This window comes from Macaca nemestrina, chromosome 14 (assembly GCF_043159975.1).
Source record: "Macaca nemestrina isolate mMacNem1 chromosome 14, mMacNem.hap1, whole genome shotgun sequence".
Lineage (NCBI taxonomy): Eukaryota > Metazoa > Chordata > Mammalia > Primates > Cercopithecidae > Macaca > Macaca nemestrina.
In genome coordinates, this window is record NC_092138.1 from 30,355,396 (window position 1) to 30,643,753 (window position 288,358).

At 43.5% G+C, this 288,358-nt stretch overlaps 3 protein-coding genes and 1 long non-coding RNA gene across 11 annotated transcripts; 3 read left to right on the forward strand and 1 right to left on the reverse strand.

Annotated features, from left to right (window-relative positions):
• The first annotated feature begins 29,646 nt into the window (after positions 1-29,646).
• On the forward strand, positions 29,647-158,945 carry LOC105491798 (doublesex and mab-3 related transcription factor 1). Of its 2 annotated transcripts, none has more exons than XM_011758458.2 (5): positions 29,647-30,172; positions 35,042-35,225; positions 80,422-80,705; positions 104,362-104,509; positions 157,843-158,945. In XM_011758458.2, the coding sequence occupies exons 1-5, from the start codon at positions 29,819-29,821 to the stop codon at positions 157,995-157,997; spliced, it is 1,125 nt and encodes a 374-aa protein (XP_011756760.1). In that variant the 5' UTR covers positions 29,647-29,818; the 3' UTR covers positions 157,998-158,945. The 2 variants fall into 2 exon arrangements, with proteins under 2 accessions (XP_011756760.1, XP_011756762.1); XM_011758460.3 differs by having other exon boundaries at positions 29,649-30,172; positions 104,365-104,509.
• Positions 158,946-160,327: 1,382 nt separating this feature from the next.
• On the reverse strand, positions 160,328-161,942 carry LOC139358124 (uncharacterized). 2 transcript variants are annotated; one of them, XR_011612500.1, is made up of 3 exons: positions 161,870-161,942; positions 160,741-161,155; positions 160,328-160,622 (listed from the first exon to the last, which is right to left on the reverse strand). It is a non-coding gene; the product is annotated as an uncharacterized lncRNA (long non-coding RNA). The 2 variants fall into 2 exon arrangements; XR_011612499.1 differs by lacking the exon at positions 161,870-161,942 and having other exon boundaries at positions 160,741-161,725.
• Positions 161,943-166,531: 4,589 nt separating this feature from the next.
• LOC105491801 (doublesex and mab-3 related transcription factor 3) lies at positions 166,532-182,429 on the forward strand. The gene is made up of 2 exons (XM_011758478.2): positions 166,532-167,332; positions 180,635-182,429. Exons 1-2 carry the CDS (start codon positions 166,879-166,881, stop codon positions 181,597-181,599), a joined length of 1,419 nt encoding a protein of 472 aa, XP_011756780.2. The 5' UTR covers positions 166,532-166,878; the 3' UTR covers positions 181,600-182,429.
• A 16,092-nt stretch (positions 182,430-198,521) lies between these two features.
• On the forward strand, positions 198,522-251,500 carry LOC105491802 (doublesex and mab-3 related transcription factor 2). 6 transcript variants are annotated; one of them, XM_071077726.1, is made up of 6 exons: positions 198,522-198,579; positions 242,189-242,849; positions 243,646-244,214; positions 245,786-245,888; positions 247,698-247,778; positions 248,177-251,500. In XM_071077726.1, exons 3-5 carry the CDS (start codon positions 243,690-243,692, stop codon positions 247,751-247,753), a joined length of 684 nt encoding a protein of 227 aa, XP_070933827.1. In that variant the 5' UTR covers positions 198,522-198,579; positions 242,189-242,849; positions 243,646-243,689; the 3' UTR covers positions 247,754-247,778; positions 248,177-251,500. The 6 variants fall into 6 exon arrangements, with proteins under 6 accessions (XP_070933827.1, XP_070933829.1, XP_070933825.1 ...); XM_071077728.1 differs by having other exon boundaries at positions 242,189-242,561; XM_071077724.1 differs by lacking the exons at positions 198,522-198,579; positions 247,698-247,778 and having other exon boundaries at positions 242,422-242,561.
• Positions 251,501-288,358: the final 36,858 nt, after the last annotated feature.

A 288,358-nucleotide genomic window follows, 5' to 3' on the forward strand; every position in this document is an offset into this window, starting at 1 on the left:
GGAAGGCAAGGAAGGCAAGGAAGGCAAGGAAGGCAAGGAAGGCAAGGAAGGCAGGAAGGGAGGAAGGGAGGAAGGAAGGAAGGAAGGAAGGAAGGAAGGAAGGAAGGAAGGAAGGAAGGAAGGAAGGAAGGAAGGAAGGAAGGAAGGAAGGAAGGAAAAGAAAAAACTTTTATACAAGCAAGACCTAAAAATCACTTAAGACTTGTTGATCCCACAGCTAGCTCCCAGTGAGTAGCTGAGAATCAGGAGGCTTGTACTTGTGCATTCAGATGAGGCTCACAGAATTCTGGAGCCAGAAGTTGAAGTATTACCTACCATGGAGTGAATATATCATCATGATTGAGCATACTTGAACTCTCGTTTATGACTGCCTGGGTTACAACCCTTACTTTATCCCTTTACTTATCCTCTCAGTGCCTCAGTTCCCCCATCTTTAACACAATGAGAATAACAGTGGTTACTCCAGAGGTTGGGTATCATGATTAAGTGAGATTTGTTCATTTAAAGAGTTCAGCCAAGTGCCAGTTTAATAAATATTAGCCATTCTTATTCTGATTATAAACTGATTACCAGATTTAAATTATTTTTCATGAGATATGCATTCAAATATTACCTCAAAAAGCATTCAGAAAGTTCTAAACCAACAACAAATAGAAATGTCACCTCCTAGGGCCATGCTAGGCATGGTGGCTCATGTCAATAATCCCAGCGCTCTGGGAGGCCAAGGAGGGAGGATCACTTGAGGCCAGAGTTTAAGACCAAACCGGGCAGCATAGTGAGATTCTAAGAAAAATAAAAATAAAAATAATTAACTGGGCATGGTGCTGTGCACCTATAGTCCTGAGTAGCACCTATAGCTACTCAAGAGGCTAAGACAGGAGGATTCCTTGAGCCGAGGAGTTTGAGGCTGCAGTGAGCTGTAATCACAGCACTGCACTCCAGCCGGGGTGACAAAGCATGACCCTGTCTCAAAAAAAAAAAAAACTACTAAAGCAATCAACTTATCCTTTCCTCTCCAACTGTATATTCAGCAAAACCCGGTCTTCTTTGCGTTAGGCAGAGTTCTTAGCTAGAACATTCAAAAACACAAGACATAATAGAAAATAATGGATAAATTAGACTTGATCAAAATTCAAAACTTTTATACTTCCAAAGACACCATTAAGAAAATAAAAAGAGGCCAAGGGGCCCAGCACAGTGGCTCATGCCTATAATCTCAGCACTTTGGAAGGCCAAGACAGGAGGATTGCCTGAGCCCAGGAGTTCAAGATCAGCCTGCACAACAGAGCAAGATCTTATCTCTACAAAAATGTTATAAAAAATTAGCCAGGCATGTTGGCATGCACCTGTAGTCCCAGCTACTCAGGAGGCTGAGGCAGGAGGATCGCTTGAACCCAGGATGTCAAAGCAGCAGTGAGCCATGATCATGCCACTACACTCTAGCCTAGGTCATAGAGTGAGACACTCTCTCAAAAAAAAAAAAGAGAGAGAGTTATGGACATAAGACCTTTATCAGATACATGACTTGTGAATATTTTCTCCCTGTCTGTGGCTTGTCTTTTCATTTTCTATTCTTTTTTTTTTTTGACATAGAGTCTTACTCTGTTGCCCAGGCTAGAGTATGGTGGCACAATCTCAGCTGACTGCAACCTCCGCCTCCCAGGTTCAAGCAATTCTCCTGCCTTAGCCTCCCTAGTAGCTGAGATTACAGGCACATACCACCATGCCCAGCTAATTTTTTGTATTTTTAGTAGAGATGGGGTTTCACCATGTTGGCAGGCTGGTCTCGAACTCCTGACCTCAAGTGATCCACCTGCCTCCCAAAAGGCTGGGATTACAGGTGTGAGCCACTGTGCCTGGCTCATTTCTTTTTCTTTTTTTTTTTCTTTTGAGAGAGGGTCTTGCTTTGTTGCCTAGGCTGGAGGGCAGTGGTGTGATCATGACTGACTGCAGCTTTGACCTCCTGGGCTCAAGCAATCCTCCTGCCTCAGCTTCCTGCGTAGCTGGGACCACAACTGTGTTCCACCACGCCTAGCTAATTTTTTATTTTCAGTAGAGATGGGATCTCACTATGTTGCCCAGGCTGGTCTTGAAATTCCTGGGCTCAGGCAATCCTCTTGCCTCAGCCTCCCAAGGTGCTGGGATCACAGGCATGAGCCACCATGCCTGGCCTAGAATAAGAACTCTTAAAACTTGGTAAGAAGAAGACAATCTCATATTAAGATAGCAAATAATTTGAATAGATTATTAAACAAGGTATAGGAATAATTAATAGGCACATAAAAGATGTTTAGCATCATTAGCCTTAGGGAAACGCAAATTAAAACCACAGTGAGATATATTTTACACCCACTAGGATCACTATAATAAAAAATACAGATAATAATAATTGTTGTGGAGGATGCAGAAAAACTAGACCCCTCATACATTGCTGGTGGGAATGTAAAATGGTGTAGCCACTTTGCTTTTTTTTTTTTTTTAAGATGGAATTTTGCTCTTGTCACCCAGGCTGGAGTGCAATGGCGGGATCTCAGCTCACTGCAACCTCTACCTCCCAGGTTCAAGTGATTTTCCTGCCTCAGCCTCCCAAGTAGCTGAGATTACAGGCGCCCGCCACCACGCGCAGGTAATTTTTGTATTTTTAGTAGAGACAGGGTTTCACCGTGTTAGCCGGGCTGGTCTCAAACTCCTGACCTCAGGTGATCCGCCTGCCTCAGCCTCCCAAAGTGCTAGGATTACTGGCGTGAGCCAACATGCCCAGCCAGTGTAGCCATTTTGGAAAAGAATTTAGCAGTTTCTTAAAACATTAAATATAAAATTACCCTATAACCTAGCAATTCCACTCCTAGGTATCTATCCAAGAGAAATGAAAACATATGCCTTTACAAAGACATACAGCAGCTTCATTCATCACACTAAAAATGTGGAAACAATGCAAATGTCCATCAAATGGTTAATAAATACACAAAATGTGGTATTCCACATCAGTATGGATGAACCACAAAACCATTATATTAGGTAACAGAAGGCGGGTTCCAAAGTCTCTATATTGTATCATTTCATTTTCATGAAACGTCCAAGAAAGACAAATCTTAGAGAGAGAAAGTGATTAGTAGCTACCTTGGGCTGGTAGGAAGGATAGCCAATGACTGTAAATGGGTAAGAGGAATCTCACTGGAGTGATGAAATATTCTAAGACTGTGACTACAGTGATGTTTGCACAACTTGTACATTTACTGACAATCATCCAATTCTATACTTGAATCAGGTGAATTTTATGATTTCTTTTTTTTTTTTTTTTTTTTTTTTTGAGACGGAGTCTTGCTCTGTCGCCCAGGCTGGAGTGCAGTGGCCTGATCTCAGCTCACTGCAAGCTCCGCCTCCCGGGTTCACGCCATTCTCCTGCCTCAGCCTCCCGAGTAGCTGGGACTACAGGCGCCCGCCACCTCGCCCGGCTAGTTTTTTGTAGTTTTAGTAGAGACGGGGTTTCACTGTGTTCACCAGGATGGTCTCGATCTCCTGACCTCGTGATCCACCCGTCTCGGCCTCCCAAAGTGCTGGGATTACAGGCTTGAATGATTTCTAAATTATACTTTACAAAAGTTATTTTTAGGCTGGGTATGGTGGCTCATACCTATAATCTCAGCACTACAGAGTCCTGAGGTAGGCGGACAGCTTGAGGCCAGGAGTTTGAGACTAGCCTGGGCAACATAGTGAGACCCTATCTCTATAAAAAAATTTAAAAATTAGCTAGGTGTGGTGGTGTGCAGATGTAGTCCCAGTTACTCAGGAGACTGAGGTGGGAGGATCCCTGAACCCTTGGGCGTCGAGGTTACAGTGAGTCACGATTGTGCCACTACACTCCAGCTTGCAACACAGCGAGACTCTGTCTCTTCAAAAAGAAAAAAGGCTGGGTGCGGTGGCTCACGCCTGTAATCCCAGCACTTTGGGAGGCTGAGGCAGGTGGATCACGAGGCCAGGAGTTTGAGACCAGCCTGGCCAATATAATGAAACCCCGTCTCTACTAAAAATACAAAAATTAATTGGGTGTGTTGGCACACGCCTGTAGTCCCAGATGCTCAGGAGGCTGAAGCAGGAGAATCGCTTGAACCTGGGAGGCGGAGGCTGCAGTGAGCCAAGATTATGCCATTGCACTCCAACCTGGGCGACAGAGTGAGACTCCATCTCTAAAAAAAAAAAAAAGTCGGCTGGGCGCGGTGGCTCAAGCCTGTAATCCCAGCACTTTGGGAGGCTGAGGCGGGCGGATCACGAGGTCAGGAGATCGAGACCATCCTGGCTAACACGGTGAAACCCCGTCTCTACTAAAAATACAAAAAAAAAAACTAGCCGGGCGCGGTGGCGGGCGCCTGTAGTCCCAGCTACTCGGGAGGCTGAGGCAGGAGAATGGCATAAACCCGGGAGGCGGAGCTTGCAGTGAGCTGAGATCCGGCCACTGCACTCCAGCCTGGGTGACAGAGCAAGACTCCGTCTCAAAAAAAAAAAAAAAAAAAAAAAAAAAAAAGTCTGTTCTGTTAGCCTAATGAATTTTTGTCTAGGTTTTTAAGAATTAATGCAAAATTAAAAGTTTTGCATGTTTTCTTATGTTGATTCAGTCTGCACGGTAAAGTACAAATGAAAAAACTACATGCAGAAGATGAGAAAAAGAAAACCAAGTGTAAAAACTACTGATCCAGACAAAATGAAATTCAAGAAAAAAAATCATTAAAAGTGACAAGACATTTCATCCTCCATAACAAGTATAATCTACTGAGAAAATGTAATAATCATGAGTCTTTATGCCCCAACAACAGAGCTTCAAACTATACAGGGAAAACCCAAATTAATTCAAGAGAGGAAATGAACAGCTCTGTGTTCACACTTTCCTCAGAAATCAACAAATCCAGTGGGCATCAAGTAAGAATGTGCAGCATTTGAAAACAAAATGAGCCTGACTGCATGTATCTGTGTATAAATAAGATTTTGAACCAGAGAGAATACAGTCTTTTAAAATAGCCATAGACCACACTCCCAAATTATCATTAAGGATTAAGTCACACAGGAAAGCTCAATAAATTCTAAATATAAGAATTTATTTTTAAGAAAAGAGCATTACATGAATTTTGTTGTTGCCAGAAAGTCCACAAAATTCATTTTGAAAAATCATCTGCCCAGGCCGGGCGCAGTGGCTCAAGCCTGTAATCCCAGCACTTTGGGAGGCCGAGACGGGCGGATCACGAAGTCAGGAGATCGAGATCATCCTGGCTAACACAGTGAAACCCCGCTGTACTAAAAAATACAAAAAAATAGCCGGGCGAGGTGGCGGGCGCCTGTAGTCCCAGCTACTCGGGAGGCTGAGGCAGGAGAATGGCGCAAACCCGGGAGGCGGAGCTTGCAGTGAGCCGAGATCAGGCCACTGCACTCCAGCCTGGGCGACAGCACGAGACTCCCTCTCAAAAAAAAAAAAAAAAAAGAAAATCATCTGCCTGGCCAGGTGCGGTCGCTCATGCCTGTAATCCCAGCACTTCAGGAGGCTGAGGCGGGTGGATCACTTGAGGTCAGAAGTTTGAGACCAGCCTGGCCAACATGGTGACACCCTGTCTCTACTGAAAATACAAAAAAATTAGCTGGGTATTGCAGCTCCTGCCTGTAGTCCCAGCTACTTGAGAGGCTGAGGCAACTCGCTTGAACCCGGGAGGTGGAAGTTGCAGTGAGCTGAGATTGCGCCACTGCACTCCAGCCTGGGCAACAGAGAAAACAAAAAAGAAAAAGGCACCTTCCTAGGCCGGGGGCGGTGGTTCAGCACTTTGGGGAGGCCAAGATAGGCGGATCACTTGAGATCAGGAGTTTGAGACCAGCCTAGCCTGGCCAACATGGTGAAACCTCATCTCTGCTAAAAAATTCAAAAATTGGCCAGGCGCCGTGGTTCACGCCTGCAATCCCAGCACTTTGGGAGGCTGAGGCAGGCAGATCATAAGGTCAGGAGATGGAGACTATCCTGGCTAATACAGTAAAACCCTGTCTCTACTAAAAATACAAAAAATTAGCTGGGCCTGGTGGCGGGCGCCTGCAGTCCCAGCTACTCAGGAGGCTGAGGCAGGAGAATGGCGTGAACCCGGGAGGCGGAGCTTGCAGTGAGCCGAGATCGCGCAACTGCACTCCAGCCTGGACGACAGAGCTAGACTTCGTCTCAATACATACATACATACATACATACATACATACATACATACATACATACATATAAATTAGCCAGGCGTGGTGCCTGTCACCTGTAATCCCAGCTGTTTAGCAGGCTGAGCCAGGAGAATTACTTGAACCTGGGAGGCGGAAGTTGCAGTGAGTGGAGATGCGCCACTGCACTCTAGCCTGGGTGACAGAGCGAGACTCCATCTCAAAAAATATATATATAAATAGGCCAAGCACGGTGGCTCATGCCTGTAATCCCAGCACTTTGGGAGGCTGAGGCGGGTGGATCATGGGGTCAGGAGTTCAAGACCACCCTGGCCAAGATGGTGAAACCCTGTCTCTCCAAAAAATTAGCCAGGCATGGTGGCAGGTGCCTGTAATCCCAGCTACTCAGGAGACTGAGGCAGATAATTGCTTGATCCTGGGAGGCGGGGGTTGCAGTGAGTGAGATGACGCCACTGCACTCCAGCCTGAGCAACACAGCGAGACTCCATCTCAAAATATATATATATATTTATATATAAATATATTTATAAATATATAAATATTTATAATATATCTATATTTAGATATATATTTATGTTATCTATTTTGCTTGAACAAGGCAAAATAGATAATATAAATATTTATAAATATATTTATAAATAAATGTAATTACTGAAAAGAAAAATCACAGGCTAATGCTAACCTTCTATAGCTTTCAGTTTCTGCTACAGAATGATAAAGTGGGCTAAAATGTCATTTCTAATCCAGCTACAGAATCAGCAAATATTTTGAAGTCACTGGTGGGGCATAAGTGTAGATGCCTTACCCAGTAAATTACCTGGCAGCCAGTAGAATGTATCTTCTGCATTTTGTTTAGCAAAAGGATTGTTACCATTGTCCCATCTGCAGTGAGAATTTAGAGCACATTCAGAATTCTTTAATCTGGAAACTGGCCCTGGGATGTGCAACAGGGGGATTCCATCCGACTGGAGGAGAGCAGATTCTCTGCAGAGCAATGTGTTCGCTGTGCTAGCACAGTGCCTTCCTGCCAGAGTACACTGGGACTTGAACCTTTAGGAATGAAACATTGAAATACTAACTATGCAATTTGCAAAACCACTTAAGTTGCTTGCAAAAGAACCACGTTTTGTTTTTTGTTTTTACTTCAAGCAAAGACTTAAATTTAGCAAAGACAAAAAACATAATTGATGAGAAGGAGCAAGAGGAAGATTTCCGGTGTGCTGTAAATAGTCTGTATCATAATCTGAGTGTTAGTTATGTGGATACATACAAATTTAAAAACTGACTGGTGAACACTTAAGATTCTTGTACTTTATGTGTATTATACTTCCTTTTTTTTTCTTTTTCTTTTTTTTTTTTTGAGATGGAGTCTCGTTTTGTCGCCCAGGCTGGAGTACAGTGGTACAATCTCGGTTTACTGCAGTCTCTACCTCCTGGGTTCAAGTGATTCTCGTGCCTCAGCCTCCTGAGTAGCTGGGATTACAGGCATTTGCCACCTCACCCAGCTAATTTTGTATTTTTAGTAGAGATAGGGATTCACCATGTTGGCTAGGCTGGTCTCAAACTCCTGACCTCAGGTGATCTGCCCGCCTCGGCCTCCCAAAGTGCTGGGATTACAGGTGTGAGCCACTGCTCCTGGCCTTATACTTCATTATAAAAATTTAAAAACAGATGGATGGTGGTGGTGGTTGCACAACCAAGTGAATGTATTTAATGCCATTGAACTGTACATTTTATAAAAGGTTAAAATGGAACATTTTATGTATATTTTACCACAATAAAAAATTGAAACGCACATACTTAATTGAGTACAGCTCACTACCATATATTAAAGGATGCTACTGGTTGGGTACAGTGCTTTACGCCTGTAATCCCAACGCTCTGGGAGGCTGAGGCAGGTAGGCTGCTTGGGCTGAGGGGTTTGAGACCAGCCTAGGCAACATGGCGAAACCCTATCTACTAAAAATACAAAAACTAGCTGGGTGTGGTGGAGCACACCTGTCTCAAAATTTTTTTTAAAAAGTAAATAAATAAATAAAGGATGCTACTTGACCCTAATGATGGAAAAGTTAACATTATAAGTAGATGGACAAACCACCTCTCTGCCTGGAACATTTGCCTTCGTTCTTCACTCATTTTCCCAAGTTGCTTTCTTCCCAAGGTCTATAATCTCTACTAGAAAATGGAATAGTATTGGACAGTGTGGCCCCTGTCCCAGCCTCCTCATGACCTGCACCCGACCCAACCCTCATACTCTCCCCTGCATGCATGACTTCCAGGGCTGGGGGAAGCTGAACAAAGGCTTAGGGTTCAAGGGGAGGGCAGGGTGCAGGCAGGGCAGAAAGGAGGGAAAGGCCCTGCAAGGATCTCTGCTCTTCTCCTATCTCTGGCTTCCCCTCACCTCTCCTCCCCCAGCCTGAGGCAGGGGGCAAATTGTAGACTTTTAGTCAGGAAAGAGACCCTAGGTCATCGTTTCACTTCATTTTTAAATGAGGCGAACAAAGTACAGCGAGGTGAAAGAGCTTTTCCAAGGTCACACAGTCAGCAAGAGGCAGAGCCAGGACTAAAGTTTAGGCCCTCTGATGCCCAGTGCTATCTGAGGTCTGTACCTTGTGTGCAGTCTTATCTCTCTGCTGCTCCAGAATCCTCTCCTTTCTTTCTCTTCTACCTTCCTGCTGGAGCTTTTTTTTTTTTCCTTTTTTTTAGACAGGATCTTGCTATGTTGCCCAGGCTGGAGTGCAGTGGCATGATCACAACTCACTGCAGCCTCAACCTCCAGGGCTCAAGCAATCCTCCCACCTCAGCCCCCAAGTACCTGGGACTACAGGCATGTGCCACCATGCCAGCTAATTTTTAAGCTTTTTGTAGAGATGGGGTCTTCCTATGTTGCATAGATTGGTCTTAAACTCCTGGGTTCAAGAGATCCTCCTGTCTCGGCCTCCCAAAATGCTGGGATTATAAGCATGAACCACTGTACCTGGCCTGGAGCACTTTTTATAAGCACTTTACTGAGTTTTGTTTTTCTTTTTTTTTTTTTGAGACGGAGTCCTGCTCTGTCGCCCAGGCTGGAGTGCAGTGGCACGACCTTGGCTCACTGCAAGCTCCGCCTCCTGGGTTCACACCATTCTCCCACCTCAGCCTCCCAAGTAGCTGGCACTACAGACGCCCACCACCACGCCCGGCTAATTTTTTGTATTTTTAGTAGAGACGGGGTTTCACTGTGTTAGCCAGGATCGTCTCAATCTCCTGACCTTGTGATCCGCCTGCCTTGGCCTCCCAAAGTGCTGGGATTACAGGCTTGAGCCACCGTACCCATTCAAAATGTACAATTCAATGAGTTTTAGTATACTGAGTGTTATGCAACCATGTCAATTTTCTTTCTTTTTTTTTTTTTTTTGAGACAGTCTTGCTCTGCCTCCCAGGCTGGAGTGCAGTGGCCGGATCTCGGCTCACTGCAAGCTCCGCCTCCTGGGTTCACACCATTCTCCCACCTCAGCCTCCCAAGTAGCTGGCACTACAGACGCCCACCACCACGCCCAGCTAATTTTTTGTATTTTTTTTAGTAGAGACGGGGTTTCACCGTGTTAGCCAGGATGGTCTCGATCTCCTGACCTCGTGATCTGCCGCCTCGGCCTCCCAAAGTGCTGGGATTACAGGCTTGAGCCACCACGCCTGGCTAATGTTAATTTTCAAACACTCTCATCACCTCAAAAAGAAACCCTGTACTCTTTAGTGGTCACTCCCCATTTTCCCTCAACCCCTAAACCCAGGAAACCATCAATCTATAGATTTGCCTTTTCTGCACATTTCGTATTAGTGGATTCATATAATACGTGGGTCTTTGTGACTGGCTTTTTCCACTTAGCGTAATGTCTTCAAGTTTTATCCAGGCCATAGCCCTCCAGATTATTCAATTGCTCTTGTCAAGATAAGTGGAATAAAGGGGCAAAGAGAATAATAAGAAAGAGAAGAATGAGAAACAGAATTCTCAGGGCTACGACACAACAGCACAATGAGATGATGGCAGAAATAAATTCCCTTCTATGTACCATGTACCTAAGCAATCTATTAATATTCATTGTCTTATTTAATTTAATCTTCATAGTCTAGGAGCACTACCATCCCCTATTTAGATGTGAAAAACTGAAAAGGAATTTGATAGGTTTTCCAAGGGAATCAAAGTCATAAGGAGTAGAGCAAGGATAGGAATTCAAGTTTGTCTGGCCCCAACTGTCTTTCTTTCATTAGACTGGGCCACTTTTTGGGCTCTCAGATTCTGACAGGGGGTGGTTTCACACTCATGAGTGGTGGGGACTCCTGGTTAGTCAAAAAGAGTGATGATTTTAAATCATTTTACTTCCCTAGCCCAGAACCTCCTCATTCATCATCCTTACATTCCTCATAGCAGTACTGTTTCCAAGAGCCAAGGAAGAACAAGACCTATATGACTAATGTAAAGGACTTGATAAAGTGTGGCACATCCATGGAGTGGATTCAGTGGTCAAATAGGTTAAAAAAGATCCTTCTGGACTGATAGGGAATAATCTTGATATACACAGTGAACAAATAGGGAATAATCTTGACATACACAGTGAACAAAAGCCACATATAGAACACTATGTATACTATGCCACCATTTGTATAAAAAATGTGGAGGGGAAGTGGAAAGTAACATACATACGCACGTTTTTACTTGTGTTTGCACACAATAACTCTGCAAGAAATCTCAGAAAATGTAAAACTGGCCAGGTACAGTGGGTCACACCTGTAATCCCAACATTTTTGGAGGCCGAGGCAGGCAGATCACCTGAGGTCAGGAGTTCAAGACCGGCCTGGCCAACATAGTGAAAACCCATCTCTACTAAAAATACAAAAATTAGCTGCGCATGGTGGTGCGTGCCTGTAGTCCCAGCTACTCAGGAGGCTGAGGCAGGAGAATCGCTTGAACCAGGAGGCAGAGGTTGCAGTGAGCCGAGATCGTGCCACTGAGCTCTAGCCTGGGTAACAGAGCAAGACTCTGTCTAGAAAAAAAAAAATAAAAATTAATGAGCCCCTTGGGGATAATAGGTTTCGGTCTAGGTGCTGGGGTTACAGATAGGAACAAAGCCAAATAGAAAAGATGGGAAAGACTTTTGTAGACGTCACACCTCTTGTTGTTTTGTTTTGTTTTGCAAGAGGGGCTCACTCTGTCACCCAGGCTGGAGTGCAGTGGCACAATCGTAGTTCACTATAACCTCAAACTCCTGGGCTCAAGTGATCTTCCTCCTTCAGCCTCCCTGTAGCTGGGACTACAGGTGTGCACCACCACACCCAGCTAATTACACCCCCTTGTTTTCTGTATCCAAAAGACAGCTCCTTTGACACCAGTCATAACTCCTGTGAACAGAAATCTTCCACTTCTCTCCTGATTTTTCCATAGCATTTAGAACTAGTCTGCAGCACACTTAACCATTACTTATCTGCCCCTTTGTTTTGTTTGCTGTGGCTTCAAGAGTGCTCAGTGTAGAACACCCACACTCAATTGTTGTCACTGTTCACACAATTGTCCAAGATCATCCCAGGACCTAAGAAATATCCCACTTCTCCCTTCCCACTACCCACTTGTTCCCACTGCCACTATCTGAGGAACAAGAGAGCGCAATGGGACCTTCCTAGGATGTGGTTAAAAATGTGAACCTAGGTTCACATTTGGGAGGCCAGAGGTGGGAGGATTGCTTGAGGCCAGGAGCTCTAGACCAGCCTGGGCAACCTAGCAAAACCCTCTCTCTACAAAAAAATAGAAAATTTTAAAAAAATTAGCCATGCGTGGCGGCACATGCACACCACTGCACTCAAGCTTGGGCAATAGAACAAGATACCGTTTCTTTAAAAAACAACAAAAAAAAGTGAAACCAGGGTTTCTTTTTGAGGTGATGAGAGTGTTTGGACTTCCCCTTTTTTTAGATTGGGCAAATCAGTCAACCTCTGTACACCTCAGATTCCACAAGTCTAAAGTGGGGATAATGACATGACTTCTGTTGATGGTTGTTGTGACAACTAAATACATATACAGGCCACATAACTAAATAAATTAATATGGCCTGCTACAGTGGTTCATGCCCCTAATCCCAGCACTTCGGAGGCCAGGGCAGGAGGATCAGTTGAATCAGAGTTCAAGATCAGACTGGGCAACATACGGAGACCCCATCTCTACAAAAAAAAAAAAAAAATTAGACAGCCATGGTGGCACCTACCTACAGCCCCAGCTACTCAGGAGGCTGAGGTGGGAGGATCACTTGAGCCTGGGAGGTTGAGGCTGCAGCGAGTTGTGATGGCACCATTGTATTCCTGCCTGAGCAACACAGCAAGACTCTGTCTCAAAAAAATAAAAATAAAAAGAATACACAAAGCACTCATAACAGTGTTAGGCATGTAGAAAGCAGTATGTGGATTTTGTTAATTATTGCTATTATCTTTAGTCATTCCTTCCTTGCCTACCACCCCTCTCCCTCAAGTTCAGCCAAACATAACATGTCTCCACTTCTGGAATATATCATGCACCTGCCTGCTTGGCTGACTAGGTTTCTTGTCTTCCCTGTCTGCCTGGTAAGGCTGGACTCTCAGAATAACTCTCCCCATTTTCCCAGCTGAAATTAGCTGCTCCCTCCTTAAAGTGCCATTGTCCTACTTGACTTACATAGCCACCTTTCCTGGTAATGATGAGATCTGCAATGGCAGGGTCTATGTCCTGTTCATCTGTTAAGCTAGCAGGGGCCTGGGAGAGGGGACTGTCTGAGGGGCAAGGACAGGATGACCACTTTAGACCATACCTGCCATTTATAAGACTTTGGACATACCTCCAAATGTTAGACCCTTTTGACTTATCTTCATTTAAAAAATCATACTGGGAGTCTCAAAAAAAAGGAAAAGGAAAGTTTATAGCAGGAGTCATGCACTGTTTTGTAAAGGACCTTGATAATATTTTAGGATTTGTGGGTCATCTGGTCCCTGTTGCAACTATTGAACACTGACTGCCCTTCTATCTTCAAAGCAGCTCAACAGTACAAGAATGGGGTGAGTGTGGCTGCGTTCCAATAACATTTTATAAATGGACCCTGAAATTTGAATTTCATACCATTTTCATGTGTCATAAAATAGTTTACTTTTGACTTTCATTCACCCATTAAAAATGTAAAACTTGAGGCCAGCCTGGCCAACATGGTGAAGCCCCTTCTCTACCAAAAAACACAAAATTTAGCAGGGTGTGGTGGCGCGAGCCTGTAGTTCCAGCCACTGAGGAGGCTGAGGTGGGAGAATCGCTTGAACCCAGGAGCAGGGGCTGCAGTGAGCCGTGATTGTGCCACTGCACTCCAACCTGGGCGACAGAGTGAGACCCTGTCTCAAAAAAAAAAAAAAAAAAAAACCAAAAAAAAAAAAACAGTAAAACTTGGCAGGAGACAATAGATCACACCTGTGATCCCAGCACTGGGAGGCCAATGCAGGAGGATTGTTTGAGCCCAGGAGTTCTAAACCAGCCTGGGCAACATAGCTAGACACTGTCTCTACAAAAAAAAAAAAAATTAGCGGAGTGTGGTGGGATGCTCCTCCAGTACCAGCTACTTGGGAGGTTGAGGTGGGAGGATTGTTTGAGTCTGGGAGGCTGAGGCTGCTGTGAGCCATGATCACACCACTGCATCCCAGCCTGGGCAATAAGCAAGACCGACCGCGCCTCAAAAAGAAAAGTAAAACTCATTTTTTTGCAGGAGCCCATACAAACACAGAAGATATGTGGATTTGGCGGAAGTGCCTGTGGCTTGTAGACTACTGGTATAAAGGATCTTTTTTTCTACTGCTTTTAAATTGTTGTTTCTTTGTTTTAGAGACAGGGTCTCGCTCTGTCGCCCATGCTGGAGCGCAATAGCTCAATCATAGCTCACTGCGGCCTGGACCTCCAGGGCTCAAGTGATCCTCCCATCTGTAGACTATAGTCATGTACCACCATGCCCATGCCCAGCACTTTTTTTTTTGGGGTAGAGAACAGGTCTTGCATGCTAAGTTGCCCAGACTTTTTTTTTTTTTAGGTGGAGTCTCGCTCTGTGGCCCAGAGCTGGAGTGCCCTGATGTGATCTCGGCTCCCTGCAGCTTCTGCCTCCCAGTTAAAGCGATTCTCCTGGCTCAGCCTCCCGAGTAGCTGGGGCTACAGGCGGGCGCCACCACGCCTGTATAATTTTTGTATGTTTAGTAGAGATGGGGTTTCACCATGTTGGCCAGGCTGGTATCAAACTCCTGACCTCAAGTGATCCGCCTGCCTTAGCCTCCCAAAGTGCTGCGATTAAATGCGTGAGCCACCGCGTCGGTCCTTTTTTCTATTTCTATGAATCCTTGGGGGAAATAGTGTATCCAAGGACCCTTAAAAGTAAGATTGCCAGATTTAGCAATAAAAATACAGAACACCCAGCTAAATTTGAATTTTAGGTAAACAAGGGATACTTTTTAAAAGTATATGTCCCATGCAATATTTACGTATTTTCTCTGACACGCCTAATTCAAATATTATAGTACTCTCCAGGTGCAAACATATTCTCATCCTCCACCCCCATCCCCCACACTACTGGCCCATGGCCCACCCCTCACCAGGCTCCCTGTCTTTTTCCTTCCTGTCTTCCCTACTTTTCCCTTCCCCCACACCCCCAGCTCCATTTCCCCACCTCCACCCCCTCCCCCAGTGAGAGTTACCGGTTACCGCTGTATATTCCCACGTGGAGAGCCCTTTGACCTCACCGTGTGGGCGGGAAAACAAAGACATTCCCTGTCAATCAGTGGGGAGCGGGCCTGAGGACCGCCTCTCCCCAGCACGTGACCTGCAGGAAGATGGCGCCAGTCACGTGGGGCGAGTCTATGGGGCAGGGGCAGCCTGGCTGCTAGCTGGTAAAGCCCCAGTCAAGAACGATTCTTTTTAGTGTTCTCAGGAAGAAGAACGGGAGGTTACACTTTGCAGGCCCCAGTGTGTCAATTCATGGCACTATGATTATCTCTTCTGTGACTGTTTGCAGCTTTTATTAGTATTTGTAAATCTTAATAAATAAAAATACCCCAGTCTTGTCTCCGAAACGAATCTGTAAACAAAGGAAAGGCTTTGTATTCCTCCTGAGCCTATGAGAGTAGGACGGTGTAAGTCTGCAAGGAATGCTGGGGGACAGGGAACTGTGCCAGGGATGGAATGTCGAGGGCAGAGTCGGGACTGCGTGAATGTCCCCACCATGAGACCCAGCCCTTTCTTAGAAGATCGAATTCTAGTTTGTATGTTTACCACTCCTTGATATGCTTCATAAATCCAAAAACTGCTCTCCTGGAAGCCTGCTTCTTCCAGGAAGCCTCCCGTCCCGCTCGAATCCTACGTGTTTTTCTCTTCTAAACTCCTTAACTTCCTTAACGTAACCTTTAGCAATGAATCTTGCACTAATGGTTCAGCAATAAGTCGCAACACCTCTTGAACTGTTGCTAATTTTTTTCTATGGTGAAATATTTCACTCATTTTCCCTATTTTCCAAGGGCCAGTAACGTGCTTTTTATCAGTGGACCTGATGGCATGGTTGGCTAAAGGTAGTTTTGACCCTTCAAGTCGCAGCAGACGGCTGTGGCAATAATCATATAATCAACTCTGGCATATAGAAATATATAAGCACCACTTTGGGAGGCCGAGGCAGGTGGATCACTTGAGGTCAGGTGTTCAAGAGCAGCCTGGGCAACATGGCAAAACCCCGTCTCTACCCAAAATACAAAAATTAGCTGGGTGTGGTGATGCGCCTGTAGTTCCAGCTACTTGGGAGGCTGAGGCAGGAGAATCACTTGAACCCTGGAGTTGGAGGTTGCAGTGAGCCAAGATCATGCCACTGCACTCCAGCCTGGTTGACAGAGCCAGACTGTGTGTGTTGGCTCATCTCTCTTCTGTAATTAGGTGAGTTTTTGTTTCTATAATGTATCTCTAAAATGGTGTAGTTTTCTCCAATAGTTGGTAAAGCGGAAACCTAACAAGGCCTTCTTTGAAAAAAAAAAGATTGATAAAATACATAATAGCCTACATATATGTGTCTACTTAGGGTTTCAATTGTTAAACTTTGAATCAGTCACAAAATATTCATTTTACTATTCCCAACTCTCTACCCGATGTAAGTGATCTATGATAAAAATACAGGTACACTTACATTGTTATTTATCCTAGCAGTATCCATATGCTAATCTGTTTGACTTGTTTTTATTTTGTTGACAAGCTGAAAAATCAGAAAGATAGTGGCTATTGAACCCAATAGGGGATGTATCTGACCACTTTTGGTGATATACATTTTAACTTCCAATTCATCTTGAAACTCTTAAATGAAATTTTATTTCAGTATTTGTTTTCACTGTTTCCTCTATTCTTTTAGGTCTCTTATAGCAGAAGGCACAGGAAAGCTTGAGATAGTCTTGGTTTATCAGATCATTAATTGTACAAGAAAGTATTTAAATAGACAATAATTTTGGATGGATTATTAAATTCAGAAAGCAATCATCTCCTTTTTAAAAAATAGTTGAGCTGGGCATGGTGGCTCATGCCTGTAATCCCAGCGTTTTGGGAGGCCAAGGAGGGTGGATCACGAGGTCAAGAGACTGAGATCATCCTGGCCAACATGGCGAAACCCCGTCTCTACTGAAAATACAAAAATTAGCTAGGCGTGGTGGGTGCCTCTAATCCCAGCTACTCGGAAGGCTGAGGCAGGAGAATTGCTTGAACCGGGGAGACAGAGGTTGCAGTGAGCCAAGATCGCGGCACTGGACTCCAGTCTGGGTGAGAGTGAGACTCCATGTCAAAAAAAAAAAAAAAAAAAAAAAAAGTTGTTTAAAATAAGTTAAAATCTAATAAAGCAGGCCAGGCGTGGTGGCTCACACCTGTAATCCCAGCACTTTGGAAGGCCGAGATTGGCAGATCACCTGAGGTCAGGAGTTCGAGACCAGCCTGACCAACATGGTAAAAACCCCGTCTCTAATAAAAATAGAAAAATTAGCCAAGTGTGGTGGTGCATGCCTGTAATCCCAGCTACTCGGAGGCTGGGGCGCGAGAATTGCTTGTACCCAGGAGGTGTAGGTTTTAGTGAGCCAAGATCACACCACTGCACTCCAGCCTGGGCGACATAGGGAGACTCGGTCTCGACAACAACAAAAAATCTAATATAGCAATTTGACATTTGTTTGTTCTTCACAAATTTCAAGCAGTACATGTATATTGTTAGTTTATCCCCCATCAAATTCAATTTTGCAAAATAGATTTTTTTTATTTATTTTTTTGAGATAGGGTCTCATTCTGCTGCCCAGACAGATTGTGCAGTGGCATAATCTCAGCTCCCTGGCTCCTCAACCTCCCCAGGCTCAGGTGATCCTCCCACCTCAGCCTCCTGAGTAGCTGGAATACCAGGGTGCACCACCATGCTTGGCTAATTTTTCTATTTTTCCTATTTTTTGTAGAGACAGGGTTTCTCCATGTTACCTAGGCTGGTCTCAAACTCCGGGGCTCAAGCAATCCGCCTGCCCCAGCCTCTCACAGTGTTGGAATTACAGGCTTGAGCCACATGGCCCAGCTGCAAAACAGATGTTTTTTTGTTTGTTTTTTCGTTTGTTTTGAGACGGGGTCTCGCTCTTGTCGCCCAGGCTGGAGTGCAGTGGCGCGATCTCAGCTCACTGCAAGCTCCGCCTCCCGAGTTCACGCCATTCTCCTGCCTCAGCCTCCCCAGCAGCTGGGACTACAGGTGCCTGCCACCAAGCCCGGCTATTTTTTCTTTGTATTTTTAGTAGAGACAGGGTTTCACCATGTTAGCCAGGATGGTCTCAATCTCCTGACCTCGTGATCCACCCTCCTCGGCCTCCCAAAGTGCTGGGATTACAGGCGTGAGCCGCCGCACCCGGCCCAAAATAGATATTTTTAAAAGCAGATTTCTTCTTGAAGTTTTATTTATTTTTTTTTTTTGAGACGGAGTCTCGCTCTGTCGCCCACGCTGGAGTGCAGTGGCCGGATCTCAGCCCACTGCAAACTTCGCCTCCCGGGTTTACGCCATTCTCCTGCCTCAGCCTCCCGAGTAGCTGGGACTACAGGCGCCCGCCACCTCTCCCGGCTAGTTTTTTGGTATTTTTTAGTAGAGACGGGGTTTCACCGTGTTAGCCAGGATGGTCTCAATCTCCTGACCTCGTGATCTGCCCGTCTCAGCCTCCCAAAGTGCTGGGATTACAGACTTGAGCCACCGCGCCCGGCCTTTTTTTTTTTTTTTTTTTTGCCATGAAGTCTTGCTCTGTCGCCCAGGCATAATCTCGGCTCACTACAACCTCTGCCTCCCGGGTTCAAGTGATTCTCCTGTCTCAGCTTCCCAAGTAGCTGGAATTACAGGTGTATGCCACCACGCCCAGCTAATTTTTTGGGTTGTTTGTTTGTTTGTTTTTGAGACAGAGTCTCACATTGTCACGCAGGCTGGAGTGCAGTGGTGCATCTCAGTGCAACCTCCACTTCCCTGGTTCAAGTGATTCTCCTGTCTCAGCCTCCCGAGTAGCTGGGATTACAAGTGCATGCCACCACACCCGGCTAATTTTTTTGTATTTTTAGTACAGACGAGGTTTCACCATGTTGGCCAGACTGGTCTCAAACTCCTGACCTCAGGCAATCCACCTACCTTGGCCTCCCAAAGTGCTGGAATTACAGGCGTGAGCCACTGAGCCCAGCAATTTTTTGTATTTTTAGTAGAGACAGGGTTTCACAATGTTGGCCAGGCTGGTTTTGAACTGCTGACTGCAAGTGATCCACCCCCCCTCAGCCTCCCAAAGTGCTGGGATTACAGGCGTGAGCCACTGCGCTGGCCCTCTTCTTGGAGTTGTAAGCAATTGATTCTACAAGAAAAACGTATGATGGTAAACCGTTTTTTTTTCTTTAGATTAATGTGAGTCAGTCTCCTGATTGTTTCAAAATAGCAGTTAATACTGAAAAGTCATCTACAATTATCTTAAAAATTAATATCCTGGGGCCAGTGCAGTGGCTCATGCCTGTAATCCCAGCACTTTGGGAGGCTGAGGTGGGTGGATCACAAGGTCAGGAGTTTGAGACCAGCCTGGCCAAGATGGTGAAACCCTGTCTCTAACTAAAAACACAAAAATTTGCCAGGCCCGTGGCAGGTGCCTGTAATCCCAGCTATTCAGGAAGCTGAGGCAGGAGAATCGTTTAAACCCGGGAGGCAGAGGTTGCAGTGAGCTGAGATCACGCCACTGCACTCCAGCATGGCCGACAGAGTGAGACTCTGTCTCAAAAAAATATAAATAAATAAATATCTTGGCCAGGCGAGGTGGCTCACGCCTGTAATCCCAGCACTTTGGGAGGCTGAGGCGGGCAGATCACAAGGTCAAGAGATTGAGACCATCCTGGCCAAAGTAGTGAAACCCCATCTCATCAGCCTTCCATTTTGCTAGCCTGCCAGTGTGCTGCTTATGATGTGCCACCTTAGGGTACCCCTCATCTTCCTAAGAGCCTGAGATAGGCTCTGGATGCTCAGATAACATCAGGATGCCGTGCTGGTGACAAATGTTGACACCCTAGAGGCTTTGTCATTTACTTCCGGTTTCCAAGCTGGGATTCTAATTACTTACATTGTTGAGAACACGTTATTTGGGAAGAACTAGCAAACTGCTCAGATCCTAAAACCTGCCTCCTAGCTCCCTTCATCTTCAATTTGTGCTTCAAAATTTCTCTTACAAGAGCCGGATGCGGTGGCTCACGCCTGTAATCCCAGCACTTTGGGAGGCCAGGGCAGGCGGATCACCTGAGGTCAGGAGTTCAAGACTAGCCTGATCAACATGGAGAAACTCCGTCTCTACTAAAAATATAAAATTAGCTGGGCGTGGTGGCACATGCCTGTAATCCCGGCTACTCGGGAGGCTGAGGCAGGAGAATCGCTTGAACCCGGGAGGCGGAGATTGCAGTGAGACGAGATCGAACCATTGCACTTCAGCCTGGGCAACAAGAGTGAAACTCCATCTAAAAAAAAAAAAAAATTCCTCTGACAGAATTAGAAAACAGTAATAGCTCACACTCGGGCAGTCTTTATTCTCTCGTAGGCACTGTTTTAAGCCCTTTACATCCATCAATTATGGCATCTTCACAACAGTTGTCAGGTTATTTCCAATTTTCAGATGGGGAAAGGGTGGCACAAAGAGGGTAAGTGACTAGCCCACAGGCATATGGCTGGTAAATAGCAAAACTGGGACTCCAACACAGGGAGTCTAATTGCAAGGCCTGTGTTCTTACCTAAGATACACATGATCCTGACTGCCTTTGTTTGTCTGCATGGATGTTGGTGGGAACTCAAATGTGTAGAGGTAACTGGTTGGTAATTAGATTTCACTGCTGCAACCTCAAACATAGCCATCTTTCTGAACAACTAGGTCCATGCCAGCACTATCTGCTTTCAGGTTCCTCCTGTTCCTCCAATCCAAACTACAGTCAGCATCAGCTACCAACAATGATCAAGCAGTTTCTATGTGGCAGGCATAGAACAAACATTTGGGCGTTTCACAAACATCCCGAATACCTAATATTGTCCCTGTGTAAGGACAGAAAACTCAAAGATGCTGCTAACTGGTTTGTTCCGATCAGGCAGTGATTGGCAGAACCCACACTTACACTTTCATTCCTCAAACACCTCAAGGACGAAAGCCTCCATCACTCTCAATTTGCCTAAAGGATAGAAGCCAAATTCCTCACTGGCAGGCAAGGTGCCATGCTATCTTTCCAACCTTATCTCCTGCTGGGCTCCAGCTTGACTCCTCTGTTCCAGACTGGCATGTCTGTGCCCTCTCCCCCAACCTACAGGCACACTCCCAATGCCCAGCCTTCCATCCGTTGTTCCCATGACCTAGAATGTCTTGTTTTCTCCTTTCAGCCTCCTCAAATCCTGTGTGACTACAGTTCAATCTTCCATTCATACAAGGTCCTCCTCCACTAAATGCTTCAGGTCCTAGCAGTCCCACTTGTCCCTTCTCCCTGCTGGTAGGAGTAGTAGCATTTAGTGGAGGAGGACTTGCATGAGATGGAATCAACAGGGACATTGATCACACACAGCTGTGCACCTTATTGTCCGTTCAGGCCAGCTGAGTCACAGCAGCACGTTTGACACAGGGAGCTGAATATTTTGATCATATAGTATCTCACTTCATATATATGGTCAGAGGCAACACAGAGAAGTTTCCCTTGACCTGTTGTACCAAGGGACAAAAACAGCTTTTTGTGGACGAAATGCAAAGTAGATGGAATTGCTCATCAGTGCCTTCTGTAGCTTCCCCTCCCCACAGGTTCTTCCAATATGTGGGAGGTGTATATGTGTATATATCTGCTTTCTACGTACTCTTTCTTTCTTTCCAATCCGGAAAACAGCTTTCTGTGGATGAAATGCAAAGTAGATGGAATTGATCATCAGTGCCTTCTGTAGCTTCCCCTCCCCACAGGTTCTTCCAATATGTGGGAGGTGTATATGTGTATATATCTGCTTTCTACGTACTCTTTCTTTCTTTCCAATCCGGAAAACAGCTTTCTGTGGACGAAATGCAAAGTAGATGGAATTGATCATCAGTGCCTTCTGTAGCTTCCCCTCCCCACAGGTTCTTCCAATATGTGGAAGGTGTATATGTGTATATATTTACTTTCTCTGTACTCTTTTTTTTTCTTTCCAATTGGGAAATAACAACCACAATAAAAGATATGTTACTGTGTACCACTTACTTTTCTCAGCACTCCACAAGTATTAACTAATTTAGTCTTCCCCCTAACCCTTTGAAGTAGGCATTAGTATTAACCCCTTTTTATAGGTGAGGAGACTGAGTCATAGAGCGGTTAAGGAGCCTAAGGTCACAGAGCTTGGATTCAAAACTATGCATTTAATCAATATGCTATATTGCCTCACCAATAAAACAATGTATTGTTTTATTCTAATAGTAAAAGTAATGCCTGCTAAGTGTTAAAAAAAATCAGATAGGGCGGGCGTGGTGGCTCACGCCTGTAATCCCCGCACTTTGGGAGGCTAAGGCGGGCAGATCACTTGAGACCAGGAGTTCCAGACCAGCCTGGTCAACATGGTGAAATCCTGTCTCTACTAAAAATAAAAATAAAAATAAAAATTAGCTGGGTGTGGTGGCGGGTGCCTGTAATCCCAGCTACTAGGGAGGCTGAGACATGAGAATTGCTTGGACCCCAGAAGCAGAGGTTGCAGTGAGCTGAGATCCCAGCTACTAGGGAGGCTGAGACATGAGAATCGCTTGAACCCCAGAAGGGGAGGTTGCAGTGAGCTGAGATCGCACCACTGGACTCCAGCCTGGGCAGCAGAGCAAGACTCTGTCTTGGGAGAAAAAAAAAAAAAAAAGATTGTAAAGTAGAAAACCATCCATAATCCTATCACACAGGGAAAATTATATAACCTGCTCAAGCAGATAGAAACATGCATTAGTTTGTATTTCAACAATGGAAAAAAAAAGCACAGTGGAGCCACGCTGTACATTATAGCTAGTTTTCTTTGTGTTTTTTAATTTAAAAATTTGAATAGCTTCCTTGAGGTATAATTTATATACCATAAAATTTGTTTTAATCATACAAATAATTTTAGTAAATTTACAGTTTTGCAACCATTACTACAATCCAATTTTAGATCATTTCGTTACCCCTAAAATATATTTATTTATTTATTAGTTTTTAAAAATGTTTATTATTTTGAGAGAGTCTCGCTCTGTCACCAGCCTGGAGTGCAACAGTGAGATCTTGGCTCACTGCAACCTCTGCCTCCTGGGTTCAAGTGATTCTCTTGCCTCAGCCTCTCCAGTAGCTGGGACTACAGGCGCATGCCACCATGCCCAGCTAACTTTTTGTATTTTTAGTAGAGACGGGGTTTCACTATGTTGGCCAGGATGGTCTCGACCCCTTGACTTCATGATCCGTCTGCCTCTGCCTCCCAAAGTGTTGAGATTATGGGTGTGAGCCACCACACCCAGCCTTATTTATTTATTTATTTATTTATTTATTTATTTATTTTTGGAGATGGAGTGTCACTCTGTTGCCCAGGCTGGAGTGCAATGATATGATCATAGCTTACGGCAGCCTCAAACTCCTGGGCTCAAGCCATCCTCCCACCACAGCCTCCCAAGTAGCTGGGATTACAGGCAAAAGGCACAAGCCACCATGCCTGGCTTCCCAAATAATATTTTATATGCATTTGCACTTACTCCCAGTATCTACCTCCGGTTCCTGGCAACTGCTAATCTAATTTCTGTCTCTATTGATTTTGCCTTTTGTGAACATTTCATATAAATGTGGTTTTACCATAGGTAGTCTTTTGAATCTGGTTTCTTCTACATAGCGTAATGTTTTCAAGGTTCATCCATGGTGTAGTATGTATCATTACTTCATTCCCTTTGACAGCTCAATAATATTCCATTGTATGGCTATATCACAGTTTGTTCTTTCATTCACCTGTTGATGGACAATTGAATTGTTTCAAATAAATAATGCTGGGCTGGGCGTGGTGGCTCACACGTGTAATCCCAGCACTTTGGGAGGCCAAGGCGGGCAGATCACCTAAGATCAGGCATTCAAGACCAGCCTGGCCAACATGGTAAAACCCCACATCTACTAAAAAATACAAAAATTAGGCTGGGTGTGGTGGCTCACGCCTGTAATCCAAGGACTTTGGGAGGCTGAGGTGGGCAGATCACCTGAGGTCAGGAGTTTGAGGCCACCCTGACCAACATGGAGAAACCCTGACTCTACTAAAAATACAAAAATTAGCCAGGCATGGTGGCACATGCCTGTAATCCCACTTACTTGGGAGGCTGAGGCAGGAGACTCGCTTGAACCCAGGAGGTGGAGATTGCGGTGAACCGAGATCTCGCCATTGCACTCCAGCCTGAGCAACAAGTGTGAAACTCTGTCTCCAAAAAAAAAAATTAGCTGGGTGTGGTGGCAGGGGCCTGTAATCCCAGCTACTCAGGAGGCTGAGGCAGGGCTTACTGCTTGAGCCCAAGAGGCAGAGGTTACAGTGAGCCGAGATCATGCCATTGCACTCCAGCCTGGGCAACAGTGAGACTCTGCTTAAAAAAAAAAATGTTGCCATACATTTTAATGTACGAGTCTTTGCATGGACGTATGTTTTCACTTCTCTGAGGAAGAGACCTAGTATTGAAATTATTGGGTCATATGTTAAGTTTTCCACAATTTTACATACCCATCAGCAGTATATGAGAGTCTGGTTTCTTCACATCCTAGTCAATACTTGCTATGGTCTATCTTTTTTATTATAGGTATCCTAGCGAGTGTGAAGCAATAGCTTATCATGTTTTTGATCTGTATTTCTCTAATGAGTAAATATACTGAACATCTTTTGGCAATTTGAATATTTTCTTTGGTAAAATGTCTAATCAAATCTTTTTTTTTTTTTTTTTTTTTGACAGGGTTTCGCTCTATCTCCCAGGCTGGAGTGCAGTGGCACCATCTCAGCTCACTGCAGCCTCCCAGGCTCAAGTGATCCTTCCACCTCAGCCTCCTGAGTAGCTGGGACTACAGGTGCACACTATTACACTTGGCTAATTTTCAAATTATTTACAGAGATGGGGTCTCCCTATATTACCCAGGCTGGTCGTGAACTCGTGGGTTCAAGAGATCCTCCTGCCTCAGCCTCTCAAAGTGCTGGGATTGCAGGTGTAAGCCACCATGCCCGGCCATATTAAACGCATTTTTTCAATTGGGGTGTCTTTTCATTATTAAATTGTAAGAGTTGTTTATGTATTCTGGATACAAATCAGATATCTGATGATCAGATATGTGATTTTCAAATATTTTCTCACAAAATGTTTTGGCTTGTATTTTCATTTAATTTTCTTTTTTCTTCTCTTTTTTTTTTTTTTTTTCTTTTCTTTGAGATGGAGTCTCCCCTTGTTGCCCAGGCTACAGTGTGGTGGCGCTATCTTGGCTCACTGCAACCTCCACCTCCAGGGTTCAAGTGATTCTCCTGCCTCAGCCTCCTGATTAGCTGAGATTACAGGCACCTGCCACCACGCCTGGCTGATTGTTGTATTTTTAGTAAAGATGGAGTTTCACTAAGTTGGCCAGGCTGGTCTCGAACTCCTGACATCAAGTGATCTGCCTGCCTTGGCCTCCCAGAGTGCTGGGATTACGGGCATGAGCCACCGCATCAGGCCGTATTTTCATTTTCTTAATGGTGTCTTTTGAAGACACAAAAGTTTTGAATTTTGGTGAAGTCCAGTTTGTCAGTTTTGTTCCTTTTATCACTTCTGCTTTTGTTTGTTTGTTTGTTTTTGGAGATGGAGTCTTGTTCTGCGGCCCAGACTAGAGTGCAGTGTTGTGATCTTGCCTCACTGCAACCTCTGCCTCCCCAGTTCAAGCAATTCTCCTGCCTCAGCCTCCTCAGTAGCTGAGATTACAGGAGCAGGCTGCCACGCCTGGCTAATTTTTTGTATTTTAGTAGAGATGGCGTTTCACTGTGTTGCCCAGGCTGGTCTCGAACTCCTGAGCTCAGGTGATCTACCTGCCTCGGCCTCCCAAAGTGCTAGGATTACAGGCATGAGCCACTGCACCCAGCCCACTTTTGCTTCTGGTGTTATGCCTGAGAAGTCTTTGCCTAACCCTGACATGTTTTAGAACTGCCTTCCCCCCTTACCAATATGTCTTGGACATATTTCTATTTCAGTAAATACAGATCCGTATCATCTTTATGGCTTCCATGTCTGGAAAAAGGAGAGGAGAGAAAGGAGACAACAAAGCCAGGCTACTTGAAATATCCAGTACAAATTTGTTCATTCTTGGGGACTTCCTGTCTCTCTCTTTTTTTTTTCTTGAGGCAGAGTCTCACTCTGTCACCCAGGCTAGAGTGCAGTGGCACTATCTCAGATCACTGCAACCTCTGCCTCCAGGATTCAAGCGATTCTCTAGCCTCAGCCTCCCAAGTAGCTGGAATTACAGGTGCCCACCACCCTGCCCAGCTAATTTTTGTATTTTAGTAGAGATGAGGTTTCACCATGTTGGCCAGGCTGGTCTCGAACTCCTGGCCTCAAGTGATCTGCCTGCCTTGGCCTCCCAGAGTGCTGGGATTACAGGCATGAGCCACTGCGCCCAGACATTTTTTTTTTTTTCTTGAAACAGAGTCTCCCTGTGTCGCCCAGGCTAGAGTGCAATGGAGCGATCTCGGCTCACTGCAAGCTCTGCCTCCCGGGTTTTAAGAGATTCTCCTGCCTCAGCTCCTAAGTAGCTGAGATTACAGGCACTCCCTACCACGCCTGGCTAAGTTTTGTATTTTTAGTGGAGACGGGGTTTCACCATGTTGGTCAGGCTGGTCTCGAAATCCTGACCTCATGATGCACCCGCCTCTGCCTCCCAAAGTGCTTGGATCACAGGTGTGAGCCACCGCGCCCGGCCACTTTTTTTTTTTTTTTTTTGAGACGGAGTTTTGCCCTTTTTGCCCAGGCTGGAGTGCAAAGGCATGATCTTGGCTCACTGCAACCTCCGCCTCCTGGATTCAAGTGATTATCCTGCCTCAGCCTCCAGAGTAGCTGGGATTACAGGCATGCATCACCACACCTGGCTAATTTTGCATTTTTAGTAGAGAAGGAGTTTCACCATGTTGACCAGGTTGGTTTCGAACTCCTGACCTCAGGTGATCCGCCCCCCTCAGCCTCCCAAAATGCTGAGATTATAGGCGTGAGCCACTGTGCAGGGCCTGTCTCTATTTTTGGTGGTCTCCTGTCTGGTACCTCTTCTGTGTTTTGTGAATAAAAACTTTACTAGGCCATTAACTTCATCACAACATTTTATGTTTTTATGCCTTGGTCACACAGATTCTTAGCCTTGAATTTTCTGTGGGCTTAAATTCCTCCTTCACAGATTCCAGTGATAGGATGCTTGTAAAGAACACATATTCCCTTGTAATTTGGGATTTGACAGCTGCTTCTTCCTGCATCTACTTCAGTGTCTAAAACTGGACAGGACCTTGGGAATGACTCAGCTCCAGTTTAGTATTAAAATATAAATATGGCTCAGGCACGGAGGCTCACACCTATAAATCTCAGTGCTTTGGGAGGTGGAGGGAGGAGAATTACTTGAGGCCAGGAGTTTGAGACCAGCCTGAGCAACATAGTGAGCCCCCGTCTCCACAAAAAATTAAAAATTGGGGCCAGGCTCGGTGGCTCATGCCTGTAATCCCAGCACTTTGGGAGGCTGAGGCGGGCGGATCACGAGGTCAAGAGATCAAGACCATCCTGGCTAACATGGTGAAACCCCGTCTCTACTAAAAATACAAAAAATTAGCTGGGCATGGTGGCAGGCACCTGTAGTCCCAGCTACTTGGGAGGCTGAGGCAGGAGAATGGTGTGAACCCAGTAGGCGGAGCTTGCAGTGAGCCGAGATCACGCCACTGCACTCCAGGCTGGGTGAGAGAGCGAGACTCTGTCTCAAAAAAAAGGAAGAAGAAAAAGAAAAATTAGGCGTGGTAGCACATGCCTCTAGTCCCAGCTACTTGGAAGGCTGAGGCAGGAGGATCCCTTTAGCCCAGAAGCTGGAGGCTACAGTGAGCTATGACTGTGCCACTGCACTTTAGCCCGGGCAACAGAGCAAGACTCTATCTCTAAAAAATAAATAAATAAATAAAATATAAATCTGGAAAAATAAATCTGGAAAAAGAACATAAATATTGGATAATAGCAATTGACATGCGTGTTTTAATGGAAGATTTAAGAGGCATGAGATATTCTGAACAAAGTAGTGGTTATCATTTATAAGGTTCCAGAATGGGATAGATGGTTGCATCCTAGCTCCTGTCAGGAGTAGAGTTTCACTGGTTTCACAGGTAGAGGTGCTGTGTAAAGCTAGATGCTTCTTTTGGAAGTAACTTTCAGACAGAGAATACTAATGGAGAAATTTCAGACTGAGGGAAAGGGCCCGTGAGAGAGGCCTCAGAATTAGAGCTCCAAAGGCTGATTCGAGGATTTCAGAACTCAGTACTGAAAACACCAAACTGCTGAAAGAGGTGGCCACAGTACAACCATTTTGATGAGAAGCTGAACAGGGTGACCATGCCTCTTTGGAGAAATAATCCCCTAGGTCTGGAGGCGGCCCAGGATCCTGAAGGTTAATACCAGTTCTGGTGGGAAAGAAGGAGCATTCAAAGTGCATTAAGACCCACTCCCGGGTCTTTAACTCGTTAACATGGAAAACAATAGCAAAGCACTGCTGGGGCCCCCTGCTGTGTGTATAGAATATACCGGAAGACTAAGACATGGAGATACCAGCTGGGAGCAACTGCAGAGATTCAGACTTGAGGTGAAGGACTGGTCTTAGGGAGCACGTGGGTGAGTAGGAAGAACTGCTCAGCAGGCCTTAGCTGCTGAGCATTTGTTGTGCAGGTGCAGAGAGGACACAGGCATGTCTGGGGCGGAAGTTCAGGATGAGAACCCTGGGACAGGCTGTAAGATGATCGAACCAGGTTTGTTTGTTTGTTTCTTTTTTTTTTTTTAAGATGTATAATGACATACAGTAAAATGCACAGATATGAAGTGTAGAATGAGTTTTGATAAATGTCTACATATGTGTAACCACCCCCCACCTCAGTTTTTTAACATATATGTTTCTTTTTAAGTTTGAGTTTCCCGTGCCTGCAGAGTGTAAGTTCAAGCGGCCTCACAGGCAAGAAGCTATATGCACCTGAAGTGAACGGGAACACGGGCTGGAATAGTAGATCGTAGATCGTAAAGTTATCTGGAGCGAAGGAGGTAGAAGTCTTGTGAGCAAATGAACACTGGTGCAGGAAGGGATAAACGGAGAACAGAAAGTTCCAACCTTTGAAATTTTTGAAGTGCTTGTGCCCTGCACACTGAGGATCTTATTTGCCGTACAAATAGGGCAAATCTTATTTACCCTATACATTTCTGAGGCCTTCCACCTCATAGCTCTTAAGAGAGAAAAAAAATTTTTTTTTCTGACTTGGCTGTTGCCAAAGTCGGCTCTATCAAATCTGGTGCGCCCCTCTGGGGGAAAGGGAGCTAGAAGACTCCGTAGGGTGGTTTGCACCTCCTCCAAGCATGCAAGCATGGCTCTGCTCTTGACCTGGGCAGTCCAGCTTCCTCGGTGCAACGTGCTTTGGCAACCGGGTCTTGGCGCCTCCGAGAGCGGGGGGAGGGGTGCCCACGATTCCCAGGCCGCTCTGTACCTCTCGGTGGGCTTGCAGGGACCCTGTAGCAAAGCCCTGGATGCTTGCAGCCAGTGCAAGTTTGCAAGCAGCTGGAGAGCGGTGGCTGGAGTCGGGGGGCGGTGGGCGTGGCCACGCTCCCTCCCAGGCAGTCCCGGGAATGTTCTGAAAAGTATCCAAAAGTTCTGAGTCGCGCGCGCGCGCGCCAAAAGAAAAGGCACAACCCCCCACCACTCCGGGCGTGGCGTGTCCAGACCTCGCCACTCCAGCTGCACCTCCGGCTGCAGCGAACACGTCTCCTGCGCCTCCTCCTCCCGAGCCTCGCTGTCCGTCGGGTTCATACCTGGCAGCAATCACCAGGCGAGAGAGGCGGCCAGAGTGCTCGCACTTCTCCTAGGGGCACCATGCCCAACGACGAGGCATTCAGCAAGCCCTCTACACCGTCGGAAGCCCCTCACGCCCCCGGGGCACCGCCGCAGGGCAAAGCTGGGGGGTTTGGCAAAGCGTCTGGGGCGCTAGTGGGGGCGGCCGGCGGTTCGAGCGCCGGGGGCAGCAGCGGCGGAGGCGGCTCCAGCTCCGGGGCGTCGGGCCTGGGTGCCGGGAGCAAGAAGTCCCCACGGCTGCCCAAGTGCGCACGCTGCAGGAACCACGGCTACGCGTCGCCGCTCAAGGGCCACAAGCGCTTCTGCATGTGGCGGGACTGCCAGTGCAAAAAGTGCAACCTGATCGCCGAGAGGCAGCGCGTGATGGCCGCGCAGGTGGGTGCGGGCGTCCGGGAGCAGGGGTTCAGCCCTAGTTTTTTTTTTTTTTTTTTTCTAGATGGAGTCTCGCTCTGTTGCCCCAGGCTGGACTGTAGTGGCGCGATCTCGGCGCACTGCAACCTCAGCCTCCCGGGTTCAAGCAACTGTCCTGCCTCAGCCTCCCAAGTAGCTGGGACTACAGGCGCACGCCACCATGCCCGGCTAATTTTTGTGTTTTTAGTAGAGATGGAGGTTTCACCATATTGGTCAGACTGGTCTCGAACTCCTGACCTCAGGTGATCCACCCGCCTCGGCCTCCCAAAGTGCTGGGATTTCAGGCGTGGGCCACCGCTCCCGGCGGGGCCCGAGTTTTTTAATGAAGTCCCCCCAGCATGGCCGTCGCCATGTGGGTCCTGGGTTGTGGAAAGACGCCGCGGTACTTGCCGACGGCCGCTGCGCTTGGGGTCCTGGGCTCCCGGCCACGCTACAACGCCAGTCTGAGAGGGCCGGAGACGTGTCTCTGATCCCGCCCACCGGGCAGAGTTGCGGGCTTCGCTCGGCTCGGGGTTCCCCACGATCTCTGACCCTGCCTTTCAGCGGAGTTGCGGGGTTAGCCTGTACGGGAGTCCATGGGATCTCTAACTCGCGCCGCTGAAGAGAGTCGCGGGGGTTCCCTGTGCTCCCGGGTCCCTGAGATCCCTGATCCCGCTCTCAGGGCAGGGAATTTCGGGGTTCGCCCCTCTGCGCTTCCCCGCGATCCCAGAGCCCGCGCTCCAAGAGTTGGCAGGGTTGGTTGGTCTAGAGGAGTCTTCAGGATCTTCGCTCCGGCCCTCCGAGGTGAGGGTAGTGGGGAGGGTTCGATTCCAAGGGAATCCCTGGGATCTCTAACCCCGCTCTCCCAGCAGAGTATTGCGGAATTCTCTCCGCTTCAGGGTCCCAAGATCTCCAACCGTGCCTTGGGAGCTGAGGGTTTCGGGGTTCGATTTCATCGAGCGCCCCCAGAATCCCCGACTCTGCCTCTTTGCTGAGTTGCACTTAAATAAGAAAGGATCTTGGAGGGCGCCAGTGCTGGCCGTTCCGTTAAGGGGAAAGGGAGACTCGGCCGGGCTGCCGCTTACCAGGGTAACCTGTCGGAAAGCCTTATTTGTCTTTCTGGAAAAGTCTCTGCAGTGGACGCGCGTTGCGTGGTCTTTCCTGAGCGCCTAGCGCACTTTTTATCTTTGTCCCGCGTGGATGGAGGCTGAGCGCCTCAGCCATTTTGAGAACTCTGGAAATTTTATTAGGGTTTTAAAATTTGCATTCTCGACCGAAGATTAAAGTGCAAATTCTTTCAATATGTTTTAAAGCACGCTTACGAATTTAAAAAAATATGCGCAGGTGGAAAAAAGCGCGCTAGGTAGGGTTTGAGATTTTTGTCCGTCTGTGGTTTTGTTTTTTTAAAGGTTCGTAAGTCGGCTAGTAATTTAACATTTTAACGGAAAGTTAATGTCGTTAGTATTCTAAAAGGATTTTTAGAAGGCAGTAATCTACGTTATTTCCAGTTAAAAGTTGTTTCATCTTTTTAAGACAGGTTATTCAAAATGAAAAGATAACAAATGTTTGCTAACGATGTGCTACTTTTGATTAGGAACATGTAAATATCCTCCACTGAAAACAAATGCCCTAAGGTTATATGCTTTTATGTAATACTTTAGATTTTTACAAATGTGTTTTATACTAAACGTGTTTTGACTTCACAGATGGCGAGTGCAATCATGAAAATATATATTGTTTTGCCTAATTTCTTAATAGATATTTTAAGCTTAATCTATAGTGGATGAAAAGAATACACTGGGTGTGGCAATAAAATGCGTCACAATGAGTTTACTGAAAAAATTAATGGACTTTTAAATTACACTGGGTAGAAAAATACTCTAAACATTTAGTCTTTGGCTTAAATGTTTCGTGTGGAGAACATGCTTGGGGGATTTCTCAAAATGTAGTAAAAATATTCTAGTAGAGAAATTAATTTTGAATAACCTTTATTAGTTGAGGAGGCTGCTTACACCGTTAAAAACAAAAGCAACTCAAGGTCACTTAGAATGGGAAACTTCAGTATTTTTTTCTACACCAGAATGTGTGTACTGTGCCAGATGAATCCTTAAAAATCCGTAAAACAACTACTTTTTAGTCATTTTTAAATAGTTTGAAATTGATCTTATATATGATTCTAAAATAATCGTATAGTTGCATTTTTAATCAATTGTTATCCCCTTTCCTTTTTATATATTTCCTAAGAAACATTGAGAGAAGGTCCTTAGCGAGATACCTGAGCATTTTGGATATGCATTGGGTTTGTGTAAGGAAGGATGTGAGTATGCACTGACATACTTCAGAGGTTTGCAGGGTTTAAAACTTCTTTCTGGTCAGATTCATTGATGTTCCCTTTCTAAGCCTCTTGGTTAATAATAGGAAATTCAAGCTTAATTATTTAATCTTAAGTCATTAATTATTTAAGGTCAATTTTTCTAAGTCGAAGACTATTTTTGGCCATGAGGAAAAATTACTTCCCAATTAATCAGCTTTCTATGTTTGGACTGTAGTTTTCCTAAAGCAACATATAAATTGTAGTTGTTTTTTCTTTCTTTCTTTTTTTTTTTTAGACGGGAGTCTCGCTCTGTTCCCCAGGCTGGAGTGCAGTAACATGATCTTGGCTCACTGCAACCTCCGCCTCCCAGGTTCAAGTGATTCTTCTGCCTCAACCTCCTGAGTAGCTGGGACTACAGGCGCACGCCACCACACCCGGCTAATTTTTGTATTTTTAGTGGAGATGGGATTTCACCATATTGGTCAGGCTGGTCTCAAACTCCTGACCTCAGGTGATCCACCCGCCTCGGCCTCCCACAGTGCTGGCATTACAGGTGTGAGCCACTGCGCCCGCCCCGCCCCTAGTTGAGTTTTGTAATCTAACGTTTTGATTTTACCTTTGGCTTATATTTGGGCAGCTCTGCGGTAGGAGTGCTTCACTGTCATTTCATGAGCACCATACCTTAGTCAGTTTCAACAGAAAGTCTTTGTTATGTGCAGTAAGCAAAAATACAGTTAATTTTCTTTAAACCTGTTTTTTTAATCTTGTTTTTTTAATCTTATTTATTTATTTATTTATTTTGAGGAGTCTTGCTCCATCGCCCAGGCTGGAGTGCAGTGGCTTGATTTCGGCTCACTGCAACCTCCGCCTCCTGGATTCAAGTAATTCTCCTTTACACCTCCTGAGTAGCTGGGATTACTGGTGCATGCTACCTCGCCTGGCTAATTTTTGTATTTTTAGTATACGGGGTTTCACCATATTGGTCAGGCTGGTCTCAAGCTGCTGACCTCAGGTGTTACCCCTGCCTTGGCCTCCCGAAGTGATGGGACTACAGGTGTGAGCCACCCCACCTGGCCTTTTTTCAATCTTTAACAATGTTATTTAAAAGAAGATAAATTGAAGAGGGACCATGAAGAGTATGTCAGGTCATTTCCAGTCTCCAGTTCTGACTCTCTCCTTTCGTCTGTCTGGAATATCACACACCTGTCTTCACCCTTCCTCCCTGCCTTCTGCCTCTTCTGCCTTCAGGGACTTCAACGCCAGATTCCAGTCCCTTTCTCCACTGCTTCTCCCACATGCTCCCTCCACCCCAGGAAACGGGGCTCTCCAGGCTTTCCTAAGCAGCCCCTGCCTTTCCTGTCCACCCTGTTCCATATTCTTCCAGTATGTTCTGCCCCTTCATCCTTGCCTGTCCAAGTCCTCCTCATCCTATTCTTCAATGCTCTGTCCAAATACTACTGCTGGCTGATTTTAACATGTTAAAGACATTTCTCTCTTTCTTCTGTAGGAGTGAAAGGTACTTTCTTCTGTGTACCACTCTTGTGGTGGTTGTCACAGTTTGCCTTGTGTTGTAGTGGCATGTTTGCTTGCCTCCTGTTTCACCTTTTTAAAAATTTTTTTTTGGAGACGTTGTATTGCTTTGTTGCCTAGGCTGGAGTGCAGTGTTGTGATCTTGGCTCACTGCAACCTCTGCCTTCTGGGTTTAAGCGATTCTTCTGCCTCAGCCTCCTGAGTAGCTGGGACTACAGGTGGGCCAACATGCCCGGCTAATTTTTGTATTTTTTTTAGTGAGGATGGGGTTTCACCATCGTTGGCCAGGCCAATCTCGAACTCCTGACCTCCGGTGATTGGCCCACCTCTGCCTCCAAAAGTGCTGGGATTACAGATGTTAACCACCATTCTTGGCCCTGTTTCATTTGTTAAACTGTAGGTAATGTAGGATCCAATCTACTCTTACTGGTCCCTGTTTTTAGTACAGTGGCCTTTTGCAAGTTTGTGGAATGAAGGAGTGAGTGATCCCATTTTCCTTCCTAATCTGTCACTGCTTCTGACCTCCTCTGCTCTTTAGATTGTACTCCTTCACTTGGCTGACTACAGCTTTTTCCTGATCCTCCCTAACCAACCATATTCTACACAATGATTTGTTTAACAAGCTTTTCTGTTTGTTTGTTAAGAGACGGGGTCTTACTCTGTCTCCTAGGCTGGAGTGCAGTGGCGCGATCATAGCCCACGGCAGCCTCAAACTCCTGGGCTTAAGTGATTCTCCTGCCTCAGGCTCCTGAGTAGCTGGGATTCCAGGCATGTGCCACCATGTCTGGCAACAAGCATTTTTTGAGCACCTACTGTCTGGCTCAAAACTGTTTCTAAGCTTTGCACATCATAGTTGCCTGGGTGGGTTTGAGAAGAAATGGGAAATTTTCAGACCTCACCTCCAGAGCTAGTGAATCGTGGTGTCTGGGATGGATGGGGCTTCTGTGCTTTGGCATAGCTGATTCTGGAGTGCTGGAGGATGACTCGTTGTCGTTGTCGTGTGCTTCCAGGTGGCCCTGAGAAGGCAGCAGGCCCAGGAGGAGGAATTGGGTATCAGCCACCCCATCCCACTGCCCAGTGCAGCCGAGCTCCTTGTCAAAAGAGAGAACAATGGCAGCAACCCGTGCCTCATGACTGAGAGCAGTGGCCCCTCTCAGCCACCACCAGCCAGTGTCCCCACCACTGCAGCTTCAGGTAATCTGGGGGCGCTGGGGTTCACATGGAGACTGGGCATGAGGGAGGAAGAAGGGCTGCAGCCACAGAAACAGGACTCCCCTGACCTACATACAGTGTTTAGAGCTTAGAGGATTTTGTAAAGGATTCTCCCTCTGAAGGTCTGTTTTTGTCTGCATCACAAAGGCAGGGGCCATGAATTCTAGAAATGCAGGTTCAACTCTTTCCTGTTCATTATTAGTCAAGACTGAATCTGGACAGGGAATGATGTCAGAGAGAGGTGAGTTTGTTCAGATTTCATCTCCGTCCACCCCTTCATTTTCCAGACATCCTTGTGGGAACTAAATGTCCTTGTTTCCTAGAACTAGAAGTCCACTTCTCCACTGCATCCATTTGGGGAAAGTGTCTAGAAAGGCCCAATCCTAGTGTCAGATTTGAATGAGCACTGGGAAGTAACACAGGAAGGCAGGCCACATTGGCTTGAACTCTCTCCCCTGGGTGCTAAGGAGGACTGTGTTCTTTTTTACACATGTGAAACCTGAGACATAGGCAGTTACGGGATTGGCCAAGTTTACTGAATTAGAAAGTATCTGAAAGAGTTTATCTGTCTCCAAAGCTCAATACTCAATGTGCTTACTGCACTAGGTCTCTAAATTACAGGGGTCTGGAGTAAAGTACAGGGGTCTGTTCCAGTATGGAAGCCCCCAGCCACATGTGGCTATTTAAATTTAAATTCATTACAATGAAATAAATGAAAACATTCAGTTTCTTCATTACACCAGCCACATTTTGTGTGCTCAATAGCCACATACAACTCAGGGCTACCATATTGGATAATGCATTTCTGTCTCTTAGAAAGTCTAATTTGATGGCACTGGTCTAGAATGTGGGAGCTATAAGACATCCACCAAATAAAGACCTGTGGAATCTTATTGTTCCTGGCAATTAAATACACATACTATAATTCACAGAATATCTTTAAATGTCTTTAAAGTGTTCTAAGCTCCATGAAATACAGCCTAGAAGTGTGATAATCACCCTGACTAAGCTTTCATGAATTACTCAGTTTGCTGGGCTTAACCACTGTGTACTAAAGTCACACAACCGTATATCATTAACTAGCTGTGCAACTTTGGAGAAGTTACTTAAGCTCTCTGGGCCATTTTTTTCCTCTTGTCAAAAATGAGGGAAAGGGTTCCTGAGGGTCTTAAAGATCTTATGAATCTTGGCCATTATTAAAAAGGAAGTTAAGCAGAAAAGAAGTTAAAAAAGAAGTTAAGCACCAAAGAAAGCAGGAGGTGTGTCTGTGTCTGTCTCTGTGTATTTTACTGAAGTTATTGACTATGTAATTAACAGAGGTCAAGATACTCTTTTTTCTTTGCTTGGATTGGCTACTCAATAGTATGTCCTTATAATAGTTTTCTTTTCTTTTTTCTTTTTGAGATGGAGTCTCGCTCTGTTGCCAGGCTGGAGTGCAGTGGTGTGATCTTGGCTCACTGCAACCTCCACCTCCTCGGTTCAAATGATTCTCCTGTCTCAGCCTCCTGAGTAGTTAGGACTACAGGCGCCTGCCACCACTTACCCGACTAATTTTTGTATTTTTTAGTAGAAATGGAGTTTTACCATGTTGGCCAGGCTGGCCTTGAACTCCTGACCTCAAGTGATCCACCCACCTCAGCCTACCAAAGTGCTGGGATTACAGGCGTGAGCTGCCGTGCCCAGCCAAAACTTTGCTTTTCATAGAAAGGAAGGAGTATATCAGAAATATGATCTTTACGCTTTAAGATGTGTCCAAGGTTTAGTGACTAAATGATACAGGGTCACGGCTAATCTGGTGGATTTAGTTGTGGGGCTGAGATGAGAAATGGGATGTGTCACATGAGTAAAGACGGCAAATCCCAGTGCCGGGTTTTCCGTAGGGGAGTAACTCATTTGATTTTCACAAATGTCTCAGGAGGTAGGAATTATCCTCATTTACAGATAGGAAAACCAAGGCTTAGTAAATGGTAACGTAAGGAGGCTGCCACAGAATGGAGCTGGCTGAGCTAGGATTTATTCCAGCCCTGTCTGGTTCCAAAACCCATGGATTTCCCATTCCACTTGACTGGGACCAGTTGTCATGTTTCCTTGAAAAATGGACACTTATGATTGTTTAGAGGCTGTGGTCTAATCCTCAGAGCAATTTAGGGCTGGTGGACAGTTAGCAACAATGTTAGGGGAAAAAGTCCCTGCCATTCTATGTTGGCACAGAAGACAGCAGCCATGGGTCTTCACAGGAAGAAATACAGGGAAAAGCCAGTGATGGATCAGTGTCAGTGCTGGATGTGGCATGACATCACGGTTTGATTATAAACCCTAAGATACTAGAGCTTTAGAGAAGGACTTCAGGCTGTGCAGAGTTCAGAACGACTCTCACAAGGGTGTTTCAGAGTGGTGATAGGGAAAGTTACAAAAGGAAGCAGCAGTGGGGCAAGATAGAGGGTTCAGGGTCAAGGAGGATTTTACCAGAGTCCCTTCCTCACCTGTGGAGTTGACAGACCTTGGAGTCATTCTACAGCCTTGAACTAGCACTCATAGGGAAGGGGAATGTGGAAGCCTACAGTGTGCTATGCTCATTTGCTCAGGCACAGGTGGGCAAGTATGCCTCCGGGGGAGCCTTTACCTTCTGAGGACGATGGGGCTCACTCTCTCTCTTTTTTTTTTTTGAGACAGAGTTTTGCTCCTGTTGCCCAGGCTAGAGGGCAATGGCGCAATTTTGGCTCACCGCAACCTCCGCCTCCCAGGTTCAAGCGATTCTCCTGCCTCAGCCTTTCAAGTAGCTGGGATTACAGGCATGCGCCACCTGGCTAATTTTGTAGTTTTAGTAGAGACGGGGTTTCCTCCATGGTGGTCAGGCTGGTCTCGAACTCCTGACCTCAGGTGATCCGCCCGCCTCAGCCTCCCAAAGTTCTGGGGTTACAGGCGTGAGCCACTGTGCCCAGCGGACAATAGGTTCTCTGCTAACCAGCTCATGTCTGTGGGGCAGGAGCCACAGGTTGCTGTCATTCATGGGATTTGCTACCAGACCTCCCGAGTGGGGACTGATAACTTCTGGACTGGGTTAGGATGTGAGCAAGAGGGAAAATGAAATACCAGCAGAATTAAACTACATAAATATAGAGACAGAAAGATGGAGTATGGGAGTGTAGGGGAGAGAGAAAAAGACAGACTGACTGTGGAGAGTCCTGAAGCTTGTATGCAGCAAAGGGTGCCTAACTTCTTCGATAGCTTCCTACTAACAAATATATAGCTTATATTCATTTTTCAGAGGTTGGCTTTACTTAAAATAATTTCATGCAGGTAAATGGTAAACATGTATAGTGGAGTACAAAAATATATTCCATAAAAGATCATTGTTCTTCTAACCCCAACCTGCAGCTCTCTGTCATTCCAGGATGACTTACTACATGTACAGATGTATGTGTCTGTTTATCCTTTTCATATGTACGTGTAAAATATTCACATAAATAATATAGTGGAAGTGTATTGTTTATACTTCTGTCTAATTAGCTTTTTTCATTTACTACAGCTGAGAATTTTTAGTAACCTAGAATTCCACTGTATAGATGTGGAAGGCCGGCCAGGCACAGTGGCTCATGCCTGTAATCCCAGCACTTTGGGAGGCCGAGGCGGGCAGATCACCTGAGGTCAGGAGTTCTAGACCAGCCCGGTCAACGTGGGGAAACCCTGTCTCTACTGAAAATATAAAAATTAGCCGGGCATGGTGGCACACGCCTGTAGTCCCAGTTACTTGGGAGGCTGAGGCAGGAGAATCTCTTGAACCTGGGAGGTGGAGGTTGCAGTGAGTCGAGATTGTGTCATTGCACTCCAGCCTGGGCGACAGAGTGAGACTCTGTCTCAAAAGCAAAAAAAAAAAAAGAAAGAAAGAAAAATAGATGTGGAAGGCTACGATTTGAAGTTATGCAGTGAGAGGTGAAAGTTGTAGGAGTTGTCATGGAGTGGTAAAACCTAGCAACCCGGCACACCTTGGGGCAAGTTGCTGACTTTCTACTTTCTGATACCTGATGTCTAGTGTTTACTAGGTCAGTAGCTTAGTGAAATGTAGTCGACTTTTATTTATTTATTTATTTTTTGATACAGAGTCTCAACTCTATCGCCCAGACTCAAGTGCAGTGGCACAATCTTGACTCACTGCAACCTCCACTTTCTGGGCTCAGATGCATTCTCTCACCTCAGCCTCTTGAGTAGCTGAGATTACAGGTGTGCACGGCAATGCCCTGCTAATTTTTGTACTTTTAGTAGAGACAGGGTTTCACCATGTTGGTCAGGCTGGTCTCAAACGACTGACCTCAAGTGATCTGCCCGCCTCAGCCTCCCAAAGTGCTGAGATTACAGGCGTGAGCCACTGCATCCGGCCTTAGTAGACTTTAAAGTCCTTGAAGTTTCTTAGTTATCTCCTTTTGGCTCCCAAAAGGGCCAAAAGTGAAGAAGAGAAGTGCTTAAGAATTATTGCCAAGATTATTGGCCAAATTCTGAGGACACTTAGAAGGAAATTAAGTATTGTTTCATTTATTGGAGAAACTGGCCTCTCTGAGGAGGATAACATATATTGGAAGAAAACCTCTAAAATCTTTAGCCAAAGATTGGCTAAGACTGACCAGATTAACTGGATAGTCTTTGAATAACGAGTATAAAATATTTTTGTTGTTATTTTCTTATATGACTGTGGGTATTACTGTGGAAAGAAATAGCCTTTTGAAGAAATTCTGTTTATTGCTGTTGCTGTTGCTTGTGCTATCAGGATCAGTTGTTAGCCGTACACTTTTTTTTTTGAGGCAGTCTCGCTCTGTTGCTCAGGCTGGAGTGCTGTGGCGCGATCCCAGCTCACTGCAGGCTCCGCCTCCCGGGTTCAAGAGATTCTGGTGCCTAAGCCTCTTGAGTAACTGGGATTACAGGTGCTTGCCATTACCCATTTTTTGTATTTTAGTAGAGAAGGGGTTTCACCATGTTGGCCAGGCTGGTCTTGAACTCTTGACCTCAAGTTATCCTCCTGCCTCGGCCTCCCAAAGTGCTGAGATTATAGGTGTGAGCTACCATGCCCGGCCACAGATACGCTATTGATAAGCAAATAGTTTATTCCCAGCCATTTTTGGAGTATTCAGAAAAAAAAAAAAGATAAACGTTTTTGGCAATGAATGACAAAGAATTAATGGCAAATTTACATTTTTTTCCTGTGGTTTCATTTTTTGAACTTTGGCATAAAATGTACTTTTTTTTTTTTTTCAAAAGTTATTGGCTGACTTAAATCTCAGGTCTTCTTCCTCTTTGTAAATTTAGGCTCCTCTTTGTTTTATTTAATATTCTACTTTTTCTGTAATCTGTCATGTTCCTATAGAATGCTGTTTGACACAGTGCTTATGCTAGGGTCTGCATAGTTCTCTGCCTCTTCTTTTCTGTGCAGAAACTGTCAGATGAAGGGTTGCATTGTAGATAATTCACTTCTGCATGTGTGCCCTTTGTAAGGACCTGAATGTTATCTCTCTTGGGGCCCTCCCTTTTGGAGCACCGGGGACTTCCATCCACACTCACATTCACCCTCCCCCAGATCAAACCACCTTGGGCCCCCCTGGGCAGCTCCAGCCTCTTCTGTGGCTCGTGGCCCAGTTTCAATCACCTTTCCCCTGTTAGGAGGGTCAGTCAGGTCTGTGTCTCATATCGAAGGGGCCTTTCCTTCACTTTTCTTCGGCAGTTACTCCACTTGGAGAGCATACAGCGATAGAGCACATGCCAGTTGGGAAACACATTGTGTTGTATGTTTAAGTGCTTGAAAGTTCATAAAACATGAAATGTGTTCGTTTGAAAATGGAATAGTGTCCCATGCAGTTTTTACAAGTAAGATATACGGCTGGTGAATTCACAGTGGAAGCTACTGAGTTGTTTAAATTAAAAACACTTTTTTAGAGCAGTTTTAGGTTCACAGCAAAATTGAGAGGAAGGTACGGAGATTTTTTTATATACTCCTTGCCCCCACACATGCAGAGCCTCTCCCATATTACCAGCATCCCCCATCAGAGTGGTGTATTGGCTAGCATCGATGAACTTACATTGATGCATCATTGTCATCCAGAATCCATAGTTTGCGTAGGGGTTTGCTCTTGTTGATGTACTTTTTTGGGTTTGGACAAATGTATAATAGCATGTGTCCACCATTATAGTATTCAGAGCATTGCCACTGTCCTAAAAATTCTTTGTGAGGTTATTTAAATTTAAGATAGCATTTTAAACATTTTAGAGTTTTTGCAAATTTTTATTTTACATTTTTATTTAATTAATTAATTTTTTTTTTTTTTTTTTTTTTTTTTTTTTTGAGACGAAGTCTTGCTCTTGTTGCCCATGCTGGGTTGCAGTGGTGCGATCTTGGCTCACTGCAACCTCCGCCTCCCAGGTTTAAGGGATTTTCCTGTCTCAGCCTGCTGAGTAGCTGGGATTACAGGCGTTCGCCACCACACCTGGCTAATTTTTGTATTTTAAATTAGCCACTCCCACTAATTTTTATATTTTTGGTAGAGGCAGGGTTTCACCATGTTGGCCAGGTTGGTCTTGAGCTCCTGACCTCAGGTGCTCCGCCCACCTCGGCCTCCCAAAATGCTGGGATTACAGGCATGAGCCACCAGGACTGACCATTATTATTTATTTAGAGACAGGGTCTCATTCTGTCTCCCATGCTGGAGTGTAGTGGCTCCATCATGGCTCACTGCATCCTCCAACTCCTAGGCTCAAGCAATTTTCCTTCCTCAGCCTCCTGAGCAGTTAGGACTACAGGTGCGCCCTATCATGCCTGGCTAATTTAAACATTTTTTCGTTTTGTGGAGACAGGGTCTTGCTTTGTTGCCCAGGCTGGCCTTGAACTCCTGCTTCAGCTCCCAAAGTGCTGGGATTACAGGTGTGAGCCTACACACTAAGGCCATTTTTTTTTTTTTAATTTTTCAAGACACAGAGGTTCGTTCTGTTGCCCAGGCTGGAATGCAGTGGCACAATCATAGCTCACTGTAGCCTCAAACTCCTGGACTCAAGTAATCCTCCTGCCTCAGCCTCCCAATTAGCTGGGACTACAGGCGTGCTACATGTTCAGCTAATTTTTTTTTTTTTTGGAAACAGAGTCTCAATCTTGCCCAGGTTGGAGTGCAGTGGCGTGATCTTGGCTCACTGCACCCTCCACCTCCCAGGTCAAGTGATTCTCATGCCTCAGCCTCCTGAGTAGCTGGGACTACAGGCGCATGCGACCATGCCTGGCTAATTTTTGTATTTTTTGTAGAGACAGGGTTTTGCCTCGTTGGCCAGGCTGGTCTTATCTTTGGAGTTTTCTAATGTTGTAAAGGAGGAAATACTTTATTCAAATAAGCAATAAAAGCGTTTTATACAAATTGGATTGGGAGTTTATTTTTGAAAGATTTTGGCCACTTAAGTGAAATGAGATCCATTTGATTTTAGACAGCTTTCAATTACAGCTAGAATAGGAAATACTAGATTAAGAAAAAGGTTTTCAGATAAAAACATTCCCAAATTTTACTTTCAAATAAAACAAATTTTCAGAGTTTCTAGCAAAACAAAACTCCTTAAACTGAAGCAGTAGAGGCAGAAATGAAAGAAAACACTTAAGATTAATGGGACTGGTGGGTTTTTTTTGGTTCGTTTGTTTTTGTATTTATTTATTTATTTTATTTATTTATTGAGACAGAGTCTCGCTCTGTCACCCAGGCTGGAGTGCAGTGGCGCAATCTCAGCTCACTTCAAGCTCTGCCTCCTGGGTTCACGCCATTCTCCTGCCTCAGCCTCCCGAGTAGCTGGGACTACAGGCGCCCGCCACCACGCCCAGATAATTTTTTTTTTTGTTTGTTTGTTTTTGTTTTTTTTTGTTTTTTTTTTTTTTGAGACGGAGTCTCGCTCTGTCGCCCAGGCTGGAGTGCAGTGGCCGGATCTCAGCTCACTGCAAGCTCCGCCTCCCGGGTTCACGCCATTCTCCGGCCTCAGCCTCCCGAGTAGCTGGGACTACAGGCGCCCGCCACCTCGCCCGGCTAGTTTTTTGTATTTCTTAATAGAGACGGGGTTTCACTGTGTTAGCCAGGATGGTTTCGATCTCCTGACCTCGTGATCCGCCCGTCTCGGCCTCCCAAAGTGCTGGGATTACAGGCTTGAGCCACCGCGCCCGGCCTTTTTTTTTTGTATTTTTAGTAGAAACGGAGTTTCACTGTGTTAGCCAGGATGCTCGATCTCCTGACCTCCTGATCTGCCTGCCTCGGCCTCCCAAAGTGCTGGGATTACAGGGGTGAGCCACCGTGCCCGGCCAGGGACTGATGGTTTTGATAGCCCATTTTAGATAGCGTCTCAATTTTGTTTATCTCAGGGATAGTCTTTGCTTATATGTCAAGTATCGCAGTTTAATTGGTCAGATAGAAACTTTTTGTGGAAAGTATTTTAATAAAGCAATTATAAAAACAAAGTACACAGGAAGTAACCTACTGGTCTACCTTTGACTAGAAAGGAAATTTAGAAAACATCTAGAGCCAGGAAACACTTAAATACAGGAGTTAAATTTACAAATAAATTTTATAACAGCCTACCACAGTCACAAGATTCTGGTTTTAGAACGTTTTAGTCACTCCCCATGTACTCTTCCCTCCAGCCCTAGACAGACACTAGTATATTTTCTGTCTCTACAGAGGTGTCTATTCTGGAAATTTTATATAACTGGAATGATAAGATGTGTAACCTTTTGTGTCTTACTTCTCTTACTTAGCCTGATGTTTGTAAGTTTATCCACGTCGTAGCATGTGGATATTTTAAATTATTATTGTTCCTTTTTATTACTGAGTAATATTTCATTATATGGATATATGCCACATTATGTTTCTGTTTTTCAGCTGATGAACGTCTGGGTTGCTTATGGTTTTCGGCTATTATGAGTAATGTTGCTGTGAACTTGTGTGCACAAGGTTTTGAATGAATGTGTGTTTCATTCTCTTGGGTATGTACCAAGGAGTGGTGTTACTGAGTTTTCTGGTAACTGTCCTTCACATTTTGAGGAACTGCCACCCTTTTCCAGAGAGGCTGCACTGTTTTACATTCCTACCAACAGTCTATGAGGGTCCCAGAAGATCCAAACTAAGTTTTTTTTAAGTTACAAGGGAAGATGCCTTGTGGCATTATCTGTGGCCAGCAAGCCACAGATAATTAAAACCCCGTGAGAGTCTCTCATGGCGAGTTTAGATTATGAAGGATTCTATAGGTTTGCGTTTTATTATCAATAGATACATGTTAATAGTCAGGCTGGGTGCGGTGGCTCACACCTGTAATGCCAGTACTTTGGGAGGCCAAGGTGGGTGGATCACCTGAGGTCAGGAGTTCAAAACCTGCCATGGTGACATCCCGTCTCTACCAAAAATACAAAAATTAGCCAGGCGTGGTGGCACATGCCTGTAATCCCAGCTACTCAGGAGGCTGAGGTGGGAGAATTGTCTGAGCCCAGGAGGTGGAGGTTGCAGGGAGCTGAGATTGCCCCACTGCATTCTAGCCTAGGCGACAGAGCAAGACTCTGTCTCAAAAAAAAAAAAATTTTATATATATATATAAATTTAATATATATATATTTTAAAATTTTATTTATTTAAATATATTTATTTAAAAATTTTAAACATATGTATATATTTCTCAGTCTTTGAAAAATGTTCCTATTTTCATTGTCACATAGAGTTTATATTGAAAGGAACAGTGTTTGTGGAAGTAAAGCAATTCGTAAAGGGACCTGGGAGAGGCTTTCTTTGCTGTAGCTGTATTATTGGTTGGTAGAAATATTGGTATCTATAGGAAGGGCTAAAGTAACATTTTGGACTTTGGGTGACATGTGTTTCCTGAAAACGAGGGAGCAAGAATTCTGTTGCCCTAAAACTTGGCAAGAATAATTTTAATTTGTGAGTTTCTAAAATTGGAGAACCACTGTCACTCTTCTGGGGAGTGAAAGAGAAAACCTGAGAGTTGGTGAAAATGGACAGCTGTCCTTCATGTGGCCAGTGGGAAGAGGGCAGTTCACAGACTTGCAGACCCGGTTTTAGCATTGGGGAACTTTTATAGGTGGTGATACTAGGTATTGTCCTTGTATGGTGCTGCCTTGCACTTGCTGCCATAGGGAACTTTTGGAAGGTCACAAAGGTCATCTGTGTCATCAGTGTCACTTGCCTACTCATCAGCGTCCCCCTGGAGTTCTTTGACTCACGTATTCCTAGTTACCTAGTGGTTTGAGGATCCTGTCCTGTTGATCAGCCCTCAGGTACCTACTTACTTTTGGAGTCTTGTGAATGTCTTCTTTCCCTCTTTTTATATTAATTAATTAATTTTTAAAATCTTTCATTGTGGTAAAATATGCACAACTTAAAATTTATCATTTTAGGCTGGGCGCGGTGGCTCACGCCTGTAATCCCAACACTTTGGGAGGCCGAGGTGGGTGGATCACCTGAGGTCAGGAGTTCGAGACTAGCCTGACCAACATGGCAAATCCCTGTCTCTACTAAAAATACAAAAATTAGTTAGACGTGGTGATGGGTGCCTGTAATCCCAACTACTTGGGAGGTTAAGGCAGAAGAATCGCTTGAACCTGGGTGGCGGAGGTTGCAGTGAGCTGAGATTGCACCATTGCATTCCAGTCTGTCTCAAAAAAAAAAAAAAAAAATATATATATATATATATATATATATATTTATCATTGTAACCATTTTTAAGCATAGAGTTCAGTGGTATTAGGTACATTCACCATAATGTGCAGCCGTCACCACCATCCATCTCCAGAACTTCCCAGACGGAAACTCTGTACCCATTAAACGGTTATTTCCCATTTACCTCTCTCATAAACTAACTTATGACTGAGGCCAGTCTCTTCTGCAAGCCTAGCTTTCTTCAAAGCTTCCTGGCTTCTGAAATCACCTGTAGACTCACATGAGTTAAGATGATTCCTTTGATCTTTGCCAGCATCCTTTCTTGCTCTCTTCTCTTAACTCCCAAATGTTTCCTGTATTGCTGACTTCTTTCTTTGTTTTATGTGCTGCTCTAACCTATGCCTCTTGGGTAATGGTGGGCTCCAAAGTCTATCAAATAACTGAGGTTTATAGGGAAGGGATGCAGGGGACTGTATACTAACACCTTATGTAGTACATTGTAAATTCTGTCTGATGATCTGGACTCTGAGCCTAGGAGTGCCCTTAGTTGTACCGTGAAGCAAAGGAAGTGGAGTGGGGGTGCCTGTGGGTCCCGTGGGGCTCTAAATGCTCTCTCACTGAGTGTTGACTTGTCAAGGTCCCTTTTGCAGTTGTTAGAAGCAGCTATGCAAATGTATATGTGCATTTCTGTTTCAGCCTGAAGGTGTCTTCACTTTCCAAATGATAAAAAAACCAATGTTTTTGACTCTCCTATGAAAATTCACATAAATATTGATTACTGTTGTTGAACCAAATTACACTTCAAACCAAGTTTATGCTAGTCTCTTAACGTCTGCAGGCAGACTTCATAGTTGCTAATCTGGTCTTATTGTACAATACCACTGAACATGCTTTCCAGAAAAAAATGTATAAGAAACTCTTAAAGTAGACTATAAATACTGGGTAGTTGTCAAAAGAAAATAATCAATTCAGTGTAATAGTAATAGCAGATTTTCTGATTTTTATTGGCATTGAGGGTTCTTAGATACTGCTTCAGCCGTCCATTGCCATTCAACGTATACTAACAGATGCCTTTCAATGTTGATTTCAGCACTTATAAAAATTGCCCTTAACTACCCGTTAACTCTAGTCCTGAGGTTTTAGGGTTTATCTCAAATATATAGTGGGTCACGGTGGCTCACGCCTGTAATCCCAGCACTTTGGGAGGCCAAGGCAGGTGGATCAGTTGAGGTCAGGAGTTCAAGACCAGCCTGGCCAACATGATGAAACCCCTGTCTCCACTAAAAATACAAAAATTAGCCGGGCGTGGTGACGTATGCCTATAGTCCTAGCTACTTGGGAGACTGGGGCAGGAGAATTGCTTGAACCCAGGAGGCGGAGGTTGCAGTGAGCCGAGATCGTGCCATTGTACTCCAGCCTGGATGACAGAGCAAGACTCCATCGCAAAAAAAAAAAAAAAAATTAAATACATAAAAAGTAAAATAAAATATATAAAATACAAATTAGTTCAGTGAAGCAGATTGAATTTATCAAAGAACAATAAATGTTTGCTGAATTGAATTGAATTCATCTCTGCTGGAGAGTTTGCTGTCTGAGCAAGATTTCCTCCCTCGCTCCTCTTACTCTGTTTTTCCAATTTACTTCTTTATTCATTCAACAAATGTTCATTCTATGGCTGCATTGAGCCAGATCCTATTGTAGGTGCAGGATATATAGCAGTGCATATATCTCTCTCATGGATCTTATATCTCTGGGGGGTTGCCGGGGAAGACAGTTGATAAACAAGTACATCAATAAATAAGATATTTGCTGTAAGTGGTAAGTGCTGTAAAGAAAAACAAAGTGATATGATGGATGTGACCAAGGGGACAGTCGCTGTTTTAAATAGGGTGGTCAAAGAAGGAAGGTCTGTCTAAGGAAGTTAAATCGGAGCTAGTCCCAAATGACAGTGAGCTGTTTTCATCAAGATCTGGGGAAAGAGCATTTGAGGAGAAAGGAGCAGCGAGATGAGATTGTGCTGAGGCAGGCAGCTGTGAGCCCGAGTGCTGTGCACACAGGGTAATGACACCAGTGGGGTTGTGTCATGGGCTTATAGCAGTAGGGCTGCACAGGTAGGCCACGGAAAGGGTTGGGAGTTTAGCATGAATGCAGTGGAAAGCCATTAACTACTAAAGCAATGAATGGTGTGATCTCATTTACTTTCTTTTTTTTTTTTTTTTTTTTTTTTTTTTTTTGAGACGGAGTCTCGCTCTGCCGCCCAGGCTGGAGTGCAGTGGCCGGATCTCAGCTCACTGCAAGCTCCGCCTCCCGGGTTCACGACATTCTCCTGCCTCAGCCTCCGGAATAGCTGGGACTACAGGCGCCCGCCACCGCGCCCGGCTAGTTTTTTGTATTTTTTAGTAGAGACGGGGTTTCACCGTGTTAGCCAGGATGGTCTCGATCTCCTGACCTCGTGATCCGCCCATCTCGGCCTCCCAAAGTGCTGGGATTACAGGCTTGAGCCACCGCGCCCGGCCTCATTTACTTTCTTAAAATATCTCTCTGCTGTTGTGTGGTGTTGTTTGAAGGGACCTAGGTGAGAGATTGATGGGAAGGTTGTGCTGTTGTCCAGGTGAAGGGGAGAGCTGCTTAGACTGGGGTGGTGGCAGTAGAGGTGGAAAGAAAGGCTGGGACGGGAAGTCTATATTGGGGGTACATTTATGTGTAATTTTGGTAGGTGTTGTCAATGGTATTCCCTTATAAGAGTGACTGCTACAGCGTTGCCAGTACTAGGTTGTTGGGGTTTTCCTAGTTAGGTGAGGTTATGTACATCAGTGTGGTCAGGTGAATAATGGCCTCCCAAAAGATGCCTATGCCCTAATCCCTGGAACCTGTGAAGATGGTACCTTACATGGCAGAAGGGACTTTGCAAATGTGATTGAGTCAAGAGTCTTGAGATGAGCGAGATGATCCTGGATTTTCTGGATGGGCACAATTTAATGGCATGAATCCTTAAAACTGGAGCGCTCCCTGGGTGTGGTAGCTCATGCCTGTCATCCCAGCACTCTGGGAGGCTGACACTGAAGGATTGCTTAAGCTCAGGAGTTTGGGACCAGCCTGGGCAACAGCGAGATCAGGACTCTACAAAAAAAAAAAAAAAAAAAAAAAAATTAGCCAGGTGTGGTGGTGAGTGCTTTTAGTCCCAGCTGCTTGGGAGACTGAAGTGGGAGGATTGCCTGATCCCAGGAGTTCGAGGCTGCAGTGAACAGTGATCATGCCATTGCATTTCAGCCTGGGTGACAGAGTGAGGCCATGTCTCTGAAAAAAAATACAGGGCAGGGGAAGGGTGGACAGAATCTTTCCTGGCTGCTCCCAGAGATGCCATGACAAAAGACACGGGAAAGTTTCCAAGCTTGAGGGAGACTTGACCTGCTGTTGCTGGCTTTGAAGGTGGAGGAGGGGAACCCTCAGCCAAAGAATATGGGAGGCCTCCACAGGCTAGCAACAGCCCCCAGCTGACAGCCAGCAAGGAATGGGACCTCAGTCCTACTAACACGCAGGGAGCTGAATTCTGCCAGCTAACTGATTGAGCAAAGAAACAGTCTCTGCTAAAGGTTCCAGAAAGAAATGCAGTTCCACAGACACCTTGACAGAGACTGGCGTCAGACTTTGGACCCACAGAACTCTAAGATAATCCATTTGTGTCATTTGCGCCACTAAATTTCTGGTGATTTGTTAACAGTGAAAGATGACTAATGCAACTGGTATAGTTTATAATCTAGATTTCCCTTGTTAGTGGGGTTGAACATCGTTCCGTATATTTAAAGGTCTTATATTTTTTTCTCTGAACTGTCTATGTCCTTTGCCTATTTCTCTATTGATCCCGGCCAACATCAAGAAATTCCTTATTTATTGTGGAGATGGGCCCTTTTTGATATGAGCTGCAAGTTCCCCCCCCACTATTTGGTGTTTTAAACCAGGAAACTATATGAGACTGGCAGGAGACAGACTGCAGGGGTGAGAAGAACCCCAGGACTGAGTCCTTGTCACTGCACTCTTTGGAGGACGAGCAGAGGAGCCTGTAACTTTTCCAGTTCCTGTTGATAGGCCATTCTTCAGTCCAAATGAAAATGGCCATAGAATGGCTAAACCAATGTGTTCGTATTCTTTCTTCTCCTTCTCCTTCTTCTGCCGCCGCCGCCACCGCCGCCGCCGCCGCTGCTGCTTCTTCTTCTTTTTCTTTTTCTTTCTTCTTCCTCTTCCTCATCTTCTTCTTCTCCTCTTTCTCCTTCTCCTTCTTCTTCCTCTTCTTTTTTCTTTCTTTTTTTTTTTTTTTTTTTGAGACGGAGTCTTGCTCTGTCGCCAGGCTGGAGTGCAGTGGCGCCATCTTGGCTCAATGCAAGCTCCGCCTCCTGGGTTCACGCTATTCTTGTACCTCAGCCTCCTGAGCAGCTGGGACTACAGGCGCCCACCACCACGCCCGGTTAATTTTTTGTACTTTTAGTAGAGACGGGGTTTCACCGTGTTAGCCAGGATGGTCTTGATCTCCTGACCTCGTGATCCGGCTGCCTCGGCCTCCCAAAGTGCTGGGATTACAGGCATGAGCCACTGCGCCTGCCTGCCAGTATTCTTTTAACTTGTATTCCTCAGTTCAGTTTTAGCCATGAGTAGGTCTCAAGTTTTACACCAAAAGCTTCAATGACTAAACCATTTCACAGTCACGGCTTGGAAGTTTCACAGTTCCATTCATTATATAATAAACTGTGGTTTGGCCATGATGCAGGAATGGGGAGATATACTCTCCAGTCACATATTCTGGTTACTAGAGGCTAATCTTATTCTTACCAGTATGGTCAGTGTGCATGGAATTAGAATGCATGTTACCTTCAGCTATCTCAGAGTCATTTTACTGTTTGCGTTGATGTGGAATGAGCGTTGTCATTATTCCTGCATGACATTTCCAGGTTTTCCCTGAGAGAATGGTATATGGTAGTGGAAGCTCGATCAAAGGTCTTGAATACTGAAGACACCTGGGAAAAGAGATTTGTTGTTATCTTGATAACTTTATACCTGGAAAGGACTCTCAGTGAAAGAACCTAAGATCTGGAGTCAAGACCTGGCTCAGTGTCTTACCACCTCTCTGATTTTCAGCAGTTCATTTAACTTTGTCTATTTGTTGATTTGTGAAATGAATAAAATAATATCTATCTAGTATATCTCATAGAATTGTTAGAGTGCTCATTTTTTTCTTAAAATATGTGTGGTACTTAATTTTTTCATAAATCTTATATATGATGTATATGAAATATAAGATATTTATGAAAAAATATCTTTGTACACTGTGATGAAGTAAATGAACATGTCATAGAGCTCACATTTCAGATATTAATAGGAGGAGCAGATTAATGGGGATATGATTTATCCCCATACAGGATATGATTTATCCTGTAGCCATAGACTAGTTTTTGCAAAATGAAGCTACATGAACAGATACAACAAGAATTACATCTTTGGGTGAGGATTATGTAACCCATCACATTTCCCTACACCCCCAGTTGCCAGGAATCTCTGCTCAAACTTGGTAAATGTATTAAACCGTCCCATTAGAATATAAGTATTCCCCCTTCTTTTCATGACCTTGCTTTTCTTTTTCTGTTTTGTTGACTTCACTGATAGATGCCTTCAGTATTGGCCATCTGTCATCCTTTCTAAAGAGAGAGAGGGCAGGGCATGGCACGGTGGCTCACGCCTGTAATCCCAGCACTTTGGGAGGCCAAGGCTGGCGGATCACCTAAGGTCAAGAGTTCGAGACCAGCCTGGCCAACATGGTGAAACCCCATCTCTACTAAAAATACAAAAATTGGCTGGATGTGGTCGTGGGCACCTATAATCCCAGCTGCTTAGGAGGCTGAGGCAGGAGAAACGCTTGAACCCAGGAGGCAGCAGCTGCAGTGAGCCAAGATCTCATCACTGCATTACAGCCTAGGTGACAGAGTGAGAGTCTATCTCCCCAAAAAAAAAAAAAAGAGAGAGAGACACTGGGGGTTGTTTTATAACCACACAAATACTCAAGACTCTTGAGTTTGGGACGTTACCTTCAGCAGAACAGGTAAAGCACCATCAATGCACATTTAGAAATCATCAGGACATGCATGTCGGATTAAGAAGCAGGAGGCATCAGCACTGACCTGCAGGTGGGACAAGGGAATGTCATCACCACCTTTAAGAAGAAATGTGGGAAAGCTGAACTAAGTGTGTCACACTGTGATCCATTGCAAAAGGGACTCACTTACCCCATGGTGGGGATAGTATTTTTAATTGTTTAGTTTCAGAAGTTTTCCTTCTTGAAAACACTCTCAAAACTTGTGTTTACTTGAAAATAAACAGTGTCAGATTTTTCATTAGGGGCAAAACAGCAATGAGGGAGTCTCAAGGACACTATTGGGCTGATACACTGATACCAAATGCAGTGGATGGGCAAGAAAGTAACAAGCGGAAGCAATGTATGTATGTGGTGCATAATTCCTCATTAGCGAGTCTGAGATGTGTGTGAGACTGTCCCATGGCTTCCCACCCCAGGAGCTGCTACCTTGTAGAGTGCAGTCATTCACTTGATGAAGGTGGTGTTCATTTTCCTTATCACCCTCTCCCTCAATTTTTATCTGAGAGATGGAATTATGAGTTACGGGAGAAAGGAGTAAGAGGCACATCAAAGCCTTTTTGTGTGGCTTTGAATAAGGGGCCTTATTGGTTTGGGGTGGTTAGCTTTGGGTGTGCTATTTTCATCATGAAGCACCTGGGGTTTGTTTTTTTCTAAAAGATGTAGATAAACTAGAGAGAATCCAAGGGAAGGGCAACAAAAATGATGTATGACTTGGAGAGAAGGAGAATAACAGTCTATAAATATTTGAAAGGTAATATAAAAGAGGGAGCGAGATTATTTACAGCAGTGGAGAGGAGTTTGACAGGGAACAAAAGCATGCATCTAGGAGCCGGGGGAAATTGGGTAGGACTGAAAAAAACAAAGCATAATAAGGGTGATTAAGCAAAGAAATGTAATTCTCGCATTAGTTTGTGTTTCCAGGATGCAGTATGGTAGGAGGAAGAAGTGACGTTTGTCAAACTGAAGATCCACACACGACTGAATCACGTTTTCCTAATTCCTCTCTGTGAAGCCAGGAGAGCGGGCAGTGCTTTATTCTGTGCCTCCTGAGCATGTAGTCGGTTTAATTCTCAACTCTTTGGCATTACATTTTCATAGGTGATAGTAATAATTATAATCCGAGTAGCTCTCATTTACCGAGTGTCTGCCTTGTGGCAGGTATTGTCTTATTTATATTCTCATTTAATCTTTACTGCAACTCTGTAAATAGGAAGTATGTTTTTTCAATTATAGGGAAATTGAGGTTCAGTAACTTCCACAAGATGGCACATGTATTAAGTGGTGGAGTTGGAACTCAAACCCAGGTCTGTGACCCACAGCACATGCTCATGCCCTACATTGGGCTCCGTTACTCTGTCATTGTGGTCATGAGAGTAGTAATTGGGACCCAGTAGGTGGCCAGGTGGTTTGTATTCTGGTACAGGGGTAAGTAAAATAGTTACGTCCAAGGCTCCCTTTGCTTTCCTTTTCTCTTATTTTCCTTTCTTGAGATATACTTTCTCTGTATCAGTAAGTGCAGTGTTATTAACATACTACCTTTTATCATTCTGTAAATTAAGTTATACTATAGGCTTTTAGTCATCCTTGTGATTATATAGTGATATGTACAATCTCACTTAGGAAATAAGCGATTGTTGTTTTTTTATTTTTTGAGACAGGGTCTCTGTCGCCCAGGTTGGAGTGCAGTCATGCGATCACAGCTCACTACAGCCTTGACTTCCTGGGCTCAAGCAGTCCTCCCACCTCAGCCTCCCGATTAGCTGGGACTACAGGAGCAAGCCACCATGCCCGGCTAATTTTTGTATCTTTCTGTAGAGGTGGAGTTTTACCACGTTGCCCAGGGTGGTCTCAAACTCCTAAGCTCAAGCGATCTGCCCGTTTCTGCCTCCCAGAGTGCTGGGATTACAGGCGTGACCACTGCACCTGGCCTGAAAGAAAATATTTTACAAGGCAAGCATTATCCTGGATCTTACGGGGGATCTCTTAGCTGTATTATATATTTTCTTTAGCTTTCTGTCTCTGATATTTGATAATATCCGGTGTATTGATGATGATAGCTTTAAAAAAACAAAATTCACAGAATTATTCACTACTTAGAATAAAAGTGAAGAGCTGTGTGTCTGGGTTTTTCGTGTTATTACAAGAAGTTACTGAACCTGGAATCAAAAGGCCTGGGTTTCAGTCGCAGTTCCAGCTATGTTTCTTTGTGTGCTGGGCACCTTTCTAAGCATAGCTAGCTCCTCTGTCTCAGGCCGTTGTACTTCCTGGTCTCTCAACCTTACAAGGTTATCGTAGGTAGCGTTTGAATGAATATACGTAAAATGTTGTTTATGAATTGCAGAGTATACTTAAATGAAAAATTAAGTTTAAAAGTTAGCATTGACTGGGCGCGTTGTCTCATGCCTATAATCCCAGCACTTTGGGAGGCCAAGGCAGGTAGATGGCTTGAGCCCAGGAATTTGAGACCAGCCTGGGCAACATGGTGAAACCCCGTTTCTACAAAAAACAAAAAAATTTACCGGGTATGATGGCACACACCTGTGGTCCCAGCTACTCAGGAGGCGGAGTTGGGAGGATAACCTGAGCCTGGGGAGGTTGAGGCTGGATTGAGCCGTGATCGTGCCACCTCACTCCAGCCTGGGTGACAGAGTGAGACACTATCTGAAAAAAATAATAATAAAAGTAAAAGTTAGCATCCTTTATAGTAGCAGCTCTTTTCTTAGTGCAGCTCCTCTTGGTAAAAATCTGATATAGTTAGGGATGGTTGAGGCTTCTGAGGAAGTTGACATCCAAAGGACCTTGTTAGATTTTTATCAGGAGCAGAACAGAAAGTACCCAGTGAATTTCAAGGATATTCTACTAAGGCCACAACTTTTGCCTCTTCTTCCCCTTTCACTATGGTGACATGCAATGGAGACCATGCCACATCTTAAAGGTGGATGGCGTAGAAATAAAAATGTGGCTCAAGGCACTGGCATATTCATCTACTTTTGCATTGTGAATACAAAGGTGTATTCATCTGTACCTTTCCATTTGCCAATCCTCCTAGCTGTCCTCCATAGGAATTACCTTCCCTTTGGAATTGTGTACCTTTTAAAATTAAGAGCTTTTTGAATTTCCGTCTCCAGGTCGTTGCTCCTAGTTGTCGTCTCTAGTGAATTCTTCTACAAAGTCATCCCTAGATTACTTTTACTGTAAACTGTAATGATTTGACTCTGGCCATATTTCTCCCAAGGTCTCCTATCTCGGTTACTTGTAAGGCTACTCCTCCCCTCTCTTGTTCTCTTTGATCTTTTATAATTGGCTTAAAGCTCTCTATATTTAATCTGCAGTGACTTTGTTTCTCCTCCCTATTTTGGCTTTTTCAGTCCCCGATAATTTAATAATCTGTTCCTCATTATTTTCTATTTTTTCTTAAGGTGTCACATTCTGTGTCGCACAGTTAATGGTCTTTTCTCCTCTTCTCCCCATTTGGTTTATATTAGCTATTAATGCAAGTCTCTGCATTGTGTCTGTATTTTGGCTTGTAATAAAGTCCTGTGTATTCTGTGTAGTTGGTGGGCTTCCTAGTTACAGACTTGGCTGAATCTGAAGACCGCTGCACGTGTATATGGTAATGTTGTAAAAATACGGCCCTGGAGATAAACAGTTGAGCACCCAGTTTGTGTTGAATGAATAAATTTCTTAAGTTTTTGAGAGCTTTCTCTCAGAAGTTGACCTTTTTGGGGCAAATTACTGTGACTGCTCCACTCGTAAGAAAGAACAGCTTGCCGGGCACGGTGGCTCACGCCTGTAATCCCAGTACTTTGGGAGGCTGAAGCAGGTGGATCACCTGAGGTCAGGAGTTTGAGGCCATCCTGGCTAACATGGTGAAACCCCGTTTCTACTAAAAATACAAAAAAATTAGCCGGGCGTGGTGACATGCGCATGTAATCCTAGCTACTCGGGAGGCTGAGGCAGGAGAATCGCTTGAACCTGGGAGGTGGAGGTTGCCATGAGCCGAGTTCACGCCATTGCACTCCAGCTAGGGCAACAAGAATGAGACTCTGTCTCAAAAATACAAGAACAAAAAAAACCACAGCTCTGGTAGCTATCCTGTGGTTGACTTTTTGGTGAATCCTTCCTGTGACAGCGTCCATGATAATTTTTTCACTAAGGTTAGCTCTTCAGCTCTGAAAACCTTTTAGCCACAGCATTGTAGTCTCTTCTCAGAAGGTTAAGCTTTCTGATATTTTTCTTTTCTTTTTTTTTTTTTTTTTTTTTGAGACGGAGTCTCGCTCTGTCGCCCAGGCTGGAGTGCAGTGGTGCGATCTCGGCTCACTGCAAGCTCCGCCTCCCGGGTTCACACCATTCTCCTGCCTTAGCCTCCCGACTAGCTGGGACTATAGGCGCCTGCCGCCATGCCCGGCTAATTTTTTGTATTTTTAGTAGAGACGGGGTTTCACCGAGTTAGCCAGGATGGTCTCGATCTCCTGTCCTTGTGATCCACCCGCATAGGCCTCCAAAGTGCTGGGATTACAGGCGTGAGTCACTGCGCCCGGCCAGCTTTCTGATACTTTTCTAGTCTGTCACTTTTCTGGTCTCTGTTGTGTCCAAGAAAGAACCCCTGCTGAGTCTAAAGGCTTTGCTCTCATCTTTAAGCTTAGGATCTCATATTTCTCATTTTCTTGACTTTTTTTTTTTTTTTTTTCCTGGGACAGGGTCTTACTCCATTGCCCAAGCTGGAGTGCAGTGGCGTGATCATGGCTCACTGCAGCCTCTAGTCCTGGGGCTCAGGTGATTCTCCCACCTCAGCCTCCCAAGTAGCTGGAACCACAGGTGTGCACCGCCACGCGTGGCTAATTTTTTTTTTTTTTTTTTTTTGGTAGAAACAGGGTTTCCCCATGTTGCCCAGGCTAGTTTTGAACTCCTGGGCTCAGCTGATCCTCCTGACACCCAAAGTGCTGGGATTACAGTTGTGAGCCATTGTGCCCGTACATTCAAGCCTTTTAAAACTGTATTCTTGGGTTTCAGGGGGTCTTTGAACTCAAGGTCTGGCTCTGTTGCCCAGGCTGGAGTGCAGTGGGGCAATCATAGGCTCATTGCAACCTTTGCCTTCTGGGCTCAAGCCTTCATCCTACCTCAGCCTCCTGAGTAGCTGGGACTACAGGCGTGTGCAGCACCATGCCCAGCTAATTTTTTGTAGAGATCGGATTTTGCCATGTTGCCCAGGCTAGTCTTGAATTATTGAGCTTGAGCAATACTCCACCTTGGCCTCCCAAAGTGCTGGGATTACAAGCATGAACCACTGTGTCCGACTGGTCTTTAAATTGTTTTTCTTTTTTTTTTTTTTTTGAGACGGAGTCTCGCTCTGTTGCCCAGGCTGGAGTGCAGTGGCGTGATCTCAGCCCACTGCAAGCTCTGCCTCCCCAGTTCATGCCATTCTCCTGCCTCAGCCTCCCGAGTAGCTGGGATAACAGGCACCCGCCACCATGCCTGGCTAATTTTTTGTATTTTTAGTAAAGACGGAATTTCACCATGTTGGCCAGGCTGGTCTGAAACTCCTGACCTCGTGATCCACCTGCCTCGGCCTCCGAAAGTGCTGGGATTACAGGCGTGAGCCACCATGCCCGGCCAAAACTCACTATCTTAAAGTGGTGTTTAATATATTGACAGAGTTGGGTAAATATCACCACTATCAAATTCTAAAACATTCTCATACCCTCTCCAAAAAACTCATAGCCCTTACTGGTTACTCGGGTTTCTTCCTTCCCCCATTCTCTGGTAACCACTAACCTACTTTCTATCTTAATAGGCTTGCCTATTCCCGACATTGCATGTAAATGGAATCATACACTGTGGGATTGTTTGTGTCTGACTTCTTTCACTTAGCATGTTTTTGAGGTTCATGCGTGTTGTAGCATATTTCAGGACATCAGGACTTCTTTTTAGTACTTATTAGTATTTTATTGTATGAATACACAACATTTTGTTTACTCATCAGTTAATGGAGAACATTTTATGTTCAAATTTTTGTGTAAATGTGTGTATTCTCCTGGGTATATACTTCAAAGCGGACTTGGTGGTTCATGTGGTGGGTGTGTGTTTAACATTTTGAGGGACTGTTAGGTTTTTCAAAAGTGGGTGCACTGTTTTACATTTCCAGCAGTGTAACATACATTTACACAAAACCTTGTTCCGTCTGAGCCAGCTGGCCCCCCCACATGAAAGGCAGATCTTCTCTACTCTGTTCATGGATTCACATGCCAGTGTCTTTCGGAAATACTCAGAGATGCACCCCAGAAATAATCCTTTAGCAGTTCGCTAGGTAACCCTTAACCCAGTCAAGGTGACATCTAAAATTAACCATCACACCATCCTAGTGAGCCCGAAGTGGTATCATTTGTGGTTCTGATTTGCAGTTTGCTGATGGCTAATGATGTTGTGCATCTTCTCAGCAGTTATGCGCCATTTTTGTCTATCTGCTTTAGAGAAAATGGCTATTCAAGTCCTTTGCCCATTTGTAAGTTTTTTTGTTTGTTTTTTTAAGTTTGAATTTTAAAACACATTTCTATAAACTTTTTTTTTTTTTTTGAGATGGAATTTTGCTCTTGTTGCCCAGACTGGAGGGCAGTGGCATGATCTCGGCTCACTGCAACCTCTGCCTCCCAGGTTCAAGCGATTCTCCACTTCAGCCTGCCGAATAGCTGGGGTTACAGGCGCCGGCCACCACGCCCAGCTAATTTTTTGTATTTTTTGTTTGTTTGTTTGTTTGTTTGTTTTTTTAGTACAGGTGGGGTTTCATCATGTTGGCCAGGCTGGTCTTGAACTCCCGACCTCAGGTGATCCACCCGCCTCAGCCTCCCAAAGTGTTGGGATTATAGGCGTGAGCCACCATGCCTGGCCTCTATAAACATTTAATGTTCTTAGGTTATCCTAGGTCTTGTGAATGAGTGAAATAAAGGAAGGGAAACCCATTAGCTTGGCAGTGGCAAAGGTGAGGTGAAAGGCAGTGGAAAGGTGTTTTAGTAACTGGGGGAATAGCCTTCTAATGCCTTTTAAGTATTGTCCTTTTGGAGAGACTAAGGATAAAGATGACCTGCAGGGAGAGAATAGACAATGCACAGATTTGGAAGTGAGAAAAAGAAAAGAAGAGAAAAAGTTCACCTTCTAGTACTCCCCCAGAAATTCAATTATTAGGGGAAAAGAAATACAGGAAGTGGGTATATTTAACTTGGAAATGGAAAGTACCTAAAAGCTTTCAAGGAAATAAATTATTCTTACAGAGTATGGTGACCATGTATTTTGTATTTCTCTAAGATTAAATGAGGAAGCAAATTTAAAATGTAGTCCTTTTGGTAAGTGAGATTTTAGCATTGGCATGGTGCTCTCTCAGCTTTGAATAGGGGATAGAATCCCATTTCTCCTTGAGTGTGTGATTCTCTTTGAAGGTAATGAATGAGTCAACAATACCTCTTGAAGTTTTTTCCCAGTCTTGAGATTCTATTACATTGTTTTGTTTTGGTTTTTTTTTTTTTTTTTTGAGACGGAGTCTCGCTATGTCGCCCAGGGTGGAGTGCAGTGGCCGGATCTCAGCTCACTGCAAGCTCCGCCTCCCGGGTTTTTACGCCATTCTCCTGCCTCAGCCTCCCGAGTAGCCGGGACTACAGGCGCCCACCACCTCGCCCGGCTAGTTTTTTGTATTTTTTAGTAGAGACGGGGTTTCACCGTGTTAGCCAGGATGGTCTCGAACTCCTGACCTCGTGATCCGCCCGTCTCGGCCTCCCAAAGTGCTGGGATTACAGGCTTGAGCCACCGCTCCCGGCCATGTTTTGTTTTTTGAGATTGTGTAAATTTTGATTCATGGATCAGAACATCAGAATCATAGCACCTGCATCTAATATTTATACAGTTGAGATATAGTTGGATTTATCTAGATCTAGTTCTTTGACCTTCATTGTCATTTTCAGCCCTTTATTTGTTTCTGAACTTGTATATAAGTTTATTATACACAATCTTAGTATATACAGCAAATGTGTATGAGACACACACAAGCCTTAAATACATGTCTGTGCATACTAAGTTAGATATTCTTGTTAAAGATGGCAACTGCCATAAACTTCCCGCTCCTAGTTAGAAAAAGGGCCATGATGCCTGAAAGGAATTTGGAACAAAGCAGCACCCCTTTCTTCAAATCTTGATGGGTTAATTTCTTGAGTAAAATTTAGGTATGCATCCTCTCTGTGAACACAAAAGGAACTTCCTTCTTGGCTGTTTCAGCCTTCCTTCCTCTCTTCTTGGGACTTGTCATAAGCTTCTATTAAAAACAATAACAATGGCCGGGCACGGTGGCTCAAGCCTGTAATCCCAGCACTTTGGGAGGCCGAGACGGGCGGATCACGAGGTCAGGAGATCGAGACCATCCTGTCTAACACGGTGAAACCCCGTCTCTACTAAAAAAAAATACAAAAAACGAGCCGGGCGAGGTGGCGGGCGCCTGTAGTCCCAGCTACTCGGGAGGCTGAGGCAGGAGAATGGCGTGAACCTGAGAGGCGGAGCTTGCAGTGAGCTGAGATCCGGCCACTGCACTCCAGCCTGGGTGACAAAGCAAGACTCTGTCTCAAAAAAAAAAAAAAAAACAATAACAACAATTTAATCTTTTTTTTTTTTTTTTTGAGATGGAGTCTCACTCTGTTGCCCCTGCTGGAGGGCAGTGGTGTGATTTTGCCTCACTGCACGCTCTGCCTCCCGCGTTCACACCATTCTCCTGCCTCAGCCTCCCGAGTAGCTGGGACTACAGGTGCCCGCCACCACGCCCGGCCAATTTTTTGTATTTTTTTAGTAGAGACGGAGTTTCACTGTGTTAGCCAGGATGGTCTCGATCTCCTGACCTCGTGATCCACCCGCCTCAGCCTCCCAAAGTGCTGGGATTACAGGCCTGAGCCACTGCGCCCAGCCAACAACTTAATCTTAAAACCTGTATGTTTGTAGGAGTATGTGCTTGTCGTTCTGATAATGACCCTTGCCTCATTGTACATTTTAAAAAAACATATCTTTATTCTTTTACTCTTAAAACCAGTATTGTTTCCGTGGTGGAATAAACCTTGAGAATTGCGGGTGAGGCTAGTGGTTGACGCAGTTCAGATGATACTAGGTACTGCCCACAGACTTTCAAACTCACTTTCCACAGATAGGGCTCCCAGACCTGGGCTCGAGGGCTTTCGAGTCTTTGTACTTCTCTGACACAGGCTGGACCCTCCCCACAGAGATTTTCCTAGGTTCTGCATCTATTTTGAGTACTGTCACATAGTTCTTGATACTTGAGAGGTATCGAGACCTTGTGAGGAAAAATTTCAGAAAGTATGTTAGGTTTCTGGTGATTCAGATGTACGAATTCTGTACAATGAAGATCACCAAATGAGGAAAATAAAAATACATGGATGATGGTGTGACTATAGTTGTGGGTCAGTTAGATAGCTTCTGCCATGCTGTTTATTTCTTGGTTGCCATAGAGACATTTTAGCTAAGAAGCCCAGAATGGCTCTTGGTAGTCATTTCTTTCAGTTCAGATTTGATTTTCTTTTCAGGTAAGATTTTGAGACATTTGTATGTGTATGCATGGATGTGTGTGTACGTATGTGTGTGTGCATGTGTGTATGTACATACACATAGATATATGCACTCATATCCCAAGTTACCAGAGCCTTCAGGGCTTTTGAACTGCTGGAAAACAGCTGCCTCTAGTGTTTAAAAGCCTGAAGCCTCTGTCTCTGGCCAAAAAGAGATAACCACATGTGATTGTCAGAGCTGTGTCACATGCCTGGCTGGGAACTTGAGTTCCCGTCCCTACACTGAGGCTGCTGGAATTGACACAGTATGGCATGTTTTGCTGCACCCTTTTATCCCTGTGGTTCGTGGTAGATTTGGTGGAGCAGTTAGCCCTAGGGACACAATTGAGAGCTGGGTGGCAGATCTTCTTACGTGGTTCAGAGTAGCTTGTGTACATCCTTTGAGAACAGCACAACACAGTTAGGTTAGCAGCAGCTGACAGTGAGGCTGCAGTTTCCAAGTACAGAGCTAAACAAGAAGCCAGAATTTAGAGGGAGCTGCTTCCAGGATAAGGTAGAAGAGCCACAAGTCAGGGGCTTTGGGCCAGTGGGAAGTGACCTGGGGCCAAATCATGACTCTCAGCCGCTGCCTTACCTGACATTCCCTGCTGAAAAGGAGAGAAGGCTCTGACCATCACGGTCTGTCTTTGGAGCTTAAGAACTTGACCTCTGTGCTTGACACACTCTCATGTGAGTGCTTAAAGTTAGTAGTCATTTATATTCTCTTCCAGGAAACTGCTAGGTTGACTCCTTGTCCATAGGCTTTTTTTTTTTTTTTTTTCTTTTTCAATCTATGGAGACAGAGTCTTGCCCTATCATCCAGTCTGGAGTGCAGTGGTGAAATCATGGCTGACTGTAACCCCCACCTCCTGGGCTCAAGTGATCCTCCCCACTCAGCCTCCTGAGTAGCTGAGCCTGTAGGCTCATGCCACTATGCCCTGCTATTTTAAAATGTTTTGTAGAGATGGGGTCTCGCCATGTTGCTCAGGTTGGTCTGGAACTTTCTACCTCAAGCAGTCCTCCTGCCTTGGCCTCTCAAAGTGCTGAGATTACGGGCATGACCACTGTGCCCAGGTAACAGGTGTCTGAGAATGTGTATCAGCCAGTCTCCACGACTCCCTCTTCCCCTTCTGACACGGCATGGTAGACAACTGTGAGGTCTCAGATGAGGCTGCCTCAGCCATGGTCCCACTTCTAGTTACATGTGTGTCCTCAGACTTGCCACTTGAACTTCTCTGGGTGTAGAAATGGGATAAAATTACCTCCGAGGACTTCTCTGTGGTCACATTCTGTGAAAGGCTATTGGATTTAATTTTCTGTAGTTCACCTTCCCTGACTTTGGTAAAAATGATGGTTGAAAGAATGGATGAGTTTTTATTTGTAGAATCACCTTCTTTTAACGTCAAAGAAGCTTTATTCCAAAGGAGGGGAAGACAGAAGGAAAGTAAAGACATTAGTGGGGGCCACAGAAAAATTGAGTGGTCTCGTTCCCAGGATATACGTACACTCTGCTGAACAGTTTTTGAACCATGTGATACCTTAGAGGTATGTCTCACCCACCTGCAGTAAGATTTCTGAAGGAGGCGATGGTGGAGGAGACAAAGAAATGCCAGCAAGCGGCTAAGCGTTTGGTGGGCACATGTATGGCCAGCAACCCTGTTTGCCCCTTTTCTTTCCCTGCTACTGTTGAAAAGCAAGCTAAATGTAAAGCTACACTTTCAAATGTAGCACTAGATGTCAGTTCCAGCATTAATATTTTAAATCCACAGGGAATCTGCACATCTCATTTCAGTCACTGATTTGAACATAATTCCTCCTCCCATTCCAAAAAAAGAAGCTAAATATGGGATTGTATTGAATTTAAGATGTAAAGTTTCCCTGTGTCTGTTAACTTTCCCAGTAGCAATCTTTAAAAAGCATGATACAGGCCGGGTGCGGTGGCTCAAGCCTGTAATCCCAGCACTTTGGGAGGCTGAGACGGGCGGATCACGAGGTCAGGAGATCGAGACCATCCTGGCTAACACAGTGAAACCCCGTCTCAACTAAAAAATACAAAAAACTAGCCGGGCAAGGTGGCGGGCGCCTGTAGTCCCAGCTACTCGGGAGGCTGAGGCAGGGGAATGGCATAAACCTGGGAGGCGAAGCTTACACTGAGCTGAGATTCGGCCACTGCACCTCAGCCTGGGCGACAGAGCGAGACTCCGTCTCAAAAAAAAAAAAAAAAAAAAAAGCACGGTACAATTAAACAGCAGAATCAAAGCAAAGGGAGTATAAAGGGCTCCAGATAATTCCCAGTTTGGGTTATCAGCTCCCACACAGTGGAGAGTTGATTATTTTTCCTTTATTTTAGGGGAGGTATGGAGGTGAGAAAAGTACACCTGGAAGAGATCTGAAATATTCCTGATTCTGGATAAGTGTGCCTGTACAATGACCCAAGGTTGGCTTCGGAATATACCATTGAAGTACTGGAGGTCAGAAAAGCTTCCTTCACAAATTTGGTTAGGTGGAGCAGGTTGCTAAAACAACCAGCAACCCTGGAGGTCATAGACCATGCTAGGAGAAATAATTATGCATGGTAATGGGCAATTACAGATAATGGCCTTCCGGGGGTGGCAGAAAATACACAGCCCCACAGCCTTGCCTGGAACGAACATTGAATAGCACATTAACTTTATAGCAAGCTAAAAGTTCAGCCCTGGAACTGCAGCTGCTGCCCCGCCCTCCTCCCAATAAAAGTGTCTGTCTGTCTTAAGGGAATCACAGGAGTGGCTGCACTTCTCAAAAGCAGAATCGAATAAAGGAGGAGATGGGGCTGGGGGAGACAGATTTTGCAAAAGGGAAGGCATGGTGCACTCTACTCCACTGGGTTGCATTTGCCTCACTAAGTAGAGGTGGTGGCTTGCAGGAGGTGCACAGTAAGCGGTTGTTGCTCTCCTGGCGCCAGGTTTGTGTTTGACGTTTAAAATAGCCCTGTCATGATTGCCTTGTGGGAGAAACACATTGTTCCCGCATTTCCTGATTATGACTTTAGGGAGTAATATCACACCAAATGCACTCAAGGCTACTGTCTGACCTCAGAGAAGGCCAGGAGTGGAAGATTCCAAGTTCAGCTAAGTTTGGGAAGCCTGGCCAGGTGCAGCCCAGCCCTCCTGCAGTACCCTAATGATGAGGATTTGGAGCAAGGATAACTGTTTGTGCGGAGTTATTTGGTGGCTTTCTTGCTTGATGGCAGAAAATGTTATCACTGTGTTGTGATTGTGATAATAATAATAGCTAACATTTATTGAGCACTCAACACGAGGCAGAACCTTTCTAAGTACATGTATTCTCTCATATAATTCTCAAGTAGTAGTATTTCTGTGCTACATGCAAAGGCTGGGACATGCAAAACGTATGTAACTTGCCCCATGATTGCATGGCAGTAGATTTCAGATCCGATCAGTTAGTTTTGCTTGGGAGCCAGTGCTCTCAACCTGAAGTTGCGCTGCCTGGCCATATTGTGTCATTCTTAATGCCTGTTTCATGGAAAGAAATATTTCAGACATAAGGATAAAGCCAGAGCTGCCTGGTTGGGACTTTATTGCTGTCTACTAATAACACAACCCTGAGAGCCAGCTCAGAATGAGATGCCAGGCTCTAATTCTCTCAAATCAGTCCCCCTAAAAAGACAGGAGCCTGTAAGATGGAAGTTCTCAAACTTTTTATTTGCAGAATCTCTCTACAACCTCAAAAAGTATTGAGGACCTCAAGAGCTTTTATTTATGTGGGTTATATCTATCAATACCATACTAGAAACTAAAATTGAGAAATGAAAAATAATTATCCTTTTAAAATAATAAACTCATTACCTCTTAGCGTACATAACATATTTCAATAAAAATTACTACATTTTTCAAAATTAAAAAAAACAAATGAAAACAGTGGAATTTTTTTACATTTTTGCAAATCTCTTTTATGTTTGGCTTAATAGGATGTAGGTGGGTTTGCATAGCTGCTGCTTCAGGCAGGCTGTTGTTTTAATGGAAATACAGGAAGAAAATTCAGCTTCCCGTAGATAGAAGAGGGATAGAAGTATTTTAATAGCCTTTTACGTCATCATCACTATTCTTTGATACTAGACCCAAAACTTGACAAGTGGTAATTGCTTAAAGATTAGTTGTGGTGTGGAAACTAAAACCATGCTAATGAACATTTTGTACTCTGTTTCATTAAAATCTATTGATCTGTCTCAGACTTGGCTTTGAAGATCAGACTAGATCTGCCAGTGCATTCAAGGTGGTATGGCCGTAGACGCTCTTGTACTTTGGATGGCTCTTTCATCCGTGTGTGACTTTATAACATTATGCATTGGTCATTTGGGAAATATTAGTTCACTGTTATGTACAACTTCCAAATGTTGACACACTTTATTACAAAATACCAGAAAATCATATTCATTAATACTACTACTGATCTTGTTAGAATAATCTTCAAGTTTGGAAGCTGTCAGTGACATAGTGGGGGGCCATACATTTTCTAAAATTATAATTTTTACTTGAAAACTCAAATTTCGGCAATACTGTCAGTTGTTTCCCTTGAAGTGACAGGCTCACTTAGTTCATTTTCAAGAGAATGCCGCCAGATATCCGAGTTTCAGCAAGTGTAGTTTGTCATCAGTCATTCTTCCAAGGATGTGGTGTTCCTTTAAGAAAAAGCAGTGAGTGTAGCTCTTCAACAGTTGTACAAATGCCCTTTTTCCTTTGGCGTGCAGAAAGGTTGTATGGGTCCTTCCCATTGAGTCACACAGTTTTTAAAAAGACGTGTACTCTGAGGTACAGATTTGATCAAGTTACTGTTTCTGCTTCATCAAGGGCATCTTTAGCAAAATTGACGTAACATTTTTAAAAAGTTTTAATGTTTTCCTTCATAGCAATGAGGAGTAAGCAAGCTCCTTGGGTAGCTTGGTCCAGGTGCGGTGGCTCATGCCTGTAAATCCCAGCACTCTGGGATGCCGAGGTGGGCGGATCACCTGAGGTCAGGAGTTCGAGACCAGCCTGGCCAACATAGTGAATCACTGTCTCTACTAAAATTACAAAATTACCCGGGCATGGTGGCGCATGCCTGTAATCCCAGCTATTCAGGAGGCTGAGGCAGGAGAATTGCTTGAACCCGGGAGGCGGAGGTTGCGCTGAGCCGAGATTGCGTCATTGCACTCCAATCTGGGCAATAAAAACTCCATCTCAAAAAAGAAAGGAAAAGAAAAGAAGGCCGGGCGCGGTGGCTCACGCTTGTAATCCCAGCGCTTTGGGAGGCCGAGGCGGGCGGATCACAAGGTCAGGAGATCGAGACCACGGTGAAACCCCGTCTCTACTAAAAATACAAAATATTAGCCGGGCGCGGTTGTGGGCGCCTGTAGTCCCAGCTACTCGGGAGGCTGAGGCAGGAGAATGGCGTGAACCCGGGAGGCGGAGCTTGCAGTGAGCCGAGATCGCGCCACTGCACTCCAGCCTGGGCGACAGAGCGAGACTCCGCCTCAAAAAAAAAAAAAAAAAAAAAAAAGAAAAGAAAAGAAAAAAAAAGTATACTTTGGGTAGCTTGCTGCGTGCTAAGGACCAGCGGTCTTCCCCACCCTTGCCCCTGCATCATCAGTGCACGTCACCACAGCGAAAAAGGCAGATTACATCCTTACGTTATTGCAAAAATACTTTTGACCTCTTGGGCCCTCAGAAGGAAGTTGTAGGCCAGGACCTCCAACCGCATTTTGACAGCTGCTGCGATAAGATATAAGGGTGTGATTTCTTGACTTCAAAGCACCAAGCTTGAATGGGTTGAAAGCAGTTCTCAACTTGCTCTATGTGTGTGTGTGTGTAAGGGGGTCACTCTGGGAGTGCTGCACAATTTTGGGGCCTGGGTCCCGTTGCGGGAGGCTGTCATGCAAAGTGGTCTGGGGTGTGGCCTGATCACGGGGAATTCTATAGACGCCCCCCCTCCGACCTCCTCCTCCTCCTGTGCAGCCAAGTTGGAAAACTTCTGATTTAGAGGCAGGTTCTGAAACATTCTTGGTAGGGAGGGGGCTCTGCAGTCCTGTAAAACTGGGTAAGTTACTGTTCATGACAGTGGAAAAATTTACAAGACAAATGCCTGATTGAAAATTGGCGATAATAAATTGAACTAGGTATAATCTTGAGTTGAACGGAAGCTATGTGAAACAATATGGTGAGGTATAATTCGGTTTCTTAACTGTTTACATTTATGTAAAGGTTCACTCACTCCTTCACATCACTTTCTTGGACCTGCAGGGACAAAGATAAAACATCTATGTTCTTACTAGTAAAAGTTATCAAAGCAGGATCTGAATCCTAAATCTACATGGAGCTGACCATGAGCAAACTTAAACATGTATCTTTACTACCTTTCTGTCCAGCTCCCTTCATGCTCTAGAGAGAAAGACCCTGATAAATTAAGCTTCTCCGTTTTAAGTTGTTTGATTACAGTTCAGAGCAGATCTTTTCTGTGGAGATCTAAATACATGTACACAGCCAAACAAGTTCCTAATTGAAACATCCTCAGTGTATGAAATATTTAAAAAGGTTCGATTAGGGATGCTCCGTAAGACCTCTTTTAGAATGTAGTCCTTGATGGAGAGGAACTGTGTTGGGAATCATGTTTCTTCTCCTCCACCCCCAAACTCAAGCTTTCCCATTGGCCTGTTTGTGGCACAACCTGCTCCTCCAATCTGCTGGGAGGTGTTGATAGAGTCCCAAACTGTCTCTGGTATCTTGCCAATGGTAGGACATTCTGAATTGGCCTAAAGAGAGAAATCTGTCTTGGCCGTGAGAAAAGCTTTCATGGCCATGAGCCATTGCCTTGGAGGGTCAGAGAAATGGCATTTCCTCCAAATCTGACTCTCACTGTAGGATTAACAGTTTTCCTCAGTGACTTGGGGGAATTCTGAGGCACAGGCAGAGGTGTGGAAGAAGGAGGAAGCTGCAGAGAGCAGGAATCAGGGCAGGGAGAGGCAGAAACCCGTGCAGGTGGAAGTGGGATGCCACGAACGTTGGCATGCCGCTGTGCCTTACATGTCAGCCTTTTCAGGCCCAATTAAGTTTCTCTGGGGGTGTGAAGGGGGATCCAAAATTCCATACCACTGTGCCAGGAGCACCCCCATTCTCCTCCTGCTCTACCTGCTCTGCTCTACCCTGTGCTCTACCTGCTCTGCAGGCTCTTCTCTTAACCTTACTTGTGCCTCGAAGCTCTTGTTGTGTGTCTCCTCTCTTTCCTTGACTGGGAATTCCTTTCTTACCCTTTTTACATCCAGAACCTTCTCTTGCTTAAAGGTGTCTTCTGGGAAACCTTTTTGGATCCTTTACATTCTCCTTTGCACTGTTAATCACCTGAGCTCCTCCAGGCCAGGGATTTGCATTCTTCTGGGCCAGCACTTTGGGAGTTGCTGCACACAATGGATGGACTTTGACTCCCTGGGCTTTTCAGTAGCCCCAGGGCAGCCTGTTTCAAATCAAGACCTGCTCACCTTCAAGGCCTGTGTTTGCTCAGCCTTATGTTTGTATTTTCCTGTCTTCTCCCTGCTTGATTTCTTTGATCTGGTTGTGCTCAATGATGTCCCCCTCCCCCCTGCATCTTTTTTTTTTTTTTTTTTTTTTTTTTTCTGAGACAGTCTCACTTACTCTGTTCCCCAGGCTGGAGTACAGTGGAGTGATCTCGGCTCACTGCAACCTCTGCCTCTCAGGTTCAACTGATTCTCCTGCCTCAGTCTCCCGAGTAGCTGGGATTACAGGTGCCTGCCACCACGCCCAGCTAGTTTTTGTATTTTTAGTAGAGACGGGGTTTCGCCATGTTGGCCACGCTGGTTTTGAACTTTTGGCCTCCAGTGATCCTCCTGCCTCAGCCTCTCGAAGTGCTGGGATTACAGGAATGAGCCACCAAGCCTGCCTATCCCGCCCTTTTCATTCTCTCACTCTTTCCAGATTCCGTGCACATAGCCTGCCATCCCTCCCACATTGATGCTCCACTCCCCTTTGAACGAAGCCTGCTCCTATCTTTAAAAGCCAACTTTAGGTTCAGTTTGCTATGGAAAGAGTTCACACCAAGAAAAAAAAAAAAAAGGAGCTGACATTCCTTCAGAACCAAATTACATTAAAAAGACAAGACAAAAATCTCTTCCTGGGAGAAAGGAGAAATAGGCTCTACCACATTCCGTGTCTTGTGCTACAAGAGAAACACCACTGAGCCAACATCAGCGGAACCTGTACTTTGAAGGTTGGGATGAATCCTTCTCTCCCCTCAGTGAGGAGCATCCCAGTGCCATCCTCCAGATTCCATGAAATCAGTCATCATCGAATGATACAGTCTTTTAAAAAAATACATTAACCGCCCCCTACCCCCAGAAGGAGAGCCCGGGTACAGCGGCTCACACTTGTAATCCCAGCACTTTGGGAGACTGAGGTGGGAGGATCACTTGAGGCCAGAATTTGAGACCAGCCTGGGCAATGTAGCATGACCCTGTCTCTACAAAAAAAAAAAAAAGTAGCCAGGGTATGATGGCGTGCACCTTTAGTCCCAGCTACTCGAGAGGCAGAGGCAGGAGGATCACTTGAGCCTGGCAGTTGGAGGCTGCCGTGAGCCATGATCACACCACTGCACTTCAGCCTAGGTGGAGAAAGACCTATTTCTTAAAAAAAAAAAAAAAAAAAAAAATGGGGAAAACAACTTATGCTTTTGCTATACCCTCCTAGCGCTCAACACAACATTTTAGTTGGTGATGGATAGTTTTCAGACTTACTGGTGAATAATTTTGCCTTACTGGTATGTAACTTAAAACTCAGAAGCTAAGTAGCACAAGCACCCTGCAAGGTATGGGGTTACAAAGAGAAAATCTGGAGTATATAAATTAATCATTTACATGAGCTTATGTGAGTCACAAGTAGTCTTACTGTTTGTCAATGGTAAATTTGATTTTATTTGGTACCTTTTTTTACTTCATGCTGAAAACTGTGACGTTTGGTTTTTTCATGGACGTGGATCCAGATTTGAACACAAAGGACTCAAAGTGCAACAACTTTGGGAATCATGACACCAGCAAAGAGGGCGGCAAGCCTTCACCCACCTTAAAATGAATTACTGGTTAACTACTATTAATATGCCATGGGCCCAGAGACCAGCATATAACACTCCAGGATCGATAAGGGTATTTATCATGTGCAGGTATTGATCCCTCATGAAGGAGTGAATCATATTTCACACTGCATATGTTAGTGCAAAAAAAAAAAAAAAAGTAGCAGAGGGATTGTGAAGCCCTATCAAAGAACTGGATGTGCAGAAGGTAAACGGGTGGAGCCATGAGCATGACTATTAGAATAAGAAGTGATTGAGTTCATAAGCAACATCTCTGCAGATGCATCTGAGAGGAGACAGTGAGCTCTGTTATGGTCTGGGGGACAAATGCTTTTGGTAATATTTCCAGATATATATTTATTGAGTTCCTGCTGCCTTTCCGAGTAGTTGGATCCAGTCCTTCTGATCTTTTGTTCTTATTCCACAAATTAGGAGTATATACCAATAGTAGCACTTAAAACATCTGGCCAGGTGAAGGGCTCACGCCTGTAATCCCAGCATTTTGGGAGGCTGAGGTGGGCAGATCATTTGAGGTCAGGAGTTCGAGACCAGCCTGGCCAACATGGTGAAACCCTGTCTCTACTAAAAAATTAGCCGGGCATGGTGGTTTGCACCTGTAATCCCAGCTACTCGGAAGGCTGAGGCAGGAGAATCACTTGAACCCAGAAAGTGGAGGTTGCAGTGAGCCAAGATCACACCACCACACTCCAGCCTGGGCAACAGAGTGAGACTTGGTCTCAAACAAAAACAAAAACATCGAACTTCATATTTCCATTTGCGTCGTAACAGCAGATCTGCAATGGGAAAGGTTCCCTTGTCCCCTTGTAGAGCGTGTGAAGGGGGCATGGCTCGTTTCTTCAGTGCCCGACTGCTCAAGCCTCTAGGGGAGCATACGGATGGGCAGGCTGTGGGGCTCTGACCCCATGGCAGTGTCTAGGGGTGAGTGTTTACAGCTGAAGCCCCAATGGGTGTGTGTTATAGGGTGCCTTTTAGTTTAGCTGTCCATAGGTGGCTTGCATTAGTCAGCTCAGTTAGATCCTCTGCCTTACTGCAAGGATCGAGGGCTTTCCGTATCCCCTGGCTCTTGCCTTGGTGTACCAGAAGAATCAGATCACACATGGGCTTGGAGAATGAGTGTAAGGTTTTACTGAATGGAAGTAGCTCTCAGCAGATGGGGAGCCAGAAAGGAGATGATTTTCCCCTGGAATCAGGCTGTCGAGCGGCCCGACTCTTCTCCTACTTCCCCAGCCAAACTCAGCGTTGTTCTGCTGGTCAATGGCCTAGGCCCGTCAATGACCTGCCAGTGCCTGTCATTCTGCTCTCGACGTTGAGCTGCTTGCCCTCTTCCACCAATCTAGTCCTCTCAATGCCCAGCCACTTGTGTGTCTGCCCGTTAGGGTTTCGGGGGTTTTTATAGGCACGGATGGAGGCGTGGCAGTCCAGGTGGTCTTGGGAAATGCAGCATTTAGGTGTGAAGGCAGAAGTGCCTGTCTTCACCTGGTCAATGGGCACAGGCCCCGGCAGTGGAGCCTTCGCCAGGGACCACGCTCTCCTCTACCCAGCACTTCCCTGCCCACTTCTGTATCAGATCTACAGGTTGATAATTCTGTAAGGGACTACTGGTTAAGAAAGTCAACACATTCTCTTGGAAACAGTGCTGCTAGCTTTCTGTTATTATTCATTATAATAATAAAGCACATTCCCTTGAAAACAGGGCTGCTAGCTCTCTGTTATTATTCATTGAGCAATTTTGGCCAGTTACCATTCTAGAAAAATAAGAGAGTGAGATCTAGCTTAAGAATTTTCAGCAGACTCATTAAAATGTTTCCCTTCAATATACTTCTGTGGTTGCTGTACTTAGTTGTATTGGCCATGCAGTTTTAAAAGTCCCTGTTACAGTGCACATGAGCCATGGAGACTGGCAGGAGTAATTCACAGTCAGAGCTTGATAAACATTGGTGCATTCAGCTCAGGTTCATGGAGCCAACCGTGTTTTTTTTGTTTGTTTTTTATTTTTGAGCGGAGTCTCGCTCTGTCACTAAGGCTGGAGTGCAATGGCACGATCTCGGCTCACTGCAACCTCCGCCTCCTGGGTTCAAGCGATTCTTCTGCCTCAGCCTTCCGAGTAGCTGGCACTACAGGCACGGGCCAACATGCCTGGCTAATTTTTGTATTTTTAGTGGAGACGGGGTTTCGCCATGTTGGCCAGGCTGGTCGCGAACTCCTGACCTCAAGCCTCCCAAAGTGCTGGGATTACAGGCGTGAACCACCACGCGCGGCCAAACTGTCACTTCTTACTGTGACTTTTTTTTTTTTTTTTTCCCTGTGGCTCAGGGTGGGAATGGATATGGTTGGAGGATTAATTGTATGTGGAAAACCACTTTTTTTTATTAATTGTATGTGGGAAACCACTTTTTTAAATTAATTGTATGTGGAAAACCACTTTTTGAAAATTTTATGTATACATAAATATATGTATATATTTTAAATTTTGTATGATAAATTTGTATATTTTGTGGCATATCAGTTGGAAATATAACTTTTAAGTTTATCGTCAATTAATAGGGACACTTAGGCTGGCCTGCCATCTTTGCTGATACCCCAGTGTTGAAGCAAATGTTGCTGGCTTCTCTCTGGGGAGTTTGCTGTAGAACGGGCTGGACAGATGGTAGGTATACTCTGCTCGTATGCTTATCCTCTGTCATTCTGGGCAAGGAGTCAGATGTTCCTTCTGAAGCTAGAGTATCCTGTGATCACTCAGCAGTTGAACAAGCATCAAAAGGGAACCCGGATGGCTTTCCTGGTCCGTGGATGATAGATATTAACGATGTAACTTACTAGCTGGGTGAGGTGGCGGGCGCCTGTAATCCCAGCTACTCCGGAGGCTGAGGCAGGAGAATCACTTGAACCTGGGAGGCGGAGGTTGCAGTGAGCCAAGATCACGCTACTGCACCCCAGCCAGGGCAACAGTGCGAGACTCCCTCTCGAGCAAGCAAACAAACAAACAAAACAATGTAACTTAGTTGTTTGGAGGGAATTCATAGAATATGAGACCTGCCAGTGATTTTCATGAAGTTCCTGTATTACAGCCTCCTTGTGCAAGCTGGTAGTGACTTCTTGCCTGGAGTATTTAAAGCGCCTAGTCTATTCCCCCACCTCCTTATGCTCTTAGGTCTGTCTTTTGTCATTTGATCAGATTCCTAAATACTTTTCTGCTACTCCCTTGCTCTGAAAACCTTCATTGATTCCCTAGAGGAGAACTTGTTGGCCTGGCATTCACATTCAAGGTCTTCAGCAGTTAACTCCAGCATAACCTTCCATTCTCATTTGCAGTTGTCTCTTGCGAACCCTGCACTCCAGCCAGGCTCATCTGGTCACTGTGACTGGAATACGTCTTGTCCTTTCTCTCCTTTGGGACTCTGTTGACCTCCCTCATGACGCTGTTGGTATTATTCTCCTTTTTTGAGTGTTTACCCACTGTCTCTAAATCACCTTCATTCTGGCTCATCACTCACCGTGGCCTTTTCTGACATCTCTCTATATAGAACCATTTGGTGACATTATCTGTACTGTCACTGTGGCACTTGGATTATTGCTTTGTAGATTTCCCAGTTTGCACCTAATTTCCCCAAATAGATGGCAAATTCTTAAGAAGAAATGAAATGTTTAAAATGTTTTTTGTGCCTTGGACAACATTTAAAAAAAGCTTTGAACATAGTTGTTATACGATAACTAATGAATGAATCAAATCTAAATATAAAAATACAACTTCAGGTCAAGAATAAATGATTTTTGTAACACCTGCTCCTCTGGATTACCCAGAAGTCTTCTGAAGAATATTAAATTTTGACTCTGCAATGTTTTGTACCTAACCAAACGCCTGACAGATTGTAGGTGCTTAATAAATATTTGTCAACTGGAGTAAGCACTTGACTAGATGAATTAAGTTATTGTGATTAGAATAAATGAAGGAAGTCTGGATGTAAGCCATGAAAGTCACAACCATTTGGCAGCGATACACACACAGCACATACAGCTTGGGATCCGAGCTCTGAGTGATTTAGGTAGAAGCCCACCTTTTCAGTACAATGGAATTCTTTTTTTTTTTTTTATTTCCTTTTGAGACAGAGTCTTGCCCCATTGCCCAGGCTGGAGTGCAGTGATGCAATCTCGGCTCACTGCACCCTCTGCCTCCTAGGCTGAAGTGATTCTCCTTCTTCAGCCTCCCTTAGTAGCTGGGATTACAGGCATGCACCACCATGCCCAGCTAGTTTTTAGTTTTGTAGAGGGGTTTTGTTTGCCCAGGCTGGTCTCGAACTCCTGGGCTCAAGTGAACCTCACGTCTTGGCCTCCCAGAGTACTGGGATTATAGCCATGAGCCACTGTGCCTGACCTCATTTGTTGTATACTTTTATTTAACTGTCAGGACTGTCACAATGATGCAGTCAGCGGCATGAAGGTATCTCATATGTTTAGGAATAGCGTATGGAGCAGTTGCTTTGAATTTCGAGAGTAGACCAGTGTGTCTCAACAATTTTAGCACATCAGAATTTCCTGGGCTGGGCGCAGTGGCTCACACCTGTAATCCCAGCACTCTGGGAGGCTGAGACAGGAGGATATCTTGAGCCCAGGAGTTTGAGACCAGCCTGGGCAACAAGGTGAGACCTCATCTGTATAAAAAAAATTTTAAAAAAACAAAAAGAATCCCTGGAGAGCTTAGTAAAATTCAGATTGCTGGGTGCCATTCTCAGGGTGTGTGATTTTGTCAGTCTATGGTGGCACCCGAGAATTTGCATTTCTTTACGTTCCCAGGTAATGCTGACGCTACTGATTGAGGGACCACATGGTGCAAACCATTGGATTAGAGACATGTAGCTCGACAGATACTAATTTCAACCTTTCTGTGTACTAGTAGCGTTCATATAAATGCCAGGAGTTATAAAGCTGTTTTTAACACTGACTGAGAATTTTAATTTGGAATTTTAACAAATAGAGTTTGGTGGTTTATAAACGTGGTACTTTGTCAAATCTAACTTTTTAAAAGTGGTTAAACATTTTAACAGTGTAAAGGTAGACATCTACTCTTTCAAAGTTCAAATGGTTTTATTATTTAAATACTGGTATGGAACAACTTTTCCAATACATATCTCATATTTATTCTTAAAGCCTGGTATAACTTGAAAGAGTAAATAAAATATGGGTAAGGGGAAAAGTGATGGTGTTGTTAACTAATTACAGTCAGCTGTAACAAAACAAATTATTGCTTTGACCTGACATAACATTTTATTTGAGGTTTACTGTGCAGTTTATTGAAGCCATTCTCTTGTTACCTTCAGAGTTATTACTGCCATTATTTTGTTGCTTGATAAACTGAGGCCTGATGAAAGGTGCAGATTAAGGTTATGCTGCAGAAATTCAAGAACTTGTGCTGTGCCGTGATTCTAGAATACTGGAATCCTTGGGTTTTTATTTAATTATTCGTCTGCTACTGTATTTTATTTTCTTTTTTAAGAAGCTTGCTTTTGAAAGACAGGCCCTAAGTGGGAGGTATTCAGTGTTTTTTACTGCAGGGACAGGCCTAAGTGTCTAAAATGCCTTCCTAAACGTCTATGAGATTGTATAGGAATGAACCATTAATGCTTATGACTGCGTGGTAAGATAGGTCATTTATTCTTTTTCTGACTTAGATGCTCGTATAATTTATTAAATTTGGGAAGCTCATACTGCTTTTGTAATCAGATAAACAATAGAGATATGACCTTGAAAACAAAAGAATGATATAGAAAACCACCACTTATGCCACCAAACTGGTGTTTATTTGTTTGTTTGTTTTTGAGATGGAGTCTTGGTCTGTCACCCAGGCTGGAGTGCAGTGGCATGATCTCGGCTCAGGCCAAGATCTCAGGCTGCCCACCTCAGCCTCCCAAAGTGCTGGGATTACAGGCGTGAGCCACCGCATCTGGCCCAAACTGGTGTTTAAAATAAGAGAAAGGCCCAATGGGGAAGTTGAGGAGGAGCAAATGGATATGTGCCCTCTCCAGACTTGGGGGTGTGGAATAATGATATTGGAATGTCTCATCTCATTAGCTGGGAAGAGGAGAGAAGAAAGGAAAGGAATAGAATAAAATAGTGGTTTGGGAGTGCATTTTCAGGAGCCTAGGATAGGTGGATTTGGTCTCCTTTCAGAGAAAAGAGACACCAGTGCTGACTTTAAAATGAGGCTTCAAAAATAATTTTGTTGTAGATCTCAGCCAAACCTTCCAGAGCTTGCACTTTAGTTATGCCCTCCCCCTCCCTTGCATGTTTTCGTTTTCCCACACACTCAGCCAGTGGATGGTTTCTGAGCACCTTCTTTGCACCATGTTTTGTGCTGGAAATTTCTCTCATGAGCCACTTCTCCCTGCTTAAGGATGCCTAAACCTCTTTATTTATATTATTTATTTATTTTAATTTTTTTATTTGAGACAGAGTCTCATTCTGTCACCCGGGCTGGAGTGCAGTGGTGCGATCTCTGCTCACTGCAACCTCCGCCTCCCAGGTTCAAGTGATTCTCCTGCCTCAACCTCCAGAGTGGCTGGGTCTATAGGCACGTGCCACCACACTGATGCCTGGCTAAGTTTTTTTATTGTATTTTTTTTTTAGTAGAGACAAGGTTTCACCATGTTGGTCAGGCTGGTCTCAAATTCCTGACCTCAAATGATCAGGTCTGCCTCAGCCTCCCAAAGTACTGGGATTACAGGCATGAGCCACCGCGCCCTGCCTTAAACCTTTTTAAAAAGTGAAACAAGGCCAGGTGCAGTGGCTCATGCCTGTAATCCTAGCACTTTGGGAGGACAAGGTGGGTCAATCGCTGGAGCTCAGGAGTTTGAGACCAGCCTGGGCAACATAGTGAGACCCTATTAAAAAAAAAAAAAAGAATCTCCTAAGAGCTTATTAAAATTCAGATTGCTTGGGCTCGGGAGTTCGAGATCGGCCTGGACAACATGGTGAAATCCCGTCTCTACTAAAAAAAGATACAAAAATCAGCCAGGCATGGTGTCTTGCGCCTGTATTCCCAACTACTTCGGCGGCTGAGGCGGGAGGATTGCTTGAACCCAGGAGGAGGAAGTTGCAGTGAGCTGAGATCGCGCCACTGCACTCCAGCCTGGGCCACAGAGTGAGACCTTGTCTCATATAAATAAACAAAATAAAAGTGAAACGACAAGATCTTATGACTCCCTGGAGCTTTTACTTTTTTTTTTTTTTTTTTGAGACGGAGTCTTGCTCTGTTGCCCAGGCTGGAGCGCAGTGGCCTGATACCGGCTCACTGCAGCCTCTGCGTCCCGGGTTCAAGAGATTCTCCTGCCTCAGCCTCCTGAGTAGCTGGGAGTACAGGCATGTGCCACCACACCTGGCTAATTTTTTTTTTCTTTTTTCATATTTTTAGTATACACAGGGTTTCACCATGTTAGCCAGGATAGTCTTGATTTCCTGACCTCATGATCCACCTGGCTCGGCCTCCCAAAGTGCTGGGATTATAGGCATGGGCCATCGCGCCTAGCTGGAGCTTTTACTTTTAACTCACATCATTTTTGATGCCAAGCTACTTGAAAAATGATTATTCCTCAGTCCCGTCAGCAAAGATTGACCCACTGTGTCTGGCAGTGTGCTAAGCATGGAGGACACAGTGGCGTGCCCAGAGGCTGGGTGCCTGCTTGCTAAGCATGGAGGACACAGTGGCGTGCCCAGAGGCTGGGTGCTTGCTTGCGTCCTGGTAGTCCTGGTAGGAGAGAGGCCATTCACTGGAGTCATCTCTTTGGATTTCTTGTTGCTTGTTGCTCCTTGCTGTCCGGCAGACCTGCGTCCGCTCCTTTCATCATGGTTAAAACCGCAAGGCACTGAAGACCTAGTTGTGTGTTGGTCTTTTCCAGAACTGTTTGCTTGATGTCCTAGCAGCAGTTGACACCACAGCCTGCTCCCTCCGTGATTCATGTCAGCTTTAACCTCCCTGACATTGTATTCTCTGTTTTTCACACTCCTGGCGTTGGCTCTCCTTTATTCCATAACAGCTCCTCCCTTCCTTGGCCAGATGGAGCTAGCACCTCCAGTGGTGGCTCTTGGATCTGGCTTCCAGTCTCAGTCTCTCCCAAAAGCACGAGTTTCATGTTCCTCACCCTCACCCAGCCCTCCACCTGCGCGCCTGCCCGCCCTCTGCTCTACACACCCAGGCTCCTGCTCTCTGCCTTTCCTGCATCTTAATTCCTGGTAACCCCTCAACCCTCCAGTTCTGTTGCTTTTCATCCCCCACATGTCCCTGGAACAGGCTCTTCTCTTATATTTGCAGGCCTTAGAGATCTGTCCCTGAACTACTTTGGTGGTTCCCTAGCAGGTCTTTCTGCCTCTGATCTCTCTCTCCGTCGCTTGCCCTAAGCAATTACCCTTAGATAAATCTCCTCCAAGCACAGCTCTGATGGTGTAACCTCCTTGCTCAGAACTCAGTGGTTCCCATTACATCCCAGAGTCAGGAGAGCCAGACTGAGGCCCGCCTCACCTTGCCCTAGCCCATCTTTCATACTAGATGTCTCCTTCCCTTTTCTCATCCAGTTCCTCAGCCTGACTGCCCTGCCCATCATTCCAAACTCTATCCCCACTTTCCTGCTTCCACTCCTTTGTCCTTGCTGGCCCTTTCTCCTTCCTCTCCTTTTCTCACTTTTCACCTGTGTCCTTCTTTTTTTAAGTGCAACTCAGGTGTAGTTTTGTCCATGAATTCCTAACTAGGCTACACGCCGTCTCTCTTTCCTGTGACTTCCCATGAAAGTTTATGGGTCTTCCTGTATGATGGTAGGTGGTGGTATTTGTAATCCCTTCTTATCCTCTATCCTCGACTGTAGACTCCCTGTGGGCAAGACAGCCTGGCAGACGTTTCAGGCACCCGGACTGGCTCTTAGAACATTGTTTAATAAATGTCCATTGGATGGGTAACTTAGGAATTCATTTATTGGAATTGACAATAAACTGTTTAATGTCTATGCCAGAGCTTGGCAAACTAGTCTTTGGGTCAGATCAGCCCACTGCCTGTTTTTATAAATAAAGTTTTATTGCAGCACAAGCATGCTGCAGCAGTGACTGAATAGTTGAGAAAGCCTGAAATAGTTACTGACCTCTTACACTAGAAGTTTGCCCATGGTCCATACCTTTGGCCAGATTTCTGAAGATACATGATCAGCTGTGGAAGGAAGTTAAGGAAACAGTGTTCACCTAAATTCACTTAAACTCTTGGCCACTTGCTTTGACCTTCTGGCATATCTATGTGGCTACAATTAATTTTGTTTTAAGAATGCACAATCAGGTCAACTAGATTTGATCTTCAGTATCTTGACATTAGGATAGGAATTTCTGGATAGAAGTTGTGGTGTCGGGCTTTATGTAATTCAAATCACCTCTAAATCACCTCTAAAATGGTTTTGGTACTGTCAGTAAAAACAATCAGCTGAGTCTTTCGGTTGTGCCACCAGAGTGCAACGAACCTTAGAAACCCTCCCTTATTTTGGCTCTAGGAGAAGCAACAGACGGTTTTGTCCTCTGCGTATTCAGGTGCCTTCCTCCGCAGGTCTTGAGTAGGAAGGTATAGAGGTAAAGTTTCGTGGACTCACATTAATACCATGTTGTCTTTCTTTTTTCTTCCAATTTAGAGGGACGTATGGTCATCCAGGATATTCCTGCTGTCACCAGCAGAGGGCATGTGGAGAACACACCTGACCTGGTTTCAGACTCCACCTACTACAGCAGCTTCTACCAGCCGTCTCTGTTTCCTTACTACAACAATCTATACAACTACCCGCAGTACTCCATGGCCTTGGCTGCTGATTCGGCTTCTGGGGAGGTGGGAAATCCCCTCGGGGGATCCCCTGTGAAGAACAGCCTTCGGGGCCTCCCGGGACCTTACGTGCCTGGTCAGACGGGAAACCAGTGGCAGGTATGACATTAATTACCCAGAGAGTGAACTGGATGTGTGAAAGCCACATGCATGTGCACACACATGCACATACACACAGAGGCACACATGCACGTACACACAGAGGCACACACAGGTGACACACACACGAGTACACACATAACACGTATGTGTGTGCCATTTTGCACACATGTAGGCACAATATGCAAAACGTGTAAGGATGTTTTTACTCTGTCAATAATGCCCTTTAGCCCCAAAGGTTGGCTGCAAGGAATTGGAAAGAAATAATGTACAAACTTGTTTTCTTTTTCAAATTTTTTCTCATTTTTTGAATGTTGCATAAATAACCAGTTGGCCAGAGGCAGATTCACCAGTGCTGAATGAGGTACCACCTCCTCCAGCTTTGTCCACCACTTTCCTTGGGCACCTTAGAAAATGCTTGGTAAAGCCTTCTGGGTGGCAGTACTCTGCATGATGAATTGGCACCTTGGGAAGGAAACAGGTCATAATCTGCATGGAAGAAAGATAAGAAAAGGAATTAGGTCACTGTTGAGCTGGACCCAACCTGGGTGCATTTTTTGCTAGGAATAGAGGTCAGTCTTTCGTTCTCCAAGTATGTTTGTTTTTTTGTTTGTTTTGTTTTTGTTTTTGAGACAGAGTCTCGCTCCGTTGCCCTGGCTGGAGTGCAGTGGTGGGATCTCGGCTCACTGCAACTTCTGCTTTCTGGGTTCAAATGATTCTTTTCACCTCAGCCTGCCAAGTAGCTGGGATTACAGTCGCCCACCACCCCACCCGGCTAATTTTTGTATTTTTTGTAGAGATGGGGTTTCACCATGTTGGCCAGGCTGGTCTTGAACTCCTGACCTCAGGTGATCCGCCCGCCTCAGCCTCCCAAAGTGCTGGGATATAACAGACATGAGCCACCGTGTCCGGCCCCAAGTATGTGTTTTTAAAATAGCATGCAATCAAGAGCATTTGATATTTGGAGTAAAACAAAACATTTTACTTTATCAGAGAAGGGAGCGTTTATCCAGGGCTATTCTGCTTCCTCAGTTGCAACCATTTTCATCATGCCTGTTTGTTAGCAGCAGATTCAAGGCATCAAAAGCATTCGGAGGCTAGATTACCATGTACAGAGGTATGTTGTGGGAATATGTAGGTGAAAGGTTAGACTCAACACCTCCAAGCCCCCTTCCAAGTGAAAAACATTAGGATTCTGCAAGAACTGTTCTCATTCTGGATGCATTTGCTATGCTCAGGCTTTCTCAGTAGGGATTTGATTCAACGCAATGCCACGTATATATTTGGGGGTTCAGTGTAAGTGTTTGACCCTCTTTTTCGTTTTCCCAGCTTTATTGAGTTATCATGGGTAAGTAAAAGTTGTATATATTTAAAGTGTACAATGTGATGATATATGTATATCTTGCACAGTGATTGCCACAATTAAGCTAATTAGCAAACACATTAATCACCTCATATAGTTACCATTTTTATGTGTGTGGTGATAACATTTAAGACCTACTCTCTTAGCATTTTACAGGTATACAATATATTACTAACTACAGTCACCATGCTGTACATTAGATTCCCAGAACTTACTCATCCTGTAACTGAAACTTTTTTTTTTTTTTTTTGAGAGGGAGTCTCGCTCTGTCGCCCAGGCTGGAGTGCAGTGGTGCAATCTCGGCTCACTGCAACTTCTGCCTCCTGGGTTGAAGTGTTTCTCCTGCCTCAGCCTCCCGAGTAGCTGGGACTACAGGTGCCCGCCACCACGCCCAGATAATTTTTGTGTTTTTAGTAGAGGCAGGGTTTCACCAGGATGGCCTCTTATCTCTTGACCTTGTGATCGGTCCACCTTAGCCTCCCAAAGTGCTGGGCATGAGCCACCACTTCCAGCCATAACTGAAACTTTTTACCCTTTGCCCATCATCTTTTTTTTCCCCCCAGCTCAATGAATTTTATTTCCCTTGTTGTTTATAAATGCTTTGATTTGACCAGTAGATATTTGTCAACCATTAGTATCTTGGTTCTGTTGAAGGAGTAAGAACATTTTAAGCTGAGATTTTTTTTCTAGTCTTTTTTTTTTTTTTTTTCCTGAGACAGAGTCTCCCTCTGTCACCCAGGCTGATGCGATCTTGGCTCACTGCAACCTCCACCTCCTGGGTTCAAGTGATTCTCCTGCCTCAGCCTTCTGAGTAGCTGGGATTATAGGCATGAGCCACCACTCCCAGCTAATGCAACATCTCTTTATTTCCTCCACCTCGAGCTTTTGGCAACCTCTGTTCTCTGATTCTGTGAGTTTGACTTTTTAAGGATTATTTGGGCCGGGCACGGTGGCTCACGCCTGTAATCCTAGCACTTTGGGAGGCCGAGTGGGCAGATCACTTGAGGCCAGGAGTTCAAGACCTGCCTGGCCATCATGGTGAAACCCCGTCTCTACTAAAAATATAAAAGTTAGCCGGGCGTGGTGGCACACGCCTGTAGTTCCAGCTACTCAGAAGGCTGAGGCAGGAGAATCGCTTGAACCTGGGAGGTGGCGGTTGCAGTGAGTGGAGATCACGCCATTGTACTCCAGCCTGGGCAACAGAGTGAGACTCTGTCTTAAAAGAAAAAAAGAATTATTTGACCTTCCTAAGCCCACTTCAAGAAAATGTGAGTTGAAATTTTCCTCTGAGCCATTCTGTTCCATTTCGCCTCTGCCTTTTTTAGGTATTAAAATGCTGTTAAAATTGAAGTCATTCGGTTGATAAAATTGAAGTCAATCCACTTTTTGGTTCTCTTGCTACCCTCAGGGATCTGACTTCTTGGGCATATTAAAATGTCAATTTTAATCCCCTGAGCTACAAATTTTCTTAAGTTTTCCATATGTTTTATTTTTGGAATTATTATTATTATTATTATTATTATTGAGACAGAGTTTCACTCTGTCACCCAGGCTAGAGTGCAGTGGCGCGATCCCGGCTCACTGCAACCTCTGCCTCCCAGGTTCAAGCGATTCTTCTGCCTCAGCCTCCTGAGTAGCTGGGACTACAGGCACGTGCCATTATGCGTGGCTATTTTTTTTCTGTATTTTTAGTAGAGACAGGGTTTCACCATGTTAGCCAGGATGGTCTCCATCTCCTGACCTCGTGATCCATCAGCCTCGGACTCCCAAAGTGCTGGGATTACAGGCATGAGGGAATCATACTATTTTTGAAGGGAGCTTAAAGCACATTGATATTGGAATTGAGAAGTAATATGCATATAAAGGAAATGCAATGATTTATGGAACTGAGACTAAGATGAGAGCCTGGGAACTGGAGGCTGCAGTGAACTATGATTGCCCTACTGGACTCCAGCCTGGGTAACAGAGCAAGATGCTGTCTCCCAAAAAAAAAAAAAAAAAAAAAAAAAGATTAAGTAGACTTTGCATCCTCCTATCTTCTCCCTATTATGTTGTTGTTGGTTTTTTTCTAAGAATGTTTTAAAATCGTATTTGTTCATTATAACTGTGAGAGGCACCGCGCCAGCCTAAAAAATCTATTGAATTCTTCACTGTTTGTTCATATGTATTTTTGTTAGCTACCTCAAATCCCCTTTGTAGCAAGATAGGGTATAAAAATACATATGTTAATTATTATTAAAAGACTGACATGTGAATATGGACCAAGTATGAATGTGTATGGATTGATTTCTGTATCGTCAGAGAAGAATTTGATCCCCTTAGGAAATAGAAAACATAAAGCATACGTAAAAATTATAATGGTGCAAAATGGGTTAAGACATAGATGTTGTAAAGTATTAAAATTGAATAGTAAAAACCTACAAATAATACCTTTAGCTAACATTGAAGGGAGGGAAACCAGATGGTCCACTTTTTAACCATAGTCGTTTTACTTTTTTCTTTTTTTTTTCTTTTTCTTTTTTTTTTTGAAACAGTGCCTCACTCTGTCTTTCAGGCTGGAGTGCAGTGGCGTGATCTTGGCTCACTGCATCCTCCACTTCCCAGGTTCAAGTGATTCCTGTGCCTCAGCCTCCCAAGTGGCTGGGATTACAGGCATGTGCCACCACGCCTGGCTAATTTTTGTATTTTTAGTAGACACTAGGTTTCACCATGTTGTCCAGTCTGGTCTCGAACTCCTGGCCTCAAGTGATCCGCCCACTCGGCCTCCCAAAGTGCTGGGATTACAGGCATGAGTCACCGTGGCCGGCCCAGAGAGGTAGCAGAAGTGTCAGGAACAGAGATCCGTTTGGCAGTGTTTTCCTCACTTCGCTTTTTCTGCTATTCCTGGAAGGCTCTCTCACTCTGCTCTTTGGACAATGCCTTGCCCCTCCTGGTGGCAGCTTCCTAGGAGAGGGCAGAGTCGGGGGCTCTTCTTTCATTGCTGCCCTGCTTTTCTCTCTTCTCTGTAGAAGATGCTCCACAGCTGCACTTGGAGAGCTCCTGTGCTGTTCTCTCCTGACTGATTTACTTGGTGTGAAAATGGCTCAACCTTGAGGGCCAGAATCTGAGGTTGGGTCTTCAACTACTTTCTTGACTGTGTTGCTAAGGCCGGACTCTCCTCCTAACTTCACCAGATGGAGTCATCTTTTTATTAGCTATCCTGCCTAACAGGATACAAAATCTCTTTTTCTTTTAGATTCTGATACAAAGTTGGGTAGTGTGGACATTTTAGCCATATTAGTTCTTACAGTCCATGAATATGGAATTATCTTTATCTGTCTTCGCTTTCTCTCATCAGTGTTTTATAGTTTTCAATATAGAAATCTTTCACCTCTTTGATTACATGTATTTTTTAAACCATTGTAAATGGGATTGTTTTCTTGATTTCTTTTTCAGATGGTTCACTAGTCATATATAGAAATGCTAACTAATTTTTGTATGTGGATTTTTGTATCCTGTAGGATAACTCCTTTCTGATTTATATCAGGATCAAGAAAGATTCAAATATTTCTTCAAAAAAAATCAACATTTTAAAAAAGAAACAAGAAAACAATTTGTATTAAAACCAGTAACTCCTTTTTGATTCCTAGAAAAAAAAAAAAAAACTGACTCTAGTGGAGATCATCATAACTTTTTAAAGCCAGAACAAATTCTTAGAGATGAGTAGAAAGGATTTAAACTTTTTATTGTACAGTTGAGACTTCCTGCAAGCCTCCCTATAAAACAAGTAAGCCACAAATAATTACTGAGCACCTACTAAGTGCCAAACCTACTTAAAAAATAGAGCAGTCTCCTAGCTCGGCATTCCAGAATCTTAAGGCTCTTTTGTGTAAATGCCCTGCCTGCTGAGAGCTGCTTTTAATTGCTTCTGGTCTGCCTCAGCCAGTGGAGGAGATTTGTGGCCCAATCATAGATTCCTGTCCTGTTGTGAAACAGGAATAACATTTGTGACACTGGAACAAACTCACGATGAATGGCTGGTTCCGCTGACCAGCAGCTCAATTTCACTTCTGCATTTAATTGCCTGCAAAAGCTGTTTATTGCCTTGTGCACTCCTCCACGGCAACATTATCTCTTAAATAAACATGTTGTACCAGGTTGACAAGGGAGAGGTGCATATCAAGTGAGCAGAAATAAATATGGGAGGACTCTGAGCTATGCCTCGGATCTCCTTTCAGACCCTATGTCAGGCGCCCTCTTGACTGCTTTTCCAAAGCTTGTGCCACCAGATGTGTAGACTTGCATTCCAGCCACCTTTAGGGTGTGGTCAGATGGCAGCACTGGCAGTGATTTCATTCTTTCTGGTGGTTATGTGGTTTCCTCTGAAGTATTTTATGGTTATCCGTTGATGATAAGGCACCTCGCAGGAATACATTCATATCTTAACATGCTTTGAGAGCCTACTATGTGCTAGGGATCTACCAATGAACAAAACACAAAAATTGACAAATGTGGGTCTTGGGAGAAGGCTGTTTTTTCTTGATCCCTGTAGTTGGGGAGCACCTAAACCGCTCCATATTTGAAACTGAGATACAGGTAGGAAGGAAACTGACTTCTGGCATCTGGGACTTGAAGCACAGAAAGAAGTGCCCCTTTGTGAGTGTTCCTGGGCTGGTGCTCCAGGAGGGTGGGAGGGTTGGGCAGGGCAGTCAGAAAAGTCAGTACCTTTCCACTGCGTGTCCGCCATAAGGAGCAACCAGACAGGCTCTTGTTGTCGCACTGCCCCCACTGCCCCCACCCCCGCTTTTTTTTTTTTTTTAAAGTGTGGCTCAGCATCAGGACAACCTGTTTGTTAGCTTAAAAGAATGGTCAAAACAAGTCACTTTCCAAAGCATCTGCTGTGCGGGGGCGGCCAGAGCGCTCTGCAGCTGTGCCACATTTGTGCTGTAGGAGGGAGCAGTGAGGGTGGGGCCATGGGAAGACAAGGCGGAAGCCGGCTCTCAGCAGACAGTTATAATGAACAAATAGGATTTTAAAATATTCTTCAACTGAAAAAAAAAACACACATAATAGGGAGAAGACAGCAGAATGCAAAATCGACTTAATTTTTTTTTTTTTGAGACAGTGTTGTGCTCTGTTACCCAGGCTGGAGTGCAGTAGTGCAGTCATAGCTCACCGCAGCCTCCAACTCCTGGGCTCGAGTGATCTTCCCATCTCAGTCTCATGAGTAGCTGGGAACTACGGGTGTGTGCCACCATGCCACACCTGGCTAATTAAAACACTTTTTTTGTAGAGATGGGGGTCTCACTATGGTGCCGAGGCTGGTCTTAAACTTCTGGCTCAAGTGATCCTCATGCCTCAGCCTCTAGAAGCGCTGGGATTATAGGATCTCGCTCTCTCACCCAGGCCAGAGTGCAGTAGCATAATCTCAATTCACTGTAGCCTCCACCTCCTGGGCTTAAGCGATCCTCCTACCTCAGCCCCCTGAGTAGCTGAGACTACAGGCATGTACCACCACACCTGGCTAATTTTTATGCTTTTTGTAGAGATGGGGTTTCACCATGTTGCCTGGGCTGGTCTTGAACTCCTGGGCTCTCAAGTGATCTGCCTACCCTGGCCTCCCACAGTGCTAGGATTGCAGGCATGAGTCACCAATGCCTGACCAATTTTTTTTTTTTTTGGTGAGACAGAGTCTCACTTTGTTGCCCAGGCTGGAGTGCAGTGGTGTGATCTCTGCTCACTACAACCTTCACCTCCTGGGTTCAAACAATTCTCCTGCCACAGCCTCCCAAGTAGCTGGGATTACAGGCACCCGCCCCCATGCCTGGCTAATTTTTGTAGTTTTAGTAGAGATGGGGTTTCACCATGTTGGCCAGGCTGGTCTTGAACTCCTGACCTCAGGTGATCTGCCTGCCTCAGCCTCCTAAAGTGCTGGCATTATAGGTGGGAGCCACCAAGCCCGGCCGCCTGACCAATTTTTAAGACATAGTAGGAGACTTCACATGAGTTTTTTTTTTTTTTTTGCCACTGAGCTCCACGGTCAGGTTTCCCAGGATGATGTGCATCTATCTGGTCACTGGAAACTCCTGGGAAGCTCTGGATGGAGAAAGTGGGAGTGCCTTGCCTTAGGAACCTGCCCAGGGCCCTCTCACCCTTGGCCAGGAGCCCTTCACAGTCTTGTGATCCACAAGATCACACCCTGTCACCAAGGCTGCCCTCTCACCCCCATGGCCCACACCATCAGCAGGTGAAACTAGCCCTGGTGCCTTTTTTTTTTTTTTGAGACAAGTCTCTCGCTCTGTCGCCCAGGCTAGAGTGCAGTGGCGCGATCTCAGCTCACTGCAACCTCCTCCCTAGTTCAAGTGGTTCCCCTGCCTCAGCTTCCTGAGCAGCTGGGATTATAGGTACGCACCACCAGGCCCAGCTAATTTTTGTATTTTTAGTAGAGACGGGGTTTCACCTTGTTGGTCAGGCTGGTCTCCAACTCGTGACCTCGTGATCCACCCACCTCAGCCTCCCAAAGTGCTGGGATTACAGGCATGAGCTACCGCGCCCGGCTCTAGTGTCCCTTTTTACAGCCAGCTGGTTATTGGCCACTCTCTACTGGTAGGCCCACATTGGCTGGCTTTTTCCTCTGGAAAGAAAAATTGACAAAAGTTTGCAAGCAGGCATAAAAGGAATTCATAAAGACATATTCAGTTGGAAGCATTTAAAGTAATTTTTTTCCTCAGGAAAGGAGATTGAAAACAGATATTTGCTGTGGGCTCTTAGGCTAACAACCATAATTTGTTTTTTCAAGGGGATTATAAAGACATAAATTCTTGTTGATGACTGAAAATATTTTTTACACATGTTCGGTTGCTATGATGTGGTATTTATTTTGTATTTGGCCACCTTTATGAACTCTGTAATTCTAATAATTTTATAGTTGCTTATTTTGGAGTTTCTAGGTAGGCATTTGTTCCATGGAAACGTTGCTCCTGACATTTTGACTTCTCTCTAAATTCCTCCGGTTCTAATTCACGTTCTTAGTGCGTTGTTCAGTTTAGACAGTGATGATAGGCACAGGTGTCATTGTCTTGTTCCTTGTTTTACTGGGAATGTTTCTAGTGGTTCACTATTGTATATGCAGGACGTTACCAGTGCCGGTTTACAGAGAAATGAGGAAAATAAGGACAAGTGAGTTTTTTTTAAGGCCAAATTATTCAGTTCAAGGAATTGTTTTTATTGAGGCAGTAGCCTTTCAACTTTTTTTTTTTTGAGACAGAGTCTCACTGTCACCAAGGCTGGAGTGCAGAGGTGTGACCTCGGCTCACTGCAACCTCTGCCTCCTGGGTTCAAGCAATTCTCCTGCCTCAGCCTCTCGAGTAGGTGGGATTACAGGCATGCACCACCATGCCTGGTTGATTTTTGTATTTTTAGTAGAAATGGGGTTTTGCCATGTTGACCAGGCTGGTCTCAAACTCCTGACCTCAGGTGATCCACCTCCCTCAGCCTCCCAAAGTGCTGGGATTATAGGCGTGAGCCACCCCGCCGGCCACTTTTCAACTTTTTAAAACGTAAAGTGATGATTCTATTAGATGGCGGGATTTTTTTTTTTTGTTAATGCTCTTATTCAGCAATATAAAAAGTTGATACCCATTGTCTCTTGCCTTCTTCCTGCACCCCCTCCTCCCCCATCTTTTTTGTTGTTGTTGTTGTTTTTTGTTTTTACATTTTACTGGTCTGTGAAATCCAGAAAGACCACTGCAGTACTCAGTGTGTCCTTGTGACAACAGTGAAGTTCTTTAGAGGCTTCAGTGTGCTCCTTTATGTGGACTTACATTTGTGCTTACCTTTTGACCTGTGGGGTGCTTCCCCTCCCCCACCACTTTTTTTTTTTTTTTTCCTGAGACGGAGTCTTGCTCTCTTGCCCAGGCTGGAGTGCACTGATGCAGTCTCGGCTCACTGCAGCCTCTGCCTCCCAGGTTCAAGTGATTCTCTGCCTCAGCCTCCTGAGTAGCTGGGACTACAGGCGCACGCCACCATGCCCAGCTAATTTTTATATTTTTAGTAGAGACGGGGTTTCGCCATGTTGGCCAGGCTGGTCTTGAACTCCTCATCTCAAGTGATCCTCCCACCTCAGCCTCCCGAAGTGCTGGGATTACAGGTGTGGGTCACCGCGCCCGGCTTTCCCCTCCTTTTTACGACAGCTATGGGAACACCCTCGTGCTAGTCTAGCATTTTGAGGAATTCATTCACAGGAACCCCAAGTAGGTTCTGCCATCAGGTACACGGTGAGGATGTAATGATTGGGCCTACTAGGTCAGTAGGCAAGTTTTGGAGACTCTTCTGTTTAAGGAAATGCAACTCCAAAGTCATGATAGACCCTAGAAAATTTAAAGCCGGTGGAATTAAAGATGTCAGGCTCCCTGAGTTTAGGGGTCACATTGCCATTACTATAAACTTTGCCTTAAATGGCTTGTCAAGTCTTAGCCATGCCTATGACGTTTTCTTCTGAAACATAATTGCTCATTAGGTTCCTCTCTTTTAAGGAGAAATAGTGGACCCAGTTCTCTTGGGTCTTTACAACATAGTCTTACTCCTGCAGGGAGCAAAGCTTGCTTTCTCCAGCTGGCCCTGTAAGGAGCAGTGAGAAGTCTCTGCCCCTCCCGTCTCCCCCCATTACTCCTCTGAAGCATTAAGCCTGGGTGAACGCAGTCCTGAGTGATCACCTCACCTGCCTGCACTTTCACCAAGGAGTTTCTATTTTGTCTCATTTTAACTGATGACAAGTGATGATCGTGACAGTCATCATCTGGTTTTTATTACACCTTTCCTTGAAGGAATTGCTGTTTTGTTTCACAGATGATGAAAGCTTAATGACTTGCACGCTTTTGATCCTACAGCAAGGGTAGTTGTTTGTAAGAATTGGTGCCTGCGACGACAATTTTCCCAGTGGCTCTTTGTCTGGAGCCAAAGCTCAGGGAGGGTGGTGGTGGGCAGTTTAGACGCTAAGCCCAGACAGATGGTGAGAGGTTGGGTTTAGGAATATCCCTTAGCTACAGTGTAGTGCGTTTTGGTTAAAAATATGTAGATTCTAGAAGAAACTAGAACTGGCCTCTAGATACCTGGGACCCTGGAGAACAGGCAGCTCTGACTCTGAGAATATCTGGAAGGAGTGCGGACCTAGGCATCCTAAGGGATTGTTTTCTCAGTCTGGTTGAAGTGGTCCGGTAGCATCCCAGGAAAGCCAGAGAGAGTGTAACCTTAGGTTTTTCAGGAACCTTCGGAAGACTTGTGAAAGTCCTGGGCTGTCCTAGAGATTCATTTCCATTGTTAGATGACTTCAGTTTGATCTGGGCTGAGTAAGAAATCCCCTGTAAAGTGCTGATGTACTCCAGGGACTACTTCACAATTGAATCGGAGGCAGAAGTATATTATTAGTCTTGTGAGGCTGTTGCATTACCTATTATCTGACACAATAGCATTAGGTTAGTAAATAATATAGTCATTTGGGGATTCTGTAATTGGCTTGAAATTTAGATAATTAGATCACAGTTTTTGAAAGCTTTCAGATTTGATTTGGTTGGGCTGGTGGCCAAAATCTTACTCATTTATGTTTGCCCTTTTAGCTTACCTTTTTTCCTGTTAAGTAGACATGAATATGACATAAAATTAGTTGCTTTTTTAGAATGTTTAAGTACATGTATAAGTGATTCTCAGATTTCTTAGGAGTCTGTACTTCTGTGGTCTCTCAAGTGTTCCTCATCATTTGAATAAAGATGAAAATCAAAGGAATGCATAACAGACAGGTTTGCCCTGTTTTTTAAAAAAAACCATAATAGGAATAGGATAGAAAAAAAAGACTAGAATTGCCAAAAAATGTCCACTGTATTACAGAGTATGTATAAGAGGCTCCTTTATGCATTTGTTGATTGTTTTTAGCGAGTGGCTGCTCCGTGCATGGCACTGTGCTAGAGACTGTCAAGTACTGGCTCACGGTAGAATGGATGAGAAAGAAAACTCAAAAGACACATGTGGCCGGGCGCAGTGGCTCATGCCTGTAATCCCAGCACTTCGAGAGGCCGAGGCGGGTGCATCGCCTGAGGTCAGGAGTTTGAGACCCGTCCGACCAACATGGAGAAACCCTGTCTCTACTGAAGATACAAAATCAGCTGGGCGTGGTGGCGCCTGCCTGTAATCCCAGCTACTTGAGAGGCTGAGGCAGGAGAATCGCCTGGACCGGGGAGGCGTAGGTTGCGGTGAGCAGAGATCATGCCACTGCGCTCCAGCCTGGGCAACAAGAGCAAAACTCCGTCTCAAAAAAAAAAAGGACACATGTAATTCTCTTATTCCTGTTTCGATCAGAGCCTGGGAGAGCTGTGATCCCTTGTGGAAAGATGAGCCCTTGCTGTGGCATTCCAAGAGGCAGGGTGGGGACGAGTGTTTGATCACAACTATTGTTTAGAATTTCCAGTGTGTGGTGATAGATTGACTTTAGTGGGTTTAATTTTTAAAAAATTATCCCACAGTGAGTACACCCCTTTACTGTCTCCACCCAGGATGGGTTGCCCTCAGCACCCCCTCCTTGGTATAGCATTGGCCCTGCGGGCATCACCATTGAGATGCACAACCTCCTGGAAGCGGTGTTCATAGGAACACCCCTACAGTTTGGTGGTGGGTGTGAAACTGCCCACCACCACCCTCCCTGAGCTTTGGCTCCAGACAAAGAGCCACTGGGAAAATTGTCATCACAGGCACCAATTCTTACAACTACCCTTGCTGTAGGATCAACACTGAGGAACGGGGAAAAAGGTACTATCTCCACATTTTATATATCACATTCCTTCTCACAACATTCTGGCAAGTCCCAGTTCTAGGAGAAGGAAGGCAGACATAATTCTATGTCTGGAGTATTTGTATAAAACCAAAAAATGGGAAGGCCTGGAAATTTTGCTGTCTTCTCACTCCCTTGCCTCTGTGTGTGTGTGTGTGTGTGTGTGTGTGTGTGTGTGTTTGTGGCACTGCAGGATATGTCAAACTAAAGTTTATGTACTTAAAATAATCTTTAAAGTGTGTAATGGAAAGGTTTTTTGTTTGAGTCATTTGTTTGCAAACCCTGAAGAGGAGTCTTTCATTGCGGTCGCCCATTCTCCTGTCGATAGAAACAGGTGGACCTGTGAGGGGAAGAGGAGGGTGTGAGCATCATGGACCAGCATCATGCTACTGGGCACTTCCTGTCTCCTATTGCATTTCATCCATAAACACAACCTTTCAGGGCTGTGAGCCTCCTTTTGTGACTGAGGAAACTGGGGCTCAGGGAGATAAAGTAGCTAGCTAGTACTGCACAGCTGGCAGCGGGGAAGCTGGAGTTTGAACTGGAGTTTGCCTGACTGCAGAGGGCACCTTTGTTCCCATAGTGTCTCTGCCTTCCTTGCAGGGCAGTGCACATTTCTTGGTTTTCCTTGTAAAACCCCGAAATTCTGGAAAATCACTAGGCATGCTGTCTCTTAAGCATGCTTCTGTGTTACACACACACACACACACTCTCTCTCTCTCTCTCTCTCTCTCTCTCTTCCAAATCAAAGTACTTTAGGGAACAGTGGTAACGTGATGCTTTTGGTCATTCTTGTGTCATTTCAATTAGTTGGAGGTGGACTCTCTTCATGGTCTTAGAATGGGCAGGGCTTTTTCATGCCACCCACAAGTTGAGAGTGTCCATCAGAGGTCACCAGCCTGCATTCAGATCGTGAATACCAGTTTGGTAAAGGATGTGAGTGTGCGCGTGTGCTTAGTTAGAATGTGGCCCTAGACAGCCTCACCTTGCCCTCCCGGCAGGCTCTCATGTTCTGTACTCATAAGATACCCTTCACACTGCTGATTTATGCTAAAAGTATCCTAATGTTTCTGACAGCTCATGTGTGACATGAATATAATCCATATTTCTTAGAGCAGCTAATTCAAGTGGCTTATTTCCCTATACTGCTGATAGGGCTATATCTCTTGATGTCGCAGCCCTGGAGATTGTGATGGTAACATATTGTTTCTGGGTCACTAGTTTTGTCTAAAACAGTAGGTTGGAACAGAGTAGCAAAGGTTAATTAAGTTTGTCCGTCAAGGTGGGAACAGATATGGATACCTCTGATGTTTCTGGTTCTGAAATCAAAGTTCCTGAATGTGCGGTTGTGGGCATCTTTTCTTCTCATTTTCAGACAATCAAAAAATAAAGTTCATTTGCTCCAGAAGTAGAGAAAATGTGAAGAGTTGTTAAAAGCTAAAGGCAGCAAAGTAGGTCTTTATACTAAGCAGATATCTTCACTTAAAATTAGAAAGTTTCCTCGGTTGACTAGAGAGAAATATCAGAAGCATCTGAGGGTGATTTACTTTGAATCTTGCCATCTCTACTTAATCCCTTGCGACCAGAACCAAGTTATTTGATCTCTCTGAGCAGTTTCTTCCTATATCAATGATTATTAAATTATGAAGACTTGTGAGATAATGAGACAAGTCTCTATATTATTTCTCAATAGATGCTCATTTTCTTCCTCTGAAATTTGGTTAATCTTATTGTCAGTAACCAGTATTTTCTCAGGAAAATTAACATTAAGAATATCACCAGTACAACCCCCATCCATACAAACACACACCGCAGTCTTCAGAAGTGTTGTAGAATGCCTTCAGAGACTGGACATGTGAGACAGTGGAGTGTGCTGATCATTATTAACCAAATTTTAAAAATGCAACCTTTTAAATGTCCTTTCTCTCCAGCCATTTTACTGAAACTCTGTTTCTTAGTGGCTTTTATGTCAATGGTTCCTGCATTTATGCCTGGCATATGTGGGTTCAGTTGTGGGAAGTCAGGGTCTGTATTTTAGATTTGTGAACTAGACAAATGTAGGTTTCTAACCCAGGAACTGGAAAATCTTTCATGGATTTCTTAAGATAAAGAAGGTGCTGAGCTAGTCCCAGCCAGACACTGGTCCTAACTGACCACTCTTTTGTGAACCCCCTGAAATGCACCAAGACCCTTTGAGGTTTTAGGAAAAGGAAACTTTTTTTTAAAATTTGGTCTTTTCTTACTATTTTACGTCCTTTTAGAGGTACTTGCGTCCCTTTACCTGATTTATACATCGGTGTCTTTCAAACATTTTAGACTGAGAACCCATAGTAAGAAACTGTATTCCAGTATATATTTACACAGATGTACACAAAATGACGTTTTGTAGAACAGCTCTTACCCCTTACCCAAATTGTATATGCAATGAATTCTTATATACTGTTCTCTTTTTATTCAGTTCTATTCTTCTGCATTCTGTTCAATTCCATACAGTTCTCTAAATATATATATCTATGTATCACACACACACATATATATATGTAGACACACTGCAAACTGAATTATTTGAGGGCCCTATAAAAGGTAGCACTTCCCGCCTTTTGGAAAATACGGTCTCAAAAAGTACACTGTTGTTCTGTCAGTACCACTGATGGCAGATGGTGAAAACAGTTGAGCAACACAAGTTAAAAAAATAATTTGGCCTTTGTAAAATGTCACAATACTCACATCTGAATTGCTTCTTGGCTAAAGATGAGCAAAATGGACCACTAATAAATACAAGTGTAATTCTGATATCCTGTGGGGTTTCTGTCCTTAATGGGTATTCACGATTGTTGTGGGCTGGGCATGGTGGCTCATGCCTGTAATCGCAGCTCTTTGGGGGGCCCAAGGTGAGAGGATCACTTGAGGCCAGGAATTCAAGACCAGCCTGGGCAACATAGTGGGACCCTGTTTCTACAAAAACTATTAAAAAATTTAGCTGGGCTTGGTGGTGTGCACCTGTAGTTCTAGCTATTCAGGAGCCTGAGGTGGGAAGATCGCTTGAGCCCATGATACCAGAGGCTGCAGTGAGCTGGGATCGCACCACTGTACTCCAGCCTGGGTGACAGAGAGAGACCCTGTCTCTGAATTTTTTTTTTTTAAAAAGACTGATGGGCCGGGCGCGGTGGCTCAAGCCTGTAATCCCAGCACTTTGGGAGGCCGAGACGGGCGGATCACGAGGTCAGGAGATCGAGACCATCCTGGCTAACACAGTGAAACCCCGTCTCTACCAAAAAAAATACAGAAAACTAGCCGGGCGAGGTGGCGGGCGCCTGTAGTCCCAGCTACTCGGGAGGCTGAGGCAGGAGAATGGTGTGAACCCGGGAGGCGGAGCTTGCAGTGAGCTGAGATCCGGCCACTGCACTCCAGCCTGGGCGACCGAGCGAGACTCCGTCTCAAAAAAAAAAAAAAAAAAAAAGACTGATGTGAATTCCCTTCCATGCCCTCTCCACAATTTCTGGAAACTGGGGGAGGGCTTGCTTTATATCCTCATGGTCAATTTTGGTTCTTTATTTCCATATGACTTGTTTATTTTTTTATTGTTCATCTTAGGGCTGTTTTTTATTTTTATTTTTAGAGCTACTGTGATACAAACTTTCCTTGGGTTCTGTTTTTTGAAAAACCCACCCACACTTTTTCTTTTGTTTTTGCATGTGTAGTGGAAGATTTGGAATTTACAACTTAAAACATCATAAATGTATCAGTTCTTAAATGATTGGTTCTCTCTGCCCTGTTGTGTGAGCACCCTCGTCTCCACGCCTCCCCCATTTTCCCCTCCCACCTCTCCTGGGAGCATTTGGAGGAGCTTTCGTTTGGAAAAAGGACTGTTGGGTTCCTCAGCATCTGAATGGCCAGTCCCAGCCCCAGCCCCACGCGTAGCACAGCACCTTCACCCCTGTCCACCCCTCACCCCCACACACATTGAAGGATCCTCTTGGCCTTTGTGGGAATCTCTGACAAAGGCTGAGTCCTCACAAAGGCCTGTCTGTCTGCCTCCTCTCCTTTCCTCCCTCTAGGAGGGGAGTGGAGGGCATTCCATAGCAGGACCACCTAAGAGAAAGCAAGGTGAGCGCAGGGGAGGAAGGGAGCAAAGGACTCATCTTCAGAGCACTGGACACAAAAGGAAAGGAAGTCGGGAGGGCGGGTTTTCGCTATGGGAATCTGCTTGGGTCACACACCTCAGCATTTGGCCTGGTGCTTCGGTAATCTCTGAAATGTGTGCATAATAGCAATCATTTTTAGCTTATATATTACAATTTTTTCTCAGCATGAAATGTGGAATGCTGAAAAATGAATGAGGTATGTATTTCGGAAGGTGAACAGGGCTGTTTGGGTGAAGCCCTTTGCACAGGTGGAGTCTGTAGGCTGAGACAGTTCACAGTGTGTGCTTAGGTGAGCTTGGGAACAGGCATCCCATTTAGATGGTTTGAAAAGAAGTGTCTGTTAAAACTAAAGCCATCATTTAATGAGGGTAAAAGTCCACCCCAGCCTTCACACTCAGCACCACCAGAAGACCCAGAATTCCACAGCCTGTGAAGAGTCCTACCTGTATAAAAAGGTTTCTGTTCAGAAAACCAAATATTTACCCCAAATATGGCTTTTGCCATTTAAAAGACTGTAAGCCACATATCAATACCAAGGGAGTTTTTTTTTGTTTCTGTTTTTTTGAAACAGGGTCTTACCCTGTCACCCAGGTTGGAGCCAGCAGGGCAAACACAGCTCACTGCAGCCTCAACCTCCTGGGCTTAAGTGATCCTCCCACCCCAGCCTCCTGAGTAGCTGGGACCACAGGTGTGCGCCACCATGCCGGCCTAATTTTGTAAATTTTTAGTAGAGATGGAGTCTCACCATGTTGCCCAGACTGGTCTCCAACTCCTGGGCTCAAGTAATCCTTCCTCCTCAGCCTCCCACGTGCTGAGATTTACAGATATGAGCCATTGTGCCTGACTGAGTCGTTACACTATTTGTTTAAATACCAGTTTGCAGTTAGGAATGTTATCCTATAGAAAAACTCTTCTCATTAAGACTGTTATGCAGCTGAGCCATGTTTAGTAAACAACTAGATGGCAATTTGGTCTTCACAAATCCCTTTTAGTTATTCACCTGGATAGACTGTTCACTTTGATGCAAGACCAGACACTCACCTTATCTAAATTGTTACTAGATAACCAATGACTGGTATTTGGGATTTTTGTTTTAAAAAAAGAAGTGAACTCAAACATTTTTATGCTTTTTTTTCAGATATTATTGTTACTGTAAAATAGGGTGATTAACATGTATAAAAGGAAATGATGGCTCAGATTTACTGTGATGCATATTCTTAACAATTTAATAAAACAGAACTCCAAGGTCTTGGGTTTCCTGCAAGGTTAATACTAACACCATGAGCATCCTCTGCCAGCCAGCTCTTATCCATGGGTCGTACTCTGGTTCAGAGACTTTGGATGGGTAATAACATATAAAACATGCCTCTTGCTTGCCAGTGACCACTGCTAATAATAATGGTAGTCATCATTCACTGGAATCCTGGGTTTTTAGGGTTTACTTGGTTTATTTATTTGCTTAGCTTAAAGGAATAAAAAAAAACCCTTGAGAGGAGACAAGGAGGCATTATACAAAGGAGAAAAATATATATCCCTTCAGGAAAACTGTGGCTCCTCTAATCTCTTTGCCACTCTTGTCCCTCAGCAGCACTTAGCTGTTTTTTCCTAGCTGGAGGTGAGGGACTGAGCACAGGGGTGGTGCTAGGTTAGTTTAAAGTGAGCTTCTCACCTTGGTGCCGTTCAGGCCTTGGGTTGGGTAAATCTGTGTCCTGTGGGAACTGTAGGACACTACGCTGTAGTAACAGTCAGCAGCATCCCTGACCTCGACCACTAGATGCCAGCATCAACTCCCTGCCCCCTTGTCACAATCAAAAGCGTCTCCAGATGTTGCCAGATGCCCCGTGGAGGACCATACTGCCCCTCGTTGAGAACTACTGGTTTAAAGTAAAGTGAGTTTCAAAGGCTTCGTCATTTTCCCATTTTGTTTAAGCCAAAAGTAGCAGGGTTGTGATTTTCTTTTTAAAGTTAGAAGAGAGCAGGAAGTGATTTAGTTTGAAATTGCATTCTGCCATGCCCTTTTCTGGGCTAATTGCAGTTTTTGTTTTTGGTTTTAGACGGTGTCCCACTCTGTCGTCCAGGCTGGAGTGCAGTAGTGCAATCTCAGCTCACTGCAACCTCTGCCTCCTGGGTTCAAGCAATTCTCCTGCCTCAGTCCCCCCAAGTAGCTGGGATTACAGGCACCTGCCACCACACCCAGCTAATTTTTTTTGTATTTAGTAGGGATGGGGTTTCACCATGTTGGTGAGGCTGGTCTTGAACTCCTGACCTCAGGTGATCCACCCGTCTCAGCCTCCCAAAGTGTTGGGATTACAGGCGTGAGCCACCACGCCCATCCATGAATTGCAGTTTTAACGTCATGTTTGCATGGCTACACATGCACTTAGAAACACATAGAACTGTCCTCTTATGAGCAAGTTGTCACGTGGATGGGTTGTCCTGGATTATTCTTTGAGGTGGATGTAGCTGAAGTGACTGATGACCTCAGTAAGTTCATGTATTAGTCTGGTCTCACACTGCTATAAAGATACTACCCGAGACTGGGTAATTTGTAAACAAAAAAGAGGTCTAAGTAACTCACAGTTCAGCATGGCTGGGGAGACCTCAGGAAACTTGTAGCATGGCAGAAAGCGAAGGGGAAGTAGGCACCTTCTCTTCTTCACAGGAGAGAGGAGAAAGAGAACAGGGGAAACTGCCAAACACTTTTAAAGCATCCGATCTCAATAGAACTTCCTCCATATCATCAGAACAGATCGAGGGAACCGCCCGCATGATCCAATCACCGCCTTCCAGGTCTCTTCTTCGACACGTGGGGATTACGGTGTGAGATGAGATTTGGGTGAGGACGCAGAGCCAAACCATATCAGTTCACATTCTAGTAACCTCAAATGGAGTCTAACCCTTCGTATCTTTTTCTTCTTTTACTGGAAGTCTTTTATAGCTCAGTGATCTTGGGGATTCATTAAGGATAATGAATGTTTGAGTATAAATAACTAAATTCCTATTTCCTAATAATTCTTTTTATTTCATGCTTTCTGAAAACATGGAAAAGGAATTAAGGGAATAAATAAGCATACGCATGGATTTGAAATTGTGTTTATTTTCCAGTAAGCATTAGTTTAAAAAAAAGGAATTTTACTGTTCGTCTTCGTCTTTTTGTCAAATAATGTATACATTGTGATTGGCAGCAGTTAGCCAGTCTATTTGTCAGGTTTAGCCTTTCACATGTTTTAGTTAATATAGGGGATTGTTGGGATCTCGTACTTCCAAGGTATGTGGACGATATGTTGGTAATTGTAGAGCACTGGTTCTCAATCTTGGTGTCATATTAGAATTACCTGGGATCTTTGAAAATACCCAGGGCCCAGGCCACATCCCAGAGCAGTTAAACCAGATTTTCTTGAGTGGAGTCCAGGTATCAGTACTGGGTTCCCTTCTCACCTTACTCCAGCGAGAGTGAAGTTTGAGAAGAAATCAGTACCACTGTTTACAAATAAAGTTTTATTGGAACACAGCCATGTCCATTCATTTTACAAATTGCTAGAGACTGTATGGCTTGCCTAAAATATACTTACTGTTTGACCATTTACAATAAAAAGTTTGCTGACCCCTGCTATAGACTCACGGGTAACATTTTGCAAACAATTTTGAAAGGAAGGTTTGTGTAAACTTTCATAGTATTAAAAAAAAAAAAAATCCAGCATTTTGCAGAGCATTTAGGCTCAAATCCTATCACTTTTCTTGTACCCTGGGAAAATTGAAAAGCATTTGCCTTGAAGGACTGGCTTGCAGATATTGTCAAACCTGAAGTAGATGTGACAAACTCAGCACCCAGAGCAGAGAGGCTCCATTATTTCTATTACGGCTTACGTCGGCACCTTGCTTCTAATTCAGTGTTCATTACTCAGACTGTGTAATTGACTTAAGGAAGTCTGTGGAGACAGAAATGGCTTTTCAATTCAAAGTGTGTTTGAGTTTGTTTTTACTACTGCAGCAGTTGTAGATGGCGGCAGACCCCTGAAAAAAAACTTTTAGTTCTAGGGAATTTTCTGTATAAAAATAAAAAAGAATGAAAATTAAAAATTGCTATTTACATATTTTCCCTCTTTCAGTTCAGCTGGAACCTGGATGGTTGTAAACAGCTGGTAAAAAATGTTTTAAGCCGGGGCAGTGGCTCACGCTTGTAATCTCAGCACTTTGGGTTGCCGAGGCGGGCGGATCACTTGAGGCCAGGAATTTGAGACCAGCCAGGGCAACATGGCGAAACACCGTTTCTACTAAAAATACAAAAATTAGCTGGGAGTGGTGGTGCAGGTCTGTAGAGTAGGCGTCTGTAGTCTAGCTACTCAGGAGGCTGAGGCAGGAGAATCGCTTGAACCCAGGAAGCAGAGGTTGCAGTGAGCCGAAATTGTGCCATTGCACTCTAGTCTGTGCAACAGAATGAGACTCTGTCTCAAAAAAAAATTTTTTTTAGAAGGTTTTCCTTTGGTCGTGGGCTGTGAGAGGTTACTAAGTATGAGAGGAAGGATCACTTATTCTAGTCCCTGGGCACCAGCAGTATCAGCATCTCCAGTCCAGTCTTTTTTTTATGAGACAGAGTCTCGCTGTGTTGCCCAGGCTGGAGTGCAGTAGCGCAATCTCAGCTCACTGCAAGCTCTACCCCCTGGTTCACACCATTCTCCTGCCTCAGCCTCCGGAGTAGCTGGGACTACAGGCACCTGCCACCGTGCCCGGCTAATTTTTTGTATTTTTTTAAGTAGAGATGGGGTTTCACCGTGTTAGCCAGGATGGTCTCGATCTCCTGACCTGGTGATCCGTCTGCCTCAGCCTCCCAAAGTGCTGGGATTACAGGCGTGAGTAACTGCGCCTGGCCTCCACCCCAGTCTTAACTATACATCAGGACCTGCATTTTAACAGGACCCCCTGGCCATTCGTATGCACATTGAGAGATGCTGGGGATCATTGAAAGATGCTGTACTGTTCTAATTGATAACTGGGTATGTGTAGTAAATAGGTACCACGATTGTCCCTTTTCTTTTGAATGGTTTAATGGCTTCTTAATGGACTCTCCTGCCGTGTGGTCTTACTCATTAGGGGTGGCCAGTTTTTCCTTTTTTGCTATTTTCCAAGCATAGCTTCTTTAACCGTTTATTTAGTAAAAATTTAATGTAATGGTAGAAAGTGAAAACGGAGTGATTGGCCTAGAAGAGACACCATTTAATATACTTTAGAAAAACAAACCAGAAAGGACAAAGGGGACTTGCCCAGGTAAACTTCACTTAAGAGGAAATAATCACCTGTAATGGTGTCTTCTTTGCTTCTCCAGAAGAAGTAATCCACTCATGAGAACATAGATTTGAGCTTGGGAGCAGTAGAGATCAAAACTAAATTCCCCGAGCTGCTCAAAGCATCAGGCAGAAATCAGGGACTTAGCTCTTTCTACCAAACAGCACCATAATACCCAAAGTACACTTAGACCAGCGTTAGTTGGTGAATTGTCCACAATCTAGATGTTCATAGAAAATGAGGAAGCCCAGTACCTAGTTTTACACTACCAGGCTCTGTCAAGTTAGTCCTATTTTCTTTTTCAAGTAGCACTTAAAATATTTGATTGAAAAACATGATTTTGAATTATTCTAGATTATTTTGAAATTATTCATATTTCTGAACAGAACTGGTTTATCTTGAACATTAGATTGGATTTTAAAATCCTTAGATTGGATTTTAAAAGTGAGTACCATCTAAATTTAATTTTTAAAAAACTGTATAAATAACTGGAGTCCAGCTCTGTTGTTGCCATAAAGGTAAGATCATGAGTTGGATGCTCAGTGTCTGTACCAGGATCTAGATGTGCATGGAAGGGGGTCTTACACTATCAGAGTCATCCACCTGGCCAGGAAAGTGGAAATGGGGGGGCGCTTTCTAAGTCATCAGGTCATATCTTCTTAGCTTTGAATAAGAGTCAGGAAGCCACAGGGAATGAACTGCTTCTTACATAAAGCTATCTCATGGTCCTAAAGGCAGGATCTGGTTGCCAGAAAAAAGTGAATGACTGCTGAGCTCACGTGCAGCTGCCACTGCTGCTGGAGGGGCGCTTGTGCCTCCTTACTGCCTTCCCAGTTTCGCTCTGCTTCATGTGTCCAGTTAGCAGAATCCAAATCGCCTCCAGAATTCAGATCTCAGACTCCTGTTCCTTGCTGCAGGGAACAGCACAGAAGGAGCTGGGAATAGACAGTGAGTAACAGGATCCAGCATGGCATCGTGCTGATGTCCACAGCTTCCCATTACACATGGTTTGCGTGTTGTTTTACAATCTTTTTTTTTTTGGAGACAGAGTCTTGCTCTGTCCCCCAGGCTGGAGTGCAGTGGCGCTATCTTGGCTCACTACAAGCTCCGCCTCCCGGGTTTACACCATTCTCCTGCCTCAGCCTCCCCAGTAGCTGAGACCACAGCCACCCGCCACCACACCCTGGCTAACACCACACCGTGTTAGCCAGGATGGTCTCGATCTCCTGACCTCGTGATCCACCCATCTCAGCCTCCCAAAGTGCTGGGATTACAGGTGTCAGCCACTGCACCCAGCCTACAGTCTTTTTAAATACTCTCCTCATATGAACTCTGTAAGGTAACCAAGATGAAATGCCAGTTTTACACATGAAGAAACATGGGAAGAGGTCTGATAACTTGCTCCCGTTCAAACAAATGTGTTAGTGTTACAGCAGATTGTGTTGTCTCCTAAGCAGCACTGTCCCCTCTCCACCACCCTGTTCTCTTTTATACTGGTTAATCGAGCACCAAATGACCAGAAGGAATTTCAGGGGTGCTTTAGAGGGGACCTTAAGATATAAAGGGCACCATCATAGTTCTAGGCCCAGTACATTGGAGGAGCATGTTCATGGCTGAGGCCACTTCCAACTTAAATAGGCCATTCCCTTAATTTGCTTTTTTTTTTTTCTTTTTTTTTTTTCTTTTTTTTTTTTTGAGACAGGATCTTGCTCTGTTGCCCAGGCTGGGGTGCAGTAGTGCAAGCAATCATGGCTCACTGCAGCCTCAAACTCCTGGGTTCAAGTGATCTTCCCACCTCAGCCTCCTGAGCTGAGATCTCACTTGTGCACTATCACACCCAGCCAATTTTTTGATTTTTATGTAGAAAAGAGGTTTCACTGTGTTGCCTTGGCTGGTCTTGAGCTCCTGGGCTCAAGTGATCCTCCCACCCTGGCCTCCCAAGGTGTTGGGAGTATAGGCATGAGCCACTGTGCCCAGCCTGTTACCTTATTTTAAAGAATTAGGTAATTATTGTACTAGTTGTGACATACAATGTTGGTCTCAATATATTTCTTCTTTTTTTTTAAGCAGATGAAGAACATGGAGAACCGCCATGCAATGAGCTCCCAGTACAGGATGCATTCTTACTACCCGCCTCCCTCTTACCTGGGCCAGAGCGTGCCCCAGTTCTTCACTTTCGAGGATGCGCCCTCTTACCCGGAAGCCAGGGCGAGCGGTAGGTATCTGGTCATACAGACTGGATTTGGGGTTGAGAGAGGATGGCTATCCAGTACTGGGTCATTAGCTGTCTCTAATGGCTTAGCTGTTAGTAATTGTTGGAAAGTTTATTGCTGTGTGAAGCCTGGATAAGTATCCTTTAAAGAATTTAGTTATAAAATGACTTTGCTTTGCTTGATTCTTAATACCATGTTTTTTTTTCCTTTCTGGATTCTTAGAGTGACAGGAGTAAGATGAGAGACTCCCCTTTGGAAGCTAAAAATGTATTTTATAGAGATCAATATGAAATACAGGGGCACTTTAAATGTGGTTCAAGACCTGGTATTTTTTGTAAAGTGAGTTTCTGTATATTGAAAACTCATTTCCCAAAGACTTTCATTTTAAAATTGAAGGCATATTCATCTTTTGGGGGAAAATAACATAATAAAACATTTTTGAATACAATAGATCTCAGAGTTTATGCAGTAGCAATGCAAAAAACTCTGATATAATGGCTTTGAAATAAAAAATGACTGTTAAATGAATCAAAACACTTTGAAATACATGGTTCCTCAACTTTAATTTTAACATCCCCCAGCATTTTCACTGTGGTGAGAGGCAGGTCTTTACAGCTGCTGCGTTTGCAGATCCCTTGTTTAAGTTCTTTATAGTTAAGTATCCTCTTTTGATGTAGGAAAGTGAGAAACATACACAATAGGCAGTAAGTGGATATCAGGGCAGTAGTGAGTGTCTTGGAAGAGAAATCAATCTAGGAGAACTTACTCTGTACTAAGTAAATGGATATGTTCATTTTCTAAATAACTTGACTCTCTAGAGAACTTAGAGAATGAGAATCAGAACCATGCTTTGATTTCCAAATTCAGGGCCATAAAGTCTAAAATAGCTTGGCAAGGTATGCTTTATTTACGATATTAACATAAAATAAAGGACTTCTATTAATATGAAATACATAGGTCACGGGAGCCTATATAGTTTGAGCTGCAGAGAGGTGGAAGCACACATTGTTGATTGAAGTTTCACTTTTATTAAGAATTACTTTCTATTGGGAGTGGACAAGCAGAACTCTGTTTTTTAAGTATTCATACTATATAATATGTGCCCATAGGTCCTTCTTTCATACTGCTTTTGAGTCTATGTATTTGTTTATAAGCCCCCTAAGGACAAACAACACATTTTCTATACCTTCTTACCTGCTATAATGCCTTTTATTTGTTATTTATTGGTTGAGTGAATGAATGAATCTGGTATTATTATTATTATTATTTTCTTTTTTTTTTTTTTTTGAGACGGAGTCTCACTCTGTCGCCCGGGCTGGAGTGCAGTGGCCGGATCTCGGCTCACTGCAAGCTCCGCCTCCCGGGTTCACGCCATTCTCCTGCCTCAGCCTTCCGAGTAGCTGGGACTACAGGAGCCTGCCACCTCGCCCGGCTAGTTTTTTTTTTTTTTTTTTTTTTTTTTGTATTTTTTTCAGTAGAGACGGGGTTTCACCGTGTTAGCCAGGATGGTCTCGATCTCCTGACCTCATAATCCGCCCATCTCGGCCTCCCAGAGGAATCTGGTATTATTTTTAACCCAGCTTGCCCTGTAAGGGAGTGCAAGCATGAAAGGTCAGAATCCTAACTGGCTTGTCTGATGGAGCCTCTGCGCAATTTGGGGATGAAGCAGTTAAAGGAACATTTGTTTATACAAAGAAGAATGAAACCCACTTTCAGGAAGAAATTGCCTGTGTTTCTTACTCCAGGAATAATGGAATATTTTTAGAAGCGTTGGCATTCTTGAGACAAAGGTGTAAATTCAGAGCAAGGCAGTAAGACAAAAATATAAGAGGCAATTTATTAGAGCAGAGAGGAGTGAATTTGGAGAGGAGCAGTAGGCATTTGAATTTATGGCAGAAAAGGAAGCGACTCAGAAGGAAAGAGGTTACAGTCCAGGAAAGAAAAAGACCAGCCGTACCAGCGCGCATAGGGGAAGAAGAATAGGTGAACACCACCTACAATTTCTTACAACTTTTCTGGCCATGTGTTTATTTGAAAGAGTAGTGTGTCAGGAGACCCCAGGCTTAAATTCCTGGTACCCTGCTAACCCACCAACAGTTAAGTAGAAGGCTCAAGCTTCAGAAACGAGAGCCGGGAAGAACTACAGTAAAATCTCAGCACTATCTACTTTGGAATTATCTTCGAGAAGGAGTGTACAAATATGTAGAAAATCAAAATCCCAGCTAAGTTTTAAAAGAAGTGTGGCTTAATGTCTTCCAAATGTGAGCTGTTTTGGGTTTTTAAATATTGCATGAATTTTTACAAAGCAAGTGGGAAGGTAAAGGAAGTATTGTGTTTGGAGGTCAGTAAGGACACCTCAAAGATCATCTCATGGGACACTGGATCCTCAGTTTTATCAGCATTGACACAGTGGGGAGTTCTTTGAGAGCATGTTAGCCCTTCTGGGAGGCAGGGCTGAGGCTAGAGAGAGGAAATGATGGGTGGGGATGCGGACATCAGTATATTCATTTGTGAGATATTGGCAAAGGCTGGCTCATAACCAGTTACATTTTAGCAGATCCATCAAGTTTAAGTTCTTTTGGTTGATTGTGTTAATACATAAGTTATTATTTATTCTAAATAGGGATTTCTAAATAACTTGAAAGAGTGTTTTCAGTAGGTTTAATGTCTTTAAAGTCTTATTCAGGTATAAATTTGCCCATCAAATCCATGTTTCTTCAGTTTCTTTAAAAATAAATTTAAGCTTAGCTTCTCTATCATCTAAAAAAATGAGTCCAAGTGCAATGTCTTCCTCTGGATTTGCTAAAGCTGGCAACATGAAAAAAATTGAATGTTGGGCAGGGGGTTGGGGGGAATTTTACAGGGAACGTTTTCTTTTTGTCATGTTACTGCTTTTTAATGCTTTTTTTGTAAAAGGATAGGAGCCATTCCTTCTTTCCTTATCCTGAAAAATGTTAAGTGGGTAGGTCAGAGAGATGGTGGAGTCAGATCGTGCCGGTGTTTGTAAGCTATTGCAACAATTAGACTTTTATTTCAAGTGAGATGGGGAGCCATAGGAGGGTTCAAGCACAGGGTGATTTGTCTGTCTTGTGCTTTTAAATGATCACCCTAATGACTGTTTTCTTATAGACTATAGGGATGCAAGAGTGGAAGCTGAGAGGCCAATTAGCAGGTGATGGCAGTAATTCTGGCAAAAGAAGATGGTGGCTGAGTGAGGGTGGGAGCGTGGTGGTGATAATGGGTGGTTGAATTCTGGATATATTTTGAAGACAGCACCAACAAGATTTGCTGTTGGGCTTTGGATTGGACAGGAAGAGAGGAGCAAAGGATGACTCCTTAATTTTTGACCTGACCAAATGGAAGATTGGAGTTTCCAATTTATCGAGGTAAAGAAGACTATAGGAGAAACAAGTTTGTGTGCATTACGAGTTTAACTTTGCATGTGTTAAGTTTGAGATGTCCATGAACCACCCAAGTGGATTGTTGATTAGGAGTTGGATGTGTGGAGTCTGTGGTGGAGGGGAAATATCTCTGCTGGAGATGAAGATTTGGGGGTTCAGTGCATAGGTGTTATTTGAAGTCAATGTGATGAGATCATTTGGAGAGATGAATGTAGGTGTAGAATAAAGGACCAAGGACTGAGCCCTGCATGTCTCCAATGTTTATGGCCCTGTAGATGAGGAGGACTAGCAAAGAAAAGAGGGAAGAGGAGCAGCTTGTGAGACAGGAGGGAAACTGTGGGTGAGTGGTGCCTTAGAAACTGTGGGTGAGTGGTGCCTTAGAAGCCAAATTAAAGGATTTTAATGAGAGCCAAAGAGTGCTGATAGGTCAAATGAGATGAGGACTGGAATCGACCATCGGCTGTTGCAAGTTGGAAGTGATCAATGAACTTCTTAGTGGCCACTTTGGTGGGAGGTGAGAACCAAAGCCTGCCTGCGTATTCAGGAGTGCATGGGAGAGAAGAACTGGGGCAGTGAGTATAGGCAGCTCTTCAGGAGTTTTGCTGTAAGAGGAATAGTGGGATGGGGCATCAACCCGTGGGGAAGTGAGTTCAAGGAAGGGCCTTGGCTCTTTCTTTAAAGAAGAGAGATTTTATAATAGGCTTGTATGCTGGTGAGGTGATCCCAATAGAGGAAGAATTTGTGGATACACAGAGTGCGTGGGGTCACAATTGCTGTAGGGGTGACCCTGAGCAAGCCAGGTGGGGTGGGATCCAAGGGTCTGCAGAGTGGGGACCATGGTCTGATGTGGGTCTGGGGGTGCTTTGTTAATTGTCTAAGAGGGGCGATGAGAAATAGAGAGGAAACAAACTTTACAGCAATTTGATAGAGCAGTTTTATCTGTTGAGTCTAATAAAATATTGGGGCTTATATTTTTTGTCTTTCATTTTTCTAGTAGTCTATTTTTAATTGAGGTGAAATCCACCTAACATGATTAACCATAATTAAAGTGTCCAATTCAGTGGCATTTGGTACATTCACAGAGTTGGGCAACCGTTACCTCTATCTGGTTCCAAGGCACTTTCATCACCCCAAAAGGAAACCCCCCATCTTCCCTCCCCCAGCCCCCTGGTAATCACTAATCTGCTTTCTGTCTCTACGGATTTGCCTGTTCTGGAATGGAATCTCATAATATGTAGCCTTTTGTGTCTTGCTTCGCTTAACTTAAATGTTTTCGTGATTCAGCTACACTGTCATAGAGATGAGTATTTCATTCCTGTTTGTGGCTCAGTATCATTCCATGGTATGGATGGAGAGATCACATTTTGTTCAGCCATTCATCGGATATTGGGTTGTTTCCGCCTTTTGGCTAATGTGAATAGTGCTGCTTTGAACGTTTGTGTACCAGTCTTTGTTTGAATGTCTGATTTCACTTCTTCTGGGTATATGCCTAGAAGTGGAATTGCTGGGTCCTATGGTAAGTCTGTATTTAATTTTTGAGGAACACGTTACTCTTTTTCACAGCAGCTGCATCGTTTTACATTCTTACCATAATATATGAGGGTTCCAATTTCGCCACATCCTTGCCAACACTTGTTTTCTATTTAAAAAAAATAGTTTCCAGCCTGAGCAACATAGTGAGACCCCATCTCTAAAAAAAAAAATTAAAAAAAAAAATTAGCTGGGTTTGGTGGCACGCGCCTCTAGTTCTGAGTACTTGACTACTTGGGAGGGTGAGGCAGGAAGATCGCTGGAGCCCAGGGGTTTTCAGGCTGCAGTGAGCTATAATCACACCGTTGCACTCCAGCCTGGGTGACAGAGCGGGACCCTGAGACCCACACTGCATCCAGCACTGCATCACGACACAGCCCTCCAGCTTTGTAGCACAGGCAAGCGTGCAGGGGTGCAGTCATAGCTCACTATAGCCTCAACCTCCCAGGCTCAAGTGATCCTCCCACCTCAGCCTCCTGGGTAGCTAGGACTACAGGTGAGCACCACAATGCCCAGCTAATTTCTTTCTTTCTTTTTTTTTTTTTTTTTTTTTTTTGGTAGAGACAGAGTTTTGCCATATTACCCAGGCTGGTCTTGAACTTCTGGGCTCATGCGATCCTCCCACCTCAGCCTCCTAAAATGCTGGGATTATAGGTGTAAGCCACCGTACCTGGTCAAGAAAAAAGTTTGGGGGGGCTCTAGTCATTCATTTTTATTGTATTTTGCCAAAGTACCAGACCACAGTGCGTTGGAAACTGAAAGAAAAAAAAAAAAAAAAATTAAAGCAGGCTCCTCCCCCTCCATAGACTGTTTGAAGATCACTTGTCTAGTGCTCACATGGAGGGTTGGCTTATCTGAGTGTGGCCGCTTCATAGTAACAGATGCAAGCTGTTCGGGAAGTGACAGTGGGAACGGCTTTGAAATGATGCTTCCCCAACTGGGGATGAAGAGACATCTCCACAGCAAGCCCCTCTGTTTTAACAGATGCACCTCTGTCTAGAGGTGGGTGGCACTGCACATCTGAGAACAGACATCGTTCTCTGCATGTTGAATTCTTGAGTATAAGTTGCTGGAGTACATGGTTGGCCAACATCTGCAAAAAGGTTTAGGTTTCAGATGGTGAAGGTAATCCACTTAGATATGTTTGTCTATTTATTTTGTGATCTCAGTTTAAAAGTTAGAAATGGTGCCTTATTTCCAGGAGAATGGCTTGAACCTGGGAGGCGGAGCTTGCAGTGAGCTGAGATCGCGCCACTGCACTCCAGCGTGAGAGACAGAGCAAGACTTCGTCTCAAAAAAAAAAAAAAAAAAAGAAATGGTGCCTTATTTCTTTTGGTTCCGACTCAGAGTGGCAGCCTCCCGTGCAACCTCAGCCTTCCTTCATATCCAAGCTGCACTCTTTTCAGGAGAAAGAAACATTTGAGGTGCTTCTTACAGATCATGGAGTGTTCATGTATTACTCATGTAACACACAGAGGCTCTCAGCAGCTCCGTGAAGCGAGTGCAGAGCATCTACATTTTACCCAAAGGTCAGATGGCCACCGGCAGTGACGGGCTCCATGCAGGTAAAGGCTTCATGCTCCTCTGTGATGTGTGAGCAGCTTGCAGAAGCCTCTCTGCTCCCAAATACGACTCTTCGAATCCATTTGGCATTAACAATGCCGTGGACTGGGGAGTCTAGCAGTGCCTGATTTCACTGATAACCATAGGCCTGTCCTTGATGATGACCAGGACTGCAGGCAAAATGGGTAGCTTGCACCTCAGGGAGTGGACCTGCTTAATGCTGCACGTCAGAGTTGGACTTTTAGGGAAGGTCATCTGGCTGCACCTCCCCAGTTTGTGGGTGAGAACACTGAGGTTCTTCCCTCTGTTGGGAGCACCCTCAGATCTACTTGCTCTTGATCCAGAATGCCAAAGGTGCCCTTTATGTGAGGTGAGGCGACATTCTGCGACAAGTGGCCATGTGGGGTGGTAGAGAATTCTGTATGTGGAATCTAAATGGGACCCCTGACTTAGCAGGTTATGTGGCAGTACCAGATGCTTCCCTGAGAGCCTCGGTTTCCCTACCTGCTGAGAGAGGGTGAGGACGTTGGCTCTGTGGAGGCCACGCCAGTATTGTGAGGATGAAATGGTGTCTGATGTGCAAACAAGCTCAATAATCACAAAATGCAGGTAAAAGATGGCAGGTGTTATCATGACTTTCCCCAGTTTTTCCTGCGAGGGCTGTGTGGGCATTTCACATAGCTCTTCTTGTAAGGGAAAATGATGCTTTCGACATGTTGTAGAGTTTGGCTCTGGCACGAAGGACAGTGGGGCAAGGACTCGGAGGGCTGTGTTTGTTGTTGTGCATCCTGCCCTGAGCTGTATTTCTCAGCCAGTAGGAGGGAAAAACATCAACCCGTGTCTTTCTCTGCTTTAAGGAAAGCTGAATGTGTTTTATGCAACATTTAGAAAATGTTGAGTTTAATTTAAACTTGACACTTTAGAAATGACTTATTATTTGCTAAATTTCAAAGAAAAGAGCACTTTGTAGGTAAATCTATTTTCCTTACGTGACCATTTTGTTCTCAGCATTAACTTGGAACAGAGAAGTAAGTGGAGCTTTCAGTGGCAACAAGGCCAGTGAATGGAAGGGCGTTGGAGCTATCCCACGAGACGAGGTCTTGCTCAGGTCCCCAGCTCTGGAGCCAGTAATAAGATGATCAATCTCTCTCTCTTTTTTTTTTTTTTTTTTTTTAACATGGAGTCTCACTCTATCTCCCAGGCTGGAGTGCAATGGCATGATCTCGGCTCACTGCAACCTCTGCTTCCCAGGTTCAAGCAATTCTCCTACCTCAACCTCCTGAGTAGCTGGGATTACAGGTGTGCACCACCACACTCAGCTGACTTTTGGATTTTTAGTAGAGATGGGGTTTCTCCATGTCGGCCAGGCTAGTCTCGAACTCCTGACCTCAAGTGATCTGCCCACCTCAACCTCCCACAGTGCTGGGATTACAGACGTGAGCCTCTGCGCCTGGCCTGATCAGTCCCTTAGAGCTTCAGTTACATCTGAAAAGTGGAAAACAATAATAACAGATGTATCTCTTTTTATATATATGGATCACATAAGGAATTATGTAAAAGTATGGCAGAATCTGTCAACTCTCATATTCTTGTATGTAGACCTTTTACCATGGCTTATGTATCTTGCTATTTCAGCAGGTGCCTGGCAGGGGGCTGTACAGATGAAAATGATTACTATCATTAAGGAGGGCTAAGCGTATGTGTATCATGATTCTTGAAATTAGCTAGACATCATGGTCTGCAGAGTGAGGAAGATGGAGCATACTAATTTTAAGCAGATAATAAACATTTGGAAATGGCAGCTTTAAAGATGTATTTTTAATATATTACACTTATGATATGTTTGCTGAGTAAAACACACCGGTGCTTTACAGGGAATGTGAAGAACACCAGCAGGTCCCTTTATGCCTAAAGGATAGTACAGAAGCAAGCTGACATGCTGTTGGATGAGGACAAGCAGATTTCTGTCTTTCCTTCAAATCTTTCTCTTTCTCCATATAAAGAGCACCCCACAAGGCAAACTGTGGGCAAGATTGAGAGCCGTGGGGCTCCTAATGTGTCCTCTCTTTGACAAGACCTCCTCCAGGCTGTAGTCTGGAAATAGCAGGCACTGCCCAGGGGCCTACCTCAGGGAGGTCAGACTCACTCATGTAAGGATAAGGTTCATTCAGTGCAGCACGTTAGCAAGAATTATCAGGGTGTGTGCCCACACGGAGGGTCAGCTTTGTACTCCTCCAGGTGCCTGCCATTGTGCAGTGTTCTCAGATGACCGCCGGGATGGTTTGTCGTTTCTTAAATGAGTAAGAAACCAACTGTGGAATCTTTTCTGTTCATTCCTCATCTACCTGGAGTTGGGTATTCCAGTGAGGCATTCGGTGAAATAAATCAGACACCAACAAACATGGGGTACTGTCCCCAGGCCACAGACATCTTGGATATATGCCGTGTAGAATCTTCCCTTTGGAAAACTTGAATTTTAGGGACTTAGTTCTTTATATGCGACTGGTATTTTGATTAAGAATGCAGCCCCGCCGGAGGGTCAGAGGTGCTTATTCCGTATTCACACTTAGCAGAGGGTGGGTGTGCAGGCAGAGTGCCGTGACTTCCTCTAAGCCTTGTTGCTAGTGTTTAAGAGGAGGAGCCAGCCTACGAACTCAGATCCTGAATCATTTTCCTGGGCGCTCTTTTGTCTAGTATATCCTGTGTTTTTCTGTTCATTTCCTTCCTTTTCTTTTTCTTCTCTTACAAACACATGTCCAGCTCCTCCAGTGTCTGTAAGACAATGTCTGACCACTCTGTGTGTAACTCATTTAATTCTCTGAATAATGCTATTATCCCCATTTTACAGATGAGGATATTGAAGCAGAGAGACAATGCCTGTTAGGTGGGGGAAAGGAGGGGTCCTGTTCCCGTGTGGCACATGGGGGAACTGAAACTCAGTGATGATGCCGTTTATCTAAGGCCTCACTGGGCTACAGTCAAGCACCCTCCTGTCTTAAGTATTTTTAAGGAAATGGGCTGTGATTGGGGTTGAGAATGCACTTGGGAATATTCTGTTTGCAGGGACTAAAGGCATGGATGCAATTTCTTTAGCTGTAATGATGAGATTCCAAAACCTGCTCTGTTAGCACATGCCTTAGGCAGAAATGCCCCCATCTGGGGGTGTCTTTCTGTAGCACATTTGTGTCATAGTTAAAAACTCAAAAGCAAACTGAAACCCTTCGGCATATCAGGTGTGGTATTTCTCTTTACATGGCTATTCCCAAAGCTCAGTATAAACTTTAAGATACTTTTATGAGCACAGTAAAGTCACTTTTAATTTTGTGGTTATATTTGAATTTTCCTTTTATTTAATAAGAGAGAGTCAAGTGGAAGGGTTAATATTTGATAAGGGCAGAAATCACAAAATTAAATGACTAGTGATTAGCTTTGAAATCATAAGTGCAAATAGAAACACAATGAACTACTTTCAAAAATATTTATTCTCTTTTTTCCCTGTGGGCATCAGCTGTTAAGTGATTACATATTCTACTTGTTATTTTATTGTTAAATTACTGTGACTAACAGGCCTGGCAGTTTTCCTCAGATAATTTTTGAGGAAGATGTTATTTAATCTTCATCTAGTCTGTCAGTAGCTTATCATGAGATTGCTTTTACATCTTTAATTTATTCTTTAAAAGCTATAGATTCAGTTCATTGTGGCTAAAAATTGCAGCCTAGAGAAGATACAGAGAGAGAGAGAGAGAGAGAGAGAGAGAGAGAGAGAGAGAGAAGCTCTGGAAACTACATTTTAGAAATTCCTAAATGCTCTGACATAGCCAGGTTGAACACAATTACTAGAAAACATTGTTTGTCAGTGTTTTCAATGCTGATGTTATCTTCATGGGATTCAGGTGTGACAGTGAGTTCCCTACCTGCCTGCTCAGTAGAGGGACCCAATTCTCTTGTGGGCACATCACAAATCAAGTTGGCCAGTTTCTGTTACTCATTTAGAGACCATTTGTATTTAAACATCCTGGAGAACTGGTGTGTGTCTGTTGGGCCCTCCTTGGATGTGACGGTAGCCAGTTGGGTTAGAGCTTCCAGCATCATCACTCATAAGATTTCCTCATTTGAATCTGACCTGAATCCACAGGGCCCTAGCGATTTTTTTCAGGGATGGTGTGGAGTACTTCTGGAGTTTATTTTCCCTGCTTGCCTCTTCAGAGGCACGGCCCAGGCCAAGTACAACTTGAATAACCTTCAGGAAAGCTGTGCTGTCCTTCTGTCGGCCGCTGTCTTTGAAAATTGCCTCCAGAGTTAGTGAGCAGGAACAGTTAAGATTTACAAACAATGATGAAGCTTGTCATGCATCTTTCACCATTCATCATCCAGGTGCCGTGCCTGGGCGGTGAAGTGTTCTTCATAAAAACCAGCTCAGTGTGAAATACACCTCGCTGCAATGTTTACTGCTTTGAAGCTCGTCAGCGGCCCTTTATAGTAAATCCAGATTGCGATGTGACATTACAGTATATCATTGCCCGGCGCGGTGGGGTTTACACTAGGAATGAGTGCAGTGCACACCAGATGAGGTGTCCAAATTGAGTTATGTCAGAATTTGGCTGTTATATGGGGATAGCTTTTGTTTTCTGAACACTGAAAGTTAGCTTTATATGTATTTATATTTATATATAGGCATATACTTCCCATCTTGCCCATATACACAGGGTATACAATAGATGCTGAGGTCAGGTTCCAAATGTGCTTCCTGGTGTAAAGAATGGTGAGCAGATTTTATGTACCTTCCAAACTGTTGTCCATTGAAATTGGCATAAATGGAATCTTCAGGGGGAACTAGAGTAGATGGTTATTTCAGTTTAGAAGCAGCTTTGATTTTGCTGTGTGTGAAGCGATCATATTTGCCATCCTTTCTTATGAAAACTTGGAACACTTTTTCCTGAGAGTATTGTGGTACATTGGAATGCCCCTTTGATAGGAGGGCAAAGAGGAGAAACCCATACAACTGTTGCCACTCATTGTGGAGCATCTTGCCTGTCCTGTTGAGCACATCTGCTTGGGGAGGTCTGTGAAGTCAGTGGTTTCTTTATTAATTTTTTTAGTGGGTATCAAAATCCTAGTGCTGCCTAGTGTTATACTGAAAGATGCTGCTTCCAAGAGATTGATGGTGTTTTAGCTTAAATCTGCAAAATAAAAGAGCACACTGAATTTATTGCATGATCAGGTTTATTTACATTCACGCTAAAAATGCCAATATTAAAAATGAGCTCCATAAAAAAATAATATTCAGAGACAACAGCCGGCTCTGCAGTCTCATGATCATCTGCTTAACACACATATTTTAAAATTCTCTGTTAAGTGTAGCAGGATTGTTAGAGAATCATTTTGTGGTCTTTAAACACCTGGCTCTACATTGAATCCAGTATCTCTCCCCCTTGTATACTTGCATAAAATCTGGGTTAGGGATTTCCTCACTTGAAATGCAGAGGTTAACATATCCTTCCCAGCCATACCCTCTGCCTCTTAGTTGCAGTGTCTTCTTACTAGAGATGATTAACCTCAGCCCGGTCTGAGCTTCCTAAGGCAGCAAAGGAAACAATCACAGGTGTATGGCACTTGACCTCTAGGGGCAGTAGAGGAGCCAGAAGCTTTCCATTGGCTTTGACTCCTGGAGAAGGAGAGATTATCCCCAAATCAGCCCAGTAGTTTGTTTTTGCCAGGGTGGTCGGCCCAACACGTGCAATCACTTTATTAAGATTTCGCGATAAAATATAGGACACTCTGTTAAATTTAAGTTTAAGATGTACAACAACAAATGTTTAGTATAAGCATGTTATATGAATATTTTATTCTACTAATAATTGTTTCTGAAATTTAAATTTTATTTATTTATTTTTATTTATTTATTTATTTTTGGAGACAGTCTCTGTTGCCCTGGCTGGAGTGCAGTGGTGTGATCTTGGCTCACTGCAACCTCCACCTCCCAGGTTCAAGAGATTCTTGTGCCTCACCCTCCTGAGTAGCTGGGACTACAGGTGCACGCTACCAAGCCTGGCTAATTTTTTGTATTTTTAGTACAGATGGGGTTTCGCTATGTTGGCCAGGCTGGTCTCAAACTCCTGATCTCAAGTGATCTACCTGCCTCACCCTCCTAAAGTGTTAGGATTATAGGCATGAGTCACTATCCCCGGCCTAAATTTAATTCAGCATCCTGTATTTTTATTTGCTAAATCTGACAACCTTGTACTTCATCTGTGTCTTCTCTGAAACACCCTGGGATAGAAGGCAAAAATGGAAAGTCCACAGAGGAGCACAGTACCTTCTCTAAGCATGTTCAGCAATTCTAAGGGTGGTTTCAGCTTTTTTCTTTTTTTGAGATGAGGATCTCACTATGTTGCCCAGGCTGGACTCCAGCTCCTAGGCTCAAGTGATCCTCCTGCCTTAGCCTCCAGAGTATCATTTTTATTTCTACAAAAATAGTACAAGAGGGCAATGCTGATCATGCTTGGAAAGGTCTTATTTCGGTTGATGTTGTTTAGTAATTTTTGGTGAAAAGTTTCTGGATTGTAGTTTATCCTTGAACATGTTAACATATTATTTCTTCTGTTTGGGTGATACATAGGTCCAGAAAGGTCAAAAGAATTTTCTTTCTTTCTTTTCTTTTCTTTTTTTTTTTTTTTGATGGAGTCTCGCTCTGTCACCCTGCTGGGAGTGCAGTGGCATGATCTCAGCTCATTGCAAGCTCCGCCTCCTGGGCTCATGCCATTCTCCTGCCTCAGCCTCCCGAGTAGTTGGGACTACGGGTGCCTGCCACCACGCCCGGCTAATTTTTTTTTTTTTTTTTTGTATTTTTAGTAGAGATGGGGTTTCACTGTATTAGCCAGGATGATCTCGATCTCCTGACCTCTCGGCCTCCCAAAGCGCTGGGATTACAGGCATGAGCCACCGCGCCCGGCCTATTATTTCTTTCTTTCTATTTTATAGGCTAGACACATTGGTATATGGTAAATGAAAGTTAATCCACTGCTGTTCAGAATGAAAATGGAAATTTATACTTTTCATGCATTTTGTTCCATTGTCCCCTTGGTTGTGCCAGGCCAAACGGTGACTCTTAAAGCTCTTCTGCAGGGCCAGTTCCTCAGTGTCTCTTTCCTTAAATCCCCCCGGGATGTAAACTCATGGCTCCGTCAGTAAACAAGTGAGAAATTCATTGAGTGACAGTTAGTGTCTGGGCCTCGCATAATGCTCTGGGAGCTGAACCATGAGAGAAGGTGTGGCTGCAGTGATAGCGGAAAGTCAGCAGTCTTAGGGACACCTCCCTTCCCTTCCTGTCTGCAGAACAGCCTTGCTCCTGTGCCTCTGTAGGGTGTGGGATGGAGTAGCTGTGTGCTCAGCCGTCTTGACCTTATTCAAGACCTGGTTGAAGTCTTCCTCGTAAACCGAAGAGGGCGTTTTCTTCTCAAGTTAGAGAAACCAGGATTACAGTCAGATTCTCGATAAATGCTCCAGATATGGAGCCTTTTCCAGGCATGCTTCACCTTTGTTATCACATAGCTGTAGAGGTAGGATGGAGGTTGATTGTTTTATTTGTTTTTTAGAGACAGGGTCTCTGTCTGTTACCCAGGCCAGAGTGCAGTGGCGTGATAATAGCTCACTGTAGCCTTGAACTCTTTGGCTCAAGTGATGCTCCTGCCTCAGCCTCTCAACTAGATAGGACTGCAGGTGCGCACCACCACACCTGGCTCTTTTTTTATTTTTAAAAATTTTTTTAGAGACAGGTTCTTGCTATGTTGCCTAGGCTGGTCTTAAACTCTGGGCCTCAAGTGGCCCTCCTGTTTTCAGCCTCGCAAAGCACTGGGATTACAGGCATAAGCCATTGTGCCCAGCCCTGTTTATTTGTTTGTTTGTTTGTCTTTATAATGGCTTTATTAAAATATAATTCACATATCATAAAATTAATCGTTTTAAAATGTATAATTCAGTGGATTTTAGTATACTAACAAAGCTATGGAACCATCACGGCTATCTAATTCCAGAACATTTCCATCATCCCCAAAACAATCCCCGTATCACTCCCATTTCTACCTCCCTCCCAGCCCCTGCCAAAATACTAGTTTACTTTCTGTCTCTATGAATTTGCCTATTCTGGACTTTTTGTATAAATGGGATCATAGACTATGTGGTCTTTTGCGTCTGACTTCTTTCATTTAGCATATCTGGGTTTGTCCATGTTGTAGCCTGTATCAGAGCTTCACTTCTTTTTGTAGTCAAGTAACATTCCATTATATGGAGGGACTTGGTTTATTTTTAGTTCAGAAACTATTACAGGACCAAGAAAGACTATTAAACCACAAGATTATCAAAGCGAAATATCTGTTCTGTCTCATTTCATTAAGTCTCCAGTTCTTTGAATTCAGCATACGAATGTAATGAGTAGAACCTCCTCTATGCAGTGAGAGGAATGTGTTGCATATGGACGTTGAGCAGTCCAGGCCATGTTATTTTCCCATTTTATGCTAATACTATTTCAATTAGTCTGGTCAGGCTGCTGTAACAAAAAGGCAGAGACTAGGTGGCCCCAACAACAGAAATTTATTTTCTCACAGTCTGGAGGCTGGAATTCTAAGATCAAGGTGCAGTCAAGAGTTGCTTTCCGGTAAGGCTTCTAGAACTCCTGGGTTGTAGACTGCTGTCTTATGTCCTCACATGGCTTTTCCTGTGTGTGTGTGTTTGGAGACAGACACACACAGAGAGAGAATGGAATGTGAGCTCTGGTCTCTCTTCTTCTTATAAGGACAGTAGTCTTAGAGAGTATGACCTCATTTAACCCCAGTTATCTCCGTAAAGGCCCTGTCTCCAAATACAGTCACACTGGGAGCTAGGCTTCAGTAGTTTTGGCAGAGAGACTACGTTCGGTCACTAACACTGTTGAAGGGTTTTATGTCTCTAAATGTCTCTTCTTGATGAGATTTGGTGGGTCAGTGTGTATAAAATGAATGGAGTATGTTGTATGTTTTCAGGTCTTACTGCCTCAATTCTGGTCTTTGCTGATCACTTACCTTCCTAACTGTCCAGCACAGAGACCCCAGCCCACGTCAGGTCCTCATCTGCAGATTGCATCCCTAGAGCCAGCGGTGGCTCTCAGAGATGGAGGATGGGAGAACGCAGTGGTTACTCACACTCCACTCACAGAAACACTTTTCCAGTTGTTGCTCTTCTTTTCCTCATTTAACTCCCTAGAATATCATTTCATTTCATTTCATTTCATTTCTACCTCTGAATTTCAGAAAATTTCTAACTCATGCCATCTTTGCCTTTTAAGAAGCGCTCTGCATAACCTTAAACAATTTAACTCTGATGTACTGCTAAAGTGAGAGACTTTGCCAGTTTTTCTGGCAGATCCGGCAGAATTTGGGCCTCCACACGCAGGGACGTGAATGAGAGAGCAGTGCGTCATTTCTTGATGTTATAATGAGCCAATGCAATGGTAACTTCAGAGTAAACTGATCATGGCTAACATTCATGAACTAATGTCTATAGACCATCCAAATATGAAAAATAATCTTTTACTCTTGGAAGCACTTTGACATAGATCATTTTGTTCAGTCCTAACAACAATCTTATTAGGTAATGAGAGGTGTTTTTCCTTTTGACACAAACTGGGTGTCCTACAATTCAATTCAATTCTGACACTAACTTTCTGAAGTTGGCCCAGATGTCACAGGTTAAGGGCTCAGTCCCACAAAACTGCCCCCATTTTAGGCTCCAGCTGAAAAATGGGGTGCCCAGGGTATCCACATTTTTACCCAGCTGACTACAAATTAGGGGTTCCTACAGTCCCCTTTTAGTCCAATAATTCTTTGTATGACTCACAGAACTCAGAAAGTGCTTTACTTATTCTTAGCAGTTTTTTAAATAAAGGATACAACTCAGGAGCAGCCAAATGGAAGACGTGCGTAGGGCAGGGTATCTCCTTGCCCTTTGAGTGTTCCAAGCTTTTATTATTTTTTTATTTTTTAAATTTTTTTTGAGATGGATTTTGCTCTTGTTACCCAGGCTTGAGTGCAATGGTGTGATCTCGGCCCACTGCAACCTCTGTCTCCCAGGTTCAAGGGATTCTCCTGCCTCAGCCTCCCGAGTGGCTAGGATTACAGGTGCACACCACCATGCCCAGCGAATTTTTGTATTTTTAGTAGAGATGGAGTTTCACCATGTTGGCCAGGCTGGTCTCGAAGTCCTGACCTCAGGTGGTCAATCCACCCTCCTCGGCCTCCCAAAGTGCTGGGATTACAAGTGTGAGCCACCGTGACCGGGCGAGAGCTCCAAGCTTTTAATCAAGGCTTAGGGTCTTTCAGGTGACCAGCCCCCATCCTGAAGTTATCTAGCTGCCTGCCGCCAAGTCACCTTATTAGAACAAAAGAGGCTTCTGACATCCTTATCACTCAGGAAATTCTAAGGGTTTTAGGAACTCTGTGCCAGGAACCAAGGACAAAGACCAAATATGTTTCTCTGATACCACAGGTAGGTAGAGCAAAAATCACTGAGCCTATTTTATCCGTAAGCCGATTGCTGAGTGGAGAGAATGGGTAACACAGCTAGGAGTGGAGCAGGGTGACCTTATCTCTCCTGACCGGGTTTTTTCCTGGGATGCTTTTCACCCTCAAGCTGTCAAACCAGCGTTGAAACCCTTGTCTTCAGCCTGATATCGTAGACCTGCACCATGCAGTACAGCAGCTCCCAGCACATAGGGTTATTTCAGTTTTAATTACAATGGAAAATGCAATTCCTCTGTCACACCAGGCCCATTTCAGGTGCTCTGTGGCTACAAGAGGCTAGTTCAGTCGTATTGGATAGTGCAGAAACAAAATACTTACATCATCATAGGCAGTCCTATTTGGCAACTTTTCGGGTCTTTTACAGTGACAGGAAAGGACAATGCAGGGTTTAAACCAGAGAAAACAAGTCCCATATGGTCACAAACATCATTTAAAGGTCTTGACTTTTGTGGGAACATCAGCCCTTATTCTAATATCCTGTAGGGTTGAGGAGCTGTTACTGACAGACTTGTTGAGTGACTGCTGACAGAATTAGTTGATCCTTGGACCTAACCTGTGATGCACACTTAAAAAAAAAAAAAGATGATGTAAGTGAGTAACTCAGCTAGAACTTGGTTGATCTCAGTCCAAGAATAGTACTTGCCCAGAGTGGAAAACTTGTCTTACGGCCTTGGAGCAGTATGTGAGCCTTGGAGACTTGGCAAGGATGCTTTCATTAAAAGCAAAAGTGGGGATGTAGCATTCATCCCTTATCAGATAGAAGATGTGTACATATTTTCTCTCATTTTGTGAGTTGCCTCTTCACTCTGTTGATAGTGACCTTTGATGCATACGTATTTTTAATTTTTGATGAAGTCCAGTTTGTCTTGTTTCTTCATCTGTTGCCTGTGCTTTTGGTGTCATATTTAAGAAATCGGAGCTGGGTGTGGTGGCATGCACCTGTAGTCCTAGGTATTCAGGAGGCTGAGGCAGGAGGATCACTTGAGCCCCAGGAGTTTGAGGCTGCAGTGAGCTGTAATCACACCAACGCTCTCCAGCTTGGGCAAAAGATTGAGACCTTGTCTCAAAAATTTAAAAATTTAAAAATTTTCAAAAGAGAAATTATTGCCAAATCCAGCGTCACATTGTCTTCTAAGCATTTTATAGTTTTAGCTGTTAGGTTTAATCCAGGTCTTTGATCCATTTTGAGTTAATTTTTGTATGCGGTGTAAGGGAAGAGTCCAGCTTCATTCTTTGGCACACGAATATCCAGTTTTTCCCAGCGCTATTTGTTAAACACTCTCCTTTCCCCCATTAAATGGTCTTGGTGCCAAGAGGACAAAGTGGCAAAAGAGGAAAGTTTTGACACTTTGAAGTGACTGTGGCCCTTTTCTGTGGGAGAACACCAGACATTGAATGTTGAGTCCTAAGCTCAAGCCTATAAAATTGGCAGTTGTTGACACACCAGACATTGAATGTTGACTCTGGTGAATATTTTCTTTTTTTTTTTTTTTTTTTTTTTTGAGACGGAGTCTCGCTCTGTTGCCCAGGCTGGAGTGCAGTGGCCAGATCTCAGCTCACTGCAAGCTCCGCCTCCCGGGTTCCCGCCATTCTCCTGCCTCAGCCTCCCGAGTAGCTGGGACCACAGGCGCCGCCACCTCGCCCGGCTAATTTTTTGTGTTTTTAGTAGAGACGGGGTTTCGCTGTGTTAGCCAGGATGGTCTCGATCTCCTGACCTTGTGATCCGCCCGTCTTGGCCTCCCAAAGTGCTGGGATTACAGGCTTGAGCCACCGCGCCCGGCCCTGGTGAATATTTTCTAGGTTATCTTACTTTGGTTTGTCTCTCCCAGCTGTCTCAACTATGTCTTTCCTACAGTTCTGAAATAAAGGCGTATAGGTTAACCAGGGAAGGGAATCCTCCAAAATAAGGACTTATAATAGAAGCAGTGAAAACAGTAGTGCATTTAAAGACTGTGGGAGATTTTCAATTTTTCTAGTTCTAAGTGACTAGCGTTTTTCTAATTGAAAGTGACTAATGGTAATTTTTTAAATACCCAGTTTTTTTAAAATTATACTTTAAGTTATAGGGTACATGTGCACAACGTGCAGGTTTGTTACATATGTATACATGTGCCATGTTGGTGGGCTGCACCCATTAACTCGTCATTTACATTAGGTATATCTCCTAATGCTATCCCTCCCCCAGGCCCCCACCCCCGAACAGGCCCCGGTGTGTGATGTTCCCCTTCCTGTGTCCAAGTGTTCTCATTGTTCAATTCCCACCTGTGAGTGAGAACATGCAGTGTTTGGTTTTCTGCCCTTGCGAGAGTTTGCTGAGAATTATGGTTTCCAGCTTCATCCATGTCCCTAGAAAGGACATGAACTCACCTTTTTTTTTTGAGGCGGAGTCTTCACTCTGTCGCCCAGGCTGGAGTGCAGTGGCACCATCTCGGCTCACTGCAAGCTCCGCCTCCCGGGTTCGCGCCATTCTCCTGCCTCAGCCTCCGGAGTAGCTGGGACTATAGGCGCCCGCCACCGCGCCCGGCTAATTTTTTGTATTTTAGTAGAGACGGGGTTTCACCGTGTTAGCCAGGATGGTCTCGATCTCCTGACCTCGTGATCCGCCCACCTCGGCCTCCCAAAGTGCAGGGATTACAGGCGTGAGCCACCGCGCCCGGCCAAACTCACCTTTTTTTATGGCTGCATAGTATTCCATGGTGTATATGTGCCACATTTTCTTATTCCAGTCTATCATTGATGAACATTTGGGTTGGTTCCAAGTCTTTGCTATTGTGAATAGTGCCACAGTAAACATACGTGTGCATGTGTCTTTATAGCAGCATGATTTATAATCCTTTGGGTGAAATACCCAGTTTTTAAGGGTCATCTGTAGCTGCTTATATGTAAGAGATAGTAAGCTCCAGTGGAAAAGCCCCTATATCCTCTGGTGTCCTATAGGAATATTCCTAAAGAAACAAGACTATCAGAGCTAAGAGCAGATAGGCAAAGGAGGGGCAGATGGATAATGCCTGGCTGGTTGCAGCCTGAAATTGTCAATCACCTCTTAATGTTTACAGAAGTGAAAAGTCAATGTGTAGTTGTTTTAATTTGACACACTCTTGGGTTGAGAGAGTGTAATTGCTGGAGGGGACAGTTAAGTGGCTCTGCTCCTTGTCAGCCTGTCTGGGTCTGACTCCAGTGCTAAACACTTTTCTGATGAGCGATAGATTGGGTTAAGTACTGGCGTAATTGCTTGCTTCCGCATACCAGTCTCGCAATGCCTTGTACTACATTTCTATCAGCACTTGCCTGAGGCTGTGAGGGTTTATGCTGCAAAGAGAGTCCGTATGTTCATTTTCATGAATCAATGTCGGGTTTTGAAAAGCAGTTGTTACAGCGCTAAGTGGACTGTAATAAATTACACCCCCTCCAGACCCGTTGGAGTAAATCAGAACTGTTTATATCCATCCAAGTGGTCTTTTGAGTATAAATGACTTTTTTGTTTACTTATCAAACCAAATGTTTGTCTCCAGGAAGTGGAGGCAGATGATTTGTTCATTTTTTAATCCTGTGAATAGCACTTCACTGCTGTGAAACCAGGGAAGAAATTCTGTGTATTGTTAGGTAGAAAAGTGCCACCTATCCCCACCCTCCCATGAGTGAAATATCCCAAAGTCGTTTTCAAGGCTGGAGACACTTTATTGTAATTCTACAACTCTGGGTAGCAGCCTGTCTCTAACCACTACTTCAAATGTGGCAATGATGCACAGAACTCGGAAAAGCATGGTTTCTTGTCCCAGTCATTTCTATGAGAAGAAAGTGAATTTTGGAAAATATATTTCTCTCTCTTTGGATTGCTTGTCTCCACTTCTTTATGAAGGATGTGTGTTGCTTGATATTTATTTACTTGGGAGTCAAGAGAGAACTGTTGAAATGTATGCGTTTCTTTTGCAAATTAGACTTATCAGAAGTCTGCCCCTTCTTGGTAGGACAGAGATGCTGCAGTTTGATTGTAGTAGCTCTATGGTTATGAAATACCTGTTTCATATTTAATACCAGATGAAAGAACTATCTCCTGGCTTTCTTCTTCGCTTTTTTGATGGGCCATCGTCTTCTTCCACTTAACATTTCCTGTGAGGTTATTAAGCTATATTAATAATACCTTCTTCAGGCCAGGTGTGGTGGCTCATGCCTATAATCCTAGCACTTTGGGAGGCTGAGGCAGGTGGATCACCTGAGGTCAGGAGCTCGAGACCAGCCTGACCAACATGGCAAAACCCCGTTTCTACTAAAAATACAAAAAAAATTAGCCGGGTTTGGTGGCAGGCGCCTGCAATCCCAGCTACTTGGGAGGCTGAGTCAGGAGAATCGCTTGAACCCGGGAGGCGGAGGTTGCAGTGAGCCGAGATCGCACCATTGCACTCCAGCCTGGGCCACAGAGCAAAACTTCATCTCAAAAAAAAAAAAAAGTCTTCTTCAAGGAAGCCCTGATAGTCCTTTCTTATTACATTTTTTCGTACTGTGTTAAATATATATATATATATAAAACATAAAATGTCAAAATTTCACATTTTAACATTTTTAAGCATACAATTTAGTAGCATTAAATGCATTCACAATCTTGTATAACCATCACCACTATTTGCAGAACTTTTTTTTTTATCATTCCAAACAGAAACTCTTTACCTCTTGAGCAATAACTTCCCATTTTCCATTTCCTCCTGCCCCTGGTAATCTCTATTCTACTTTCCATCTTTACGAATTCACCTATTTCATATACCTCATGTAAATGGAATGATACCATATTTGTCCTTTTGCATCTGGCTGATTTCACTAAGCACAGTGTTTTCAAGGTTCATCCATGTTGTAGCATGTGGTTGTCAGAACTTCATTCCTTTTTATGGCTGAATAATATTGCATTGTATGTGTATGCCTTTTGTTTATCTGTTCGTCTGTTGATGGGCACTTGGGTTTCCACCCTTTGGCTATTGTGAAATAATGCTGCTGTGAAGTTTGTTGTACAAGTATCTGTGTACGTACCTGCTTTCAGTCCTTCTGGATATATATCTAGGAGTAGAATTGCTACGTTAAATGGTAATCTTATGGTTACGTTTTTGCAGAACTGCCAAACTGGTTTCCACAGTGTCAACATGATTTTACATTCCAGTCAGCAGTGCATGATGGTTCAACGTTTTCCACATCCTTCCCAACCCTTGTTACAATTTTCCGTTTTTTTGATAATAGCCTTTCTAATGGGTGTAAAGTGGAATCTGATTGTGGGTTTGATTTGCATTTCACTGATGACTAATGGTGTTGAGCATTTTTTTCATGTGCTTCTTGTCCATTTTTATATTGTCTTTGGAGAAATGCCTGTTCAAGTAATTTGCCCATTTTTAAATTGGGCTGTTTGGTTTTTTGTTTTTGTTGTTGTAGGAGTTCTTTATTATGTTCTGTATACAAATCCTTTATAAGCTATGATTTCCAAGTATTATTTTTCCCATTCTGTGGGTTGTCTTTTTACTCTCTTTTTAGTGTCTTTTGCACAAAAGTTTTTTTTATTTGATAAAGTCCAAGTTACCTATTTTTTCTTTTGTTGCCTGTGCTTTTTAGTGTCATATTGAAGAAACGATTGTCAAATCCAAGGTTATAAAGATTTACTTCTGTTTTTTTTTTAAAGAGTTTTATAGTCACAGTTTTAGCTCTTAAGATCTTTGATTAATTTTAAGTTGATTTTTGTATATAATGTAAGGTAAGGATCTAACTCTATTCTTTGGTATGTGGATATCCCATTTTCCCAACATTATTTATTGAAAAGACTCCTTTTCCCAGTGAGTGGTCTTAGCACATGTGTCAAAAATCAGTTGACTGTATATTTGAGGGTTTATATTGCAGCTTTTGTAGTGAGTTTTGAAATCATGAAATGTGATCCCTCCAATTTTGTTCTTTCTTTTCAAGTTGTTTTGGCTATTTGATGTGCCTTGGAATTCCATATGAATTTTACAATGGGGTTTTCTATTTCTGCAAAAAAACAGATTTTGAGATTTTGATAGAAATCGAATTGAATCTGGAGATTGTTTTGGGTACTATTGTCATCTTAACAATATCAAGTCTTCCAGTCCATGAAATGGGATGATGTCTTTCTGTTTATTTAGGTATTTAATACTTTCTTTAGGCATTTTTTAATAGTTTTATCTGTGCCTGTCACCTCCCTGGTTAAATTTATTTCTGAGTATTATTTTTGATGGTATTGTAAATAGAATTTCTTAATATTTTGTTACTAGGGCATAGAAATATAACTGATTTTTGTGTGTTGATTTTATATCCTCCAACTTTGCTGAATTTATTAGCTCTATCAGTTTTTTTGTGAATTCTCTAGTATTTTCAACAATAAGTTTACGTCCTCTGTGAACAAAGATAATTGTACTTCCTTCTTTCCAATTTGGATGCTTTTTTATTTCTAGCCTATTTGCTCTGACTAGAGTTTATAGTGTTGTATTGAACAGAGGTGGCACAAGTGGGCATCCTTCTTTGGTTTCTGATTTTGGAGGAAAGCATTATTATTTCACCATTGAATGTGATGTTTAGCTGTGGGTTTTTCATGTACGACCTTGATCATGTTGAACATTAATAGCCTGATTTGCTTGTTTTCTGGACTCTTTAATCTAAGGTAATCATTAATCTATGAAGAAGAGGGTGGTGGAGTTGTCAGCTACTGGGTGATCTTGTAACCCACCCCTGCCTTCACTGGTTAGGTTGGGTTGCCCCACTCCATAGCCTTCTAGGCCTACCTCAAAGGTACCAGTGACATCGCATTTATGCCATATGCATCCTTTTCCCCTAAGAATCCTCTTTGTTTACATGATTTAGTGGATCCTGGTCTAGCCCTGCTCATCTTCTGTCTGTCCTAGATAGTTCAGCTTCTTCCTTTCAAGATGCTTCCATCACAGTGCTTACCCTCTGCTCTAGAGACCACTTACCAGGCCACTAAGGACCTCCTTTTAACTGTCTGCTCATTCCTGTTGCACTTAACTCTCAAATTGCACCATATGCTGGGAACAATCTTAACTCCCTACCCAGTCCTCCTAACTTCCCTCATTTACCAAGTCCTCTTCTTTAATTAGCCGTCTCTAAAACTCCTATGTCAGGATATTTTCCAAAATGAATGACAAAAACAGTTAATTTACCGTGGCCAGTCTTGTTTTGAAATATGAAACTTCCTCACACATGTTGAAAATATTTTGTCATGTTCTCTGTTGTATATTCTTTCTCTCGTTTGTTCTCTGGACTGTATTATTTCTTTATTGGCATTTAATGCACACCTCAGCTACAAAGACAGCTTTGTATTATTCTCTGCTTAACTCCTATTTTAGTGCTTCATACAAGGTGATTTTTTTCATTTTTACCAAAAGTAATACAAGCTCACTGGGGAGAAAAGTCAAATAATGTAGGAATGTACAAAATAAAACCAGAAATTTTGTAGTGAAGTTTTATGATTTCTTTCATATAGATACTGCGTATTTTTCCTCTCCCTTCTCTGTATATTGTAGAAATAGTCATTAGTAGCTCTAGGGTGGACATTATACTGGCAGAAAGATAGACATAGAGACCAATAGACTAGAATAGAGAGCCCAGAAATAACTCCCACATGTATGGTCAAATGATTTTTGACGAGAGTGCTAAGAACAATAGAGAACATTCTCCTCAACAAATGAGCTAGGAAAACTGGCTATCCACATAGAAAAAATGAAGCTGGACCCTTACCTTATACCATATACAAAAATTAACTCAAAATGGATCAAAGACCTAAATGAAGGACCTAAAATTATGAAAGGCTTAGAAGAAAACAGAGGAAAAGCTTCATGACATTGGATTTGGCAATGACTTCTTGTATATAACATTAAAGGCTCAGGTAACAAGGAAAAAAAATTGAACTTGAAAAATTTTAAAATCTGTACATCAAAAGACACTATTCAACAGAGTTAAGAGGTACAACCTTCAGAATGGGAGAAAATATTTGCAAATCATATGTCTGATAAGGAATTAATATCCAAAATACACAGAGATCTGCTAAAATTCATCAACAGCAAAACAACCCATTTCAAAAATGGCCAAAGGACTTGAATAGACATTTCTGTAAACAAGATATACTAATGGCTAATATACATATGAAAGGATGCTCAATATCTAATCATTAGGGAAGGCAAATAAGAACAACAATGAGATACTGCCTCACACTCATTAGGATGGCTACTATAAAAAAAATAACAGATGTTGACAAGGATGTGGAATAATTGGAACCCTTGGGCACTGTTGGTGGGAATGTAAAGTGGTTTAGCCATTATGCACACAGTATGGTGGGTCCTCAAAATATGAACCCGAATTACCATATGATCCAGCAATTACACTTCTTGATATATACCCCAAAGAAGTGAAAGCAGGGTCCAAAGAGACATTTGTACACTCATGTTCACAGCAGCATAAATGGGAGTCAATCTAAGTGTCCATCAACAGAGGGTGGAGAAAGAAAATATGGTGCATGTGTGAGCGCACACATACACATACACACACTCAATGGAATATTAAAGGAAGGAAGATCTGACACTTATTATAACATGGATGAACCTTGAGGACATTATGCCAAGTTACATATGTCATTTACAAGAAGACAAATACTGTATGATTCCATGCATTTAAGGTACTTAGAGTAGTCAAAACATAGAGGAAAGAAGTGGAGTAGTGGTTGCTGGGTGTTGAGGGGAGGAGAGAATGGAGAATTATTGTTTTATGGGTACAGAGTTACAGTTTGAGAACATAAAAAGTTCTGGAGATGGAGGGTAGAGATGGTTAGTTACACAACAGCCTGAGTGAACTTAATTGCTATTGACCTGTACACTTAAAAAATGGTTAGGATGGTAAATTTTATGTTTACATGTATTTCACCACCAAAAAGGAAGAAAAGAAATAAGTATGGACATTATATCAAGTATCTTTTTTGCATGTATCAAAATGATCACGTTATTTTCTCCTTATTGATGTAGTAAGTGACATTAATGAATGTCCTAATGTGGAATGATTCTTATATTCCTGGAATAAATCTTACCTGGTTATGAGGGGTTATCCTTTTAGTACATTGCTGGGTTCATGTTGCTTTTATTTATTTAGGACTTCTGCACTGACATCCAGAAGTGAGCTTGGCTTTCTATCTTAGTTTGTGGTATCCTTGTAATGTTGTTATATCATGATTATAATGAATGTATAGCATGAAACAGAAGCCGTTCATCTTCCTTTATTCTCTGAGACATTTTAAGTGACATAGGTGTGACCACATCTTGGTATCTGAATAAAATTGCCCAAGACCATCTAGGCCTTGGTCTTTTTGGAGATGGGGAGTAAATCTTTTGAGTAACTTTTCTGTTTCTTTTATGGTAGTCTTTTAAAAACGAGCTTTCTTCCTCAGTTTCAGCAATTTGTCTTTCTTTAAAGAGAAATAACAATTTTCTTTTTCCTTTTTATTTGAGACAGGGCCTCAGTGTGTCACCTAGGCTGGAGTGAAGTGGTATGATCATGGCTCACTGCAACCCCAACCTCCCAGGTTTAGTTTATCCTCCTGCCTCAGCCTCCTGAGTAGCTGAGACTACAGGCGCGTGCCACCACACCCAGCTAATTTTTGTATTTTTTGTAGCGATGGGGTTTTGCCATGTTGCCCAAGCAAGTCTCGAACTCCTGAGCTCAAGTGATCTGCTTGCCTTGGCCTCCCAAAGTGTTGGGATTACAGGTGTGAGCCACTGTGCGTGGCCTATTTTTCATGTTAAACTTGATATAAAATTGTAATGGTGATCTCTTAAATTTTTAAAAACGCTATACCTGTGGTTCTGGAGGTACATCTCAAGTTTCTTGCCTTTCTTTTGTTTATTTTCTTGTGTTCATAGATTTTCCAGAGGTTCGTTGGTTTTATTGGTCATTTCATAGCAACATCATGAGTTTATTTGTGCATGTGTAAATTTTGGTTAATATAACTTACAGTTGTTTCTAAAGAGACTTTTGAAATTCTTTATTTCTATTTTTTTTTCAATCATCACAAAAAACATTGGGGTGTTATTTAAGCCACCTGCCTCAAAGAATTACTCCCTTAAGGAATGTGGCAAATAAATAGCAGAGCAGGAATTCAAACCCAGATCTGACTTTAAACCTCTGCTCACCCCAGCCGCCCCCAACCCTACATGATGCTGCTTGGTGAAGTATACAGGATATCTGTGTCTTAGTTTGGGTTTCACATAAAAGCAGAACCAAAGACAATAAGGATTTGCATTTTGATAGCATATCAGGTTGTTATTCCAAAGAGTAAGAGTGAAAGATCAGGGCGAGGAAGAAAACCCAACATAAAATTGTGAAGGCAACAAGTGTTAGATTCAGGACTTTCTGCAGAGCTCCTATTGAGTTTCCCAGAGTCATTCATCTGTGGATAAAATAGAGTATTTACCTTCCCATCGGCCCTTATCTCTCAATGAGGTGTTGAACCCCCTCAGGTCTGAGTTGCACCTGTGTACTTGAAAGATGATAACAGGACAGGAAGTGACTGATAGTCTCTTCTCCATGCAGGTTGCTGTCACAGGGAGGTGAGGTGATGCTTTCACAGAGGTGTTGGCTGGAGAATGAGAGCTGGCACCAGGGGCTACTAGGGCACTCTCTCAACAGGCATGTCCCTGGAACTCACACATGACAGTACATTTACCCAAATATTTTCTGTGAAAGTAATACACAGTTGTCTAACACTTACGTCCTGGATTTGGGGTGCTGATAATTATTTTTATTTCCTTTAAGTCTGAAGGTCACGGGGATGGTGGGGATATGTATGTGGTCCATAGTGAAATGGACTTCGTCTCCCGCTAGGAGCAAGAGGTCAGGGAGGATTGTTGGAAATAACGTGTTAAAGATCTGCCAGCAGATGACAATTTACTGAAGTACCCCATTCTCAAGATGATTTATTTTTTGTAAGAAAAGCTGAAAAAGCACGATGGGAAAGAAGTTATTTTTATCTTTCTTAACCGAAATACATTGATTTAAAGAAAAGATGAGTTTAAAGGTATCCTTCAGAGTATGTGGTTGGCTTTTGGGCTTAAGCACTCATTTGTGGCCAGATTCTTTTCCCTTGTATTTGTTAGAGTGGGGCAGCATTGCATAATGGTTGAGAGTACTGCGTTTTGGGGTCTCTCAGACCTAGGTCATCAGTTAGTAACCATATAACCTTGGGCACCATGTGACTTGGGCAAATTTCTTCCCCTCTCTAAACCTTAGTTTTCCTGACTGTAAGTTGGAGGTGAAAGGATGCATTTCATTTAGTTTTTGTGTGGAGTAAGTGAAATGGTGTTTGTAAAGGGATTAACGCTGCACCTGGCACATGAGTAGTGTTCACTAATTTGTAGTTACCTGTATTGGTTGTCCAGGAGTTCCATGATCTCATTAATTATTGTGTATTTCTGATTTTGAACCTGCCATAGTTTTTTGAAAGATTTCAGTGGAAAGATTACAGTCAAGAGTAATTCCAGGAAACAGTATGCTTAGTAGGATTAGATTGTTGTAATTTCCCCTCCAGCATCCTCACACAATAAGCACATGAACGCGCATACAATTTTCAGCAACTCACTCCCCTCTTACCCCTCCCTCCTTTGAGAGAAAACCATTTGATAAATAACATGGTAAAATAAAATTGATTTTGCGTCTTGGTCCTCCTGATTATTTGCATTTTAAAAGGAGATCGGTATTTATTCTGAAGAAATGGATCTTTAATGGTGGAATTTCAGATATTTTGGTCCTTGGGTGGCAGGCACATTTTAAGAACAGAAATCTGTTGCCTTCATTTATAAGTAACAACCTCTTTTGGGTAAATGGTACCAAGCCCTGATTCTTGCTTTTTGAAGTGCTTTAAATTGTGTTTTATTCCAAATACTATATTTGTGCACCCATTATGATATCAAATGCTTATAATAAAAGGTTATGTTGTCATAAAATATTACTATTCTATGGTGTTTCAAACGTAGGCACTATAGTATATTTTAGTTCTGTTAGTCAATTACTTGCTTTGGAAAGCACGTGACCACTTACAAAGTTAACAAGATAATTTAGTAAATCTAGTTGCCTAAAATTCATGTCCCCTAAACAACTGACTTAATCTAGGGAATTGTCCAGACCTGTGTCAGATAAAGGAGCTGTATAAAAACACATTGACAATAATAATGAAATCTACTGCACGTTTTATCAACAAATTAGATCTTTTGCAAAATAGCATTTTCAAAAAATGAAAATGAAGTGCTTCCTCTTAACAGTGTAGCTAGCTAGACTCTAATGTTTTTGTCTTTCTTTCTTTCTTTTTTTTTTTTTTCTGACATGGAGTCTTGCCCTGTTGCCCAGGCTGAAGGGCAATGGCTCGATCTCAGCTCACTGCAACCTCCGCCTCCCAGGTTCAAGCGATTCTCTTGCTTCAGCCTTTTGAGTAGCTGGGATTACAGGTGCCTGCCACCACACCAGGCTAATTTTTTTGTATTTTTAGTAGAGACAGGGTTTCACCATCTTGGCCAGACTGATGTTGAACTCATGACCTCAGGTGATCCACCAGCCTCAGCCTCCCAAAGTGCTGAGATTACAGGCGTGAGCCACCGCGCCTGGCCTGTTTTTGTCTTTTAAAATAATTTCCAGTCAGCCATTTCATACTTTCATCAAGATGAAACTTGCTACACTGCTGTGTTTTGTACTTTTATTCATCTAAAAAATACCTTTAAAAGCAGAGATTTAAAAGAGAGCAGTCAGAAATAACTGGAAAACTGGTTTTTCAGAACATGTTTCTCAATGTATAGTTAAGACACCTTTATTTTTTTTCTTAAATGAACAGAACACTGCTGTTTTTATTCTCTGTAGTTCCGATGAGTTGCTTTAAAAAAAAAAACAAAAAAAACACACACTTTTATTTTGCCAGTTGTAATCTTGGCGTAATACTGTGTTATAGCCTACTTTTCCTTCATTTTATTTAACAGTTGCCTCAAGAGCTAAACTCTTGGTGTGTGTCGTTCCAGACCTTTTGCTATGAAATTACATGCAGATATGTGTTTCTGTAGAAATGCGGTTTGCTTGGCTTTTTAACGTAAGGGGTATTGTAGTCAATGTATTGTTCCTCAGTGCTTTCCTTTTTTCACTCAATGCTTGGTCTTAGAGATCTTAATGTGTTTGGTACATGCCGGTCTACTTTATTATTCTTAACTGGCATGACTATTCCACAGTTTGGATGGAGCATGGTTTATTAGTTAATTTCCTTATTTATTGGCAGTCATGTTATTTTTCTTTTTTTTTGATTTGACAAATAAATGCTGCCCTCTCCTTGCGCAATTGTGCTGGTGTTTTTCTGGGGAGATGAAAGCCTGCAAGTAAGGTTGTATTGAATACTGCCAAATTAACCCCAAGACTGGCTGCACCCATATACAATCCTAGCAGCAATGTATTCCTAGCAATTCGGTATTATCCAACATGTACATTTTTGTCTATTGGATGGATGGGAAATGGAGTCTAGCGGTGGTTTTTATTTCCATTTCCATCAGAGCCAGCGTGGTAAGGGAACGTGCAGTGCCTGAAGTGCCAGGTAACTGGACCATTTCATCTACCATGGCTGTCTCCTCCCTCTGCAAGAAAAGTACAAGAGTGGGTCACAGGTCATAAGACAAGCCCCGGCATAGTCCATCTCTGCCTAACAGCCACCTTACACTGAATCCCAATCAATCTCCACATAAAAACGCTGGCTTTTGTATAAACAGAGGTTCTGGTAAAGAGCCTTGCGACTTTCCTTCCTTGTAGCTACTTTCTCATTACTAGGCGATCTCCCCAAAATAAAACCAGAAAGCAGAAGGCGATTCCACCCTGCTCTCTTGTTGACATGGTGTGGGGACAACTGTGTTTCCATTTGGGCTAAAAAATGTGCTGTGTCCTTGGTAGGAAAGGTTGGGGAGTATGTCCTTTCTGTGCTAATGGGTGTGTACGTCCAGGTCTGCAAGGTTACACTGTCAGTAATTGAGATTCACACAAAAGAGCAGTGTCTGACAATGCAGGGACTGGATTCATAGACTGTGCCCATCAAGATACCAAAGAGCCAATAATGTGAGGAAATTCATCATACAGATTTAACTAATGATTTGATTTTGAGCAGTTACATGATTGGCAGTTTATTATGAGGCAGAGGCTGTCATGTCATTTGAAGCAACTCGTCTACAGCAGCCGAAGGATAGAGGAATTGAACCCTACCCCATTTAGTGGCTGAATTCCAGTAAATGGGAAGAGCCTAATCCAAGCTTGTCCAACCCACGGGACGACAGCCACATGCAGCCCAGAACGGCTTTGAATGTGGCCCAACACAAATTTGTAAACTTTCTTAAAACATCATGAGATTGTTTTACGATTTTTTTTTAAAGCTCTCTAGTTGTTGTTAGTGCATTTTACGTCTGGCCCAAGACAATTATTATTCTTCCAATGTGGCCCAGGGAAGCCAAAAGGTTGAACACCCCCGGCCTAGTCCATTATTGACAGAAAATGTTAATGTGTCTATTAAGGAAGGAAAGCTCGTAATTTCTTGCTTCAGAAGTAATCACTAAATGCTAAATTATCCACTCTTGTTTTGTACTCCATTTATTCTGACTTTGAGCAGGCACCAAACCTTTAGAGCTTAAAAGAAATGGAGATTGGAGAAATCATAACAAAATGATAGAATTTAAATTCTGAAAGAGAAGTTAGAGGTCACTGAGCTCAACCCCTTCACTTTATTTCTATTTTATTTTTTTGAGACAGAGTCTGACTGTGTTGCCCGGGCCGGAACGCAGTGGCGTGATCTCGGCTCACTGCAACCTCCGCCTCCCTACCAACCCCTTCACTTTAGATGTGGAAACCGAGGCCCCAGAGATGACTTGCCCAAGGGGACGGTATAGCCCTTCAAGACAAATACTGTCTGAAGTCAAGTTTTATTATTGTACTACTAACCATTTCCTGTCGCTGGAGTCAGAGATCTGAGCTGGAGCTGGACTGTGTGTTAGCTTCTTTGATGAATGGATTTCTCCCAGCAGTGGGCCTGGGGTCAGCCATGCGATGTTTCTGTTAGATGTTCCAGGAGCCCTTGCTGCTGCTGACTGGGAGGCGCTGGAGCTCACTGGGGTGAATCAGTTCATTTTTCATTTTCTCCACCCTCACTTCACGGAAGGTCACATGAGGTGGAATTGGGTAATTACTTATCTACTCTGAAAACACACCTGTATGGATTTGCAGGGAATGTGGGCCTCCTGTGCTGCTGCTTTGTGCTTCAGGAACACAGTGGGGAGCTTGAGGCCTTTGGGTGGAGCCTGCCTTGCTTGCAACCCACCCCCTGCTTGCTCAGGCCCGCCCTTCCTCCCCTCTGTTGAAAGTGTGCTTTAATGAACAGTTTTTCTCATCATTATCTTAAATCGGATGAAGGGAAAAGCAAAGCTTTTATATTAGGAAGATTATTTGGCCCGTTTTTTCTCCTCTCCTCTCCTCTCCACAGGGACATGAAACTACTGGGAAAAACAAGACTTCTTGAAAACTCTTTGATATCTGGGTGTCTGGTAGCTCTCAAATTCCCAGACCCTACGGTTCCATTTCAGACTCTACCATTAGATGCCCTAGAGTCTGTGGAAGTCAGCATCCTCTCCACGGCCTGTTGGAAGCCACTCTGCTGGCCTGGGACAGACCATCCTTCCTCTGTGCTCTGCTGTGTTGGGGCGCAGAAGGCTGTGCAACAAGTAGTTGATTTAAAAGAAAACCTGGAATTTTACCAAGCAGCTTACACTGTGTTTACTGAAACACTCACAATTTGCCAGGCAGCAAACAGATGAGTGGCCACCCAACAATTTACTCCACCGAATCACACAATGAGTCCTTAAAGTCTCTCCCTTTAAAAACAAAACAGGCCGGTGCGGTGGCTTATGCCTGTAATCCTAGCACTTTGGGAGGCCAAAGTGGATGGATCACTTGAGGTCAGGAGTTTGAAACCAGCCTGGCCAACCTGTTGAAACTCTGTCTCTACTAAAAATGCACACACACAAAAAAGTAGCCGGGCGTGGTGGTGGGTGCCTGTACTTCCAGCTACTTGGGAGGCTGAGGCAGGAGAATCGCTTGAATCTGGGAGGCAGAGGTTACGGTGAGCCGAGATCATGCCACTGTACTCCAGCCTGAGCAACACAGCAAGACTCCATCTCAAAAAACAAACACACACTTGCCAGGGGCAGTGACTCATACCTGTAATCCCTTGAGGCCAGGCGTTTAAGACCAGGCTGGGCAACAAAGCGGTTCTCTACAAAAAAGAAAACAATTAACCGGCATGGTGACGTATACCTGTAGGTAGTCCTAGCTACTTGGGACTCTGAGGCAGGAGGATCTCGCTTGAGCCCAGGAGTTCGAGACTGCAAGCGAACTATGATGATAGCCCCATTGCACTGAAACCTGGGACAGCAAGACTCTCTCTTGGGGGGAAATAAAAAAAAAACAAAACACAAAAAAAACTTTTCTGAAGTATGATCGACAATACCAAAAGCTGTTCTTACTGAGTGTATACAACTCGGTGAGTTTGCAGGTAAGCATACACCCGCGAAACCATCACCACAGTCTGTGCCATGAACCTAACCATCACCTGCCAAAGTTTCTTACTGTCTGCTTTATTATTTTGTTTATTCATGATAAGAACACTTGACATAAGACCTACCCTCTTAGCAAGTTTTTAAGCATAAAATACAATATTGTCAACTGTAGGCACCAAGCTGTAGAAATTTCTAGGACTTATCTTGTGTAACTGAAACTTTGTACCTTTTAAGCACCTCCCTGTTTTCCCTTTCTCTCAGCCCCTGTAGCCACCATTCTACTCTGCTTCTGTGAGTCTGGCTATTTTAGATTTCTCATGTAAGTGGAAATCATGGAGTACTTGTCCTTCAGTGTCTGGCTTATTTCACTTAGCACAGTGTCCTCCAGGTTCATTCAGTTGCAAATAGTAAGATTTCCTTCTTTTTAAGGCTGAATAATATTCCATTGTATGCATATAGCACGTTGTCCTTATTCATCTGTCTGTCAGTGGACATGTAGGTTGCTTCCATGCATTCCTTGGGTACTGAGACTAGTGCTTCAGTAAGTACGGGTGTGCAGATACCTTTTCAAGATCCCGGTTTCAGTTCTTTGAATATACACTCAGAAGAAGCATTCTTGGATCATATAGTAGTTTTATTGCTGAAGTCTCTTCTGCTTGGAAAGTGGATTGAAAGATGTGGGAATTGGGGTCTCTTGGATATCTCCTTGCTCAGCTCATTTTTAGAAGGCAAACCTGCAACTCAGTTGATGCCTTAGACTTGAGAGCTGTCTTTTTTTTTTTTTTTTTTTGAGACGGAGTCTCGCTCTGTCGCCCAGACTGGAGTGCAGTGGCCGGATCTCAGCTCACTGCAAGCTCCGCCTCCCGGGTTTATGCTATTCTCCTGCCTCAGCCTCCCGAGTAGCTGGGACTACAGGTGCCAGCCACCTCGCCCGGCTAGTTTTTTGTATTTTTTAGTAGAGACGGGGTTTCACCGTGTTAGCCAGGATGGTCTCGATCTCCTGACCTCGTGATCCGCCCGTCTCGGCCTCCCAAAGTGCTGGGATTACAGGCTTGAGCCACCGCGCCCAGCCTGAGAGCTGTCTTTTTCCAACAAAATCATGACTATACTAGAGAGGTACTTGGGCAACAGATTTGTGGATGTGAAGGAGGAAAGCTTACTGCAGAGGGCTCTCTGGGTCAGCAGGAGGCAGCGTGAGGAATACAACCAGCAAGCTTGTTGTGATGCACGGTGGTCTCTTGTGGGCAGTCCCAGATTCAGGTCCTGAGTACAAATTCTGGCTCTGAGACCCAGCAGTTGTGTGAGCTTGGGCATGTTAATCTGAGTCTGCTTTTGAAATCTGTCAAGTAAGGATGTTAATATCCACCTCCCCAAAGGGTTTTTGTGAAGATGGTAAAATACAATGCCTGGAACATGATAGGGGCTCAATGAATGACAGTAATTATTATTAATAATTATGCTAATAAGTAATGTGGGCTGAACTTCATTTCACAAGCCTGCTTCCCCAAGTCAGCATTTACCAGCTCCTGCCTTAGGCTGGTAGATGAGACTTCCTAAGAATTCCTGTTTTATTTCCCCAGCATCTCCGAGCCCCGACTCGTTAAAGAACGCATCGCACTCCTACAGTTCAAGTGAAAAACAGTGTTTCCAGAAATGACTGTTTTCTTGGATTTCCTTTTATCCTTGCTTTCTTTTTCTGTCACTTTTTGTTACTACTAAAATGTTTCATCCTTTATTATTTCATAGTTGTTTTCATATAGAAAGTTGTAAGTGCTTTTTAAATAAATGGATGACCTTGGTTTAGGATTATAAAAAGTATATCCCCCTTACTACCAGGCATATTAGTTAGCTAATGCTAATATTTGTGTCTTTTGCCTTTTCTCTCAATTTTATCTGATTCAGTATTACAACTAGTAATATTTGCTAATGGAAATAATTAAAAGTTGATTTTATTAAAATTTCTGACAAATAATTAAATTCTAGAGCCTCACTGAAGCACTAGACAACATGAGAGTTAACTACTAGCAGAAAAATAAATGTATTTTAATATGTATTTTTGTTTAAATACCAGTCATTTCTGTTTGGCTGTAAGGACTCCATTCCAGTTAAGCTCCTGGAAGGCAGAGTTAAAGAGAAACTGATGATGATTTTGAGATTAGTTCACTGGTAAATCACTTTGAAAGGCTGAGCCTCTGGTAAGCTGGAAACACAGACCAGACATAGACAGTAACCTTGATCAGCAAGAATGCGTCTTTTCTGTAAATTATGAAAATTTGATGTAGTAAAAATAAAACTTGATTTATCCACTTACCTAGCAGTGTATTCTGTATACTGAATGGTATAGATGACACTTTAGCAATTTGCCCTGCCCCCAAAGATGACATCTCTGCAATGTCTAGAAGCTTCCTCTTTAAAATGAAAATATCAACAAGAGGGTTGGCAGCATGGAGCTTGCATGTACCTCTTGAGTGAATTAGTTTAATTGAATGCTTTTCTTTGAGGAGCTCCAAGCAATATACTCAAAGAATAGAACTGTTCTGGAGCAGATTGAGGGAGGATATAAGTTGTAATTTGACAGAAACAAGATCCTGGGAGTGGACCAAGGGGCACAGGGTACCTAAGAACAGAAAAGAAGCACAGATGTGAGGAAGATGCAGAGGACCAGGCAAACACATAATAGAAAAAAAAATAGTACCTTCTTCTGATTCTGTTTCAGGTAGTCCCTGGTGCCAGTTTGAAGCACTTGCTGATTACCTGCTCTCTTATTACGGGAAGGGAGGGGGCCAGTGTCCATTCAATGCCTGTTTTGAGCTAAGGAGCTTGCTATGCTATATATATTTTTAAAAATCACCACAGCCTTTAACATTGTTGTTTTCCTTTAATAGATGAGGAATTGAGGCTCAGAGCTGTTAAATGATTGCCCAGGGTCTCATAACTAGTAAGTGACCCAGCCAGAATGTAATCCCAGGTGTGTCTGATTACAGGTGTTTTTCTTCTGAGAACAGAGCCTTGTTTTATTCACAGCCATATCCCCTGTATCTAGAACAGTGCTGGGCACAGAACAGATGCTCAGTAAATATTCTGTGAATTAAGTAACCAAATTAGCACTACACTGCCTTCTTTTATGCTTGAGTTTTAGCTAGTTGTGGAGGTAGATTAAGAAAGGGACTAACAGTAGTTGTTTTCCTTGGAGTACTCGGCTCCCAAAGAGGCCTCTTCCAACATCTTGGACATGAAACAAAACATGTTCTAAAATTTATACTTTTTAAATTATGGTGTAATCAAAAGGCCAGGCAGCCCATAAACCTGAGAGTTTGTGCAATTGAAGTAACATTTCTGATTCCCAGGAAGCTTGCGCCTAACAGCGGAAAGCATTTTTACGTGTAAATTGGTCACTTTTGAGATGAGCTGGTAATTTCTGAAATTAGCAGATTACTTATGCTTGAAAGACCTGAGGTCGCCATTTGTTATTTGACTGCTCTCTGCCCTGAGCTTCGAAGCCAGCCAATAATGCAGTGAGTGCTGGACTTTCACTCTTTTTTTCAAATTAAAGATTTAATTACAGTCTTCACTGAAGATGAACCAAGTGTGAAAATACCTGATCTACTCGGAATGTGGGATGAGGGAGGAGTGTGTGGGTTGGAGTCAGTGCCTGGGCATTTAAATACTTTCAACAGTAACATTAAGGGTGAAATTAATTATATTGTGACCAAATGTTGGCGTGTTGGTTAGCCAGAGTCAGTGAAATTTATATTCTTTTTTTTTGTTGATCATTTTTTAAAGCTGAAAGGGTTTTTTTCCTTAGGAAATATTGTCATAGCCTATAGACTTAAATCTCTAAGACTTCAAAGGGTTTGAAAGATACACATCTTTGAAATTTGTAGAGACTTTCTTTGTGGACTGGTACATGGTTATTTTGCATAAATGCTTTGTGTGTGCCTGTGAAGAATGCGGATTTGTTCATTATTGGATGAAGAATTTTATATATGTGGAGTCAAGCTGTCTTATCATATTTACATTTTTGGTCAATTAATAATGAAAATGATCCATCTAAAATGTATCTGATGGCCACCCCTTATCTATTTCTTTAAGATAGTAGCTTTAATAAGCCTCCTTTATTATGGAGAAAAAAAAAGTCTATCTTTTTGGTCTTCTAGCTTTAGTCATTTTGATATTTCTGTTAGTGTCTGGAGTTTAGTTATACCCATCCAAGGACTGAGTTTAAGGGTAGATTTGGGATGCCTCATTAACTCGCCATCATTGAGAAATGATCTGTTTCACATACACGAATTTTCTAAATGATGAAAATCTTTTCTTGAAGTTGTCAGAGGCCCCTGACCCCCAACCTTTCTTGACAGGAAGGTTTATCAAGTGGATTCTTCTCTCTCCTGCAGGAAGCTGACCCATTCTTGAGGTTTTGGGTTTGTTGCCGCTTCTGTTGTTGTACTCCCTCTCCACTGCTGTCGCAGCTGCTGCTTAGTTTTCCTCGTCCCTTCCTTGATGTGGGGCCAGCAATCATCTCTTCTCTCTTGCCAGAGCTGCCTCTCCACCATTCTTTCCGTGCATACTTACCTAGTGTGCTGGTCACGATTGGTCTAGGAAACAGATTGGCTGGCCTTGTCTCGGGAGAGCGATCTTTCATTTATTCATCAACTACTATGTGTTGAGTGCTGGCCACATGTAAATCTTTTTGCTAGTGGCCACCAAAGGGCTTTAAAGATAGAACCATAACATGGTCCTTCCTCTGGTCTGTAGGGGAGTCATTAGTTGCATAATGAGAGTGAAAGTGATAGTGGCACAAGAAAGGTACAGCACCGTGGGCATTAGAGAAGTGGGGGTTGTTTCTGTTTAGAGGGATTAGAGGAGGTTGGCATTTGAGTTGAGTGTTAAGCTGTGGAGATTGGGGAGAGTCTGGGACTGGCATGAACTCAGTGTCAAAGGCAGGGGACCTTAGAGGTCTGCGCAGGCATCTGGAGCAGGGGAGAGGCTAGGATGTGGCTTAAGCACAAGGGAGAAGTGGAGAATCAGGTTGCTCTTCAAATGCCAGGCCAGGGAGCTTGGACCTTTGCAGAAACCACCAAAGGTGTTTATTTAGGAAAGATGTCAGAGACATACTTTTGGAAGCATAATGGCCACCAGGGTAAAGTGAAGCAGAGAGAGAAGGGACTGGATAGGGCACTAGATGCTAGCAGAGAAGGTGCAAGGGGATGAGGGCCAGAATTCAGATGAGGGTGTGGTGGGATAGGGTCATTGGAAAGGAGGGATATGGCAAGTTCAAGAGAGCAGGATGTAGCAGCTGCTTAGATGCGGGAAGCAGGTGGGGTAGTCTAAGCTTCGAGTCTGAGCTGGCTAGAGAAGAGGGTGAGCTCAAGACCCAAGAGATGAGGGAGGATCAGGTTTGTTGTTGGAGGAGGAGAAGTTGGTAGGTTCAGGTTTTTTTTGTTTCGTTTTTTTGTTGTTGTTTGGGCTTTTTTTTTTTTTTGAGTCTCACTCTGTCGCCAGACTGGAATGCAATAGTAGTACAATCTCGGCTCACTGTGACCTCTGCCTCCCAGTTTCAAGCGATTCTCCTGCCTCAGCCTCCTGAGTAGCTGGGATTACAGGCACGCGCCACCATGCCCAGATAATTTTTATATTTTTAGTAGAGACAGGGTTTCACCATGTTGGCCAGGCTGGTCTCGAACTCCTGACCTCATGATCTGGCTGCCTCGGCCTCCCAAAGTGCTGGGATTACAGGCACGAGCCACTGCGCCCGACCGTTCGTTAGCTATTTCAAATACAGACATAGTGCTCAGTGAGAAGTCAGGGAAAGAGGTATACATTGTGAAGTCATTTGCAAGGACGTGATATTTAAAGCCCTCCGTGACAAGAGAACCCAGTTCAGCAGTTGGAGAATGTCAGTGCTCAGGGTTGGATTAGAGAAGAGGTGGTCAGTGGAGTGGGGAGGGCCTGGAGAAAGGAGAGTAGTGTGGCCTGAGGACTGGGGAGGAGGGAGAGGGTAGGGCATGGGCACCTGTCCAGTGCTCCTGAGAGAGGGCAGGAAAGAGCAGGGCAGACCACTGGCATTGGTGACCAGCAGGTTACACGTGAGCATGGGGAAAGTTTTCTGGGAGTTTGACCGTAGCCAGTTTGCCAGCATTACTGTGTAATAAAATAGAGACAGGACAGTAGGTCATGGCTAAGGGAGAGCAGGAAGAAGGAAAGGAAGGAAAAGATTATTATGAAAGAGGCAAAAAACTTGGCTGGTATGGTGGCTCACGCCTGTAATCCCAGCACTTTGGGAGGCCGAGGCAGGTGGGTGACTTGAGTTCAAGACCAGCCTGGGCAACATGGCAAAACCACCCTGCCTCTACTAAAACTGCAAAAACTTAGCTAGGCATGATAGTGCATGCCTGTATTCTCAGCTACTGGGGAGGCTGAGGTGGGAGGATCACCTGAGCCTGTGAAGTTGAGGCTGCAGTGAGCCGTGATAGTGCCACTGCACTCCAGCTGGGCTACGGGTATGAAACCCTGTTTCAAAAAAAACAGAGCAGCAAAAAACTAAATCCTGCATTTCACACCCGTTATGATGGCTGTCATTAAAAAAAAAAAAATCAGTGAACAGAAAATAAGTGTTGCTGAGATGTGGGGAAGTTGGAACCCTTGTGCATTACCAGTGAGGATGTGAAATAATACAGCTGTTGTGGAGACCCACATGGCAGTTCTCAAAAAATTAAACATGGAATTACTATATGGTCCAGCAGTTCTGATCTGGGTAAATAACCCAAAGAATTGAAAGCAGGGTCTCAAAGAGATATTTATACACCCATGTTCATATCAACATTATTCAAAGGTGGATGCAACCTAAATGACCATTAGTACATGCATGGATAAACAAAATGGTGTATACTCATACAATGGAATGTTATTTAGTCTTTAAAAGGAAGGAAATTCTGATGTATTCTACAACATGGATGAAACTTGAGAAGGTTATGCTAAGTAAAATAAGCCAGACACAAAAGGACAAATACTGTATGAGTCCATTTATATGAGGTACCTACAGTAGTCAAAATCATGGAGCCAGAAAGTAGAATGGTGGTTTCCAGGAGTTGAGGGGAGAAGAGGATGGACAGTTACTGTTTAATGGGTACAGAATTTCAGTTTGAGAAGATGAAGAAGTTCTGGAGATGGATGATGGCAATGGTTGTGAATGTACTTCAAATGCATATACTTCACTGAACACTACACTTAAAAATGGTTAAGGGCCAGTTGTGGTGGCTCATGCCAGTAATCCCAGCACTTTGGGGAGCTGAGGCAGGAGGATCACTTGAGCCCAGAAGTTTGAGGCTGCAGTGAGTTATGACTGAGCCATTGCACTCCAGCCTGGGAGACAGAGCAAGACCCTGTCTCAAGAAAACAAAACAAAACAAAAAAAAAAACCACCACCACAACAAAAAACACCCAAAATTTAAAAGGCCATACAATTTTTAAATGGTGAAATGATGAATTTTGTGCTATGTGTATTTTATTACAACAAAAAATTTAAAAGTTAAAAAACCCAGACGCAGGAAGAAACCAATTCATTGACCAGGGGAAGAAAGAATTAAATAAAAATTTGTCTCATGCTTTGGTAAATAACTGCCAGCCTTTCTTAAGTTCAGAGACTTGCTCTGTTGACCCAGTACCAATAGACCCTTTCTGGGATCATCTACCCAGAGACCATAGGTGGTGGTTCTGAGAAGCCCCTTAAGAAAGGCTGCAATTAAGTTTGGCTTCAGGTGGGCTGCAACTAGGGAGAAAAAGGAAAACCTATTTTGTTTTCCCTTTAATTTTTATTTTAGATTCAGGGGGTTCATGTGCAGGTTGTTACCTCAGCATATTGCATGAAGCTGAGGCTTGGGGTATGAGTGATCCTGTCACCTAGGTACTGAGCATAGCACCCAACAGTTAATTTTTCAACCCTTGCCTCCCGCCAGTAGTCCCCAGTGTTGATCGTTGCCATCTTTATGTCCATATCCAATGGAACATCTTTTCTTGAAGGCAGACTAAAATATCTGTGGAAACATGAACATGAGCTCACCTGTCCTGAGACAATTAAAAATATCATAAACACCTGGAGAGAAGGCGGCACAGTAACAGTAACACTTCCTGAATGCCTCATGTTGCCTAGAGACTAAACCTCTTTAGGGTTAAAGTCCTTTCTTGGGGCTAATTGGACAGAAGGTATTTAAACCACAAAAATGTTTTAAGAAATACATATATTAAAGAATTTTAGCAATTGGAGTCTTATGCAGTGTATAGAAATATTCTTTCAGAAAAGCATACACAGTCTGTGCTGTTACTTTCTTATTTCTCTTCACCCTTAATGTGAACCATTCCTAAACAGTGTGCACTTGCTTCTGTAATCTGAACTTACCTTATCATCCATGATGGCCGTGTTGTATTTAGGCGGTAAAATAACATGTGCAACTTTGAGTAGGCATGTATTCTTCTGTCTGGAAATGCCTAAAATGTTCAACCTTGATTGTTTTTCAATTGACATATGTTCTATTTAGATGTGTCCTGGTATTTGCTTCCTTCTTCTATTATATAAGAAAATATTGGGCTGGGGGCAGTGGCTCATGCCTGTAATCCCGCCATTTTGGGAGGCCGAAGCTGGTGGATCACCTGAGGTCAGGAGTTCGAGACCAGCCTGACCAACATGACGAAACCCTGGCTCTAGTAAAAACACAAAAATTAGCCAGACGTGGTGGCGGGCGCCTGTAATCCTAGCTACTTGGGAGGCTGAGGCATGAGAATCGCTTGAACCTGGCAGGCGGAGGTTGCAGTGATCAGAAATCATGCCACTGCATTCCAGTTTGGGGGACAGAGCAAGACTCTGTCTTTAAAAAAAGAAAAAAAAAAAGACGAAAATATTAATAATATACTAATCTTAAATTTTCATTAGTGCTGGTTGTAGTTAGAAAGAAACAGAAGGAAATAGTTGGCATAGTGTGATAAACCAACTTTGAAGTTTTGTGTCTTACATGTAACATTCACCATAAATAGTATTAATATTTGCTTTTTGAAGAATATGAGTCTCCTAGTAGTAAAGAGAAAATAATTTGCTGTATGCAATCCTCTATCTACCGTGCTACTAGCATATCATTTGGGCCACAATATTTATTTTCAAATTATAAGCTACAAAGTCTATACAAATTCTACTTGAGAAATGGCTTTAGGAACTTTCATATCCACTTAATTGCAAAGTGTCAGAATATTTTTATTTTTATTTTTGGAGATGGAGTCTTGCTCTGTTGCCCAGGCTGGAGTGCAGTGGCATGATCTCAGCTCACTGCAGCCTCCACCTCCCGGGTTCAAGTGATTCTCCTGCCTCAGCCTCCCAAGTAGCTGGGATTACAGGCACACACCACCACACCCAGCTGATTGTTGTGTTTTTAGAAGAGATGGGGTTTCACCATGTTGGCCAGGCTGGTCTCAAACTCCTGACCTCAGGTGATCCACCCGCCTGGACCTCCTAAAGTGCTGAGATTACAGGCGTGAGCCACCACGCCTGGCCCAGAATATTTTTAAATGAAAGACTTTCTAAACACCATATAGCTAAAGATGCACATCCTAAGTATAAATATTTTGTTAAACATTGTGTTTTATCAGAGATTATATAAATCTAAAATGAAAGGCTAACTGCAGTTTATGGATTAGATAGGAAATAAGCTCATTGGAGTGCTAGATGAGAAGGCAGTGTTGACATTTGTGACCAGCTCCCCTGGCAGTGGTGTTGACTCCAAAACTGTAATCCTTTTTCTTAGCTTTGACGAGATGCCCATCAAGGTTGGGATTTCCATCACATCTTACCGTTTCAGGCTGGAGCATCTGTGATTCTTCTGCAAGGCTGCTTTAAAAATTTCTCACACTGCGCCGGGCACGGTGGCTCACATCTGTAATCCCAGCACTTTGGGAGGCCGAGGCAGGCGGATCACCTGAGGTCAGGAGTTTGATACCAGCCCGACCAACATGGAGAAACCCCGTCTCTACTAAAAATACAAAAAAATTAGCCGGGCATGGAAGTGCATGCCTGTAATATCAGCTACTCGGGAGGCTGAGGCAGAAGAATCGCCTGAACCCAGGAGGCGGAGGTTGCGGTGAGCCAAGATTGCGCCATTGCCCTCCAGCCTGGGCAACAAGAGCCAAACTCAGTCTCAAAAAAAAAAAAAAAATGCTCATACTGCAAAATATCTGGACAGCCAACCTAGTCTGTAGAGTGGCAAATGTCACAGCCCACTGTATGGGTTTGGTTCCTTTTGTATCTGAGAAAACAGCTTTCCCAGAATCAAATGCCAAGTCTATTTCAGAGTCGACTCATAGAGCATTTTCTTTGCCTAGGCTGCCTTCATTACTGAGATGATCACGTATATATTTAACTCTGCTTTCAAATGCAGTCGTGATGTGTGTGGCCAGCCCAGTCATGGCACCTATATGTGGATCTGAGCACTCATTTGCATTGCACAGAGTCCCTGAGGAGCACACTAAAAGCGGGGGTCTTTGGCCTTTGGCTTGGGCTGACAGGGTCCTGGTGCCACCACTTGTCAGAGGGTGTGTTTGCTGCTGCTTTTCCCTTTGCCTCTGTGTCCAGGCTTTGCATAGAGTCACTATGTAGTAACTACAGGCAGAATTGAGTCAAACACTTGTACTTTAAACTCTTTAAACTGGTTTTATTGTTGTTGTAGTTTTGTTTTTTGAGATGGAGTCTTGCTCTGCTGCCCAGGCTGGAGTGCAGTGACATGATCTTGGCTCACGGGTTCAAGCGATTGTTCTGCCTCAGCTTCCCGAATAGCTGGGATTACATGCATGTGCTACCATGCCTGGTTTTTTTTTTTTTGAGACAGTCTGGCTCTGTCTCCCAGGCTGGAGTGCAGTGGTGTGATCTTGGCTCACTGCAAGCTCCGCCTCCCAGGTTCATGCCATTCTCCTGCCTCAGCCTCCTGAGTAGCTGGGACTACAGGCGCCTGCCACCATGCCGGGCTAATTTTTTTTTGTATTTTTAGTAGAGATGGGGTTTCACCGTGTTAGTCAGGATGGTCTCCATCTCCTGACCTCGTGATCTGCCTGCCTTGGCCTCCCAAAGTGCTGGGATTACAGATGTGAGCCACCGCGCCTGGCCAGCCTGGCTAATTTTTGTATTTCTAGTAGAGATGGGATCTTGCCATGTTGGCCAGGCTGGTCTTGAACTCCTGACTTCGGGTGATCCGCCTGCCTTGGCCTCCCAAAGTGCTACGATTACAGGTGTGACCTACCACACCCGGCCACCTTAAACTGGTTTTAGATTTGAGACTGTCTTTGCCAGTGCGTGCATGGGTTAGTCCTGTTTCGTGGTTTAGTGTGTCTTGTGAAGGCTAAATTCCATTGTTTTTCTCACTCGTGTATCCATTATTAAACACCCACTATGTGCTCTGCACTGTGCTGGACAATAGATGGTAGACAATCTCAGCTCACTTTCCATTTTCCCAAGGTTTGTCTTTTACCTTGTGGACTTTGTGTCTCTGCCTCCAGGTGGTTCTCCTGGCTCTCTGCCCTAGCCGGATTCAGTGGAGTCGGCTTGCCTGTTGGCCCAGCCTCAGGAATGGTTAAGTGTCACTAAAGGCCTATACGTGATGCCATGAAAAGCACAAACAATAGGCTCAGGTTTTAGTTTGGAATTCATCTTAACTTTCAGTCTTTTGGTGTGTAAAGAGGGATGAAGAAAGCAATCATTGACTCTCCCTCATGTCAGAATTGAAACTTGTCCAAGAACATTCAGAGGTGTTTGGGTGTGTTGTCACTTTTTTTCCTTTCTCAACCAATGTTTAATAAAAATCCTGTTAATTTACAATGGAGTACAGACACTCACAGTTCTTTCCTAGAGAAGAGTAAAGGCTTCTGCCAGAGGAGAGGGGACAGAGAAAATGAGTAACAAGTTTTAGACCCTTAGGGTTTACCAACTGTTTTGTCTCCCTGATCCTCAAAGCCACTTTGTGAGATATTTATTACCTTCTTTTACAGTTGAGGAAACTGAGGCACAGGGTGTTTATTGAGGTGCCAGTGTCGATGGCAGAGCTCCTGGTCTTTCTGGACAGTTCTCAGACAGTGGCTGCTCCTGGCTTCGCCCAGCCTGACAGGTCCTCCTAAGTGAGAGGAGCCAGCCAGACGCAGGCCTCCCTCAGCCCTGCTGCCGAGAGTGCAGAGTGTGGTGGGAAAACGGTCTCCCAGAAGGGAGCCTGCATTTCTGACTGCTGCCTCTTCAAGCTCAAGAAAGATGAAGTAGGGTGGGGTGAGGCAGGTGTAGACAAGGGAGGCGGATTGGGGGAGCAGTGCTGAGAAGCGACGCTAGGTACAGGGCTCAGGTTCAGACAGCATCAGGTGCTGAGATGTGGTTGTCACCGCGCCACACGTGTGGGTGACCACAGGAGGGAACGTAGTACTTAATAGGGCCCCACGCCTTGTGCAGAACCCTCCTAAGTGCTCTACTCTATCCCCATGTTACACATGAGGAAGCAGAGACATGGAGACGTCAAGGGACCTGTCCAGGGTTTTCAGGTAGTAAGACAGCCTGCCTCCGGAGCCCACACACCTGACCCCTCTGCTCTGTTGCATTCTGACCTAGGGACAGTTTCTGGGATGCCCCGTTTCAATTCCCTTTAGTAACAACATCCTGCAGTAAACCCACACACCGGGTAACTCTTTGCTCTCCTCGCCTCAGAACGCAAGCCTCGTTCTGACAGGGCTCCAGGAACCCAGTAATTGTAGATTAGGAACAGATGAGACCTGTACTTCTTTGGAAACATTGACACTTGGGCCTTGTACTTCCCAGAGTTCCCAACTTTTATGACAAACTTAGGCTCAAAAACCACAGATTCGGCCGGGCGCGGTGGCTCAAGCCTGTAATCCCAGCACTTTGGGAGGCCGAGACGGGCGGATCACGAGGTCAGGAGATCGAGACCATCCTGGCGAACACGGTGAAACCCCGTCTCTACTAAAAAAATACAAAAAAACTAGCCGGGCGAGGCGGCGGGCGCCTGTAGTCCCAGCTACTCGGGAGGCTGAGGCAGGAGAATGGCGTAAACCCGGGAGGCGGAGCTTGCTGTGAGCTGAGATCCGGCCACTGCACTCCAGCCCGGGCGACAGAGCCAGACTCCGTCTCAAAAAAAAACAAAAACAAAAACAAACCACAGATTCTTCCTTCCTCCAAATGCTAGTCTGAAGGGATGGTTTGCTTGATCATGGGATAATAACGCTATTTTCTGTTTGGTTTATAAAGCATGTTCACAGACACTCTGGTGTTTGATTTGATGCCAGCCATCTTCTCACCTCCCTCCTCAAAAAGATTGAAAAAGGCAGAGCTGATGTTAACGAAGGACCGGTTCAAGTGAGGAATAGGTTGTTTTGCCTCTTGGAATGTGATGCTCCGGCTGTTACATAGTAAACATGTATTCCTGGTTCTCTCAAAAAGGCAACATGTATGTGTGACCTGGAGTAAACAGACCTTGCGCTAAAGCCTGATAGGATTCTGGTGCATCCAAAAGCAAGAATCTTCTCACATTAAGACATGGAGATTTAGATAGCTGACAGAGGAATTAAGGAAACTAATATTTATTGAGTAAACATTACTCCAGTAATCTTCACAACTATCTGTTACTACCCCGTTTTCACAGATGGGGAAACTAGGGCACAGGATGCTTAAACAATTTCGCGGGTACAAGAGGAGTTTTCTTAAAAGTCTAGGTCGTGTTCATTTTACTGGAGAAGAGAGGAGAGCGAAGAGTCCGACAGTCTGTGGGTTTACTGCAGGATCTTGTTACTAAAGGGAATTAAAAGCCACCCAATGATTAGGTGTTAAGACTTAATATATTTTGGTTAAAATATGGTTTTAGAGTGACTGGCTGTTTAGATTGCGTATATCAGCAAATGTGGCACCCCTGGATGGGAGTAGGCAACCGAGTCAGTAAAAGTGAGTCAGCCCCTCTTGTGCACGTTTGCTCACCTCTGAGGGGGTTTAGGAAGAGATGTCAGTGGAAGGAAAGTTGCCACAACTGACTGAGTTTGGGGGCAAGGGAGCAGTCTGGAGCATCACCATTGCTGACACGCAAGAAGAGTTTTTTGGAAGGCGAGGAGTGAGGGGAGAGGAGGTACTTCAAAGGGTGCTGGGCCCCTATCAGGGTAGGGCTGCTGCCATGGACATGTTGATTATTCATGGCTTTGAGACGCGAGTTGCTTGTGGTGACCTCTATGAAACAAGCAGGGGATGTGGGGACCCATCTATCAGCTGCCATGCTGTGGTCCAGGGGTGGGCTGGGGTGGGGTGGAGGTGGCACTGGGGACCCACCGGCTGCCATGCTCTGGTCCAGGAGGGCCTAGGTGGGGTGGAGGTGGCATTGGAGAAGGAACGCCTGGCCCTGAGCTGATTTTGCTTGAGTCCCTGGTGGGGTATAAGGCTGAATGCGCCCCTTCTTTCTCTTCTCTTTTTGTATACCATGTTAATATAAACAAAAAAGGCTTCTTCCCTTTGCTTATCAGTTGAACTCTGTAAGTGGGGAAGGGAGTAAGTTTGATGGGTGCATTATCACTTAGTTTCACAAGCAGCAGGGAAACTAATCTGCAGCTACAGTAGGACCAGACTGTGAGCCCAGGTTCTCAGACTCCCAGGCCAGTGCTCCCCCAACCTCTGACGTGCTGCAGAAGGATGCTTGCTTGGCTTCTGTTCCTTTTGAGAGTTAAAAAATTGTTCTATTATTATTTTGTGAATTGTGTGTACCTTATGTTTTACATGAAATTTAGAGGGAAAGAGGTAATGTTGCATAAATATGTACTTTCTATTAAGTTCACCTAGTTTTTAAAGTATGCTATTTCCCAGTGCTTGCAAAGGTTGTGATAGTTGTATCAAAGAGGAAGCACTGATAATTTACCTGATTCCATCTATAGGATCTTTCATTCACAGTGATTGGCCAGTTCTCTCTACAGTATGCAAAGTGCAGAGCTAGCCCCCTTCAAAACCGATATTCGATTTTAAAGCTGATAACTAAGATATGGTGTTACGGAAAACACAATCCTATACTCCACTCTCTCATCACTACTCTTTAATTGCACTTGGGGGAAAAACACATTTGTTTCAAAGATCATTACTTTTTTTAAGTAAATTTATGGTAAATGGAGGAGATTACCAAAGGGCTATTTTTTTCTCAGCTTGTGGTTTCTAATTACATCAGTTACAGCTCAGCCTTCTTCTTAACTAGAGTGCAGGCATGAACTGGAAAAGAATGAGCTAATCCATGATAGATCAGGTGGAATAAAGATCTCCATTCATATCTTTACCTTTTATCCCTTGTTCTGAGTGCCAAGAATTAATGCTATTTGAAAGTACAAACTGAACCTGCCAAGCTTCGGACAGCTAAGATAATCCTAATTATTTTAAATGTTAGTGAGAAGGGCAGCAGTTCCACTCTGGAAAAGAGTTCTATTGTGAAACATTAAATATATGCAAAGTGGTATTGATTGCACATGATTTTATTTCCAAACACTATGATTGTCATGAAGTGGAAGAATTTGTTGTTTAAGAAATTTTCATCAGCTTTTCATCAGATTCTTTCTTATGCCTACAAACTCTAGGAAACTGAAGAGGCCAGCAATTTTGTCTGCCTTGGCAGTCAGCATCTAGATGAAGAGTTGCTAACAACTGAAAAATGCCACTTGTATTTTATTTTAAAATGGTTTCTTAGGAGTTTAATAGTATTTAACATATAGAGGAAGGAAAAATGTTTTTAAAGCATGAATATCCTGTTTTCTCACATCACTGGAAGAGAATTACTCGTTCCAGTCCATTGACTTCCAACAGATCATTCAAGTTAAAAGTCAGGGGTCTTTGCAATGTCAAAAGATTTAGCGCTCAGTGTTGTTTTTTTTTTTTTTTTTTTTAAAGAAGGTTTTCTTTTTTGACAGTATAAATATTTTTCAAAGAGAATACTCATGGTTAGATGGCATCAAAATCATCTTGAAGTGTTTTTTCCCCTCATTGGTAAGAATGATCCTGTGTAAGGTTTTCTGTTTATTTTTAAATCATAATAAAAGAACATCCCAGTAGCTTCTGTAGACAAATAGGCTTCTTGAGAGAAAACAGATACTAGATTTGCTGGTTCAGACAAGGGTCAGCCTTGGAGGTTTACCCACCTTTCATTACACGACAAAATATCAGATTGGCAAGTTTTCCTTTTTTTCTTTTCCTTCCTTTTCAGTCTCTGCTGTGGTGTGCAGAAGTAATTTCTTCCATTTCTGTAAATGCTGGGAGGCTATCAATGATTATAGGGTAGTATAATCCTTAATTGTTTATTGCCTGTGAATGCTTCCTGCCCCCAACCCCAGTGCAGCTGGCCCCACCTCCCTTCCCCAAGCACAAGAGCTTTGCTAGTCACTAACATCTTCACTGATGGTGTGTTGAGCATCTCAGGGTCAATTATTCTTTCTTTCTTTGGGGTTATTCCCCAGAGTGGAATTACCAGGTCAGAGGGGCTGAACAGCTTTATGGTTCTTATTACATGTCACTAGATTGCTGTCCAGAAAGATTGAACCAATTTCTAGTGCTAGCAATACTATCTGTTCCCCCACAGTGCCACTGTGACGCTAGGAGTTAGCATTTTTACAAAATGACCTAAGACAAGACTTTTGAGTTGAAATTAGCCTTGTGTAGGGCTCCTTAGAATCAAAGAGCGAAAAGCATCATTTTGATTTTTGAATTTTTAATTGGTATAAAATAATTTACAATAGTCAACTATTATCCTTCTCCTTCCAAAGGTTTAAGGAAACTGCATTAAAATGGAGAAGGTACCTTTGAGGGACGATCTTTAAGGATGGTAGTAAAAGTGATTTTGGACATTAGTCACTAAGGAAAAACACACTAAATCTTTTCGTATACTTAGAACTCTATGAGGTGCTCTACAAAAATGAGGTAAACAGATACTGTCTCTAACTTCAACAGCCTATTTTTTCAAAACAATGCTAAGCCTTGAACAAACATAAAAATAACATGGGTTTAAATTTTGAGTGGAGAAACACTGTAAAAATACAGCTGTTTTTCAAAACAGGGTGAGTTTTACATGTTCTCTAGAGTGCAGTCATGCTTTAAAAGTATGCTTAGAGCCCCCCTAGTCCATGCAGGGAACATTCTGCATGCTTTGTGGCCCCACTCGCAAGAATATTTTCTAAGAAAATATTCATAAGGTAGGTTAGAGCAAAAGGGGGATATTGTGAAATTCCTTTCTTTTGCAAAATTTTCACTCCTCCCCTTTTTAGTCCCAAGTTGGCTAAATGAGGAGAGAGCATCTCCCAGTCAGCTGCTAACTGGAAACAGGCCCAGGGCTCTGAACATGTTGGGAGAACACATACCTATTCCTTTACAGCCTGTGCATCAGCTTGGCAAAGGTCCGTTGCTTTGCCTCCTTAAACTCACACAGGGATTGGGAAGGTTCAGCGGCCAGTTCCGAAATGTGTGCCCAGGAGAAGGTTGGTGCAGGGGCCAGAGCATGCCAGAGTCAGACTAACCAGTACAGCGCTGCCCTTGACAGCTTGCACAGGATCCCTATGTTAAACAGAGTAATTCTCTCAGTGAATGGTTTGAGGGTGAAATACCTCACTGAAGTATGTGTGTGGCATACAGGTAGTAGTCAGCAATGTTTACTGTTATTCCCCATAGCTTCTATACAGAGAAACTTCTGTCACTGGTTGGGGGTGGGGATGGGGACATGGACTCTCCAGGAAGCTCTTAGTCGGCTCTCCAGATCTGTATAGTAACAAGATCTCAAAGCAGTCTACTGCCTTTGGAAAACATTTCTCTGTATATATATGTATGACAGCCAGGTGCATGTATACAATTAATAAATCACCTTGGATTTGCAGGGAATTTAAATGCATATAACAATACAAATTTAGTAAGATACTTTTATGAACTTTAATAAGATGAAGGCTTCAGATTTCCTAGGTTCCTAGTTTTGCTTGCTATATTTATATATGCATATGCATGCTTTTTGGTTCTAAAATACTACTTAATGACTCCCTTTAAATTAAAAAAAAATTATTTTCCTATCTTTTAAAGCTTAGAAACTCACCCTTTGCTTTTTATTTAAATTATTAAAGACTAAACAAATCTATCAATATAAAAAGTAACTGCTTGTCAGGAAAATTGCCTAAATTGTTTTTCAAATTTATTCACTTACTGAATTTTCAGATCATCTCTTTCCTTATTGGATATTGAGGTACAAAACTATCCATTTGTCTGTCTACCCATATGTCACACTGGAAGAAGGAGGCTTTCTGAAATAATTTGGTCCAGTGGAGTGGTTAAGGGTCTGCTTCTTAAATCCCAGCTCTGTTCTTTTATTTCTGTGTGGTTCCACTAGCTGCAGCAAACCTTTTCCAAACCCATAACAAGCGTAAATAGTGTTCAGTTGTAAAAAGGTCTCTTTTCAGCATGATAATATACCTTATTAAATTCCAAACATAATAAGTATTGATGGCAAACACATCAGGACCCAGTACAGCTTCTACTATGATTTAGTTCTCTACAAATGACTTCAGCACTCAGCTCCCAATGCATTTTGCTAATTACATCATAGATTTCCCTATTGATGAACACAAGCTGAATTAACACAGGAGCACTAATGTACCCTTTCACCATTATTGTTGTACAAGAAGCCGTGGCAGATGCTGGCAGTTAGTTACACAAACATTAGTATTAACGATTGGCCATTTGGAATTGGTGACAAACTACTGCCCGGCAGAATCCTGAGGCTGAAACCAATCAGGAAGTTAATGAGGAGAGAAATTACCACTGCAGCTTCCCCTTAATTACATTCACACTAGGCAGGAAGGGAGTTCTGGGGGTGGATCTAAACTCAGCTAAGGTTAAGAAGGTCAGAGACCCGTTTGCTTAAGTTTTTTATCTACTGTGGCTGCTAAGGTTGCAAAAGTTGCTTAACACATTATTACTTTTGCATCCTTCATATTTAATGTGGGTTTTCCAGTAGAGTTTTATGTTCAGAGATTTGCTTTCACAATTTGTATCTGACTTCTATTTTAGTGTGATGTAATTTATTTACTTTTTTGTGTTTCTAAAAATTTTCTCTCCCATTTACTGCCTTTTACTTTTTAAAAGTTACGTATGCTGACATTCCCTTCCCCCCGTCTTTGTCCTGTTATGCCATGAGAAATAATAGGAAAGTTAATAGCCTATCAACTTTACCTGCTGTATCTTGGAAAAGTAGGGTGGGTTACCTGTTGTGGTGGAAATGCATGGGTGGAGTCTTGCTTGGGGTAATTTGTCAGATGGATCACTTGACAAGTTTCAGTAGCATCCTTTGCATAAAGGGGAGGAGTCCGGTGAAAGGTGGAAATAGTTTCCCAAAGAGGATGCAGCTGGCTTGTTTTGTTTTGTTTTTTAATGAACGTTAAACTGGAACTCTGCTATCTAGCTTACTCCTTTCGTTAATAGGTATACCGTGTAGAATACTATTTTTTTATTCTAAAGAAATGCTAGGGGTTTTAATGAGTGTCTATAAAAACACTTTCAACTCAGAATAGAAATGGAGAGCGCCACTTTCTTTATTGTAACCTAATTGAATACTGAATGTATAAAGACCAGCCACTTTTAACGTACTCTTCTCCCTTTCTCTCTCCCCTCACTTCCCAGTATTCTCGCCGCCCAGCAGTCAAGATTCTGGCTTGGTTTCCCTCTCGAGCAGCTCTCCTATTAGTAACGAGAGCACAAAGGCAGTGCTCGAATGTGAGCCTGCGTCGGAGCCCAGCAGCTTCACAGTCACTCCCGTCATCGAGGAGGACGAGTGAGCAGTGCCTGCTGCCGATGGCGGTTCACTTGGAGTAACAGGCTTATTCCACTTTCCATGGGGTTTGTTAATATTTTGCATTGACTCATACTATCTTAACTGTTGAGAACGTGTTTGGTTTATATTCCTTAGAGTTTAGTCCAGAGGCTGTAACACATTTGTAATACTTTAGGGTCTGTGACTACCATCTGCACGATTTCAGTGTTTTGCTCACGGAGTTTAAATAATAGTGTTCATTTTTTAAATGACACTGGTTTCATGTAGTTTTCAAGAAATAAGATAATTCATTCAAGTGAAGCCATTTGTGTGCCTCTAAATGAGTCATAATTAGATGTTACTTTTGGTTTTAAAATGAAATCTTAGGTGCCTTAGGGGTTTTTTTTAAGTATTTTTTAAAAACTTGCCAAGATATAAATTTAGCCAAGTTACCTGATGGGTGAGAAAAAAAGAGCAGGCAAATTAGTGATTTTTTAGAAGTCTGCTAAATGGATATATTGTGTGTGTTGCTGTTGGAAATAGCCCCACCCCATCCTCCCAATCCAAAACCTAACTGAAATATAATCAGAAACATTAAAGCCTGTAAAAAAAAAAAAAAATTGCTGCGTTTTTGGTAAAGGGTGTAATTTGAAAACAGTGCAATTTAAAGTGACCTTAGTGATGCAGAATTCCTGAGTGGTGGTGTAGAATTAGTTCATCATACATTCTTTCCACTACTGGAAAAAAAATGGATGCAATTTAGACTGTTGTAACCTTAGGTTGTAATCTGATTTGGAAATAAGTACATCTTTAAAAGTTACTACAGATTTGAGTTCATTATTTTGTTAAAAATTGCTATGCAGTACTTTGTTATGTAACAGAAGCCATCCTGAAATGAAAGTAGTCTAAAAAAAATTCATTGTTCTGCTTAGTTGCAGCTGTACCTGAAATAAAAATGTTATTGATGACTGAATTTTCTTGTGTGTATATTTGGTGAGCGATATTAAACAGGAAAAAAGAAATTACTTGTATTTTCTTCGCTCTGTGCTTTGAAAACATCTATTTGATTTCACCCCCATCTGTTGTAATCAATAACCTGACCATCTTGTTTTTTATTAAATGCACTTACTCTTAATTTCATCCACCAGTGGTTTTAGAGAGAATAATGTGGAGTTACCTATATAGGTTTGACATTATAAATCACTTCTTGGGGCTGAATCGTATAGCGGTATCGATTGATCCTGATATATCACAGAAATTTACTGTCACTTCTGTTTTCAATTAAAGATACAATCAGTCAGATAATGACTTAATTGGATTTTACAGAAGATTGAGTTTTATTGCCCAGTGCTTTACGAGTTTAGTTAAGGAAGATCATTTTATCACACTTGTCAGGCTGCTGCTACTGCAGCCGTGTGCCCTTCGGCGGGCGGCTGTAGCTGTAGCTATTGTGACGGCTACGGCGGAGGCTGCGGGCGGGCGGGGAAAGGAACCGGGCCGCGGAGTCGTCACCTCCAAGGTGTTTTTAGTGGCCTCCTGGCAGATGAGGATCCCGCGCTCAGCTCGCCCGAGTCTTCGGGGGCCCGTGCCCACTGCTCCCCTGCCCACTGCCCCCTCTATTTCTTTAGGTCTGGCTTTTGAGGATCCCCGGAGTCTTGCAGCTCCCGCCATTCCGCAGATAACCCAACACACTAATCGTGACCCGCGGGGTGGTTGGAGAAGCTCCGCCCGCCGCCTCAGTGGGAAAGTGCCCCTCTCAGCACTGCCCCCTTCAGTGCCCCTGCATTTCTGGAAAGTTAGGCAAGGCCCAGGTAGGCTGCCAGCGCGCGCTCAGCCTTGACTGAGCACCTTTTGGGCCTCTGGTGAGCCCCGAGAGCCAGGTTTGGCTCGGCGGAGCTGGCGTGGGCTGCGCAGGCAATGCGCATCCTGGCCGCCTGCACCCTGGGAACTAGGCCTGTCCAATGGGCAGCCATCCCCCTTTTTGAAAAGCCCCTTCTAAGCCCACCTGCCTCACCTAACGCCGAGTTTGGTACTGCATCCGAGCGGCCTCACGGGGTCGCCTGGAAGGGCCACTCCCAGCGGGAGGGGTGGGCCCTGGACCTCCGCTGGCCACGCAGGGTCTCAAGCTGACCAGAAGACCCGGCTTCTGGCCTCTCTCTCCAATAGCCCCAGAAAAGCGGGGTCTGGAGCCTTCCTCCCACGCGTAGTGGGTTGGAGGGACGTTCAGGTTTCCTCGGGTGGTTAGTCTTGACCCAGGAGAGTGCAAGACAGGCCCAAGGTCTGGCCTAGGGGGACTGCGTTATGCATGTCCAATTCTAAACACAAGGTAGAGCACAGACAGTGCATCTTGACGGCTGGATTTTAACTGTATTTTAATAAACACATTCGAGGGGGTGTCAATTTCCAAAGCTCTGACCCCTTCCGCGGGCGGCATCCATGGTGTGTGCAGTGTTAAGAGTGCACAGAACGCGCGTGTACAAGTGTGGGCGTGGCAAGCGTCGTGTGCTCGTCCGGCGCACTGTGCGGATTGCCCAGACAGCCTTGACAAGTTTTGCAGATGTTTGGCTGCTACGGTGTGGGTAAACCGAGGCAGGAGCGCCAGGCCTAATTCTCCTGAACTCTTGGTGAGCGGCCGCTACTCCACGAGGGGCTAGAAGCAAAGGGAGCGCGCGCTTTCCCTCAGGCCGCTTCCAACTGCTGCAATGGCTGAGGGCGCCGGTGACCCCTCCCCGCTTCCAGCGGACTTGACCCTCGGACTGACAACCCACCTTAACAAGCAGGCCTGCCGGGTTCGCGCCGCCGCCCCGGGGCCCTTGGTTCATAGTCCACCTCGTGTCTTGCAGACCCTGCGCCACTGAGTTGGGGCCCAGGACGCCCTAGGTGACACTCATCTTCTTGCTGCCACAACCACCGTCATACCCACAGCTGGGGCTCCCTCCGTTAACCACGCTCTGAGACCGCAATCGGGGACAGGGGTGGGAGTCAGACCCACCTGGCCTGCACTGCGGTTTCCCTCGATTCTCGCGAAAACAAGACTCCTGCCCACACATAAAAATGCAGCCCCCAGCCGGTCGCCAGTGGCTCATGCCTGTAATCCCAACACCTTGGGAGGCTGAGGGCGGCGGATCACTTTGAAGTCAGGAGTTCGAGACCAGCCTGGTCAAAATGGTGAAACCGCGCCTACTAAAAATACAAAAATTAGCCAGGCGTAGTGGTGCACGCCTGTAATCCCAGCTACTCGGGAGGCTGAGGCACAAGAATCATCTGAACCCGGGAGGCGGAGGTTGCAGTGAGTCGACATCGTGCCACTGCACTCAAGCCTGGGCGACAAAGCGAGACTCCGTCTCAAAAAATAAAAATTTAAAAATGCAGCCTCCTCCGCTCCACTTGAACTTTAATGCTGAACCGGTTTCCCACGTATACGTGTATCGCACCGCATTTTGACGCTTTGCACCGAGTCGCATTAATGGCGCTTTTGAGAACGCTTTGTCGCGCTTTACAGAGAAACTGTAAGGGCAGCCTGTGGAGGAGTAGAGGATATTCCTTGGCTTCCCCCGCTAGGCCCTGTCCGCCGGGCGGGTTAGGGTCGTGGCTGCCTGCCCGCGCGCCGCTGCCCCTCTGGGAATTTTGTCCGGGAAACTGGCATGGGGCCCTGGCTCTCCCTTCGCCCTCCGCGCACACGCGGACGAGGCCTTAAATCCGCAGCCTTAGAGGCCCTGCGACTCTGAAGCCGGGCACCGCCAACAGCTTGCGATTCTCACCTTTAAAAGTCGCCCCCTTGCCCCTCCGCCTGCCCTCGGAAGCGCGAACCCGCCTCTACTCCACCACCTGTTTAAGTTCCTCCCCCTCGCCGCTCCCCCAGGCCTCCGCCCCGGTGCAAATAACCAGCAAACTAACTTTTCCACAGTTGAAAGCCGCGGCCCGCGAGGCCGGGGTGGGAGGGGAAAGCGGGGCGTGTCTGGGGGGCGGGGCCCCGAGCACTCCGGGAGTTGCCCCGCCCTTGAGGCTCCTGGGCCAGGAAAGTGAGGGGAGGGTCCGGGCCTACTTTCGGCCGGGTGGGGCACTTCCTTACTCTTAGTTCCCGCGTCTCCGCAGGGCGCCTCGGCCTGGCCTCTAGGCTAAGTTCGAGCCCACTGTTCCTGGCGTTTCCCTTCATTACTCCCGGGCCCCTGAAGCCGAACGCTTTCCCAGAAGCGCGCACATCCGCTTGCTTTCCCTGCGGCTGGGCTTTGTTCGGGGACGGCAAGGGAGGAGGCGGGAGGCTGGTGAGGTTTTCTGGAAAAGGGTCTTGTCCCGAGGAAGAAGTGCCCCAGAGCCCTGAGAGCAAACGCTCTGGGGAAAAGAAACTTTCCTTGTCCCTTGAATGTTGCTCAAATTACCTAAAATTATTTTTTCAGCGCTTGTGTTTTAAAGTCGCAGGGTAACGATTATCTTAAGACTTAACATCAGCGCTGCTCATTTTACGTTGGTGGAGACGTGTTTTTTTCCTCTGCATTTAGGGTGGACCGGGTCTGCGACCCGTCTCCCTCCCTTCCAAGATGGTGTGGGGAAGTGGCCGACGCCCCCCGCCAGACTCACGCCCTTCTACTCCTCCGCGTCGGGTCCGTTGCGGGAGCTACCGACAGGGGAGCGAGGCTGGAGCTGGACGAGGGCTGCTCCCAAGGCCTCCAAAAACCGCGGCCCAGCGGGGAGGGCCCCAGGCGCGCGCTTTTCCAGTTCCTTCGAAAGCGCGGGGCTGAGGTCGCGGCTGTGGACCCTCAGATGAAGCCGTGCTGTAGCGACACCTCAACCCCACAAAAGGCTGGCGCTGTCTTGTATCCAGGTTGGGTCTGAGGAATCCGCAAGGGGGAGAGCGCTGGCTCCTAGACGTGAGCCGCTGCTGGCTTCGAGAGTTCGAGAACATGAAGGACCTGGTTGCTCTTGCCCGGTCGGCTTAGGGCCAGTGAGGTCACAGGCCGTCTGCTCTCCCTGTTTGTCCCCAAAGGCCTCGGCACCTGGGGATCAGGAGCAGGCCTCAGACTGCGACCCGTCTCTTCCCCTACCAAAATTATGTGGGGACAACAGTCCAGGACCATCCCCCGTGTTCAGTGGTGTCCTGGGCCGCTCGATGCGGATTCAGTCGTCTTCCCGACCCCCAGTGGCCTCTGCTCTCCACCCCTCACCCCGGAGGGCGGCTTCGGGGATCTCATGGGGGGTTTGCGTGAGTCTGTCCCCAGCCAACTGAGGGAGAACCAGGACACTATTGCCATCTAAAGAAATTGATTGCTGGATGCCCCACCCCCTGGCTAGACATTCCCCCAAGTCCTTTCAATTTGAAGCTGGCCGAAGAGCGAGGTCGAGAAGCCGACCGGGTGAGAGCTGAGTAGTTAAGCTCACGCACAGGGAGAGGGGGCAAGCTTTCCTGCTTTCACAGTGGTTCCTCATGCTCAGGCTTCCAGTGTCTGCCTGCACTGACATCACCGTGATCGTGATGAAAACAGTAAAATAGGAACCCTGACCTCCCCTTCCATGAGAATCCAGCAGAGAATTTCCTGAAGCGTTATACATCCGGGACAATCGGAAACTGTCGTTTTGATTAAGTATTAGTTGGGATGAGGAGCACCGACCAGGACTCCCAGATCTGGAGTATTACTTTCTCAGCAAGGGCGCCTTCATCCTGACCTTTTACATATACACACACCCAGCGATTGTGTGTGCCGAGAAAGACCCACAAACGCACATTATTTTTCCCTCTTCCACGATTACCTGCCACAATTCTACTCAGTTAATTGCGGTTTGAGAACACACCATCCAGAGGAGAGCACCAATGGATCTAGTCTAGTGAGGTTACATTTACTTGTAATCCTCCCCCTTCCCTTTCCAATTTCTTTGATGATTTTTCCCATAAGTGTGTAAGCTACTGGGACTTAGTAGAAGCAGGCCGCTCCTCCTAAATGTGATTTGGACCATATGCTTTCTACATTCATTCCCGCTTCGGCTTTTCTTCTCTGCACTAACTGCTAACACGTTATAGTCACCTTGAAATTTCCTCTGCTATTTTCCAATTAAAAGCTTAATAGCCCTGGAAACGGAGTTCATGTGGTGAAGTTTACCATAGCCCCTTGTTCTGAAAGGCTTTCTGCTGGGATCCCATTATGTGCTTGAATAAACCCTTTCTGCAAACAGAAATGGGACTCGGGGTTGTCAGGTGTTGGGTTACAATAGACTTTGAGGCAGGGGACATTTTACCAACATAAATACAAACCTGTCCCTATAGGGAGATGTTGTCAAATACTGGGATATGGAAAACATTCCCATCAAATATGAGAAAAGGATTACTGCACTATATCAAATGAGTATTTAGATCTCAGCCCCCGATGTGCACCAGAGTGAAACGGGCCCCCGGGACCAAATAATGCCAGACTGTTTGAGTGGCAACGAGATAGGGTGGCTAGGTGACCGACGGGGGAAAAGGGGTCCCCTTGGTAGTGAGAATGCCCCCACAAACCTGGTGCAGAGCTCTTCTGCTTTCCTTTTAAAAATTTACTCATGCTCAAGTTCTTTATACTTACTCGTTTCACTATTTGAAGAAAATCTGAAGAAATTTGGTTTTGAAAAAAGTCGTTGGTCCCCACATTTCCAAGAGATCCGGAGGTTTCAGCGCAATAGTTTTCAGATAAGGTGTCATTTGAGGCCCTCTATATCTCAGCACGTTAAATGACTTGTGTCCAGCTCCCCACTTCCTAGCCTCGGGCCTATACAGGGCTGGGGGCGACCTCTGCCTCCTGTCCCCAAAGCTGACGAAATTCTTTCCATTTATGTTTTAGGGCTTGTTTTCCTAGAGAAGGTTGAGACTAGAGGAAGGATTAAAGTGGTGGCGGAAGGGGCAAGACCGAGGGGTCCCTACCCCACTCGGCTTTGGAGGATGGCCTCCCAAGGTTAGCATTCGAATGCTAGAGCTACTTGTCCACACTCCACCAGGTCAGTCTTCCGCGATCCCCACCTCCCGGACGCGTATGAAACGGGGACAGCTAAGGGCTTCAAGGGAAACACACAACTGGGTTCGGTTTTCCAGCCTCCTCTCCTCCGCGAATCAGCCTTCTAGGCAGAGGGTTGGCTGCTAGAATGCCTGGTGGTGCTTCCCTTGAATTAACAGCAAACACCAGAGGAACATTTGCGGGTTGCTTGCTTACTTCCAGGGCAGTACAGAGAAAAGCGGCCTCCCCGAGGGGACAAGGGCCTCTGTGCCCACGAGGGGTCGGGCATTGCAGCGGACTTGCCTGCTCTCATCTAGCATTCGATTCCCCACCAGGAGATGAGCTTGGTGCACACTCTCAGAAGCGTATCCAACGAAGGCTCTGGAACTGCCCCGCTTCGCATAGAGCTATTGTGCTGCTCTGCAGTGTATCCACCTGTTTTTTTTTTTTTTTTTTGGTTTTTGTTTGTTTGCCGATGGGCAGGGGGGAGGTGCGAGCGGGGAGGGCCTTCCTCGTGCATATATAGCGATAGCCTGCACTAGGCCAAACCCACCACTCCTGGGGGAATGGTAACACGCAAATAATCTAAACAAAGTTTTCTGCTGTCATCTTGTGCAAGGACCCTCTCCCTCAAGACATCTATGACTGGGGTCTATGGGTTAAGAAGGTGAAAAAGTGGCCCCATCCCATATCCATAACTAAATCATAGAATCCGTGGGGATTTGAATTGAGTGGCTGGCGCAAGACCTCCGTTTGCTTTCAGTGGCTGCTGGGAGACAGGAAAGGATATCGGTAACTTTGGGGGCGCTAATGTGGCTTCTGCGTCTGCCTCTTCAAAGTTTATACCCGGCGCTTAACAAATCCTTTACGGGAACACGTACGTCCCTGACCTTTCAGGATACTGTTTTATATTAAAACATAGGAGGGTAGAAAAGGAAAATTCGCCTGCAAAATGGGTTGTCATCCTTGGGCCTGCAGATCTCCAAAACTATTTTCTTCTAAAGCAACAAAAGAGAAAAAAATACGTTCTAAAAGGAAATTACGAAAAGAACCTAACTTTGCTAAACCAACAGTACTCCACTCCCCTATCCTAAACTCCACCCAGGTCCGGGGTGCACCCGCAACACTCCAGTAGGTTCGAGTTCTCCCGGAGCTGAGCTTCTGCGGCCAAATGTCGGGATAAAAGCGGCCTTGGACTCGGAAAAACGCGGCCAGATCTGGACTGGAGGGAGGAGAAGAGAGAGAACGGGAGCGGCCACCTCACTCGCTTACAGGCACCCCCGCCCTCACTCCCGCAGGTCCTCCCCTTCTCCGCCCCGCTAGCACCGCCGCGTTCTGGAGCGCCGCAGTCTCCCGCTGCGGGCTCGGGTAGCGGAGAGGGCTTGGAGGAGGGGGCCGTGAGCGCCCCCGCGAGAGTGGCCTGGCTGCAGGTGGCAAGGAAGGTGAAGTGCAGGCACCCGAGGGGCGCAAAGAAGGAGAAAGGCGTGGGGCGGGGAGTGCAAGGAGACAGGGACCCCAGGGGTGGGGGTGGCGGTAGGAAGGAGGAGGGGTTGGGGGAGGGCGGCGGAGGAGGTGTTGGGTCCCGCCAGCGCGCGAGAAAGCTGCAGAAGAGCTGGCTCAGACCTTAATCAGAGCTCTCGCCGGCTCTTTGCAGCCGCCGCAGCGCTTCCGCTAAGAAGGACGTGCCGACCCGGCTGCGCGCCCAAGGCAGCGGCCCGCGTCGGGGTTGGCTGGGCGTGAGCTGGGAGACCGAGCTGTGAGCGCGAAGGGAGCTGGAGAGACGGCTGCTGCACCTCCAGTCGCCCCGGAGCACACACGACCACCGGGGCAGCGGGATCAAGGGCCGCGCCTCCCGGAGGCCGCCCCTAAGCGGGCCTCGCAGCCCCGCCGTCCAGCGGTCCCTGGCCCGCTCCCGCCGCCAGCTCGCCAACTCATCCGGGAGCCCGGGGCATGAACGGCTACGGCTCCCCTTACCTGTACATGGGCGGCCCGGTGTCGCAGCCGCCGCGGGCGCCCCTGCAGCGCACGCCCAAGTGCGCGCGCTGCCGCAACCACGGCGTACTGTCCTGGCTCAAGGGCCACAAGCGTTACTGCCGCTTCAAGGACTGCACCTGCGAGAAGTGCATCCTCATCATCGAGCGGCAGCGGGTCATGGCTGCGCAGGTGGCGCTGCGCCGGCAGCAGGCCAACGAGAGCCTGGAGAGCCTCATCCCAGACTCGCTGCGCGCTCTCCCAGGGCCCCCGCCCCCTGGGGACGCCGCCGCCGCCCCGCAGCCGCCGCCGGCCTCTCAGCCGTCTCAGCCGCAGCCGCCGCGCCCTGCTGCCGAGTTGGCCGCGGCCGCCACGCTGCGCTGGACCGCCGAGCCGCAACCCGGGGCTCTGCAGGCGCAGCTCGCCAAGCCAGGTAAGAGTGTGTGAGGTGCGGGAGTTTGGCGGGGCGCGTGGGCGAACTTCGGAGTGTCTGCTGCAACTCCACTTGGAGGCCTGGAGGCAAAGTTTTGGGAAGTGGGCCTCGCGGGGCTTTCCTTCCCACTCTCCGCCAGGCCGGGGCTTCCTCTCCCGGGAGAAGCCGGCTGAGTCTGGACCCAGAGCGAGTAGCACTCGCGCCCGCAGGGAAGGCGCCTCCGGGGAGCCAAACGACGGGACTGTGCGTCAGGATCGCCAGGTGCCTTCCCAGATTAAAGGGCTCGGAACGTGTCAGATTGAGCAGGGAGACAACGGAGTTGAGACAGGACCAAATTAAAACCCAGGCGCTCACACTTACCACGGGGGGGGAGTAAGGTTTTCCTGGCTGCAGGCTTTAGAGGTCCTCGCCATTCGGGAGTTGGAATGGGTAGGTAGGTGTAGGGAAGGCGCCAAAGCCCAACACTCCTAGCTGGTTGTGCTTTTCCGCCTGCCTGGCCCGGCCCAGGGCCCAGGAAAATTTGAGTGAGGACAAGTATCCAGCTCTCAGAACCCTGGCCTTTCTAGCTTTGCTCCGTGGCCTTCAGACTCTTGTAACTGGTGAAATAAGTTCCATTTAGCAATGATAGTAAAAAGGTCCCGAAAGGCTCCTGAGCTGATAATGGGACCAAGAATCTGGTGCGCCCAGAATTCACTCCTTTGCAGAACCTCCTAGATCCTTTAACACTGTTCCCCAGGCCGCCCTCAGCTCTCTTCATGGTTTAAAGAAATTAAAAAAAAACAAAATCTGTTTCCATCCAGGCCTCCTGAGCTTGGCAGGCCTGAGTTGAGTCTCTCAGTCTGTCTCTTCCTGGGGAATTTCTGGCTTGCGGTTCTGCCCAGCGCAAGAGCTCTTTTGATGGCTCTTGGAATAAAGTAGACATGTGTTTGGTGTTTCTCCTTAACTGGGGCAAGTGTACAAAGGAACACAGCCCACCTTCTCCCGGAAGGGGAAGGGGGCATGCTGGAATTAGGAGTGGGAAGGTCCAGAGCCCTCCTGCAGGTAGTACCGTGGCAAAACTGGTACCTACACTGACCTGCCAACTCCCTAAAGACGGTACCCCTAGCTTCTGGAGAAAGGCTTTCAGGAGCCCAGGAGTGCTTTGTCTGGATCCTGTGGAGCTGAGGAAGTGAGGTGGGACTCACCTGTAGTCCCACCTAGTGAGTCGACGGCTGACTGGCAGGTGGAGTTCTGCTGCCCTTTCAGCAACGCTTTCCAGGCCTGAAGCTCTGAGAACAGCCTGTGTGAGAGTAGAGCTGGGAATTTTAAAGCCTGAAGAGAGTTTGCTGAACTTGGATTTTGTGGATATTTAATCCAAGTTAGCATATAAACATTTCTCAGGAATGCTTGCCAGTTGTCTCTCTTTTGTCTCTCATCTTTTTTATATTTATGGAGTTGCCACAGACGAAGGGGAGGGAGGAGAAAAAGGTTTTTTTTTTTTTTTTTTTTTTTTTTTTTCTCCCATTGGTTTGAATAAATAACTAGGAAGAGTTTGGTCTCAGCTCTAGAAGTGGATTTGTACCAATATATTTTCTTAATTTTTTCCGTTTCCAGCTTTTCTGGTTCCGTTTCCCCCAGGACTAGGGCAGAGGCCGGAGTTAATATCAGAGGTAGCATTTTGCAGTGGCCACCTGCCCAGCAGCATTCCTGTGATAGGGCATTGGGTTCTGTGGTCTTTGTCCACGGAGATTCCTTTCACATCCTGTGTTCTTCAGTGTTCTTTGGGATAGCTAAAGTTCATGATTTCTAAAGAGTCACGAAACTGAAAACACAACCCCAGGAGGAGGAGGAGGAGGAGTGAGGGCAGGCAGGAAGGCGGAGTAGGCAGCGGCAGCAGGATACATGCTTTGGGAGAAGAGAAAAAGGAAACAGATTTCAACTGGACAAACCAGAGCTGTGCTCTCTGTTTTACTCCTACTTAGTACTCAGGGATAGCCTGAGCCTTCCAAATTGAAAACAAGTAATTGCAAAGGAGAATAGGATTTATCACAAGGAGAGGTCAAAGTGACGACTTTGGGGGACTGAGGCATCAGGGACCAAGGGCTCAGTTTCTAGCTGGTCACCCCCCATACCTTGTACATTGACATACACAACTTTTGTTTTCTTCTTTCAATTGCTTTGACCCCATCATTCCATTTTTTTAAAAAAAGTCAATCACCACTCTGATGGGGAGTGGGGAGAAAGGTAGGATAATAATAGATAATTGTTTAGGAAGACAAACATACAAGTGGATCCATTCTACACAGCGCTTGTAGAAATAAAGTCCATTTGGGGTTTAAGTTGAAGAAAACTGCTCACGGAGACTGCCTGCTGCTATAGGTATTATACCCTTTTTGCAGTTGTTCTGATAATGTATTTGTGTACAGCATTCCATATTTATTTAGAAGCATATCAGAACTACTCCTGGATAAGTAGTTCAGTAAGTGCAGAGAGTAAGCAAAGCTCTGTTGGGATGGTAGGTCCACATGTGCATTAAGTATACAGACCATCAGAAATCTTTAGATATCTGCTGGCAGTGTAGGTCTATTACTTTGTGAACTTTGATTTTAAAATGTGGTTTGTCTTTTTGCAGGACAAAGGGCCTCTTTAGTACATGGCTGTGGAGAGAGATTTTTTTTCTTGTATATAAAAGCACATGGAGTCTTTCCTCTCCAGAAATCTTTGAGAAAAGCACATGCCTTAAGGAAGAGGATGTTTGCTGTGAATCACTGGAGGAAAACCACCCAGTTTAGGGAGTGACGTGTTCACATCAAAACTCAGTTTTGTAACTGGAAGAAATTTTTCTTAAATTCTGCTTTAGATTCTTTAAAGAAATTGGGTTATTTTATCTAATGGTGTAGTATGTTGAATATCCCTTTCAATGTGTGGTGTTTTTAAGGAGAATTTTCATATTCTAGTGGTTTTTACTTCTAGTTATGAAGTATTCTTTTTTCTTTTTGAATGTGGATTTCTCCTGCTCTTTGATTACCATCATGTTGGACCTGGAATTAATCATTAGATTTTGATTGAGCCCAACATTTTGATTTAAGCTATATATAGATATATTAAGCTATCTATATCTATATATAGATATATTAAGCTATCTATATATAGATATATTAAGCTATATATATCTATAGACATATAAAGCTATCTATATATATCTATAGACATATTAAGCTATCTATATATAGATATACCAAGCTGTATATATCTATTAAAAGCTATATATATAGTTTAAATTTAAATTGTAATTTAAGCTATATATATAGTTTAAATTTAAATTGTAATTTAAGCTATATATATAGTTTAAATTTAAATTGTAATTTAAGCTATATATGTGTGTATATATGTACATATACATACACTATTTAATTCATTTATTCTTCTCCTAAATTCCCTCTACGTTCTTCTCACACTCCTTCTCCCCATGAAAATATAGGAGGCATGAAGATCTTCCAACTGTTAGTGTATCTGAATCAGCAGTTTCAACCAGCCTAGCCAGCCTTTCAGGACGTGGGCTCAAGAGCTGAGGGAAGGGTCACTGCCAAGGTGAAAAGCTAAAGTTACATTCTTTTGTTGTGGCTCCCTTCCCCACCCCCAACTTTTCCTCCAGGGGAGTGTCCTGGGTCACCTTAGACTGTGGTGCGATGAGAAGAAAGATCTGTGGTTGTAGACTCTTCCTAGGTCTCCATCTGCCATCAAAATGAATATGTACACGCATTCTTTTAAATGCTCTTAAAAGGAAAAAGAAATCAAAAACATAGTTGGTTAGGAATAAGAGAGCAGGATCAAATGGGAAAGTAGGATCTTCTTTCCTGATTATTTCTTGGGGGATGGGGGTGGAACAAACAAGATAACTATAGGGGGAGAAGTAAGGAGATTTTGGAAAACTGCCTTTATTTTATTTTTCCTCTTGCCCTGCCCCTCCTAGCATCTTTATGCTTGCCTCTGAGCTTTTCTGCTCCAGCTTGACTGGGTCCTGCAAGGTGCACTTCCTTTTTTTAAATTTTTTTTTTCCCCAAAGAGAAGCACCTGCAAGTGTAATGGTTGTTACGGAACACTCGTCCAGGCCAGGATGAGAAGCCCTCTGACTGTTGGCTAGGAGGAAATGAAAAGCAGGAAATACTTGAAAACCATTTATGAAGTGTACCTGTGAATTGAAAAACAGGGTCTCATTTTAAGATGGCTTGATTTGAGGGTGAGGGTCTTGACTCAGTTGCATTTTAAAAAACAAAACCCATCCGAATAAAAAGGAATACGCATACAGGCACTAAGGTCTCTTCCAAACCCCACCCCAGGGCTGGCTCTTGGAGCTGGGATGCTGCCGGGGATGGGTCTTCCCAGCTCTTGGCCTGGCTGGTTTGCACGCAGTGCAGATGGTGTGTATGTGTTGTGGAGGATTGCGGCAGCTGGCTCAGGACTGGGACCCTGGCCACAGTGGGCTCAAAGTAGGGGCAAAGATAGGGGGCAGCGCCTCCCTGGGGCTGCACTGGACTGCCGTCCCCTTGCACCAGGGGGTGGGAGCTGCAGTTGAGCCCAGCTCTTTGCCGGCTCTTTCCTTGGTCACTGTCAGGAAGCAGCTCACTAGGCAGCTCAGGAACCGCCCAGAGACAGGCACATCCCTTGCCTCTCCCTCGTCCAGCTCTTGGACCTCCGCTCCTCTCTGCTCTTCCTGAGCTTCACTACCCTGTCCTTCCCAAGGCAGGAGTCCCAAGGTGAGTTGCCAGCTTTTGCAAAAATCATGCAAACAAAAAAATAGGATGCCAGTATTGCATGGGACATACTTTTACTAGAAAGCCTTCATTGTTTATTTGATGTTCCCACTTAACTGGACATGCTGTTATTTTATCTGGCAACCATAGGCCTAGGCCTTCCTCACCCAGCCCTGGTAACCACACAGGGCGCCCCTTGGCGGTGGGGTCGCCTGTGCTCATCTCCTAGTTCTTTCTCTGCAGAGCCCGAGCTGCCTGGGACTGGCGTCAGGGAGGTGCTGGGGTCCATCCTGTGGATCTGGAACCGTTTGGGAGGAAAAACGAGAGTGTGTTCCACGTCTAGGGACCAGAGTTCTACTGCCATCTGGGAAAGAACCTCTCCCCACCTCCAAATCACTCCTTGGTGTTATAAATCTGGAGGATAGCCGTGCTCTCGACTTACACAACCAACTTTTCTTTTTCTCTGATGGATGAACTCCCCGGGTTTAAAAGATTACAGTAATCACAGGAGGACAGTGTAAATCGAATCTGATAGCAATAACTTTCGGAGAAGGTCAGGCTCAAGTGAAATGTTACCAAGCAACAGGCATTTTGTTTGCAAAATACAATCAAAGAGCATTGATGAGAAATTCTTTGCTGCAGCCAGTCAGCACTTTCTGCTAACAGCTTTACAGAGAGAAAAGGAATAAATCTTCATAAATCAAAGGCCCTGGAGGACTCGGAGCCCCTTTCTGGAAATGTTGCACTTCTTCCTGACAGGAAGGAGGACTAAGCCCAGTAAAAAGCCATTTGCCTGCCTGCCTTCCTCCTCTTTCTTTCTCTTCCTTTCTTCCTCGCCTCTTGCTTTTTTCCTTTCTTCCCCCTTTAAACCTGTTGCAGCCCCTTAGCCATTAGCTGCTCAGGTCCTTGGACCCCCTTGTCTAGTCCTGTGTGGCTCTGATGGCTTGTGCATGGGTGCTCATGGCAGAGGTGGAGGATGCAGTGGTAGGACAGCTGGTCCTCACAGGTCCACCGCCTTGTGATTGTGTCAGTTACATCCCACATCACCTTAGTGAGTAATCCCCTTGCCCGAGCAATGCATACTACTGTTCTCAGAAGGGAAAGTAAAATAACTAGGTATGGTTTTTTTTTTTTTTTTTTTTTTTTTGCATTTTATTGTATAAACAGCTATAAAAGGTACAATCAAGTACCAAATAATAATAATAATTATGAAAAACTTAAGACTCAGCACATCATTTCTTTATAAAATCTCCAATCTCTTGATTACAACTAGACAGACATAAATTTTACAGAGCTGGAATTAGTGTTCCACGTTTTCCCACTGATTATTACTTTGTTTAGTATATATCTCTAGCACCCATAATCTTTATATGTAAGCATTTAAAACAATATTTCCTCCTGTGAAGACACTGTGGTCTGCCCAGCTGCTGTCCTTGGAGTTATTTGCTGTATTTCACTGTAAAATATAACCAACTGCAGCTTACTTGGAATTTTGCAAAAGATTAGTCAGTAAATGTAAGCTTCTATGTGGTCAAGAGGCAGTGCTTTGATCACCTCTGTATAATCTTACCCAAGACAGTACATGAGAGCATAGGAAGGCATTTAGGGGCATTTGTTAAATAGATGGATGAGTAGACAGGTGCATTTTGGAAGGTACCAAATAAACATGTAGATTTGTAGGTAATTTCCCCTCTGCTTCTTGGAAGATATTCCCTTCTGAGTCAAGAAAGAGATCAAAACTAAATTTTTACAAAATATATGAGGTCCACAGTTGCAAACCATACTTCCTTCAGCCCAGTCCTGTCTATAGCAATATTCCCCCAAAATATAGTGTCAAAGAACCACTCTGATTCCTTCATACATTATTAATTCAGTGTTGTTGATGATTTTTTTTAAAAAGCAAAGCATGGCTCTTTTTTTAAACTTTTCACAACCCTCCCCAACCCGGCAACCCACCCGAGGAAGAAAAGGAAAGTTTTTAGACCGAGATCATTCCCTGGTGTTCTTTAGATTTTCAACTATTCAGTTTTTTGTTTTTTGTTTTTTTTATTCATCACTTCTAGTGTGAGATAAAGGTAACAGAAAATGTGAAACGTTTGTCTATGGTTAGAATTCTGACTAGGCAGTGGTCTCCTGTAAAAGTCCCATCCTACCTGGGCTCCCTCCCTTGCCACTGCTGTAAGATTTGTGTGCTTTGAAAACTACCCATCAAGGACCTGTTATTTAGAGGTGTGTTCCTCACAGCTCAAGTGAACAGATGAGGATATGACAATCTATGTTTCAAAATGCATGACATGATTTCAAAAGGATGGGGGAGTAAAGTGACTTTTGAGCTAGGAAATATTCCTCTCTGCCAATTTTTCTGTGTTTTCATTCTGTATGTAAGAACTATTTTGTTTTTGTAGATATAATTGGATAGAATGGATACAACCTATGACATCTTCACTTTTTTTTTTTTTTTTTTTAAATAAGACGGAGTCTCATTCTTTCACCCAGGCTGGAGTGCAGTGGCGTGATCTCGGCTCACTGCAAGCTCTGCCTCCCGGGTTCACACCATTCTCCTGCCTCAGCCTCCCAAGTAGCTGGAACTACAGACACGTGCCACCATGCTCGGCTAATTTTTTTGTATTTTTAGTAGAGACGGGGTTTCACCGTGTTAGGCAGGATGGTCTCGATCTCCTGACCTCGAGATCCGCCCGCCTCGGCCTCCAAAAGTACTGGGATTACAGGCGTGAGCCCCCATGCCTGGCCAGATTTTTCACTTTTATGCATCTTGAGCAGAATATTTGTTTCTCATATGTGATAGACTTCCTCAAAGTATTTGAAATGATACATTTTTTTTTTACTAAATTGCATTTTCATATGAAAAACTCCCCTAAAGAAAGTTACATTTTCAAACTGTAATTTTAGATTGAAAGCACTTTTATAAGTGTGTTTTCTCTCCTTAGTTAAAAGTCTTGTAGCAAAAAAAAAAAAGTATTGTAGTCATCTTATGGCATATATATTTTGAAGTTGGTAGCATTGTTATCTATAGAAAAACTTTTCTTTTTAATTGAATATCTACTTCTTTTAAAAACCTCTTCACCCTAGTGTAGAGTTTATTTCAGGGATAGCTATAAGTGTTTCTACCCCATGAAATGTGAAATGGGAGAGTGAATATTTGGTGAGATTTAAAAAATATCTACATGTTTAGCAATAGAAGCAGCATATTGTATCACTTTCGGTAATATTTGTAATATTCGATAAAATTGATTTCTTCTTTGTTTAATAGTTTTGACTTTCTATACCCATCTACTAGGGGTAAAAATATTACCAGTTGAAATACACTCTTAATGTTCTAGGAATTAGGGTTTCAGTTTCAAGAAGAAAGAAGGTAAAGTGTTTCAGGAGTATTTCCTATTTTATTTTGTTAGTTGGCAGTTTCACAGTTCTATGTCTAAAAAGGCCTTTATGTTTTAAACCAACTAGAATGATTTGTAAAGTTTATTTAGGAAAAAATCTGGAGATGTAAAGAAGTACCTGTTATCAAATTACGCTTTATCACTGGGCTCAGAACTCACCCTCTATAATTACCTGTGAAAGTCTGTATTTATAATAGAATAATTTACAATACATTTAGTTTAGGTGCAATAATACAACCAGTACTAGAGACCACAGTGCCACAAAATTGCAGGGACTGTATATTCTGCCCTTCAGAAATTATTGTTTGGTGAGGAGCTATTCTTGATGCAAAGTTAGAGGCTAGTCTTCCTTTGCCTAGTTTTGAAACTCCAGCAGCCTTAGATGTTGATGGGGATTCGGCTCGCCCAGCACTCCTTAGCAGGACTTTGTGTGTGGCTCAGGTGCATAAGCCTCACAGGTGTGCTCTGCTTGTTGTTCTTTCATCATCTTTCTTTCCTTTGAACACAGTATAAACAGTGCTGAGTTCAGGTGGTTGGTTGGTTTACGCTGAATTTGTAGATTTGATTCCTGTGACATCCTGTTAGCTTTTCTCATATTTTGGCCATAGCCAGACAGCACAGAAACCTGCGGAGAAAGTGTGGAGACTTCAGTGTAATCTGTCACCACTCCTTGGCAAGTAACCAGAAGTGCATGATGCACTAGCATGTCCCAGTAGCAGGGGCAAAGGGTTACACAACAAAATGAGAAAGTGACTTTCACAGTCTGAGAGTTCACAGTTGCTGAACAAGCTGGCACTGACATAAGATTCCACTACCGTCTGTTCCACAGAACTTAGGAAAATAGGTACACGAGTGGAATTTTGTATTGTCAGACTTGTAATCCTGGTATCAAGTATTCAGTTGATTGGGACAGTATATCTGTTGCTACATTGAAAATAAAAAGACTCCATTTTTGTAATGGTAGAGTCATTAGGTTAGTGAGAACCTCATTCCCTAATTCCCCTTTCAGTTAGCCTTCTGCTGTTTGATCCACTTTTTTTCTGAAGCCTGAAGTGTACTGTGGAAGAGTCATTTTGGTTGACAGACCTGAGAAAAAACTTCCTAATATGTTTTCAGTGTTTGAAACTTATCCAGAGTGGGGTGGGGGGAGGGGAGGGGGATGTACCTTTTAAAACACAGAGCTATTTGGTTCACATATTTCTTTTAAAAATAGTTGAGCTGGCCGGGCATGGTGGCTCACTCCTGTAATCCCAGCACTTTGGGAGGCTGAAGTGAGTGGATCACGAGGTCAGGAGTTCGAGACCAGCCTGGTCAACATAGTGAAACCCTGTCTGTACTAAAAATGGAAAAAGTTAGCCAGGTATGGTGGCACACACCTGTAGTCCCAGCTACTCGGAAGGCTGAGGCAGGAGAATCACTTGAACCCAGGAGGCAGAGGTTGTAGTGAGCCGAGACCACTATTGCACTCCAGCCTGGGTGACAGAGTGAGACTCTGTCTCAGAAAAAGTTGAGCTTTGAGCTTTCCATTTGTGCCTATGTACCCTTTATTCCCAGGAAGGACTAATTGTTTTTCTTGCTTAAAGAAATCTCGTCATTCTCTATATTACTATGACACTGTGTGGCATATTTTTTTTTCTTTTTTTTAATTGTGGTATACATAACAAAATTTACAATTTTAACCATTTTTAGGGGTACAATTCAGTGGCATTAAGTTTATTCAAAATGTGCAACCATCACCATCATCCATCTTCAGAACCTTTTCATCATTACAGATGGAAACTCCATACCCATGAAACAATAACTCCCCATTCCCTTTTCCTCCCAGCCCCTGGTGACCACCATACTACTTTCTCTCTGAATTTCCCTATTCTTGGGATCGAATATAAGTAGAGTCATACAGTATTTGTCCTTTTGTGTCTGACTTATTTCACTTAGCCTCATGTTCTCAAGGTTCATCCATGTTATAACATGTTTCAGAATTCCATTCCTGAGGCTGAATAATATCCCACTGTGTGTGTGTGTGTGTGTACACCACGTTTTATACATTCATGCATTGATGCACATTTGGGTTGCTTTCACCTTTCGGCTGTTGTGAATGTTACTGCTGTGAACATTGGTATACGATGTGTGTCATATTTGAGGCTTAGCAAATGCTGCCAGGCCCTGTTTGCTTTTTCTCCCGCATGTGTGTCTTACTTCCCCAGCTGGAAGATAAGGTCCATAAGTTGGGCGTGGGTCTTACACTTCTTGGTGTTTTTCATCCTTTATTCTGTTTCTCCCAGTATCTTGCAGAAATATAAATACTTGGTGCTGATAATAATAATTAGGCTAAAGTTAAAAAAATAAGGAAACTGTTTAGAAGTACATAGTATTTTAAAGAAGTACTTTATGTCCATATTTACATGGGGAGAGTATTTCACTTGTTTTTCCAATTTCTAAAAGTGATAGTATATTAATATATATCACTTTTCAAGTGTTTAATAATTTTCAAATGTTTAGTAATAGAGTAATAGCCAAGAAGTATGTATGGGTCATGAGTCAGGAAAGTTTAAATAGATCTAGCTGATTATAAAGTAAATCTATAGAAGCCTTTTTGTTGCTGTTTTTCTCTTTTGGATCAAGGACATGAGTTCAAATACCACATTAACTCAAGAGGTAAAAGCTGTGTCCCCCATCCTAAGAAGCTGTAGGAGAGATGGCTTCATATGTATGTGACACAAATGAACCTCTCATTGGAAACCTTATATTTTGTGTTAAAAAAAGAAGCAGTTTAATTAAAATGCAAATTTGGGATAAGTATGAATTCCTATCAGATTGATGTTGATACTTGCACTGAGGTAATTTAAGAGTGTTTTAAAATGTATTTACTTATGTTTGCCACATATTTATTGCTTTGTTAAAGGGCAAAGTTTTGGTTTTTGGTTACACCTGAGATACATCCTGTATTAGAATAATGTTTTTTTTGTTTGTTTGTTTGTTTGTTTGTTTGTTTTTTTTGAGACGGAGTCTCGCTCTGTCTCCCAGGCTGGAGTGCAGTGGCGCAATCTCGGCTCACTGCAAGCTCCGCCTCCCGGGTTCACGCCATTCTCCTGCCTCAGCCTCCCGAGTAGCTGGGACTACAGGCGCCCGCCCTTGAGCCCGGCTAATTTTTTCTATTTTTAGTAGAGACGGGGTTTCACCATGGTCTCGATCTCCTGACCTTGTGATCCGCCCACCTCGGCCTCCCAAAGTGCTGGGATTACAGGCGTGAGCCACCACGCCCGGCTAGAAGAATGTTAATAAGTAAGCCTTTAAGGCTTTTAAAATAAACAACAAGTGTAGGAGAAGATGGTTTCTAGAAGGTGCTTTGATGAAATTTCACAAAGTTTTGTTTTTTTGGTTTACATCCTGTATTAGAAGAATGTTAATAAGTAGGCCTTTAAGGCTTTCAAAATAAACAACAAGTGTAGGACAAGATGGTTTCTAGAAGGTGCTTTGATGAAATTTCACCAGCTGGCTATCTGTACATAATCAGGTGTACCCACAGAGAAGGCAACAATGAGGCCATTCAGGCAGGGCAGCAGAAAACACAGGCAAAGCAATTGTTTACAACTCAACAACCGGCTCCTTACGAATTTTCATCTTTCGATCAGTTACCCTGGCTTTGAGTAGCCACAGCCAGTGCGTGTTTCAAAAAAGGATAAAACTCTATTTGCAAATAGCTTGCCACTAAAAAATATGTTTCTTTATTATAACGGCCTGTTAGAATTTGCTACTGCAAAGCAAACCACTCTGACTTATTCTTTTCCGTGTGCTTAGCCCGGCAATATCACCAGCCGTTAAGTAAAAATATCCTTAGGTCAACATGGTAAATTTGCTACTGGTTTACTTTATAGCAAGTCTCTGCTTTATTTGGGAAGCTTTTTTTCCCCCTCCTTCTTTTCATATGATACAAAAAGGTATCTTCAAATTTCACTGGTTTAAAAAGTATCGGCCGGGCGCGGTGGCTCAAGCCTGCAATCCCAGCACTTTGGGAGGCCGAGACGGGCGGATCACGAGGTCAGGAGATCGAGATCATCCTGACTAACACGGTGAAACCCCGTCTCTACTAAAAAAATACAAAAAAACTAGCCGGGCGAGGTGGCGGGCGCCTGTAGTCCCAGCTACTCGGGAGGCTGAGACAGGAGAATGGCGTAAACCCGGGAGGCGGAGCTTGCTGTGAGCTGAGATCCGGCCACTGCACTCCAGCCTGGGCGGCAGAGCGAGACTCCGTCTCAAAAAAAAAAAAAAAAAAAAAAAAAAAAAAAGTATCTTCAAGTCCTTTCCATGAACGTTACCAGCAAAACAGTTCACGCACAGGTATCTGCCTGGCGTCCCCCGTGGCGGTGCAGTGTGAGGCGTTGTTTCATTGATGGATAATGCTCCCGTGCAGTTTCACAAACCCTTTCTAGCCACTTCCTTTTTTCCTCTCCAGCAACTTATCCTGCCACCCAGAAGTCATAGCTGGTTTCATTTGCTTTCTAGTCCAAGTTATTGGCAACCAAGTTTGCCAATCCCTCAAGTGGCTTCTTATGAAAGATTTCAATGGATAGAGGTATCTTTCACTTCAGCAGTTGAATTAGCTAGCAATTGTACGTGGTAACCTGATGAAACATACTGATTGGTTCATAAGACATATTTAACACAAAATCAACCTATGGGAAAATAGATTTAAGATATTAAAATTCCCTGTGGGTATCTGGATGGTGCTGTCCCTAGATTACAGCTGGGGACCTTATTTGCAGAAGAGGAGCTGGAAGACAAGCTGAGCTCATTTTCCTGTTTCTCCCTGAGCTTTGCTCTTCTAGGAGTCCCCCCGTCTCCCCGCAAAGAGGCTCTCTATTGAGATTGTTACTGCTATGAAAGCCACATCTTCGATGGTTATAGGTTCATGTAGCCATTCTATGTTGAAGGCAAACTTCCTTGCACAAAGCATTCTAGGAAGCCACTCTGATTTCTAGATCTTTATTTACAGGGTTTTGGTTTCATTTGCCAGTGATACAGTCTGAATTAAAAAGGCTTGTAGTATATTATGACCCACTGAGATGCATTTGCTCTTCCAAAAAGCACGTGTACAGGTCTCTTCTGAGCACATCTGTTCCTCTTTACGCACACCAGGAAAAGATTAACGCAGCTGTTCTGTTTTTCAGATTTGACTGAAGAACGGCTTGGAGACGGCAACCCGGCAGACAATACAGAGGTCTTTAGTGACAAAGACACTGACCAGAGGAGTTCCCCAGATGTGGCAAAGAGTAAGGGCTGCTTCACCCCTGAGAGCCCTGAGATAGTGTCCGTGGATGAAGGGGGGTACGCTGTCCAGAAAAACGGAGGCAACCCTGAGAGCCGCCCAGACAGCCCCAAGTATCACGCGGAGCAGAATCACCTCCTGATTGAGGGCGCCTCCGGGACTGTTTCTCTGCCCTTCAGCTTGAAAGCCAACAGACCGCCGCTTGAAGTGTTAAAAAAGATATTCCCCAACCAGAAGCCAACGGTGCTTGAGCTCATCCTCAAGGGCTGTGGCGGGGACCTGGTGAGCGCCGTGGAAGTCCTTCTGTCCAGCCGATCCTCAGTCACGGGAGCAGAGCGAACTTCGGCAGAACCCGAGAGTCTAGTGTTGCCCTCCAACGGGCACATCTTTGAACATACCTTGAGCTCCTACCCCATCTCGTCTTCCAAATGGTCTGTGGGATCAGCCTTTCGAGTCCCAGACACCTTGAGGTTTTCTGCCGACTCTAGTAATGTTGTCCCCAATCCCTTGGCTGTGCCTCTGCAGCACCCTTTCCCCCAGCCACCCCGGTACCCGCTGATGCTGAGGAATACTTTGGCGAGAAACCAGTCGAGCCCCTTTTTGCCCAATGATGTCACCCTGTGGAACACCATGACGCTGCAGCAGCAGTATCAGCTGAGGTCCCAGTACGTCAGTCCTTTCCCCAGTAACTCTACCAGCGTCTTCAGAAGCTCGCCCGTCCTTCCTGCCCGTGCCACGGAAGACCCTCGGATTTCCATCCCTGATGATGGGTGTCCAATTGTGTCAAAGCAGTCCATTTACACCGAGGACGACTATGATGAGAGGTCTGACTCCTCAGACTCTAGAATACTCAATACATCATCTTAAAGTGGTGCTGGATGGGTGGCGGTCAGGGGACATTTTCTGTGCGTTTTGTCCCTGAGGCATCTGAGGAGAGGCCACATCTTGTGTATGCCCTTTCCTTCTGTTTGACAAAGTGACTGTGCTTGATTCTATATATTAGCAATAAAAACATAACTTATTTAACTTCTTGCACTTCACTGGAAAATGCCAAATAGCTCTGCTCGGTGGCTTTAGTGCTGAATGTTTATTGTAAAAGAGAGTCTAATGTTAAGAATAGTCTTGGGAAGGCTGGGTCCATGGAAGATTTATTTGGGGATGTAAAGCTGAAGGTCAGCCTGGCACCTAAACCCAACCTGGAATGTTAAATGAAATAATATACTTGAATGCAATTTTGTAAAAGTGGATTCCTCAGGATATGTGAAACCTAAAGGAAGTGGTTCTGTTGCAAATGGACTATAAACAGGGACATTATATTCTTATGCTAAAAATCCTTGCATTTTAAAGAGAGATGCACTTAAGAATAGAGTGAACTGCTCATGTGCTTATTTAAGCTTGGACAGTTTTCAGAGACAAACCCCATTAAGAATTACTCTTTTCACATGGCTGAATCGAAACATGTGTAATGTCAATGTAAAACCAATCACAGCTGTGAACTGCATGAAATGTATTGTGAAACGAACACAAGATTAAGCTTTGTCAGGTTAATGTAGCATGCTAAGGACTCTAGAAAAAAAATAAACTAAGAAGACGAACTTGGTTTATGTCATTTCTACTTGTGGAAAGAGGATCTCTAAAAATAGAAACTTGATGTAAAAATGACTTACTAATGCATGGGTTAGGAATCAAATTATCAATTAAATGAGACATTTGTGAGAAATATGAATGACAAAGTTTTAGGGCTACATTCAGAAAGACAGATAATTTGTTCAAGAATGGAGTTAATTAATTCTCTCCATCCATTCATTTATCCAACAGATACTTATTGAGTGCCTACTATGTGTAAGAGAATGTGCTTTCCATGTATTGTCCAAGTTACCTACCAATGAGTCCAAGATAAGCAGGTATTTTTGTGGAGAATCCCATTGAAAACAAAGTAAAAATGGAAAACTCCCAACAATGTACAGTTGAGTGTGGGAAGCAAGGAAAGTGCTTAGCCCAATACCTGCCATAGGAAGTACACAGTCCATGAAAACTATTGCTTCTATTCATTAAATTGAGTAGCGTTGCATTCAGAATATAGACATGCATTCCTTCATTCTTACTTGGAGAACATGGCATTCTGGTTTGAGGCAAACATTGAAAACCAGGGCTTTTTTCTTTCATTTTAAAAACATTCTTGAAGTGCTGTGTATGACAAACTTCTTGCTCAGATTTTTTTTAGAATTTTCAAACAGTAATATTCAGTGGTGCTCACACCAACCGCTTCTCTGACTTACTGTTTCCATTTTTCAAAGTGCTTGAAAGGTAAGATGACTGCTTAGGTCAGACAATAAACTTATGAATGTGGAAGGGAAAGTAAATAAGCAAATAAATAAAAGCCTCTACATGACAAGGATGCAGAGAGAGCTCCCAGTGCGGGAATAAGTCTTAAAAGGTTCTTTGGTCCTGGGAGGGAGAAGGGCAAGTTCTCAGCCTGAGATGCTCCCCACCCTTGAATGGGAAGGGAAATATTTAAAACAAAAGAGCCTTCTCATTTTTATTTCCATTGGGCACTTTTGACATGAAAAACCTTTGAGGGGAAAAAATTCCCTGTCCTAGTTGGACTAGTATGTATTTAATTGACATAGTTACATACTAGAGTGTTTAAAAGTAAATACGGGCCAGGCATGGTTGCTCATGCCTATAATCCCAGCACTTTGGGAGGCCGAGGCAGGTAGATCGCTTGAGCTCACAAATTTGAGACCAGCCTGGGCAACATGGCAAAACCCTGTCTCTACAAAAAATACAAAGATTAGCCAGGTGTGGTGGCATGTACCTGTAGTCCCAGCGACTTGGGAGGCTGAGGTTGGAGGATGGCTTGAGCTAGGGAGGCAGAAGTTGCAGTGAGCAGAGGTTGTACCACTGTACTCTAGCCTGGGCCACAGAACCAGACCTTGTCTCAAAAAAAAAAAGTAAATATGGTTTCTTGTTAAGGTTATATTTAAACATTAATGTTTATATAAGGAAGAAAGGGCATGCAGGAGAAAGTGGTTTGCCCCCTGATTCTAAAGACATGTCCAGGACATTTTATGTAGCAATGAAGTGCTGATGTCTGGACCTATCTAGGACAAATGTATTTTAAAGGCATCTTCATTGCAAAGGTTTACCCACATTTAACAAGCAATAATGATAATGTACCACAGCACCTAAGCCAAGATGCTACAAAGCCTGTCCTCAGATATTACTTCAGGTTGAACCACCCAAACTGAACAAAACCTCACTGATATGGCATCCTTACAGCTTGATTTTGCCTATAAATCATTATTATTGACCTCTTTATGATGGCCAGCAAAATGGAATTATCTGTAAAGCAATTTATTTGTGGGCTAGTGCAGGTATTTTTGGTCCTTAGTATAATCCGAAAAAAGAGGCTTGGCATGGTGGCTCATGCCTGTAATCCCAGCACTTTGGGAGGCCGAGGTAGGTGGATCACCTGAGATCAGGAGTTTGAGACCAGCCTGGCCAAAATGGTGAAACCCGTCTCTACTAAAAATACAAAAATTAGCCAGGCGTGGTGGAGGGTGCCTGTAGTCCCAACTACTCAGGAGGCTGAGGCAGAGAATCGCTTGAATCCAGGAGGTGGAGGTTGCAGTGAGCCGAGGTCATGCCACTGCACTCCAGCCTGAGTGACAGAGTGAGATTTCGTCTCAAAAAAAAAAAAAAAAATCTAAAGAAAGAAATGTTTGCTTCAGTGGGGTAAGTGTGGTCAGGGGTCAGAAATGAGAAATTGGGTGTTAAGATCCTATGTCCTCCCAGCATTCAGTTTTACTCCCTCTGAGTCCCGATTTCTGAGCCCCCTCTGGTTAAAGAGGCACACCTCTTGGATTCTAACTCAGCTCTCAGAGACCATCCTGCCGCAGCATGTAGAATTCAAGGGAAATGAATACTTATCTGCCCACAGGTTCTCAGTTATTCTTTCACATGAAACTGAACATCTGGATGAAGAGAAAAAAAAAACAACCAACTTCTGTTGTAATTCCCTCTGTCACACAGGCAACACATGTGGGGGCCGGGCTAGGCTGTACACTTTGTTTTCATAACTGATGTCTGACTTGTGTGTCAACCCAGTCTTAGACAAAGTTAATCTACATTAAACCACAATTCCTCTCCTCCCTTCTGGTGGATCTGCCCACTCCTAGTGTTGGTGTAAATGCTTTGTCTGTCTAAGATGCTGTAAGTGTGGGTGGGTTAGTTATGTTCTAGAGCATTCATGTCAAAGTGTGGTCCATGTACCCAGGTGCTTAATTTCTAGTGTGGATTCCTGGGCCTGACTTGTTGAGTCAGAATCCCTGGTAGCCTAAGCAGTAGATTTTTATCATCCTCTCCAGGTAATTTGTACACTCACTAAGATGTGAGAATGACCTCCCTCTTCATCACATCCTTGGGTTTTCTTTTTAGATCTCGGCCATGTAAAAGGGCTGAAGGCTATAAACTTTTATGCTGAGATGTTAAGCCTTTTCTCCCCCATTCCCACCTACTTTTCTAGGGCAAGGGTAAACATCAACATGTAAACAGTCTTAGAACATACCCTGGATCTAGTTCAAACAATGTTGGCATCAATGTCAATTATTAGGTTGAGTATACATTTGGGATCAGACTTGCTTGTTTCTGGAAATTTGGTTGGTGAAGGACCTGGTAAGAGCTTAAATGTGCTATTCTTTCCCCCAAGGGGAGGGCCAGAATTTTTGGCACTGCTGATCCTTCTGGCTGTCCCACAATTTCCAGTTTACTAGTGACATCTGGGAATAGGTTTTGCCCTCGAGATTTGAGCTTTAAGAAATAGCAACATTCTTGCTGATGGGGGGTGGAAGGAAGTAGTTTTATAGATGAATTGAGAAGCTAGACATTTGTTAGGTACATGGATATGGTTGAAATTAACGGTAGGGCAAAGTTGAGAGGCACAGGTACCACAGAGAAGGGGCAGTGATTCTGGACCACTGGTCCAGGCTGTTAAGTTCGTCAACAGGCTCATAAGAGCCTAAGAACATTTCAAATGTATAAAAAGAAACAGGACTAGAGAAGGAGGTAAGAGGTGTAACAGTCCTGTATTACCAGACTTGCTCTTTAGGGACTCAAATCCCAAGGTCCCTAGCTTGCCCTAAGGATAGAGGGGGTGGGAGCGGCGGGAGAAGGAGCATCTTGGGAACATTTGTTGGGTGCCCAGAAAACAGGCTTTGACTGCATTTGAACTGACATATTTGAAAAATGAACTTTATTTCACTGCATACTGTTTCAGTGATTCATTTTTTATATGTGCATTTACTCAGCAGAAGTGAGTCGAAAATAAGATGGATGCTAAATTTATATGTTAATTTTAATATTGAAGCTATCTTATATTTGAAGAATAAGATCAATGCTTCAATTTCATTTCTTATGTGGTACTGAACGTTGTCATTACTGGAAAAAAAAATCACTTCTGAATGCATCCTCCCCAAATTCTAATCTCAGAGGGCAGAGGAGGCTCAGGAGAGGCAATCTTGCCTTTTGTTGATGGTCTATTCTGGATATGCTTCAATGTTCCCACAGTATCATTTGCTATTTCAGTGTGAAGGGTAAATAGGAAAGGTAGTGGTTTTCCCTTAAATTACAATGGAGTTTATTTACTAATTGGATTCTGAGAGTTTGCTGAGACTGTTAGGCTATGTCAAGAGTTTCATAAATCCCATGGGCAAAGCCACTGGACTTAACCAAAAGTAAACTAAGCAGTTATTGAGAAAAATTATCACTTCAGAAGACTTGAGTCACTGCTTGTTGGTTTTAGACCATGACCTCATCCTGCCACTGTGATTAAAAGGAAAGATTCCTAAGATCTGTGAAAGTATCTCTGTCTCCTAGCCAAATATGGCAGAACCAGATGTGTGATGGTTGCTATAGAGGGAGGGTGGGTGAGTTAAACGTGGGACTTTTCTCAGCCCCAGGGGCTGCTATGGCAATACCAGTGGGCTCTGTCCTCACTAGCAGACTGCTGGCTGTCCATGCAGCCCCTGGCTTTCCTTGTTGCTTCTGCCTTCAGGGATCACTGGGTGAAATAGGCTGCTGTGGTGGCTGTCCATTTTGTGTATTGCACCATGGGTCCAGCCAAGGGGCAAGTGGGGCCTCAGATCCAGAGTGGGTGCCCTTTTAAAATTTGTCAGACCAGAAAATGTGCTGTTTTAGAAGGCTTTTTCTACTTTGCTCAAATGTATACCAACATCTAGCAGAGACCCTAGAGAAAGAGAGAAAAAGAAAAATGAATGAGTTGCTAGAGAACAGCTTGAGCATTGAAAGGAATAGCTGTGAAAGCCATGGATAAATAAATCTTTGTCAACCTATCTCCTTTGGCCTGTCCCCCTTGAGAAAATAGGAAGTAGTCTCAATTAGAGTTTCAAAAAAATCTCACTCAATGGATTTGAGATTAAAAATGAAGGGAGATGTTGGAAAGGAAGCTGGGAGAACTAGCCTTTATTGAGCATCTACTACCTGCATCTGTTAGGTCAGCCCACCATTCTGACCTCAGTATATCTCTATGGATTGTCCCTGATCTAAAACCAGCTCAGGCCACCAGCAACCAGGTGGGCATACATCATTTGGGGCTGCCTGAGTAGACAACAGCAGATGTAAAACAACACGAATGAATTAATATGCCCACAGCAAACACTGATTTATGCAGTTTTCTTTTCTTTTTCTTTTTTTTTGAGATGGAGTCTCACTTTGTCACCAAGCTGGAGTGCAGTAGCATGATCTCGGTTCACTGCAGCCTCCGCCTCCCGGGTTCAAACAATTCTCCTGCCTCAGCCTCCGGAGTAGCTGGGACTGCAGGTGTGCACCATCACAGCTGGTTGATTTTTGTATTTTTAGTAGAGACGGGGTTTCACCATATTGGCCGGGATGGTCTTGATCTCCTGACTTCGTGATCCACCCGCCTTGGCCTCCCAAAGTGCTGGGATTACAGGTGTGAGCCACTGCGCCCAGCTGATTTATTTATTCAGTTTTCTATCTTCAAGACAGCCCTGTGAACCAGCATGTCTGCATATCTCTAATACAGTAATATTTGAGATTCACTGCAGATCCTGAATCTTCAAGAAATATTATGTCTAATGCAGCTTAGTATTAAAGATATCTTATTGTATCCAGAGTTTTGAGAATTGGAATAATGCTTTGTATACCACTGTTTATACCCTTAGAGAGAAAATCTTACTAATCCAACACTGATTTAGTCAAATTAGCAATTCAAAGCACCTGCTAGGTATTATTTTGAAACATCTAAATCCAACCCAAATGCAAATTAATTTATTAAAAAACAATTCTAGCCAGGCACGGTGGCTCACGCCTGTAATCCCAGCATTTTGGGAGGCCGAGGCAGGTGGATCACAAGGTCAGGAGTTTGAGACCAGCCTGACCAACATGGTGAAACCCCGTCTCTACTAAAAATACAAAAATTAGCCAGGCGTGGTGGCGTGCACCTGTAATCCTGGCCACTCGGAAGGTTGAGGCACGAGAATAGCTTGAACCCGGGAGGTGGAGGTTGTGGTGAGCCGAGATCATGCCATTGCACTCCAGCCTGGGCAACAAGAGCGAAACTCAATCTCAAAAAAACCAAAAAACAGAAGACAAAACAAAACAAAAAAACCCCGATTCTACCCAGAATCCCACATTTTCCAAAACTGGTTTGGAGTTAAGTGAACACAGGAGCGAGCATTTAAAAAGCACTTATTCTGGCTGGGTGTGGTGGCTCATAGCTGTAATCTCAGCACTTTGGGAGGCCAAGGTGGGAGGATCACTTGAGCCCAGGAGTTTGGGACCAGCCTAGGCAACATAGTGAGACCTCATCTCTACAAAAAATTTTAAAAAGCTGTGGTGGTACACACCTGTAGCCCTAGCTACTCGGGAAGCTGAGACAGGAGGATCTGTTGAGCCCAGGAGTTCGAGGTTGCAGTAAGCTATGCTTGTGCCATTGCACTCTAGCCCAGGCGGCAGAGCAAGACCCTGTCTCTTAATAATAAATTTAAAAAGCACTTACTCTGTGCTAGCCGTTGTTAACATCTATTAACTCATTTAATCCTCTCAACAACCACATGAGGTCAGTAGATCACCATTCCTGTTTCGCAGATGAGGAAGCAAAGAAGTAACTTTCTCAGGGTCAATTATCTGGAAGGGGTGGATGTGGGCTTTGGTCTCAGGACTTTGGATCCAGTTTATGGGCTCGGGAGTTCACAGGGCTTTTTGGGGCTCCTGGACCTTTGCCCAGCTACTTGGCTTTCTCCTGGGCCCGAAGCCGCCTCCATCAGAGGTGGGAGTTGCGGCCGTGGCTGTCGAGGGCAACCCCCGGGAGCCTGAGAGGACATGGCGTGAAACCCTGCAGGTGAGAGCGACCAGGACCTTCCCTTTCCCTGAGCCGCCTGCCTGAATGGTCTTCCTGGCTCTGCTGCCCCCTGGAGGCCAGTGGAGGTAAATGCGTGAAGTCAGCATTTTCCCTCCGCTTGTTAGTCCTCCTCGTTCATCTCTTGGCCAAACCAGAAAAAGATGTGAGGGTATTTCAAAGACATCTTTACTATATTTCATTTAACTCAAATTCAAGGATCCCTCTCCCAGGACAGCTGTGACTACAGACCATGGAATTCATATTTCCCCACCCCACGGCGCAGGACCGGTAGGGGATTTCCAAGAAGCCCCTAGCCCATGGGGCCCTGAAGACCCTCCTAGAAGTTTCAGCCTGGCTGATGACATGCATGCGTGTTGACTATGGCTTGCGGCTTAAACTCAAATGTGAATTATCTCATGCCACCATGGAGGAAATGTAATTTTAAGACACAAGTTTATTAAAACTGCTAGGCAAGTAATAGCCAGGAAAACCATTTCATTCATATTTTCTCCAAGTGGCGTCTATGACTCACTGGATCTGGAATCCCCTAAAGTGTCTGTTCAAACAATTTAGATTCTGAATCCATCTTTAAATCTTCTCAACCAGAACTTCTGGGAAGGGATATCTCCCTCCCTCCCAGGAATCCACAATTGCAGTGAGAACCTTGAAGTCCACTCCTGTCCTTGAAGTCCACTCCTGTCCAGGGAGCAGCCCTAGAGAACTCAGGCCCTCCAGTGAAGGAGGAAAAGGCAAATCTAGTCGTAATACTTGAAGTATATTGCTCGTCTTTAAATTACCCACCCAGGTGACTAAAACACTCTCTCAGGGTAAAAGCACATGTGAATTTGTCCAAATCATTGTAATAAGGCTCCCGGGGCGGGGGCGGGGGCGGGGGGTGGTTAGCACCAGTAATCAGCAGCAACGAATACTACTAACTACATCATCCCCACAGGGCTTGGGGGGCAAGGACAATTATTTGCCCTTCACAGTTATGGATTGGTTTGACCAATTAAAAGAAAAATTACCCAAAGAGAATTTTTCTTTTTTTAAAGTCAGAGTGAGACCCAGTGAGAAAGCATTTTGAAATGTGGGTGGAGGACCCAGTTGTCTTACGAGCGTGCCTTTGAAGGAGGAGGAGGAAGAGGGCAAGGAAGGAGCATTGAAGATGAAGACTCTTTGGACAAAGAGGGGCTTCCGGCATGTTCGGTGGTACAGTTCTGACCCTGCCCAATCATGGGACTGACCTGTGCCACCATATGGGGGTGGTTCGAGGCGGATGGTAGCATCTGGGATCTCTGTTTGGCTTCCCGGCTGACAGGAATATCCTCTGCAGCTCCACCAGGGAGCAGGGTGGACAAGGTGAGATAGTTAAGTCTACAGGAAGGAGGGAGGATTGTGGTTTCTGAGCAGGCCTCCCTCTCCCAAGGGGTGGAAGGGAGGCCTCGAGCAACCTCAGCTGAGCTCCATAGCTCCGGCCCCCACCAGCAGTAAGGGCACGATGAGTGTTCGGAGGACAAGTGAAGTGAGCCCACCTGTGCTCTGGGAGCCCCAGCATCTGCTGCAGCCATCATGGCAGGGAGAGGAAAGGGCACGGCCGAAGCCAGCGCGGCCTGCAGAGGATCCACCCATGGGGAGTGGGCGTGACCCTCAGGGAGCGGAAGGGACAGGGAGAATAAAATGCATTGCTGTTGTGGCCTAAAGGCCTCCCACCTGGAAGGAAGCCAGGGGAGCCTGATCAGACAGCCGGTTCCAGTGGTCATTTGCCCAGGAGAGTAGCCACTCTGTGGGTGGGATCAAGTCCTTCCTACATCATCCCAGACAGTTATTCACACACCAGAGCTTTGGTGACTTGCTCTGAGCCTAGCTGGACCCAGATACCTTGGTTTTCCAGATTTCCTGATAAATTAGCACCAAAGAATAAAGAGCTCATTAACTGTCTTGGTCCATATATAACACACCAGTTAAACTTGAATTTCAGATAACCAGTGAATAATTTTTTAGCATAAGCATGTCCCAGGCTGAATTTGTATAGGTATATATTTTTATGTGTATGTGTGTGTGTATATCTATATATATATTTGTAGAATATAACTGTGTCCAGGGAATATTACATAAGTATAATATATAATATAATACTGATACATATAACATGTGATATAATATATAATACATAATATTCCCTGGACATAATTATACTCTATAATAAATGTATTGCCTATACATACTTATACTAAAAAATTATCCATTGTTTATCAAAAGTTGAATTCAACTGGGCATCCTATGGTTTTGTTAGCTAAATCTTATAATGCTGCCCGAAGCGATGTGTCTGTGGTATGACTGTAGCTGTCGCCACAGTCATGTCCCTGCAGTTAAGAAAACAGGAAAGGTGAAGTGGTAACAAAATGGGCTGAAGGCCTAATGCAGTCCTCAGGTGTATTTTGTTTGATTAGTACAGAGTTTTTGTTTTCATTTTCAAATGATTGCCAACATTGAAAAATCCAGAGATCTCACATATGCACCAAGTGTTTAGGCGCTTCTGGAAAAGGTGGAAGATCTGTCAATATTGTACGGAAACAAATTAGATGTTCCCTGCCTTGGTCTCACTCATTTGTGCTTCTTTCCTGTCGCTGAATTTGGGACAGATCCATGTAGGGTATTCGATTCCCTAAAATTTTCCCTAGAACAGGCAGGAACTTTTTTGGGGGTGCTGAAATCCCTGAGTGCCTGTTGAGCCTGACCAGGCTGATCTAAAGCAGGAGGGCTCTTTACCTCTCCCCCTTGACATTTGACCTGGAGACTTGCTCCTTATAAGGCTTAGATGTGACCTGGGACAGGTCCCTAGCTTCTCCCAGGGTCTCTGTTTTCATCCCTAAAACGAGCAGACAACTGTCCATGTTTCCCAACTTTTTTGTACCAAAAGTTCTGTTTTGTCAACCTTATGCCACTGTGGTTCCAGTTTTTGCTTGTTTGTTTGTTTTATAGAATGGTTCACCAATGTGTGAGTCATCCTTGCTAATCTTCTCTGTGGCATTCTGATTTTGGTATGTGTGCTGCTGAAGCGAGCGCATGGACCTGATGCTTTCAAAGATCTGTCTACCCAAGCGAATGGCGTATATTACAATCAGCCTGTAAATTCTGACCAGCCTGAAAGCTAACTGGTTTCATCACACCACATGGGTCAAATTCCCTCTAAAAGCAAAAACATTTTGTAAGCTCCTGTAACCTTACTGAAAACAGGGATACCTTTAAAGCCAGGGTGGGTGCGGCTAGCCTAGGCTACACTTCAGTAACACACTCCAAAATTTCAGTGGTTTAACACATGAAAGTTTATTTTAAAACTTTAACCCATGCAGAATCTGCCATGGGTTTGGCAGCTCTCTAGGCAGTGACACAAGAATTGTTTCCTTTTTTTTTTTTTTTGGAGACAGAATCTTACTCTGTCTCCTACGCTGGAGTGCTGTGCATGATTTTGGCTCATTGCAACCTCCACTTCCCAGGTTCAAATGATTCTCCTGCCTCAGCCTCCCGAGTAGCTGGGATTACAGGTGCACACCACCACGCCTGGCTACTTTTCTGTATTTTTAGTAGAGGAGGGTTTCACCATGTTGGATAGGCTGGTCTTGAACTCCTGACCTTGGGCAATCTGCCCTCCCAAAGTGCTGGGATTACAGCCACTCTGGCTTTAGTTTCCTTCTTTACTGTGGCTTGACCATTTCCACACGTGGTTTGCTGGCAGGCTTTCCAGGTCCTCGCCTCTGCTCACATTTCATTGGCTGGATCCAGTTTGGTGGCTTCACTTAGAGGAAGGGACCAGGAGGTAGAGTTTTTTGCATGCCTGGGAAGCTGTGGAGAAAAGCACACAGTGAACACTAAGAGGCGACACCACAGGGACATGAGCCCTTTCAGCTCCAAAATCCTACCTTCTGTCATTCTTCAGAGTGGTCACATCGTGTGGTCTGTAGATATGCTGGCGTGACCTTTAAGATGACTGACTGCTGTCAAGCAGAACAGACGCTATAGATATGTTGAGCTTTAAGTATTTCCAAATCCCATGTTCCCTTCCTGATGATAATAGCTGCATCTTTCTTTCCTCCCTCCCTCCCTCCCTCCCTCCCTCCCTCCCTCCCTCCCTCCCTCCCTTCCTTCCTTCCTTCCTTCCTTCCTTCCTTCCTTCCTTCCTTCCTTCCTTCCTTCCTTCCTTCCTTTCTCTCTCTTTTCTCTGTCTTCTTTCTTTCTTTTTCTTTCTTTCTTTCTCTCTCTCTCTCTCTCTCTCTCTCAGAGTTTCACTTTTGTCACCCAGGCTGGAGTGCAATGGCTCGATCTCTCCTCACTGTAACATCTGCCTTCCGGGTTCAAGCAGCTCTCCTGCCTCAGCCTCCCAAGTAGCTGGGATTACGGGCACCCACCACCACACCCGGCTAATTTTTGTACTTTTAGTAGAGATGGGGTTTCACCATGTTGGCCAGGCTGGTCTCGAACTTCTGACCTCAGGTGATCTGCCCACCTCGGCCTCCCAAAGTGCTGGGATTACAGGCATGAGCCACTGCACTGGCCATAGCTGACTTTTATTTTGTGTGCGTGTATCAACTCACTTATCTTCACAATAGCCCTAAAAGGCAGGTACATTTTTTTGTTGTTCCTGTACTATTTTTTTTTAACAGGAATTGTTTCATAGATTTTAAAAACAGGCTCTGTCCTCACGTGAACGGACATGTTTGAATAACCAACTCGAGTCCACTGTGCTCTGTTTCAGTGATGCATTCTTGATATGTGCATTTGCCAGCGGAAGGCCCAGAATCGCTAAGCTACTGCTTCAGGGTTATGCAGACGCTGGTGCCGAGCTGGATTTTCCTCTCAGAGTCACATCCCAGAGCCCGTCATGGGCTGAAACGCAGGGGCTCTGACATGCCCATCCTCCAGAGTCTGCTCCTCGGGATTTCAGAGACCAGCTCATCAGGAGAGTGAAGCCTGAGTGTAAGATGAAACTGGCATTAAGTTGACCAGCTACTGTAAGTTGGCTTTAACTGGCTGTGAAATATTTTACCCCTACAGGGAGCTTTAACTGTGTTTTGTTCTTTTTGCCGTTTAGTGGCCCACGTTCCAGTGGGTACAATTTCCAGCTCCCAGTCCCAGACTAGCACCTAATTAAAATACGATGTTTTCCCTTCAAGCTTGGTTTGAAAGTCAACTGACAATTTTTTTTGTTTTCTGTGTTAGGAAATTGTTTTTATTTTTTGAAAAGGTCAGGGATTTAAGAGCTCTAAAGTAAAAAGACATAAAAAGATTTACAGTGAAAATTCTCCCTCCTCCCAGCTACCTGAGTGCAACCAATGTTATTAGTGTCTTGGGCATCCTTCCAAAAATATTTTATTTTTAATTTTCTTTTTAGAAACAGGGCATTGCTCTATCACCCGGGCCAGAGTGCAGTGGTATGATCACAGCTCACTGCAGCCTCGACCTCCTCAGGCTCAAGTGATCCTCCTAATCTCAGCATCATGAATTGCTGGGACTGTAGCCACACACCGCCATGCCCAGCTAATTTTTGTTACATATTTTATTTTATTTTTTTGTAGAGACAGCATCCTACCATGTTGTCCAGGCTGGTCTTAAACTCCTGGACTTAAGTGATCCTCCTGCTTCAACCTCCCAAAGTGTTGGGATTACAGGCATAAGCCACTGTGCCCAGCCCTTCCAGAAATGTTTTCTGCACATGCAAGCATAAGTATTCTTTTTTCATTTTCTTTAAAAATTAACTATATACACAGTTGTTTTACCTTGCCTTTTTTTTCTGTCCACTTACTGTGTTTTGGAGATAGTTACATATAATTATAAAGATAGTTTCTTCATTTAAAAAATTACGTAGTATTTGGCTGTTCCATAGTTTATTTAGCAGTCCCCTTCTGATAAATATGTTAAGTGTTCAAGTCATGTACTATTAAACGATTTAGTAATAAATAACTTTAGACAAATGTGATTTGAAGTGGGAGCAAGTGTAAGATGCATAAATTCGTGGAAGAGGAATTTCTGCAGCAAAGTGTACACACGCCGGTAATTTTACTAGACATTGCCGATTTGTCCCCTTATAGGCACTGCTCCAGTTTATACTCCCGCCAGTAAAGTACGAGAATGTCAGTTTTCCCACATCCCCAGTGAGTGTGTTTTCAATTGTAATTTCCCACAACTTGAAAATCTCAGTATGCTTTCATTTGCATTCTCTTCTTATGAATGGAGGTGAGCTTCTTTTCATATGTTTCAGAGCCATCTGCATCAACGAGCATCTCTTTCTTGGAGTGCTGGAAGAACACTTGCCCTCGAACAGGTCTGTGACCCAAGCTCAAAGCTGGCAGAACCCATCGCAGCTTAACCACCAGGGTTTGTAGCTAAATGCCTCACACGAGGCAGTGGTTGGTTTCTGCAGCGTGTTCTCATTAGAAATGCTTGGTCGCTGAAACCAATCCTAACCAGGCTGATGGCGCCATCTATCTTTCTGAGATGGGTAAATGGAATGCAATGCAGTTTGACAAGGGGGACGTTTGGGACCTGACACGGATGATTTCAGGGACCTGACGCTGATGATGAACTCTGCCAGGGGCTGTGGATGTGTTCCATCAAAGCTGAAAATATCATCAACTTACTGAATTGTCTTTCATCCTACCTGATGTCACTGAAGTGAGCATATCTTTTTTTTTTTTTTTTTTTGAGACGGAGTCTCGCTCTGTCGCCCAGGCTGGAGTGCAGTGGCCGGATCTCAGCTCACTGCAAGCTCCGCCTCCCGGGTTCCCGCCATTCTTCTGCCTCAGCCTCCCGAGTAGCTGGGACCACAGGCGCTGCCACCTCGCCCGGCTAATTTTTTGTGTTTTTAGTAGAGACGGGGTTTCGCCGTGTTAGCCAGGATGGTCTCGATTTCCTGACCTTGTGATCCGCCCGTCTCGGCCTCCCAAAGTGCTGGGATTACAGGCTTGAGCCACCGCACCCGGCTGAGCATATCTTTCTGATTTTTAAAAAATGTTTGGCCAGGTGCAGTGGCTCATGCCTGTAATCCTAGCACTTAGGAAGGTTGAGGCAGATGGATCGCTTGCGCCCAGGAGTTCAAGACTAGTCTGGGCAACATGGAGAAAGCCTGCCTCTGCTAAACAGTAGACACAAAAAATTCGCCGGGTGTGGTGGTGAGCACCTGTAGTCTCAGCTACTTGGGAGTCTGAGGTGGGAGGATCACCTGAGCCCAGGGAGGTTGAGACTGCAGTGAGCCGTGACTACACCACTGCACTCTGGCCTGGGTGACACAGTGAGACCCTGATTCAAAAAACAAACAAAACAAAATTTTATTTTTAAAAAATAAAAGGCCCACATATATAGAGAATAGTGAAATGAACCCTAATCTACACATCACCAACATTAAGCAGTTATAAAGACTACACAACACGTGATCCGTCCATCCCATTTCCTGTTTCTTCCTTTTGGTTGAGGTAGGTAGTCTTTAAAGCAAATAATGTCATTTCACCCTTATGTACTTCAGTAAACATCTCTAAAAATGGACATATTCATATATAATTACAATGCCATGATCAGATCTGACAAAATTAAAAGTAATTCGTTGGTATCATAAGACCGAGTTCATAAAAATCTCCGAGTTGTCTCCAGCCTCGCTCCCCCTTTACTGTGGGTTTGTCTGATGGGGGTCCACATGCTGTATTTGGTTCTATGTTTCTTACGTCTCTTCATTTGCACAGTGGACTCCTGCTTTGTGAGGAAACGGAGTCCACTGCTCAGCAGAATGCTCTCCATTCTGAAACTGTGTGTTCGCTTCCTCGTGGAGTCACTTAATTTCTTCCCGTATCCCCCATGCTTCCTGTAGAGTGGAAGCAGATCTAGAGGCTTCTTTGACATGGGTGCAAATGTTTGAGGGAGGTGCACTTCCCAGGAGATGCTGGTCCACTGCCTACTGCGTCACTTCCGAAGGGACACAGAGGGTCTTTAGTCCATCAGGCAAGATCAGTGGGGGTCAGTAATGTCAGCCAGACCCCTCCATTTCAAACTCCACCTTCCATCTTTTCTCTGCAACTTTTCATTTGCTCACTATGTTGCTGGAAGCAGTTATTTCAATTAGGGATTGAAAGATGGGGATTTTCCTTTTTTTAAAAAACATTTTTTTTGAGAGGAAGTCTCCCTCTGTCACCCAGGCTGGAGTGCAGTGGCATGATCTTGGCTCACTGCAACCTCCCCTCTCCTGGTTCAAGTGATTCTCCTGCCTCAGCCTCCCGAGCGGGATTATAGATGTGCGTCACCACGCCCAGCTCATTTGTGTATTTTTAGTAGAGACGGAGTTTTGCCATGTTGACCAGGCTGGTCTCGAACTCCTGACCTCAGGTGATCCGCCCACCTTGGCCTCCCAAAGTGCTGGGATTACAGACGTGAGCCCCTGCACCCGGCGGGAATTTTCTAATTCTACCATTCCTTCCACATTTATTAGCTGGAGTTTTTTCTTTATATAAAGAAAACTAGAGTTATTTTGTCACCTTGGAATAGTTTATCTCATTGTTAAAGTGGCCAATGACTTCCTCAGCTTTCTTGTTTTTGTAAGTAGTCTATCCTTCTCCAGTTGAGGAAAAAAAAAGAGCGTACTATGTTCAGACCATGGAATTAGCCTAGGAAAGAAATAGCCTTCTTTTTGGCTTTACTTATTATCATAGAATGTTTAGCACCAGATGTGTGTGAAATTTCATGATTACTAATGGATCCTTTTTAGTTGCAGGCCTTACCCTTTCTCCCTGACTGTAGTCTTTTCCTCAGGGTCTGTCTCCCCGAATCAGCAAAAGCATTGAGCTATAAAAAATATATAGGCTGAAGTATCATCACTGAAATCACATTCCTTTTGCTCCAAAGCCAAACACCGCTTATTTGGATGATATTTGGATAATATGTTGCAATGACTCTCAGTTGTGTACACTTTGCTAAGAATTAATGCAACTGGCTTGCTTTCCATTTCACAGATTAATTTACTGAGGAAAAACAAATGTGTTTGCGAGGTGATGCGGGAGAGACAGGCCTGGAAAGGAAGTTGCAAAAGGAGGGAGTTGAATCACCAGGTGCAGGGCCCTTCCTAGATGGTTGTGGAGGCAGCTGTTGTTTTTTCAGCTAGTAGAAGCAGCTGATAGCATTTCATGCTAAGAAGAGATACTAGGAAGAAGGAAGAAGAGAAAGATGTCCTGGGAACTTTTAACTGCTAAGGAATGGGTTAGGTCCCCGCTTATGGGCACCTGAAATACCCATTCTTCCCCTGCCACACCGTGTCTCTGTAAGATGTTTTTGCTGCAAGTCACAGAAGACTGGACTGAGAAAGGCCGCCGTGTAGACATGCGCATTTCTGAATAAATACCGACTGGGTGGTGGTATAGCACAGTGGTTCCGTTCACAGGCTTTGGAGACACATCTAACTGGGTTCAAGTCCTGGTTTCATCTTCTGGGTAAGTGGCTTTAATCTCTTCAGCCCTCAGTTTCCCCACCTGTAAAATGAGGTAATAACAAGGCCTCAGGGCTACTGTGAAGATTAAGTGGACTTGAGGCCTTTAACACATTTCCTTTCATATAAGCCTTCAATATATAATAACTTTGAAAAGGTGAAAATAAAAAATGGAAAAGATTTTTTACTTCAAAAGAGGATTCTACCAGTTGGTAGAAAAAGATTTTATTTTCACTAATCCAGTGGGTAGAAAGACTCCTCCAGGTATCCTTCTGTCATGCAAACAAGAGTGACCTGGTCAGCCACCAACAGCTGGATGCCCCTTAGACATTGCTAGGTTGTTCTGAATGTCAAAGCTTTCTGGCTTAATGCGGAGGAACGGGAACTCTTACATACTTTGGTGGGAATGTAAATTATTAGTGCAGCCATTATGTAAAACAGTATGGAGATTTCTCAAGAAACTAAAAATAGAACTAACATATGATTCACCAATTCCACTACTGGGTATTCATCCAAAGCTTAGGAAATCAGTGCATTAAAGGGATATGTATACCCTCTTGTTTATTGCAGCATTGTTCATAATAGCAAACATGGACTCAACCTAAATACCCATCAATGGATGAATACATAAGGAAAATATGGTACATATACACAATGTAATACTATTTGGCCATAAAAAAAAAGAGTGAAATCATGTTATTGGCAGCAACATGGGTGGAACCGAAGGTCATCATGTTAAGTGAAATAAACCAAGCACAGAAAGACAAATGTCAAATGTTCCCACTCATATGTGGGAGCTAGAAACACTGATCTCATGGAGATAGAGAGTAGAATGACAGACACTAGAAGCTGGGAAGGGTGTGTAGTGGGAGATGGGGGTAAAGAGGCTTGGTTAATGGATACAAACACACAATTAGAAGAAATAAGTTCTAATGTTTGACAGCAGAGTAGGATAACCAGAGTTGACAACAAGGTATTGTATATTTCAAAAAAGCTAGAAGAGAGGGCTTGAAGTGTTTGAAATACATATAAATGATACTTGCGGTGACAGATATGATAAAAAACCCGACTTGATCATTACGCAGTCTATGCATGTAACAAAAGATACACGTACCTCATAAATATGTACAAATATTTGTGTATCAGTAAAAAATAAATGTTTTAAAATGGTAAAAAAGAAAGGCTTCTGACCTGATGAAAAGCAGCTTCTAGCAGCCCTGATTTTTCACTTCCATCATTTTCATTCTACAGATCTAAGCCTTGTTCCCTAAAGCAGGGCTGAAACAAAATCCTCACCAGCACTGGGCCGACACTCTGTGTTCCTCGAGCCAATGGCGCCATCTTGTGGTGCTATTGCACTAACACAGGCTGGCCCTGGGCCCAGGTTTTGTGGCCACTCTCAGAGTTACCCTGAGTGTTCCCAAGAATAAGTTTCAGTGACGTCTTCTTGTTTTTCACACTTACTAAAGTGCAGTCAGCTGCCTGGCCTCCCATCAGCTCCTCAGAAGATGGGAACATTGCTCACTGTTCCTTTCTTTCTGGCTGTGCCTCACTCCTGTGCCTCTCACTGTGGCATGCCGGTGACATGCTGGTGATGGCATTTCTCTGTGTGGCCCCATTTATCCTTGGGAGAACTGATGACAAATGATAGGTACCTATGCAAAAATCATATGTCTGTTCTGAAGTAGGATTTAAGGGGATGTTTCTATCTTTTCTATGGCCTTCCTGGAACCCTAAGAATTTGTGAATGTCCAGTTGCTATAATTACAAGTGGCTAACTTCAGGGTCCAATGTGTGATTGGCTCTTACTCTGTGATGATCTGACCTCACTCCACACAAATGCCAAGCAATTTCCAAAAAGCGTAGTCTCTGTACATCACCTTCCATGCTTTAGACAGGACATCTGCCACGCTGAGTCTGAGGACACGGGGCACTAAGCGTACCCGAGGCCAAAGCATTAGCTGAGTTAGCTCTAAAAGTTCACTACCAAGTGTGGTCTAAGGAGAAGCAGCAGTACCATCACTGGGAGCTGGATAGAAGGCAGACTCTGGAGCCACGCCCTAGACCTACTGATTCAGAATCTAGACCCTAGAGATTCAGAATCTAGACCCTAGAGATTCAGAAGCTAGACCCTAGAGATTGGCACACTCACTAACATTTGAAAAGCACTGAACTGGGGCAGTGACTCTCAACTTTGGCGTAACAGTAGAATGACCCAGAGGGCTTCTAAAGATCCTGATACCTGGCCCTCGCCCCAGACTGATTCTAGTTTCTGGGGGTGGGAAGTGGTGTGGGGGTAGGACAAACATTGAGAAAGAGGTTGATCATTTAGAACAGGGTCATTCAGTTACCCAGAGTTGGATTTTATCACAATGAGGGTACAGGAAGTTGGCCTATAGCTCCTTCCTGAAGATCTCACGAAAGGAACAAAAAGTGCCAAAACACAGCAAAAACTCTCCAGTAGTAAACAAATTAAGTTAAGGGGCACAAATTCTTGTTAGAAACTTTAAACCATGGCGGTCAAGAAAATAAACGGGGCCGGGCGCGGTGGCTCAAGCCTGTAATCCCAGCACTTTGGGAGGCCGAGACGGGCGGATCACTAGGTCAGGAGATTGAGACCATCCTGGCTAACACGGTGAAACCCCGTCTCTACTAAAAAAATACAAAAAACTAGCCGGGCGAGGTGGCGGGCGCCTGTAGTCCCAGCTACTCAGGAGGCTGAGACAGGAGAATGGCCCGAACCCGGGAGGCGGAGCTTGCAGTGAGCTGAGATCTGGCCACTGCACTCCAGCCTGGGCGACAGAGCGAGACTCCGTCTCAAAAAAAAAAAAAAAAAAAAAAAAAAAAAAAAGAAAATAAACGAAGCTTCTCGTGTAGACCACACAGGTATCTACCAATCCCACCCTGCCTGCCTGGAGTGTTTCAAGAAAAGGAGGCTGGTGATGAAATTCTGAGAATTCTTACTAATATCCACCAATGTAAAGAAAAGAAAACCTGTGGAGTAAATAGGCAGCCTGTGGGAAAGGTTAAGAGTATTGTGATTTTTTTTTTTTCTGAGGCAGAGGTCTCACTCTGTCTCCCAGTCTGGAGTGCAGTGGCGTGATCATAGTTCACTGCAGCCCTGAACTCCTGGGCTCAAGTGATCCTCCCATCTCAGCTGCCCAAGTAGCTGGGACTACAGGGCAGGCTACCACACCTGGCTAATTTTTAAAACAATTTATCGTAGAGATGGGATGTTGCTATGTTGCCCAGGCTGGTTTCAAGCTCCTGGCCTCAAGTGATGCTTCTGCTTCAGTGCCCCCAAAGTGTTGCGGTCACAGGCTTGAGTCACCACACCCAACCTGAAAATGTGTGTTCTAACAAGCCCTCCTGGCAGTCCTGATGCTCACTAACGTTTGAAAACTGCCGACGTTAAACAGTCTCCAAATTGTGTTCATAGCCACTTCCGTGCTGCCACCTCTAGCTTGCTGAGCTCCAGCTGAGGAAGGTGGGTAGGGAAGGAAGTTTCTATACTGTGGTTCCTACCACGCTGACTGCCCACAAATCAACTGGGGGTAAAGCACCCAGGAAGGAGCTGGTTACAAATGCTGCTCACAAGAGTGGGCCCCATGTTGGAGGGCTAAAGAAACCTCATCGTTACAGGCCTAGCACTGTGCCACTCTATGAAATTAGATGGTGTCCGAAGTCCACTGAACTTACAGCTCAAAACTTCTTTTGCAGCGCCTGGTGAGAGAAATTGCACAGGACATCAAAACAGATCCGTGCTTCTAGAGTACAGCTATTGGTGTTTTGCAGGAGGCAAGGAGGCCTACCTGGTTGGCCTTTTTTTGTTTTTTTGAGATAGAGTCTCACTTGGTTGCCCAGGCTGGAGTGCAATGGCCTTATCTCAGCTCCTTGCAACCTCTGCCCCAACTTCCCCCGGGTTCCAGCGATTCTCCCACCTCAGTCTCCTGAGTAGCTGGGATTATAGGCGTGCACCATCACACCAGGCTAATTTTTTTTTTGTATTTTTAGTAGAGACGGGGTTTCACCATATTGGCCAGGCTAGTCTTAAACTCCTGACTTCAAGTAATCTGCTCGCCTTGGCCTCCCAAAGTACTGGGATTACAGGTGTGAGCCACCACAGCTGGCCTGGTTGACCTTTTTGAAGATATCAACCTGTGTGCCATCCATGCCGGACATGTAACAGTTATGCCAAAAGGCATCCAGCTAGCACGTGGAGAACGGCTTAATAATCTACCATGATGAGAAACACGTTTCATTCTCAAGAAAATAAAAACCCTCTTCTTCCTGTTATTGGTAGTTGTGAACATTAGACATTTTTTTTTTTCCCATGGGGCCAAAGGGTACCTAAGTATATGATTGTGAGTGGAAAAATAGGAGACAGAAATCAGGTATGGGCAGTATTTCCATTTTCATCTGTGTGTGAATTGTTAATATAAATGAGATGTAAAGCATTCATGCAAGTCAAAAGTTTTGTCGAACAAGTTTTAGCAGTTCAACTTTATAGCAATTACAGATACACCTGTTAAATGTTTCTGAATGATGCCAGCATTTGAATTTTTTAAAACAAGCAAATTTCTTATTGACCACAACTAACTGGTGTTTGTAGCACTTTTATCACACAGCAGATTCCATCTGCAGACTTTTCTGAGTTGTCCTACATGCAAGTACATGTTTTTAATGTTGGCTGTCTTCTGTGCCGTTCCTGTATCAAAATACATGAAGCTATAAAAATTAAGACTCCAGGTGATTGTTGCTCTCTGAGAATGTAAATCCAGTATTGTCATGTCTTTTGATTTTGTTTTCCAAAGAGAAGCTAAAATTCTGAAATTTTATGTCTCACCTCCCAGCTTTTAAATGTTGGCAACAAATTTGCCTTTTTGAAAAAAAAAAAAGAAAAAAGAAAAAAGAAAAAAAATCAGACAGAACAAAGAAAATAAAAGTTTGTTTCATGGGGTGCTAATTTTGTGCCACTGATTGTAGAGCATCTGGATGGCATTGCCCACATTAAGCATGAAAAAGATGAAAAAAAAATGACATTGGTGGGCATGGTGGCTCAAGTCTGTAATCCCAGCACTTTGGGAGGATGAGGCGGATCACCTGAGGTCAGGAGTTCGAGACCAGCGTGGCCAACATGGTGAAACCCCGTCTCTACTAAAAATACAAAAATTAGCCGGGCATGGTGGCAGGTGCCTGTAATCCCAGCTATTCGGGAGGCTGAGGCAGGAGAATCACTTGAACCTGGGAGGTGGCAGTTACAGTGAGTCGAGATCATGCCACTGCACTCCAGCCTGGGCGACGGAGCAAGATTCCGTCTCAAAAAAGAAAGACATGAAAATGTATAGAATATTAGAGAAGAAAAGATACCAGAGGGACAGAACACACAAAGATAGATGAACAAGCTAGTGTAGAAGAGAAAAACACCCACAGGAAAAGAGAGCTAAAAAACTGAGATGATACAACGGCAAGAAAATGGAACTATTGTACATTAGGAGACTTTGGACATATCCCTGTTTTTCACCTGCCAATAGATCAACAACGCGGCAACTAGTGAACACGCTTTTCAAAGCCAACCAGTCGGTGTCAGGTCTCCCTTCTGAAAGTCAGCCAGTCAGGGAGGGACTCACTTCAATTAAACAGGCCTCCAAGTGCCAACCAATCAACAATAGTGTCATCAATGACGTTTGCCCACCTACACCCCTGGAAATCCTGTCTCTAACTTCTACCTCCCCCTAAACCCTGTATGAGATTCATAGTCAGTTCTGCTGACCAGCACAGTTCTCTCTTATAAAGCAGTAACTTCAGTTTTGTCTTTTTATCTTATATGTTGAATAGCGGTCTCATCTGACAAATTCAGGAATGAAAACGTTGAAGTAAAAGAAAGAGGTGGGTGGTGAGAAGTGAATAATGTAAATTAGAATTAAGAATAAATGACCACGAGGTTTGTGATCACTGAATAGGACATAAATATGTTATAAAAGACAAGATAACAAAACTAACAGTGACAAAACAGAAGTTTGGGAGAGGGAAGTGGGAAGAAGTTTAAAAAGTTTAATTTTCTGATTTTTATATCTGGCATCATTCATCAATATCTAAAATTCAGACAAGGAGTTTAAAAATGATTCTGACATCTTAATGTCTTCTTTTTTTTTTTTTTTTGAGACGGAGTCTTGCTGTGCCCCAGGCTGGAGTGCAGTGGCGCGATCTCGGCTCACTGCAAGCTCCGCCCCGCCGGTTTCACGCCATTCTCCTGCCTCAGCCTCCCAAGTAGCTGGGACTACAGGCGCCCGCCACCTCACCCGGCTAATTTTCTTGTATTTTTAGTAGAGACGGGGTTTCACCGGGTTAGCCAGGATGGTCTCGATCTCCTGACCTCGTGATCCGCCCATCTCGGCCTCCCAAAATGCTGGGATTACAGGCTTGAGCCACCGCGCCCGGCCCTTAATGTCTTCTTAAGTTATTTTTGTTACAATAAAATGTAAATATGCATGAACATAACTAGTTATAATCTTGATAGCCTCATAGTTCTTATACAAAGCAAATACAAACAAAGCCAATAAAATTCAGATGATCAATTATTTAAAAATAGATTTTGAGTACAGCATTTATACAGAAAAGAGCGCAAGTCACTGGCTAGTCAATGTATTTTCACAAGGTGAACACAGCCATGCAATCAGCACCTGGGCCAAAGCCTCCTCTCTTTCCTACTGCCAGCTCCTCCAGCAGAGGCAACTCTCAAGGTGGTTTCTGACACCATAGATTCATTTTGCCTTTTTTGAACTTTATAACAGTGGAATCATAAGGTTTGTCCTCTTTCGTGACTGGCTGCTTTCATTCAGCATTATGTCTGCGGCCCATTCATCTGTATTGTTGCGTGCAGTTGCTTATTTTCATTTTTGTACAGTATTCTATTATGTGACTATACCACATTGTATCCATTCTACTGATAGTGGGCATTTGAACTATTTCTGGGTCTGGTTACTACAAAGAATGCTTCTGTGAACATTCTTACACATGTCTTTTGGTGAACATATGTACATATATCTGTTATGTATATTCGTAGAAATAGAATTGCTCAGGCAGAGTATACATATGTTCAGTTTAACTACATGCTGCCAAACAGTTATCCAAAAGTTTGTAGCAATTTATACTTCCACCAGCAGTGCATGAAAGTGTCAGATGTTCTACATCCTTGCCAACAGTTGGTACTGTCAGTCTTTTACGTTTTAGCCATTTTGGTGGGTGTTTCGTGATTATCTCAGTGTAATTTTATGTGCATTTCCCTGAAAACTAGTGATGTTGAGCACTTTTTCATATGCTTATTAACCATTCGGATATTCTCTTTTATGTAGTGTAGATTCACATTTTCCCATTAAAATTGGTTTATCTGTCTTTTTCTTATTGATTTGTAGAAGTTTTTAAATATTGTGAATTCAAGTCTATTGTTGGATGTATTAATAACAGAAATTCTTAATTTTAATCAAGTCCAAGTTTATGAAGGTATTACATGTTTCCATCTAGAACTTTACTGTTTTACATTTCATATTTAGATTTGCAATCCATCTGGAAAGGATTTTTGTGTGTCGGGTGAGGTAGGGGTCAAGATTCATTTTTCTCTATATAGATTTCCAATTGGCCCAGCACCACTTATTGTGAAAACTCTTTTTCCTCCACTGCATTGCATTTCTGCCATAAATTAAGTGACTATAGGAAGGTTTGTTTTTGGACTATTTCCTTTGGTTAATTTGTCTGTCCCTCTGCCAATATCGCATTGTCTTATTGTAACTTCATAATCAGTTTTGGTATCTTGCCATATAAGCTGTTCAATTTTGTTCTTAAAGATTTTATGGACTTTTCATGGTGATTTGCATTTCCACATATATTTTCGATTTGGACAGAAAGACCTGCTGGGGTTTTGATAGGGACTAAATCAGATCTATAGATCAATCTGGGAGGAACTGATATCTTTACACTATTGAGTCTTCTGACTCAGACTGTATCTCTCCATTTATTTAAGTCCTCCCTAATTATGGTCAATAATATTGTGTAGTTTTTTTTTTTTTTTTTTTTTTTTTTTTTTTTTTTGAGACGGAGTCTTGCTCTGTCGCCCAGGCTGGAGTGCAGTGGCGCGATCTCGGCTCACTGCAAGCTCCGCCTCCCGGGTTCCCGCCATTCTCCTGCCTCAGCCTCCCGAGTAGCTGGGACTACAGGCGCCCACAACCGCGCCCGGCTAATTTTTTGTATTTTTAGTAGAGACGGGGTTTCACCGTGGTCTCGATCTCCTGACCTTGTGATCCGCCCGCCTCGGCCTCCCAAAGTGCTGGGATTACAGGCGTGAGCCACCAGCGAGATCTCACATATATTTGTTAGATTTATTCCTAGATATTTGATTTTTGATGCTATTATAAATAGTACAGGTTTTAAAGTTTCATCTTAAAATATTTTCTGGGACTGGGCATGGTGGCTCATGCCTGTAATCCCAACATTTTGAGAGGCTGAGGCAGGAGGATCACTTGAGACCAGGAGTTTGAGACCAGCCTGGGCAATGTAGTGAGACCCTGTCTCTACAAAAAATACAAAAATTAGCAGGGCATGGTGGCGCATGCCTGTAGTCCCAGCTACTCAGGAGGCTGAGGTGGGAGGGTTGCTTGAGTCCTGGAGGTCGAGACTGCAGTGAGCCGTGACTGTACCACTGCACTCCAGCCTGGGAGACAGAGTGAGCCACTGTCTCTCAAAAAAAAAAAAAAAAAAAAAAATCCTTACTGATATATAGAAATGAAATGGACTTTTTAACCTTGCCCTTGTATCTAGTGACTTTGCTAAATTCACTGATTAATTCTAATAGTTTATCTGTTGTTGTTTTCTGAGTTTTTAACTTCCATAATCATATAATCTGATTCTTCCAGGCAGTTGAGCTGAGGGTGAATTACTTTATCCAATCTTGGATTGAGCTGGATTTCTGTATTTGTGAATGCTATTCATTATCTTTAATCCCAGAGTAGAGGCTTTCAGGGGTCTTAACAGAAAACCTGAGGTGTTTCACAGGACCTTTCCTCCAAAACCCCAATTTTGTCTCCCCAGCTCCAAAAGCTCTGCTTAGTTTCTCTGCCTCTTTGTCACCAACTATATAGTGGAAAAAGCTTGAAGGGAAAAGGAGCCAAATGTCAGGTCACCTCTCTGTGCCTCTTTTCTTTCTGGGATCTTGACTGCAGATATCTCTGCTTCCTTTCATTTTTTAAAAATTTATTTTTATTTTTTATTAAATTATTATTTTTGTTTTTTGAGACGGAGTCTCGCTCTGTCGCCCAGGATGGAGTGCAGTGGCGTGATCTCAGCTCACTGCAACCTCCATCTCCCGGGTTGGAGTGATTCTTCTGCCTCAGCCTCCTGAGTAGCTGGGATTACAGGTGTGCACCACCACACCTGGCAAATTTTTGTATTTTTCGTAGAGATGGGGTTTCACCATGTTGGCCAGGCTGGTCTCGAAATCCTAACCTCAGGTGATCCTTCCACCCAAAGTGCTGGGATTACAGGTTTGAGCCACTGCGCCAGACCAATTAATTATTTTCGAGACAGAGTCTTGCTCTGTCACCCAGGCTGGAGTGCAGTGGTGCGATCTTGGCTCACTATGACCTCTGCCTCCCTGATTTAAGCAATTCTCTTGCCTCAGACTCCCAAGTAGCTGGGACTACAGGTGTGTGCCACCACGCCTGGCTAATTTTTGTATTTTTAGTAGAGACGGGGTTTCACCATAGTGGCCAGGCTGGTCTCAAACTCCTGACCTCAAGTGATCTGCCTGCCTCGGCCTCCCAAAGTGCTGGGATTATAGGCATGAGCCACTGGGCCTGGCCTATTTTTTATTTATTTAATAATTATCTTAGTGGGTATGAAGTGGCATCTCATTGTGACTGATTTTCATTTATTTAATGGTTAATGATGTTGAGCATATTTTCGTGTGTTTATTGGCCATTTGTATATATTCTCTGGAGAAATGTCTATTCAGATCCTTTGTCTATTTTTAAATTGTGTTATTGTCTTTTTATTATTGAGTTGTAAGAGTTCTTTATATAGTGTTCTATCTAGACTGGATTTTGTTACAACTCAATAATAAAATATTTTTGACCATTCTGTGGGTTGTCTTTTTGTTTTCTTAATAGTGTTGTTTGTAACACAAGTTTTTAATTTTAATGAATTCCAATTTATTTTTCTTTTTATTGTTTGTTTCTTTGATGTTGCATCTAAGAAGACTTTGCCTAACCCAAGGTCACAAAGGTTTGCTCTTATGTTTTCTCCTAAGAATTTTATAATTCTAGCTCTTACACCTAGGTCTCTGATCCTTTGGAGTGAATTTTTACTTATGGTAGAAGGAAGGGATCCAACTTCATTCATTTGCACAAAAATATGCAGTTGTCTTGGTACTATGGTCCCACATCCTTTAACTAGTCCATCACGTTCTCCTCCATGACCCCAGGACCCCTCATCATGCATGACCTCGTGCTCACCCCTGGACTGCTGATCCCTGGGACATCACCCTCATGGTGCAAGTGGTTCTTGTCCAGTCTTCTCCAGGACTTGCAGTAGATTAGAAATTACTTCACTCAAGAACTTGGTCAGGGTATGCATTGCTGTCTTCACTACTTACTGCAAAGTAAGGAGTGTAAGAGTCTAATGTGGAATATATACAATTTTGTGGAAAACTGGGGGTATGTAGTGGTCAGGCTACTATAGTACAAAGGAGACCCACCCCACAGGCCCCTGATTTTCTGTGGCAGAAGGGAATGCACGGTCTGGCAGCCAGCAGCCGGCTCCACTCCAATGCTTGCTGTTTCTATGGAAGCCCTGGCATTCATGTCTGTTCCCCCACTGGGGGTTCTGATGGGTGCTCACTCTTGCCACTATCGTCATGAAAGCAAAGTGACTTGTTTTTCCCCAAAGGGAACATTATGAATGCAACCAAATGCCTGAAGATTTCCTGCGTGTCCAATGCCCATCCACCAGGAGGCCTGGTTTTAAATATTCTTTAGAACTTTCCTTGTCACTCAGAGTGTGTCACTTCTACTTCTGTTTCTGTAAAGTGGGGAATTGTGGTCTCTATCTTTAAGCATTAAGACAAAAATACTCCTACCCTGATGAATATGGAGAGCTGTGTTCCCACAAGTGTCTTTCTTGGGCCTGTGTTTCAGCAACAATGGCTTTTCCTCTGGAAGATTCGTGAAAACTTCTGCTGATTAGGAAAGACCTCATCCACTCCCACTCCACCCTCCCCGTGTTACCAAGCAGACGGCAGAACCGGCGCTAGGAGGGAGTGTTTAGCCACCAGAGGGAAGACTTTCTGGGGAAAAGTCTGATAACCAGACTCTGATGCCCGGAGCCGCACTGGGCATGTGACCCCAGCGGTGGGGCGTCTGTCTTACATTGTCAAGTGGTGGAAGATCGCAAAAGGAAACATAGCAAGAAATTTAGGTAGAGCATGTGTAACAAGTTGAGAAAACGTGACTGGACTGTACCCTTCAGTGAATTTGTCTTGAATGGCTGGTGAACCTCCACATTTATTGAGTTATTAATTCAATCAACCAATATTATTGTGCACCTACTATGTGACAGGCATGGTGCTAGTGACTTGAGATAGCAAGGAACAAAAAAGTGCAGGGATCTTGGAGCTTATAGTTCAGTGGGGGAAATTTGGAAATAAATACAAATAAAGATAAAGATAAACTACAGGGCTGGGAGCAGTGACGCAGGCCTGTAATCCCAGTACTTTGGGAGGCCGAGATGGGTGGATCACGAGATCAGGAGTTCGAGACCAACCTGGCCAACATGGTGAAACCCCGTCTGTACTAAAAATACAAAAAATTAGCCGGGCATGGTGGCAAGTGTCTGTAATCCCAGGTACTCGGGAGGCTGAGGCAGGAGAATCACTTGAAGTCAGGAGGCGGGGGTTGCAGTGAGCGGAGACCGTGTCATTGCACTCCAGCAAGGTAACAATAGCCCGACTTATTGGAGGAAGACTTTCCTGAGTCTGTAACATTTAAGCACAGGCTTGAAGCGGGGAGGAGAAGGCTCTCAGAAGAGAAAACAGCAGGTGCTAAGGGCTTGGGGTCTGAAAGAGCTTGGTGTATTTGAGGAGCTGAAGAGGCCACCGTGCCTAGCTGCATATGCAGAGAACAATGCATGGAGAGTAAAAGACTTACTGAGGCTGAGCTTAATGTTCTAACTTTCTATCCTAAGTGCAGTGGAAAACCATTCTAGGGTTTTCTGTTGGGGAATGATATGATCAGATTTTATATGCATGTCTTGAGTGTCTCCACGAAGACAATAAACTCTTTAAAGCAGGGCCAGGGACTTACATTTCTTTCTATGCTTCAAAGAGCTAGTATTGTGCTGTGAGTATCATAGGGGCCTGGCAGGTGTGTTCTGATGGCAATTCATGCTGGAATTCATTTTAGGCAAAGGTTTGTTTGGTTGCACAAGATAAAAGTAGCCTATCTGTGTTCCCTGTAACACAATATAGGAAAAGTAGGATTATTTTGATGTACTAAAATAATAAATGCCATTCTCTTCATACATACACATGCATACACCCACATACATATGGATGTACACACACTTGTGTGTGTGTGCGTGTGTGTGTATTTTTTCAAGTGAGACCATTTGTTACTACTGGAAATTCACAAATAATTATTTTCCTTTTCCTAACTCCTCTCTATTTAACTTTTACTTGACTATGTCTTTTTTCAATTTGCCTAAAAAAATTGTTCAGCTAATAAATATTTTCAAGGCAGACAAAAGGAGCTTCCACAGGTTATGAGAAAAATACTAGGCTCTGGGAAGACCTCCATGGATACAAAAACATAAATCATAGAGGGCCCTTTTGAAATGTCATTCACCTTCCTTTCTCATAGGAAATCAGGGTCCAGAGAGAAATTAACTAACGTTACAGTTCATCTGGATCTTGTTACTCAAACCAGGGTAAGAATGGTAGAGGAGGATGCACCCAGTAGAAGCCAATCCATTTGGAGTTTTATAGTTTCCCATTAAAAAAAACTACTGAGCTTCCTAGGAAGACAGATGTATTTATCCAAAACTTGGCACCTGGAAAATATTACTCACTGATGACAATCCAAAGAGTTATTTATCAGCCGGGGTTGGGATGGCAGACTAACAACGAAGAACAGAAATCACCATTTGGTTCTGAAGCAATGGAGCCCCTAGAAGACATCAGCTATCGGGGATGTTTTAACATCATGAAGCATGAGGCCTTGGCAGGTTGGGGAAGTTTGCTTTTTTTAGACAGGGTCTTGTCTGTCACCCTGGAATGCAGAGGTGTGATCTTGGCTCACTGCAGCCTCAACCTCCCAGGTTCAAGCAATCCTCCTGTCTCAGCCTCCTGAGTAGCTGGGTCCACAGGCACGCACCACCACGCCGGGCTACTTTTTGTATTTTTAGCAGAAATGGGGTTTTGCCATGTTGCCCATGTTGGTTTCGAACTCCTGGACTCAAGTGATCCACTCGACTTAGCCTCCCAAAGTGCCAGGATTACAGGCATGAGCCACCGTGCTTGGCCAAGTTTGCTTCTTAATATTACTGGTTACCATCATTAGTATTTTAAGAAAATTTGGATGCATGTATTTGTTCACTCGTTTCCTTCCTCTCTCCTGTCTTCTTTTGTCAAATATATACCGGTAGCTAATGCATGGGAGATGGTGAGGTGGATACACAGACGTTTAAGCAGAGTCGTCCTTGCCTTTATGGAGTTTACATTCTAGTAGGAAATAAAAACATATATAAAACGTATGCAAGATAGAATCTGAAAAGCATCCTAAGATTGTAAAAAAGGAGCTTAGAACAGAGGACACCATCTCAGGTTGGTGTGAAGGAGGCTAAGTGCAATTAGGTAGGTAGTTGCGACTCAAGACTTTTGGGAAACTGGGACTCCCAGGAGGATCTCCTTATTTGCTTGCATTGGGAAGGTGCTGATTCTTCTTCATGAATGGCTTGTTTATGAAGATTTCTGGGGTCAGGTGATTTTGTTGGATGTCGGTAGTGATGCCTGGCACCAAAATGAACCTCCCTTGATTCCTGCCCTTAGGAATTGCCAAAGAGAAGATTTGTATGTTTGTGCAAGAGTGGGCATTGAGATTTTATTGTCTCACCTTCCCACTTAATCTCTGCACAGGAAGGAGTCTCTGGTGTCATCTCTGTCCTATGGGCTCTTTTCTTTATCCTGGGGTACTTGGTAGACTCTTCCTTTCTCACTTTTTTCCCTCAAGTTTTTTTTTTCATGCCCCTTCTCGGATTAACTAGCTTGAGATCCATATGTTGGCTCAGATGTGTGTTTCCTTTACCCAGCATGCAAACTAACCTTCTTACAAACTCCAGCGCAGGCAAGGGATGGGAGGGGATTTTCAGATATTGATTCAATTCATTCTCCTGCCTCCAGAAGAATAATGACCTGTGTAAAGAGTTGCCCATTTCCTTTCAAAGATCTTCTCAGCAAGAAGAAACTCGACTTATGCTGATTGGGAAGTACCCCCTTCTGCCATTTAGAGCTATTCTGTTTTGCTTCCATTTCTAGGAGATGTTTTTAATACTAGGAAATTAAAGTCTCTGGCACCAAAATATTATCCACTCCAAGAGAGGCACCATAGCAAAGCGGTTAAGAAGGCAGATTCCTGGAGCCATACCACTTGGGTCCAGATCCTAATTCTTTCACTTTTCAGCTGAGGCACTTACTATCTGAGCATCCTCTCTGCACCTCAGTTTCCTCAACTATGAGGATAATAACAGTATGGATCTCATAGGCTCCTGAGAGGACTGAATGCCTGAAGTGTCTAAAATGGGTCCTGGCACATAATAAATATTATATAAGTTTTCTCTATTGTTATTTCACTTTGGTTAATAGGGAAAATCTATTTATAGACTACATTCTCATTAGTAACTTTTTTTATCTTTGTAACTTTGTAGGAAGTGTTTTGAAAAGGAATATCTATACATATATTCTAAGCAAAAGAAATATGTGTACTGAGAATCACCAACTTTCTTATGCTCCTTCCTATTCAATCTCCCGCCACCCCAGTCCCGCAACCCCTGTCACTGTACGTTAGAGTAGTCTTTCTAGAGTATCATATACATAGAAGAACACAGTATGTAGTCTTTTGTGTCTCATTTATTTTACTCAGCATAATTTTTTTTTCAGATGGAGTCTTTCTCTGTTGCCCAGGCTGGCATGCGGTGGCATGATCTCAGCTCACTGCAACCTCTGCCTCCTGGGTTCAAGCAATTCTCCTGCCTCAGCCTCTGGAGTAGCTGGGATTGCAGGCACCTGCCACCACGCCTGGCTAATTTTTGTATTTTTAGTAGAGGTGGGGTTTCATCATGTTGGCCAGGCTAGTCTCGAACTCCTGACCTCAAGTGATCCACTTGCCTCAGCCTCTCAAAGTACTGGGATTACAGGTGAGCCACTATGCCTGGCCAGCATAATGTTTTTAAGATTCAACTATGTTATTGTATATATTAGTTCATTCATTTTTTTTTTTGCTGAGTAGTATTCCATAGCAGGGGCATAGCCATATCACAATTTGTTTATCCATTCACCCGTTGATGGACATTTGTTTTATTTCCAGTTTGGGACTATTTTGAATAAAGTTGCTATGAGCATTCACGTAGAAGTCCTTATGTAGACATATTTTATTTCTCTTGAGTAAGTACCCATGAGTGGGATTGCTAGGTTATCAGATCAGTGTATGTCTTACATTATAGGCAACTTCCAAAATGTTTTCCAAAGTAGTGGTGCCGTTTTCCATTCTCACCAACAATGTATGAGAGTTCCAGTTGTTCCACATCATCACCAACACTTGATATTGTCAATTTAAAAAAAATCAGCCATTTGAATAAATGTATAGTATTATCTCATTATTGTTTTAATTTGCATTTCACACATCTTTTTAGGAACTTATTAGCGATTTGTATATCTTCTTTGACAAAATGTCTATTAAAATATTTTCTCCATTTTTTCTTTAAATTGAGTTGTTTCACTCTTTATTACTGAATTACAAAAGTTCTTTGTATAATCTGATTAAAAGTCCTTTCCCAGATATGAGTATTTTGATTATTTCCTTCCAGGCTGACTAGTCTGGTTTTAAAACTTCGCTCCTTCCAAACTATATGGGGGTGTTGATCAAGAGTTAATTTACCATCAAGTGGTCCCAAACTGGGGGATCCTTTAAGGAAACACCATGTAATTGCTTGCTCCTGCAATCTAGTATTTCTTCCATTCTTGGCACTAAATATTTACATTTGGAGTTGAAAAGATACCCTGTGTGAGCATAGACACAGCATTCCATCTAATGCTGTCAGAAAAAAACAGCTCCAGACCCAGCATTACCAAATCTGCAAGATGGAACAAACAGATGGCTTGTCCATCACAGGATGGGGCCCATCCCATTTCTGAAACGTTTCTTCCTTTTGCAGCACCTTGGCTTTTATTAACCAGCTGTTTGCCCAGACGGACCCTCCCTGGCCTTCCAATTCTCTTTCAGGAGAGTAAAGTTATCTAATAACCACAAGGTGGGGCTTGCCTGTTACTATAGGCTTAGAGAATGGACTGAATTCTGGAGGTTACTCTGGCTTCGCAGGAGTCGAAACCCAGAGACATTTATCAGACAGGGAAAATAAACCTCAAAACCAAAAGCAGCTGAAGAAGAAAGTGGTGCTTTAGGCATCCAGGAAATTTCTGATTTCCTTCATTCTCTAACAGGTAGTAAAATCATAAAAATGCTATTTAATGTTAATTGAGCACTTACTAGTTCATACACATCTTTTTATTGAAACCTCATAACTCAGTGAGGAAGATACTTTATTATTTTTCATATTCAGATAAAGAAATGAAGGCTAGGGAAATACTAAAACCAATAATGGCAGAGCTGGACATTAAGCCACGTCTGTCATCAAAGCTGTGCTTTGAGACACTACAGACACCTTTCCCCCATAGACAAACACGTCCTTGTATCTTTCCTTGAATTGAGGAGTCAGTCATTGTTGTTAACTTACATTTTCTTTTCTCTTTCTGACTGTGTTTCTTGGCTGATACCACAAGTTCCCAGAGGAAGGGATGAAGCCCATTGCTTGTCTAACTCCTTTGCTTAGGACAGAAATCCTGATTTGGGGGATTCCTGATTTGGAGACCCTATGTCATCTAAATCCTACTGACTGATCCATGCAGGTTGTACTGTCAACACAGCTCACAGAACCAAGTACTTTATCCCCACCCACACTTAAGGATACAATTCCTGGTGTCTTTATGACAGTGAAAGAGAAAAGGGCTGACTCATGGCATTATGGAGATATATTCCAAGACCTTCACGAGAGCCTCAGATGCCTAAATGACTCTCCCTTCTTTTGGTAAATGTATTCTATGTTTCCTGTAGAGAGCCCCAATGCTGGGCTGAGATGCACATGCTAGGTGCTCAACTAGGTTCGCTCACTCTAATTAAGGGACTCATTTGCATGCCAGCCACACGGTGAGTCTGATTCAAGTTTGTGTCCCAGAAAATCGCCAATGTCCACTTGTCCTGGATCTTCAAGGTCACACAGGGAAGCTGGAATCGTGAATGTTGAAACTGGGAACGCCAAGAGTCCACAACTACCTGATCCATGATAGCCCTTGATTTCTTGGCCAAATCTCTTTTTCACATCCTGGGATATTAAATTAAAGAGGGAGTTAAGAAAGTCCTTTTCAGGCTGGGCATGGTGGCTCATGCCTGTAATCCCAGCACTTTGGGAAGCCGAGGTAGGCAGATCACCTGAAATCAGGAGTTCGAGACCAGCCTGGCCAACATCGTGAAACCCTGTTTCTAATAAAAATATAAAAATTAGCCAGGCATGGTGGTGTGCACCTGTAATCCCAGCTACTCAGGAGGCTTAGGCAGGAGAATCGCTTGAACCCAGGAGGTGGAGGTTGCAGTAAGCTGAGATTATGCCACTGTAATCTAGCCTGGGTGATGGAGTTAAGACTCTGTCTCAAAAAAAAAAAAAAAAAAAAAAAAAAAAAAAAAAAAAGGCCTTTTCAAAAGTAACATTGGTAATTCTCAATCCATATGGGAGCAGGGGCTCAGGAAGGCCTCACCTGTGTCCGTAGACACCTTCCAGCAGAACCTCAGAGGAAGGAGTGCTTCTCAGCAGTGAGCATTGTGGAGGAGGTAGCAGGGAAACAGACTGGAGAGGAGGGTATGTGTGTGCATGCAGGCAAGCTCATGCACGAGTGTGTCTGTTGGGTGGGAGGTGGAATGTGCTTGTGCCTGTCCATGCGTGAGGTGCATGGGAGGTGGTGTGAGTGGGGCAGCTGCAGATGGCAAGCCAGTCCTAGCTGTGCTCTGTTCCCTAGCCCGGCCCCTGGAATGACTGACAATGCTAACTTGAGAAAATCCTCTTTAGGGGCACTGCTCCATAGCCTGGAAGCATGGGAATCTGCTAAGCCCCTGGGTAGCCCAGCTTGAGGCTTTTGATCGAAGCCCACAGCAAAACTGTTAACGTGTTTCTTGACCACAACGAAACAGTGGGTAGAAGTTTTGGTTTGGTTTAGATTAGCTAGTGGTTCTATGGCTTTTGGGGAGAATAAAAGCCCAATTACTTCCTTAAAAAATAAGTGAGTAACTAGATTATTACCTCTTATTTCTGATTGTGAAGAAGAGGAGGTAGGTGTAAGACGTTTGTGTCTGGGAAAGACTGGGGTATCCAGACCTCATAGAGGCAAAACCATGAGTTCATCAAAATGTGTTGCCTGGGCCCTAACTCTAACCGCCACCTCCATGTCCCTCATCTTTCAGGCATTAGTGTCTCCCCTCTCCCAAAACTATTCACAGAAGTAGTTGGCACAGAAGAGTTGGTTCTGTATATCAACCATTTACCCATAATGTAAATTATAGTAAAATGTATCTCCTCTCCTCTCTTCTCCTTTTCCCCTCTCTGTCTTTCTCTCTGTCTCTCTCTTTGAGACAGAGTCTTTCTCTGTCACCCAGACTGGAGTGCAGTGGCATGAACATGGCTCACTACAGCCTCAACCTCCCAGGCTCAACTGATCCTCCCACCTCAGCCTCCCAAGTAGCTGGGACTACAGGTGTGTCACCATGCCCAGCTAATTAGATTTTTTTTTCCATAGAGTTGGGGGTCTCACTGTGTTGCCCAGGCTGGTTTCAAGCTCCTAAGCTCAAGCAATCCTCCTACCTCAGCCTCCCAAAGTGCTGGGACTACGACATGAGCCACCATGCCTGGCTAGTTACTCTCTTCCTAAAGAGGTAAGCCTGAGTACAAATCCCATACAAAAGAATGTACTTACTTAGCTATTTTTTACTTATTGTTCTTTATAGGTTGCTTCCAACTTTCTCCTATGTTAAATAATGTCACCACAAATATACTTGTATATGTATATTTTCACTCTTTTTGGTTAATTTATTCCCAGAAGTGAGATTACTGGGTCAAAAGGTCCTTCTGCTAGTGTGTAACCCGGGCCGGCTGCTCAATACCTCTATGCTTCAGTTTCTCATGTATAAAATGGGAATTATAATAATAGTACTTTATTCATAGGTTTGTTGTGAGAATTAAATGAATTGCTGTATGTAATGCACTTAGAATAATACCTGCACAAAGCTAGTACTATGCTTAATATTTAACATGTTATATTTGTTATTTTTATATCACCATGGGAGGTTGATTTGGAGACATTTCTAATTATGAAATGAAGAGTTATTTCCGATTGAAAAAAGTCTTTGGAAAAGCAGAAAAGTGGCTCCTTTAGAGGGCGGCATCTTAGCCAATATCCTGATTTGCAGCCTGGAGGCAGGTGTCCATGCCTAACGTCAGTGCCTGGGGCAGCCTACTCTTCCTGCAAGATAGATGCTGCTCTCAGAGGCAGGTGGTGCGGCCCCAAGGGCTCCCTTTGGCAAGGCACACCCAAGCAGCTGATGGTCCTAAGAGGCCATTTTCCTTGACTGTGCGCTGGCTGCCCCTCCTCCCATGCCCAGTGCTCCCTGACTCTGCTCCTGGACAGTCAGTGGGGCCTCCTGAGAGTCAGAGGTACAGTGCTGAGCACACAGGAAGGCTCAGGGAACATGTTTTGAGGAGTGGAGCCACGTTGGGGAGCAAAGCTCTGTTCCGTCACCTGCTTCTGCCTATCACCTCCACTCCCTCCAGAAATCAGGCATCAAGTACATATTGACAGGGCTCTTTAAAGACAACTGGTTACTCAGCCTCAGGGGATCCAATACTTTTTTTTTTCTTGAGACGGAGTCTCACTCTATTGCCCCAGCTGGAGTGCAGTGGTGCCATCTTGGCTCTCTGCAACCTAGGTTCAAGCGATTCTCCTGCCTCAACCTCCTGAGCAGCTAGGATTACAGGCACCTGTCACCATGCCCAGCTAATTTTTTTGTATTTTTAGTAGAGATAGGGTTTTACCATGTTGGCCAGGCTGGTCTCAAACTCCTGGGCTCAAGTGATCCGCCGACCTTAACCTCCCAAAGTGCTGGGATTACAGGCATGAGCCACTACACTTGGCCCCAATACATTTAATTTCAAGTGTCTTAAAGTAGTGGGCTGTGAATTCAGGGCTACTTGGAGCCCTTAGCATAGCCATCTGCCACGATTTTCCCAACGCTTTTGTCCAGAGCCCTTAAATAGTTAAGTAGGACTCAAGGCCAATTGCCATCAATTTCCTTAATATTTACATTGGGTGTTTTATTCTCTGATGCCTTGGGAGTGATACATATGCCAATGTCCCACTGAAGGCTGACACTTCTTCATTTAAAGGGAAAATCTGTAAATGTGTACTGTCTTACCTGCCTGCTACTACTGATTACCTTTAGGAGGAGTGACTGGCGCGTGGAGGGTGATGGTTAAATGTTGAACAAATGAAGGCATGAATGTACAACAGTTTTTTTTTAGCTGTTCCCTATTGTGGAGCTTTTATGTTGCTTCAGTTTTTAAAAAATTATAAATGTTACCTTCAACATATTTGTGTGTATAGCTTCCTTCTTTTGGGTTATTTCCTTTTCCAGAAGTAGAATTTCTGTGTCAAAGGGTAGAAACGATTTATGGCATTTGATTTGTATTTTTAAACTGCTTTGCCCAAGTATTATACCAAGTTTTACTGCTCCCAGCAGTGTTTGAGTGCCAGTTTTACAGTAAGCTTTCTGGCTTTGGCTGTGAACAGAAAATTCTTTTTTGCTACTTTATTAGGTTAATACTGATATCTGAATAACTTAATTTTTCATTTTTTTTTGATTTCTAGTGAGGCTATCTTTCTGTGTTTGATTACTACTTATATTTATTATTTTGTGAATTTTCTTCAGTGCTGTTTTCTATTATCAACTGAACAATACTTACCTAATTAAGGTATTCACCTGCGAATGTTGCTAGTCTGTTATTTTTCTTTTCCTTTTTCTTTTCCTTCCCTCTCTCTTTCCTTTCCTTCCCCCTTCACTTCCTTCCTTCCCTTTTCCTTCTATTGTTTTAATGTTCATATTGTCACCTCTGTTAATATTTTCCTCTGACTTTGATTTACAAGCCACAAGAATGTGACTACCGTAACAGAGGGAAAGATGGACGCTTAAAACACAAGGGAAAATTTCTCTTGTTTTAGTTTGCTGGCTAGTTTCCACCTCACTCTGTATTGACTTTAGGAATTTTCTAGTAGTATGATATGTTCATTGTGTGAAGGGTATGATAGAGCGCCAACATTTTTGGCATGGTGTCTTTGTTCTGTGGGATTCGCGAACAAACAGGCCGAAGGCTAACTTTTCCTCTGCCTCCCCACTTACTTGTAACCCTTGTGGAAACTTTGAAGATGGCAGGAAAGGTGAAAGGCAGCTGGCTTGAGTGTTGCAGGAAGGAAGAGGATTATCATCTTGAAATGTTTTTGGAGGAACCAGCTACCTTCTAAATGAAAAATATGGAAAGGGGGAAGGATGGAGAAGTATATCTTGGCTGTGGTACAGCTGGTCTAACAGGGTTGAGTTGGGGGGTCTGTGTACAAGGGAAATGTTTGTGCTGGCACCAGCATGGAACTGTATTGCAGGAAAGGGAAGAAATTTAGCCATTAAAGTGAGATGGAAACGTTAGGCCAGTCCTTTTCTGGGTATATCTGAAAATCAGAATAGTGAGCCTTTCAAGGGCTAAGGTCCATGGAGGGTCTGAAGGGCCTCCCCAGGGATTCCCATCTGGGTTTTCAATACTCTACTGTGTCTCCTGTAGTTTCCTGTGGTTGCCGTGTGCAGGGAAGCGATGGTGTTCATTGTTTCACTATCAAGCAGAGCATGGGTCCCAACTCCCCAGCTGCCGGGAACCACTGTCTAGGCGGTTCTCGTGGGAATGAGTGGGGCATAAAAATTCTCTTTCTCAGTTGGTGAGCCCTGCTTTCCCTTGTGTTATTTTAAGCTGCCATTACCATATGGCCTGATCCCAGGGTGTGGCTTCTGTGACTTATTTTAGCAAAAAATAATTACTAGTAGCATTGTTGACCTAAAAAGCCATTAAGATTTAACCATTCCTACCTTCCCTCTTGGTTTTGCAGCAAATGCAGTAGGCTTGGGGGCAATTAGTAATTGTAATGAAAAGCGAATATATGAAGTTACACACTTTTGAGTTATTTACATGTGGTGTGAAACACAAAATGAGGGGTATGGAAAGGATATGTGATGCCGAATATAAATTAATCCATGTGCTTCTCTCAAGATTGAGTCATATCTGAGGCTTAGAGTAGACCCTATCACCTCCTGCTGTCACCAGTAAGTGTCTGTGCTGCCCAGGCATACATATGATCAACTGCTGAAAACAAACAGCCAAGCAAACTTGAATGCCTGATGTGAGAGCAGGTGCCCTTAGGGAATCTCTCCTTTGGGCTAGTGTCCTCTGAACTCAGCCCTTTTCGATCTGTCTCTTTAAGGTGTGTGCCTTTTAACCCTACCTGATCTTTACCTTTTGTAGAGTTGGCACACATGGTGGACACTCAGTTGGCGTTGAATTGTTGACTGACCAATGGAGAGAACAGCAAGGAAAGAGTGGCAGCTCTCTCTGCTATTCCTTGTTTGACGGCAGTGGAAGTTTTCACAGATCCAGAGGAGCCTTCTGGGACAGGACCTTCACTTAGGGAAGGCCTGGAGTCTTTGTGGCATGGTCTTTATTTAGAGGCAACGGCTCTGACATCTTGGAATTGATGATCATAAAACCAAGACTTAATAAATTCTAGGCACCCTACGGAACCCTTTAGGTTAATAGTTCTCCAAGTGTGAGCTCTGGACAGCCATGTCATTTCCTGGGAACGTGTTAGAAATGCAATGTCTCAGGCCCCAACCCAGACCTGCTGAATCAGAAACTCTGGGGTGAGGCTCAGCAAGCTGTGCTTTGGCAAGCAGACCAGGTGATCTCGATGTACACTGAAGTTTGAGTATCACTGTTTTATGGTATGTTAAGTAAGTAATCTGTTCAACACCCGTATAGTCAAATCTATTTAAAAATTTTCAGCTTTATTTAGGTTATAATTGACAAATACAATTATATATATTTAAAGTACACAATCTGATAATTTGATATGTGTAGACATTGTGAAATGATTATCACAATTGAGTTAATTGACACACTTGTCACCTCACATAGTTACCTTTTGTGGGTGAGAGAATGCCCAGGATCTACTCTCCAAAAAAATTCCAGGTATGTAATGCAGTACTGTTAACTATAGACACCAGGCTGTACATTAGATTCCCAGAGCTTCTTCATCTTAGAATTCAGAGTTTGTACCCTTTGGTCAACATCTCCCCATTCTCTTGCTCCCTCTGCCCCTTAACCCCTGATAACTATTCCTCTACTCTCTGTAAAAACAGCCTATCGTTAAAAGTATCAAATTTTGTTGGTGAGGAAAGAGACAAGGGGATACACCCAAGGCTTCACACCAGTAGAACTGGGATTTGAACCCAGATATACTGATTTAGGGCCTGAGATTAGAAGGGAGAGAAGGAAGGGCCAGGTACAGTGGCTCACACCTGTAATCTCAGCACTTTGGGAGGCCAAGGTGGGCAGATCATATGAGGTCAGGAGTTCAACACCAGCCTGGCCAACATGGTAAAACCCCGTCTCTACCAAAAATACAAAAATTAGCCAGGCGTGGTAGTGCACTCCTGTAATCCCAGCTACTCACGGGGGGCTGAGGCAGGAGAATCGCTTGACCCCAGGAGGAGGAGGTTGCAGTGAGCCGAGATTGAGCCATGGCGCTCTAGCCACCTTGTCTCAAAAAAGAAAAAGAAAAAAAAGAAGAAGAAGGGAAAGAAGGAAGACAGACTTTGCAGATAACAGGACAACAATTCACAGGGATAATTTTCAATCCCAATTTATTTATTGAATTTGTAGTGGTGTGCTGGACTTGCTCCTACCAGCTTGCAAGGGCTAATGGTAAACATCTCTTCTCAACTTTGTGTTCAGTGATGTCAGCTTGAAATTGGCCCTGTGGCGGGGATGGTCATTTATACCTCAGAAACTCCATCACTGCCTAAATGAATGCACCATATAAAGCTGGACATCGTGTGTTCTTGATAGACATTGCATACATGTTAGCCTAGAGAATATAAAGCAAGCACCATTCATGGATCCATAAATGTTTTAGCTGCACCTGTATTTTCTCATGTCTTCAGAATTGCCCCTTTTGACGACATTAAAACTCTAGAACCTTAGGGTCAGAAGGGAGCAGCGAGCTTATCTTCTCTAAAGCCCTCTGAATGAACACAAAATTAAATCGTTTTAATTATTTCTAATTTTTAATTAAAAATAGATCAGTAATAATCGCCTGCCTCTGTGGAGTTCCGGGATTTCAGACATCCCTTCATGGGCCCTCTCGGTACCCTTTGTGATGTGGTGGGGGTAGATACGGCTGGTCCAGGACTGAGAGGCAGCAGCTGCTGGAAAATTTGGTGAGAAGGATGGCAGAGTAGGAATTCCCTTCTCTGTGGCCTGGCACGGGTGTGGGAGAGGGTTCCTTGCTTCTGGAACGGGGTAATGAATTGAAATGTCAACACAGAGCCTTCTCTGAACTTCTGTCTCAGAGGGATTCATATAGGAACAACTGAGGATTTGAGATTTCAGGGTTCCCAGGCTGGAGGCCTGGGTTTTCTGTAGTTTCCCGCCAGCTTCTAATTCCATCTCCGTCTTGGATCACGGGTTACACTACCCACTGGTGGAGGGGTGTCCCTCTCCCCAGACGGTATCAGGAATGAATTAGCATGTTTCCCTCCTGTAAGTGATCCTCTTTTTGGGTAAACATCCCCTGGGTTTCTGTGATGTGTAACTAATGGAGTGCTAAACTCTCAGGGCTGGTTTAAGACTCAGAGCGCACACGTGTTGCCAATCCATCATGCTCCTAATACTAATTAACATAGCAGGGACACAATAAAGCCACAGATCCTACACACATTACCTGGCTCGGGTTTCGCTCTCATAACAATCTCACTATTGACCTGAGGAGAGCACACGTTGGGAAAGGGAGCTCCAGCCCCTTCTCCCTGGCTCGACCTGCCCCACCAAATAAAAAATGCCACTGAGCATCCGGATATCGGCGGCGTCCACTGTCCACTTGTTGTTTCTGCTTTGGGACAGTGCCCGAGTTCACAGAACAGTGGGGTGGGGTGGGGTGGCCTGAAAGCGAGGCTCCCCAGCATCCTGAGTGGCAGTTGGGGCATTTCTGTCACACCCTGGGCTACTGTTACCGTCGGGATTTCAGGCCCTGCCTGGTTCACAGCTCTTAAGTGAACCTCTCAGGAAGACTTGCTGTTCAAATGAGAACTGGCTTACCTACCTGCACCCTGCAAAAAGCATTTATCCCTCATCCCAAAGTCGGCCAAGCAGAAATATATGCATCTAGATCTTGACTGGGTTGTTGGTTATGGGGGATAAAATGCATTTATAAAAAATTACTGAATTGTGGTCAGCCATGGTGGCTCATGTATGTAATCTCAGTCCTTTGGGGAGCTGAGGCAGGAAGATTGTTTGAGCCCAAGAGTGTGAGACTAGCCTAGGCAACATGGTGAGACCCTGTGTCCACAAAAACAAAAATAAAATTATCCAGGTATGGTGGCTCACACCCGTGAGCTACTCAGGAGGCCGAGGTGGAAGGATCGCTTGAGTTGGGGAGGTTGAGGCTGCAGTGAGCCGTGATTCACGTCACTGCACTCCAGTTTGGGAGACACAGATTCTGTCTGTAAAAAAAAAAAAAAAAAAAAGAAAAAAAAATTATTGAATTGCACACTTAATATCTGTGTTTCCATGGTCTATACATTTTTCCTCAATAAAATAGTTTGAAAAGTTACCTTTTGCAGCAACCAGTAGTTTTTGGATGTCTTATAATCAAAACAAGATATAGAAATGGTGCTGGGGCTACTACGACACCCATAACCCTGCATGCCAAATCGTATGGTCTTTATTCTCTAATGACATTATTCTTATTGATGTAAATGGCTATGGATGTAAACTTATAATACAGGTTATCTTTTAAAAAAGGAAGTGCGTGTTCAAAGCCCATTCACAGAGGGGCCATCTGAGGGAAACATGATCAAACGCTCCTGGTCTGGTGTCGAAATGCTCAGCAAAACATTATGCAGGATTCAGATCCTGTGTAAGACAGCATCCAACTAAGCTTCATTTCCCTAAATCAGCTCCATGATTTAGGGACCACTGCCCTGGGCTGGCCTGAGGGAAGCAGAGAAGTGGAGCAGCTCAGAGTCGCTCCTCCTGTTTCAATCAGGGTGGCTCAGAATTTACCTGTTTCACATGGGGGCCTTCTGTGATGCTTTCCTTTGTGGAAAAGGTTCTTGAGCTAAGATACGTTTGAAAATCCCTTGAGCGAATGATCTCTAATGGGAGTCCCTCCCAGCTGTCGATTGTATGCATCTATTATTTTGTAACATCACTAGGAGATGTTTGCATGAGTATACATTATCATGTGAGATGTTCGTTATCTTTCCAGAATCACCTATCTGTTTATGTTGAAGTGTGCCTAATGTGTAATGTAGAAAAAAATCATAGTTATGTATAAAATGATATTCCAATATTTTAAAAAAGTATGCTAAAAATTACATGAAATAAGAAATAATAACTATTCATAATCTGGGATATTACAATATTTAAAAAATTATTTGTGACAAATAGTTCCATAAACATCGGAGAAAAAAATAAAAATAGATTCAAGAGTTGTATTGCGAGGCAAGAGAAGGATGACCTAAAAATTGTTTGTGTCCTCCTCTGCCTAAATATTTTTAAAGATCAGGAGGATAGATGATAATGGTTTGCTTTTCACATATTCTCAGCCTAAGAGTTTGTTTATTTAGCTGTCTCACAAGTAGGCACATCAAAAGAATATTAAAACAAACCAACAACAAGCTTTGGGAACAGAGACAAAAAAAAAAAAAAAAAACCCCACAAACAATATCACACTGCCAGGCTCAAAAAAACATCAGAGGAAGAAGCTAGAAGCCCGTAATAGGGTAGCCAGAAGTTAAACAAACAACCCGTTAGATACAAAATAACAGTGTCAGCACATGGACAATTTGATGATTAGCTAAGTGTTGTTGGCCTTGATCCAGCTGCTTCAGGATTACCCTAAAGCATAGTTTCATTCACCACAATACGCTTGATAAACCATAGGATAATTAAATTTACCCTTCCTCTTCAATATTAGCATTATTAAGTAAGTTAACAAGTAATATTGTAAAGACTGGGCTTTCTATTGAAATCTCAATCTGCTCCTAATGGTTGAATAGATAATAGACGGATTTTCACCTACTAAGTATAAATTTTGTCTTGCAATTTAATTTCTTTTTCCTTTTTTTTTTTTTTTTTTTTTTGAGACAGCGTCTTTCTCTGTCACCCAGGCTGGAGTGCAGTGGCATGGTCACCGCTCACTGCAGCCTCAACTTCCCCAGGCTCAAGTGATCCTCCTACCTCAGCCTCCTGAGTAGCTGGGACTACAGGTGTGTGCCACCACTCCTGCATAATTTTTGCATTCTTTATAGAGACAGGATTTCACTATGCTGCCCAGGCTGGTCTGAACTCCTGAGCTCAAGCAATCTGCCTGCCTTGGCCGCCCAGAGTGCTGAGATTACAGGCGTGGGCCACTGCGCCAGGCCTAATTTCTTTTTTCAATAAGGTAGGATGCCTTTCTCTAACGTGACGTTTTCCCACTTAATGCTCATGTAAAGTGTGTCTCATTTGCACATCCATGGCAGACACTGCTAATCAATCACTCTGTCTTTCCTGCCCAGCCTCAGAATCCTTTTCAAGGCACAGTGCCGGCACCCACAAACTGTCAAGCTAAGTTGGGACTGGAACTGAAGCCATTTGCCATCCTGCCTGTGGCCATCACTGCTTCCTGATTCAATGGTCCAGTTGACCAGGGGGTCCCTGTCTTTGCAAAGACAATACTTCCTGCCTTTTTGCTTATGAGAGTACCTATCAATGTCTCTCCTTTTTTAATATATCTAGACTCAAATACTGAGTTTAGATGCTTACCCAATTGATGCAATGTTTTATGATTCTAAAAAGAAAAACGAAAAAAGAATTTGTTGGATATATATTTACCTAGTGAGCCTTTCAGTTATGTCAGAGCTTGACAAATCCCCTGGATAGAATGGCACTAACAGACTTGACCCACTAGGTCCATGATTTTTAAACTTTGATGGGCATCAAAGTGCTTGGTTCCCACTTCAGATCTGCTGATTCAAGTCTGCACGACAGAGCGAGACCCTGTCTCAAATAAACAAAAAACAAACCCCAGACCTGCTGATTTAGCACCTGTATGGGTGCTAGGCTAGGCACATGTTTTGCAGGGGCAAAGGGGACCAAAATTTCATATATGGCTTCCATGTTTTCCAGAAGTTGAGAAACTCTGTCCTGGAGGGATAGGTGCAGTACTTGATCCTTTGGATATTGAGTTTTTTTTTAGTTTGTTGTTGTTGTTGTTGTTGCTTGTTTGTTTTTTGATAGAGTCTCACTCTGTCATCCACGCTGGAGTGGAGTGGCATGATCACAACTTACTGAGGCCTCGATCTCCCCCAGCTCAGGTGATCCTCCCACCTCAGCCTCCTGAGTTGCTGGGACTACAGATGCGAGCCACCATACCTGGCTAGTTTTTGTATTTTTTGTAAAGATGGGGTTTCACCATGTTGCCCAGACTGGTTTCAAACTCCTGACCTCAAGCCATCTGGCCTCCCAAAGTGCTGGGATTACAGGAGTGAACCACCACACTCAACCCTTGGGTGCTGTTGAGGCTAATGGAGAGGCTGTAGTAACAAGACGCTGTATCTTGGATGCTCAGAGGTTGTATACTCTCAGGCCTCCATACAATGTAGTTGTATTGAACTAGAGTATTGCTAGAAATAAGTTAATGGCAGCTAACTTACCACTTTTCTATGTAGTGCCACTTGCCAACAATCTATACCTAGATTTTCAAATGTTAGCAATATTAAAGGGTGCAGTTATACAGATGATATTGACTGTTTCATATACAAATCATCTGTATGCAATTGTATATATTCAAATATAATGTATGTTGGAGATTTCTGCCATTTCCATGAACAGTGATTAAGAGAATGGGCTCTGGAGTTAGATCTACTTGGTTTTTGGGTTCTAGGCCCACCACTAAATGATCAGCTGGGTGACCTTTGGTGCGTTTCTTTACCTCTGTAAGTCTATTCATTCAACTACAAAAGAGACAAGATGCTTGACTGAGAGCATGGTTTTGAGGAATGAATTAGATAATTTACTCATGCATCTGGCTTAGGTGAGTGTTCTATAAATATAGTAGTGTTTTTACACTCGATCTTAGCCAAAAGGCCGAGAAGCGATAGTAGTGTTTTTATTTTACACAAATAGCTTGAGTGCTGGTTGGAGCTTAGACACTGACTGATATGAATGATACAAACTGCTTTAATGCTTTACACTTTGGTTTACTTATTCGTATGTCACCTCCTCTAATCCCCTAAAGGGTCCCCATTTCCCTGAGAGTGTCTGCCCAAGTCCTCTAGGCTCTATACGATTTTTCCCTGTCCACCCCAAGCACCCACGGATCAGCACTGCCTCCCTTGTACACTCTGACCCAGCTGCACTTGCCCCTTCTTGTTCCTTAAACACACCAGGCACATTCCTACCTCAGGGCCACTGCATTTGCTGTTTTCTCTGGCTGGAATATTCTTACATCAGATATCAACATCTCCTTTAGGTCTCTTATCAGTGAGGCCACACCCTCCTTTTAAAATGGGCTTGCACAGCGCGAAGAGTTGGGTCCAGAGCTTTTATAAACATTAAAAAAATTATAGATATTAACTTTCATATTGTATAAAATTATATTTTATATCTGTGCAAGATATAAAATGTATATCTGTGCAGTAAATTGCTTTGGCTGTCTTACTGTGGTGCTCATAAGTATGTTTTGCTTAGAAATTGCTCCACTGGCAAGGCATAACAATGAAGTTAAACAAATGTTTTGCTGGTCTCTGAGGCCCAGTCAGGTCAATGGACTACTGCTTATGTTTGTAAGAATTTTCTCTTCATGTCTATTTGGAGACATGGCCTGCTGCCCAGTTCCCCAAGCCCAAGTGATAAAGCAGTTTGAGTCTTTGAATTACTTAGCTTATTGCCTCAGTTGCCTTCTGGGTGTTCTTCTGGTAACAGCCTATATTTGATGGGTGTGAATTTAATTTCTCAAACACATTAGAATGATTTAGTTATGACTTGGAATATTGGAATGCCATCAAATATGGCCTTTAAAAATTTAAGTAATTTAGTCCACAGTTGAATTAGAAAAAAAAAAAAAACTCACCTCATTTCATACAAAGAAAAAAAGCTCCTTCAATATTTTTCACTATTAAGTAGATTGAGGTGATAAGAACACAAAAGTGAAAACAAATGCATTCATAGAAATACCTCTGAAAGCGCCTTAGGATCTGTTTTCAGAGAGAAAATGAATGGTAGAGTATTATGTGTAGCTTTCCCCTCCATTCTGGTTTTTCTGTAAGCAGCTGCCCAAAATTTCAACATGACGACTGAGACTTAGTAGGCCTGAGTTGAATCGAGATTAATTACTTCTTGGTTGGATGAGATGCCCAATAAAGGTGGGACTGGGATCAGGGTCTGTGAGAATGAATATTAAATAACACAGTAGCATAAAGCAAGCAGCATCACGTGGAATAGCCCTTGCTTGTTACTCCTGAATAATCCAGTGCATGTGATAAATTACACTCTCGAAATCCTTTGTTAGGATGTTATAATTACTGACTAATTAAAAAATAGTCTAGTTTGGTTGTCTTCATTAAAAATTTTGCAAACAATTAATAAGAAATAGAAATCAAATGGTTGGTACTACTGAGCTATCTCCTTCCCCAAACAAGGCACCACAGCCTTAGTCTTTTTCATATCAATTTAATTGGTTTTATTCATTTCGGGAAACTAATTTTACAACAGAAGGAAAGCTTTTAAATACAATTTCTGATATATATCAAGTACGAGAAATTTGGCTAACCAAACTTTAATGCTTCATAAACATGTAAGCAAAACCAAATGTGAGATCAATCTCATTAGGATGTAAATTTATCAATATTTCTAGACAAAATTCCACAGTTAAGAATCACTATCTTCCCGGTAAATGCCATTTACACACAATGTGGATTTTTAGCTGAATATTCTAAAATTTCTAGATTCTTATTTTGTATTTCTGCACACAATACAGGATAATCAGAGTTTCTTTTATTTCTCTGTGCTTTCTTTTCTTTTCTTTTTTTTTTTTTTAAATAGACGAGTTGTTTAAAAAACAACACCAGCAACATAAGCAGCAAAAACTTTTCCTGTGGCTGTGATAAAAACATTGCATTTATCTGAGCCTACCAAATACATATGCCCCTGTAGCAATGAATGCTTATTACAATTATTGAATCTCAGGGAAATGGAAATACTCCTGTCATCCTAAATATTTCATAAATGTTGTAGAATCTATAAAGTGATTTAAAATGACTTTCACTTTTTACTATTTGTAACTTTCAAAGCTTCAAAAGTCTTTCTCATTGCAGGCTTAGTTTCCTCTTTCAATTTTTAATTATTAACACACAGGAATCTAGGTTTTAAAACCAGTGTATGTTAGCTTCCTCAAATAACTTAAGAATTAATTTACTCAAGATTTCCTTAAAGAAAATGAAATTGCTGGAGAGCTGAGTTTCTGTGTGAAAAATTTTGCCCAGAAAGATAGTATTTTTGGAAAGAAGTGAAAACAGAAGCTTTGAATGGAAGTGTGTGTGTAACTGTAAATGGAGGGCAAAAGGTTGTAACTGACAGGTCCCTTCTGTGGTGCAAACGTCACCATTACAGGAACGTTAAGCTACCCAATTATGCAGTTACTCTACTTGGGTAGAGTAACTACCCAAGTAGTTGGGTCTTGAAAAACATTTGGAATTCAGGAACCGGGATCTTGTAGCCAGAAAAGAAAATTAAAACATGTGTTAAGTGAGGAAGTTTATCGACTTTTAAATATTTTATCTTCAGCCAGGAAAAGATAGAAAGATTTTTTAAAAAATGTTTTAAAACACCAACAATCTGCAGGAACAAATAAAAAAAAAAAGAAAAAATATTATAATGAAACGCTGCATCTGGTTGACATTTAAATAAAGCTGCCAGAGTATAAACTACTTTTAAGACAACTCTAGTGACATATTTTTAAAAGAGAGTGCAGGAAAAAACTTTTGGCTGAGCAAATCTTAACACCACATGTATGGGAGCCATTAATATTCATTACCCTATAGATTTGCCAAACAGCACAGAGTGTCTGGGAACATTACAAGAGAATGCCATGATTGGAGACTTGATTGTGTGCTTTCGTATATTGAACTGTATACTGAGGTCAGATCTAGTTCTTTTGGAAAAGATAAGCCAAATCTATTGACTTTGTGACTCTTAAGTGGATGAAAGTTAAGTGTGCAGATGTCTGAATGAATTGTGCAAACCAGGGTGAAGAAAAACTGTAGAAAACAAAACTAAACAACCATCAAAACTGTTCTTTGAGATTCTGTTAGTTGTCTGTTAACATGAATTTGATGGAGTTGAAGAGGTCTTAGGCTGGGCTCAAGAGGTGTTTCTACTCCTGGGCAAAGAGTAAAAGTCTCTAAGTGGAGAGGAATACAACAGATTTGTAGTTTTAAAGCCATGGCTGAGATAAAGTCTCTGCTAAAGGAATGAATTCTAGACCCTTAACAGCGTAAGAATCCTGAACCCTTTGAGGGAGTAATTATTGTGTGCTATGGAAGAAATTACCCAAATTGGTTAGAAAAGTTGCACAGAATTCAGTTTCTAGACTCTAGAATCTGGGGTCATGACTCACCTCTGCTACTTATATCTTTGTCCCTAGTCTACTGGCATCAAGCTGGGTTCTCAATGAGAATCTTGCCCAAATGATTTATCACAAGACTGTGAATTCTAGAAAATATCAGATCTGAGGTTCCAGAAATTCCATTCAATTGGTTTAATTAAATCTTACCAGCTCAATCAATGGGACTGCAGGGTTTTTGCTTTTTTTTTTTTTTTTTTTGGACACTGGAGTCTTGCTCTGTCACTCAGGCTGGAGTTTAGCAGTGGCATGATCATGGCTCACTGCAGCCTCAACCTCTTGGGCTCAAGTGATCCTCTCACCTCAGTCTCCCAAGTAGATGGGATTATAGGTATGCACCACCATGCCTAGCTAACTTTTGCATTTTTCGTAGAGATGAGGTTTTGCCATGTTGCCCAGGCTGGTCTCAGACTGCTGGGCTTAAACTGTCTGCCCACCTCAGCCTCCCAAAGTGCTGGGATTACAGGCATGAGCCCCTGCTTCTGGCCAGCTGCAGGTTTTAATAGACAGAAATGTAGTGGACTTTCTGAAGGATTTTTCTGAGCAGGGATGGGCAGAAAGATGGGTCCATTATAACTGTTGAATCTGGTTAATAGATACATAGACATTACATATCCATATGGATATACAGGTATGGGTGTTACTCTACTGGGTTATAGTAATGGATCTTGTATTATTGGCCTACTTTTGTATATTGTTAAAATTTCCATATTTAAAAGTATAAGTAATATAAAAGAAAACAACCCAGCTTACAGTGCCAGCTGGAAACCAGCCTTAGCTGAGTGAGGTAAGAGTTGAAGCTGGACTCATCCTTTCTTGCACAATAAGAGTTTCCTTTGAAGAGAAATGAAAAACATTTAATCAACCTGCTTATTTAGAAAGCGTTTATTACCTTGCTGCATCCCTCCTCCTCTTCAAAGTGAGAATGACATTTCCTTTCCAGTGCTTCCACAGGGACATGGAAATCTATGTAAACATTCCAGAGCTTTGTTCCTCACTGGCCACAAGGGAGGTTAGGCACTGGATTTCTTATATGGCTGATGAAGGAACATAATGGCAGCGTCATTTTAGAGAAGGGCATTGCTTGAACAGTAATTAATAAACCAGCACCCATATTTCCCTCTGTGGCCTTTCCCAGACTTGTCCTATTTGATCTTACCAACTTGTTACTCAGGGAGTGAGGTTCCTGATTAGAAAGCAAACTAAGTAAGACAAGAAGTCTCATTCATACCTTCTGCTTTAAATGCTTTCTAATTTTCTTTCTTTTTTTTTTTTTTGAGGCGGAGTCTCGCTCTGTCGCCCAGGCTGGAGTGCAGTGGCGCGATCTCGGCTCACTGCAAGCTCCGCCTCCCGGGTTCCCGCCATTCTCCTGCCTCAGCCTCCCGAGTAGCTGGGACTACAGGCGCCGCCACCACGCCCGGCTAATTTTTTTGTATTTTTAGTGGAGACGGGGTTTCATTGTGTTAGCCAGGATGGTCTCGATCTCCTGACCTCGTGATCCGCCCGTCTCAGCCTCCCAAAGTGCTAGGATTACAGGCTTGAGCCACCGCGCCCGGCCTCTAATTTTCAAAGAATTCTAATTGCTTTTTTTTTTTCATTGGAAATTAGGAAGTCATTGACAAAAATATATATATTTATTATGTGCATTTTGCAAATGAGGAGACTGAGGTTTAGAGAGGTTAAATGAATTTTTCAAAACTTCACAAGGGCTCCAGGAATGATTTGGGGTCTTTTATGTTTTCAGAGCCCAGGTTTCCTGTGTTCTATGCAGTGTATAGATTTGTCTTTGGGTGATTTCCTATACCAAACTTTAGTCTTTCGCACTGGATACAAAGAGAAATTCTAAAATTCTGTTCCCCATGGAAAAATATCCTTCGCTCTTCAGGGCAGATTCTGCAGGGAGAGAATTGCAAATTTGAAGGAGTGGAAGGTGTGATCGGAGAAAATACCAAGGATTGAAGGATGAAGGGGTATGGGATGGATTGGAGGCAGCTCTGAGATGAGAGCCTGCTGAATTTGTGTTCAGGGAGATCAAGTTGGTTTCTTCTGGAAAAAAACCTGTAAGCTTGGGAAGGCTGGGATTGGCTTTCTTCGCAAGCAGCTGGGATCTAAGTTCATTTTCATCAGGGCCGCTCTAGCTCAGTGCTGCTGGGAACCGTACCGGAATGGGTGTGGGACGGCTTCGAATTCAGATCTGGGTTCTGTTTTTTCTAGGCAGTCTCTCGGAGCCTGCTTCCTTGACTATAAAATGAAGAGTTGTGAAGAGTCAATAATGCCAAGTTGGAAGGGTCTGACACAGAATCCGACAAAGGATGGACCCTCAATAATTGTGATTTCTTCTCCCCCTTTTCCTTCTTGGTGAAATCATCCCATGAATCTAAGCAAGTAGGGCCCTTCGTCATTCTTCGGAGTAACCGCTTGAGGGCTAGAAGGAGCAGTGATCGAAACCCCAGGGAAGCGGAGACTCTCCAAATTCGAGCTCGATCACTGTCCTCCCCCGACCGCCGACCCCGCTGGAGAAGAAGGCGCGACTGGGCGATGATTTAACGCGGAGGGAGCGCGGAGGCCGCGGAACCCGGGGATGCTGGGTCTCACGACCGGCTGCTGAGCGCAGGTCGGTGCATCCTCCCCACAGAGCCCCCGCGCGGCCTCCTCCCGCTGCGCCCGCGGCGGGTAGCCCTGGCGTTTGGCCACGCAATCGGCTGGGGACCACTAGATGCTGGGGGAGGATCAAAGCATTCTTATGGGGCCCAAAGCGCCTGGGGTTGCAGTTTTGTTAGCCTGGCCTCACCTCGTCAATAAATTTTCGGCGAAAGTAGGGAGGGAGCAGGAGTGGAGGGTTGGGGCGGGGGTTGGTGGGGCGCGGGGGTTGGCCGGAGGGAGGGACGGGGATTTCTTGCACCTGCGCTCCTGCTGCGTTAAGTCAGTGGGAAGCAAGTGACATTTCACTTTCGTCCGCCCCCTTGGAACTTGCTCATCTCCCTCCTTTAGAACACCGCCTGCTTTCCGAGGTCAGCATTATCAAAAAGAAGATTTCTTCCAGGCCCTTAAAATTTATGTGGCGCCTTGTTACAAGGAGCGCGCTGGAAGCTGGCTTTGGTCTCTCCTTGTCCCCTCTTTCTCCTACCCCGCCCCCACATCCCCGTGGAGAAACCCTCGAGTAGGCCTTTTCCATTTTCTCACCCCACTTAGAACTACAAAAAATATATGGGAAGGTGATTTGGTTTCACTTCAACTTCTTCATTTTGCAGAAGCCTAAAGTGGTGATGGTGAGAAAAGTGGCCCAAGGTCGAGGGTTACTTCAGTTGGCAAAACCAGGAGTAGAACAGGAGACTCCCTGGAGTCTTACTATGTATTTTTTGCTTCTTTCTTTCTTTCTTTCTTTCTTTCTTTCTTTCTTTCTTTCTTTCTTTCTTTCTTTCTTTCTTTCTTTCTTTCTTTCTTTCTTTTTTGAGACGGAGTCTCGCTCTGTCACCCAGGCTGGAGTGCAGTGGCGCAATCTCGGCTCACTACAAGCTCTGCCTCCCGGGTTTACGCCATTCTTCTGCCTCAGCCTCCCGAGTAGCTGGGACTACAGGCGCCCGCCACCTCGCCCGGCTAATTTTTTGTATTTTTTAGTAGAGACGGGGTTTAACGTGTTAGCCAGGATGGTCTCGATCTCCTGACCTTGTGATCCGCCCGCCTGGGCCTCCCAAAGTGCTGGGATTACAGGCTTGAGCCACCGCGCCCGGCCGCTACTTATTTCATGGACAAAAATAATCCTTCTCTTAGGCAGGTCAAGTACTCTTTAAAGGTGTCTGTGCTTTTGCCAGTTGGCTGCAAAACATAGGATCACACTTCAGTCACCTGGACATCATGGGGAGTCGCTGGCTATCCAACGACAGAGCCGAGTATAGTCTGATCCCTCCTCTGAGATACTCCTTCCTCACTCCCACTCCATCCCGAAAAACACTATGGAGCATGTGTTCTGGGCAAGTCTTCTCCCAGGCTTGGGTAAAATTTGAGCATAGGGATTCTTCTGGCAGAGTTGGGGGGAATCCCTCCTCCAGCAAGAACACTTTTCAGAGGGCCCTCCTGAGGCTGACAGGGAAGGAAATATTTCAGCCCTCCACACAGCTGAAACTCAGACCTCAGAGTCAGCTTCGCACAGGACAGGGCTAAAGAAGCCTGATAATTTTTGGCTTAAAGTCTGGTCAGAATGAACCTGACCTGGAAGCCACAGGATCATGGAACCTTTGTGAATTGTGGCAACTTTCTTTGTCACTTGGACGAATCCTCTTGGATCTGGGCTCTAGGAAACTGAATCTTTTGTGAAACTACTCCATGTCCCATTGTTTTGCTAGTTGATAGATTCCACCCACATTTTTAACTAGGTAAGATTAATAGCAGTAGCATAGAGGAGCAAAAATATTACCAAAATGTCAAAACCAATGCCAAAGCTTGTTTCTAATTCCCCACACACCACCTTCTTTTCCTTCTCCTCTCCTCTTGTCCAGCTTGGGCTTTCTTCATACCCTTGATCTTGCTGCCTGAGCAAGCAGTCCATCAGATGGGAGCTAAGATTTGTTATAGTCTTTGACGTTTGAGACAAAACCTAGAAATCAATGAACTTCCCTCCTTCACTTTACAGTCAAGGAAGCCCAGGCCCAGGAGGGTGAAAAGACTTGCTGAGGGGTTCATACACATGGAAGAAATTAACTTTTCATCATAGCACCTGCCCTACCAACACTTGGTATCCCCCCAACCCTTGATTCCTCTCTACCTGGTTGTTAGACTGTTGGGAAAATATGGAGAGTGATTTCAGTGTGGATAAAGTCTGCCCCCTTGAAATGTAAAACCCCAAAATAGAATGGGAGTAGGGAGTGGAAAGTTCTCAGAGTTAAGGGTTTACTGTGTCAGTTAGTCACGAGGCCCGCTCTCGGAGCTGGAGAGCTGTGTGTCTCCTGATATGGCAGTCAGCCACATGCCTTCTCAGGGCTGCCTTCCACAGCAAGGCCACAGCTCCAAGGGTGAACCCAGGCCCCAGTACAGCCCGCAGTATCTGCCTCCCCTGAGGATCATTTGGAATGAATACTGAGAAGTCAAGAAAGTCTGCAGTTGCCTCATCTCCTGGCTGCTACTAGCCCCCCAAGTGAATTGAGCCACGTTTCCCAGCATGGAGGATGGAAGCTGCCGGGGATTGGGACAGGCAGGCTGGCAGATCCTCTAGATAGATATGTTAGGAAGGGACTATTACTTCATAGTCTGACTCCCTATCCCGCTGCAAAGAGTACATTTAAAAAGACTGTATGAAGGCATGGAGCTGGAGTTACTCTTTGACCCCGCACAGCCACTGTTCTAGCTGTATGTTCCTTAGAAACTCCCATGAACTTCTCTGAGCTTCAGTTTTCCTTTCCTTTGTAAATCGAGGGAGTGGACTCAGCGCGTCTCATTCGGCCTTATGCGTCTATGATTTAAGTCCTACTTTCCGCGGAGGAGAGATGAGAGTCTAGATTGCACCGTCCTTTTTGTTCAGCTTTTTGACGAGCGGAGCAGGGAAAGGGAGAATTCTAACAGCCTGGTGGAGAGCAATTATCTCCCGCAATCTCCCCTCTTCCACCCCCATGACTTGTGACAGGTCGTATATTTGATTACGCAAAGTAAATTGGGAAATCATATCTCCGCAATCCCATCTGGGATTATTTATTTCCCCGCGTCCGCAGCCGGTCAAAGTCGTGAGACGGTACAACGTTGAGTAGCTTTCCACAGAAAGAGGTGCCTTCGAGGTCAGCTCTGGAGAAACCACAGCCCAGCCGGCCACAGCAAAGCACTTCTATTGGGATGCTTAAACGTTTTCAAATGTCAGTCGCCACCCTGGGCGCTCGCGGCAGGTTGATTTAACAAGGCGACTTAGGCTGAAGGTGGAGGGAGAGGGTTCCCGCCGATCCCCAGCCTCCTCTGGAGGACTCCAAAACTGGAAAGTTGGGTGGAATAGGGAGGAAATCGGGCTTCGGATTTCCCCCAGCCTCGGGCTCTCTGCAGCCTAGCTAATGGAGTTAAAATAACCACAAAAATAGCACAAATTACTCCCAAGTACTGAATGTTCAGTATGGGCGGGTCACCGTGCTAGGGCATCTACACGAGTCGCCTCCTTTTAGGTGAACCCCATTTTGCAGTTGAGGATAGTGAGGCACAGAGGAAGGTTAAGGGACCTTCTCACTATCCCTAGCCAGAAAGGGGCAGATCCGCATTCTAACACGCCTCTGTCAGGCTCCGAGACCCCGGTGCTCGGCCTCTAAGCTGGGCTGTCCGCGCAGACAGAGTCTGGGCGGAGGTGGGGGATGTGTAGGGGGAACGCTCAGGGCAGGACCAACTCCCGCGATTAGCTCTGTGAGCGGAGTGGGAGGTGGCAGGGCCAGGCTGCAGAAGCCAGGACCCTCGAAAGGGATCCAAGTCTATGTGGCTGCGCGAGAGGGAAGCCACATGAGCTGCTTGGCTCCGGGGCCAACTGGGTGGGATGGGATTCGCAAAAGGAACTTGATGGGTGAGCGGGAACCAATTTGAAACTCACTTTCCTCTTTTGTTTATTTTATTTTAAAATTTGTGGCAGGGTGTTTGAAGAAAAAAGGAAAACTACCCTCATCCAGGAAAAAACAACAACGAAGAGTCTCTCTCTCTCTCTCTCTCTCTCTCTCTCTCTCTCTCTCTCTCTCTCTCGACAGAGTCTCACTCCTGTCGCCTAAGGCTACAGTGCAGTGGCGCGATCTCGGCTCTCTTGCAGCCTCGACTTCTCAGACTCAAGCGATCCTCCCACCTCAGCCTCCTGAATAGCTGGGACTACAGGCGCATGCCGCCACGCCCGGCTAATTTTTTGTATTTTAAGTAGAGACGGGGCTTCGTCCTGTGGCCGAGGTTGGTCTCGAACTCCTGGACTCAAGCAATCCACCCACCTTGGCCTCCCAAAGTGCTGGGCCTCCTTCTATTTTTGTTCAGGTTTCATTGCGTGACTCGCCCAAAGAGAGATTCGGTGGGTCCAAGCTGCGCCAGAAAGGGAAGGGATACAGGGCGAGAGAGATTTGGGGTAAAGGGAGAGGGAGGCAGAGGGGGAAGGGGGCCCCACGCCGGTCAGTTCCAAGAGGCAAACCCCGCCAGCCTAGCTCCCTGGGCCGAGTCAACAGCCGCCCAGTTGCTTTGTAATTTACAGGAGGGACTCCGAATTGTACTTTGTAATTTGGTGTCGGTTTACAAGGCAAAGGACTTCTGTTTCCTCACCTCACCAGGTCCTCAGTCACGGCCTGACCCCTTTTAAGAGAGGGACCTCGAGAGGGGAGCTGAATTCCTTGAGCCCTCGCCTTTCAATCAAGTTTTCAAGGCACGCTTTGGCCAGGCCTTCCCGGACTGCCTGTGCTGCCACCTCGGGAATCAACGTCTGTACCGAACTCCTAACCTGTGAAGACGTGCTATCCTCATAATTGCGGAGTCGGGCCAAGGCAGGCTACTCTTTCCCCTTTGCAGATGAGGCAACTGAGCCGCAGAAAAATAAGTGACCAAGATCACCTAGCTAGTGGAACAAACAGCTCCATCCCAGGCTCTCTGGCTCCTATTCCCTCTGAATATTTAATTTACTAAACAGTTCGAGCAGCAGTAGATTCCTTTCACAATCTGGTAAAAACTATGACAATTACTCCTCCCCTTCCCCCAAATGTACTTATTTTCCCATTCAATATCGGAGCTTCTCGGACTTCCTGAAGTTCGTCCCAGGATGAAGACCCTCCTTTCTCCTCCTCCTCGCCCCGCCCCACGACCTCGTTTCCCAGTAATTGCTGGGATCCTGATTCTCTGGAGGCATTCCGGGCGGAGGGATTGAGTGTAATTCAAGTGAGTTATGATTACAGCTGCTTGTTCCCCTGTGCCGCAGACTGGTGTGTAGGGAGGGTGGGACTGGCGGGGCACGTGGAGATGGGCAAAATGTCTGGAGAGAGCAGTGGCGCGTTTTCGCTAGAGGTGAGCTAAGAGCTAGGGGAGGGAACAATCTTAAGCCCACCGCGCTGGGACCCACGGCCTGAGGTCCTCCAGGAAGCACTGGGGCTCAGCTTTCCCTATGTCAGTACGGATGGAGCACACGCAAGAGGAAGGCTGGTGGCTCTGCTGGAACATTCTGAGGGCCTTGTTCTCTGCATACGCTGGGACCTGCAGTCCCATCTCCCATTTGGCCTCAGCCAGCGTGGTTTATTGTACACAAATCCCGCTTGTTTCCTCCTTATGCAGCAGTTTTAAAATTTCGAACTAGTTCAAGAGCTGCTGGCTGCTCGTTTACTTTCAGTTTTGGAAAAAGAGGCTTACACCTCTTTCTCCTCCTGTTTCTTCTCCGGTCCCCCTTCCCCTCAATCTAGTTTTCCAAAGTTAGCAAACCTACTTTCTTGATTTTGTTTCTTAACATTTAGAACAACTGGTGAAGGGCTAATGATTTCATCTCCTTACCACCACCCCTAACCTTAAAAGCAATAAATAAAATAAAAGCCCAGCCTGCCAACCGCATGCACATACAGCCAGCGGTGGTGGGGGTTTGTAGTTTGCATACACGTCCTGGGGCAGAAGCACTGAAATGCCGTGAAGGCAGAAATGTAGCTAGCAGGGGAACACGGTGAAAAAACAGAATGATTTGATAAAAACGTGCTCGGTCCTGTTACAGGAGGGCTGCTGGTAGTAATACCATGTACTAAAATCAGAAGGGGTGCAGGAGAATACAATTTAAAAAAGCAAACCCACAGCGAGTCTTTCTTGCTGGGAGTGAGGGACTCTGCAAAGTTTCTGGGACTTCAGAACAGACATCAACAGGTCCATTGCTCTTCCCGAGACTACTGGGTGATCCAGGGCTCCTCTCTGAACCTCAGTTTCGTCGATGGAAAAAATTGGGATAGGAACATATTTCTGCTGCTGTCAAGAATTTAAACGCTCCAGTGCAGGTGAAGGAAATGTGCTTTGATGAGTGGGTATTAAAAATGTGCAAAAAGAACCTGGTGTTACAAGGTGGTGTCAAGGGAGAGGAAGTAACAGTCTGTGTGACCCCCTGTCCCTTGTCGGAGCGCGCACCGCTCCCAAGTCACCCTCTGAGTCTCCAGAGCTACGGAAAAGCCGAAGAGAATAAGCAGGACTGTTTCTCTGCTTCCTTCATTGGGCTTCGCAAGAGGCTCTGGGAAGAAGCACTCGTACAAATGGGAATCCCAGTGCCTGGTCACCGGGGAGGAACTTTCCAACATCGCTAAAGGCTTGAGAATGGTGCTTCTGGCAGGTCGCGTTCCACGGTAGTTCCTAAGCTGCCTTTGTTTCCACCTCTCGGAGCCAGGTTAACTTTTAACATTCTGACAGACTCGGAGAAAAGTAAGGTTTGAATTACGTCAGGAATTTCCACCTTTCAACAAGTATTTGTTGCAGGCCTACTATGTGCTCAGTGCGATGACACTCAATTTTGTAAAGTCTCCTTAACAGATCATACTTGAGAGGTCTTGATTATTTACAGATGCAGTTAGAAAAGCGTCCATATTACTTTAAATGGAGTTCAAGAAATGTAAAGCAGAGTTTAATTAGAAGACTAATTCCTTCTTTTAATATGTTGGAATTTTTTTTATTGTTAAACATTTTGTAAAGGATTTTTTGAGGGAGTCATTAGAAAGTCTATAAATACAACTATGCACACTAAAAAGCAGTCTTTTTTTTTTAAAAAGAGGTTTGTTTAATGCATGCTTAGGGTGAATGGATTCACCTAAATCTCTTAATAGCATGCATTTCTGATCTTCCTCAAATTAACCGTAATAGCAACTGATACAGCAGAAAAATGTAAGTGACTTGTAGTTGACTTGGCCACCTGCCACACGGGCTCGGTGAAGGTTAATGAGGAACTATTTGGCACTTCGAGAATACTTGGCACTAGACACAGAAATATCAACAGGCCATTTGTATGCTAACTAGGAGCTTCGGTGCCAGGTAACCACTGATGCACTCTTGCAGGAGAAAGAAGGATGTCGCTGTACGCCCCGATAGATAGAGAGGCATCATTTTTAGGCCCAGTTTAGATTAATTATTGATTGAGTCGCCGAAATACTTGTGATGCTGATAGAGACCAATACTGGTCCTTCTGATCTCTTTCTTGTCGTTTATTACCTTCTCTTACATTCCTCAGAGTGTATCTCTGCTTGTTTCCCAGTCCGCGAGATAAATGGCGACTTCTCTCTTGCAGGCACCGTCATACGTCGGGTTTAAATTCTGGACAGGCGACCCGGCTGCACCGAAGGCCCGGCGGGCGGATTCTGGCGGAGCGCTTCAGGGAGGAGAGTGTAGACCGCGAGAGGCGGAGGGCGCCCAGCCGGCGTGCCTTGGCCAATCAGTGTACACACCGCCTGACAACCGGCCAATCAGAGGACGTAAAGCTCTGGGGCCCGAGCGGATAATACTAGGAAGGGGAGCGCACTTTGGCGACAGAAGCCAGTGGCGCTGCGCTGAGTGCAGCTGCGCTCGCCCGCTCGGTGAGCTCGCGATCTGAGCCAGGCGGGGGCGGCCCGACCTTTCCCGCCCAGCTTGGGTCAGAGGAAGCCGAAAGCGGCCTCAGCAAGGTGAGGCGCCCGAGGCTGCAGAAGACCGAGCAGAACTTTGCAGAGTTCGGGATGTGCTGGGCTAGGTCGCTGAGGACTTGACTGGCTTCCTCTCTCCTTCCCTCCACCTTCTCCCTCCTCTCCACCATCCAGTGGGTTCTTTCCGGGCCTCCAGCTATCAGCTCCCGATTTCGTGGTTGAGGGTAGCGACCCCGATTTCTGTTTGCATGCACAGCCAGCAGCCCTAGCGCCAGATCCTAAAACTGGATATCTTTTGACTGGGCTACCAGCCCGGGCCTCAAAGTTTTGGTGAGTGCTGTGATGCCGCTCGGGGTGTCAGGGAGGGCAAAGGGCGTGAATCATCCTTCACCTTTTCTGTTTGACTTGAATGCCTTGCCTTAAAGATGTAAACCAAGCCCTAAGTATAGAGAGCCCACACAGCTCAGCCCTGTGGCGCCCCAAGTACTATTAAGGCTGGACGGGCATCTGTAGCTTTGTGCTCTTTGCCCCTATGGGAGTCTAATGACAACAAAATTTTGGTTTTCAGTTGATTATTTTGGGGAGGGGGGTGAGAGGACCTCTTCAAGCCCAAGGAGGGGTCCTTGTGGTGATGTAGGCTGATGAGAGGCATTTGGGAAGCATGGAGTGGTACTTCAGTGGGTCTGAAGGGCCACTTGTAATGAAAGGAAAACAGTTCTTCCACGGATAGTTTCATATGCATCATGGCCTTACTACTTGAGTATGGGGAAATCTGACAAGTGGCCTGGGCCAGCCTAGTTGGATACAATATTTTGTGTGTGTGATAAGTGAGTTACCCAGGGACTTGTCCGGAAAGCCTGTGTAAAGCCAGAGAGGGCTACGGTTAAAGGTCAGGTACTTACAGAGCACTTAGAATTAATAAAATAAAACCTTTCTTGGGTTGTAGATCCCTGGGGGCCCTAGAGATACAAGAAAGGCACGTGTGGCCTGGAAGTGAGGGACATGTAATGAGAACAGGATAACTCAAGGGGCCGGAGGCGGGCAGACCAGGAGCTTTGGGCCGGAGGCTCAGGGATGGTCCCTGACGGCGGTCGGTGGGTCTTTGGATTTCTTTGTGTTTCCCCAGAGTGAGGGCCGCCGAGCTCAGGCCCCAGCGAAGCTCCGAGCGCCATGGCCGACCCGCAGGCTGGCTTGGCGGCCGGGGACTGGGAGATCGATGTCGAGAGCCTGGAGCTAGAAGAGGACGGCTGCGGGGCGCAGCGGTCAACGCCCCCAGAGCCCAGCCCGCCGCCGGCCGACGGGGACGGTGAGGACGACGAGGATGACGACGAGGTGGACGAAGACGCGGAAGAAGAGGGTGACGGCGAAGAGGCAGGCGCGTCCCCTGGGATGCCTGGCCAGCCGGAGCAGCAGGGGAGACTGCAGCCGAGGCCGCCGCTCGCGCCTCAGGCCTCACCCGCCGGCACCGGTCCCCCAGAGCGCTGCACTCCTGCGGGCGGCGGCGCGGAGCCGCGCAAGCTGAGCCGCACGCCCAAGTGCGCGCGCTGCCGCAACCACGGCGTGGTGTCCTGCCTGAAGGGCCACAAGCGCTTCTGTCGCTGGCGCGACTGCCAGTGCGCCAACTGCCTGCTGGTGGTGGAGCGACAGCGCGTCATGGCCGCCCAGGTGGCGCTCCGGAGGCAGCAGGCCACCGAGGTGCGTACCCGCCCGGCCCGGGACGCGCCCCCCTGGGGCATCCCAGGCCACAATGGAGGTGGGAGAGTTGGAGGGGAACGGGGCAGCTGTCCACACCCCCGCGCCCAGGGTCTTGCGGCGCCTGTCTCTCACTAGGAAGGGTGGTAAGAACGCTTTTCTGCCTACACTGGCAAGCAGGGTCGGGAGGGAGAAAGTAGGCATCTCTGGGGAACTTGGGAAATGTTTTTTCTTAAAAAGCAGGTAGAGAGGCCTTGAAAGTGATTAGGCCCATTTGGAACATCGTGAGAAAATCAATTTGTTTTTATTTTTTTACATTTAAAAGTGTATTTTCGTGGTGTTGAGGGAGGGGTTGGGGGGAGAGTGGTTGATCCACAGCGCGGCGTGCAGCTCCAGACTCGTCGCTGCTGTACTAGTGATGGTGGAGAAAAAGAACCACGCAGCACGCATGCACTCGGTGCTTCCGCGGTCACCTGGACGTTTGAGATATCCAGAACACTCATTTTACAGATGAGACACAAAGTGTATGAGAAATTAGATGCCTGCAACCCAAGGTCATCAATCCGAAGCTACCGTCCCTGCAGACTACCTAAGAGCAAGTGGAGGGTCTCTGCTGCTTCCCATCGGAGGACTCCAGCTGCGAGGAGAGCCAGGGTTTTCTTTCTGAGAGAGGCTCTTGAACCTCGGTTGTTGTATTTGTTTCCATATGCGCCTGGACAGGGAGAGCTCAGCAAACGAGGCTTCACAGGGCCTCCTCCCAGACTCAGGACCAGGGAAGATTTTCAATGTTACTTTTTGGCGGAGAGGAGCTGGGGAGTGGATCGCCAGGCATACTGAAGGTCGCAACCCCACTGGAACGCCTCTTCAGGGCCCGGGAGAGCGCGCTGGACGCCATGGGCACCTGGTCCTGGGTTTGGCCTCCTCCCGCGTCCCGCATGGGTCATCGCCGGCCCTGCGTTCCCACGCGTTCTCTGTAGCATATGCTGGATAGGGCGCGGGCGTGGGAGGCCTCAGAATCCCACCAGCTGGCGGTGACTGCGGAGGCGAGGGCGGGCGACTGTAAAGCGCAAATTTGGAGTTCGCAGCTGGACCCAGGAGACCCTTATCTCTTCATTACCCTGTCACTCCACCGTGCCCGCCCTGCCGCAGGGAGAAATCCGCCTGGCCTCACTGCTTAACAGCAGACCCTGGGCACCTTCTACCCGACAGGTGGGCTCCCAGGACCCAGCCTGGCTGCAGCCATCTCTTGAGGTCGGGCGCCCCCCTGAAAGGGATTTCACTTTTTCACTTCCCTCCGGGATGTCCCCTCACTTCTGGCCATAGGTCTGAAGTCTAGAGTGACTGTGCTGGAGAAAGCAGGGGGCCCAGCTCACCAGTGGAGATTCCAGCTCTTTGCCCTAGGATTATTGGGTGCTGATAGTAATTCGTTTGTAATTATTTTTCACACGGAATGGGAAAATTCAATACATTTAGAAGGGGGAGAGTTTCTAGAAGACTTACTGACATCCCGTCCTTCCCCTTCTCGCCCCCGTTTTCTTTCAGGGCATTATTGATGATGTTTCTTGTGTTTACAGGACAAGAAGGGGCTTTCTGGGAAACAGAATAATTTCGAGCGCAAAACTGTATACCAGAGGCAAGTCAGAGCCCCCAGTTTGCTGGCCAAAAGCATTTTAGAAGGTAAAGCAACAAAATTATCCTTCAGCCTTTTAAACCGAGTTGAATGACTCTCATCAATCAGGCACAAAGTGTATTTATTAATCAGTTAAAGTGCTATCTAAAGGGAAATACTTTTTATTGGAAAGGTTTTGTTTAGGCGTTCTCTGAGCCCATATACTAAAACTGAACCCATGGGGAGAAGATTAGCATGGTCCCGGAGCCAGAAAGTTTTCTTCTAGGAAGGAAACCGCCACCTGGGAAAATGAATCTCACATACCTGCTGAGGTTTTTGTCACCACCAGTTTAAGAATTCCTATTATTTGGTTGTCTGCTTAGTGGTTAATGGGTTAATGTGGAGTGCATGTGAAATTTACTCCGTCTGAGGGATGTACAAAGATATACTGCCAAGTGACCCTGAAGCAGATGTCTTGGAAGGAAATAAATAACCTAAACAAAGCAAAACAAAACAACACAACCACCTCCACTTTTCTTAGTTGTGGGAGCTGAATAGATGAAGTCAAATGAGGAGTTTAACATCTGCCCAACCAATAAAGACCTTTAGTCTGGGTGTTCAACCTCAGATTCAACTCTTTTTCATTGTACTTTTTTTTTTTTTTTATTACTTGGGTAATTCCTGTTATTCCAAACTTCATTTTACCATTTTTGACAATCAAGGTTATAGAATCTGAAAAAGGTTTTGAATCCAGAAAGTGAAGTGGAGGTTGAATGCGAACAGTGCGAAATCTCTAACTTTCTCTCTCCATGTTCTCACTTTCATGAAAGCCTGGGGATACGTTATTTTTTCTTAAAATATTACCGATTTTTAAAAGCATCTCTATTTGGGTATGGAATTTATTTATTGACCTTTTCAATAATATATTGATTATTTTTAACCGTTTTTCTTTAAATTTTAAAAAATTTAAATAAGGGAAAGTTAACGTTTGCTTTAATCACTGCCACTTCATGAAATTCAGGCTGAAAGTAAACAAAATTTTTTAAGTAGACATTTAGATTCTGCTTTTTTCTTGTGTAGCTTCTGAATTTTGTTGGTTCTGGACAGGTTTTGAAGTTTGTGTGTGTCCTATCATGTGTTGCATACTTCTGACCATAGAGTGGTTTCTTATGAATTAAAAATGAATTTGGTTACAAACTGGATAAACAGATTTATAATAATAGGGCCACATTGATAAACTGAGATTGTGCCAAAGCAACTTGTGAAGTCTGAGGACTAAATGGAATAGTAAATTCAACTGAATAACTTCCTGGCAAAAACTTACCGTAGAAATGGAAACATTAATTTTCAAATTTTATTCTATTTGTAAATGAGTATGGTGGGTTTGTCACTATGTAAACACAAATATAACAATGGATCCTTCAAACAAATTTGGTAGAGGTGAGTGCTTGGGGGTGATGAAATACTTCAAGTATTTTATGCCCCCAGGAATTCTATTTATGTTACACTAATCTTTGTTTTTGAGTTTGTTCCTATTCCTGTGATGACTTAGCCTGTGTTCTAATGATTGCTTGTTCAACCGTTTTGGTATCCGGACAAAATGATTAGAGCTTGGGAAAAATGTTTTAGAACAGTTATTTTCAATAGAGCAGGGAATACTCCCCACCGTTTTTGGGTTTTGTTTTATTTTGCTTTGTTTTTTTTGTACTGGTAGTCAGGGGAAGGGGCCTGGTTAAATTGTTCACTGTAGAGTGTGTTTGACTAGTTAACAGCTCTTTTCAATTTTCTATTCTTCTCTATTTTCTTAAGCCTTTTTTTTTCTTTTTCTACTCACGAATCTCCTTTAACTTTCTTTCTTTCTTTCTCTTTTTTCCTAGTTCTCCTTGGATTATTCTACAGCTATTACAGTGTGTACATAATGAACCATCTTTAGAAAATAAAAGTGACATCAGCTCTAGGTATAGATATATTTTTTAATAATGAAAAAAGATGACATGGATAATAATAAAACATTGATTGATACAAGATGAATAGCCTTGTCTCTTAATGCATAGGGGGCCTGGGAAGAATATTAAAATTTTTAATCAATAAAGTATGCCTGTTGAAGCAAGCAAGCAAACAAATCCATAACAACAACAACAGCAACAACAACAAGTTGCAATATGGATCTCTTTCACCCTCCCAGGAAACTATTTTAAACCTAACCTGTACTTTTGCATCTGTATAAAAATATTAGTGACATAGAAGTGAAAATAACTGTTCTGCTGACTTGCAGTGTTGCTGTTACCTTCTGGGTGTCCAGATTTTTCTTCCGTAGATGTTAATCTCTTTCATGTGCAATCTTTGCTTCTTTTAGGCTATCGCCCCATTCCAGCGGAGACTTATGTAGGAGGGACCTTCCCTCTACCTCCCCCAGTTAGTGACAGGATGAGGAAAAGAAGAGCCTTTGCTGATAAAGAGTTGGAGAACATTATGCTGGAGAGAGAATATAAAGAAAGGGAGATGTTGGAAACTTCTCAAGCTGCTGCTCTGTTTCTGCCCAACCGCATAGTGCCTGGACCTGACTATAACTCCTACAAAAGTGCCTACAGCCCCAGCCCAGTGGAACCACAGAGCAAGGACTTCTGTAATTTTTTGCCCACCTGCCTTGATTTAACCATGCAGTATTCAGGGTCTGGGAATATGGAACTAATTTCTTCTAATGTCAGCGTGGCCACGACTTATAGACAGTATCCCGTGTCCTCAAGATTTTTAGTTTGGCCCAAGTGTGGCCCCATTAGCGACACCCTCCTCTACCAGCAATGCCTGCTAAATGCCACCACCTCAGTTCAAGCCCTGAAGCCTGGGGCCAGCTGGGACTTGAAGGGAGCACGAGTCCAGGATGGGCTCAGTGCAGAGCATGACATGATGCCATCGAAATTGGAAGGCTCCCTGGTGCTGCCTCACACTCCTGAGATCCAGACCACGAGAAGTGACCTTCAGGGTCATCAGGCTGTCCCAGAGAGGTCCGCATTCTCCCCACCCCGACGGAATTTCTCTCCTGTTGTTGACATGGACTCCCTGGCAGCTCAAGGGCATGTCTTAACGAAGATCAGCAAAGAAAACACCAGGCACCCTCTGCCACTTAGACATAATCCATTCCACTCATTATTCCAGCAAACGCTTAATGACAAATCAGGTCCTGAGTTGAAAACACCATTTGTCAAAGAGGCCTTTGAAGAGACCCCTAAGAAACACAGAGAGTGTTTAGTTAAGGAGAACCAGAAGTACACATTTACAATAGATAGGTGCGCAAAAGACCTTTTTGTAGCCAAACAAGTTGGAACAAAACTCTCGGTGAATGAACCACTGTCATTTTCTGTTGAGTCTATTCTTAAGAGGCCTTCATCTGCCATCACTCGTGTCTCTCAGTGAAAGGCTGCTTAAACAGAAAGCTGGATTTCTGCAGTCTTAGGGTGTTCTTGCCACTTGCTACTTTTTTTTCAGGTTGTTTGTGTGAAGAAATTTCTAATGTAAAGATGATGATTTTGAAAAGTTTTATATATCCATAATATGCATGTACTTTTTCTTATCACATATATTTAAACTTACAGATGGAAATTGCCCAATGTGCAAATTGTTAAGTACCATGCTTTACACAGCATTTCAAAAAGCAATAAAATTGACACCGTCTTCTAAAAGACCCAGTATTTGCTGAAGCAAATAGTTGTCTCTGTCTAGATGAAGAAGCTATTTTTCTATGATTCTGTATATTTTGAAGTACTCTTAATGGTCACTGGGGGCCACAGGAAAACCTTTATAATACTTTAGTTTTGCATTTTGGAGGGCACGTAAATTTAATTATTCAAGACTGTTTGAGGCAAAAATAACTTTAAGGAGCACATAGGGCCATTTGCATGTTTACAGTATCTTCATTTCACGTGATTGGACAAAGCTGAATTAATTTGAAGGGAAATCAAGCGTAATGTCTCTTTTACATGATGATTTGGGTTCTTGGAATAGATTTCTTCTGACTCCCTGGGTCCCAGTTTCTTTCCCTGGTGAGGATGTTTATGTGGGGCCCCAAGCTTCCTTTCGAGAAACATTTCTAGTTTCTTTGAACAGTCTATGATTTTAGGTTGCTAGGAGCCACAAATCAGGTTTCCTTGTATGATGTGGTCAGTACTTCCCATGATGGGGCCCAAACCTCCTCGCAGCTCTTGAGTGGTGAGTCCACTGTTTCTGAACCACTGGTGACAGCAGGCATTTGGATGCAGGCCCAGTCACAACTCTCATTTTGTCCCCAAGTATCAGCTTTATGCCTCCCACATTTGCACCACTGTCAAAAGCCTTCAGTGTAGCTGTCTTCTGACACAAAACATTTCCTATTCAAATTGCTTCAGCTGACAGTTGCTAAAGCTTGCAGATATTTATCACAGCATGAGGGTGGCTTCTTAATTCTTATACCTTTTCTTCCCCCACACCCCCCCTTTTTTTTTGAAACAAGGCCTCACTCTGTTGGCCAGGCTGGAGTGCAGTGGTGTGATCATGGCTCACTCTACCTCCCAGGCTCAAGTGCATGCGCGTAGTCCTAGCTACTCAAGGGGCCCCACCTCCCAGGCTCCACCTCAGCCTCTTGAGTAGCTTGGACTAGAGGCATGCACCACCATGCCTGGCCAATTTTTAAATTTATTACTATTTTTGGAATATGTGGAGGGGTAGGTTTTTAAAATTTTTGGTAGAAACAGGGTCTCCCTATGCTTCTCAGGCTTGTCTTGAACACCTGGGCTCAAATGATCCTCACGCCTTGGCCTTCCAAAGTGCTGGGATTACAAGCATGAGCCACCTCACCTGTCCTTTCTCCCATTTTTAAGTTCTTGTTAATCTCTTGTTCTGCTCAGTAAAATGTTAGCTGTTGTTCCATATAATTGATAAAATAAAAGTAAGACCTTTATGAGAGTACTAAGTTCATCTCTGAAGACCTCACCCGTAGACCCCAAGTTAAGTTTTAAGATGTCATAGTCATTCCAATACAAAAAATCAAGAGTCACGTATCTTGCTTTTAATACCGCCACAGAGGGAGGTTTTACTTCAAACTCTGCTGCTGTCTTCTGGGTAACAAGAACATGAGGTGGGTATGTGAAGGTGCCAAGTGATTCAGCAGTGTAAAGAGCTGCTTTCTGGCTCTTGAAAACACTTTGCATTACTTAAAAATGCTTTTGCTACTAATGAGCTCATATAAACCTCCAGGGATTCTCTGAATCGTTGCTTAAAATTAGCATCAATTTCAAAAAACAACAAGCCAAACCTTGGATTGACTTTCGGTTTGTACTTGTAAAATAATACTTGTTTTTACTGAGTCAAATTTAGTTATTTTTACTATTGCAAAAGTCAGAGTGAATGGACGTTTGCCAGAGGCAAAGGATATGAAAGCAGGCAGAGATTCCAATAGCTTTTAAAGATTATCCTTAAGTGGAAAAAATGTTTTCCAGCCAAGTATGCCCTGATGTCAGAGACAGAATCTAACTCCAGGTTTCCCTCTCAGTCATCTCTACTTTGTCTATAATCACTAATTTTTGTCTTTCTATTGGAAATTTATTTTTTTTGTTTCAAGTGTTAAATGTATCCTTAGCATTGAATTAAACTGCTTCAAAGGTAATGAGGGGGAACGTATTAGAATAAAAGCACACAAAAAATCTCAGTGAGAGGCCTTCTTAATCTAAACATGAATTTTATCTCTTACTTGCTAACACTTTTGTGTTTTGAATACATATATTTGTTAAGTTGTTTCTCTTTTGTGTTCAGTGAACACATGGGGACTTCTTTTCGGTCCTCTCACTCTGTGTCATTTTAATCCCATTAAGTGAATCCAGTTGGCTGTGGGTATTAGTGGTTTTTCTCACATTACCAGTGACCAGAATTTTATTGTTCTTGAACATTTGTGAGGGTCAGTACTTCCCCTGGCAAACTTATTATTATACTATGCTTAGTTCTGCTGTAATAATGAGTTCTTTGAATTTTAAAGCTACCAAATCTACCATCAGTCACTTATTAAGAGCTCTGTGCTTGGCTCTTTGCTTTTGAAAATCATTTCACTTCCATGAAAGTGTCATGTAGAATCTTCAGAAAATACTGTCATTGACATTAAATAAAAATTGTGGTTCAATTTAAGCATTTTCTATATTGAAGGCAATAAATGGATACAGTTTTAATAATTTTTGAGAATGTAAAGACTAGTAAAACATGGACATTTTTTTCAATTTAACTCACAATACAATAATACAGCTGTAATGACATGTTGTCCTTCTATCTCAACCGATCAAGCGTGATTGTTAGCTGAATTTGCAGTTCTTGAAAGTTTACAACAGTGCTTCTCAAACTAATGGACAACTGAACCACCTGAGAATCCTGATGCTGCTGGGCTTCAGGCCACACTTTGAGTAACAAATGCTTACAGCATTTCTGGTATTTTAATGCACATTTAATATTATCTGCTGTGGATTTTGAGTTGTAATGCAATAATCATAATATTACTAGCATGAATAAGTTAATATACAGAAATAGTTAAATTTTTTTTCTTTCTTTTCTTTCTCTCTTTCTTTTTCTTTTTTTGACGGAGTATTGCTCTGTTGCCCAGGCTGGAGTGCAGTGAGGTGATCTCAGCTCACTGCGACCTCCGCCTCCTGGATTCAAGCGATTCTCCTGACTCAGCCTCCGGAGTAGCTGGGATTACAGGTGCCCACCACCACGCCCGGCTAATTTTTGTATTTTTAGTACTGACGGGGTTTCACCATTTTGGTCAGGCTGGTCTCAAACTCCTGACCTCAAGTAATCCACCTGCCTCAGCCTCCCAAAGTGCTGGGATTACTGGCGTGAGCCACCACGCCCGGCCGCCATTTTCCTTTTTACTAAGCCTAGGCCAAGACCTAGGCAAGTTATACAGCAGACAGTACGTGCTCCCCACGGTCTCTTTTTTTTCCTCACAAACCTAGAAGTTGTTTTAATTTGGTTAAAAATATAATATGCATCTTTTATTTTTAATTGTGGGAAAACATAAAATTTGCCATCTTAACTATTTTTATGCGTACAGTGGCATTAAGTACATTCACATTGTTGTGCAATCATTACCACCATCCATCCACATAACCCTTTTCATCATGCAAAACTGAAACTCTATACTCTCAATAACTCTCTCCCCTCCCAGCTCTTGGCAACCACCATTCTACTTTCTGCTTCTGTGAATTTGACTACTCTTAGTACCTGGTAAAGGGCAATCATACAGTATTGTCTTTTTTCAGTACCTCATACAAGTAAAATCAGACAGTATATGTCTTTTTGTGACTGGCTTGTTTCACTTAGCATAATGTGCTCAAGGTTCATTATGTTCTAGCATGTATCAGAATTTTTTTCCTGCTTAAGACTGAACAGTATTCCATTGTGTTTTTGTGTGTATGTGTATGTGTATGTGTATGTGTGTGTGTTTAAGCTGCTTCAAAGGTAATGAGGGGCAACCTATTAGAATAAAATGACATGAAAACATCTCAGTGAGAGACCTTCTTAATCTACACATGAATTTTATGTCTTACTTGCTCCATTTTTGTATTTTGAATACTAATAGTTGTTAAGATGTTTCTCTTTTGTATTCAATGAACATATGGGGATTTCTTTTCTGTCCTCTCTCTCTCTATCATTTTAATCCCATTAAGTGAATCCAGTTGGCTTATTTCACTTATATTAGGTATTTTCCTTATGTAAGGTACTTTTCCTATCCCAAACTCATCAATTAGGTAGGTTATATACACACACTGTATATATATGTTATATATATATACACACACTGTATATATTATATATATATTTACACACAGATACACATATGTACAAACACAGTGGAATACTGTATATATGAGTGTAAATGGTGTATATGTAGACATATACACACATACACATGTGTTTATATGTGTATATACACATATACATACATGCACATACAGTGCATACACACACACATACATTTTTGTTTATCTAGTCATCTGTCGATAGACACTTGGGTTGAATCCAGCTTTCAGATATTTTAAATAATACTGCCATGAACAAGGATGTCCAAATATTTCTTTGAAACCCTGCTTTCAGCTCTTTTTGGTATAGATGCCCCCTTCTCTTCACCCTGTTCTCACTTCCTAGTTTTTCCTGCTTCATGTCCTTAGGAACTAAGTTATCTTAGGTATACATTCCTCCCACACTATCCCCTCTCCTGAAGTGTGTGGACCATTTCCACTCAACACTGCTATTGCCCAGAAAGGCTCTGGTATCAGTTGTGTACATTTACATATAAATTTAAATGAGATCTTCACTTAAAAGCTTAATTCCAATTGTGTAATTAAAGACCGTAAGTTGTATTAAGAAACTTTCTGGAATTCCTTCTGCAAAGCCTCGCAAGTGCTAAACTGTGAGAAAATGGCTGAAGGTCAGGATGAAGAAATAAGGAGAATCCACGCTTCCTTGTAGAATAATAGATAAGACTTAGTGTCGAGGCTGAGTTTTCAACTGGGACTAGAATTCTTACTGGCTCACCTGATTTCATTAATTTTGGATTAATTTTAATATTCCTATTCTAGGTCTATAAACTTGGGCTTATTTCCATGGGTAGGGTCCAGTTTGTACGGCTGATAGTTCATGAAATGGCTGGACCTTGCATTATATAAACTTGGTCCTGTGGCATCCTCTTAGATTTATTTTAATAATTATACAAAGCTTTATCACATTCCACCCCTTTAGTTCTTTTAGTTTGTAACTTGTGATGTCTAAATACATTTAGGGCACGCTGGACAACTGCACACCTAGAAATAGGCTGGCATTTGTTGTAATGGTAAATGTGAAATAGCAACATATGTTTACAGCCTGGCAATTTTCAGAGCACATTGACATTTATTATTTTTTATATTCCTCACATAAATTTTATAGAAATTTGATAAACAGCCATATGAAGAGTTGAATCTATATCACTGTGGATATGTTTACAAATTTGGGGATTCTTTCCAATATATAACATGACTTGATAGGCATAATACAGCATTAAACTTTTGTATATAAATGTTAAGTGCATGTAATGCTGATATGTAATATATGTTATACATTACATAAGTATAATTTTACTTGTATGATTACATCTATCTCTATTACATTTGCATATTCATTCTACCTTCAGTAAGCTGTACACATGCACACACCAGTCTCAAGGGGTTGTGAGACCATTGAGATAAGGAGTGTGAAAGAGAAACACTAAGGTCACATTTTCTCTGGGTTGTTTCCTGCACATGACTGAGTGGAGCAGGGTTGCTGGAGAGGAACCATTTTTGCCCTGTCATGGGATTCCTCTATCAGGCATCTTTAGTGGGGGAACTCTTCATTCAAGTGTATTGTTATAGATGTTTGATGAGTTCCCAAACCAGCACCTCTGCTCCATGCCTGGAGTTCTGAGCCAATCAAGAAATAAGAGAAAGGAGTTGGCACTTGGAGGTTAGAATCTTCTTACCTACCTTTATAACTGATTATGATTACACTGGAGAATATGACTTATATCCAGGATCTAGGGACTTCATAATACTAAACTCCAGGATGATACAGACTACCTACCTAGAAACAGTCAGCAGTGGCCCAGCACACCTCCCCTGCATTTGGGTAGTGATTGAGTGTCTGTATTCTCTGCATGCAAGTTAGCTCTTGAAAGGAAGGCAAGAAGAACGGGAGGAGCAACCCATGCTCCTTTTCCTATCCCAAACTCATCAATCAGGTAAGTTATTCTCCCTGCATCTTTTCATTAACATAATTTTGTTATTATTTTCTTTGTTTTGAATTGAGATCAATCCAAAGACCATATACACTTGGATTTGATGACTGCAATCAAATTTAAGTCCTTGATAAAGATATAAGCTGGAAGGCAGGAAATGGTGTTATTACTTCATATGTGCTTACTAGACTAAAGACTATGTACATTTTTGTTTTAGAAGAAAAAATAAAACTGGAGAAATAGCTTCATTTACCCCAGATGGAACTGAGACATTTGGTACAGCATGCTGGCAAGCAGTGAAGAATTGGTTTTCTGATGAGTACATCATTTAATGTCATTAAGTAGCATGGCCTAAGGGGAGTGTTCTGCTTCTATCCATCACCACCAAATTATTTTCATGGAATGTCATCATAAAAAGTTATCAAAAGAAGGTATCTGAGATGTGAAACTGTGAGGCCAAACTGATATTGTTTCCTCTTTCAATAACGTTACTATAGAGGTATTAGGGGAAGGCCACATACAAGTTATGTCTCAATTTGTCAAGGAATTCAAGAAAGCCTTTCATGATAGGGAATTTTAGGATGGATAACAGTGAAGTCAGGGAAATTTGTAGCTGCTTGAACTATCTTCACCAGACAGAGTAATAAATCAATGTCGATTTCAAGGAAAGTCTTTAGTCTCATGGCCAATGAGACCTCTTGTTTTGCGTGATAGCCTGGCTGGCAAATGAAGGCGTAAAAAGTGTACTTATCCAATCTATACATGACATTAAGTTGGGAGGTCTGGCCACTATTGTTGGTGGTAGAGTTGGGTGAGACTAGGACTATAGCTCAAAGGTCAAATCTAATATTTGGATTTTAAAAGCAACTGTCATCCAATTATGAAACTTTATGTTGAGGGAGAGTTAACTTGATGTTAGTTTATGTGAAAATGATCTGGCAGTCATAGAAGGCTACAGAGCTTAAAAGGAACCATAAGGAACCATAGCTGTAAGAAGTTGCTGATACTAACCTGGATTCCATTAACAGAGCCTCCAGATGAAGAGAAATGCTAACTACAGTGCATTTCCTCCCCTTTCTCCTGACAGATCAAATCTAGTAACTTGTGCCCAGCTCTGAGCACTGCATTTTTAGTGGAGACACTGAGAGACTTGGCCACGAGGATGGTGAAAGGACTGACAATTTTGCCTACCTATAGACAGTTGAGGGCCTTGGGGATGTGACCTGGAAAACAGGTATCTTAAGGGAAAGGACTTGATTTGTGTGTTTATATATTTGAAATATTGTCATTTTGGAGAGGGAATTAAGGTCCCTTGGTAGTCTCTAGAAGAAACAGTCAGTGCTAAGAGGATGCTAGAGGGGATCAAATATAGCACAATAAAAGGAAGATCATCTTTCAGTTTGGCTTGTTCATACGTGGACTGGTCGGCCTTGTGAAAGAATGCATTTGGAGATCTTCATGTGAAACAAAGAAAGAAACCTTGCAAGGGGCATGAGAATGAATTAGCAAGCAGAGACTGCTTCATTTATCTTCATCCGCTAGGTCCTAGCATACATTTGGTGTCAAGAGATGTTTGCTGAATGAGGAGAATCTTCCTCAACTCTGATAATTCTTGATTTTATGAAATATTACCTGTGAGAAGGATCAGATGAAGTTTTTTTTCCTCTTAGCCAAATTATCTAGAAAATCATATCACCAATTAGTTCTTTGGAATTTTAACTTTTACTTAAACACTTTTATCTATTTAAGATTTACAGCATGAATTTTTTTTTTTTTGAGGTGGAGTTTCGCTCCTGTTGCCCAGGTTGGAGTGCAATGGCGTGATCTCAGCTCACCGCAACATCTGCCTCCCAGGTTCAAGCAGTTCTCCTGCCTCAGCCTCCCTAGTAGCTGGGATTATAGGCATGTGCCACCATGCTTGGCTAATTTTTTATTTTTAGTAGAGATGGGGTTTCTCCATGTTGGTCAGGCAGGTCTCGAACTCCTGACTGCAGGTGATCCGCCCGCCTCGGCCTCCCAGAGTGCTGAAATTTTAAGTGTGAGCCACCATACCTGGCCAGCATGATTTTTTTTTTAATAGACAGGGTCTCATTCAGTTGCCCAGGCTGGAGTACAGTGGTGTGATGAAAGCTCACTATAACCTCTGACTCCTGGGCTCAAGAGTAGCTACGACTACAGGTGCGCACCACCACATCCAGCTATTTCTTTATTTGTATTTGTATTTTATTTTTAAATTATACTTTAAGTTCTGGCATACATGTGCAGAATGCACAGGTTCGTTACGTAGCTATATATGTACCATGGTGGTTTGCTGCACCCATCAACCCATTGTCTACATTAGGTATTTCTTCTAATGCTATCCCTCCCCTACCCCCCACCCCCAGTAGGTCCTGGCATATGATGTTCCCCTCCTTGTGTCCATGTGTTTGCATTGTTTAACTCCCACTTATGAGTGAGAACATGAATTGTTTGCTTTTCTGTTCCTGTGTTAGTTTGCTGAGAATGATGGTTTCCAGCTTCATCCATGTCACTGCAAAAAACATGAATTCATCCTTTTTTATGGCTGCATAGTATTCCATGGTGTATATGTGCCATATTTTCTTTATCCAGTCTATCATTGATGGGCATTTGCGTGAGTTCCAAGTCTTTGCTATTGTGAATAGTGCTGCAATAAACATATGTGTGCATTGCCTTTATAGTAGAATGATTTATAATCCTTTGGGTATATACCCAGTAATGGGATTTATTGCTGGGTCAAATGGTATTTCTAGTTCTAGATCCTTGAGGAATCACCACAATGTCTTCCACAATAGTTGAACTGATTTACACTCCCACCAACAGTGTAAAAGCGTTCCTATGTCTCCACATCCTCTCCAACATCTGTTGCTTCCTGACTTTTTAATGATCGCCATTCTAACTGGCATGAGATGATATTTCATTGTAGTTTTGATTTGCATTTATCTAATGACCAGTGATGATAAGCTTTTTTTTCATATGTTTGTTGGCTGCATAAATGTCTTCTTTTGAGAAGTGTTTGTTCCTATCCTTTGCCCACTTTTTGATGGGGTTGTTTTTTTCTTGTAAATTTGTTAAGTTCCTTGTAGATTCTGGATATTATCCATTTGTCAGATGGATAGATTGTAAACAGTTTGTCCCATTCTGTAGGTTGCCTGTTCACTCTGATGATAGATTCTTTGGCTGTGCAGAATCTCTTTAGTTTAATGAGATTGCATTTGTCAATTTTGGCTTTTGTTGCCATTGCTTTTGGTGTTTTAGTCATGAACTCTTTGCCCATGCCTGTGTTCTGAATGGTATTGCCTAGGTTTTCTTCTAGGTTTTTTTATGGTTTTAGGTCTAACATTTAAGTCTTTAATCCATCTTGAGTAAATTTTTGTATATGGTGTAAGGAAGGGGTCCAGTTTCAGTTTTCTTTATATGACTAGCCAGTTTTGCCAGCACCATTTATTAAATAGGGAATTTTTTCCCCATTGTTTGTTTTTGTCAGGTTTGTCAAAGATCAGATGGTTGTAGATGTGTGGTATTATTTCTGAGGCCTCTATTCTGTTCCATTGGTCTATATATCTGTTTTGGTACCAGTACCATGCTGTTTTGGTTACTGTAGCCTTGTAGTATAGTTTGAAGTCAGGTAGCATGATGCCTCCAGCTTTGTTCTTCTTGCTTAGGATTATCTTGGCTATATGGGCTCTTTTTTGGTTCCATATTAAATTTATAGTTTTTTCTAATTCTGCGAAGAAAGTCAATGGTAGCTTGATGGGAATAGCCTTGAATCTATAAATTACTTTGGGCAGTATGGCCATTTTCACAATATTGATTCTTCCTATCCATGAGGATGGCATGTTTTTCCATTTGTTTGTGTCCTCTCTGATTTCCTTGAGCAGTGGTTTCTAGTTCTCCTTGAAGAGGTCCTTCACATCCCTTGTAAGTTGTATTCCTAGGTATTTTATTCTCTTTGTAGCTATTGGGAATGGGAGTTCACTCACGATTTGGCTCTCTGTTTGTCTATTATTGGTGTATAGGAAGGCTTTTGATTTTTGCACACAGATTTTGTATCCTGAGACTTTGCTGAAGTTGCTTATCAGCTTAAGGAGATTTTGAGTTGAGACGATGGGATTTTCTAAATATACAATCATGCCATCTGCAAACAGAGACAATTTGACTTTCTCTCTTCCTATTTGAATATCTTTCATTTCTTTCTCTTGCCTAATTGCCCTTACCAGAACTTCCAATACCGTAGTATTGAATAGGAGTGGTGAGAGAGGGCATCCTTGTCTTGTGCTGGTTTTCAAAGGGAATGCATCCAGCTTTTGCCCATGCGGTATGATATTGGCTGTGGGTTTGTCATAAATGGCTCTTATTATTTTGAGACACATTTCAACGATACCCAGTTTATTGAGAGTTAGCATGAAGCGTTATTGAATTTTACTGAAGGCTTTTTCTACATCTATTGAGATAATCATGTGGTTTTTGTCATTTGTTCTGTTTATGTGATGGATTACATTTATTGGTTTGCATATGTTGAACCAGCCTTGCATCCCAGGGATGAAGCCGAGTTGACTGTGGTGGATAAGCTTTTTGATGTGCCGCTGGATTTGGTTTGCCAGTATTTTATTGAGGATTTTTACATCGATGTTCATCAGGGATATTGGCCTGAAATTTTCTTTTTTTATTGTGTCTCTGCCAGATTTTGGTATCAGGATGATGCTGGTCTCATAAAATGAGTTAAGGAGGAGTCCCTCTTTTTCTGTTGTTTGGAATAGTTTCAGAAGGAATGGTACCAGCTCCTCTTTGTACCTCTGGTAGAATTCGGCTATGAATCCGTCTGGTCCTGGACATTTTTTTGGTTGGTAGGCTATTAATTACTGCCTCAATTTCAGAACTTGTTATTAGTCTATTAAGGGATTCGACTTCTTCTTGGTTTAGTCTTGGGAGGGTGTATGTGTCCAGGAATTTATCAATTTCTTCTAGATTTTCTAGTTTATTTGCATAGAGGTGTTTATAGTATTCTCTGATGGTAGTTTGTATTTCTGTGGGATCAGTGGTGATATCCCCTTTATCATTTTTTATTGTGCATTTGATCCTCCTCCTCCTCCTCCTCCTCCTCCTCCTCCTCCTCCTCCTCCTCCTCCTCCTCCTCCTTCTTCTTCTTCTTCTTCTTCTTCTTCTTCTTCTTCTTCTTCTCCTCCTCCTCCTCCTCCTCCTCCTCCTCCTCCTCCTCCTCCTCCTTCGACAGATCCTCTGTCTGTTGCCAGGCTGGAGTGCAGTGGCATGATCTCGGCTCACTGCAACCTCTGCCACCTGGGTTCAGGTGATTCTCTTGCCTCAGCCTCCCGAGTAACTGGGACTAGAGGTGTATGCCATCATGCCCAGCTACTTTTTGTATTTGTAGTAGAGGCAGGGTTTTGGTATGTTGGCCAGGATGGTCTTGATCTCTTGACCTCGTGATTCACCTGCCTCAGTTTCCCAAAGTGCTGGGATTACAGACATGAGCCACCACACCTGCTATCTCTTTTCTTTTTATTAGTCTGGCTCATGGTCTGTTTTGTTAATCTTTAAAAAAAAACCAGCTCCTGAGTTCACTGATTTTTTTGAAGAGTTTTTTGTGTCTCTATCTCCTTCAGTTCTGCTCTGATCTTAGTTATTTCTTGTCTTCTGCTAGCTTTTGAATGCCCAGCTATTCTTAAAATTTTTTGTAGAGACAGGGTTTTACTATGTTGCCCAAGCTGGCTTTAAACTCCTGCCCTCAAGTTATCCTCCTGCCTTGGCGTCCTAAAGTGCTGGGATTACAGGTGCTGCAAGCTATGTCACCTGGTCCTCTTACAGCTTTTGACTCACCCAAAATTGAACTACTGATAGCCTATTAATGACTGGAAACTTTACCAAAAACATAAACCGTCAATTAACACATAATCTATATCTCGTATGTATTATATACTGTATTTTTACAATCAAGTATGCCAGAGAAAAGAAAATGTTATTAAGCAAATCATAAGGAAGAGATTACTGTTCATTAGGTGGAAGTGGATTATCATAAGGGTCTTCATCCTAGTTACCTTCACATTGAGTAGGCTTAGGAGGAGGAGGAAGAGGAGAGACTGGTCTGGCTGCTTGAGGGTGGCAGCGCTGAAAGAAAATCCTCTAACCTTAGCAGTTTAAACCCATGTTGTTCAAGGGTCAACTCTAAAATTAAACTTGTATATTAATTCTTGGGATTTATTGTCTATATCAGCGGTCCCAACCCTTTCTGGCACCAGGAACCGGTTTCATGGAAGATAATATTTCGATGGACAGGTGGGGAGTGGAGAGGAATTCAGGATGAAACTGTCCCACCTCAGATCATCAGGCATTAGATTCTGGTTAGGAGCATGCAACCTAGAACCCTTGCACGTGCAGTTCACAATAGGGTTCAGGCTCCTATAAGAATCTCGTGCCACTCCTGATCTGACCGGAGGTGGAGCTCAGGCAGTAATGTTTGCTTGCCTGCTGCTCACCTCCTGCTGTGCGGCCCGCAGACTGGTACTGGTCCATAGCCTGGGGGTTGGGGACCCCGGTCTAGATGATGATAAATAGTAAATCTGGAAAATGGCTTCTGTGGTTTAGCCATCTTAATAGCTAGTCAATTTTGATTTAAAATAATATTTCATATGGCTAAAAAACCCAAAATAGATTTAATTGAGATTATTAATTTAGATAAAGTCTGATTCTATTCAAAAGTAGTGAAGTTGAACTGCAATTCTATTTGAAGTTGTTAGGTAAATCTGTAAATCTGATTCTTTAGATTTGAATTACTGTTTTTATTTAATTCAACAAGCATGTATTAGTCACTTACTGCGAGCTGAGCAATGGTGACCTCTGAGAGGCAGTGTCAACTAAGATACGATCTTCAGAAATTTATCATCTGGAAGGCTACTATAGATTACATTAATCATTTTTCTCTCTATGTACTTTGTGAATTTGCAGGCAGCCCTTCTGCTTCCCAGCTTCCTTAGTCTCTGGCTTGGAGACAGTCCACAGTTATTTCCTGTCGTTCTGGGGATGGATTGTTTGGATGCGACTCTCTTCTCTTTTACTCTTCCTCTCTCCATGTTTTGCTGTGATCAGAGATTTGAAATAAAATTTGTAGATTCAAGAGTTTCCTGTAGGAAAGTAGTGGGTTTAGCCCCAGTTTCCCAGTTTGCTATAAAACTCAAGGTTGGTAACAGTGCCTATGAAATCAACAAAGGAGAGTTTTATTCCTTAGCACACACATTAAAGCAATTAGGAACCCAGTGTGACCCACTAGCCAGAAAGCACTTAAATTCTTGCTCTTAATCATGATATTGCAGAAAACAGCTGCAAAGTCCCAGTGAAAGCCAAACCACCAAAACCCAGCACCTTCTTCTGAGATAATGAATCTAAAGACTCAAGGCAGGCAGAGGGTAGGTGAGTAAGTTATAGGGCTGTGTGACTGTTCATGAAATTCAGTTCACTTAAATGAACATTGATTGAAAACCGTCCTATGTGCCAGATGCATGCCTGTAACAGGGCCTATCTGTTATTTAGGGCTTTTTTTGAAGTAAAAAACAAACAAACAAAAAAAAACAATCCACTAGTCTTGACAACATAAGCAATACTCTGTCTCTACAAAAAATAAAAAAAAAAAATTAGCGAGATGTGGTGTCATGCATCTCTGGTCCCAGCTACTTGGGAGGCTGAGGTGGGAGGACTGCTTGAGCCCAGGAGTTTGAGACTGCAGTGAGCCACGATTAGGCCACTGCACTCCAGCCTGGGCAACACAGTGACACCCTGTCTCAAAACACAAAACCAAACCAGAGGCCCACTTTAGTTATTTTTTTAAAAAAATAAGGGTTAATTCAAAGAGAGAGAAGGAAATCAGGAATATGAGAATCTCAGCTCTTAGCAGGTCTTTCAAATACTACAACATGGTCTAAGCACTAAAAGGTAGCTTCACCCAGATCTGGCAGTCTCATTTCTTTGTTGTTCCCTTGGCAGTTTGACCAAGGGAGAATACCAGAAACTGCTAGTTGCCTCTTCAATATCCATTCTTCCCTTCTTTAGTAACAGAGCCCTGGTTTTATTTGGACTGGTGATGTGCCCAGGTAAAAGGCTACATTTCCCAGCCTAGTTTGCATCTAGGTGTGGCCGTGGAGATGCAGGTGGCCAACCATGGGTGAGCCTTCAGAAAATCTCTCTAAAGGGAACTGAAACTACAGCGAAGAGTTTCTTCTTCTTTTTTCTTCTTTCACCTTCTTTCTTCTCGGAATTTGGACTTCTTTTAGCCTGCTATAACCTTGAGGTTGGCAGCCATGTTCAAAGAAGTTTAGGGCAGAGAAATCAAAGGAGCTGGATGCTAGTTCTCTTTGAGGATCTGCCATACCAGCCCTGGATCGCTTATCCTCTGCTCGTTCGTGTTTTATAGGAGAGAAGAACTCTTTATGTGCATAAGCCATTGTAAACCAGAAAGTATCTGACACAGGTTTCAATCAGTTCAAAAGTTTGTTTTTCCAAGGTTAAAGACGTGCCCAGGAGACAGGTCTGTGGCTTTCTCTAAAGATGATTTTGAGGTCTTCAATATTTAAAGGGGAAAGAGGAAGAAAGTTTAAAAAGGTGTGGGTAGATAAGAGGCATGAGTCTGCCTTCTTTTGAGTCTTTAATCAGCCATTCACCTGTGAGTAGGGGCAGAGGAATCGTTACTTATGCAGTCATCTAGCTGAATGAATCTACATTTTTACATAAGATAAAATAAACATAGGGCAGAAGAAGCAATCAGATATGCAGTCCCGTACCTGTGAAGATAGCTATCAATTTACATTGTGGTGGTGAAATTCTACAGAACTGTTTTAGGATAAACATCTTGGGGTCCACAAGGAATTTCCCAGTGGGAAAATTGTGAGGGAGGTATGTAGATTTATTATTATTATTATTTAAATTGTAGCTCTCTTATTTAGGAACAAAATGGGAAGCAGGTTTGCATGACACAATTCCCAGCTTGACTTTTCCTTTTGGTTTAGTGATTTTGGGGGTCCCGAGATATATTTTCCTTTCACACCATCATCACTAGGTCTCAGTTACAAACAGCTGAATGTAATTCCTTCTGATAAAGAAGGACTCCTCCACTCTGACGGGGAATCTGCTGACTGTGTTTGCTTTTCCTATGGTTCCTGATGACTCCTCCCTATTTTCCTTCCCCTTATAGCTTCTCTTTCCTATTTTCTGTGTATCTTTTTGGCTTCTGTCTCTACCACCTACTGTCCCCTTGTACTGTAAGTCCTTCATGCAAATCTAAGAGTGGGATCTGAGGAGTTCAGTTAATTCCTGCTGCTGCTTTTGTTTTGCCTTACAGGTAAGGTGCCTACAGTGGTCTTTGTGGGGAGTCATGTGTTAGAAGCCATGGCAAGCTCCCATATGCAACCTCTCACTGGAAGCCTGGATGTATCAGGCTTTCGGAATATAATAAATTCCTCTCCCAAACTAGTTTCAAAGATGAATAAGACATGGTCTTTGCATTCTAAGAGTTCAGAGACTACCGAAGAAGAAACATCCATATGTTTAAGATTTTTGCAAAATCCATTTTCAATCGTAAGTCAGAGATTATTAAGAATAATAGTTAATATTCATTGTGCTCTTTATTTTTTTGGTCTGAACTTTGTATGCCTTATTTCATTTACTCCACATACAATTTAACTTGTGAAGTAGGTATGCCTGTTATCCTTGTTTTACATATAAGGACACAGTCTTAGAGATATGAAGCAACTTGCCCAGTATTGTATATCTGGGAAGTGATTGAGTAGAGAAGAATCCTAGGTAATTGGGATTTCAGAGTTCATACTTTTCATCAGTGTCCTACACTGTCTCTAAGAGATGAAAAATGGTTCATTTTTACAGCAGTATCTTGGTGTAGGACGAAGGGCACAAGATGGGAGAGGTGAGAGATCTGAGTTCCAACCCAGTGCTTCCTCTCTCTGCCCTTTTGCTTAGAGATTTTTTTCTATTTGTAAAACAACTGAAGTAGGTGAATGGGCATTAAAGACTCGGCTGTTGAAACGCCTGACTTTGAATCCTAATGGGACACATACTTCTCACGTGGCAGGAAGACGCAGCAGAACTGAGTTGTGGTTGCTCTGGCCAATCTATTCAGATTATGATCCACCTGTAGCATTAATCCTATTGGAAAAGACTTTAAAAAAGTCACTTTGCATACAATAAAGAAAAATTGTCCAGGGGGACATCTGAGGGTTGAACTGGAGGGTATGTTTTAGGAAGCTTACTCTGATGAGGAAAAGCCTGCAAAGGAAACAAGCGTGGCTCCTAGTAACTAAGTCAGCTCTCATCTGCCTTTCACCTGCCATTTTCTCTTTTCCCTACTTGCTTAAATAAACACTATTCCTAATTTTAAATAAACACTATTCCTAATTCTTTTTGTTTTGGAAACAGAATCTTGCTGGTTGCCCAGGATAGAGTGTAGTGGTGTGATCTCGGCTCATTGCAACCTCCGCCTCCTGGGTTCAAGTGATTCTTCTGCCTTAGCCTCCCTAGTAGCTGAGACTACAGGCATGCACCACCACGTCCAGCCAATTTTTGTATTTTTTGTAGAGACGGGGTTTCGCCATGTTGGCCAGGCTGGTCTTGAACTTCTGGCCTCAAGTGATCCGCCTGCCTCGGCCTCCCAAAGTGCTGAGATTACAGGCATGAGCCACCACACCCAGCCTAATGCCTTTATATATATATAAAATTATTATAAAAGCTACATATAGGTGGGAATACACTATAATAAAAATTAGCTATTTTGTATCCACTTGTAATGTGGTGTGGGCTTTTTTTTTTTCTTTCTTTTTTTGAGACAGAGCCTTGCTCTGTCACCCAGGCTGGAGTGCAGTGGCACGATCTTGGCTCACTGTAAACTCCGCCTCCCAGATTCAAGCGATTCTCCTGCCTCAGCCTCCCGAGTAGCTGGGATTGCAGGCATGCACCACCATGCCCAGCTAATTTTTGTAATTTTAGTAGAGACAGGGTTTCACCATGTTGGTCAGGCTGGTCTCGAACTCCTGACCTCGTGATCCGCCCGCCTTGGCCTCCCAAAGTGCTGGGATTACAGATGTGAGCCACTGCGCCTGAACAGTGTGGGCCTTTTTTCTAGATTTTAAATTGTTTTTTAAAAAAATACCTGAAGAATATACATGGTATAAGAACTACAAAGTGTATAGAGTACAAAGTAAGACTCTCTCTTCCTGTCCTTTGAATTCCTTCTGCAGAGGCACCACTGTTGCCAATCCCTTCTATATGCCTCCAAAAATAATCTACAAACATGTAAACGTATTTAGTCTTTTCTTTCGGCATGAATGGGAGCATACTATGTGCACCATTCTGTATCTTGCTTTTTTTCATTTAATGCCTTATTTTAGAAAGCATTCCATACCAGTTCGTATAGAGCGGCTTTAATGCTAACTCAGATTGTTGGACTCTTCCTCTTGGACGGGTTCTTAGAAATGACCTAGTTCAAGCTTTTATTGTGAACATGGGAACAGTGTGGCCCATAGAGGGCATATGCGTTACTCAAAGTTTCATGTCACTTGATTGTCATTTCAATGAGCTTTCCACGTTACTATGCTGTGTATGAGTATAGGTGTGTGCACATGCACAAATGTGTAAACATATTGGGCCAGTGAGTTAGCTAATATTTATTTAGTGCTTATAATGTGCTGTATTTCATTTAGGAGTCATAACAAGGGTTAGATACAAATGAGGAGAATGAGGCTTGAGTATTAAGTAATTTGCCCAGGGTTTCTTGTTCTCCCTGACTCCAAATCCAATGCCCTTATATACTGTATTTTACTTCTTCTCTTCCTCTAGTAGGGGATAGGATTGGGAAAGTGGGGAAAAAGGATGAGGAGTGCTGAAAAATAGGCAGGTGTCAAGTAAAATATTTCCAATAAAACAAATGACACTGTTGTCTGTCTTGATGGAAAGGCATATTGTGTTGTGTTGGGAGGGGTATGGGTAGCTGGAAGATTGGTCATTAGGGGTTGTGGGTCAAAGCTGCCTGCAAGTGTGGTGAGAACATACAGCTTTGTGATGCAGGCCCAGTCATGAAGGTGTTTCCAGTGTAACATTGCTAACTGGCTTTATTTCTGTAAGGACCAAATTTGCCAGCCAATTTAGCTGGCATCCCACTTCCTCCTTTTAAACTATGGAACATGCCACCCAGTTTCATTGTGAATTCTCAGCTTGTTGTGAAACCTTCCTACTTTCTCCAGGAAAGCATTCCCTTATCTGGCCTTGGAGGACAAAGTCACCTGAACTGTCTTCACTGTGTGACAGTTCTGATCTGGGGAAAATATCACTGTGTTTCTCATCTATATTTACAGGGAGGGCTGGTTGTGGTGGAGGCACTCATATCTTACCTCTTGAACTGGAGACATTGTCAGACAACTTTATAAGTGTGACAGTGATTGATGGCCTTTCTCTAGAAGAGTATTTGGGAATGAGAACAAGCATGAAGCGGCCTTAGGCCATCAGGTGCCATCATGGCCCAGACCAGGACAGAAGGAAAGCCTTTCTGTGGTTGAGGTTGAAGGAGTCTCTTCTCCTTTGCCTTTCACAGTCCAAGGATCTTGCTGTTTTCCTCCTGCATCTGTTTAGAAAAGGGTATATTTTGGCAGGGTCCCTGTCTCTTTTGACTTGTGAATTACAGAGAATATTCACAAGTCAGGGAAACACATTCACCTGTGCTTCCCTCTAGGTAGTCTGAAGGCAGCGTGAAGAACCTCTATAAAGTTGGCTCAATGCTTCTTTTCATTTGTTGTAATGAGCACAGACGAGAGCTGTGCACATCCCCAAGAAGCGGAATAGTTTTCTTAGGGCGTATCTTGGCACAGGCGGAGTCACCCAGCCAGGCCTGTATAATTTGGAAAAGCATTGGGAAGGTCAAACTCATCTTCAACTTTTCCTTTTTCCCTAACTAATTTCTGAACTTCTACTTCCAGTTTTGGTACAAAGTAAGTATCCCTATAGACTCTGTACCACATTCTGTATTTTTCAAGATAGCGTTTTGTACTGGACACAATACATTAAAGGGGAACACTGGCCAAACGAGCATATGCAGAGAAAAAGTACATCTATGGCAAGGACCTGGAAGTCTTGTTGCAAGAGAGCAAGAACGTAACAACAGTCTTCTCGTTATCTGAAGACTTTCTCTGGAAGCAGAATTACCCTTTCTCTCTATAGTGTCACAGAATAGAATTTACAGGGATGGGCAGAAGTTCCAAGGAACCTCAGTCTTATGAAGATCTTTCTGACTTTGACTCTATACAAAAGGAGAATGGACAGGCCAAAGTGAATTGGCATGGGTGCATGCTGGGCTGGGATTCTTGCTCTGGGAGTGAAGTCAGTCCTTAAACCTTGCCAATCCTCACAATTGCTTAAGAAACTCTTGAAAACTTATATCCCTGGGATTCACCCTGAAGATTCTGATGCAGTGGAACAGAGGCCTGGGATACCATGTTTCTAAAAAGACCCCCAGATGATTCTGGTAGGCCTCTCAGTCACTTATACCATAGATTGCAGTGAAGGAAGGTACTGAGACAGAATACTGAGGGAAGGTGAGGAAAGGAGGCTGAGAGCCAGAACACCTGGGAGGTGGAGACGATGCCATCAACATGAGAAAAGAGGTCCCAAATATTGACCTTGAGTCTTCCCCTGAGCTGAGGAAAGACTTACATCAGCATTGCAGCTCAGGAAGCAAACTTTTCTCAAGATGAAGAGGAGACTTGGACTCTTTATGAAAGAATTCAAGAGCCCGGATAACCTGGTAGCAACACAAAGACTCCTTGTGTTGTACTGCATACTACATCCAGGTTAGTCCTCATGTTGCAATGATGATGCCATTCCTACTCCAACGAAAAATTCTTCTCTATGGAAGAATACGCATTACATATGGGCTAATACAATGTCAGAACTGGAATGAACCTTAGATATGTCACATGGTTCAAACCACACTCTCAAGGTCACAGAACTGATTAAGAATAGAGTTAGAGTTAAACCTAAGTTTCCTGTTTTCCAAACTGATTTCTTTTTCACTTCATGATATTAGGAGATACTTGCATATTATAACAACATCTTACCAAAGCAATTCACAGCCAAGTCCAAAGTTGTGGGTTGGGGACAGTCCTCCAATGGAGGTGAGAATGGGGAAGGAGGAGGAAGTGAATATCTAGTAAAGAGTGATCTAATCTACAACCGTTGGATACAGCAAATCAATGTAAGATGTTGAATGCTTAAAGTTAAGTTGCTTCTTGTTCTATATACTATGCTTAATGCTCCACCCCATAATTATTCCCAGGTCTTTAAAAGAGACATACATCAGCCTGTATAAGTAGTGCTTGGGCTGGAATAGAAAAGAGGGGTGGTTTTCCATCCTGTGTTCATATGGATTTAAATAAGTCAAGAACCACAATTCACAGCCAAAAATCAGTAGAAAAGCAGGTGAAGTTGGAAAATGTAATCCCCATCCCACCTGTTAGTCCCCCTGGACTCCTTAGATTAGAAATGTTTAGACTTTTAGGTATATAAAAATCACCTGGTGTTTGTGTTTATAATAATGTTTAGGCTATTGCTCCCTGAGATTCTGATTCAGTAGGTCTGGACAGGGCTCAGGTATCTGCATTTTGAACAAGTAACTTTGATGATTCTGACATAGATGCATGCAGACCACACTCTGAGAAAATGAGGAGACCTAATTAGGAGTCTGGTTGAAAGTGTTCTGATGAAACTCCACGAGGAGTTTTTCAAAGCAGTGATAGAATTTATTGAGAATAAATTCAAATAGAACCTGTTCCACCAGTTAATATTAAGGTTTGTATTCAACATGCAGTCTACCTTCATCCTAAATTCCACTTGTTTTCACGGAAGAAAGATTGTATGTACGTAACAGAAAAATTGGTATGTAACAGATTATTATGCCACACACCTCATAAAATACAAATGATACTGAAATGAAAATATATCATTATGCAACACAATTATTGATTCCTTGTTTTGTACTTAAGATTCGATTAATATATCAGAGATATGTTAGGAAATCAATAAATATATATTGAGATCTACCATGTAGATGACATTAGCTTAGACAGTATGGAATATAGAGAGAAATGTATACATGGACACAGGAGGCATGCATAAGATGCCTTTTGCGGCATTATTCACAAAAGCAAAATAATTGAGAAAGAATTCACATATCCATAAATAATAAATAGATAAATAAAATATAGTTTACCCGAACTATGAGATACTGTGTGAACTTTTAAAAAATCAACCTTGACATTATATGTGCAAATATGAAAAGATATCATTGAGTAAAAATAATGTAGACCAAGACATACATTAGGATATATAGATAAAAAGAAAAAAACTACACCCACACAATGCTATGTATTTGCTAGGGTACATATAGATATGGATGTAAAAGCACATAAATAGGTCTCCCTAACCTGATAGTAGTTACCTCATCTCAGTCAGGAGGAAAATGAGCAAAGCAGTAAATGGGAATTTTAACATTGACTGTAATATATCATTTTATTATAAAATATTAGCATATTATTTCTGAAATTTAAAACTAACATTTCTTTTAAAAATATAGATGCAATTTTGAACCAAATCAAAAGATAAAATTTAAATAATAATATCTATTTCTAGGAACCAATAAGTTATAGATAAGACATAAAATATAGAATATTAACCATAAAATTTCTTAAACACTTCTGTACAACTAGAGATAAGATGTGAGGCAAAATACGATTAACAGACAAATAAATGCTGCAGACAATAAGTAGTAGAGAAATTGAGAGAACAGAGATGATAGAATAATAGACTATTTAAACAGACATCCTCCACCTAAGTTCTAGGGTAAGACTTGGTACAGTGTAGGTAATCAGTATGTTGTTTTGTTTATTTAATTTTTTTGGAACGTGTAATACATTTCCATGGTTCACACTGCAAAGCCTATGAAATTGTACATAATGAAAATTCGCCTTCCTACGCATCTCCCTGGGCCACCCAATTCACCTCCCCAGGCATTATCAGTGTATTCTTCCAGAGGAATTTTAAGTATATACATAAAATACATATAGATATTCTTCTTCGTCCTTTTTCATAAACATTGTAGCAAATGATTCTCCTGCCTACATACTGTTTTTTCATTTAACAATATATGTTTGAGAAGATTCATATTATTATATAGAGTACATTCTTTTTCTTGTATTTGCAAGTTCTATGGCTTATTTAAATTGTCTACTATTGATGGAAGTGTAGAGTGTTGGCATTATTTTGCTGGATAATCAATACATTCCCCAATAAATGGATCTATCCCTAATTGCTGGTGTCCTCATGTTTCATACTGGGAATCAATATTACATGTTTATTTGATCATTGACTTCTTTAGGATTAGAGATGTAGACAGGTTCAACAGAGGTTCTTGATTAGCGAGTGTCTCTATTGAGTATCGCAAAGATGGTGAGATGGAATGAGTTTCTTGATTAGCTAAACTGAAAAAAAATAGTGTCTTTCTGAAATAATAAGGCAGGCTATTAGATGCTACCTGACACTTACCCAGCCTGTGGGTAAAACTATAATGACAGAAAACATAGCAGTGGTTGCTAGGGGCCAAGGTGGGGTAGGGGAGCTGATTGGCTACAAAGGAACACAAAGAAATTTTGGGGGTGATGAAATTGTATATTATGATTGTGATAGGGGCTATAAAACTGTATACATTTGCCGGGGGCTGCAGGGAGGGGGAAATGGAGAGGTATTAGTCAAGGGGTACAAAGTTTCATTTATATAAGATGAATAAGTCCTAGAGATCTATGGTACAGCATAATGCCTATAGTTAATAATACTGTATTGTATATTTAAAATATACAATAAAAACTTGCTGAGAGGATAATATTTTCTTGTGTTTTTATCACAAAAATATAATAATTAATAAGAAAGCAGGAGGAAAATCTTGGAGGTGATGGATAAATTCATGGCATAGATAGTTTCATGGATATACACTTATCCACAAACTTAACAACTTGTACATATTAAATACGTACAGCCTTTTGTAGGTCAATAATATCCCACTAAAATGGTTTTCTAAAGATCATATTAAAATTATATGTTGAATTGTACACTTAAAATTAGTGAGTTTTATTGTATATAAATTATACCTCAAAACTACCTGATTTTTTTTAAATTGAAAGGAGGGTTGTTACCTTCCCATTGGGCCAAATTAAAGTCATATTTTTCAGGAGTAACAGGTCACTGCTGCTGCCCTCTGCTCCCCGCATCCCCTACCCAAAAGTAAGAAATGTGTGGTTAAACATCTTGGGAAAAAACCCTGACTGGTCAGGCTTGGGTAGAGTGTCATCCTTGGACCAGTTAACCTTGGTCAGTAAGATGCAGGCACAAGGCGTAGATAAGGTTACTGGAGACCAAGAGAAAAAAAAAAAAAGCCAGTTAGACTCTTATTTGGTGCCTACCACAGTGTGCTGGTTCTAATTATCTCTGGGTGCCCAGGCATTTCTTTGCATTTCTTAAAAACCCTGCACACCTGATCTGATATGCTTCTGTGCTGATCTTCTAGGTGCAGAAACCTGGAGGAACTCTGTGATACACCTGGAGACTGTATATAAATCTCAGACCCAGGAAAAAAAAATTCTCTTGGCCGGAAAAGAGAGTTGTGGGAAAGATGCAGAGAAATTTCTGGTGCCATGTATCCCAAAAGGAACACACATTTCTTAGAGCCAGGGATGAATATGAGCACTTTGGCATTTTCTGCTTCCAATGAAGTGGCCTGTTAAGCCACTGACTCACTCATTTCCCTTACTGCTCTTCAAAGAAACTCATTCCATCTCACCATCTTTGCGATACTCAACAGAGACACTCGCTGAGTTTTATATCACAAATAACTTGTTCTTTTGGATGGAAGTGTTTGCTGAAGCTGCAGATTCCCCTGATTGATTCTTTATTTGTGCATTAAAATATAATAGATCTGAAGTTTTAATCCTAGGCCAGAAAAGAACATAAAAGGCGTTTGATCTCTGGTTCATGATGGAGCTCTTCAGGTCTTAGATGATTTCTAAATAGGTGCCCTTCGCCAAGAATTCCAGCAAGTATTCCAGGGTCAAAGATAAACTGTGTATCCAGAGATGAAAGGACAGTTGTTTCCCTACAAAGCCTCATATCAGTTTCAGTATCATTCCTGTTTTTCTTTTTTTTCTTTTTCTTTTTTTCTTGGCACCACAAAATTGGGGCTGTTTGATGCATTTAACTAAAAATATTCGTATAGGGAAGGGCCCTTCTTTTTTTTTTTTTTTTTTTTTTGTTTGTTTGTGTGTGTGATGAAAAGTGTTATCTCAAAAAAGAGCTGATAAACTGAGAGTCAAAGCGAAATGAGCATCCACTCAGCATCCGGCTGAGAATCCAACATCTGATTGTACTTAGCGGGGAAGGAAACTTAAAAAAAAATGCAACCCAACTTTCATTTCTTGTTCTTTTATCCTTAAGCTCGGCAATAAACTAGCACTCTTCGGTTAAAAAGTCAAGGGAGCAGATGTATAATTCTGGTGCTTCAGCATCTATATTTTAAATGGAGCATGTAAATTATGGGAACGCCTCTGGGCGCTCGGTGGGGAGAGACTCCAGGAGCATGCGCGGGGCTGCTGTCAGTCATCCTGCATTCCGCCCACCTTGGGAAAGAGCTGCCTCCAGGCTGGCGGGCTCAGTTGCATGGAGAATGGTACAAAGGCATCGTCCTGAGGAGGCTGTTCATTTCACAGAGGAAAGTAAGTGGCTGAACTGCGCAAAGCTGTACCACTGAGACCTGCCACAGGGACAAACCTGAGACTGTTAAAAAAGGCAAAGACAGTGTAAGGTCTGGAGTTGTGTCCCAGAAGACCTGAGTTGTGTTCCATTCCGCCTCTTGCTAGTTATGTGGCCTTAGGGAAGGTACTTGAGAAGTTTCTGCTCTAAAAACTGGGACTCTAAGTGCCGACTTTAGAGAACTACGAGGAGCATGAATAAGAAAAGTGTGTGTAAAATGCTTAGCTCAATGCTTCGATGTAGGTGTCTACTTTAAAAAACAGAACTCATTACATACAAGAAAGGTGGCAAAGTATTTATTAAAGTGTCATTCAAAATTTCATATTCAGGCTGGGCATGGTGGCTGACGCCTGTAATCCCAGTCTGGGAGGCTGAGGCTGGAGAATTGCTTGAACCCAGGTGTTGAAGACCAGCCTGGGCAACATAGCAAGACCCTTGTCTCTAACCCCCTCCCCCACCAAAAAAAATTTGCTGAGCGTGTTGGCGTGTGCCTATAGTCCCTGCTCTTCATGAGACTGAGTCAAAAGGATTGCTTGAGCCCACGAGTTCGAGGCTGCAGTGAGCTATGATCACACCATTGCACTCCAGCCTGGATGACAGAGTGAGACCCTGTCTCTAAATAAATAAATTCAAATTCAAACAATGGAAAGGACCTTTGAGGCCATCTGGTCTGACATCCTCATTTTGAGATAGGCATGGGTTGGGGAACAGGAGATGATGGGCAAAGTAGCCTGGAATGTCTGGATGTCCAGTCTTTTTTTTTTTTTTTTTTTTTTGAGATGGAGTCTCGCTCTTTCGCCCAGTCTGGAGTGCAGTGGTGTGATCTCGGCTCACTAAAACCTCCACCTCCCGGGTTCAAGCGATTCTCCTGCCTCAGCCTCCTGAGTAGCTGGAATACAGGTGCACGCTACCACGACCGGCTAATTTTTGTATTTTTAGTAGAGACGGGGTTTCACCATATTGATCAGGCTGGTCTTGAACTCCTGACCTCGTGATCTGCCTGCCTCAGCCTCCCAAAGTGCTGGGATTACAGGCGTGAGTCACTGCATCCGGCCTGGATGTCCAGTCTTAATCCAGTGTTCCTTCTTCAAAACCACACTACCAGAACCCAGTGTCACCGGAGCGGGGCCCATGAGGGCATCGTCATCACCTGCTACAGTGCCTGGCACTCAATGAAGATTTGTTTCATTGGCAAATGAAACCCAGGGATGCTAGGATGTCACCAGAAGAGATCGTTTTTCACTAAGAACTGTTTCAGCTTCTAAGTCTTTCTGAGGAGTCGATGAGCATGACATTGTGAAGTGCTTGATGCACGACACAAGTTATTGAACAATTTAATATGTGAACTGAGCCAAAAAGTTTTGGAATACTTTAAGGAAAATTGCTAACTGATGTATGAGAATACTGTTGGAACCCTAATCATTATCTGGTAATCTGAAAAAGCTTTTAAAATGCTTATTTTACTCCTCAGATGAAGCGGTGTTAAATGAGTTAACAAAGGTTAAAGAATTATGAGTTGCCTAACATCCCACAGAGATATGCTCAGAAAAACAAACAAACAAACAAATAAACAAACACTTCTCTTGATATCCCAAAATGCCTCTGGAAATTAGTAGTGGCTTATCTCCTTTTCCTAAGACTTAGGATCAAATAAAGACACTTGTCCCTCTTATCAAAAATAGGAACAACCTGGGTTTTACCCACAGCCATGCTAGCTTTGTTCCTTTGCAAGTGGAATCCATAGAGTACCCCTTGACTGCCACGCACCGCTTCCACCTCTTTCTGCCACTTAAAGTAGGATGGCCAGCAGAAGGGCACAGTTAGACTCCAAAGGCCTGCCCCAGGATGGGAGTGAGAGTTGGGCTTCAGCGTTCTCAAATGGAGCAACTTCTGTGATTCTGTCCTTTTTCTTTTTGAAGCAGAGCCAGACATAAATAGGTGGCTCCCCGGGTAACCTAATAACTTAGTGCCTTGATAGTTTTAAAATATGCATCCCATGTTTATCCAGGCTGTGTAGAAGAAGGATGGGGAAGAAAGACCACTGACAGTGGCGCTCAGCATCTCCTCACTTTTCCCAATCAATGCAACTCCAGTACCAAACATGATTATCCAGGGTGGAAAACAAAAGCCCTGCACTCTGATTGAATGGGATATTTGTTCACTCAAATGGTTTAATCACCCTCCTAAGGAGGCACTTTAAACAGGGTCACCATGAACAGTTTGCAGGTCATATGTAAATGACATCTGGAGTTATGCACTACTCTACATTGTGGCCTTGTGACCCTGAGTTTAAACAACCCCTATTATTATTCATGTATTTTCCTGGAAGAGGGGCCACACGCAGCCCCACCCCACACAATTTATAACTGGATTCTTGTTAACCTCGCAAAGTACTCTCTGTAACAAGAGTGCTAGGAAAATAATTTTTTCCATCTTGCTATAATTCCAGTGATATTTTTAGCACCTCTTAAATACTAGCACCCCAGGCGACTCCTGTCTGACTCACCCTTAATCTGGCTGTGCATGGAACAGGTATAAAAAGGAGGAAAGAAAAAAATTGTAGTAATGAGGGATCACTGGAGATATATAAAAGCTCATAAAATACAGATGAACTTCCAATGTGTGATGCGTAGCCAATGTATAAATCACTATTTCTTAGAATGCACTGAAGATCCAAAAATTTAGAAATGAAATCTATTTTGGTTCATTTCATGCTTCCTCAAATAAAGGAAATAACGAACTATAAACTGTAAAACTTTATATCCTTTCAAAGGTTTTCATGTATATGATATCATTTCTTTTTAACTGAAGGTATAAACTTCTCAGTTCATAATACCTTATTGTCATTTATCACTGGCCTATGTAACACCCTTCTTATTCTAGTATTTTCCCCCCAGTCTCCATTCCTAGTCTCCTCCCTGCAATGTTTCCAAACTAATGTGTTGATAATGAATCTTTAAAGCTGATCTTTACTATGATCTTTAAGATCATAGGAAAATATTGAGTGCTGTTTGGAACATGTTTCTGTTTTTAATTTATCATTCAATCCTGTTTTTGAGATTGATGTTGCTATAACTATAGTTCCCTCATTTTTAACTCCGTTAAGGTATTACATAATATGCATTCACTCTCTTTTAAAAACCTTTTAAAATTGTAAAATCTACATGATAAAAATTTAAAAATTTACTTCATTTTTATGTGTACAGTTCTGTGGCATTAGATCCATTCCCATTGTTCTACACTCATCACCACTATACATCTCCAGAACTTTTTCATCTTCCCAAGCTGTACCTCTGACTATCTAACACTAACTCCTCATTCCTCCTTAAGCCCAGTCCTTGGCAGTCACTATTGCATCCACTGTATTTTACTATTCTCCTACTGCGGGTCACCAAGTTTGTCTTTAGATCCACTACCACAAACCACATCACAACCTCATACAGTCCTCCTTATGAAGTTGTGCAATAATTTCTCTAACATATAGACCCAGGAGGGGATTTGGGGGCCAAACAGGATACATTGCTTTCTAGAATGACTATATCAGTTTACAGTTTTCTTAACAGTACAGTAGATTTCCTGTCTTGTTACATCTTGCCATCTCTGGAATTATCTAATTTTTAATTTTTTTTTCTATTTTAATAATCTTATTTTCATTTAAATTTCTTTGGTTAATAAAGAGTTAGAGCATTTCTGAATATATTTTAGTTACTTGCACTCCCCTTTCTGAGAATTGACTATTTAATACTTTGTTCCTTTTAAAATTGGGTTTCACATCCTGTTTCCTGTTGATTTTCTGGAGTTGTTTATATATTATAGGTGTTAAGTTCTTGGTGGTTTTGTATGTCATAAATATTTTCCCCCAGACTCATTCACTTGTTCCTTTGTTTATGGTGTTCTTTATTTTGATAGAATCAAATACATCAATTAAAAACAATCTTTGAGTTTGAGATTTTAGGCTCTTGTTCCAGAAGTCTTTCCCTCCCTCCTATATAAAAACATACTGTTCTACATTTTCTTTCAAATTTCTTTTATATTTTCTTTATATTCCTTCTTTCTTTTCCTTTTCTTTTTTCTTTTTTGAGACAAGGTCTTGTTCTGTCGCCCAGACTGAAGTGCAGTGGTGCAATTAAGGCTCGCTGCAACCTTGAATTCCTGGGCTCAAGTGATCCTCCCACTTCAGCCTCCCAAGTAACTGGAACTATAGGCAAGCGTCACTATGCCCGGCTAACTTTTGGATTATTTGTAGAGACTGGGTCTCCCTGTGTTGCCCAGGCTGGTCTCCATCTCCTGGGCTCAGGCGGTTCTGCCTCAGCCTCTCAAAGTGTTGAGATTACAGGTGTGATCCCTGCGCCTGGCCTCTTCTCTATTTTATTTTTTTAAAAATAATTTTACCTCTTACATTTATGTCTTTAATCCATTCAAAGCACACTTTTTCATTGTTGCATGTAAGTTATAAGGTCTAACATTATTTTGCCTTATCATAGTAATTTACTTTCTGGTCACAATTTACAAATGATCCATCCTTTCTGCAGGTTTTGTGGTTCCACCTTTATCTTTATGAAGTTCCCATGTATATGTAGTACTACTTCTAAGACCTCTGTTCTTCTCCAATGGTTCAGATTCAGCACCATGCTATTGTTATGGCTCCATCATGTCTCAATGTCCGATGAAGTGAGTATTCCTCTCCTTGCTTATCTATTTCAAAGTTGCCTTAGCTATTTTTGAAATTTTACTTTCCCATACAAATTTTAGAGTGAATTTGTGGAGTTCCTCAAAAAATCCTTTTGCAAATTTGATGGAATTGCTTTGAATGTACAGATTAATTTGGGGAGCACTGACACCTTTACTTTGACATGCGTCATCTTTTACATTTCAAAGAGTTGATGTCTTCCCATTTATTCAGAATTTTCTTTAGTTTTATTCTGTAAAAAAGATTTTTTTGTTGATTTCTAGACTGATTATAATCTGTCACTATGGCAAATGGTGTCTTATTGTTGAGGTCATCATTGCTAGTACAGAGGAATATTATTGTGTTTTGTAAATTTTATCCTATGATATAACAACCTTGCCAAACTCTTATTAATTCTAATAGTTAGTTAATTCTGTTGAATCTTCTGTGTGGATAATACTTTTGTCTGAAAATAATAAGTTTACTTTCCCCATCTAATCCTTACACATCTAATGTCTTTTTCTTGCCTACAGCATTGGTTAGTTCTTTTTGTACTATGTTAAGTGGAGAAATGATAACAGGAATTCTTGTCTTATATCCAATATTATTGGGAATACATTTCTCTGTTACATGTGATGCTTAGTGTAGGTTTATGATATGTAGCCTATTTAAAGCCAAGGAAATAACCTAAGATTCATAACTCTCTGGGGTCCTTGAACTTCATCAAATGCTTTGTCTGCATGTTTTTATATAATCAAGTGATTTTTGTCTTCCACACCATATTGCTTCTCATTCTAAATAACAAACGGAAGAGGCAAGGAGGGGGGATTATTAAGCATGTGTCCTATGCCAAGAAATCCTGATGGGCTGAAGTGAGAATTAGACATTATGGGCAAATTTCAATGAACAATTCCAGGGTTTCATAGGAAGCAATGGAAGGGGTAGGGAGAGAAGTAATCACATTAAGATTGTAAAGTGCTGTAACTAAAAGAGGAAAAAGTAACTTAAATTTACTGAGTACTTTCTATGTGTCAGGCTCTGAGGCTATTTAAAGCTTAAATCTCATAACAACACTGTGAGGTGGTCATTATTTTGCCTGCTTTAAAGAGGAAGAAACGAAGGCTTAATGAAGTTGGGTAACTTGCCCAGGTTCTTGCAGCTAGCAAGTGCTAATGCCAGTGTTCAAACTCAGGTCTCGTTCCAAAGCTCAGATCTTTTCCACATGCTGTAGTATGTTTCTTAAAAGATTTCTAACGATGATACAAAAGAGGTATGAAAATGAAACTAGTCAGTCATCAAAAACACTGAAATAGTTCTATCTCAATATATACAAATTTGTGAAAAAAGAAAATGAACCAGAGCTCCTTTGAGAAATGAGTGATTCCAACTAGAACAGAGAAAGTAAAAGATAAACTTGGAACATGTTATTATGCCAGAAAGTAAAAAAGTCCTCATAAAAAGTAATGAGGACCTGTCAAAAGGATATAGGAATCAGCTTGAAGGTGTTCTAGCTGGCCAAATTTAGAAAAATTTGAGCATCAAAAGAAATAAGAACAGTAATTAATGGAAATCCATTGAATAAAATAATTCACAAGTTTATACTGATAATAAATAATAGATAAATACATAAAAATAGGGGAGAAAAGAAGCTTTTACTTGAGGTAGAATAGTAACCTATAAATATGGAGGGGTGGTATGGTTGGAAAAAATCACTGTTTTGCAATAATCATAGCAAAGATTGATTTAGGCTTGAATCATCAGTGGATACTATATCTAGAGTGTAAATTTTGATGCAGATCATGATATTTTCGTGATCTTAAAATGTCTACTCATAGATTACCTAGTAGATGCAAGGGAGGAATGTAGTAAATGTATAGTGGAGAAAGTAGACTAGACAACACTTTTACCTAGTAGTAAAAATTAACATCACCAGTGACGGACTCGTGTGCCTCCAGATGTGATATTTTGAGGACACAACACCACCTTATGTGGTGTTCTGTAGTATATTGTAGTAATATGTATACTATATGCAATTTGAATTTAATCATAAGGAAACATCAGCCAACCTCAAACTGAGGAACATTCTATAGAATAGTTGACCCCTGCTGAAAGCCTGAGGAACTAACTGTTCCAGATTTAAAGAGATTGAAAAGATGTAACATATAAAATCTGATATGTGATTCTTGACAGTATCCTGTACAGGAGAGAAAAATGTTCTAAAAGACATTATTGGTATGATTGACAAAACTGGATTATGGGTGGTAGATTAGATAAAACTACTATTATCTATTTTGGATTTCCTGAATTGTATAACTAGTGTAGCATTGTAAAAGAATACCCTTGCTCTTAAGAAACACATACTAAAGTATTGAGAAAAGGAGTGTTCACAGATGGTTAATAAAAGAAACCGATGATAAAGTGAATATTGGCAGAAGAAAAAGAAAATATGGCAATATGGCAAAAATTAGTGAAACTGACTAAAGGGTATATGAAAGTTCTCTGTGTGATTTTTACATATTCTTAGTAAGAATGTAATTATTTCCGAATTGAAAAATATTGGAGAAAAATTTAGTACATGTGGTCATTTGTCAAAAATACTGATGAGCCTGGGCAACATAGTGGGACCTCATATCTGCAAAAAATACAAAAATGAGCCAGGTGTGGAGACACACACCTGTGGTCTCAGCTACTTGGGAGGCTGAGGCAGGAGGATTGCTTGAGCTCAGGAGGTCGAGGCTGCAGTAAGCTATGATCATGCCACTGCACTGGAGCCTGGGTGACAGAGTGAGACCCTGTATCAAAAAAAAAAAAAAAAAAAAAAAAAAGAAAGAAAAAACAACAAAAACTTCTGATGAGTTTTGGCAACCAATATTTGACCCACAACATCTGTATTTCCCTAGGAGAATGAATTAATAGCATTCCCAAAGGGCATATTAGTTCCTAAGACTGACTCATCAGGAGCAAAGACTTCCTACTTGTTGACTTAACTGCCTTTTGCTTGTAGGTTTAGTAACAGAATTATAAAAAGAGGAGCCATTCATTGGGGAATACAGGGTTTCATTTGTTTCCTTACTCAAAATAGAATATGCCAAACCTAACAATTTCAATTTTGCTAAAACTTTAACATCTCAATTCCCCAACATGATATGTTTATAATAGTATTCCTCAAGAAATCACCCCTCTATAATACCCTGAACTGGTGGAGATTGAAAAACATTTACTCTTTAGTTTAATTTCCAACTGTGTTCCAAAATTCTGTATGGAGTTCAGGATTACTTTTGGGATATGTTTGAGTGGTAGCAAGGAAGTCACCCTGATTGTATTATCTCTAATATCTTGCCTATCAGAAGTGAGTAGGAATGTTACAAGTTGGGTTGGGTTTCTTTTCTTTGTTGTTTAAAATACATTTGAAAAATTGTGGTAAAATATATATAAAATAAAATTTACCAGTTTAACTTTTTAAAATTATCCAGTTTACCCTTGAACAACACAGGTTTGACCTACACAGATCCACTTACATGTGGATTTGTTTTCCAGTAAATACATTAGACAATTTTTTGGAGATTTGTGACAATTTGAAAAAACTTGCAAATGAATCCCTATAGACTAGAAATATTGAAAAAATTAAGAAAAAGGTATACCATGAATGCATAAAATATACGTAGATATCGGTCTGTTTTATCATGAACTACCATAAAATATATACAAATCTATTATAAAAAGTTAAAATTTATCAAAACTCACACATACAAACACAGACCATATATGGTACCATTTACAGTCTAGAGAAATGTAAACAAACATAAAGATGCAGTATTAAATCATAGCTGCATAAAATTAACTGTAGTACATACTGTACTATTGTAACAATTTCATAGCCACTTCCTGTTGCTCAAATATTGCAAGTATCTGCTTAAAGCACCATGTGATGCTGATCATCTCCGTGTGAGCATTTTGCCTCTCCAGTAAATTTCATATAGCAGTAAAAAGTGATCTTTCTTGGTTCTTGTGTAACTTTCATTGTGCCAACTTAAAACCATAAGATCTATAAATTTAGAGAAAGGAGAACTTATTTATTTATTTATTTATTATTAGACGGAGTCTCGCTCTGTTGTCAGGCTGGAGTATAGTGGCGCGATCTTGGCTCACTGCAACCTCCACCTCCTGGGTTTAAGCGATTCTCCTGCCTCAGCCTCCTGAGCAACTGGGACTACAGGCACACACTACCAAGCTCAGCCAATGTTTGTATTTTTAGTAGAGACAAGGTTTCACTGTATTGGCCAGGAAGGTCTTGAACTCCTGACCTCATGCTCCTCCCACCTCGGCCTCCCAAAGTGCTGGGATTACAGGTGTGAGCCACCGCACCCAGCCAACTTTATTTCTTATAAAGGGTTACAACCTGCAGATGGGAAAGAGGAGTCTCTGGCCAAAACCAAAAGCAGGCACTTCAGAGACAAAAGGGAGAGATGCTGAGATTTATGCCTAATAAGATTAGCTATACATATATTCAGTAGGTTATAGGAGCATCTTGTTAATATTTATGAGGGAGTCTAACATATGCATAGTGAATACACATATATTGCATACAGCCCATGTTCACTTTAAGGTGGAGACTTAACATTCAAATACAGTAAAATTAGGCTCTATACACCAAAAGGTGAAACACAGGGCATAAAGGCACTTAGTGTGCAGTTTCTGTAAACTGGTCAGAATCTGTCTGTGGTTGGTGGACAGTTATTGGGATGGAACACTTTGCAAGGCTGGCCAGGTGTAAGGGTGAAACTTTGATACAGGCAGGAGGGAGGTGGACCACAATGTCAGATACTCTGTCGAGGTTGCAGGAGAAGTCTTCCAGATATAGTTTTTTATATCTTCCAGATATAGTTTTTTAGGAACCGGTTTTTCTTTAATTGTAGGAAAGTCTTGAGGTGGTTAATGAGATAAGTGAACGTTGAGGCATGACTGACCTCTTGTCTTGCCATAGCTGTAGAATATAGCTTAAAACGTTTTCTGGGGTCTCTTGCCACAGGTAGTCCATTTCATTCTGCCTGAGGGCCTAAGAGCTTTATTTTCATTTTATAATGACAATACTGTAAACCTTGAACAACGCCATGGGACCCATGCAAAGTGCTACTAGTGATGCCTGAAATGCTCCCAAGAAGCAGAGAAAAGTCATGACTTTATAAGAAAATGCTGAACTGCTTGATGTGTACTATAGATTGAGGTCTGCAGTTGTGGTTGCCTGCTGTGTCAGATCTTGTAAACAGATAACATAGAGTATTGATAAATACAGTACAGTACTGTAAATGTATTTTCTCTTCCTGATGATTTTCTTTTTTTTTTTTTTTTTAGTATACTTTAAGTTCTAGGGTATATGTGCACAATGTGCAGGTTTGTTACATATGTACACATGTGCCATGTTGGTGTGCTGCACTCATCAACTCATCATTTACATTAGGTATATCTCCCAATGCTATCCCTCCACCCTTCCTCCACCCGACAACAGGCTCTGGTGTGTCATATTCCCCTTCCTGTGTCCAAGTGTTCTCATTGTTCAGTTCCTACCTATGAGTGAGAACATGCAGTGTTTGGTTTTTCGTCCTTGCGATAGTTTGCTGAGAATGATGGTTTCCAGCTTCATCCATGTCCCTACAAAGGACATGAACTCAACCTTTTTTATGGCTGCATAGTATTCCATGGTGTATGCCAGTAATGGGATGGCTGGGTCAAATGGTATTTCTAGTTCTAGATCCTTGAGGAATTGCCACACTATCTTACACAATGGTTGAACTAGTTTATAGTTCCACCAACAGTGTAAAAGTGTTCCTATTTCTCCACATCCTCTCCAGCACCTGTTGTTTCCTGACTTTTTAATGATTGCCATTCTAACTGGTGTGAGATGGTATCTCATTGTGGTTTTGATTTGCATTTTTCTGATGGCCAGTGATGATGAGCATTTTTTCTGTGTCTGTTGGCTGCATAAATGTCTTCTTTTGAGAAGTGTCTGTTCACATCCTTTGCCCACTTTTCGTTTGTTTTTCTTGTAAATGTGTTTGAGCTCTTTGTAGATTCTGGATGTTAGCCCTTTGTCAGATAAGTAGATTGCAAAAATTTTCTCCCATCTTGTAGGTTGCCTGTTCACTCTGATGGTAGTTTCTTTTGCTGTGCAGAAGCTCTTTAGTTTAATTAGATCCCATTTGCCAATTTTGGCTTTTGTTGCCATTGCTTTTGGTGTTTTAGACACGAAGTCCTTGCCCATGCCTATGTCCTGAATGGTATTGCCTAGGTTTTCTTCTAGGGTTTTTGTGGTTTTAGGTCTAACATTTAAGTCTTTAATCCATCTTGAACTAATTTTTGTATAAGGTGTAAGGAAGGGATCCAGTTTCAGCTTTCTATATGTGGCTAGCCAATTTTCCCAGCACCATTTATTAAATAGGGAATCCTTTCCCCATTTCTTGTTTTTGTCAGGTTTGTCAAAGATCAGATGGTTGTAGATGTGTGGTATTATTTCTGAGTGCTCTGTTCTGTTCCATTGGTCTATATCTTTCTTTCGGTACCAGTACCATGCTGTTTTGGTTACTGTAGCCTTGTATAGTTTGAAGTCAGGTAGTATGATGCCTCTAGTTTTGTTCTTTTGGCTTAGGATTGCCTTGGCAATGTGGGCTCTTTTTTGGTTCTATATGAACTTTAAAGTAGTTTTTCCCAAGTCTGTGAAGAAAGTCATTGGTAGCTTGATGGGGATGGCATTGAATCTATAAATTACCTTGGGCAGTATGGCCATTTTCACGATATTGATTCTTCCTATCCACGAGCATGGAATGTTCTTCCATTTGTTTGTGTCCTCTTTTATTTCATTTAGCAGTTGTTTGTAGTTCTCCTTGAACAGGTCCTTCACATCCCTTGTAAGTTGTATTCCTAGGTATTTTATTCTCTTTGAAGCAATTGTGAATGGGAGTTCATTCGTGATTTGGCTCTCTGTTTGTCTGTTATTGGTGTATAGGAATGCTTGTGATTTTTGCGAATTGATTTTGTATCCTGAGACTTTGCTGAAGTTGTTTATCAGCTTAAGGAGATTTTGGGCTGAGATGATGGGGTTTTCTAAATATACAATCATGTCATCTGCAAACAGGGACAATTTGACCTCCTCTTTTCCTGACTGAATACCCTTTATTTCTTTCTCCTGCCTGATTGCCGTGGCCAGAACTTCCAACACTATGTTGAACAGGAGTGGTGAGAGAGGACATCCCTGTTTTGTGCCAGTTTTCAAAGGGAATGCTTCCAGTTTTTGCCCATTCAGGATGATATTGGCTGTGGGTTTGTCATAAATAGCTCTTACTATTTTGAGATACGTCCCATCATTACTGAATTTATTGAGAGTTCTTAGCATGAAGGGTTGTTGAATTTTGTCAAAGGCCTTTTCTGCATCTATTGAGATGATCATGTGGTTTTTGTCTTTGGTTCTGTTTATATGCTGGATTACATTTATTGATTTGCGTATGTTGAACCAGCCTCGCGTTCCAGGGATGAAGCCCACTTGATCGTGGTGGATAAGCTTTTTGATGTGCTGCTGGATTTGGTTTGCCAGTATTTTATTGAGGATTTTTGCATCAATGTTCATCAGGGATATTCGTCTGAAATTCTCTTTTTTTGGTTGTGTCTCTGCCAGACTTTGGTATCAGGATGATGCTGGCCTCATAAAATGAGTTAGGGAGGATTCCCTCTTTTTCTATTGATTGGAATAGTTTCAGAAGGAATGGTACCAACTCCTCCTTGTACCTCTGGTAGAATTCAGTTGTGAATCCATCTGGTCCTGAACTTTTTTTGGTTAGTAGGCTGTTAATTATTGCCTCAATTTCCGAGCCTGTTATTGGTCTATTCAGGGATTCAACTTCTTCCTCGTTTAGTCTTGGGAGGGTGTATGTGTCCAGGAATTTATCCATTTCTTCTAGATTTTCTAGTTTATTTGCTAGATGTGTTTATAGTATTCTCTGATGGTAGTTTGTATTTCTGTGGGATCAGTGGTGATATCCCCTGTATCATTTTTTATTGCATCTATTTGGTTCTTCTCTCTTTTCTTCTTTATTAGTCTTGCGAGTGGTCTATCAATTTTGTTGATGTTTTCAAGAAACCACCTCCTGGATTCATTGATTTTTTGAAGGGTTTTTTTGTGTCTCTATCTTCTTCAGTTCTGCTCTGATCTTAGTTATTTCTTGCCTTCTACTAGCTTTTGAACATGTTTGCTCTTGCTTCTCTAGTTCTTTTAATTGTGATGTTAGGATGTCAATTTTAGATCTTTCCAGCTTTCTCTTGTGGTCATTTAGTACTATAAATTTCCCTCTACGCACTGCTTTAAATGTGTCCCACAGATCCTGGTATGTTGTGTCTTTGTTATCATTGGTTTCAAAGAATATTTTTATTTCAGTCTTCATTTCATTATGTACCCAGTAGTCATTCAGGAGCAGGTTGTTTAGTTTCCATGTAGTTGAGCAGTTTTGAGTGAGTTTCTTAATCCTGAGTTCTAGTTTGATTGCACTGTGGTCTGAGAGACAGTTTGTGATAATTTCTGTTCTTTTACATTTGCTGTGGAGTGCTTTACTTCCAACTATGTGTTCAATTTTTGAATAAGTGTGATGTGGTGCTGAGAAGAATGTATATTCTGTTGATTTAGGGTGGAGAGTTCTGCAGATATCTATTAGGTCTGCTTGGTGCAGAGCTGAGTTCAATTCCTGGATATCCTTGTTAATTTTCTGTCTCTTTGATCTGTCTAATGTTGACAGCAGGGTGTTAAAGCCTCCCATTATTATTGTGTTGGAGTCTCAGTCTCTTTGTAAGTCTCTAAGGACTTGCTTTATGAATCTGGGTGCTCCTGTATTGGGTACATATATATTTAGGATAGTTAGCACTTCTTATTGAATTGATTCCTTTACCATTATGTAATGGCCTTCTTTGTCTGTTTTGATCTTTGTTGGTTTAAAGTCTGTTTTATCAGAGAGTCGGATTGCAACCCCTGCCTTTTTTTGTTTTCCATTTGCTTGGTAGATCTTCCTCCATCCCTTTATTTTGTGTGTCTCTATGTGTGTCTGCATGTTAGATGGGTCTCCTGAATACAGCACACTGATGGGTCTTGACTCTTTATCCGATTTGCCAGTCTGTGTCTTTTTATTGGAGCATTTAGCCCATTTACATTTAAGGTTAATATTGTTATGTGTGAATTTGACCCTGTCATT

Bases quoted from the DNA above. Each gene is read 5' to 3' on its own strand.
- LOC105491798 (XM_011758458.2), top strand. From the start codon at position 29,819: ATGCCCAACGACGAGGCATTCAGCAAGCCCTCTACACCGTCGGAAGCC. The intron at 30,173-35,041 runs GTGGGTGCGGGC...GTGTGCTTCCAG, and splicing joins AGCGCGTGATGGCCGCGCAG to GTGGCCCTGAGAAGGCAGCA. The intron at 104,510-157,842 runs GTAGGTATCTGG...CTCACTTCCCAG, and splicing joins CCCGGAAGCCAGGGCGAGCG to TATTCTCGCCGCCCAGCAGT.
- LOC105491801 (XM_011758478.2), top strand. From the start codon at position 166,879: ATGAACGGCTACGGCTCCCCTTACCTGTACATGGGCGGCCCGGTGTCG. The intron at 167,333-180,634 runs GTAAGAGTGTGT...TCTGTTTTTCAG, and splicing joins GGCGCAGCTCGCCAAGCCAG to ATTTGACTGAAGAACGGCTT.
- LOC105491802 (XM_071077724.1), top strand. From the start codon at position 243,690: ATGGCCGACCCGCAGGCTGGCTTGGCGGCCGGGGACTGGGAGATCGAT. The intron at 244,215-245,785 runs GTGCGTACCCGC...TTGTGTTTACAG, and splicing joins GGAGGCAGCAGGCCACCGAG to GACAAGAAGGGGCTTTCTGG. The intron at 245,889-248,176 runs GTAAAGCAACAA...TGCTTCTTTTAG, and splicing joins GGCCAAAAGCATTTTAGAAG to GCTATCGCCCCATTCCAGCG.